Source organism: Pristiophorus japonicus, chromosome 2, assembly GCF_044704955.1.
Source record: "Pristiophorus japonicus isolate sPriJap1 chromosome 2, sPriJap1.hap1, whole genome shotgun sequence".
In the NCBI taxonomy this organism is placed as follows: domain Eukaryota; kingdom Metazoa; phylum Chordata; class Chondrichthyes; family Pristiophoridae; genus Pristiophorus; species Pristiophorus japonicus.
In genome coordinates this window covers 345,213,629-345,457,421 of record NC_091978.1, presented here as the reverse complement: position 1 = coordinate 345,457,421, position 243,793 = coordinate 345,213,629, and the positions used below count along the sequence as shown (strand labels likewise).

The window sequence follows — 243,793 nt, the reverse complement described above, 5'->3', positions numbered from 1 at the left end:
ATATATATATAGAGTGCAAAATATTTAAAACCAGTTTGAAGCCATTACAAATCCTCTCAAAACAAAAGTTATTAAAAAAAAGTATTCCTTTCATTTGCAAGTGGTTTTAATTCGCAATCCAAACAGCAATAAAAAAAAACTGCAGTAAAAGTGTAATACAAGACTGAATTGTGTTAAAACAAAAACACTTTAGGTAAATAGTATTTATTTTGTATATTGAAATGAATGCACATCACAGCAAATAGGAACATGGGCTGATAAATGGGGTAAGATAAAATCTGTCCAAATTAAAAACACTGCAAAACTAGTATTTACAAGCGTATCTTCTCCAAAAAAAACATTCATTTGAATATCAAAGTAGCTTTGACTGCGATCATGGGAGTTGGTATCAATAACTTGAAATGGAGACTTATGGCAGCAGATAGGAAAATTTCAACGGGAGGTTTGAGTTTCTAAAAATCACATGATTATTAAAATAGCCCACTGTTCAATTTCTTAAGGTTAAAAATAATAAGATTTCGATTTGGTGAAATTCTGACAGTTTTTCAAGCCACTAGAGTTTCAAGTTTTTGCAGGTCTTCATATCAGATCATTGTTGAATTATTAAAGTGACAAGATAGCACTGAGACAAATGACCAGATAACCACACACTTTGGCAGAAGCCCATTAGATTCTAACATTTTACAAAGTAAAACATTTAAAAACAGTTCATTAATTTTGTAAAAAAAAACCTACTGCACATTAAAGCAAAGAACCAATCTCATGCTGAAATTCATTCACCAGCTGTTAATCCATATTAGGAGCTTTGTTCCAAGAGATATCTCACGTAAATAAACATCTTTCAACACTTGAAATTCAGTTGATATCTTGTAATGCGTCGCTGGATTTGTTAGTGCATTTCCATGAACTAACACCATTGCACAGACTGGAGTAACATTTGCATTTGGAGGCCGGCGTATACATAAGAACATGATTATTTCAAGTACTCAATGGTTTAAAATGCTTTCCAGATCCAACAGTGTATCAGCTTTTCTTCTTTGTGTTGTGACTGTACTGAGCTGTAGTAAAACAAAATTGAAAGTCAGAATCCAACCTAGCCAATTACTGTCCTATCAGACTACTCAATCATCTGCAAAGTGGTGAAAGGAGTCATTAGCAGTGTTGTCAAGCGGAACTTACCAATAACCTGCTCACTGATGCTCGGGTTGGGTTCCATCAATACCAACTGGCTCTCTAGTCCTTATTACAACCTTGGTTCAAATATAAACGAAAGAGCTGAATTCTAGAGGTGAGGGGAGAGTAACTGCCCTTGACATCAAGGGATCATTTGACTGAGTGTGGCAGCAAGAAGCCCTAGCAAAACTGAAGTCAATGAGGATCAGGGACAAGCTGGAGTCATACCTAGCACAAAGGAAAGTGGTTGTTGGAAGTCAATCATCTCAGCCACAGGACATTGCTGCAGGAGCTCCTTAGGGCAGCATCATACTCCCACTTCAACTGCTTCATCAATGACCTTCCCTCTATCATGAGGTGAAAAGTGTGGCTGTCAGCTGATAATTGCAGAGTGTTCTGTACCATCAGCAATTTGTCAAATAATGAAGTAGTCCATACCCGCATGCACCAAGACCTGGATAATATTCAGGTTTGGGCTGGTAAGTGTCAAGTAACACTCGCTCTACACAAGTGCCAGGCAATGACCATCCCGAACAAGAGAAAGTCTAACCACTTCTTATGACATTCAATGGCACTACCATTGCTAAAGCCCCACCATCAACATCCTGGGGATCACTAGAAACTCAGCTGGGCCAGCCACATAAATACTATGGCTACTGGAGCAGGTCAGAGGCTAGATATGCTGCAGCGAGTGGCTCACCTCGTGATCAATGTTCCCTTTAACACACATGGCTGTGCAGATGTCGGCTGGTCCCGAGCAGCCCGGGACTAGATTTTCCAATGTTACGCACGCATGAATGAAACTGAAGGGGCCGCGCACCCAGAACATAATTCGGGGGAACATTGCTCCCGACTTTCTAAAGTCTCCAACACCTGCAAGGCACAGCAGGCATGTGGTGGAATGCTCTCCACTTGCTTGGATGGATGCAGCTGCAACAACACTCAAGAAGCTCAACACCAGGCTATAGTGGTCCACTTGATCGGCAGCCTATCCACCACCAGCACACTGTGGCTGCAGAAAGTACTGCAGGATGCAATGCAGCAACTCGAGAAGACTTCGATAGCACCCACCAAACTCCCAATCTCTGCCACCTAGAAGGACAAGGGCATATTACCACCTACTTGGACACCGTTCATCGTCGCTGGGTCCATATCCTGGATCTCCCAAGCAGCACTGGAATGCCACATGGACTGCAGCAGTTCAAGAAGACAGCTCACTTCCACCATCAAGGATATCGACCCAGTGACAATGAACAGCAAAATATGTCCAAGTCAGAATGGTGTGTGACTTGGAGGGGAACTTGCAGGTGGTGGTGTTCCCATGTGCCTGCTCCCCTTGTCCTTCAGGGTGATGGAGGTTGCAGGTTTGGACGGTGCTGTTGAAGAAACCTTGGCAAGTTTCTGCAGTGCATATTCTGTAGAGCATACACACTTGATTCTTGTCTCCAAATTATTTCCCTCTCTGTCTCATAGCCCCAGGTATAGAATGTGATCAATCTCCCTTCTCCTTTCTCCATCCCTGAAAGGGATCCAACTCCCTATCCTTTCCCACTCTCAACAGTGTACATCTCTGCCTCTTCTCGCTGCAGTACTGTTCAAATGAATAATATTTGGAGTGCGTTCATCGAGGATAGATTCCTGCACTCATCACTTCTTCTTCTCATCTCGCTTTTCTTCTTCCTTCCCCCACCTCCTCAATCTGCTCTTTATGGATAAACATTTTTAATGCATGTATTGTTGGTTGTTTGGACGATGTCAGGAACCACATTTGTGTATGATTATTTTTTTTTTAATGTGTTATAAAGCTTATCTTTAGGACTTTGTAGGAGGGTGGGTTGGAAACAGTGCCACAAAATACGATTGGGGAGTGAATTAAAACTGGAAGAAAAGTTTTGCAGGACTGAATTTGTAAATAACAAAAGTAAAATGACAGTGGAAAACAACATTCAAAAGGAGGAAAACAACTGGTAGGCCCAATGATCACAATAGATCGAAGAAATGTTGTTATAAAAATAATAAGCAAACTATAGATACTGTATCTTCCAATCTGGAGGTGGTGTATAAATAAAGAATTTTCATCCTTTTAGCTGCAGGTCAACATAAACTAATAACACTAGTTGATCTGTGGTATTATACAGGAGGGAGTGTCAAAACCAAGTATAGTCTTCAGGTGAAACGGGACAATATCTGGACCAGAGCATATACATGCAATTCAGTCCGCATTTTAAAGTCAAACCTTCTGTCCTTATCTTTTATATTTCCATTTTAAATTGCAATGCTCACATTTATAATGGAAACGACCCATGCAAACTTCTTGTGCTGTAATTTCACCCTCCTGCCAATAGTGGTGCTGCAGCATCTTCACTGGTGGGAGTTACAGTATGGCAACTTCACACAGGTAGTTTCTATTATAAATATGGATAATGGCAATTTATAACAGGAAATGTTGACACGATGTGCGCAAAAGAAAGATTTATAATATGTTATATACATTGCTTACATTTTAATCTGCCAATTAACTTCAGTAATAAGTATTTCATTTTTTTCCTAATATTAGAACAGTAATAAATCTGAGGAATGCATTAATCTTCCAATAAAGGTCAAGTCTTTTTTGTGATACAGAGCTTAGGCAAAGTGAAATCATTACTAATGAGTAGACAGTTCTCACACAAAATGAGGTGCTTGCTAGCTTATTTATAGTATATACTGAACCTATAAAACAGCAAATGATTCCAGAAGGAACAAAACATTGCATTATTTGGTGTATCTTGTTAACCATCAAAATCATAAACCTCAAAGCTCTATTTAATAAGACAACCAGGTAATAGCAAAGTGTGATCGTTATGTAAAATAACTATGGGAGGCAATCAAATTTTGGCTCGGGATTAGAATGATTTTACAGACAGTCTCGTAGTTTCATTTTACCCCAACCTTTTGATTGGATTGTAATTTTTTAAACCCACCGCCCTCATCCCAGCCATTATTCTTCAGGCTGACTTTATTTCTTAAAATACAGAAGATACACAATAGTAGATTATGAGACACAAGCCACCAGATGAGTTACATGGCTTAAGTCACAAGAGGAGTTACTGACCCTAATCCACTGCTCAATCACTTTGTATTTAGTTACACTGCATGTGCATTTAATGAACAGTGCTACATTTTTAAGCTGTTAAACATGCCTCCCTTTAAAGGTTTAAAGAATAAAATATAACATTCTTTTAAACTAACAGTACACCTTTGGTCAGAAAGGATATCACAAATCACAAATGTACCTAATCAGTAACTGAAAACCACTACTGCCAAATGCACATAATAAGAATAATTTATACTAAGTCACATTTCAAACTTTTTCAATGGGAAACTGGCCTTTGATTTCTTAGCTATTTTTAAATAGTTAGCTTTAGCTTTTCTTCAGCCTATGATGATGATGATGGTTACCAGTTTTATTTTGTTTTAAAAAATTTTCTTCCTCCCCCCCTCCAGACTATTATCTTAGAGGTGAATGTAGCCAAATACTAATGCACAATATTTATTAGAAGAAATGAGCAATTTGATTGTGATTGAGAGTTTTGTTTAAACAAGTGATACTTCCCCCAGCCCTCTCAAAATGATCATGGTGTGCCCTCATTGTGACCAAATCAGCAGGCTGCTGAGCCACCACTAGGAAGGCATCAACACAAAATCTACTTTAAAAAAAATTATTTCCACAGAATCAAGACGAAAGCTTGGAACAAGTACATATTTTCTGGTAATCAACAATAGGCCATCATTTTATAGACCTTGTACTGTACCATCATTAATTCTTCACATAAACTTCATCAACTCAGTGCAATATTCTGACTGACATCTATTACTGTTGGGTGGGAGACGAACAAGTAAATTGCCAATTTAGTATTGAGGTTTACTCTTGTGGCTATAAGATCATTTGAACCCTAAAATGAGACTTCAAATCCCTTGTATCTGCCCATTATTCTTGTAGTAGGGTAAGGAATTATTGACAGATTGTATGTAAAACTCGCTTATATATGACAGGAAAATGAACTTTAGATTTGAAGGAATACATAGAGCAGCTGTGTATTTAACTTTTAAAGAATGTAGAGCAGGCTGAGAAAACAGTCAAACCTGTAGAAACAAACACATTCCGAGAGGCAGAGATTCACATCATGTTAGGGAAGGATAGAGGCCACACAGCAGGCAGTCCGATAAGGGTTAACAAATGCTGTGCTGTGATTGAACTAAATTCCCATCTTTCATGTTAACAAATGTTTCTGTGCTTTGACTGAACTGAATGTTTCCTACTGAACCAGATGCTGTACCAAATTTGTCTCTGCCTTACATGTGTGTTATTTGTGGCAATTAAATCACCGTCACTTCAAAAGATCGTTCTAGGCCGGCCCACTAGAAATCAATATAAAGATTGGTGAAACCTTTGGATTTTTGAAGAGTTTCTGTCTTGGGCGGCTAAGAACAGAACTTCCCCTGCATATGCCGGAATAAAGATCATTTCTAATCTATCTCTGGAGTCTGTCATCCATCAATTCAGTGGGTCCACTCAAGAGAAGGGGAGATTTCTCCACAACAATTCTCAATCTCGCTGAATTTCTTTTCATGGTACAAAGCATTTTAATTACTAAGAGACAAACACTTTTCAACTCAAATTTAAAATGATCATTAGTATCCTTAACCAATGCATCTATCTGGCTGTTTACCTTTTGAGAGACTGCAGCTGCTCTATGTTCTGAATGAGTCAGGCGCCTTTGAAGTCTGTTCGTTTTTTCCTGATTTTCCAACATCTGTTTTTCATACTACCTCAAAATAAAAATGGAAATGTGTAAAGGTGGATTCTAACAAAAAAAACATGAAGCAAAAGGTTCTCCTGATACTCAGGGTTTAAACTTTGTAAATTGAGGAAATCTGCACCAAAACAACAAGCGAGAAATACAATCGTCCCTGCAATAGAAGAATTGGTTATTAAAATATAATGATCCACAAATTGCTGGAAAAATAATGGCAAGTTCAAGGCGCCCACCAATAAAAAAAACAGCAATTTATGGCAGAGATAGGACATTTATTCCCATTCGCCATAGATTGCTGGACGGTTTGTGCCACTCTGCCGTTAACCTTGCCAAAACCCCCCCAAAAATGACCATCTTGCCACGAGCCTCCCCATTGTGTGTAATGAAATGACTGGATTTGCTCCATTAATGCGAATTAAACACGCCATAGCTTTTTAAGGCTGGTAATTCATGTTGTAATTACATAATTTATGGCCCAGCCATGCATTCAACTTTAGGTTGACCTCAAAGGGAACAATGAAACTGGCGTCTCACACCCGCAGGTAGTAACTTGTTCCTAGGGGTTTTTTTAAAAATATTTTTTCTTCTCCCTCTTTTAACCCACTCTTTTTCTTTATTTCTATATCTCATCATCATCATCATAGACAGTCCCTCGGAATCGAGGAAGACTTGCTTCCACTCCTAAAGTGAGTCCTTTGGTGGCTGAAAAGTCCAATGCGAGAGCCACAGACCCTGTCACAGATGGGACAGACATTCGTCGGGGGAAGTGGGGGTGGGACTGATTTGCCGCATGCTCTTCCGCTGCCTGCGCCTGACCTCTTCACGCTCGCGGCGTTGAGACTTGAAGAGCTCAACACCCTCCTGGATGCATTTTCTCCACGTAGGCCAGTCTTTGGCCAGGGACTCCCAGGTGTCAGTGGTGACGTCGCACTTTACCAGGGAGGCTTTGAGGGTATCCTTGTAACGTTTCCGTTGCCCACCTTTGGCTCGTTTGCCATGAAAGAGCTCCACATAGAGCAATTGCTTACGCAGCCTTGTGACTGGCATGCGAACTATTTGGCCTGACCACCGAAGCTGAATGTGTGTGGTCAGTGCTTCAATGCTGGGGATGTTAGCCTGGGCGAGGACACTGATGTTGGTGCGCCTGTCCTCCCAGGGGATTTGCAGGATCTTGCGGAGACATCGTTGGTGATATATCTCCAGCTTGAGGTGTCTTCTGTACATCGTCCATACCTTTGATCCATCCAGAAGGGCGGGTATTACTACAACCCTGTAGACCATGAGTTTGGTGGTAGATTTGAGGGCCTAGTCTTCGAACACTCTTTTCCTCAGGCGGCTAAAGGCTGCATTGGCGCACTGGAGGCGATGTTGAATCTCCACATCAATGTCTGCCTTTGTTGATAAAAGGATCCCGAGGTATGGGAAATGGTCCACGTTGTCAAGGGCTGCGCCGTGAATCTTGATGACTGGGGGGCAGTGCTGTGCGGCGAGGACAGGCTGGTGGAGGACCTTTGTCTTACGGATGTTAAGTGTAAGGCCTATGCTTTCATATGCCTCGCTGAATACATCGACTATATCCTGGAGTTCAGCCTCAGAATGTGCGCAGATGCAGGCGTCGTCCGTGTACTGCAGCTCAACGATGTTGGGGTGATCTTGGACCTGGCCTGGAGGCAGGGTAGGTTAAACAGCTTCCCACTGGTTCTGTAGTTTAGTTCCACTCCAGTGGGGAACTTGACGACTGTGAGGTGGAGCATGGCAACGAGGAAGATTGAGAAGAGGATTGGAGCGATGACACAGTCCTGTCTGACCCGGGTCCGGACGTGGATTGGGTCTGAAATGGAACAGCTTGTAAGGATCACGGCCTGCATGGCTTTGTGGAGCAGGCGAAGGATGCTGACGAGCTTTTGAGGGCATCCAAAACGAAGGAAGACGCTCCATAAGCCCTCACGGTTGACAGTGTCAAAGGCCTTTGTAAGATCGAAAAAGGCCATGTATAAGGACTGGCGTTGCTCCCTGCACTTTTCCTGCAGCTGTCGTGCTGCAATGATCATGTCCGTTATGCGCTGTAGGGGACAAAATCCAAACTGTGATTCCGGGAGGAGCTCCTCGGCCACAGGGAAAAGACGGTTGAGGAGAACTCTAGTGACAACCTCCCCAGTGGCTGATAGCAGGGAGATTCCTCTCTAGTTGCCGCAGTTGGACTTGTCTCCCTTTTTAAAGATGGTCACGATCACTGCATCTCTGAGATCTCCCGGCATGCTCTCCTCCCTCCAAATGAGAGAGATGAGGTCATGTACCTGTGCCAACAGTGCCTCTCCGCCATACTTTAGCGCCTCAGCAGGAATTCCATCCGCACCCATAGCCGTGTTATTCTTGAGCTGTTTTATGACTTTGCCTATCTCATGCAGCGTTGGGGTTTCACTGAAGTGGTGGCGGGTCGCATGCTGTGGGATGGAGTCGAGAACACTCGAGTCAAAGGCAGAGTCTCGATTGAGGAGATCTTCAAAGTACTCCTTCCAGCGGGCCCTGACAGCCTTGGTTCCTTGATAAGTGTTTCCCCGTTCTTGGGGCCTTGGGAGTTTGGACCGTAGGTGGCCTTGTCTGCAATGAAGAATCCTCGCATATCGTGGCTGTCGGCCAGTTGTTGTATCTCCTGTGCTTTCTCCATCCACCACCTGTTCTTTAGGTCCCGGGTTTTTTGTTGGCCTTGAGCCGTCTGTAACATTGCTTTGCAGCTCCCGATTTGGGTTGTTGCTTGAGGCTCTAATTCTAATTTGCCTCTGATTCACCCTATTTCCTTCTCGGTGGTTCACAATTTCTTTAATCTTTTCTGTCATTGGTTAAGATAGACAGATCATTGAACCCAACTTTCATGGAGGTCCCAGATGCTGTTGCCCTCCCATCAATTGCGCAAAAAAATACGATTTAATGGTGAGGTAAAAAAATCCAATTCACAGCGCTTGTCACGAGATGGGCCACTCCAGCAATTTCTGGGCCAATATATATCTTTTGTTGAATAAGATTAAATTTTTCTCTTAGTACTACACACAGTAAATCTAATGCACGAGAATTGTAATAGGAACTTATGAAAGTTGTACAGTGTGTAAATTGAACCTCTATTCAGCAAATTCAATCAAGTATCAAACTAAAATTACATTTGGAGCTCTAATTACAGACTGAAGACAAAATAGTCTCAGAATTTTTTTCACCCTCCCCCACCTCTTTATTTCCTGTTGATCATTTCCATCTGCTAAAATAGCAAGTCAGTTTTCCCAATCAAAACCATTTGCGAGTTTGTTACTGAATGCCGGGTAACATCTTAAGAAACTAAAATTAAAGCCAACTGTGGATAGAATTCCACTAAAATCATCAGTATTTTTTACTTAGTAATTCACTTGAAAGGAAACAAAACAAAATTCAAATGTGTTTGAGAAACATTAAATATTAAAACTTCTTCCTTCACATGGAACTTCAAAGTATTAAAAATCAGACGATGAAAATTTTAATTATATCCCCAAAAATTAAAACATTCCAATTAATGGTAAAGTCATAACATTGAAGGTTGTGTTTACACAGCAAGTCTATTACTGTTTCAGGTTGGTTAATAGCAGGAAAAAAAATCCTTTCAATTGAACTGGCAGTCTAAGCAAAACTAATGGATACATTAAAGGATTTAAATTGAGTTAATTAATCCGCTGTTTCTACACTCAAAATTAGGATTGTAAAACAACAAAGATTGGACATTTATAACCGTTTAAAATTGAAGGCTAGAAGTTTAAATTAAAAGAAAAGATAAAAACAAAGGCACAAACAAAAATTGGAAAATGTTGAAAATAACCAATTGAATAGAAAAATTAACTACTTTGTAGGGTTTACCTCATTCATTGACAGAAAGCATACTCCATGCTCTACTGCAGCTAAGCCAAGCATGGATCATGTTCTAAAGAAACTGCATGGCAAGCTACTTCATATGGTGCCAACCCACATAGTACTTGCCACTCTCACCTTTTGCCATGAAAGCCCTGTGCGCACGTCGAAGCAGCAGTTTTTTTTAAACCCAAATTACAGAATAGAAATTAGCATATGAACTCACTGAGGGCTGAGGGAATGGAAAGATGGGAGCTCAATGTGTGAAGGATGCCTGCTATTTCAGGAATGTAATTTTTCTTCTTCCCCACATTCAGCAGCCTCCATACCCCTCTGGGAACAAACATACTAGTATTTAGGAGGAGGATCTCCTTATGGAGAAGCAGATAACCCATTCAATCCAAACAGCAGCATATTGCAAACATATACAAGTTACTCCACGTCGCAGTGTTACAGATATCAATAGCCAGACACCATTCTCAAGAATACCCAAAAAGCGGGTAGAATTACTTTTTAGGTACCCCACTGGACTTCCTCAGAGAGAGATAGCGGCAGTGGAGAATACATTCCACTATTCCTTTGTAAGTAAGTCTCTATTCAGAAACTTGTCATCCAAGGACTTTAGGCAACAAACTGCTGCATTTGACTTAAGGATTTAGTAAAAGTCATATAAAAGGCCAACAACCAATGAGTATACAGAGTGGGAGCGAGGTTGTTAATCAGATTTGTTGAAGAGTGGATAGAGTGAAGAGATAATAATGTCTTGTTCTCATGGAAATTAGTAACAATCTTGGGCAGTACCCGCTTCCAATTTAAGATGAGAGGCTATGGAATATGATGAGGCCCTGCCAGAAGGCTGTGGGATAAAAATGTGATTGCCTTCGAAAACAGACACTGGATCGCAATGCACGATCAACCCCCGCCCATTCAAAGTAATGCAGACAGCATGCAGACTTCATGCTGTGGAGTGGCTGCTGCCTCAGCAAGGGCAAGGCCCCCAAGTTCGTGCGAGGCTAGCACCACTCAAAGCTAGTCTGCACTACTTAAAGGCAGCCTGCACATCTGAAAAGGGACAGTGCATTTTAGCTTCAGCAGGTAATTCAACTGGCTGGGGAAAGAGAGTCTGAGCAGCAACAACAGAGTAATGGCACAACAGGTCAGTGATTGGGCTCTGAGATTCAATGATACAGCACTGGAGGCTTTGGTGCAGGAGGAGAGAGGTGCTGTAGACACAGGGGCAGGAGAATCTCTAGACAAAAGGCAGTAGGAGCAGATAGTCATCACGGTCAATGTCAGCAGTGTAGCCCAGAGGACCTGGATGCAGTGCCACAAGAAATGTAATTACCTCACGAGTGCTTAACGTCAGTAAATTCATCCTCAATTGCCATATACCAACTGTATCACTATGCTCAGACACTGCTCAATTCACCTACCAGCAATCTCCATCATGACTCATACCTCACATTCACAGCTTCACCTCACCCCCACATCTCACAGCTTGCACACACGAGCCAGCTATTCAACCATGACAGGCACATCACCCAACACATTGCACTACACTCAGCGACACAGTTCCCTTTCTCTTGCACGACAAAGTGTCTCATAACCGGAGGCAGCAGGGTCTACCCGCAGAGGGACAGGCACGCTTGCGTAACCTAACCCCCATGGAGGAGACAGTGTTGGAGATAATTGGAGCGGCCATCGTTGAGCCCGTGGCCAGCGGCGGATCTGAAACAATCTAAGACGACGGTATCCTCATACCCAATACAAAAGCAAAACCCTGCGGATGCTGGAATCTGGAATAAAAACAGAAAATGCTGGAAATCTCAGCAGGTCAGGCAGCATCCGTGGAGAGGAAGCAGAGTTAACGTTTGGGGTCGATGACCCTTTGTCAAAACTAGAGTGTTCGAAAAGAACAGATTCTTAACAAGCACTGAAAGAGGGAGGGGAAGAAAGAAGAAAAGGGAAGGTCTGTGATAGGTTGGAAGACAGGAGAGATTAGACAAATTCAAATGGTAATGCCAGGAGTTAGAAAAGCATTAGTCGAGGTAGGGTGTGAATAGTGGGATAATGACCACCTCATACCTAATCCGACTTCTCACATCCCACTTCACCCTCATCCCACAATCTCTTCTGATTTGCAAGCATACACCTCTTGCTTCCCCCCTCCCCTCACCGCAACCCTACCCTTGTGCCTTTCCCCCATCAGATACCCAAGAACTGCAACCTGGCCGGACAGGTGGAGGAGCACAAAGTGCAAGAAGAAGGAAGTGATGCTGAGGACGCACCATCACTTGATTTCACACTTGCAGCCACCGGCTTAGATACCGACACTCCGCGTACTTAGAAACATAGAAACATAGAAAAATAGGTGCAGAAGTCAGCCCTTCGAGCCTGCACCACCATTCAATAAGATCATGGCTGATCATTCACCTCAGTACCCCTTTCCTGCTTTTTCTCCATACCCCTTGATCCCTTTAGGCGTAAGGGCCATATCTAACTCCTTCTTGAATAAATCCAATGAACTGGCATCAACAACTCTCTGCGGTAGGGAATTCCACAGGTTAACAACTCTGAGTGAAGAAGTTTCTCCTCATGGCTTACCCCTTATCCTTAGACTGTGTCCTCTGGTTCCGGACTTCCCCAACATCGGGAACATTCTTCCCGCATCTAACCTGTCCAGTCCCGTCAGAATTTTATACGTTTGAGATCCCCTCTCATCCTTCTTAGCTCCAGTGAATACAGGCCCAGTTGATCCAGTCTCTCCTCATATGTCAGTCCTGCCATCCCAGGGGTCAGTCTGGTGAACCTTCGCTGCACTCTCTCAATAGCAAAAACGTCCTTCCTCAGATTAGGAGACCAAAACTGAACACAATATTTCAGGTGAGGTCTCACCAAGGCCCTGTACAACTGCAGTAAGACCTCCCTTCTCCTATACTCAAATCCCCTAGTTATGAAGGCCAACGTACCATTTGCCTTCTTCACCGCCTGCTGTACCTGCATGCCAACTTTCAATGACTGATGTACCAGGTCTTGTTGCACCTCCCCTTTTCCTAATCTGCCACCATTCAGATAACATTCTGCCTTCATGTTTTTGCCCCCAAAGTGGATAACCTCACATTTATCCACATTATACTGCATCTACCATGCATTTGCCCACTCACCTAAGCTGTCCAAGTCACCCTGCAGACTCTTAGCGTCCCCCTCACAGCTCACACCGTTACCCAGCTTAGTGTCATCTGCAAACTTGGAGATATCTCCCTCAATTCCCTTATCCAAATCATTAATGTATATTGCAAAGAGCTGGGGTCCCAGCACTGAGCCCTGCAGCACCCCACTAGTCACTGCCTGCCATTCTGAAAAGGACTTGTTTATCCCAACTCTCTGCTTCCTGTCTGCCAACCAGTTCTCTATCCACGTCAGTACATTACCCCTAATACCGTGTGCTTTAATTTTGCACACCAATCTCTTGTGTGGGACCTTGTCAAAAGCCTTTTGAAAGTCCAACTACATCACATCCACTGGGTTCTCCCTTGTCCACTCTACAAGTTACATCCTCAAAAAATTCTAGAAGATTTGTCAAGCATGATTTCTTTTTCATAAATCCATGCTGACTTGGACCGATCCTGTCACCGCTTTCCAAATGTGCTGCTATTTCATCTTTAATAATTGATTCCAACATTTTCCCCACTACTGATGTCAGGCTAACCCGTTTTCTCTCTCCCTCCTTTTTTAAAAAGTGGTGTTACATTAGCTACCCTCCAGTCCATAGGAACTGATCCAGAGTCGATAGAATGTTGGAAAATGATCACCAATGCATCCACTACTTCTAGGGCCACTTCCTTATGTACTCTCAGATGCAGACTATCAAGCCCTAGGGATTTATCGGCCTTCAATCCCATCAATTTCCCTAACACAATTTCCCGCCCAATAAGGATTTCCTTCAGTTCCTCCTTCTCACTAGACCCTCAGTTCCCTAGTATTTCGGGAAGATTATTTGTGTCTTCCTTCATGAAGACAGAACCAAAGTATTTGTTCAACTGGTCTGCCATTTCTTTGTTCCCCATTATAAATTCACCTGAATCTGACTGCAAGGGACCTACGTTTGTCTTCACTAATCTTTTTCTCTTCACATATCTATAGAAGCTTTTGCAGTCAGTTTTTATGTTCCCAGCAAGCTTCTCTCATTCTCTATTTTCCCCCTCCTAATTAAACCCTTTGTCCTCCTCTGCTGAATTCTAAATTTATCCCAGTCCTTAGGTTTGCTGCTTTTTCTGGCCAATTTATATGCCTCTTCCTTGGATTTAATACTATCCTTAATTTCCCTGGTTAGCCACAGTTGAGCCACCTTCCCTTTAAATAGTGCTGGGGGGGGGGGGATTCTTCTGCTGCTGAACACATGTTCAGCTGTATGTGTTTAAGAGAGGACGTTAGCTGCAGCGTGGAGGTAGAAAATTGCAGCGCTGGCATCAAAGCAGCATGCAACGCTGACTGACGACATGATCTGTGTACTCTGCATATTCCGGTGCATGCTCCCAGCACTTGCACAAACGACCTCATCAAAATGGTGTCCGGCGCAACCCACATCAGAAGTATGAGAGAGAGTGGCGCGGACAACATTTTGGACTCAAACCGGCACCCGTAGCGCGTAAAAAACGGGGGCTACGGAGCCGAATTTAGCAGCATTTTTCTTGACACGAAGCTCTCATCAATAAGCAACCTAAATATGAAGTGACCTAATGTCAGCACAAATCAACATCTAAAATGATTTATAAAGGTCTTGCCCTTCCTCAGGATATGATTCAAGCCTGACACAACTTCAGTGTCTGAAGCTGAATGAAGAATCAAAATTAAGAAGAAAATAGTGGATAGAAATGACAAATAAAAATAATGGCAACCAGGAAAGATATAAATCCAGAATCCCACAAAGCCAGTAACTTACACGGACATTTTATAGATCCCATTTTTCAGATTCACAAAGTCCTAATAAAATGTTTGACAAGTTGATTAAAGCCAGCTTAAAGAATGCAAAGCTTCTTTAAAATGCCAGTAAATTTCCACAGTTGAGATGTAGATAAACGTCTTCCACAATTCAGATATGTAAAATATAATGATGCTCTTGCCAACTAACCTAGGTCTACGGTGCACACTAAAAGGTTTAAATATTTAGTCAAAGGATATATATATTTTTTTTTAAATGTTAATTTTGCAGCCTTGGTTTCTCTAATGCTTCATTTAAACATTTCGCTCTCACGCTGTAATTACCCACAGAGAACTATTTTCCTTTTTCCACTCACCAGAAAGTGATTTCCTAGTCCCATTGAAATTGTGTGTTTTTTTAAAACAAGAGTGCCCCACCACCTGCATCCCTGCAAAAGAAAAGGTCATGTGAAGGAAAAGGAAGGTTTTTGTCTGTGGGATGGGGAGAAGAGAGTATTTTCGATATGAAGTACCCTCCTTCAATCTAAATGACAATGCCATGGTTTACTATTTTCCTTCCTATGATGGTCTTCCTCTCAGCAGTGAGCACAAAAGTGGCATCGGCTAGCGAGCCATTAGCAAGCCGTGCCATTGTAAACAATGCTGACTGGCAATTTCTGCTGTCCTGAATGGTAATCAGATGGCATTTGAGCAAGAAAATTTATCAACCAAATGAGGCACTTCCCACTCAGAGGACGCCAAAACAGTTCTATTTCCAGTGAAGATACTTGCTAATGGTTTGTAGCTGATAATGAGTGAGGGAGAAAAATTAAGTGCATTACAAAACTAAGCTTCAACACATCAATGTTTCAGCTTGGAAGATTATATTAATGTTGATAATTTTACTGATGAATGATCTTAATTGCTTTGTGATGTCAAGTGCGTTCTGTGTAGTGAAGCAGGAAGTTACAAAAAGGTTCCCATTCCCCGTTCTGAACATGCGCATGGCTTTCAGCATACCTGCTTCCAACAGGAATCAAAAATTTGACAAGTTGCTGATCAAATATATTGACATATTTTAAATAATTTAATGAGACAAATGACTGGACAAGTGTCGACGATTTTACAGATTAGGTCCATATATTGAATCTCAGTGCACTCATATTTGAACAGTGAAGAAATTAGCTAAAGTTTAATTGCAGTTTTCACCATACCATTCGGGTTGGAAATCGGTGGTTAGTGGTGTGCCACAGGGATCGGTGCTGGGACCACAACTGTTTACAATATACATAGATGACCTGGAAGAGGGGACAGAGTGTACCGTAACAAAATTTGCAGATGACACAAAGATTAGTGGGAAAGCGGGTTGTGTAGAGGACACAGAGAGGCTGCAAAGAGATTTAGATAGGTTAAGCAAATGGGCTAAGGTTTGGCAGATGGAATACAATGTCGGAAAATGTGAGGTTATCCACCTTGGAAAAAAAAACAGTAAAAGGGAATATTATTTGAATGGGGAGAAATTACAACATGCTGCGGTGCAGAGGGACCTGGGGGTCCTTGTGCATGAAACTCTTTTTGGAGTTTATTTGCAAAACAAAAAACATTAAACCGTGCCACCCGACCTGGGTGACACACTCCTTGTGCATGAATCCCAAAAAAAAAGTTAGTTTGCAGGTGCAGCAGGTAATCAGGAAGGCGAATGGAATGTTGGCCTTCATTGCGAGAGGGATGGAGTACAAAAGCAGGGAGGTCCTGCTGCAACTGTACAGGGTATTGGTGAGGCCGCACCTGGAGTACTGCGTACAGTTTTGGTCACCTTACTTAAGGAAGGATATACTAGCCTTGGAGGGCGTACAGAGACGATTCACTAGGCTGATTCCGGCAATGAGGGGGTTACCTTATGATGATAGATTGAGTCTTTACTCGTTGGAGTTCAGAAGGATGAGGGGTGATCTTATAGAAACATTTAAAATAATGAAAGGGATAGACAATATGGAGGCAGAGAGGTTGTTTCCACTGGTCGGGGAGACTAGAACTAGGGGGCAAAGCCTCAAAATACGGGGGAGACAATTTAAAACGGAGTTGAGAAGGAATTTCTTCTCCCAGAGGGTTGTGAATCTGTGGAATTCTCTGCCCAAGGAAGCAGTTGAGGCTAGCTCATTGAATGTATTCAAATCACAGATAGATAGATTTTTAACCAATAAGGGAATTAAGGGTTATGGGGAGAGGGCGGGTAAGCGGAGCTGAGTCCACGGCCAGATCAGCCATGATCTCTTTGAATGGCGGAGCAGGCTCGAGGGGCTAGATGGCCTACTCCTGTTCCTAATTCTTATGTTCTTATGTTCTTATACGTATTATGTGATACTGCAGTATTTAAGTGTGTGCTATTTAGCTGTTGCACAGCAGACCATTTGGTGCAGGGAAGGCAGATACAATTTTTCTTTGGCTCACATCCTATTCATTTTCATACGGACTTTCAAACTATAAAACATCACTGGAGTCTTGTTCTGGAAAGAGGCTTAATCCAATGGTCACTAGTTCTGTTTCTGTAGAACAGATTAAACTAAACTTCTTAACTGATCTAGCTTCTTCTAACAGAACAGCAGCTATCAATGGGACCATAAAGGGGGAGAGGAAAAAAAGTGGCAGCACGACAGAAGCTAATAGTTATCACTTTGTCACACATGTAAAAAATGGGAACATCACCCTGAATATGAAAATATTGTCCTGTGTGTTACAGGATAAGTACTGCATAAGCACACACAACATAAATGCTAAGCGTTACAGAAAAAGTTATTTGCATAATTTCATTGGACATTAAATAGAATGCAATCGTTTGTATCATAGTAATACATTGAAGTTACAATACCGAAGCACGCTACTCGGCCAAAGCAGTCCATTTAACCAGTCCAGTTTACCTTCCTACTTGAGCAAATAGGAGGTAATTATATTTGTCTGCCCTGTTCTGATATCCCTTTATTCCCTATTCCTTCAACCACCTATCCAACCTAATCTTGAACATCGACATAGTTCAACTGCAATCACTAAATGGAATTTCAGTCTCACAACTTTTTGTGTAAAGACGTTTCTCCTGCTCTCGGTTCTTATGAAAAATACTAGAAGTTGGCTACTATCCACTCTGCCCCATCCTTCCATAATTTTAAAACACTTTTATCATAGTGCTCTGTAATCTGCGTTGGGTTTTTTTTACACCTTTTTAAAAAATGTACTCGTTCACGGGATGTGGATGTCGCTGGCAAGGCCGGCATTTATTGCCCATCCTGAATTGCCCTTGAGAAGGTGGTGGTGAGCCGCTGCTTTGAACTACTGCAGTCTATGTGGTGAAGGTACTCCATCCACAGTGCTGACTTTGTTGCTAGGCCATTTCAGAAGGGCAGTTAATAGTCAACCACATTGCTGTTGGTCTGGAGTCACAAAGGCCAGACTGGGTAAGGACGGCAGATTTCCTTTCCTAAAGGATATTAGTGAACCAGTTGGGTTTTTCCAACAATCCGATGAGATCATGGTCATCATTAGTGACACTGGCTTTTTAATTCCATCAATCGGAGATGCTGTCTTTAATATTCTGGAAACCTGGAGCCATCCCCTCCTCTCCCTCCCCCTCCCCCCCCCCCCACAAATCCTTCTGCTATTCCACAGCACCAAACCTACTTCGAGTCAAAATATAAATGCTGTTCATTTTTTTAAATCAAAATGCATCACCAGACACTCACTGACATTGAATTCCACCCGCTATCTACTTCCAACCACTCTGGAAAACATATTAAATCCTACTCTGTTTTCTCCCATTTAACCAATTTTCAATCCTGTTTGCTATCATTCCCTAATTTCATACACTTTAATCTTTAATAATCTTCCATGTGGTACCTTGCCAAAGGCTTTCCTAAAGTCTATAAATTATAGCCACTGCATTTCCCCCATTTATTGGCAGCTGTGGCTCAGTGGGTAGCACACTCGCCTCAGAGTCAGAAGGTTGTGGGTTCAAGTCCTACTCCAAGGACTCGAGTACAAAAATAATCTAGGCTGACACTCCAGTGCAGTGCTGAGGGAGTGCTGAACTGTCGGAGGTGCCACTTTCAGGTGAGATGTTAAACCGAGGCCCCATCTGCCCTCTCAGGTGGATGGAAAAGATCCTGTGGCACTATTTCGAAGAGCAGGGGAGTTATCCCGGCCAATATTTCTCTCTCAATCAATATCATTAAAAACAGATTATCTGGTCATTATCACATTGCTGTTTGTGGGAGCTTGCTCTGTGCAATTTGGCTGCCACATTACAAATGTGACTACACTCCTAAAGTACTTCATTGACTAAAGCGCTTTGAGATGTCTGGTGGTCGTGAAAAGCGCTATATAAATGCAAGTCTTTTTTTCCTTTCATTTACTATTCCTCAGAGAAGTTCATTAGGTTTGTCAAGCACGATTGTCCCTTTTGAAATCTGTGCTGGCTGCTTCTAACTATGTTCTCGTTATTGAGATATGTGGTAATTTCATCCTTAATTATAGACTCTAAAATGTTCCCTACCACAGATGTTGAGCTAACTGGCCTGTAATTAACCAAATTAGATCTGTCTCCCTTTCTTAAAAAAGATAGTACATTGGCTATTCTCAGGTCCTCAGCACACATCCATAATCAATAATGCTGATATATAATTTCTAGGGCCTCGACAATTTTGCTGCCGCAACTCCCTCAGAATCCCGGGATATATCCAGTCAGGCCCTGGTACTTTGTTTTCCTTTAGCTTAACTAACTTAATCTTCCTTTAACCCATTTTAATACCACTCATCACACTTTCAACCACTTCAGGATTCCCCTCCTCTTCAATATTCGTCTCCTTAGTAAAAACAGATGTGAAGTACTTATTAAATACCACTGCCATATTTTGATCATCATCTACAAATTGACAATGTTCTCCTCTCCAGTGTTCTACTTCGCTCTCAACAGTTTTCTTTTCATCACCACTGGATGAAGCAGATTCAGGAATTAGTTTATTAAGGTATGGTGCAGAAGGTCCATTTCAGGACAGTTCATCGTCATGTGTGGAAGAGAACACCAGTTATTCTGTGGTGAACTGAAATTGAATATTCATCTTTGAAGCTCTATTTCAGCTGACCAACACAGCCCATGGTTAGGATTTAAAGTCTTACAACTCTGGTTTTGTTTTGTACAGCCCCAATCACTACTCACCCTCAACCATTAGATTCCAGCAAGCTTCAAGCTTTCTCTGGCCCCAGTGATTCAGGTCTGAGGCTGAAAATGTTAACTTCATTACACTCTAGCTTAAGTCTTCCCATAAACTGACAGTGTCAGCTGTGGCTCAGTGGGTAGCACACTCGCCTCTAATCAGAAGGTTGTGGGTTCAAGACCCAGTCCAGAAGCTTGAGCACATAAATCTAGGCTGACACTAGTGCAGTACTGAGGGAGTGCTGCACTGTCGAAGGTACTGTCTTTCAGATGAGACGTTAAATCAAAGCCCCATCTGCTCTCTCAAGTGGACGTAAAAAATCCCACAGCACTATTTCGAAGAAAAGCAGAGGAGTTACCCCAGTGTCCTGGACAATATTTATCCCTCAATCAACATAACAAAACCAGATTATCTGGTCATTATCACATTACTGTTTGTGGGAGTTTGCTGTGCGCAAGTTGGCTGCTGCGTTTCCCACATTACAGCAGTGACCACACTCCAAAAGTACTTCATTGGCTGTAAAGCGCTTTGAGACATCCGGTGGTCGTGAAAGGCACTATATAAATCCAAGTCTTTCTTTCGTTCTAAGTATCAGTTCAAAAAATTACAATTAAAACAAATGGAAACATTATAGGATTTAAGGCAGTGTCCCTTCTGTTCTGCACAGAGAATCAATTTATATAAATCTGAACATCTATGTTTAGAGTAACTGGCCTTAAGTCATCTCTCAAAAACTTGCATGGACAAACAATGTAACTTTAATTGCAAGTTTTAATCCTGATTTACACCACAAAATTCACATCCAAGAATCAAAGTGGTATGGACTTCCATCTTGTATAAGAGACAATCAATTAATCCATGCCATGTGGATATATATGAAATGAAAATTACAACTGTTTCAGATCTGTAGATTTCAATTTTCTTTCATACTTTTCAACTGTAAATAATCACATAAAACAACAACAACTTGTGTTTTATAAATATATAGCGCCTTTAACGTAGTGAAAGGTACTTCACAGGAGTATTATGGGATAAAACAATTTGACACCGAGCTACATTAGTAAAAATTAGCGCAGATGACCAAAAACTTAGTCAAAGAAGTAGGTTTTAAGGAGCATCTTGAAGGAGGAAAAAAGAGGTAGTGGTTTCGGCAGGGAGTTCCAGAGTTTGAGAGATGTGGTATTGAGGTGGAGCTGGGTGTCATCAGCGTACATGTGGAAACTGATGCTGTGTTTTTGGATGATGTCGCCAAGGGGCAACATGTTGATGAGAAATAGGAGGGGACTAAGGATAGATCCTTGGGGGACACCAGAGGTAATGATGCGGGGGCAGGAAGAAAAGCCGTTGCAGGTGATTCTCTGGCTATGATTAGACAGTTAAGAATGGAACCAGGCGAGTGCAGTCCAACCCAGCTGGACAACGGTGGAGAGGGGTTGGAGAAGGATAGAGTGGTCAACCGTGTCAAAAGCTGCAGACAATTCAAGAAGGACGAGAAGGGATAGTTTGCCTTTGCCACAGTCACAAAGGATGTCATTTGTGACTTTGATGGAGCCGTTTTGATACTGTGGCAGGCGCGGAATCCGGATTGGAGAGATTCAAACATGGATTTGCGGGAAAGATGGGCATGGATTTGGGAGGCGACAACACGTTCAAGGACTTGAGAGGAAAGGAAGGTTGGAGATGGTTGTTTGCAAGAATGGAGGGGTCGAGGGTTGCTTTTTTGAGAGGGGTGATGATAGCAGATTTGAGGGCGAGGGGACAGTACCTGAGGAGAGAGAACCGGTAACAAAGGTCAGCTAACATGGGAGTCAGATAAAGAAGTTGGGTGGTCAGCAGTTTGGTGGGAATAAGGTCAAGGGAGCAGGAAGTGGGTCTCATGGACAGGATGAGCTCGGAAAGGTCATGAGGGGAGATCGGAGAGAAGCCAAAGAAAGATGTGAAGTCAGGGCTCGGTCAGGGGCGGGGGAGTCCTTCGAGGAAGTTTGGCCCGGTGAGCTAGGGGAAGAACAGAAAGAGGCAGTGGCGGACGAACGGATGGCCTCAATCTTAAGAGACAAAGAAGTCCATGAGCTCCTCACATTGTCGGAGCCAAGGGTGGAGACTGGGGAGAGGGTTTTAAAATGGTGCTTAGCAGTGGAGAATAGAAGCTGGGGTTTATCTTCACATTCTAGAATGATTCTAGAATAGTGAGCAGACGAGTGCAGGACTCGATCGTGCTTTACGTGGTCCAGCTAGATCTGACAGTGAATGGCTAAACCTGTTGTCCGCCATATCCGTTCAAGTTTGCGTCCCTTGGACTTAAGGGAGCAAAGATCAGGGCTGTACCGGGGGAACGGCCAGGGTGAGAGAGAGTTATTACTTTAACAAGGACTAGGGCATCAAAGGTGGTGGTGAGGATGTGATTGAGCAAATCGGTAGCTGCAGAAATATCATGGTGAATGGAGGGTCAAAGGCTGAACAGCTGGGAGTTCATAGTGAAGTTGTAAGAAAGTCGGGAGAGTTTATTCCAGGGGCGGACACAAAAGGAGGTAGGGTTGGGGGAGGGGGGGATGTGGGTGGAGAGCGATAAGCGGAAGTGGTCAGAAATGGCCTTATCCGGGAGTAGCGAGGTCACGAGACCTGGCAAGGTCAAAGGGGTGTCCGTTAATACGGATTGGTGAGTTTACATGGAGGGAGAGATTAAAGGAGGATAGGAGAGTAGTGAACTCAGAAGAGAGAGAGCGATGAATTGAGATGGAGATTGATATCACCGAGGAGGAGAAGTCGTTCGGTGCAGAGGCAGAATGGAGGAAAATAGTGAAGAAATATCGGTAATAACAGTTTATGGTATTTGGGTGGGTGGTAGAGAATGAGAATTTTAAATGAGCGGTGAGAGGGGTGGAATAAGGTGTTATGCTCAAAGGAGGAGAAAGTGTCGGAGGAGTCGGGGGACAGACCAAGGTGTGATTTGCTGATGAGAGCCACACCACCACCACGCAGTCCGAGCGGGGCAAGTGGTGGAAGGTATCGTCAGGCGGGGAGGCTTCATTTAAGGGCAAGGTGCCATCGCCCTTCAACCAGGTTTCCGTCAGGGTCATGATGTTGATGCCATCATCCACGATACGCTCATGGATGGGAAGGGCCTCGTTCACAAGCGAACGGACATTCTGGAGGGTCGGTGATGGCTGCCCTACTGCCTGCATCCACAGGGTCAGCGCTAGGGGGCGAGGGCGGGTGAGTTGGACGGGGAGGAGATTGGCAAGATTAGCTCCCCAGTGGGTGCGCTGGGCGGGAAGGTCGGCGAGAGAGTAGAATGGGGCAGTTGGGGTTGCTGCTCGTAAGGAGGGAGCGATGAGTGCCTCGATGGGCCCTTCGTAGGATGAGAGGGAGTCAAGCCTAAGGCGGCGGCAGGTGAGCAGAAAGTTTGAAGAATAATGAAGGATTGGTGTCGGGATTTAGGAGACAGACTTTCTGAGAGAGGAGAGATGAAAGGAGGCATGGTGACAGGGGACAACGGACAGGGAGGGATAAAGAGAAAATGAAAGAGGGGGCAAAAGTGGAAAAGTATTGACTGGCTCGGGTCCGGAACGGTAGCCAAAGTGCGCACGCAATTGGACGGGGAAAACTCGGGTTATGTAGGCCTGTTTACACCTCCTACATAATCCCTCGCTTGCAGCCGTGTAGTCACCTGGGAAAGGCACAAAACCAGAAAAAAAAACACAAGTTTCGAATGGATCAAAAAAAGCGACACCCAGTACATTCGGCACCTGAATGTTACAATAAAATGTTACAATATATGTAATACGCCAACTGACAGCCAACAGGTGCAGACCTAAATGGAACAAGCTGACAAATCCAACAAAAACTGTTCTTCTGTTCAAGTGATTGTCCCTCCACAGGTTCAGTGAACATAGGCACCGTAACCCTGGTCTGCTGATTCCCAGGTTTACAGGATCAGGGCACCTCGATGTGTAGTTCCCTCTCTCTCTCTCCCTCGGCAAGTAGCAAGATGAAAGTTCTCTTCAACTCTTGCCTCTCCAAAGCTTTTTTTTTAAAAAATGAGTCAAAAACAAAGGCTACTGGCCAGGTCAGCTGGTTGTAGGCAAGCTTAGATACCCTCTTCCACCAATGTACTCAATGTTTTATCACCTATACTATGCCTATTACTATAACAGAAATGAGTGTGGATTGCCTTTTATGAATCCAGTTCAGCTTGTCGCACCGATCTAATCGCTCCCCGGGCTCCTTCAGCCGGCGCTCCATCTGACCAGACGGCTGAAATCTGAAAACTGTTCAGTTATAAAAAAACAGCCTGGTGGGGATTTCCGTTAACAGACAGGTGCTGCACACAAGCACGGTTCCAAGATCACTTTCTTGCGACCGATCAGGCAAAAAAACGTCGTGCAACTCGACACACACACACACACACACAAAGACTAAAAAAATTAAGATCCACCTTCGGATAGGAAATGTTGCTTACTGTTTTCTTCAAAGGCTCTCCTCTACAGACCATCAGTTTACCTGCAGACTTGCAGTTGGCACTGCAACAAGCTTGGTGGGTCTGGTTTCGGCCGGTGTCCGTGGCGGGTCCCAACCCCGCTGCTGGCAGGTTATCAATTAATTTTCATCAGCAGTTTAGCAAACCTCAGGTGCTCCTGGCCAGGAACAATGCTCATTGGGAACACCCACAGCCGAAAAGGGACAAAGCCTCTCCAGCACAATGGGTATTAAGACCGGAATTTTTACGTTTTTGACCCGCTCAGACCTCCACCTGATCACAGACCATGTTTTAAAATTCTCTCCGTCCCCTTACCCCTCGCTCTGTTTTATATTCAAATTCGGTATTGTATCCCACCTCTATTTGCAATGCTTCTAATAAATCAAGGCATGAATAGAGATACTGTCAGTAGTTAAGGAATTTATATAAATACATTGTAAATTAAATTATAAATGTTTCCTATGGTTTCTTATAATTAAATTAGATTTTTTTTTAAAGTTTGTTCTTTTATATTCAGAAGACATTAAAACCATATGGGCTACATATATTTAAATTGATCATACTGACCGAGAACCAATTAACCAGTACAGGCGTGGCTTTAATAAGTGGAAAGCTGAGAAGTACGATTGTATTTCTAACTCTTACAATACAGGTACACTAACAATAATGCAAAAATAAATCTGCTACAGATTAAACCTATGGTTGAGACCATGGAGGGCAATTATCTCACCTCTATTATTTTCTCATGTGTAATCTCCAGCTGGGAAACCAACTCCTGGGAGTGCTGTTTCTGTCGGCTTAGCTCAGTCCTGTCAGCAAAGGGGAAGAAAGACTGAAGATGTACTTCATTTGGGAGCTTATTTATTTGAGAAATGTTATTATTTTCAGCATGTTCAGATTACTATTTGGGGTTACAATGAATACCCACAGTACGTGAAAAGAGTCAAGTAAAATCATTTGAAATGTTCCAACTTCTCACAGACAAGAAAAAAAATAAAATTGGCCCAATGGCTGGAGCACCATTTTTATTTTCAGCATATGTAATACATCAAGAAAGTAAAGTTCAGACTTCCAGTAACTTCAGCGTTTTCAGTATGCTCTTTATTTTACTATAAAGATTCAATACTAAAGATTTTTCAACAAAAACTAAACCTTCAACTTATTTTTTTTTTTTAAAAAGACAGTTAAATTAAGAGAAGACACAGAAGCAATGTTTCCCAATACAATTCCATTGTAAAAAGTGCAAAAGGGAGGTTTTCTAAATTCAAGACTGAATCTCAATTCAAAAGTACACTTAGCAAGGGAACTGCTCGTGGCCCGGAATCGTCTGGCCTGGAGACTAAATCAGCGCGTTAATTCAGAGTTTTAAGTAAATTTGGTAGCTGTTCTGATTGCATGCTATTATATTTGACAAATAGATGGGCGAGTGTTGGAGTACAATATTGAGGTTATATTCCACATTGCAAGCAAGATTCCATTAAGACGTAGGCATGAAAGAATGGATATTGTAGTGTGCAAATTATACCAAATTAAGAGGCACAGCAAACTGTGGGGAAGAATGCAGGGGATAGACACGTTAGCAGAGTGGGTAGATAAGTGCCAAATGTAGTTCAAAGCAAAGAACTGTGATGTAGTAAATTTGGGGGAAAGGAAGTGACCAATAAGATTCCTAGCAGAGAGCAGGATCAGAAAGATCTAAATGTCCAGTTACATGGATCTTTATGAGTGGGAGTGCAGGTGAAAAGGCCATTCAAAACAAATGTGATTCCAGGTTTTATATGGAGGGACACTGAATACAAAAGCAAGGATATGAATATTAAATTTGTAGAAGAAATTGGTTATGTCACAGTTGGAGCAATGCACATTTCTGGGCACCCCATTAGAAAAAGAATATTGGAGTTGTGGAATCAGAATTAAAGTTATGGCTTGAGTCTGTGTCCGAGGGTGCAGCCCACTCCAAGCTCTGCTCAGCTGGACACAGATGCTGTAACCCTGGGGGCTGTCAATGAAAAGGATAATCATTGGGGAGCACCGGAAAATGTGAGATGCACTAACAGGCTTTCCAAGCACAGAGAGAATGGAGCAGTCCGCTTCAAGCATGAGTGGATTGGTGTCGCATGGCACTGTGACAATATCTTCTTGTATGGATGGAGTGACCAACATCAATTGCGACAATGAACTGAGTCCATGCACACCTTGACCACGGCCGTGCACACTCTAGCTGCCAACATGTCTGGCGCCTTATATAGGATGACATACCTTAACCTTACAGCACCTCACTGATCTGCACCAAGCTGCTCTCCAGCAGTGGCAGCAGTGAAATGCAGCAGGGCCATGAGAGGGATAAAGGCAAAAGGGGGCATGGAAATGGGGACTTCACGCAAAGTGCTTGAACTTCTCACCCTTTGCCCACCCACCCTCCCTCAGTACCCAACTTGCTGCCTCAACTCCCGATGGCTGAGCCTGCCACTGCATGGGTGTAGCAGTCTATGGCAGGCCTTCACCGGCTCCAAACCCAGATGTCAACAGCCAAGAGCATCCAGAGTGGGCGCTGCATATGGCTCGGACATCAGTCCAGTACTGATATCTAACTGAACCTTGCATTAATAAAGACATCCCTGCCATCCCAGGCTGCAATGTGAGCAGCTGGTGCTGTATTGATATCGTGACCTTCCTCCTCCTCTGATTCGTCTGCAGACGATGTGCACTCTGTGCCTTGTTCGTCTTGCAGCTCCATACCTCGCTGCTGAGCAATGTTGTTCAGAGCATAGCACATCACGACCATTCTGGACACCCTGGCTGGCGCGTACTGAAGGGTGCCTCTAGATCTATTCAGGCACCTGAAGCGCATCTTGGGCATGCCAATGGCACGCTCAATAACCCATCTGATGGTCATCTGGCTTTCATTGTAGCGCTTTTGGGCTTCATTGCTCGGGTTTCTCTCGGGTGCCATTGACTCCTAGCAGCCACCACTTAAGTCTGCTTCCAAAGACATGAGAGAGCTTGGACTGCTGCAGGATGAAAGCATCATGGCAGCTCCCCGGGAACCTTGCACACACCTACATTAATATCTTTTAGTAGTTGCACGGCAGCTTCACATTGATGGAGTGGAAGCCCTTGTGGTTTACAAATACGCCTGGTTGATCTGGTGCCGTGTGGGTTGCCACGTGTGTTTAGTCGATGATGCCATGCACCTATGAGAAGTCAGCCAGAGACGCAAACCCAAGCACCCGCTCATTCTGACTGGCATCATCACAGGCAAGGTTCACATAATTGCCCTGGCAAGCAACCCTACAATATATTGTACTGTATAGTGTCCGAGTGCTGGGTCAGTTTATAGATGCTGAGTCAGGTTCTGGTTGCAGAAAAAGATTATCGGTGCTTGTTTAGTTGATAGATGCTGGTTTAGTTTCTGGTTGCGAGTTTAGTTTATTGGTGCTGGATTAGTTTATAGATGCTGGGTCAGCTTATTGGTGTTGGTTTACTTTATAGATGTTGGGTCAGTTGATTCGTGCTGGTTTAGTTTATAGATGCTGAAGGTTAAATAAGCAGAGTGCACAGCTTTAAGGTGAGTGGTAATATAACCGGAGGGGACTTGAGAACAAACTTTTTATTCTGCAAATGATTGGTTAGGAGTTGGAAAGCATGCCTGTTAGGCTGGCAGATACATATTCAATAGTAGCATTCAAAAGGGAAGTGAATAAATACTTGAAGGAGAGAAAATTACAGAGATATGGGGAAAGAAACCAGAGACTGGGAATAACTTGATTGCTCTTTGAAAGAGCCAGCACAAATTCAATGGAATGGCCTCCTTTTGTGCTGTTCTATTCTATAATTCTATAAGCCACCACCTTTATGTATTTGTGTGCTGCCGACTGAGATCCTGAATGTCTCCGGCAGAGCCCAGGAAGGATCTAGAGACAAAAAGGTTGAGGGCGGTGGTCTCTTACACAACCACTGGTAACATGTGGCCACCAGGTCTAGCAGGGAGCAGACCTTCCTCTAGAAGATTGCAGATGTCTGCCACCACCTGATATGACATCCTGAGCCTTCGGAAGCACTGCTGTTCTGACAGGTCATGGAACCTCCGCCTCTGCTTTCACACCCTGTGTCGCAGGTAGTGCCTCCTGCGAGCTGCACCCCTCTCTGCTGTCCAGCTGCAAGCCTGTCAACGGCAAGCTGCTGCTGCTCATATTGCTTCTCGTCCGAGGTCTAAACTAAGGCAGCTAAGATGCGACCCATCTGATGTGATTCAGAAAACCTCCAAAGTGTAGAAAGTAAACTCTCCTACTGGTAGGTAAGAAAGCAGCCCATGAGTACTGAGTATTTATTGCATTATTTCTATGAGATTAATGCATCCCCCCCCACCAATTGCCAATTTCACGAGCAAGTTTCAGTAATCCTGGGAAATCTGTTAAATTTAAATGTCTGCTAAAATATTGCTGCAATTGAGTGACTAGCGTAATTAAAAAGGTAACCCACCTCATAACCAGCCTAATGCGCCCGAGTTAAACGCGGAAGTCGGCAGGTTGGAGTTGGCTTCCCAACGCGCCAATTTTTGCTGACTTTAATCCCCCACCACTCCTTCATGTTAAATTCTCCCCATAGTCTCAAATTTATGTTACAAAATTATTTAAACATGCAAGTATTGAAAACTTGCAAAATAATAGTACACAAAATGCAGATTATTAAAATGTAAGAGAGATTTGTTCACATTGATTACTTAACGGTCACAATCCCCATTTCTGCAAAAGATATTTGTTTTAAATTTACCTAAAGGCCCTAAGATAGTAAAGTTCACTTACTTCAGGTTGTTTTGTTTAGTCTCAAAGGCTTCAGTTAGTTTCCTGACTTCATCTCTCCACCGACTGGCTGCTTTCTGCTGTGCCGTTAATAAACGTTTCAGCTCACTAGTTGAATTCCGACTGGTATCCTCCAGTTCCCTTAGCTGGATTTCAAATCCATGTTCCTTCAGGGAGAACTCATGTTCCAGGGTTGCTACCTAAATGAAACAAAGCATAGGGACTGTTAATAAGATTTGCACTAATTCTTTTTGTATGCAGATGTCTTACCATGCGCAAAATTTATTTCTATACTGTATTTGTTATGTACGAATGAAGAGTCTGACCAGATACTGTGAGCTCAAAGCAAAGTGTGACCGTAGTCTTTTATTACAGGTCTCCAGAGTGCCTCTCCAGCCTGTGAGGCCTCCTTAAATACAGGTGCTCCCAAGAGATTGTGGGATCCCTTGGGACTCCAAGGGATGAGCCCTCTGGTGGTCACACAAGGTATTTACAGGTTTACATATATAACACTGCCCCCCCCCCCCACCCCAAAGTCAACAATGTAACTATTTACAAGGTGAGTCGATCTGGGGCCTTTCTTTCCCTGGATGATCATCTTGGTGCAACTGCTGGTTTTGGTGAGTCTTTTCTTGGGCCCTCACTGGGCTGTTGTGCGGTTGGCCTTGCTGGGCTGCCTGGTGTGATGAGTCCTGCTGGGCTGCTGCGGGTGATGGGTTCTGCTTCGTGGTCAACCGCTGTGTCGGTTGCCACTGGTGTGTGTGTTGGGGGGTCAAAAAAGGTAGGATTTAATGTGGGTTGCTCAGGATAGTCCGTGAATCTGTATTTGGTTTGGTCCAAGTGTTTCCTGTAGATGAGTCCATTTGAAAGTTTGACCCGAAACACCCTACCCACCTCTTTGGCCACAACTGTGCCGGGAAGCCACTTGGGACCTTGTCCATAGTTCAATACAAATACAGGATCATTAATTTCAATTTCTCGTGACACATTTACGCTATCATGATATGTACTTTGTTGAAGCCACCTGCTCTCTACCTGTTCATGTTGACCAAGGTGGACTAACAAAAGCCTCGTCTTAAGTGCCCTTTTCATGAGCAGTTCAGCAGGTGGAATCCCAGTGAGCGAGTGGGGTCTCGAGCGGTAACTAAGCAGGACTCGGGATAGGCGAATCTGCAGTGAGCCTTCAGTTACCCTCTTCAAGCTCTGCTTGATTGTTTGCACTGCTCTCTCTGCCTGGCCATTGGATGCTAGTTTGAACGGGGCAGATGCAACATGTTTGATCCCATTGCGGGTCATGAACTCTTTGAACTCGGCACTGGTGAAACACGGCCCGTTGTCGTTCACAAGGACATCAGGCAGGCCATGCGTGGCAAACATGGCCCGCAGGCTTTCAGTGGTGGCAGCGGACGTGTTTGCCAACATTATCTCACATTCAATCCATTTGGGGTAAGCATCTACAATCACTAGGAACATTTTACCCAAGAACGGGCCTGCATTGTCGACATGGACCCCAGACCACGGTTTGGAGGGCCAAGACCATAAACTTAATGGCGCCTCCCTGGGTGCATTGCTTAACTGTGTACATGTGTTACATTTGTGCACGCAGGAGTCTAAGTCCGCATCAATACCGGGCCACCAAACGTGGGATCTGGCTATCGCTTTCATCATTACAATGCCTGGGTGAGTACTGTGGAAATCACTAATAAAAGTGTCCCTGCCCTTTTTGGGTACCACTACTCGATTACCCCACAGAAGGTAGTCTGCCTGTATCGACATTTCATCTTTGTGCTGCTGGTACGGCTTTATCTCTTCCTGCATTTCTAATGGGACATTGGACCAGCTCCCATGAAGCACACAGTTTTTTTTACTAAGGACAGTAAGGGGTCCTGGCTTGTCCAGGTTCTAGTCTGTCGGGTGTTAACGGGTGATTGCTCACTCTCGAGTGCTTCCATTACCATGACTAAATCTGCGGGCTGTGCCATTTCCACCCCCGTGGTGGGTAATGGCAGCCTACTGAGAGCATCGGCACAGTTTTCTGTGCCTGGCCTGTGGCGGATGGCGTAGTTGTATGCAGATAACGTGAGCACCCATCTCTGGATGCGGGCCGATGCATTCATATTTATCCCCTTACTTTCAGAAAAGAGGGATATCAATGGCTTACGGTCAGTTTCCAATTCAAATTTGAGCCCAAACAGATATTGATACATTTTCTTTACCCCATAAACACACGCTAATGCTTCTTTTTCAATCATGTTATAGGCCCTTTCAGCCTTAGACAGACTTCTAGATGCATAAGCAACCGGTTGCAATTTACCAGGTTCATTAGCTTGTTGCAATACACACCCGTATGACGACACATCACATGCTAGTACCAAACACTTACATGGATCATACAACACAAGCAATTTGTTTGAGCATAAGTTTTCTAGCTTTTACAAAGGCATTTTCTTGGTTTTTAGCCCACACCCATTCGTCTCCTTTACACAGTAAGGCGTGCAGTGGTTCTAACAGTGTGCTGAGACCCAGTAAGAAGTTACCAAAGTAGTTCAGGAGTCCTAGAAACGACCGCAGCTCCGTCACGTCCTGTGGCCTCGGTGCGTTCTCGATTGCCTCTGTCTTCGAATCGGTGGGCCTGATGCTGTCTGCCGTGATTCTTCTCCCCAGGAACTCCACTTCAGGCGCCAGGAAAACGCACCTCGATCGTTTTAACCTGAGCCCCACGCGGTTGAGCCGGGGAAGAACCTCCTCCAGGTTCTGCAGATGCTCGACTGTGTCCGACCTGTAATCAAGATGTCATCATGGAAGACCACGGTGCGCGGGACCGACTTCAGTAAGCTTTCCAAGTTTCTCTGGAATATTGCCGCGGCTGATCGAATCCCAAATGGGCATCTGTTGTAAATGAAGCGACCTTTGTGTGTGTTGATGCAGGTGAGGCCCTTCGATGATTCCTCCAGCTCCTGCGTCCAGCTTAGTGAACATCTTTCGTCCCGCCAGCGTCGCAAAAAGGTCGTCTGCCTTTGGTAGTGGGTATTGATCCTACAGGGAGAAACGATTGATAGTTACTTTGTAATCACCACAGATTCTGACGGTGCCATCTCCCTTGAGGACTGGAAAAATCGGACTGGCCCACTGGTTGAATTCGATCGGCGAAATGATGGCCTCTCGTTGCAGCCGGTCCAGCTCGATCTCCACCCTCTCTCTCATCAAGTACAGTACTGCTCTCGCGCCCCTGGAATTAGGTGGATCTGCACTTTTGCTCCTTGTAACTTCCCGATGCCTGGTTCGATCAGCGAAGTGAACTTGTTTAAGACCTGGGCACACGAAGTGTCGTCGATGGGCGAGAGCGCTCAGACGTCGTCCTCGTTCTAGCGTATCTTTCCCAGCCAGCTCCTGCCGAGCAGTGTGGGACCATTGCCTGGTGCCACCCAGAGTGGTAATTTGTGCACCGCTCCATCGTAGGAGACCTTTACTGCCGATTACACGAATCAGTTCCTTTGTGTAAGTTCTCAGTTTAGTGCGAATGGGAGTCAGGACTGGCCTTGAGGCCTTGGTGCACCACAATTTATCGAAAGTCTTTTTGCTCATAATGGACTGGCTCCCGCCCGTGTCCAGCTCCATTGACACCGGGAGTCTATTTAATTCAACCTTCAGCATTATCGGGGGACACTTTGTGGTAAATGTGTGCATCCCATATACCTCTGCCTCCTCGGTCTGAGGCTCTGGTTCGTCGTGATCCGCCGTGGATCTGTCCTCCTCTGCAACATGGTGGTTTGCAGGATTAGCAGGGTTTGCAGCTTGCCTGCACATGTGTTGGAAATGTCCCATTGTTCCACAGCCCTTGCAAACATATCCTTTGAAGCGGCATGAATGGAAACGATGATCACCCCTGCAGCGCCAACAAGGTGTTAATGGTCTAACATTCATCACCCTTGATGGTGGACTCAGACATCTGCGGACGTGCAGCTGCAGGCATGCAAGGCTTGCCCTGTATGTTCCGATTCGAAAACAACATTACTTTGTTCACAGTACTTGTAGCAGCACTTGTGTGCTGAGAGATTTGCTTGGTATTGTCACTGGTGGCAATGAATGCCTGGGCTATTGCTATGGCTTTACTCAAGGTTGGGGACTCTACAGTCAAAAGTTTGCGAAGTATCACTTCATGGCCAATGCCAAGTACAAAGTCGTCTCTGAGCATGTGCTCCAAATGTCCTTCAAATTCGCAATGTCCTGCAAGGAGTCTTAGCTCGGCGACATTAACTCGCCACTTCCTGGCCTTCAGACCTTTTGTACGTGTAGAACCGGTACCTCGCCATCAGAACGCTTTCCTTCGGGTTCAGATGCTCCTGGACCACTGTGCACAAATCATCGTATGATTTCTCTGTGGGTTTCGCTGGAGCGAGCAGATTTTATGAAGCCATACGTTGGTGAGGAGAATCGCTATTTGTTTGGCAGCGTTCGCTGCTCCTTTCAGCTCGTTGGCCACGAAGTATTGGTCGAGTCGCTCCACGAAGGTTTCCCAATCATCTCCCTCCAAAAATTTCTCCAGGATGCCCACTGTTCTCTGCATCGTTAGGTGCGTCATCTGTATCTCGTCGCCAGTTGTTATGTATGAATAAAGAGTCTAACCAAATTCTGTGAGCTCAAAGCAAAGTGTGACCATAGTCTTTTATTACAGGTCTCCAGAGTGCCTCTCCAGCCTGTGAGGCCACCTTAAGTACAAGTGCTCCCAAGGGATTGTGGGATCGCTTGGGACTCCAGGGGATGAGCCCTCTGGTGGTTACACAAGGTATTTACAGGTTTAAATATATAAAATAGTACTGAAGACAAGGGCCCCGATTTCCTGGCCCCTTGTCCCAGCTTAAGTCGAGGGATGGGCTTTATGCAAGCAACCACACTTGATGATTTAACCTGACCATTTATCGGTGTTCAGTCGCTTTAAATATTTTGATCGGGACTAACACGCAAGAAGTTGGACTGGGTTCAAATGGGGCCTGGCAAGATAGAGTAGCATTAGCTGCTGGTGAAAGTGAGGCCTGCTGCTTGTGGTGGTAGACAGGAAGAGGTTCCATAGCACCCTAACACCTTCTGAAAATATATACACACTACATCTATTTCATTTTCTTTTTATATCCAGTCAGTCACATCTTCAAAAACCTCAAACTTGTCAAACACAACTTTCCATTAACAAATCTATGCTGACTGTCCTTGGTTAACCCATGCATCTCGGAAGGCGTGATCATTTTATCTCTGATGGATTCTAAGTTTGCATACACTAACTAACTGATCTGCAGTTACCCAGTTTATCCTTCATTCCTTTCTTGAATAAAGGTGCTATATCGGCTATTCTCCAGTCCCATCAGATAATTTGCATATTTAAGGAAAATTTTAAATTACAGCCAGAGCCTCTGTTATCTCCTTTCTGACATTTCAACAGCTTAGCTGCATGCTATCATGGCCCTGTGACTTATCCTCTTTAAGCTCTTGTAATTGTTTCCCCCAACACTACAAGTTCTCCTGCTTTCTGCAAAAACATGCAACTCTGACTGGATCACTTTCATGCCCCATGATAAGGGAGAAAGAGAGATAAAGATAGGTCTGAGAGCGAGTGCGGTAGGATAGGGCGAGTGCGGTAGGATAGGGCGAGTGCGGTAGGATAGGGCGAGTGCGGTAGGATAGGGAGACGGGCAACAACAACAACGTATTTATATAGTGCCTTTAACAGTGAAACGTCCCAAGGTGCTTCACAGGAGTATTATGAGACAAAAAAATTGACACCGAGCTACACAAGGAGAAATTAGGGCAGGTGACCAAAAGCTTGTTGAAAGAGGCGAGTTTTAAGGCAGAGAGAGAGAGAGAGACAGAGACAGAGAGAGAGAGACAGAGTTAGGATACAGAGACAGAGAGAGAGAGATAGAGTTAGGATACAGAGACAGAGAGTTAGGATAAAGAGGGGGAGAGGAGAGAGAGAGATGATTGTACCACAAGGGTCTATTAGAATTTGTTTTTTGTAATGGCATCAAAATGCATCAGAAGATGCTGAAGGACAAAAGTCACAGGATGGCTGTGTGTCTAAATGAACCATGAGGTGTGATGTTGAGCCATTACAAGCAGGAATGTTTCAGGTTCAATCGCTGGTCTGTACTGATTCAACCAATTTTAGTTGCAGTATTGGAGGGGAGCAGTGTTACAATTTACGTATTTCCCCAGAACAGGGTAGAAAACATCCAAATCAAACATGTTTCCCCTCAAGCCCCAAAGGTTACATGATGATTTAAGATCAATTTCATGCCCTGCAATACTTGTCTCAACTTTTGATGAAGGATAAAAACAGAGAAGTCCTGCTACAACTGTATAGGGTATTGGTGAGGCCACACCTGGAGCACTGCGTACAGTTTTGGTCTCCATATTTAAGGAAGGATATACTTGCATTGGAGGCTGTTCAAAGAAGGATCACTAGGTTTATTCCGGAGATGAGGGGGGTGACTTATGAGGGTAGGTTGAGCCTATACACATTGGAGTTCAGAAGAATGAGAGGTGATCTTATTGAATAATGAGGGTGATCTTACTGAAACTTATTATAATGAGGGGGCTCAACAAGATGGATGCAGCGAGGATATTTCCACTCATAGGGGAAACTAAAACTAGGGGACTTTAGTCTTCGATTAAGGGCCTGCCCATTTAAAACTGAGATGAAGAGGAATTTCTTCTCTCAGAAGGTTGTAAATCTATGGAATTCTCTGCCCCAGAGAGCTGTGGAGGCTGGGTCATTGAATATATTTAAGGCGGAGATAGTCAGATTTTTGAGCAATAAGGGAGTAAAGGATTATGGGGAGCGGGCAAGGAAGTGGAGCTGAGTCCATGATCAGATCAGCCATGATCTTATTGAATGGCGGAGCAGGCTCGAGGGGCCAAATGGCCTAATTCTGCTCCTATTTCTTATGTTCCTATGTTCTTATATACCCAAAATGTTAACTTGTCCTTTCTCTTTGCAGATACACATTGACCTGCTGTCTATTTTCAGAATTTTCTATTTATATTTCAGATTTCCAGCATTTGCAATTTTTCTTTCACTTTTGTACTTTCTCATACCTGTTGCCTTGCTTTCCTTTGTACGTCCAGGCTAATTTTCTTCAGTTCTTCCATCTCTTTGCGAAGTTGCTCATTTTCTTTCTGTAATTTCAATCGTTCCTCACTGACCATGTCACAGTCTCCACGAGCAGAGTCCAGAGTACTCTGCAGTTTCTGGATCATTTCTTTGCAACGGGACATTTCCTCTTCATAACTACAAAATGAACAGAATAGAAAGTTAACCATAGCAGCCATAATTATTGGTCATATTCTCTGTGGGTATCTATAAGATATGGAATATAAATTGTAACAGTTATATTTCATCACTAACCATTTTTCAAAGTCTACCCCATTCTTTACTGAGGGCACTTACTCTGCTGTGGTACCATTCAAAGATACCAGTACCTCACCCAAATATCCACTCTTCAGGCGTGAGCCTAAATTGAGTCTCTGGATAACTCAACCACAGGGGCCTCACACTCAAAACCAATCTTGTTCTCACCCGACATCCACGTATGTACAGTTCAAATAGAAATCACAGGATAGTGCTCAGAAGTGGGAACCCTTGTTAATTTTCCCTTTTATAATCTTTTTACATAGAATATACAGCACAGAAACAGGCCATTCGGCCCAACTAGTCTGTGCTGGCATACTCCAAACAAGTCTCCTCCCATTCCATCTACCACATCTCATTGAGGCACTGAAGCTAATAGTTCCATTTCCTTTTGCTGCTCCAACTGAGATCAGTTATCTCAGCCCAGAGAATTGAACTTTGGGCCTTCCTGGTCTGTATTGCTTAGTTACAAGCTGTTTATTATTTTTATTAAACTAGCCGAGACATTGACAGAAATTATTTATAATACCGCATATTTTGCACACTTGTTACCACAACTATTTGTAGCAAATGTTAAGCGTGTTTATATACATCATAGATGATTTAATGAAATGTTCATATATTAATTTTGTGCCATAAATAAGTGCAATCAAAAATTTACAGTCTTGGATTTTGTTGGCAGGTTTATGATCAGTGTCAGCTATGTCCACGAGTTAAATCAGTCCGAAACATTCAAGCTGTGATCCAAGTGTAAGTGAAAACTCATCCAATAAACTGTAGCACAGCTTAAATCATAGGACAGACACAGCACAACCTTTGAATTTAGTAAAAACGTTATTTCTGCACTATTACCATTAATCCAAAGGATCAATAAAACTTCTGCTAAAAACAGTGAATTTTAAGAGGACCAAGACGCAATCAAGGACGAGACTGCTTTAGAAGCAATTGGTTCGTAATGTGTGAAGTCGGACTTTGGGGAAGCAGTCTAGTCTATAATATTGTGAAAACATCATTATCTTTTCTTGCTCCAATGTGCTACACCAATGCATGGCACTATGGAGTAGCGGGCACAGGTTTGATCCCTCACGCTGTACAATAATGTTGCGATGGAGCAACGCATCCCAATGGGATGAGAAAATTCACTGCGAGAGATGTCCCAGGCTGCCTCTGAATGGCAGATTTAGGAGAACATTGCCAAGGACTGGGAATGCTCTTGGACGAATTATTGGAAGTTTCTCAGTGCAAGGCCACTTCAATGAGCTAATTCTATAACTATGTATTATGTGATTGGCAGATATTTACAATATAGAGACATTAGAAACAGAGAAATGTGCTAAGCCATGAAATGTAACACTAATACCAAAGGAAGACATTCTTACTTTATCTCAAGTTTCCTGATTTTGTTTTGTGCTGCTTTTAGACTAATCTGGAGGTCATCTTTTGAACGTTCTGCATTCAGACATCGCTGATGCAGTTCATCGATTTTTCTGTGATCATCTTCAGTGCCTGTGCCGTTTCGATAAAGCTGAAACAGAATTTTTGATGTGAGAATTTTAAGTCCGCTGTTCAACTTGGGATTTGGGGGGTGGAGGGGAGGGAGGAGATGAAAATATAATTGGTGAAATTAGTTCCTTCAGAAAGCAAGTGGTCAATAAATATAATGGAAAGGGGTTCAAATGTTAGACCACCTACTGTTGATTGAACTTCTTTATAAAATATGAGAAACAGTCTAATTCCACATATAAATAATGATATTACAGTTCTTTCTACAAGGGAAAACATCTGATACATTGTTCCTTTAAGAAAAGCGGACCCTGGTCAGTGATAAAAATGATTTGAGTACTGCTGAATGCTAAAGTTTGAAAGAGTGCCACATGAAGCATTCTTTGCATGTGCGTGCGGCACGTGTATGGTTAACATAAAAATGTCATTCATTTTATCGTTTAAGCTTTTTTTTTTTAAAAAGCATACATGAAATGAAATTGAGCTCCTCAGATGTCTCAGTGTTTATACACGGAGTTGCTGAGCCATACAGACCAGGTACAGCGCAATCCTTGATCTATACTGACGTAATTGATCTCAGATGAGGTATTAGCAAGAGGTGCTACAATTGGCTTCAGTGATATGGGTTAGGGTGAGGGAAGTTGAAGAAAAAATGAAAGAGCTAGGGTCTCTGCTACCAATTGCTATCCAGTAACCCTAGGTGTGTGGGGGCATGTACATCAGGCAATGTCAGTCAGACTAAGCAGTGATGCCTCTGTGATCGAACAACTTCCAGATGCTCACCAACAAGGCTTACACATGAATAGTGCCCACTTGTGCAAAATACCAGAGCATGAAAGATGTCTGTGGAACCCTATAGCAAGGAGTCAAGGCCAAAAAGACATTAAATACATTGGCAAAAAAAGTGATATCAGTAACAGGCCTGTGACTCTCTGAAGTGTTTTTCCATTAAGTGTGGAGCATATGTTACTCTTTAAACTACTATTTTATGGATTTCTAGCTCTCAGGTTTATCATGTTCCTAACAATACTTGCTGCTGGCCACATATTGATCAGCATGTGGCTTAATTACTATTAGTTTGGTTCTTCTCCTTTGATCTCTTGCTGTCAGCTCCAGCTTGATCACTGTAATTCTGTGTTTTCACATTAATTGCCTGTTGACAATTATCCTTGTCCCGTGGTTTTCACCAATGATAGCTCGCTGATTGATGGAGCTTGGATTGCAAACTGTGAGCATGGGACCCACAGAAAGGAACAACTGGATATGAACAGTGAAAAACCTCAGGGTCAGAATAATTAGCGTGTTAATTGTAGGAGGAAATGAAAGGGTGCTAAGTAAGTTTTTTTTTAAGGCTTGTTGCAGATCAATTAACTTAAAAATCAATTCAATTATTTAAACTTTGTGTACTGCAGAAAGTATATCAAAGAAACACGTGCTTGACTCTAGAAGCATTCAAAGTCTTTATTGTAGTTCATGTTCCTATCAATGCCAACAGTATTCAAGCTTTTCAAAAACAAGAAATGAGTATGCATGAATTCAACTTTGTTTTGAATCAGTTTTGGTGTCTTCCTCCCCAGCCTAAAATGTGACATGTTCACAAGCAATCTTAAGTTCTTGCACTGCTATTGGAGGCACTCATTTGGTTAGACATCACTCATGCACAAATAGAAAGTTTACTGAATTCTATCTCTTTCAAATAAATTTGCAGTGAGAAAAGTTATTTGCAAGTTTGTTAAAAATCTAAACCTAATCTGTAGTCAGAAGTCCATATTTATGGATGTACAAGACTTAAATGGAAAAGGCATTTTAAATAAGGCCATTAAGGTGAAAGGTTAGTGCTCACACACTAAATGATATATGATACATGGCTTGCAGCAGGATCATGGTTCAAATCAGCTCTAAGAACAGTGAATGAAAAGCACTCATCACGTTATTAAGGCCACAGCATTTCATTGCTTCAGCCACAGCTCTAAGATATAAGATTCAAATCACTGGGGATTTGCATAATACAGTATAACCACAAATTAAAGCTTGTGAGTCACACAAGAATTATTAAAAACTGACAAAATTCCAATCATAAACATGCACAGAACATATCTTACACTTAGTTTCTTTTTAAATAATTTGTTCTTGGGATGTGAGCGATGCTGGCAAGGCTGCAGTTATTTCCCATCTCTGACAAGGTGGTGGTCGGCCTTCTCCTTGCCTTGCTGCAGTCCTTATGCTGATGCCACTCCTGCAATAGTGTTGGATACAAAATTCCAGGATTTTGACCCAGCGACAATGAAGAAATGGTAATATATGTCCAACTTGGAGGTCCAACTTGAACTTGAAGGTGACGTGTTCCCATTACATTATTGCTCTTGTCCTTCTTGGTGGTAGAGATTGGAGAGTAGGGAGGCAATTTGAAGTAATGTTGATGAGTTGATACAGCGCATCCTGTCGACCTTACATATTGCAGCCACAGTGTGCTGGTAATGGAGAGGTTGGATATTGAGTACAGTGGCAGGGGTACTGTTCAAACCAATTGCTGTGCCCTGGATGGCATTGAGCTTCTTGAGTGTTGTTGTGGCTGCACCCATTCAGGAATGGTGAGTATTCCATCACACCTTTGTTACCTCCACTCAACTATTCCAATGTTCTCTTGCCGTCCTCCTACCTTTCACTCTCTGTATCCTAAATCACGCCAAGTCTCATTCACCCATCACCCCTGTGCTTACCGACCTACATTGATTCCCGGATGGAGGGAAGGTTATTGGTAAAGCAGCTGAGGATGGGTGGGGCTGAGGATGTGTCCATGAGGACACTTCCATGAGAGACTTGTACAGCCACAACCATCCTCATTTGCATCAGGTAAGACTCTAGCTACTGGAGGATTTTATCTTTGATCCCCATTGACTTGGTATCATACTACATCGAATGCTGCCTTGATGTCAAGGGAAGCTACACTCGCATCTCCTCTGGATTTCAGCTCTTGCAGATATGTGTGGCTCAAGGCTGTGATGAGATCTGGATCCAAGTGGTTCTGGCAGAACCTGAACTGAGCATGTGTGTGTGTTATTGGTGGGTATGTAACTGCTTAACAGCAATACTGATGACTCTTTCCAACACTTTACTAATGACTGGAAGGAATTCGACAGGGTGATAATTGCCTAGGTGATATTTTTCCTGTATTTTGTGGTTAGAACACACCTATCAGGTAGATGCTAGTGTCATAGCTGTTCTGCTTGGCTAGGAGAGCAGGTAGCTCTGGTGCACAGCTCGTCAGCACTACAGATGTCAGACTTGGCTCAGTGATAGCACCCTTGCTTCTGAGTCAGAAGGTTGTGGGCTCAAGTCCCACTCCAGAGACTTGAGCACATAATCTAGGCCGATAGTATAGTGCAGTATTCCATGGCACTATTTGTATAAGTGCAGGGAAGTTCTCCCAGTAACCTGACCAATATTTATCCCTCAATCAACATGATTAATACAGATTATCTGGTCATTATCTCATTGCTGATGGTGGGACCTTGCTGGGACCTCACAATTCCTGCATTACAACAGTGACTACACTTCAAAAAGTATTTAATTGGCTGTAAAGCTCTTTGGGACGTCCTGAGGTTACTACTGCAACGTCATCAGGGCCCGTAGCATTTGCTAAGTTCACTGCACTTAGCTGTTTCTTAATGTCACATGGAGTGAACCGAATTGATTGACATTGGCACCCATCATGGCCGGACCTTCAGAGGAGGCCTAGTAGGATCATCCACGTGATACTTTCAGCTGAAGACTCTTTCAAACACTTCAGACTTGTCTCTTGTATTCTTGCTGGGATCCACCATGGTCAAGGAGGGAGATGTTCATAAATTCACCTCCTCCTAATAGTTGCCTGGTTGGCTGCTACCATTCTCGATTAGATGTGATATGACTAGAGTTTTGCTCTGATTTATTGGTTGTGGTCCAAATACATTTCACAACAGCCAATTTTAGCTGTAGCAACTTGTACTGAGAAAATGGATGGAGTCACACAGGGGTGGGTGGGGGAAGGTCACAGGTACTATCAGTAGGGAATCTAGGGAACAATAATGGATACTAGAAGTGATTCTGACAGTAATTTCATGAAGGTGACATACAGTTGAAATCTTAGCAAGATAAAGAGACAGACAGATAGAGGGAGGGGGAAGGAGAAACACACATATATAAAGAAAATGAGAGATACCAAAACATAAAGTAATGGACAGAAGGAGGGAGAGTGACGACACACAGAGGCACAGAAAGACCACAGAAAAACTCACACACACAGGCGGCCAGGATCAAGACAGAGCAACACAAGTTTGTACAAGTTATCTTATTGCCAACATATCTTACATCAGCAGTTACTGATATACTGCTGCTTAATGAGATTCACACTGAAAAATTAATAATGACAATAATGTGGGCTGCAAGTCGGAGTGATAATTCATGGTTGATAACAAGGGAATCATACAGTGAGTATATCGAGTGCTTGGCACAGAAACAGGCCATTCGGCCCAACGGGTCTATGCAGGCGTTTACGCTCCACACGAGCCTCTTCCCACCCTATTTCATCTAATCCCATCAGCGTATCCTTTTATTTCTTTCTCCCTCATGTTCTTATCTAGCTTACCCTGAAATGCATCTGTGCTATTTGCCTCAACTACTCCTTGTGGTAGCAAGTTCCATATTCTTACCACTCTTTGGGTGAAGAGGTTTCTCCTGAATTCTCTATTGGATTTATTAGTGACTACCTTATATTTATGGAGCTAGACTTTCAACTATGATCGCTATCGCTCAAAAATGGGTGATATTTCCTGCCTTATGCTTTTTTTATTTTTCAGAATCGCTGGAATATCAGCCATTTTTAAAACTGCTAGTTTCGCCTTTTTTATTTGGGTGATAGCCTTAGCGATGTGAAATGGGCCTTAGCGATGTATTCAGTGTGCAAGGCTGGCGTCCATAGCAATGGCCGTTCTGTGCATGCGTGTTTTTTTTTTAAGTAAAGAAGTTTTCCTGCGATTCGGGAGTTATGGGGTCATCTGCGCATGCTCAGAAGAGTGAAAGAAAGAGAGGGAGAGAGAGGAGAGCGAAAGGAAGCTGTCTGTTCAGGTGAAACATGTCCAGTGATAGCAGTATGCAGCAGGAGCTGTCAGGGAGGAGGGCAAAAACCTTCTCCAATGAGGCCCTCGTTAATGAGGTGGAGAATAGGTGGGGATAATTAGCCCAAGGTGGGCATGGGAAACCTCCCCTCCGGACCTATCAAAAAATACGGGGCAATATCACCGCCATTGTATCATCTGTGGCCCACGATAGGCGTGAGGCAGACCAGTGTCGCAAGAGGTGGAACAGCCTGGTTGCTTCAGCAAAAGTAAGTATAAATTATTACATTTTAAATTGTAATGATGCACTGAATTAATTAGAATGTAAATCTGCCGGTTTGTAATTAAGCTGGGCAATATTGGGTAGCTTCCCTGCTAAGATTTGGACTGGGGTCGGAACTTGCGCCTTTTAAGTCTAATTTTGCTGCAATGCCTTACATTTAATCAACAGTATTAATTATTATTATTTAAAGGAGTGACTGGAAATAGACAGACCGCAAACATTCGCCATTTCTACCACTTTAGTTTAGAAGGAGAATTTTTGTGTGCTGTGAGCAAGTATTTAACTTGGGCACCGTAGCCAAGTTTGCTGAGGATACAAAGATGGGAGGAAAAGCAACATCTGAGGACACAAAAAATCTGCACAAGGACATAGACAGGCTAAGTCAATGGGCAAAAATTTGGCAGATGGAGTATAATGTTGGAAAGTATGAGGTCATGCACTCTGGCAGAAAAAAAAAATCAAAGAGCAAGTTATTATTTAAATGGAGAAAGATTGCAAAGTGCTGCAGTACAGCGGGACCTGGGAGTACTTGTGCATGAAGCACAAAAGGTTAGTATGCAGGTACAGCAAGTGATCAGGAAGACCAATGGAATCTTGGCCTTTATTGCAAAGGGGATGGAGTATAAAAGCAGGGAAGTCTTGCTACAGCTGTACAGGCTATTGGTGAGGCTACACCTGGAATACTGCGTGCAGTTTTGTATTTATGAAAGGATATTCTTGCTTTGGAGGCAATTCAGAGAAGGTTCACAAGGTTGATTCCGGAGATGAGGGGCTTGACTTATGAGGAAAGGTTGAGTAGGTTGGGCCTCTACTCATTGGAATTCAGAAGAATGAGAGGTGATCTTTTCGAAAGGTATAAGATTATGAGGGGGCTTGACAAGGTGGATGCAGAGAGGATGTTTCCACTGATAGGGGAGACTAGAACTAGAGGGCATGATCTTACAAGAAGGGAATAAGGGGTTAAGGGGTTATGGGGTTATGGGGGTGTCCCCCCCCCCCGGGGGACCTCCATCGATTCAAATAAACTGCCGACCTCCTCTCAGGCGGCAAATGGCATGGCCCGTGGAGGGGGCCTTTTCTGGAGATTGTACACGAGATGTTTGGTGGCAAGCATTAATTCATAAACACGATCTCATCTATGTTCAGAGAAAATATTTAATGTTATAACCATGCATCCATTGTGGATACAAATCGTATTAGCATATAACGTTAAAGTTATGGATAAATAGAATGTGGGGTGACTAATTGTGGATTATAATGGCCCTGAAATTCCGATGTCCCGGGTCCGTACAAAGCTTCTACGGACCCGGGAGGGCATTGGAAAAGTCGGCATTTCCGATCTGTCAAGTTTCTGGCTTGACAGATCCTTCGTATCTCAAGAGAGAGGACACTTGCAGGGCAAGATTTCCGATATTTACGAATATCTTGCCCTGCAAATGTCGTTTAAAATCTTGCGCCTGAAAAAGCAGGCGTATAGCCTACTTTTACAGGCGTAAGAGTTTAAAAACATAGAAAAAACATTAAAATAAAAATTTTAAAAAACACATGTATGTTAAAACCCTGCGCACTCAGATAATTTAATTTTAAACCCTAACCCTAACTTTTTTTAAAATCGGGAATTTTTTTTAAATTAAAAAACATGTGTAACATTTTTAATTTCTATTAGTTTATTGTGCGAGGTGTTTTTTCAAATGTTTTGTATAGTGTTTGTGCGTTTTGGGGTTTTTCTCATTCATAGTATAGGAGATTCGTAACTTATGATTCTCATATTACTATGAATGAGAAAATACTTACCTGTGATTGGGTGTTCAGGCGCACGTGACTCCTGCGGACGTTCTGACGTGCACGCGCTGCGCGTCGTTGGGAGAGGAGGCCTGTGAATCGGAAGTCCCAACGTGCGCAGCAGCTCCAGGTAAGTGCGTAGTTTTATTTTTATTTTTTCAGGATTTACCCGTGGGAAGCCCTCCTCGGAATTTCAGGGCCATTATCTGTTGTGTTTCCGTAATAATACCTAGTCAATTAGCTTATGCCATGCTCTTGTCACGTTTGCAGAGGAAGATATCTAAGAATTATACTGAGCAGAAGGTGGACCAGAGGAGGGCCTGCTGAGCTCCACCCACTCACCTACTTAGAAGAGTGTGCCGTAGCACTAGTGGGCACCCACAATCGTTCTGCCACCCATGGCGATGCCGATCACGTTGTTGCGCCACGTGAGTAATGTGTAAAGCAGTGGTAAACTAGTGATAATTTAAAGTAATTTAATGGCATTTCATTATAATGTATGAATGATGTAATGTTATGCATGCAGCTTCTGTACTCTCATGTTAATCATATATAACGTCTCTCGTTCACATTTATTGCAGTAGTGTTGCTCCTCGTAGATATGCCAGCGCAGCGCAACCACTCATGTCTACCCTTCTCTTCTAATAACCTCAATTATGTTTTGCAGCTCCTCAGGCGCAAAGGGAGGCCCCTGCACCAACACCTTTACCGCTGCAGGTCGTCATCACCACAGGTGACGAACAGGAAACTGAGGAGGAGGAAGATGAGCCAGAGTTGTCATCTGTGGTACCTGCGGCCACGTCATCGTCAATGGATGAAGTAGCGGGCCAAGCGGTTTGCAGCAGGCCACTCCAAGGCGTCCAGTGCCCACGCCGACTTTGCGGAGGTTGAGTCGGCGAGGTAGGCACGCGCTGCGATGGGCAGATGCAAATGAGGACATGGTCTCACTGTCAAGGGCGAGTGTCGACATAAGTCGAGAGCTCCTCCAGGCGCTTGGTAGGTTGACCAGCAACATTGCCACACTGTTCGCACGAATAATGGAGGGCATGGAGCGGATAGTTGCGGCAATAGGGCGAACGACCGACTCTTGTCAGTGCCCTGCGATAGTTTCGGGAGACCTCACTGCACCCCAAGGTGCCGTACCACCAACCGCCACGACAGATGCGAGACAGGAAGAACTTCCTTCCTCGGAAGACATTTCTTTGCCAACGTCTTCTCCTCCAGCCACTGAGGTCATTCTACCGACGTCGGCCTCCCACCCCACCCACACAGCAGCAGACCTCGAGGTGCTCTGCTGCAAAACGTTTTGTTCCATTACTCAGGGAGTTAGTGGGAAATGGGGGGTTATGACAAGGGGCGGAGGGGGGAGAATCAAGGTGCAGGAGGGAAGCGTGGCCGCAGGTGGGGGGGGGGGGACTGTATATTGTTGTTATAAAAAAAACATTTGTTGAATGTTCACTGTTGGAGATGGTGGGAGGGGGTGGGGGTGTTCTATATGTTTGTTAAAAAAATTTTAATTACGTGTTCAATTATTAAACATTTTTATTTAAGTTTACAATTGTTGTGAAGTGTCTTCTAATAATGCAAGGTAAAATATCAATACAAGGGTTGGAAACAATGGCCAGGCTAGGCAAGGATGAAACGTAACGCAACTGTAACTGTCACCAATGTAACTTCACGTAAAGCGTTCATTTATGAGCTGCTAACGCAAGAGTTTTGCAGCTGCATAACTACCACAGGGCTTTTCCAATGGTGTGGGGGGGTGTGGGGGCATGGGTTCATCGCCAGGCTGATTGTCCTCCCAGAGGTCCTCGTCCTCCTCGTCTTCCCCTCTCTCCTGAGGTGGACCGGCAGTCTCATCTGGCAATTGTTGTCCTCACCTGATAGCTAGGTTATGCAACATGTAGCACACTACAATGAACTCAGCGACCTGCTCAGGGTGGAATTGTAGGTTGCCTCCTGTGTGGTCCAGGCATCTGAAGCGCTGCTTAAGCACTCCAGTTGTCTTTTCGACAATATTGCGTGTAGCTATATAGCTTTTGTTGTAGCGCTTCTCGGCTTCTGTCTGGGACTTGCGCATGAACCAGCTGGCAAGGCCATAGCCTTTATCCCCCAGCATCCAGCCATGACCTTGTGGCTGACTCTTAAACAGGTCAGAGACAGTGCTCTCACACAAGATGTGCGCATCATGGATGCTCCCTGGAAAATTTGCATTTACTGCCATGATTATTTGCTTGTGGTCAACAACGAGTTGCATATTCAGGGAGTGGAATCCCTTTCGGTTCCGAAACACCTCTGCATCCTGTAAAGGTGCTCACAGGGCGATGTGCGTACAGTCTCTTGCTCCCTGCACCTTGGGGAAGTTTGTTATTCGTGAGAAACCCAAAGCCCTCTCAGTCTGTGCCTCACTGGTCATAGAGAAGATTATAAAGTCCATCCTGCATGCTTCCGTCACCTGTCGAATGCAGCAATGTGTGGCGTGTTGAGAGATACCGCAAATGTTGCCAGCTGAGGCCTAAAATGAGCCCGATGCGTAGAAGGAAAGTGTCGCAGTAACCTTAACCTCAACGAGCAGTACGTCCTGATGGTGCTGGTAGGCTGCAGATCTCCCTTAATTAGCTGGCATATCTCACTGATGACCTCCTATTGGAAGCACAGTCTTCTAATGCACGTGTTATCGGACAAGTCCAGGTATGATCGCTTATCCCTGTAAATGCATTGGGTGTAATGTCTCCTCCTCCTCAGCAGTCTGCCACCTCTTTGATTGGCTCTTCAATAAACCTTTTTCCATCTCTATTCTGCAGCATGTGATTAGTCATCAATACTGGTTGAGAAATTACATGCCCCATCACTATAAATGCCCTTAATTTGTCATCAACAAATACAAATGTGATTAGATGATTGGCAAGAGTCAAAAAGACCCTTAAAATCACTCTCAATTTGCTTCTCCTGACAATTGCTTCAAGCAGCCTTTTATTAAAGATCCTCTGAGTTACAAAATGGCATCCGTAGTGTCGAGTTACGGTCAGGTGATTGCAGCTTTTCTTTTTGGGCCAGCAATCATTTGGACAAAATGCCGAAAGTAGCGCTCGGCGATAATCTGGGCCACAATCGGGCGCTAGTTTCCATTATAAACACTATTCTCGGCCATGCACGAGGTTGACATCATATATATATTTTTTAAATAGGCCGGGCGATGCAGCTCATTCATGTATGCTGAAAGTTGCGCCGGCGATAATCAGGCACGAACTTCCACTTTTTAGCAAATATGGGCGATAGCCTGCATCTCAGCGCTTATGTGGGCGCTAAATGGGCGATGATGTACCAAAAGTGTAGCCCTTAATCTCTAGTTTCTGACTCTTCCTTTCCCTTCCCCTCCATGCCACCTTCCCGCAGTGGAAACATTTTCTCTACATCTACCCTATCAAACCCTTTCATTATCTTAAAGACCTTTATTCGGTCACCCCTCAGCCTTCTCTTTTCTAGAGAAAGCGCTCCTGCCCATTCAGCCTTTCCTGATAAGCATATTCTCTTAGTTCTCATATCATCCTTGTGATTCTTTTTTACACCTTCTCCAATGCCTCTATATCCATTTTATATTATGGAGACCAGAAATGTGCACAATAGTCCAGGTGTGGTCTAAATCAAGGGTCGATACAAGTTTAACATAAGTTCTCTGCTTTTCAATTCTATCCTTCTAGAAATGAACCCCAGTACATGGATTGCTTTTTTAATGGCCTTATTAACCTGCATCGGTACTTTGTGATTTGTGTATCTGTACCTCTAGATCCCTTTGCTCCTCTACCCCAATCAAACTTTTTTTTTCCAAGCAATATATGACAGATATATTACAAGAGGACATTAGAAGAACACAAGATTAAAAAAAAAATGCAAACATATTCAACATATAATACACACTTGGGACATACTCTCAAATATGGAAGCTGCTTAACTGATCCCATCTATATGGGAGGAACACAATAAATGTCACTTTGGAGTAGTCAAGGCAAAGCTATAATCAAAGAGTGCACATGACTTGCAAGTTCTATTCTAACAACCGATCTTATAAATACAGTTAAACCTACTGCCAGTGAAGAGTGAAAATGAGATTGGAGAAGAAAGCATCACACGTGTGCACAAATCAATTTAATCAAACTTATTGCACTCATTCTTTACCTTTTCAAGTTCCTCTTCCACAGCTCGCTTCTCCCTTATGGCCCTTTCAATCTGATCTTGTTTATCACCACAGTTCTATCGGGAGAATATATGATATAGTAAATATGCATAATTGGCAAGGAAATTAAACCTGTCATTTTAGAGAAAAGTCTGTTCATGGTGCACACCATAGTAGTGATGCACCTTATCCAACACCAAAAAAGTGACTAGATAGCATTGTAACTTTGTTTGAATATTCCTCTTGGCTGAGTTGGTCAGTCTTGGCTGGTTCATCAGTGAGTATTTGCTTCGCAAATCAGCAAGTGTGCCCAATGGTGGGTTGACAAAGGAGCCTCACTGATGGGAATCTGTGGTGATGTATAGGGCTTTATAACATTATTTATATTATAACTTTATAACACACTGTTTTGAAGAGAAACCCAATACAGCTTGAACTTGATAAGAGCCTAAAACAGAAAGTTTGCAAATTATTCTAATTCTCAAAACAGAATACAGATGATTTATTGCAGTAATGCAGCAAAAACAATATTCGTGGCCTAAAATACTGCCAAGCTATCTAGTCACTTGTGCACTATTTAAATATATAATTTTATTTCCCAATAACAAAAAAACTATGACACATTCACAGAACTAACTACTCACAGAAGCAACTATTTACAATCTATATTAATGACTTGGAAGAAGGGACTGAGTGTAACATAGCCAAGTTTGCTGACGATACAAAGATGGGAGGAAAAGCAATGTATGAGGAGGACACAAAAAATCTGCAAAAGGACATAGACAGGCTAAGTGAGTGGGCAAAAATATGGCAGATGTTGGAAAGTGTGAGGTCCTGCACTTTGGCAGAAAAAAAAATCAAAGAGCAAGTTATTATTTAAATGGAGAAAGATTGCAAAGTGCCGCAGTACAGCGGGACCTGGGGGTACTTGTGCATGAAACACAAAAGGATAGTAAGCAGATACAGCAAGTGATCAGGAAGGCCAATCGAATCTTAACCTTTATGGCAAAGGGGATGGAGTATAAAAGCAGGGAAATCTTGTTACAGCTATACAAGGTATTGGTGTGAGGCCACACCTGGAATACTGTGTGCAGTTTTGGTTTCCATATTTACGAAAGTATATACTTGCTTTGGAGGCAGTTCAGAGAAGGTTCACTCGGTTGATTCCGGGGATGAGGGGTTGACTTATGAGGAAAAGTTGAGTGGGTTGGGCTTCTACTCATTGGAATTCAGAAGAATGAGAGGTGATCTTATCGAAACATATAAGATTATGAGGGGGCTTGACAAGGTGGATGCAGAGAGGATGTTTCCACTGATGAGGGAGACTAAAATTAGAGGGCATGATCTTAGAATAAGGGGCCGCCCATTTTAAACAGAGATGAGGAGGAATTTCTTCTCTGAGGGTTGCAAATCTGTGGAATTTGCTGCCTCGGAGAGCTGTGGAAGCTGGGACATTGAATAAGTTTAAGTCAGAAATAGACAGTTTCTTGAGCGATAAGGGGATAAGGCATTATGGGAAGCAGGCGGGGAAGTGGAATCATGGGATCATGAGTCCATGATCAGATCAGCCATGATCTTATTGAATGGCGGAGCAGGCTCAAGGGGCCATATGGCCTATTCCTGTTCCTATTTCTTATGTTCATAGGGGCATCTTTTTATAAAGGGACATTTTCTCAGCAACTTACTTGCTGTGAGACTATTGGGTACTGATAGTTTTTTGTGTAATGGAACAATACCCTCTTTAACATAGCCTGCCTCCACCCCTACCTCAGCAAATTTGTCCCCAAACTCTCATCCATACCTTTCTCAACCTCCAGACTTAACTATTCCAATGCTTTCCTGGCTGGCATCTCATCCTTCATCTTCTGTACATTTCAGCTCATCCAAAACTCTGCTGCCCATATCCTATCCTGCACCAAGTCCCATTCACCACTGCTGCTGTCCTCATTGACCTACTAGCTCTCAGCCCCCACCATGCCTCAAACTTAAATTGTTCTTCATATACAAATTCCTTTGTGGTCTCAAATCCCTCTATGGCGTTAACCCCACCCTCCCCCTTATCCAACATCCTCCAGGACTATGACCGCCACCCCCTCCCCCCCCCCCACCCCACAAAATTCTCTGGCTCCAAACTCTTGTGCATCCTCCCTTCATTGGCAGCTATGTCTTCAGCCAACTAGGTCCCATACTCTGTAATTACTTCCCAAAAGCAGTCTGCCTTGCTACCTCCGTATCAGTTAAAACCCTCCTTAAAACACACCTCTATTCATTTTGGGTCACTACTCCTAATATCTCTTTCTTTATCTCTGTCATGTATTCAACTGTCATTGTAATCCATGTATAAACTGACCTAAGTTGTAAGCGTGAGAACACTGACCACTAGGTGGTGAACCTGTGGGAGACACTCCTAATCTGGACTTTCAGGTATAAAAGGGGAAGCTCCACCCATCTTCTCCACTTAAGTGCTGGCTAATAAAGGTTACTGGTCACAGAGTGACCTTCTCGCAAGTATGGGCCTCGTGTGCATTTGTACTGTATTGTAGGGACATATTATTGGCGACGAGAAACTGGGATTTAAAAAACGCGAGCATGGCCACTAGCAGCACAGACGAGACGTACTGGGACGATTTTATTGAGAGACTACAGCAAAGTTTCGTCACTAAGGAATGGCTGGGACAGGATTCGGCCGACAAACGCAGGGCTCATCTCCTGACGGTTTGTGGATCCAGGACGTACTCCCTGATGAAGGACCTTCTAGCGCCAGAGAAGCCAGCGGACAAGACTTTTGAAGAGCTTAGTAAGTTGATCGGGAAACACTTTAAACCAGCGAGCAGCATGCACATGGCGAGACACCAGTTTTACACGCACCGGCGGCGAGAAGGGCAAAGCGTTCCAGACTTCGTGGCAGACCTCCGGCGACTGACGAGCCTATGTAAGTTCCCAGATGCATGCAGAGCGGAGATGCTGCTAGACTTTTTCCATTGAGGGCATCGGGCATGCTGGGGTTTTCAGGAAACTGGTTGAGACCAAAGACTTGACACTGGAAACGGCGGCTTTGATGGCCCAGACGTTTACCTCAGGGCAGGAAGAGACCAGAATGATGTTTGACAAAAATCTTGGTTTAAATGCAGCAAATGGACAGGGAGTCAACATTGTTAACGTGGCACACAGTTCTCCAGGCAGACAGGGGCAATCGGACATGCCCGAGCATGTAGTCGAACCCAAAGGGGGGAATTCAACAGAGACAATGGTTAGCTGAACGGCGATTCATGCCATCACAAGGGACAATGCGGCCAGTAATGGGGCCATCAGCACCTGTCAATGGTGCGTTTAAGGACACAGTTACAGAGACAGTCAGAGACGATCGACTGATAATGGACCTTTTGTTTCCAACAACGGCTCATGTTGGAGGTGTGGAGGCAAACACACAGCCAGAGCTTGCAGGTATCAGCAATATACCTGCAGAAACTGCAACGTCAACGGTCACTTGGCGCGCATGTGCAGGAAGCCTGCAGCTAGGTTGATGTGCAAGGAGGACGGGCCCGATGTAAGCCCTACGAGGCTAAATGGACACTGGGGGAACTCGCTGGAAGCTGAAGTTCAGCGAGTTCATGTGGAGCACATATACAGTTCATACACCAGGTCGCCACCAATAATGATGAAAGTGCTCCTCAATGGCATCCCAGTATTAATGGAGCTAGACATGTGGGCCAGCCAGTCCCTGATGAGTATCAAACAGTTCGACAAGTTGTGGGCGTACAAGGCCAGGAGGCCAAAATTATTGCCGATTAACGCACAGCTACGGACATATACAAAGGAGATCATTCCGGTGCTAGGCAGAGCCACGGTAGTCGTGACCCACAAAGATTCGGAGAACAGGTTGCCGCTCTGGATTGTCCCGGGGGATGGTCCCGCACTACTGGGGAGGAGTTGGCTTGCTGTCATGAATTGGAAATGGGGTGATGTCAATGCAATTTCTTCTGTGGAGCGAATATCATGCTCACAGGTCCTGGACAAATTTGACTCACTATTTCAACCCAGCATTGGCACTTTCATGGGGACCAAGGCAGTGATTCACATAAACCCAGATGCCAGGCCAGTACATCACAAGGCCAGAGCGGTGCCATACGTGATGTGGGAAATGATAGAAGGCGAATTGGACCTCCTGCTGAGGGAAGGCATCATCTCGCCAATCAAATTCAGTGACTGGGCGAGCCCGATTGTGCCGGTGCTCAAGGCGGATGGGTCGGTCAGGATATCTGGTGATTGCAAGACCACCATCAATCGGGTGTCACTCCAAGACCAGTACCCGCACCGAGAGCGGAGGATCTCGTTGCAACGCTATCCAGTGGCAAACTTTTTTCAAAATTGGACCTGACCTCAGCTTACATGACCCAGGAGCTGACGAGTGAGTCGAAGGAGCTAAGCACCATCACGACACACAAGTGGAGTACAACAGATGTCCGTTCAGGATTCGCTCGGCCGCCGCAATCTTTCAACGAAACATGGAAAGACTCAAGTCGATTCCAAATACGGTGGTTTTTCAAGACGACATCCTCATCACGGGTTGCGATACTGAAGAACACCTCCACAAACTAGAGGAAGTGCTACGCAGACTGGACCGGGTAGGTCTGCGACTGAAAAAGGCGAAGTGCGTCTTCCTAGCTCCAGAGGTAGAATTCCTGGGGATGAGGGTAGCAGCAGACGGGATCAGACCTACCGCGTCCAAAACGGAAGCGAACCAGAGAGCACCCAGACCCGTAACACAACGGAACTGCGTTCGTTCCTGGGGCTCCTGAACTATTTTGGTAACTTTCTTCCCAAATTGAGCACGCTGTTAGAGCTGCTACACGTGCTCCTACGCAAAGGTCGCGAATGGGTCTTGGGAGACAGCCAGGAAAGAGCTTTTGATAGAGCATGCAATTGGTTATGCTCCAACAATGTTAACGCTATATGACCCATGTAAGAAACGCGTTTTAACGTGCGATGCGTCGTCCTATGGGGTCGGGTGTGTGTTGCAGCATGTTAATACCAAGGGTCAGTTACAGCCGGTAGCTTATGCCTCCAGAAGTCTGTCCGAGGCAGAAAGGGGCTACGGGATGGTAGAACAGGAAGCGCTTGCATGTGTATATGCAGTAAAAAAAATGCACCAGTACCTGTTTGGCAGGAAATTTGAGCTGGAGACAGAGCACAAACCCCTAACATCCCTTTTGGCCGACAACAAGGCCATAAATGCAAATGTGTCGGCCCGCATACAGAGGTAGGGCACTTACGTTAGCCGCCTATGACGATACAATTCGGCACAGACCGGGCACTGAAAACTGCGCCGATGCACTCAGCAGGCTCCCACTAGCCACCACCGAGGGGGCAACCGAGCATGCTGCTGAGATGGTCATGGCTGTTGAAGCTTTCGAAAGCGAAAGCTCACCCGTGACAGCCCGTCAGATCAAAGTCTGGACTAATAGAGACCCGCTACTGTCTTTAGTCAAGAATTGTGTCCTGAATGGGGACTGCGCAGCCACGTAAGGGGCATGCCCTGAGAAATTTAAACCATTTCACAGGCGCAAGGATTGAACTCTCGATTCAGGCCGATTACTTGGTTTCCCCATAGTAGGCAGTCATGCCCCAGATGGGCAGAGAGGTGTTCATCTGAGAACGCCACAATGAGCACCCGGGCATTGTCATGATGAAGGCAATTTCCAGGTCACACGTTTGGTGGCCAGGGATAGATGCAGACCTGGAACTTTGTGTTCGCAGATGCAACACGTGTGCCCAGCTGGGCAATGTGCCCAGGGAAGCCCCCCTTAGCCCCTGGCCTGCCAAGCCATGGTCATGCATCCATGTGGACTATGCAGTCCTTTCATGGGTAAAATGTTTTCGGTTGTAGTAGACGCCTACTCCAAATGGATCGAGTGTGACATTCTGAATTCAAGCACATCCTCTGCCACGATAGAAAGTCTACGGGACATGTTCGCCACCCTTGGTTTACTGGACGTCTTGGTCAGCGACAATGGCCCGTGCTTTACAAGCACTGAATTCCAGGACTTCATGGCAGGAAAAGGTATCAACCATGTCAGAACGGCACCGTTCAAGCCAGCCTCAAACAGCCAGGCGGAACGTGCAGTGCAGATAATCAAACAGGGGATGCTCAGAATCCAAGGGGGTTCCCTGCACAGCTGCTTATGACGCCTCCTGTTGGCCAATAGATCCCGACCATACTCGCTCACAGGGGTTCCACCCACAGAGCTGCTAATGAAAAGGACGCTCAAAACCAGGTTATCCCTTATACACCCCACCATGAAAGAAATTGTTGAGAGCAGGCGCCGGTCACAATGTGACTACCATGACGGGACTGCGAGGGCGCGATGTATTGATGTCAATGACCCTGTCTTTGTCCTCAACTACGCTGCAGGGCCCAAATGGCTCGCAGGCACTGTGACTGCCAAAGAGGGGAATAGGATTCTGGTAGTTAAACTTACCAATAGACAAATCTGCCGCAAACACGTGGATCAAACAAAAAGGAGGTTCAGCAACCCCATGGAAGAATCAAAAGAAGAACACGTTGTAGAGTTCACTCTACCACAGGTGACCAAACACCAGAATCAAGTGGAGGAGAGCCCAGTCACTGTGGGCAGTCCGGACAGGCCTGATGCACCGCAAACAGCAGACACTCAGGCCAGCGCCCAACAACTGGAGCCCCAACTCAGGCGCTCTACAAGGGAGCATAAACCACCAGAGGGACTTAATCTGTGATCCCAATAAGACTTTGGGGGGGGGAGGTGATGTCATGTATTCAACTGTCATTGTAATCCATGTATAAACTGACCTAAGTTGTACAGCATGAGAACACTGACCACTCGGTGGTGAACCTGTGGGAGACACTCCTAACCTGGACTTTCAGATATAAAAGGGGAAGCTCCACCCATCTTCTCCACTTCAGTGCTAGCTAATAAAGGTTACTGGTCACAGAGTGACCTTCTCTCTAGTATGGGCCTCGTGTGCATGTGTACTGTATAGTAAAGACATATTAATCTCAACATCCATTTTTTTCCTGCTCCCTCAGTGAAGTTCCTTGGGATGCTTTTCTACATTAAAAGTGCTATATGACCGCAAGTTGTTGTTGGAAAATGATCTGCTTGATATCATTTCATCAGTGAATCTGAACCAATGGACTTATGTTTGAGATAAATGGGTATTTGCGTCAAATACAGCTGCCTCAGTTTATTGTTTCTGAATAACATGCTGGCTCACGTACCATTTGCATATCAGACAGTTCCTCGGCTAAACGGGAAATCTGTATGTTGCTCTGTTTCCTAACGTTTTCAACCTGCAAGGAAAAACAATACTGAGAACATGTTTGTATTTCCTTCATGCACTTTAATTACATTTAACCTTCTTAAAAATAATAAGGCTTTGACCTCTGCAAGTTTTCAGTTCATTTCAAATGGCAAGTATTATAAAAAGTAAAATATAAGAAATGTATTAAACTACAGGACACTTATCTACATGCTTCTCTAACTAAACTCAAAACAGATTATATTTTCATAATCAAGTCTAAAAGGACAACGTCAACTAAGTTGGGACAGCAAGTTGGTGAATGATGCAGTCCATCAGAGTGGAAAAACGGTTTGTATTTATCACGTAGATTTGGAGTTTCCGCTAGTGGGCGCGATCGGCAAAAGCGCTGGGTTGGACACTGCTTAAGTTTTTTTTTTAGGTGAGCTTATGCTAAAGTTTCCACGCAAACTCATTAGCATAAGCTTGAACATAAAATCTCCCATAAATCAATGCAATCAAGCAGCGTATTCAATCGTAAATGATTTGTGACTGGATCAGATTATCCTTCAGCATCACAAAGAGGAGTGAGATTGCCAAAAAAAGCCATTCCTTAAAAACTTTTTAAACTAATTGATCTGCAACAGAGCAAGGCAGATCAACTGACTGATTTAATGCTGTTGGTCTTACTTTATAATTAACTAATTGCAGCAGCAGAGCAGGACACACCTGTGTGTCTTCAATTGATTGTTGGTCACAGGCAATGTTCCCTCTAATTTTAATTGTGGGCTATGCAACCCAAAGTTTTGCGCATGTGCAAAATTTAACATTAGAAAAACAAGTCCCGAGTTGCGTGGGACCGGCTGACAGCTGCATGGCCATGCATCTGCACAGCTTTGAGGGAATGTTGATCACAGGTCTTGATTGAATTTGAAGTAATTGCTGCAGCAGGAGAAAGAGACTTGGGTCAGTTGTTTCTATCGATTACTGGTCACTGCAGATCAGAGCGATTAATGCTGGATTCTAACGATCACGGGTGCCTATCTGCACGAGAATCTAGGCGCAATGTGAGGAACACCCCCGAACGGGCATACTCGGCAGAGATTTGCCATTCCGACCTGAGGGCATAGCCAGTTTTGTGGGCAGAGACTGTCTCGAGTAAAAAGGCTTTTGAACTAGTGTAAAAAAGATCGCGGATACTCTAGGCCAAGGTGGTTATGGCGCAACTCACGTACACTTCAAATTCCGCAACCTTTTGCGCTATTTCATTAGATTCCACCCAGGTTAAGTGGCTATCTGGGCGGAAAGTCTAGGTGAGAATGTTTCCAATCGCAGCCGTGCAGTGAGAGACAACGAGAAGAGATCAGGAGACCAAAATTCAGGGCCGCCAGAAAGCTGGTGGACCTACCTTTTTTTTTTTTAAAAAAAGTTTTTTCAGCCGGGATCGTTGAGGCGGCCTTTCCGTTGATTTTCGGCACTTAGTATTTTTTTACGTTGGACCGGAAGTCAGGGAACGGAAGTGCGGCGGTAAGGCAGGCTGAGGGGCAGAAGTTGGGGCGGGACTGGGACTCCGCTGCTTTCATTCGGTGGTGATGTCACAGCGCGTGTGAGTCACCACGCTCTCTCCCCTCCATTAAAGGGGAGAGAATTGGTCATTTTTTTATCTTTGGCCACTGGGCCACCAGGGAGGGTTTTGGCTGGGCACCCAAGAGTGGGTGCCAGGCTGTCTGCTGGTGGCCTGGCCGAACTCGTGGACATTATTTTGCCGGCCGATCGGGAAGTCGGCTGGCAAAACTAAAGACATGGCGGCCGCGGCAGTGGGCCCTCCCCTTGAAGGGCCGCCATGCTGCCGAGCCACACACAGTGAGAAGGTGCACCGACACAGAAAGCTGTCGGGGGCACCGCGCGGCGGGGGAACGATTTTTTCCAGTGAATTTGGGTCGGTGTAATCTGCAGGTGTGGGAGAGCGGCGGTGCGTGTTTTGATGACGCGCTTGCGGCGATCATCATCAGCAGGGCAGAATTGGGGACAGGCCAAAAATTTGGGTCGCGGCGGCCATTGGACTGCAACACGGCGGCCATTCGATTCCGCAGCATGGCCGCCGCTAAATGGCGAAAACGGGCCTTATACAGACCCTGAATTTCGACTCCCAGATATTTGCCCACACAGCGGAAAGGAGAATGCCTTCCAACATATGGCTTTCAAAACTATTGGCAAAGGCACAGAAGCTATAAGTCTTGAAAAATAACAAAGAAGTTAAAATGAAATCCTTAAAGGGGTTTTCAGTTAAGCCAAAGTGCTCATAACTTTTATTTTCCATTTGGCTTAACTGAAAATATTGCTTCCAGGCTGAACATTAAGTTAGCTCCACACGTGTTTAAGTCCTCCAGAATTAGAAAAATACTTAAGGTGCACAGCAGTTTATATAATTTAACCTCCTTTCTTGTTCGAGCAGCGGCTTCTTGAATAAGCTGAACCATGGCTTCCTTCATTTTTACCACTTCGTCATCTTTTTGTTTTTCACGTAGTAAAACCTGAAGGTTTTGCAAAATTGGAAAAAGTAAATCAGTTACTTTAGTGATGTTATTTTTGACTGGCTGATTGAAAGACAAACAGTATCGTTTTCAACCTCCATCAAAGGATATATTTGGATTACTAAATCTGAAGTAAAAATAGTTACAGTACTTGCCTATGTCAAAAAGAAAATGAAGGAAACAGTCCAATATAATAAACTGATCCCCAAGTGAGTGATCAAAAAATTAATTATAAAATGAAGTTCATAAAGTTAGAAAAGACCAAAAGATGTGACAAAAATGAAGCATCTATCATGTTAGCTGCCTGCATGTGTTCTATTTTCATCCATTACAAATTGTTATCTTAATTAAGGTAATTATGAGAGATACAGTTGTCTATTACCCTTTGTTTCAAGATATTGTCAAAAGGATGTTGTACAATATATCTGACTGACTTTATGCTGGTCTGTAGTCAGTCAATTTAAAGCTAGCAGGGAGAGTGGTCTTGCTACATTTACCTGGACAGTGAGCAGATAAAGACGCACTCTGGTTTTCAGGGGATGCAAAATCCACATACAGGAGTGGCTGTTGATGCAGAACTCAAGGAGATGATATGTATCGTGTAAAATGCCAAAATGTACCTAATCCCAAAGTGAGTGATTGACATAGAGTTACTGAAATTATATTTTTTGGAGGAGAGTCATGAAAATTAAACTTAAATCATCAATTATTTATTCTACTGCAACTCTGCATCTTTACTCATCTATTTTTTCAAAACATAGGGGGCGAAATTGGCCTGGTTTGTGCTTCCCGTTAGCGCCTGCAGGGGGCAGTAATAGGGCGCTAAGGGGTTATCAGCCGTGCACTGTGGAATCACCGATGTCCGGGAACTTTCCTGGCGGTTTTGCTCTGCTGCTAACTCTTACCGCCTCGCTCTCTTGCGGCCCTTAGATCGTAACATCATCCAGTGCACAGCGCCCAGTTACCACCACGGATGTAATATTTGGTTCCACCCCCTACAGCATCGCCGGACGTCAACAACTGCAGCTGCAGGAGGCGTTGTGACCTCGGTTTGCCACTTAAGGAGCGATATTTAAAGGCAATGGTGGTCAGGTAGGGCAAAAATGAATTAATCTCCCCGTTCTGGTGCCTCCTGCTTTCTTTTGCTCCTACGATTTGCTCAGCTGTGGACTCTGAGTGCTTGGGGCTGCTATGCACGTAGCGCAGGTGCTGTTGCCCAACACAGACACAGCCTGAAGATTCCTTCAACCCTGCATTGGCCGTTCCCTTTAAGGAAGAGAAGGAGCTTGTAAAGACGGCAGCGCTGCCCTGAACATTGCTCAGTGCTCTGCTGATACCACCCCTCTCACTCCCTTTAGCGTTCTAAGGGAAGTGGTAGCATTTGATTTAGCGCTTGGAGAGCTAAAGCGGAAGTTTCCGGCAGAGGCAAATCTTTTCCGTCCGGCGATACTTTGCGGTCCCTGAAAAGTTATCACCCCAAATGGGGCGCAACACAATTTCTAGCCCAAAGAGCTCACACACAATACAATACTTTCCAGTTCGGATTTTAAAAGTACTAAGCTTGAAGATCGTAGCAACACGAACTAAAATGAAAACGCTCACAATGCAAGGTTTTCTGTTGGACAGGTGCTTTGGGAAAAGCTCAGATGAATCTTTAACAGTTTCAAGGATCACACCACTCTACTATATGCAGGTGAATTATACGAATTAGCACTCGTAGTTTCATTGATGGGAAAATTAACGAACAGAAAATCGTACATTGCACGGTGACCTCTGTGCCCAAACTGCCCTCGTGAAGTTCTTTGCTTTGACTACTAATTCATAAATTTTACCCATTTTCCATTTTTATACCCTTGAGCACTACTCCTTTACATTACAATATCTAGAAAACCACTTCATGATATCAGCTCTAAATACATAGCATCGAAATCTAATGGCTGGTTGCAAGTCGACATTTAAAGTATGATTAGAGCAATTTATTTTTTTTTGAAATTGTTTTTAAAAAACCAGCTTATATAATTTCATTGTTTTGATACAATGTTTTAATAAAGTAATAGAAAATGTTAGTCATATTTAAAAAAAATATATTCATGACATGATCATTATTGCCTGCCTCTGTACTGTGGTGAACTAACCCTCCTCAACCTGTCTGCAGCCTTTGACACAGTTGGCCATAACATTCTCCTCCAACACCTATCCTCCAGCTCGGTAGGATTGCCCTCTCCTAATTCAATTCCTATCTATCCAGTCAGCCTGAAAAGCTCCTGCGATTACTTCTCTTCCTGCTTCCGCATCGTTATCTCTGGAGTCCCCCAAGGATCTATCCTTGGCTCCCTCTTATTTCTTATCCAAATGCTGCCCCCTCGGCAACATCATCCGAAAACACATCAGGTTCCACATCTATGTTGACGACACCCATCTCTACCTCATCACCACTATTTCTCTCGATCCCTCCGCTGACTGATTTGTCACGCCCAACACCCAATATTAGATGAACAAAAACTTCTTCCATTCAATAATCTGGATGACCAAACCCATTGTCTTCTGTCTCCTCACAAATGCCATTTCCCTAGCCACCGACTCCCTCTCTCCCCTTGGCCACTGTCAGAGCCTAAACCAGACTGTTCACAAGCTCATCATCCCATCTGACACGGAGCTCAGCATCCAACCCCATATTCTTTATCATCATCATCACCGCCGACTTGCATCACCGTAACATCGCCCATCTCTTCCCCTGCCTTAGTGCATCTGATGTTAAAATCCTCATCCAAGCCTTTATTACCTTTAGACTATTCCAATGTGCTCCTGGATCACCTCCTACTTTGCACCCTCTGTTAACTTGACCTCATCCAAACTTGCTGCCCAAAGGGAGAGCGGGGGAAGGAGAGGGAAAATGTGGTGAAGGTGTAAAGGGGGTGGGGGTGTAAGAACATTATCCAGGCCTAAAAGAGGGTAGGAGAACATGATCCATCTTCCCACCTGGATCATATTCTTGCACTCATCCCCCGCTGCCGCCCCCCCCCCCCCACCCCACCCCTCCTAGACCTGGATCACATTCTTCCCCACCTCTCCGAGCTCCTCTCTCAATCCTCTCCCTCCCTCCCCCTCGATCCCCTCTCCCCTTACCTCCCCCTCAATCCTCTCTCTATCCATCCTCTCCTCTCCTCTCCTCTCCTCTCCTCTCCTCTCCTCTACCACCAACGGATCTGCTGATCTTCTTTGCATGGAGCCAAGGGAGGTGTGATGGTGCAGGCCGCAGCAACCGCACCGTTTGGTGCTGTACATGTCAGCATCATAATAGGCAGTCCCTCGGAATCGACTTGCTTCCACTCTAAAAATGAGTCCTTAGGTGGCTGAACAGTCGAATACGAGAACCACAGTCCCCGTCACAGGTGGGACAGATAGTTGCTGAGGGAAAGGGTGGGTGGGACAGGTTTGCCGCACGCTCTTTCCGCTGCCTGCGCTTGATTTCTGCATGCTCTCGGCGATGAGACTCAAGGTGCTCAGCGCCCTCCCGGATGCACCTCCTCCACTTAGGGCGGTCTTTGGCCAGGGACTCCCAGGTGTTAGTGAGGATGTTGTACTTTATCAGGGAGGTTTTGAGGGTGTCCATGTAACGTTTCCTCTGCCCACCTTTGGCTTGTTTGCCGTGAAGGAGTTCCAAGTAAAGCACTTGCTTTGGGAGTCACATGTCTGGCATGTGAGCAATGTGGCCTGCCCAGCGGAGCTGATCAAGTGTGGTCAGTGCTTCAATGCTGGGGATGTTGGCCTGGTCGAGGACGCCAACGTTGGTGCGTCTGTGCTCCCAGGGGATTTGCAGGATCTTGCGGAGACATTGTTGGTGGTATTTCTCCAGCGACTTGAGGTGTCTACTGTACATGGTCCATGTCTCTGAGCTGTACAGGAGGGCGGGTATTACGACAGCCCTGTAGACCATGAGCTTGGTGGTGGATTTGAGGGCCTGATCTTCAAACACACTTTTCTTAAGGCAGCCGTAGGCTGCACTGGAGGCAGTGTTGAATCTCGTCGTCAATGTCTGCTATTGTTGAGAAGAGTCTCCCGAGGTATGGGCACATGTGCGACCAGATCGAGCGCACGTGCACGATATGAAACAGCCGCGCATGCGAAGAGAGTCAAAATTGCATTGCAAATAATCACTCCGCTCCTTTAAGGCGCTCGTTAAAACCTACCTCTTTGACCAAGCTGTCCTACTATCTCATGTGGCTCGGTGTCAAATTACGTCTAACACCCCTGTAAAGCACTTTAGGACATTTTACTATCTTAAAGACGCTATATAAATGCAAGTTGTTGTCAGACTGCTTGTTCGACATCTGATCTTGGATGAGCCACAATTTGCTTCAGCGGCTTCTACCACAAAATCTATAACCTTCCCAGACTTTTTTTTTACCCCAGCCAGAGTCACGATGAGCCAGCCGGATAACAACCTTATCATCCAACTTATCTGATGTCAAGTTCAGCTCTAAGCCAATATCCTTTCCATTGCTAAGACTGACTACTTCCATCTCTGTAACATCACCTGCCTATACCCTTACCTCAGCATCACAGAACATCAATATTCATCGCCGTCCTTAGTCACTTCCAGACTTGCTTGCTCTAATGTTCTCCTGGCCAGACTCCCTTTCTCCACTCTCCGTAAACATCAGCTCATCCAAAACCCTGCTGCCTATATCCTATCCTGCAGCAAATCTCACTTGCCCATCAACCCTGCCCTTGCTGATCGACATTGGCTCCCAGTCCTCCAACATCTCAAATGTTAAATTCTCATCCTTGTGTTGAATTCTCTCCAAGGCATCACCCCTCTTTATTTACAGCCTCCTGCAGCGCTACAACAACCGCCAAACTCTCCATTTCTGGCCTCTTGTGCATCTCCATTGGCGATTGCCCCATGCCGTGAAATTCCCTCTAACTCCCTCCGTCTCTCCACATACATCTTCTCCTCTAACACCTTTTTTAAAAACTCACCTCTTTGAGCAAGCTTTTGGTTACCCCTTCTAATAGCTCTTCTTTTAGCTCAGCATCTATTTCTTTGCTTTACATCTTTATAAGGCACTATACAACTTTTTTCTACTTTAGAGGCACTATATAAATGCAAGTTGTTGTTTACAGCAGCATTGTGAAAAACAACTTCTTCAGCTGTACTTCAGACAAATGTGTTCAAAGCACACTCAAAAATGGTGTACAGACAAGAAAAATAAAAAGGTTCTGGTTGCATTTCGGATAGTCCACATGTTATTCAGCCCATCAATAAACATATAAAATATCCTCTCTGCTAGCATTTTCTTTGCGGCCCCAAGGACAAAATATACTGTGTGATCTTACCTGGTCTTTCTGTAAGTTTGCATCTTCAAGGAGTTGCATACTATCTCGAACCTTGGCCACTGCCTCATATTTCTCTTCCTCCGCCATAGCACATTTTTCCTGAAGTTCACCAATTTGCATTTCAAAACCAATTCTTTCTTTTCGCAACTGATCTGCATCTTGTGCAGCTGCACGCAGTCTGTAAATACAATATTTAAATCCATAATAGAATGCAAAAATCGTAACCACCGACAGCGATCACTCCAAACCCACTATAAAAACAATGCAATTATGCAAGTGTGCTGTGACAATGAGATGTGCTAGCAAAAATCTTGTAATTTCAAAACTCGGCTGTCCATGTCCGAACTCGCACCAAGTCCCGCTCACCCATCGCCCCTGTGCTCGCTGACCTACACTGGCTTCTGCTTAAGCAATGTCTCAATTTCAAAATTCTCATCCTTATTTTCAAATCCCTCCATGGCCTCACCCCTCCCTATCTCTGTAATCTCCTCCAGCCCCACAACCCCCCCCACCCCCGAGATGTCTGCGCTCCTATAATTCTGCCCTCCTGAGCATCGCTGATTATAATCGCTCAACCTTTGGTGGCTGTGCCTTCTGTTGCCTAGGCATCAAGCTCTGGAACTGCCTGCCTAAATCTCTCCGCCTCTCTACCTCTCTTTCCTCCTTCAAGACGCTCCTTAAAAACATAACATAAGAATTAGGACAGGAGTAGGCCATTCGACCCCTCGAGCCTGCTCTGCCATTCAATGAAATCATGGCTGATCCTCTGACTCAACTCCACTTTCCTGCACTACCCCCATATCCCTTGATTCCCTTAATATCCAAAAATCTATCAATCTCTGTCTTGAATATACTCAAAAGACGGAGCAGCGACAGCCCTCTGGGGTAGAGAATTCCAAAGATTCACCACCCTCTGAGTGAAGAAGTTTCTCCTCATCTCAGTCCTAAATGGTCGACCCCTTATTCTGAGACTGTGACCCCTGGTTCTAGACTCCTCAGCCAGAGGAAACATCCTCCCTGCATCTATCCTGTCAAGCCCTGTAAGAATTTGTATGTTTCAATGAGATCATCTCTCATTCTTCTAAGTTCTAGAGAATATAGGCCTACTCTAATCAATCTCACCTCATAGGACAAATTCCCATCCTGGGAATCAGTCTGGTGAACCTTTGTTGCACTCCCTCAATGTCAAGTATATCCTTCCTTCAGTAAGGAGAGTAATGGCTGGATTTTAGGCTTATCTGCTTTCGGAGCAAAAATGGAGGTGGGCCAGGAATGTTACCAGTCGGCAATAGTCTGCGCTTTGGTAAGGAATTTTCACCACCTGGGCCCTGCATCAGGGGGTGCAGTGCAAAGGAAGGCATTGTGCACTTTGAGGCGCAAAAATGGGAAACTCGCGAACTAAAGTGCTGGGCCGTATGCACTCCGAGAGAAGCTGGAGGCTGGGGGGGTGGGGGGGCAGAATCGCTGAAAAAATTAAAAGAACACTCGCACTTACCTTCAGAGTACTTTGCCTTCCTCACCGCTGCCGGCATGGCTGGACCGCAATGATCTCCCAGGCAGTCATTATGGGAGTACTTCCGGGCAGACGGATCAGGCAAGTGGCCAAACTACTGCTGGTGTCGCAACAAGAGGCGTTGCACACCCGGCGATGCTGCTGAGCGCCGCTACAAAAATAGGCCGGAGGATCGTGAAGGGGCGCAGGAGACCTGAACGCCGCCTTTCACGCCGTTACGAGGAGAGCGCTGGAGCACAAAGGACCGGGAAATCCAGCCCCAAAACTGTACACAATACTCCAGATGCGATCTCATCAGGGCTCTATAAAATTGCAGTTAGAAGTCTTTACTCTTATACTCAAATCCTCTTGTCATAAATGCCAACAAACCATTTGCTTTCTTAATTGCTTGCTGTACCTACATGTTAGCTTTCAGTGATTCAGGTACAAGGACACCCAGGTCCCTCTAAACACCAGCATTTCCCAATCTCTCACCATTTAAAAAATACTCTGCTTTTCTATTTTTCCTACCAAAGTGGAGAACTTCACATTTCTCCACATTATATTCCATTTGCCATGTTCTTGCCCACTCACTTAGCCTGTCTATATCCCCTTGAAGTCTCTTTGCATCCTTCTCACAACTTACATTCCAACTAGCTTTGTATCATCAGCAAACTTGAATATATTACATTACATCCCCTCATCCAAATCATTGACATAGATTGTGAATAGCTGGGGCCCCAAGCACCGATCCTTGTGGTACCCTACTAGTTACAGCCTGCCAACGCGAAAATGACCCGTCTATTCCTACTCTCTGTTTTCTGTCCGTTAACTAATCCTCAAACCATGCTTGTATATTACCCCCAATCCCACGAGCCCTAATTTTGTTCAATAACCTCTGTGTGGCACCTTATCGAATGCCTTCTGAAAATCCAAATACACCACATCCACTGATTCCCCCTTATCTATTCTACTTGTAACAACCTCAAAAAACTCTAACAGATTTGTCAAACATGATTTCCCTTTCATAAATCCTTGTTGACTCTGCCCAATCCTGTTATTATTTTCTAAGTGCCCTGTTACTGCTTACTTAATAATAGATTCTAGCATTTTCCTTACTACTGATGTCAGGCTAACTGGTCTATAGTTTTCTCTCTCCTTCCTTTCTTAAATAGCGGCGTTACATTAGCTACCTTCCAATCTGCAGGAACCATTCTAGAATCTATGGAATTTTGGAAGATGACAACCCATGCATCTGCTATCTCTACAGCCACCTCTTTCAAAACCCTAGGATGTAGGCCATCAGGTCCAGAGGATTTATCGGCTTTCAGTTCCATTAATTTCTCCAGTACTATTTTTTTACTAATACTAATTTCTTTGAGTTCCTCATTCTCGCTAGACCCTTGGTACTCCACTATTTCCAGGAGGTTTCTCGTGTCTTCTTCTGTGAGGACAGATACAAAGTATTTTGACCAAGCTTTTGGTCATCTGCCCTAATTTCTACTTATGTGGCTCTGTGTCAAACTTTTATCGCATAATACTTCCATGAAGCGCCGTGGGACATTTCACTACGTTAAAGGCGCTATATAAATACAAGTTTTTGTTGTTTAATTACAAGTAAATAGAATTTGAAAATCTGCAACATAGCAGTTATTTTGCAGCAAGAAAGCATAATTAAAAACTGTTAAGTACACTTAATATTGTACTATGAGGAAAAAGAATTACACTATGCTTGACATTTTCCATTAGCATAGGTTAATTTACATGCAAATATTATGAGAACATAGGAACAGGAGTAGGCCATTCAGCCACTCGAGCCTGTTCCGCCTTCAATTATGATCTATATCTTAACTTTTTAAAAAATTTGTTCTGGGATGTGGGCATCGCTGTAAAGGCCAGCATTTATTGCCCACCCCTAATTGCCCTCGAGAAGGCGGTGGTGTGCCGCCTTCATGAACTACTGCAGTCCGTGAGGTGAAGGTACTCCCACAGTGCTGTTAGGGAGGGAGTTCAAGGATTTTGACCCAGTGACGATGAAGGAATGGCGATATATTTCCAAGTCAGGATGGTGTGTGACTTGGAGAGGAACTTGCAGGTGATGGCGTTCCCATGCATCTGCTGCCCTTGTCCTTCTAGGTGGTAGAGGTCGTGAGTTTCAGAGGTGCTGTCGAAGAAGCCTTGGTGAGCTACTGCAGTGCATTTTATAGATGGTATACACTGCAGACATGGTGCGCCTGTGGTGGAGGGAGTGAATGTTTAAGGTAGATGGAGTGCCAATTAAGGGGGTTGCTTTATCCTGGATGGTCTTGAGCTTCTTGAGTGTTGTTGAGGCTGCACTCATCCAGGCAAGTAGAGAGTATTTCATCACACAATTGACTTGTGCTTTGTATAAGGTGGAAAGGCTTTGAGAAGTCAGGAGGTGAGACACTCACCGTAGAATACCCAGCCTCTGACCTGCTCTTGTAACCACATTATTTATGTGGCTGGTCCAGTTAAGTTTCTGGTCAATGGTGACCCCCAGGATGCTGATGGGGGGGGGGGGGGGGGGAATTCAGTGGTGGTAATGCTGTTGAATGTCAAGGGGCGATGATTAGACTCTCACTTGTTGGAGACAGTCATTGCCTGGCACTTGTGCGGCGCGAATGTTACTTGTGACTTATCAGCCCAAGCCTGAATGTCGTTCAGATCTTGCTGCATGTGGGTATGCTTCATTATCTGAGGAGCTACAAATGCAACTGAGCACTGCGCAATCATCAATGAACATCCCCACTTCTGACCTTGTGATAGAGAGGATGTCATTGATGAAGCAGCTCCATCTACCCACCTTGGTTCCGTAACCCTTAACTAACAAAAATCAGTCTCAGTTCTGAAATTTTCAATTCACCTAGCCTCAACAGCTTTTTTTTTGGGGGGGGGGGGGGGAAAAGAGAGCTTCAGATTGCCACTAGCCTTTGTGTGAAGAAGTGCTTCCTGACATTACCTCTGAATGACCCAACTCTAATTTTAACGTTATGCCCCTTGTTCTGGACTCCCATCTCCCACAGAGGAAATAGTTTCTCTCTATCTACCCCTAACTACCCTATCCACTCCTTTAATCATAATAAATACCTCAATTAGATTATCCCTTATTCTTCTATACTCAAGGGAGTATAGTTTATGCAACCTGCGCTCATTATTTAACCCTGTTGGCTCCGGTATCGTTCTGGTAAATTTGTGCTGCATCCCCTCCAAGGCCAATATATCCTTCCTGAGGTGCAGTGTGCAGAACTGAACACAGTACTCTGGTGCCCAAAACTAAGCGCAGTACTCCTGCTGGGGTTAGACTAAGGCTCTTATAAAGGCCAACATTATATTAGCCTTTTTAAATTATTTTTTGCACCTGTCTACTAGCTTTTAGTGATTTCTGTACTTCGACCCCAAAGTCTCTCTGTTCCTCCACAGCTCCTAGCTTCTCGCTTATAACTGATTTCCACGGAGATCCTCCATAAAAAATAAACAATGCAGATTTTTTCATTAATAGGTCTATTTCCTTTGTGTGACGAAGGAGCTTCCACCTTCTCAAAGTCTTATGCTATAGAATAGTATAACAATTGCAGTCATTTAGCTAACATTTCACCTTTGGCCTCACTGTCACAATGCACTACACTCAATCTTTCTTGTAAGAGGCATAGCAAACATTCCTAGATGGCTGTCATGTTTGCCGACGTAACAACAGTGATTACCCTTCAAAAGCAAATAATTGGCTTTGAAGCACTTTGGAATATCCTGAGGGTGTGACAAGCGCGAGAAAAATTCAAGTTCTTGCTTTCATGCTCTAATTTTGAAATTATGATTTCTGATTTTTGATCTCTTTATGTCCCCCATAATCAAATAGGCGGTCAGCTCTCACCTTTATGGCTCACACGTGAATAATGACCATTTGGGCAAGTTATGGGCAGGGTGCCAGGGGGGGGGAAAGATACCACTGCCCATGGAACCATATGCAAGTCTGTGATATTTTGGGATGTAGCAAATGTTCAATTTTTATTATGAAATCTGTTGTATTATGGACTCATATGACTTCCATACAGAAGTACCAATGCTCTAAAATCTATTATATCAAATGTAATATTTCCAAGGGATTAACTTTTCTAGACTTTGCTCAACTCAATCTTTATAATATGTTATGCACCAACAGGGCTATTCCATGCTGCCAAAATACCTATCTGCATCTATGTAGGTCTATTGAAATTGAAACTCCGATGTAATTTACAAGAATGAGCAGATCATGAACTATGTTATTTTCTGTGCAGTTACGTGAGATTTAAAGAAGAATTTAAAAGTTTTTTTTTGTTCTGGTAAAAGTTCATCACAAAGTTTCATAAATACTAGCAAAGTGGATAACTTGACATTTCTCCGCATTATATTCCATTTGCCATGTTTGTGCCCACTCACTTAGCCTGTCTATATCCCCTTGAAGCATCTTTGCATCCTCCTCACACCTTACATTGCCACCTAGCTTTGTATCATCAGCAAACTTGGATATATTATATTTCAAATCATTGATATAGATTGTGAATAGCTGGGACCCAAGCACCGATCCTTGCGGCACCCCACTAGTTCTGTCCATTAACCAATCCTCAGTCCATGCTAGTATATTACCCCCAATCCCATGAGCCCCAATTGTGTACAATAACCTCTTGTGTGTTACCTTATCGAATGCCTTTTGAAAATCCAAAATACACCACATCCACTGGTTCCCCCTTATCTATTCTGCTAGTTACAACCTCAAGAAACTCGAACACATTTTTCAAACATGATTTCCCTTTCATGAATCCATGTTGACTCTGCCTAATCCTATTATTATTTTCTAAGTGTCCTATTACCACGTCCTTAATAATAGATATCAATCATATTAAAGTAAGTAAATTCTAATTATTTTAATGCTATTGCATTACTTTATTTTAAAGTTGCTGTTTGGCACAGAATTGTTAGCGAGATTCTCAAAAATTATAAATACCTGCGAAAGGAGCTAAATGGCAAATTATTGTTATCTGATCATATGTTGCAACTAATCATTGAAAGCTGCTAAATTGGCTTGAGTGACATGGATTAATTGACTTGCTCCAGCGACAGGTGATCTGTTGTTCGTCATCAAGAAGAGAACCTGATACGGAGTTTAATGTAAAATAATCCAAGTGTTCAATAATGTGTATCAAAGGATTTGCGCACTCAAACACCTATAATTGCTTGTACAATATTAAAGAATTATTTAATTCACTTAGTTTCTGTCTGACCCTCTTTACTATCACCAAGGTAAATGTACGGTATAATATTTCAGTGTGGTCTTAGCTGTAGGTAACCTGGCCAAATGTAGGCTTTAAATCACCACTCTAGAGTTACTTGTCTACATTTGAAATAATTAGCAAACATGAGAATAGCAAGGTTCGCACTGGTGGCAGTGCTTTGGTGCAGTAGCACAGCGTACTACCTGTGGATTTGGCCTACCATTATCCACATGCTGAACTCTCAATCTGTTGACTGAAGCAGGTGCTTCCGGGGGCGGCAGGGCAGCAGGCAAGTAACCCTGTGTTGATTTGTGTGCCATCCTTAGCTCATTGCATTGAGTAGCAATATAAAGCTGGGTGCCTGTCCATCTACATTTATATTTGGGGGATAGATGCTGGTTGAGAGTGGACCTAATGCTGAGTATAAAAATAAAATACATTTAATTCTGAATAACATTTAATAAAGCTCCTGAATGAAAAATGGGTTTTTGCAAGCTTTTGGACAAAAACTGTATGTTAAAGAATTTGTTATTGCAAGATTGTGTAATACCTGGCTTCAAACTGGGCTACAGCAGATTGTAACTGTTGCAATCGTTTGTCTGAAGCTTCCTCTCTCCCCAGGGCAGCTGCAGCTTCCTCCTCCTACAGATAATGAGAAAACCATACAGTTCCGAGATAAGCACAATTATTTTTAACTAAAGTTTATGTTTCTACATTAACATGTAGTTACTAATTACAATCACAACATGCAATACAGGAAACTAAACGTAATAGCTGTGTGCTCCAGTTAGCACCAATACCTGAAACCTCCTATCCAAACTTACAGCTGCATAGGTCTAGAATCGTAGACTCTCACAGCACGGAAGGAGGCCATTTCGGCCCATCGTGTCCGCGCCGGCCAACAGAGAGCTATTCAGCCCAATTCCATTTTCCAGCTCTTGGTCCGTAGCCCTGTAGGTTACGGCACTTCAAGTGCACATCCAAGTACTTTTTAAATGTGGTGAGGGTTTCTGCCTCTACCATCCTTTCAGTCAGTGAGTTCCAGACCCCACCACCCTCTGGGTGAAGATATTCGCCCTCAAATCCCCTCTAAACCTTCCACCAATTACTTTAAATCTATGCTCCCTGGTTGTTGACCCTCTGCTAAGGGAAATAGGTCCTTCCTATCCACTCATAATTTTATACACCTCAGTAAGGCCTATATTGATTGATAGAGGATGAACTGAAATGTGATTTTTGGGTGTCACCTTGAAGTTTCATAACAATTTTGTTTATGCTGAGGTACAAAACCTGCATAGGCAAATTAGTGGAGCACTCCACACAAATGAACACGAATAAGCACATGTAGTGCTTCTTTATTTAAAATTCTGAGCACATAAGCTGCGTGTGTCTATTTGCAAACTGCGGATGTGTGTACAGCTTTGATTGGAATAACAGCCACTACAGTAAGGGAAGAAGTGGAAGGGAAGGACGAACAAATGGAAATTAAATGCAGTTGTTCTATGGTAATTTGAAACGTAGGGAGCGGAATTAACCTGCTATGCGCCTCCCGTTATCACCTCCGAGGGCATTAACAGGGACACGAAAGTGTTTTGCCTGGGGGGGGGGTTTATTGACTCCGTGAAATTGCGTGGGAGTTAGTGGTAGCACGAAAGCGATAGCGCTGAGGGCTGCAACGCCTCCGGCGATGACATCATCACCACGCACAGCGGGTGCAGAATGTCCGGCCTCGGAAAGGTTACCGTTCCCAAATGGGGCGATATGCAATTTCAGCCCCATAGTGTCTACTTGAGTGCAAATCAACATCATCACAAGATATACAACAACAATTTGTATTTATATAGCGTCTTTAATGTAGTAAAAGTCCCATGGTGCTTCACGGGAGCGTTGGTAAAGAAAAGATTTGACACCGAGCCACTTAAGGAGATATTTGGGCAGATGACCAAAAGCTTGGTCAAAGAGGTAGGTTTTATGGAGCGTCTTAAGGGAGGTAGAGAGGTTTAGGGAGGGAATTTCAGAGCTTAGGGCTTAGGCAGCTGAAGGTACAGCCAGGAATGATGGAGCGATTGAAATCAGGGGGTGCTCAAGAGGGCAGAATTGGAGAAGCGCAGATATCTCAGAGGGTTGTAGAGTTAGAGGAGATTACAAGAGATAGGGAGGGAAGCTTTTTGTGGCAAAGTGCTACTCTCAATGTGTGCATTTTATACTTGCAAACTAAGGCCGGTACTCAGCATGAACTGAATTAACTATATATGGGGTATAAGTACCCAATGTAGTAATCCATGTTTAATGCCTAATCATTAACAGACACCAGTGACATAGCGCTGGTATAATTTTAAGGCTCTTGTGTCAATTATTACAATATTTAACTACATCTGTACAAATCCAGTTTAAAAAAAAAGTCAAACACTTCCTTAGATCCTCACTTCGTGCCAGCAAAGCAGATATTAATGGTATACACTCCAACATTCCCACAGCATTTACACCGACTTAAATCTGTTGTCTGAGGGAATTATTTACCTCAGCTTTGTTCAAAACATAATGAAGTTCATATATATACTGAGCCAGCGCAACAGTGTATGTGAAAATCCCAGCAGGTGTCTTCTTTGATGTGTGATAACAGATTTCTGAAGACAGATGTATGTGCATTTTAGTCTTATTTATACTGCCAATTGGAGGTTAGAAATGGACCAGATGTCTATTGAAATCCAACCTCTGGGTGCTAATTCAGTCCTGACATGAAGTAAATCCAACACCATGGAGTATTTACTTGCATTTCGTCCCCTTCTTTCTCCACTAATCATTCACCTTTATACCTAGTCAGGGGGTGATTCAATGGGCACCTGTTTCCTTTCTCGGGCCATTCTTCGCAAGTGAATCTAGAAAGTGAGCCCAACAGGCTATTCAACCACATAGGGCATTACAGCTGCATCCAATCCCAACGTCTCGTGATAGTTACCATATAATCATAGAAATGTACGGCAAAGAAGGAGGCCATTTGATGCACCGTGTCTGTGCCAGCTGAAAAAAAGCTATGCAGCCTAATCCCACTTTCCAGCTCTTGGTCCGTAGCCTTGTAGGTTACGGGACTTCAAGTGCTTTTCCAAGTATTTTTCAAATGTGATGAGCACTTCTACCTCTATCACCATTTCAGGAAGTTAGTTCCAGATCCCCATCACCCTCTGAGTGAAAAAAGTTCTCCTCAGCTCCCTTCTAATCCTTTTACCAATGACATCTCTGCTAGGTGAAATAGGTCCTTCCTATCCATTCTATCTAGGCCCCTCATTATTTTATACAGCTCTATCAAGTCTCCCCTCAGCCTCTTCTGTTCCAAAGAAAACAACCCCAGCCTATCCAATCTTTCCTCATAGTTAAAATTCTCCAGTCTTGGCACCATTCTCGTAAAGCTCCTCTGTACCCTCTGTAGTGCAATCACATCTTTCCTGTAATGTGGTGACCAGAACTGTACGCAGTACTATAGCTGTGGCCTAACTAGTGTTTTATATAGTTCAAGCATAACCTCCCTGCTCTTATATTTTCTGCCTCAGCTAATAAAGGAAAGCATCCCGTAAGCCTTCAGGGATCTGTGGACATGCACTCCAAGGTCCCTCTGTTTCTCTACACTTCTCAGTATCCTACCATTGACCGAGGGACTGCCCAAGAAGAGAAGAAGATTCCCTTGCTTTGTTAGCCCTCCCCAAATGCATTACCTCACACTTCTCCAGATTGAATTCAGTTCGTCACTTTTCTGCCTACCTGACCAGTCTATTGATGGTCTACAGCTTTCTTCCTCACTATCAACCACATGGCCAATTTTTATATCAACTGCAAACGTCTTAATCAGGCCCCTACATTGATGTCTAAATCATTCATGTATACCACAAAAGCAAGGGAACTAGTACTGAGTCCTATGAACATACAAAAAATGACAGACAGGTAAAGACCATCTGGTCCATCAAGCCTGTCCCACACTATTGTGATACCTTGTGTATCACAGCATATACACTCTACCCCACCGGAATACCACTGGAACATCCATTGACCATTGCGCTTTGCTTCCTGCCAATTTTGGATCCAACTTGCCACTTTCCTTGGATCCCATGGGCTTTTAATTTTCTGACCAGTCTGCCATGTGGAACCTTGTCAAAAGCCTTTCTAAAATCCATGCAGACAACATCAAACACACTACCCTCATCAACCCTCCTTGTTACCTCCTCAAAGAAAGCCCTTCCTATTACAAATCCATGCTGACTGTTCTTGATTAATTTGTGTCTTTCTAAATAACGATTAATACTGTCCCTCAGAATTCTTTCCAACAATTTGCCCACTGCCGAGGTTAGGTTGACTGGTCTGTAATTACTCGGTCGATCCCTTTCTCCCTTTTTAAACAACGGTACAACGTTAGCAGTCCCCCAGCACCACACCTGTAGCCAGAGAGGATTGAAAAATTATGGTCAGAGCCTCTGCTATTTCCTCCCTTGCTTCTCTTAACAGCCTGGGATACATTTCATCCGGACCTGCCGATTTATCTACTTTCAAACCCTTTAATACTTCCTCTCATACTATGTTTCTCTCATCTTAATAGTTCATATTCCTTAACTGACGATGTCTGCATCGTCCCTCTATTTTGTGAAGACAGACGCAAAGTATTCATTGAGAACCATACCCACGTCTTCCGCCTCCACACACAAGCTTCCTTTTTGGTCTCTAATAGGCCCTACTCTTTCTTCAGTTATCTTCTTTCTCTTTTTGTATTTATGAAATATCTTTGGGTTTTCCTTATACATGCATACTTCCAGCACGTCACTAGCAACCTGACCCAATTGAACATTAGGGTGATATATTTATTCTTTGATAGCAGCATTGCTATGGTCCTATTCTCCTATAGCAGGCAGCTTACAGCAAAACAGAATTTTTTCTGTTTTACTCATTTTAAATAGAAAAGGAAACCACACTGCATAGAGATCAATGGGGTGCTGCACAGTGACCTACACAATAAAAATATCTGAATTCTATTTGACTTTGAAAACTTCACAGGATGAGCACTGCTTTCAAAGGAACAGCATTTATTTAAAACAAGAAATTTGAAACTGCAACATAGACTTCTCTGCTGCATGAGTTTCCTTATTCAAGACAACATGCAGATATATAAATCTTCTAGTCATTTTGTACCTCAAGTACAGAATATTTACATACATTTCTCTGCATGTCTTCTTGCATACTTTGCATCATTTTGTTCATTTCCTCCACTTTCAAGGTTGCTGTTCGGAGGTCCAGTTTTGCTTTCCTGTACAAACAAAAATGAACAGTTTCTACAACTGTTATATGCAATAGAACATAGATTATGTTGATTAAGCGTCAGCTTCGTTTAGTTAACATCACTCTCCTTTGAGTCAGAAGGCCATGGGTTCAAGCCCCACTTCAGGATATACTCTAAGCTGACACTTCAGTGAAGTACTGAGGGAATGTTGCCTTGTTGATTGTGCCGTCTTTTGGATGAGACGTTAAACCAAGGCCCTGTCTGCCTGTTCAGGTGGATGTAAATGATCTCGGTCAGGACAGCTTGGTCGATGTTCTTCCCTCAACCAAAAGAAAGATTGTCTCGGTTGCTGTTTGAGGGACTTCACCATGTGTATTGGGTGCCACATTTGCCTACATAGCAACAGTGACTATTTCAAAAGTTGGTTGTAAAGCACTTTTGAGCTATGCTAAGGACATGACACACATGCTTTATAAATCCAGGTACATTCTTTGTTAAATGTTATTAAGGTAATTAACATTAAAAAGTAAGACTGATATTGTGAGCAGAATGGGTCACAATATCTTGCAGTACTATTACAGATTTGGAAATTTGTCTTGTTTAATTTTTAATTGAAGAAGCAGATGGTAACTTCTGAACCCAGATCAGCTTGGGTCACTGATTTAAATTGCTAATGACAGCATTAATGTAAATAACAGGTGTTTCTTACTAACTGAACAAGATAGCTGTGGTATTATTCATGTCTAGGTAGATCTCCGTTAACGAACAGAATTTTTCTGGAAACTCGAAGGGCTTTTGATTTTAATAGGCACAAATTATGGAAAAGATGTTATGCTACACTTTGGCATAATATATTTTAACACATTTCATCAACTTTAATAATTTTGTGCTTCATATTTCTATTAGGAACATAGAAACTGGAGTATGGCATTCAGCCAATCGAGCCTGTTCTACCATTCAATTAGATCATGGCTTGGCCTAGAAAATCACAAGTGGGTGACAAAGGTTAACATATGATACAGTAAGTACCTTTGTTATTTTACTGTTTCCCATATAGTTCATAATTAACATTGACTGCCATTATCAATACATCTACTGTAGAGTAGGTATGCAATTATTTAGACATTTTTGATGTACAATCTATACAGTAACCAAACACTATCTACCTTTGTTCCGCAAAACAAGGACCATACAGATGTTTCCATTTGTGGGGAAGACCAAAAGTAAAGGACATAAATATAACATAGTTGCTAATAAATCCAATAGGGAATTCAGGAGAAACTTCTATATCCAGAGAGTAGTTACAATGCGTAACTCGTGACTACAAGAGGTGAATTGCATGATGCATTAAGGGGAAGCTAGATAAGCACATGTGCGAGAAAGGAATAGAAGATTATGCAAATTAGATGAAGAGGGGTGGGAGGAGGCTCGTGTGGAGCATGAACATGACCAGTTGGGCCAAATGGTCTGTTTCTGTGCTGTAGGTTCAGAGCACAACTGCATCATACAATCAGAAGATGCTCACTATGGTACCAGGCATCCAGAAGATAGACAGAATTACCTGCATCTTCACAAACCAAGTAAGTTATCAGCTTAAGAACAATCAAAGCTGCAAGAGCTGAATCTTTCACTGGTTGCACTGCGGAATCAGACAAATGAGGGGTCTGAGATAATAAAGAACATAAGAAGCAGGAGCAGGAGTAGGCCCTACAGCCCTTCGAGCCTGCTCCGCCATTCAATAAGATCATGGCTGATTGACCAACTCCACTTTCCCGCCCGATCTCCATATCCCTTGATTCCCCTAGACTCCAAAAATCTATCTATAATGGTAGGTATAGAGATCAGTCGAGCAAGCTTCAAACTGAGTATGTAAAAAAAGTGCTACATGGACCATGTTGTAGCCATCATGCACGTCATGGTGGAAGAGAGGCTGGACAGGATTAAACATTCATCTCCGAGACCTCTATTTCAGAGCTCAATACTGTATCTCCGACATCCATAAAGGTGTTGCATCAACAACTGGCTAAAGTAGAAACTTGTTGACCAAGGTACTCAATAAAATAAACTGTTCCGCTATTCTTTGCTACACTTAACATAGGGTCTTTCTCCAAGAATTGTTGGTGTGCTATAAGACAGGATTTAGGAAGGCTCCATCCACTTAGTGCCAACTGAGCTGGACTTAATTGGACCGGTTTACCAATTAGTGAAGTATTTTCCCCTCCCCCAAAAGCTTGTTTCCAATACTGGAAACAGTTGTTGGAAACTTTTGACATTCAACCCCAACAGGTAGACAAGTGACCCATGCAGATGGCTGTTTCGCTGTGTTCTTTTGTCAGAAAACTTTCCACGTTGCAGAATTTTGCCTCCAGGTGTAAAATGCAACACAGATCACATGGAAACTGACATATTCTTGCACAGCAATTTTGAGAACAGGTCTTTGGAAATCCTTTGGAAGAAACTCAAGAAATGGCAGTTTACAATACCTGCTTATATTTGAAACAAAAACAAAACTGACTGGAAATGCACAGCATGCCCATCGGCATCTGAAAGTCCACAGATCGGCTAATGGTTGTAATGAAGGGTCACCCCTGAAATGTCAAGCTATTTCACATAGCATGCAATTCCAACATAGCTGATTTTTATTTCAGATTTCTGGTATTTGTGATTATTCCTTTTAATAGATTTATTTGTTGGGTAATTTTTGAATACTGGTAAACATTTACTGTAATATTTTCTGAAAATGTGTGCACTCGATTCTGAATATGATGGAACACCTGGTTTAAGACGAGATTATACATACCTCAACTCTTTGTGGTGTTGCTCTAGTTCCAAATTCTGCTCAGTCACTGTATTCAGAAACTGCTGATTAGTCTGTTTAAAACAGGAAGAAGAAAAAGCTATGTTGTACATTTCTAGGCTCATATGATGGATTAATAACCTATGACACGTTAAGGAAAAGGCAAAATCTCTGTGCTATTTAAAGAACAAAGTAGACTGCTTCATTCAAAAAATAATAAAATAATGCAGAAACAAAAACAGCACTAAAGCTATTTTTATTTATTCAAGAGTTCCAGACTCAAATTTTCTTAATATCAAAAGATTACACAGCTTTTATCAGCATTTGCATTATTATATTCCACTGCACAACAATAGATATCTTTACTCAGTTCAAATGTACAAATGATATTGCTATTAAGTACTTCAGTCTACATCTACTTTTGTTGAAATAAAAGTAGGAAGAAATAATTCTGTTTGCAGTAGTCTATAAGAGGAAAGATCTTGTATTTATTTAATGTCTTTTCATCCGCAGAATGTCCCAAAACAGGTAACACATTGCTTTTGATGTGCATTTACTATTTTGTAGGCAAATTGTGCACATAAGGTCCCTCAAACAGCAGCAATTAATGACTAGTTAGTCCAGTTGGTAATGTTGGTTGAGGTATGAATATTAACCAAAACACTGGGAGAACTTCCTGTTCTTCTTCAAAAAAAGTGCCCTGAGATCTTTCACCACCACTTGCACAGGCAGATGGGACCTTGGTTTAATGTCACATCCGAAAGACAGCATCAGTGCAAGCCAAGATTATATGCTCAACAACAACTTGTATTTATATGGCACCTTTAACGTAGTAAAACATCCCAAGGAGCTTCACAGAAACTTAATCCAACAAAAAAGCTGACATTAAGCCAAAGAAGGAGACATTAGGACAAGTGAAAAGCTTGGTCAAAAAGGTATATTTTAAGGAGTATCTTAAAGGTGGAGAAGTGGAGAGATTTAAGGCCGGAATTGTCTTTACTTGGGCGGGTCAGGTGTAGGCGGTTGGCGTGGCAGGTCACGACCCCGTTTTTGCTTCCATCTCGCTGCAGAAATCGACTTTGAGCTAATGGGGCCTATTAAACCCGCCCAATTAAATGGTGCGGGTCTGAAAATATGTTTTCAGCTGGGATATTTAAAGGAGCCATGGCCACATTGCATTTGAAGGTACATCTAGGAGTGTATAATCACTGCACTGGAGGTTTTGATTGTTCCAAACACTTGGAAACATGATAGCACAGAGACAGAGAGAGTTGCACCCAGGTTCTCCGATGACTCCCTCCATATACTTGTGGACGGAGTCAGAGCACTTAGAGGTCCGCTTCCCCTCAAATGGGCTGAAGAGACCTACTCAGGAGACAAAGAGAGCCTGGCTCCAAATTGCAGAGGAGATGATCAGGGATGTGTTGAGGAGGACTTGGGTGCAGTGCCAGAAATGTTTTAATGATCTCATTAGATCAGGAAAGGTGAGTACAAAGCCACGTTCAACTTCATCCTGCTGTGCCTCTCATCACATCCCCATCATTCTGCCTTCCCAACCTTGCTCCTGCACATCCTTACTCACAGCAACATACATTGCATCTCCACCCATCCTTCTCTCTCGACATTCTCACATTCCCATCTTACGAGCCGCTCCTCACACTCACCCGCATCCTAATGCAATCATACCAACTAACAACACACAAGGAAGCCCACCCCACTCCATCAAAGTCTCCCTCTAACGATGTAACTCATCCATTACTTACACTCATTCCATCACTCTCACTCAACCGTCTTTTCTTTCCCTCCTTGCAGCAAACGAGAGCACACAGAAAGAGTGAGAGAACTGGAGGTGGCCCTCCATCATTTGCGACCCTCACACCAGCAGAGGAGACTGTATTAGAAGTATTGTAAGTCGCTGAGCAACTGGAGGTGGGAGACGGAGAGATGGAGGCATCTGAGCAACCAGGTGACAGAATGGCACATCATACATCAGTCACTCATACGGATTCTGATGTCATCAGCCACGGAACGGTCATCATAAGAACATAAGAAATAGGAACAGGAGACCACCATACGGCCCCTCGAGTCTGCTCCGCCATTCAATAAGATCATGGCTGATCTGATCATGGACTCAGCTCCACTTCCCCGCCCGCTCTTCATAACACCTTATCCCCTTATCGTTTAAGAAACTATCTATTTCTGTCTTAAATTTATTCAATGGCCCAGCTTCCACAGCTCTCTGAGGCAGCGAATTCCACAGATTTACATCCTTCAGAGAAGAAATTCCTCCTCATCGCTGTTTTAAATGGGCAGCCCGTTATTCTAAGATCATGCCCACTAGTTCTAGTCTCCCCCATCAGTGGAAACATCCTCTCTGTATCCACCTTATCAAGCCCCCTGTGCATGATGGTATCTGTACCCATTCTTCATGTGACATATCTAACTCATCTCTTTACTCTCTCACAGGTCCATCAAGGGTCCCCTACACTGTCCAGGAAGAAGAGGAAGATGACTTCTCAGAGGACCACCAGCCTCTGAGGGCGCAGCGTCACCAGACATGAGCACACCCAGCACCATGCGAGATAGAGTAGTGTTGTCACCTGGTCTGTCACAAGTCACAAGTGAGCATGAGCAGATAGTGGAGACAGGGACAGCAGTGGAGACTCCTCACCACAGGGCGATCCTGGAAGTGCGGGAACAAGTACAGGGGGCTCTGACAGATTTTGTGACTGCAATGTCTGAAAATATTCAGAGAATGGAGGAGTCCATCTCCAACATGAGCACCACAATGTCAAAGGTGACTGTAGGCTCTCCCATGGAAAGAATGGCCACATGCCTGAAGCAGCTAATGTGCCACTCAAATGAGCACATGCTATCTATGGAGAATAAATAGTAGAGGCTTATAGACCTCCTCTCTAGGACTGATGTCAGTGTAGATGTGGGTCCTCAAGGCCCCACTGATGTGCAGCAAGGTGCTCTCCACCTCCTAGTTAGCAGGGAAGTGCAGGTGGCCCATGAGAAGGACGATGGCGAGAGAGGATATGGAAGTGGGGACTCCTCTCAAAGCGCTTACACTTCTCCCCCATTGCCACCCCCTCAGTCAGAGTCCCAGATGCTTTATCGGACAGTGATGGCTGAGTTTGTACAGTCGCAGGAAAATCAGACTTTGGCGGGACCATCACAGGCACCAAAATCCAGAGGGCATCTGCCAAGAGTGTCTAAGCAGTCGCAGCAGGGAAGTAAGCAGGCTGCCTCTAACTCTGCTGAAGTCACAGGAGTAGCACCTTGTAGAAGCATGCATAAGAGAAATGTGACATACAAGTAGATTCGCAAGGGTAGCCATTTAGGTCTTTTATTCAGCGTTAATGTCAAGTTTCCGTTTATGTGATCTCAACCATAAAATCCTCATCCTTGTCCAATCATACCAACTAACAACACACAAGGGGAGGCAGTTTTGCCAATATTCATGTCGTTTCTGCTAATGTGTTGTTAAACATTGAAATCTTTATTCTGAACACTTTCCGGTCTTGGACAAATTTGTGTGCACCTTTGGAAGTGGCTTAGTGAGTTGCAGTGAATGGTTAGTCAAAACGTTACCTCCAGCAATGATGGTCAGTGTGAAAGCAATGGGTTGGTCATTGTAGGGATCCTTTATGATGTTGCTGTGGGATGGTGCCAACCTGGCACAGCATGTCACAGCCATATGGATGTACTGTGTAAAGTTAAGTAAATCTGGCCATGAGGAGGCCATCCATGACCTCCCAGGCAGCAATGTGCTCAGGTTCTGGTGGGATCTGGGCCACAGGTTCCTCCAGCTCCAGCTATTCCTCGACTTCCAGCTGACGCTCCTCCTCCTCTGAAGAGGCTGTGCACTCAGTGCCTTGTTCCTCATGCAGCGCTAATCCTTGTTGCTGCACTATGTTGTGTAGACGCTATGTTTCCCCCATTACAACAGTGACTACATTTCAAAAGTATTTCAATGGCTGTAAAGCACTTTGAGATGTCCGGTGGTCGTGAAAGATGCTATACAGATGCGAGTCTTTCTTTCTTTGGGTGCAGTAGACCATGATAATTCTGGAGCCCGTGGCTGGTGCGTACTGAAGGGCTCCTCCAGATCTGTCAAGGCATCTGAAGCGCATTTTCAGCATGCCTATTGTCTGCTCTATGGCACATCTGGTGGAAATGTGGCTTTCGTTATATCTCTCCTCGGCCTCAGTATTTGCCTCCTCAAATGTGTCATGAGCCAAATCTTCAGTAAATAGCCCTAGTCTCCAACCAGCCAGTCGGAAAGTCTGTTCGGAGGAGTGAAGAGCTGAGGAAGGGTGGACTGGTGATGGATGAAAGAGTTATGGCAGTTGCCAGGTAATTTGGCACACACATATATGATGATCTTCCAAGGTTGCAGACCAGTTGCACATTGAGGGAGTGGAAGCCCTTGCCGTTGGCAAAGACTCCTGGGTTATGATAGGGTGCCCTGAAATGCCTTGGGATATTTAACTATGTTAAAGACGCCATATAAATGTTGTTGACTCGGGGGCAATATTTGACTACTAAGCCAAGCTAGCACTTGACAAAAAAATAGATTGGCACTAAAGCTATTAAATTGGCTAGTGAGATAAGTTGGTCATCATAAGCTCTTGGAATACAATTTATCAAGTAAAAAATGATTACAACCAATATAATTTACAGAATTATTTTCCATACTGTTCAGGATGTGAAATCGAAGGTCGAGTTAAATACTACTTGAGCATTTTCCAGATGTTTTGCCTTACCATTTTTAGTTTTTGATTGGCCAGTTGAAGCTGCTGAGTAAGTTGTTGGAATTGCGCCATCTGTTCCTGGAACAAAAATACCAAAGAGTTATGACTCGGGGGTGGTTCTCAGAAGAATGTAATTTATCAAGTACTAGTTAACAGCTACTTTATATAAATGAGGCAAAGCGCTCCGTACATTTCTACAACAGAAAAATAATGTTCATTCGACTCTGTGAAATATCAAAAGGTTAAGGACATCATACTTTCTGCTGTTGTTGGCCAAAGACATGATTCTGAGCCTCTGACACGTGATCTTGATACATCTGCTGTGTTCGATCTAAAGCTTGTGCAACTGACTGCCATAACTCCAAGGCTAGGTCTTTTTCCTAAAATGCAAGACAGACCTGTTAGGAAAGTAATTTTCCATCAGCAACGAAATCTAGAATGGCAGCAGTTATGGACTGTAAATGACAGCGTGTTTGATTTAAGCTAAAGGCTGATATGGAAATTGAAATTTCAGAGATGACTTGCAGTTTCTGTGCTCAGTCAGCTCGAGTAATTTACTGAAGTCTTTTTACTAATTCACTAATCTTATTCATTACAGTAAAATTATAATCCGAATGAGATCTTAAAAACCTGGAGCATAAAAACAACCAACAAAAGAGAAAAATACAAAATATGAGCAAAATAATGGTCCTTTAAGGAGCTGCATGGGCTATTCAAAATACCGCCGTGCGCGGTTTTTACATTGAAGTCATCTAGCCGGCTACACGGGTTCCCTGGAGCGCTGCACAGGAACATTGGTGACTACCCTTCAAAACTGATCAATTGTTTGTGAATTGTTTTGGGACTTCATATGGACATATGGTGCTATTTTAATGTGAGCCCTTTCTTTCTTTCAGAGGTACCAGGAGGAATGTAGGGTGGATAAACTTACCAGTCCTCAATACCAAAAGTATAAGTAAGTGGCTCTACTATCAGATGTGAGGTCTGGCATGGATGCACAGAGATTTACGATAGTCAAGGATGGCATATTGGACAGAGTGAAAAATTATTTGAGGCCCAAGAACTCTAAGCACCAATAAGGGATGGTACTTGCACATAGTTACCTCTGCTTCAAATTCATGGTGAAGAAGGTGGTTTGCATCAATGCAGTCCTTATTTAAAATATTTAAAAAATCAAAATACAAAACAACCAGGCATATAGAAAGTTAGGTCAAGAAGACACAGTGTACTTTTCATATATTGTTCCATGAATTAGGCTACAACTAGAAAGGGAAATTTATAAACAGTTGCGTAGGATTAAAACCAATTTTAATCACTCCACCATTGGCGCCCGTGCTTTCAGCTGCCTTGGCCCCAAGTTCTGGAATTTCCTCCCTAAACCTCTTCACCTCCTTTACGATGTTCCTTAAAACCTATCATCTGTCCTGATTGCTCCTTCTGTGGCTCGGTGTCAAAAATGCTTTCATTGATATCGCTCTTGTTAAGCGCCTTGGGATGTTTTGCTACATTAAATGCGCTATATAAATGCAAGTTGTTGTTGAATATTTCGGATTAAATTTAAGGAAATGCTTTATTTTTGATCTTAAGCTTCTAATTAGTATGCTTGACATAATACCATTTTGCTTCTTTGAGTCGCTGATAAAACTTTTATAATTTTAATGTGCTCCCTCAATCTAAATTCAAGCTTTCCATCACATAGGATAACTAGTTAAATGATGTTTACCCCTGCTGATCTTTAAACAAGGACCCAATGTACAGTGTTATCCAAATTATCAAACACTTCATTAACAGACATTAGTTTCACAAATAAAACACATTTAGTGAATAGAACACAGCAAGCCTGAAATCTTTGCAAAGCAACTTAATCCCTCATACATGATATTCCATCTTCAAATAATCATGTTACTATGAACTTTAATCTTCCCCACTGTGCACGTGCTTGGGAGTATGGAACCATGCAAACTAAGAACTGTTCATTAAAATCATATTTGGATTTCTATTTTTGTGACAATAACACAGTTGTACTGTAAATCAGACAGATTTCTAATCATGCACATGTTCAGCTTAGCACTTTCAGAAAAAAAAACACGAAGGGAGATGAGTCTTTTCCATTTGAAAACACACTTAGAGCTTTCATTTACATCAATAAATTAATGATTTATGGTCCTCCGACTAGATGAGTGTCCAATCATGAATACATTACAGTAGCCTAGTTGCTATGGTACTGGACTAGTAACCCAGAGTTCAAATCACACAATGGCAAGTTTGAAATTGAAATCAATAATTCCGGTAAATTGTGGGATAGCACGAGAAAAATAACCATGAATGGTGCCAGATTTTCATAAAAACCCAATTGGTTCATTCATGTTCAGCTTAGCATTTTTAAACTAATGGAACCAGTCACCCTTATCTTATGGCTTACATGTGACTTCAGTTCCACACTATGGTACATTGCTTGTGCAATATTCCAGCTTCCAGAGGACTAAATCTTAAGGCTATACTTTTGTGCTTCAGTCAAACCCCTCTTTCAATATTGTTGTGACTGTAGCAGTTCTGTCATGAAGGTTATAAAAAATGTTTTTGAATGTTAAAATAATGACCCTGAAACTCCGGTTGGAGGCTTCTTTCGGACGAACACCTCTGACCCGAAATTTCTCTATGAAAGTATCTGGTGGTCCCAGAGGCGCCTGGGATTCCAGTCGCTTTTCCAGCACGTCAACGTCTTCGAGATACGGACGGAGAAGCTGGAGTCACGTGGGTCTGCACCACCAATCACGATACAGTATTTGCATTGATATTAATTGTAAATCCGATTTTACGAGTTCCCGTTACTATCAATGAGAATAACCCCCCAAAACACTCAAACACAAAATAATTTTAAAAACCATCTCACATACTTAAAATTAATTGAAATTAAAGTTAATTGAATGTTTTAGAAAAAAAAATTGGGGGGGATTTAAAAAAAAAAGTGTTTTAATAGGGTTTAAAATAAACTTACCTTAGTGGACAGGATTTTTACTATAAAAATGTGTTTTAAATTTAATTTTTATATCTTTTAAAATTCTTACCCTGGTGAAAGTAGGCTCGGTACCTGCTTTTACCAGGCGTAAGAGTTTGAAGGATATTCGCTGGGCAAAAGGTGGGCAAATAGCCCAATCTCGCCCACACGGATGTCCTTCTCCCATGGATGCGGAAGATCTAGTCAAGAGATATCTAGACTGATCGGAAAAGCTGGTTTTCGGCGCATGCGCATTGCACGCCGAAAACCGGTTTTTGCGAGGCCTCGCCGCATTCCGTACAGACCTGGCGAGGCTGGGATTTCAGGGCCACTGTTCGAAACATCATTGTAGGTTGGGAAGTGTGTCACCTTGTTCCTCAACACCTACCCTATTGGCTAGATGTAACTGTTCCTTTAGGCTTCTCACCACTTCTTCTTCTGTAAAGTCAACGTCAGCAATACCTGCACCAGAAGGTAGCGACTCCAACTGTTTTTCAATGGTCTTCTGTAACTCTGCATGCAACCTGCAGCACATCCAATTATAAGTGGACCAGTTAGAAAATAGTGTAATACCTAATTTTGGGACAAGCTATAGCCAACTAATTTCATAATACAGGTTGAACTTCCCTTATCCAGAACTCCCTTATCCAGAACCACCCCTCGTCCGGAACCATTCCCGGCCACCGGGTGGCGCACGCGTAGAACTCCGACATGAACAAATTGAAGCTCTTCCTCGCTGCCAACTCCCGAAATCGCTGGCCTGACACTGCGATCCACACCCACCCCCCCCAAATCTCTCTGCCACATTCCCAGCCCAAGCCAGCCAGCCCTGATATCCCCTTGCTCAGTACCTGTACCATCCAATTTAATGTGACTACCCCTCGTCCGGAAAAAACCCTTATCCAAAACAGGCCAAGTCCCGAGGGTTCCAGATAAGGGCGCTTCAATCTGTAATTTGCATAAATTGTCTGTTATGCACAGTGAGTTTGCCAGAAAGATTTAATTTGGTCCAGAAAACTGCAGGTCCAAGTCCAGAACCACTCACAACATTAATGCACTCAATGACTTAGTAGGTAAAAGCACTAATACCTACTAAGTAGGTGTAGTAAGACAATATACCAATCAAAAGGCCCTGGGTTCAGTCTCCAATTTACATCACTGTTGGCCAGAACACCAAATGGACAATTGGCCCAGTACCTCCGGGTTGGGGAAGGAGAAAATGAACTTGGGTTCAACTATGTGGTGAACAATGCTAGAAAGTGTACTTGTGAATATCCAGTGAGGACAGGATTGGGCTTGACTGCAATGCCCTGCACTGTGTATTGGCCTGCTGACACATGATGAATGGCTACTTGGCTGAGTTTATTGAATGGCGATCAGCACCTCCATTAGAACCCTACCATGGACAAAATCAGCACTTTCAGGGGTGGGAAAGACAAAAATTTAAACTTTTATCCCATATGTCTGGGTTTGTTAAAAGCAAGTGGCTAGATTTTCGGCTTTGCTCATTTCGGGGCGGTAATGGCGACGGGGCGGTAAAGTTTGCGCTCGGGAACAGTCAGCAAAATTGGGCAGCTCGGCCCCGTGTGGGGTGGAGCGCTAAGGGAGGCGTTGTAGGCATCTCTTGGGGCACTAAGCCAGCTGAGCATGCGAAAATCCCGAGCCAAACAGCTGGCCTCAGAGCGCTCCGAGGCGCCTGGAGAGAAAAAAAAAACCTGGGAAAAAAACACCAGGGACATTCCCAATACATAGCCATGCCACCACAACATAAATCGCAAAAAAAAGTAAAAGAAAAAACAATCACACTTACCCGAGGTGGACATTACTTACCTCAATGCAGCTGGTATAGGTCGGACCGCCCGTTTTCACAGGACTGCAGGACGTATGGGTCGAGCAAGAGTCAAAAAGCGAGCCGGTGTCGCAACCAGGGGGCGTTACACACCGGCTCAACTCTTCTGGGCGGTACTGCTCCTCGCCCCCGCAAAACAGGCCCCAAAATCCCCCGCGTGGCGCTGGAAGCTAACCGCCCACCAAGAAGAGCTCACCGCCACCATTGCCGCCCCACCAGGGTGAAAACAGAGGCGGACATCACCGGAAAATCTCAGGAGACGAAAGTATAGCACTTGAGCCCATTACACCGTTCAGCATCTTTGAAAAAATTTAATCAGAAATGCTAAAGTGATTTTACATGCCAATGCACGATTCACATTTTATATTTTAATCTGCATCAATTCAGAGACACACGTTACTGAAGAAAAAAAATCAGTACCTGCCTACAGTTTATAATAATTATAAACTTACAAGTAGGATAATCTCACCTTTCATTTTCTCTTACAACATCTTCAAGCTTTAACTTCATCTCATTCCTATGGATCTGTTACATTTTTAAAAATAGATGTTGCAAGAAAGTAGATTTAAAAACTTTAAGGAAATCACCAATTTTTAAAACAAAGCAAAGCTCAGGTATTCTTACTTGGTGACAATGCAACTGTTCACTCATTTTTTGCATCTGCTTGTCATATTCGGTTATAAGAGGTGCCATAAGGCTGCCAGAGAAAAGGTGAGAAAGTGTAAACATAAAACATCAATAAGTTAGACACTGTTAAACTTTCTCTTAGAAAGTCAGCAATTACTAATTAAACATATCTTGAGGCTTTAACAACAGTCTGGTTACTAAACATAAGTTAAGAGAAAAGGGGCTAGAAATTCAGTTTTTGGTGATAGCGGTTTGTTCCTGTTATTTTACGGCAAAAATACCACAAAAAACGTTGTCATTTTTTAAGGGGGTAATATTGGAAAAAAAGTGCGCCCGATGATAAAAATCAGTATTGCACGAGGATTCATGGTGGAAACCACAGTCCTAGCCAACTTTAGCCCGAGGCCTATCACTGCCAAAAATACAGGCCTTGGGAGGGGAGAAAACACAAAAAAAATTGCAAAATCAGAAAATAAACAATCAGAAAACATTCTCTATATATTTAACTAATGAATCGCTGAATTAAAATTAAAAAATAAAAACTTCAACTTACCTTTTTTGTAGGACTTCATATCTACCGTTTCAACGCAGGCTGTTTACAGGCATTTTTTTTTCCACCCAGAGTACGGGTTTGCCCAACGGCCAATTCTAAGCGGTGCGTTTTTTTGGGGCGTTGCATGTGGTCGATCTGCTTTTCGGCGATATTTCAAAACCGCCATTCGTTAACTTTGGCCAATTTAGGCGAGTACCTTTTATCAGCAAAAAAAGCGAAATATCACCGAAAAAACATGCGCAATGCTGGTCAATTTCTCTCCCTAGAGCTTTAACACGGTTTTCCTCTTTCATTTGAAAGTTTTGTCTCCTTTTCTGTAGGTTTCCTTTGTTTCACACACCATTCTTTAGCTTTTGACTGTATGGTCTTGGGGACGATCGCATTTTTCACTTGAATTCAGAGAATAGAAAACTTATGAAAGAAACACAGTCTTCGTGATTTTCTCTGGCTGGATGATCGATCAATTTGACAGAATACTGGGACACTCACAGTTTAGCAAGTTTAAATAGTATGTGGTATGATGATGAAAGAAAAAAACCTAATATTTTACTAGAAATCAAGTATAAAACTTGAAGACTCATTCATGAACACTACTATGCCCCAAATACTTGATAGCATCAAAAAGTTTTCATAATTTGAATAACGAATTGCATGAACAAGATACATGTACCACCAACATAATACACCAAGATGATCCTTACCACTTGTCTATGAGCCAGGGTGCTGGAGAATCATGTTCACTTAACTGCCCAACCTAGTTCAAAAGAGAAACATAGAAACATAGAAAATAGGTGCAGGAGCAGGCCATTCAGCTCTTCTAGCCTACACCGCCATTCAATGAGTTCATGGCTGAACATGAAACTTCAGTACCCCCTTCCTGCTTTCTCGCCATACCCCTTGATCCCCCGAGTAGTAAGGACTTCATCTAACTCCCTTTTGAATATATTTAGTGAAGTGGCCTCAACTACTTTCTGTGGTAGAGAATTCCACAGGTTCACCACTCTCTGGGTGAAGAAGTTTCTCCTCATCTCGGTCCTAAATGGCTTACCCCTTATCCTTAGACTGTGACTCCTGGTTCTGGACTTCCCCAACATTGGGAACATTCTTCCTGCATCCAACCTGTCCAAACCCGTCAGAATTTTAAACGTTTCTATGAGGTCCCCTCTCATTCTTCTGAACTCCAGTGAATACAAGCCCAGTTGATCCAGTCTTTCTTGATAGGTCAGTCCCACCATCCCAGGAATCAGTCTGGTGAATCTTCGCTGCACTCCCTCAATAGCAAGAACGTCCTTCCTCAAGTTAGGAGACCAAAACTGTACACAATACTCCAGGTGTGGCCTCACCAAGGCCCTATACAACTGTAGCAACACCTCCCTGCCCCTGTACTCAAATCCCCTCGCTATGAAGGCCAACATGCCATTTGCTTTCTTAATCGCCTGCTGTATCTGCATGCCAACCTTCAATGACTGATGTACCATGACACCCAGGTCTCGCTGCACCTTCCCCCTTCCTAATCTGTCACCATTCAGATAATAGTCTGTCTCTCTGTTTTTACGACCAAAGTGGATAACCTCACATTTATCCACATTATACTTCATCTGCCACGCATTTGCCCACTCACGTAACCTATCCAAGTCACTCTGCAGCCTCATAGCATCCTCCTCGCAGCTCACACTGCCACCCAACTTAGTGTCATCCGCAAATTTGGAGATACTACATTTAATCCCCTCGTCTAAATCATTAATGTACAATGTAAACAGCTGGGGCCCCAGCACAGAACCTTGCGGTACCCCACTAGTCACTGCCTGCCATTCTGAAAAGTACCCATTTACTCCGACTCTTTGCTTCCTGTCTGACAACCAGTTCTCAATCCACTTCAGCACACTACCCCCAATCCCATGTGCTTTAACTGTGCACATTAATCTCCTGTGTGGGACCTTGTCGAAAGCCTTCTGAAAGTCCAAATATACCACATCAACTGGTTCTCCTTTGTCCACTTTACTGGAAACATCCTCAAAAAATTCCAGAAGATTTGTCAAGCATGATCTCCCTTTCACAAATCCATGCTGACTTGGACCTATCATGTCACCATTTTCCAAATGCGCTGCTATGACATCCTTAATAATTGATTCCATCATTTTACCCACTACTGAGGTCAGGCTGACCGGTCTATAATTCCCTGCTTTCTCTCTCTCTCTCTCCTTTTTTAAAAAGTGGGGTTACATTGGCTACCCTCCACTCGATAGGAACTGATCCAGAGTCAATGGAATGTTGGAAAATGACTGTCAATGCATCCGCTATTTCCAAGGCCACCTCCTTAAGTACTCTGGGATGCAGTCCATCAGGCCCTGGGGATTTATCGGCCTTCAATCCCATCAATTTCCCCAACACAATTTCCCGACTAATAAAGATTTCCCTCAGTTCCTCCTCCTTACTAGACCCTCTGACCCCTTTTATATCCGGAAGGTTGTTTGTGTCCTCCTTAGTGAATACTGAACCAAAGTACTTGTTAAATTGGTCTGCCATTTCTTTGTTCCCCGTTATGACTTCCCCTGATTCTGACTGCAGGGGACCTACGTTTGTCTTTACTAACCTTTTTCTCTTTACATATCTATAGAAACTTTTGCAATCTGCCTTAATGTTCCCTGCAAGCTTCTTCTCGTACTCCATTTTCCCTGCCCTAATCAAACCCTTTATCCTCCTCTGCTGAGTTCTAAATTTCTCCCAGTCCCCAGGTTCGCTGCTATTTCTGGCCAATTTGTATGCCACTTCCTTGGCTTTAATACTATCCCTGATTTCCCTAGATAGCCACGGTTGAGCCACCTTCCCTTTTTTATTTTTACGCCAGACAGGAATGTACAATTGTTGTAATTCATCCATGCGGTCTCTAAATGTCTGCCATTGCCCATCCACAGTCAACCCCTTAAGTATCATTAGCCAATCTATCTTAGCCAATTCACGCCTCATACCTTCAAAGTTACCCTTCTTTAAGTTCTGGACCATGGTCTCTGAATTAACTCCATCCTAATGCAGAATTCCACCATATTATGGTCACTCTTCCCCAAGGGGCCTCGCACAATGAGATTGTTAATTAATCCTCTCTCATTACACAACACCCAGTCTAAGATGGCCTCCCCCCTAGTTGGTTCCTCGACATATTGGTCTAGAAAACCATCCCTTATGCACTCCAGGAAATCCTCCTCCACCGTATTGCTTCCAGTTTGGCTAGCCCAATCGATGTGCATATTAAAGTCACCCATTATAACTGCTGCACCTTTATTGCATGCACTCCTAATTTCCTGTTTGATGCCCTCCCCAACATCACTACTACTGTTTGGAGGTCTGTACACAACTCCCACTAACGTTTTTTGCCCTTTAGTGTTCTGCAGCTCTACCCATATAGATTCCACATCATCCAAGCTAATGTCTTTCCTAACTATTGCATTAATCTCCTCTTTAACCAGCAATGCTACCCCACCTCCTTTTCCTTTTTTTCTATCCTTCCTGAATGTTGAATACCCCTGGATGTTGAGTTCCCAGCCCTGAAAATATTGCAAATATGAAACTGAGGTGTCAAAGGATTTTTTTCCATCACACAGTGAGCCTTCCTTAATAGGACTCTACAACTCCTAGCCATGATTTTCAAATACAATATGTTTATTATTCAAAAGAATGCCAGATTTGCATTATAATTTGACCCTAATTCAGCCAGTGTAACTGGATTTTTGAGTTACTCATTTAAAATCGCTGGATTCACTCCCAAAGAAATCTGGAGTTCTGGAGGAACAGAACACTTTGTTACTATAATTTGCAAGCTGGAGATGACATGAGCCCTCGTATATCTCCTAGTCTTCAGTTAACGGAGGAATAAACACTCTGACAGACTGTGAAATTTGAATTATAACCTACGAATAAATATGCAGGAGGGGGAGGAAATCACATGCTGGTTACTGGAAAGTAAGTACTCCAAAAAATCGTTTTTATATTGTTTTGCTCATTTGTCCATTGCTTATAGCAGTCTTTTATAGTAATTAAGGCAGAATATTCATACCATAATTATTACACATTGAACATGCACTTTTGCCTCTTTGTAAAAAAATTTGCACTTAACATGTACTTGAAATTCAGTACCATTTTTCAAAATCAAATCATATACAAAACAGATATACTTATACTTGCTCCAGCAACAATACAAATTAGGTTGCCAACATTTTGCCACTTCCTGCAATAAATCATTTACTTTATTTAAGAGCTATCCAAAGTTCAAGCAGTCACAGTGACTTTATATAAAAACTAGTTGATGACATTTCCCACTGAGAAGATAATGTACGAGTATATTTTACCTTGAGAAGTTCTGTAGTTAGCAGGTTGAATAACTGATATCTCGCTCTCTTTTGTGGGGGGGGGGGGGGTGGGAGGGTAGCTTGCGAAAATAACCCCCGAAAGAGTTAACAGCATACCATACATAGGGAAGAAAATAATTGAGATCTGCCACCAAATATTTGAAGTTTGGCCAATCAATACAGAAATTGTGTGGTAGATAACGAGTGCAACTCCAACCCGGTTACAGTAATCCTTCAGTAACATTTAAAAAATGTATATAAATCGTAAAAGATTAACATTTGGAAAATATAATTTTGGAAATGACTTTACCTGACCAACAGCAGATTTGGGCAGCTGTGCTGTTTGATACTGGCTGAGCACAGCATTTAACCGCTGAACTATTGGAAACAAAATGGAACACAATAGAAGTCAACATTTCGTATCATCTTTTTTATTGTTACAGTATTCTGTGTAGAACATCTTCCCATTAGAACCTACCCGAGGACAAATACCGCTTCTCTAAATTTAGACGGTACTGAACTCCTGTGGGGGAGAATACTGATCACTATCACCGGATTTTCCAAGATATTTTTTTCTTTTAAAACTTGTGGTTAAACAATACGATTCAAAATTCACACCTTCTACAAAGTCTCTGTACATAAAAAATAAAAGTTAATTAAATAGCAAAAAAAAAGGACAAGGTAACAAAAAGAATTACTTCACTTTCTCCTTAAGTTTTTTTTTAATTGGTTATAAGGGAAACTAAACTAGAGGATAGGACAAAAGTATACCGTAAATATATATTTACACCAGAGACCTCATTTTTGGCTATTAACTCATTTGGTTTCCAGTTTTAAAATTTGCTTTACATTAAAAAAATGCTATGGCATGGATTTTGCGATCAGTGGCGAACAAGCAGCACTAGCCGTTCAATCATCATCATTGGCGGTCCCTCGAATGAGGATGACTTGCTTCCACGAGTTCACAGATGTTTCAGTGAAGGACCCTATGTTCGAGTTCTGAACTCCAATTGGGGTGGAAGATGCCTGTGCGTGGATTTTTTTAACGTGTGGTGACCGTTGCACACCAGCCACCACACAGTCTTGACAAAGCTAGGCCTTTATCCAGTGGCAAGGGTTAACCAGGATGACTGGAGACCTGCTCTGTTGCACGGACCTAGTGCGCACACATATCGCAGTGTGGGCAGGCCTGTGCTTTTTAACATATCGTTGCTTGCTACGGAGAGACCATTAGTAGCCCAGATCAGGACTTCACACTGTTCGCTAATGGCTGAACTAACATGAAATCTTGCGCTCCTGCATGTTTTAAGTTTGGTCTTGACTTGAGCGCAGCATTATCGTTCAAAAGGGAGATACTCTTTTGTCTGATTATTGATATCAACTAAATCATCGAATAATACAGCACAGAAGGAGGCCATTGTGCCCATTCTCGGTTGTGCCGGTTCTCTGAAAAAACTCTCCAATTAGGAACATAGGAACAGGAGTAGGCCATTTAGCCCCTCGAGCCTGCTCTGCCATTAAATGAGATCATGGCTGATCTGCGACCTAACTCCAGATACTCATTCCCCAATTAGTCCCACTCCCCTGCTCTTTTCCCATAGCCCTGCCAAATTTTCCCCTTCCAGTATTTATCCAATTCCCCTTTGAAAATTATTATTGAACCTTTCAGGCAGTGCATTCCAGATCACAACAACTCGCTGCGTCAATAAAATTCTCCTAATTTGTCCACTGATTCTTTTGCCAATTACCTTAAGTCTGTGTCCCTGCGATTACTCACTCCCGCCAGTGGAAACAGGTTATATCCCTATTCACTATCAAAACCCCATATAATTTTGAGCACCTCTATTAAATCTCCTCTTAACCTTCTCTGCTATAAAGAGATCAACCCCAGCTTCTCCAATCTCTCCATGTAAGTGAAGTCCCTCACCCCATTCTACTAAATCTCCTCCGCACCCTCTCCAAGGCTTTGACATCCTTCTTAAAGTGCAGTGCCCAGAATTGGCCACAATACTCCAGCTGAGACCTAACCGGTGATGTATGAAGGTTTAGCACATACTATTGAAGGGACTGAAGGTGGTCCTCCTACTCTTTCCATTCTAGTGTCAGCAAGCCCAGGCAAGATCACCTTGTGACAGGGAAACCATTCATTTCAAAACTTTAACTGTCAACAACAACAACTTTATTTATATAGTGCATTTAATGTAGTAAAACTTTCCAAGGCGCTTCACAGCAGTATTATAAGACAACAACAAAAACCTGACACCGAGCCGCATAAGAAGAAATTAGGGCAGATGACCAAAAACTTGGTCAAAGCGGTAGGTTTTAAGGAGCATCTTGGAGGAAAGAAAGGTAGAATGGAGGGGAGGTTTAGGCAGGGAGTTCCAGAGCTTGGGACCCAGGCAACAGAAGGCACGGCCATCAATGGTTGAGCTAGCCGTTCATTACACTTACACTTGCCCACACACTTTCTATGGGATTTTACACTGGAACCTGCTGTGATTAGAAAGCCATTTTGGCACAGCGCCCTCTACAGAGCATCTGGGCCCTGTGTGAACAGCACAAGCAACTGTGTATCTCCCGAAGCAAACAGACTGAATAATTATTAATGAGGGGCGCAGAGTCAGAACCAGGAAGTGCAAGTTAGAATATTTAATTCAATGCCAAATCATGTACAGAAAGCGAAATGGAGAGGGAAAGAAAGATTGGACTAAGAGAGAGAAGAGAGACAGTAAGAAAAAGTATTTAACATTTATTTCAAAAATGTTTTATATTTTTTTTAAATCTCCAACAATAATTAAAATCTGAAGGAATGAAACTTCACACTTGTAAAAGTTATTTTTTGATGCCAAAGAGGTTGTTTGGCAGCAATTAAGACATATCATGCCATTAAAAAATTATTTACACTGGAATAGACAAGCCCTAACTTTTTATGGTGAATTTAGTGGGTAACTCCCATGTAAGTAGGCCATTTAGCCCCCGAAGCCTGTTCCACCATTCAATGAGATCATGGCTGATCTGTGACCTAACTCCATATACCCACCTTTGCTTCATATCTCTTAATACCTTTGGTTGACAAAAATCTATCAATTTCAGATTTAAAATTAATAATTGATCTGGCATCAACTGCCGTTTGCGGAAGAGTGTTCCAAACTTCTACCACCCTTTGTGTAAAAATGTTTCCGAACTTCACTCCTGAAAGGCCTGGCTCTAACTTTTAGGCTATGTCCCCTAGTCCTAGACTACCCAACCAGCAGAAATAGTTTATTTCTATCTACCCAATCGTTCCCCTTAAAATTTTGAAAACTTCCATCAAATCACCCCTTAATCTTCTAAATTCCAGGGAATACAATCCTAGTTTGTGTAATCTCCCTGTAATTTCACCCTTGGAATCTGGACATTATTCTGCTAAATCTATGCTGCATTCCCTCCAAGGCTAATATATCCTTCTGAAGGTGTTGTGCCCAGAATTGAACATAGTACTGCAGATGTGGTCTAACTTGGCCTTTATATAGCTGCAGCCTAACTTCTACCCCCTTGTAATCTAGTCCTCTAGATACAAGGCCAGAATTCTATTGCCATTTTTGATTATTTTCTGCACATGTCCATGGCATTTTAATGATCTATGTACATGGACCCCGAAGTCTTGCTGGACCTGACCATTTAGAAAGTACTCTGATCTATCCTTTTAGGTCCAAAGTGGATGACATCACATTTACCTATATTGAAATCCATTTGCTACAGTTTTGCACACTCACTTAATCTGTTAATATCTCTTTGCAATTTTATGCTTATAGAATCATAGAATGGTTACAGTACAGAAGGCGGCGATTCAGCTTCCATCTACATTGCTTACAATGCTATCTATCTTTGTGTCATCGGCAAACTCGGATATGTGGCTCTCTATCCCGTCATCTAAGTCGTTAGTAAATACATAGGATATATGGCACAGAAATAGGCCATTCAGCCCATGCCAGCATTTATACTCCACTCGAGCCTCCTCCCGTCTTTCCTCATCTAAATCAATCAGTATAATCTTCTATTTCCTTCTCCCTCATATGCTTGTCTAACCTCCCCTTAAATGCATCTATACCATTCGCTTTAACCACTCCCTGTGGTAGCAAGTTCCACATTCTCAACACTCTTTGGGTAAAGAAATTTAATTCTGTCTGTATCCACTCTATCAAAACCTTGGTACTGTGAATACGGTGAATAGTTGAGGCCCCAACACAGATCCCTGTATGACATCACTTGTCATATCCTGCCAATTAGTGTACCTGCCCATATCCCTACTCTAAGCACAGCAACTTCACACTGTTCCATGTATTTCAATTGCAAGTCTCTGGGCGAGATACCAGTATAGCGAAGCTTCTGAAGGAGCAGGACAACTTGGACAGCCACTTCCTGATTTCCACATTTGATGCGCATGTGCAGGCGCTGGAAATTGCTGTATGATTTACACTTTAATAACGTGAGCTGATAACCTCACCGTTACTTTTACCGCAAAATCCAGGCCTATAAATCTATTTGTTTATTCATCTTGTTCCTTATCTGCTGTAACAAAGCAATAGTAATGTAGTAATGTTTTGCGCAGAAAATCACTATTCTATTCAGCCTCCCCTTCCAAACCACCCATCACTTTCCTTACCATGATTCTGAAATAGCCCAACCTAATTCCCTTTCCAAATAGGAATTTTTCCAGACCTTTTTAAAACCTGCTTTCTCTTCCATCAGCCCTACTGGTAATGTGTTCAATAATTCTATCACTATCTTCCTATTTTAAAAAATCCTACATTTTTTATTGTCTGTTAACACCCTTAATTGTAAACTGTATCCTCCAGTCCTCAAATCCTGTGCCCAACAGAAGAACTTTTCTGGATCCAAATTCTACATATCCATGGAAATCCTGAAGGGCTCTATTAAGTTTCCCTCATGTTCCTGTTCTCCACACAGTAATGTCCCAAGCTAGACACAACTAGGCCCTCTCAGATCAGGAATCAGCCTCGCAGGCCTCCTCTGGACTCCTGCCAATAATTCTACATTGTTCCTGCAATGGAGAGCAAAATGGAACAACGTATTCCAACTGCAGCTGCAGTCTCAACAAGGCCAGATACACATTCAATATCATCTCCCTGGACTTATAAATCACCCCCTTAGCTCTACATCCCAACATTTATTTGTTTTCTTCACTGCCTGTGAACACTGAACCGATTGTTTTAGCAACCCATCCATCAAAAACCCCCAGATCGTTTAACTAGCCTAAGTTTTAGGTTCCATTGCTTCAATGGAGCAGCTTTGGGCCAGACACACGTTCAATATCATCTCCTTGGACTTGTAAATCACACTCCTAACTATACATCCCAACATTTTATTTGTTTTCTTCACTGCCTGCGAACACTGAACTGAAAGTTTCAATAACCCATCCATCAAAACCCCCAGATCTCTTAACTAACTGGAGCACATTGCCATTTATCATCCTCACTTCTCTCTAATCTCATGACTTTACACTTATTTGTGTTGAACTCCTTCTCCCATCTCTCTGCGCATTGACTTATCCCAGCCATAACCCTTTGGACTGTTGGCCATTGGTTAGAATCACTGGCCAGTACACCTAATTTACTCTCATCCACAAACAGAAAATACCTTTGATAATTATTATACAAAACTATCAACCTAAAAGTTATCACAACCTCTGTGGAATTTCATTGGTAACCTGTTTTCACTCTGACACCACCCCACACACCACCAATCTGCCAACTATATATCAATCTAGCCTAATACTTTTCCCTCAAATCTGCCACCAAGCTCATGGTTTACAGGGCTGTAGTGATACCCGCCCTCCTGTATGGCTCAGAGACGTGGACCATATACAGTAGGCACCTCAAATCGCTGGAGAAATACCACCAACGATGTCTCCGCAAGATCCTGCAACTGCCCTGGGAGGACAAATGCACCAACGTTAGCGTCCTCGATCAGGCCAACATCCCCAGCATCGAAGCACTGACCACACTCGAACAGCTCCATTGGGCAGGCCACATTGTTCGCATGCCTGACACATGACTCCCAAAGCAAGTGCTCTACTCGGAACTTCTACAGAGCAAGCAAGCCCAAGGTGGGCAGAGAAAACGTTTCAAGGACACCCTCAAAGCCTCCTTTATAAAATGCAACATCCCCACCGACACCTGGCCAAAGACTGCCCGAGGTGGAGGAGGTGCATCCGGGAGTGCGCTGAGTACCTCGAGTCTCATCGCCGAGAGCATGCAGAAAACAGGCACAGGCAGCGGAAGGAGCGTGCGGCAAACCAGTCCCATCCACCCTTTCCTTCCAACGACTGTCTGTCCCACCTGTGACAGAGACTGTGGTTCCCATATTGGAATGTTCAGTCACCTAAGAACTCACTTTTAGAGTGGAAGCAAGTCTTCCTCGATTTCGAGGGACTGCCTATGATGATGATGATACTTTGCCACCAATCCTATGTGCATGCACCCTTGTAAATCAGTTTACGTGGGATGGTGTCAAATGTCTTCCTGAGATTGGATATATAGCGTCCATGGCTTCACCCTTATCCACCAGATCTGTAGTCTTACTTAAACAAATTAGTCAGATAAGACCTGCCAGGGTGTGAGAACCAACCAGAGGGTCCCCACCCAACTCAGACAACTAATAATTTTTAAATTTTTTTTAAAATCAAACAATTTTTGTTACAATAGTACTTTCCCCTTCCAATGGTGATGTATTTAGTTAAAAAGTACCCCCACTGGAATTTACTTTCCTTTTAATATTTAAGGATAGTACAAGATGTTAAAGGGTATATTGGATACATACATACCTCCTGTGCAAAGTATTTACCTGTTACCTCTCATGCAATTCATCAAAGATCTTTTGCTTTGGGACTGTGTGTTTAGCTCACTATCCTTTCAGCCCTGGAGCCTGGGTTTAACACAGCTTGGAATGAGGGAATTATTTAGCTGTGAGGGACATCACAGTTGAGCCAGATCCAGTCCTCACTCAATGTTCAACACACACAGAGGTCAGTGGACAGCAATCAGGAGCAGGTAGCCTTGTTGATTTTCAAATCTGAGTCAGGCACTGAAATTAGCTAGATCAGTGCATAGCAGATCCAAGCTAGGGCTTTCTTGGTTTCTTTGGCTTACCGATTCACTGCATTAGCCAGCTAAGCCATCAGACAGAAAGGCAAGAGGTTTTTTAAAGACAAATTTGCAAGTAAAGCACTTTACACTGACAGTGATGTAAGATCCCTCTGTAAAAGTGTACTTGCTTTACAGTGTGTTACATACTAAAGCTATAGAATGAATTTGATTTTACTACAACATATGCAAGGCACTGAATTAATCAACTATATAAACTCACAACACTATGGTATGAGAAATGTGAATATCAATTCGCATGCTATGGCTACATGTGACTTTTAAGCCTTCTAGTTAGTTCTTGTACATCATTAAGTTCCTCGGGATATTTTTTAATAGCTGAGCATATAGGTGCACAATAAAAAGTCCAGGAGATGATTTCAAAGCTGCTGTACATTCCAAGGCACATGTAACATGTACATATAATTTTGCTTTAATAAGTTAAAATAATTGATGGATTACATCTTTGTAACACAACTCTATGCATTTATAAATATTAGATCAAATTTTTCTCAGAAGTGAATCTTACTGTTCTCACATGTTCTGCTGCTACGTAAGATTTACCTTGATCCCTCAGAAAGGCTACTTCAGGTGTTTCCATGTCCTTTGTTTAGGGTGTCTCAGAAGACTACAAACTGCAGGTTCCAGCTGAGGTCTGAAAAATATACCAGTTTTGAAAATAAAAAGTAAGAGCAAGTTGCAAGTTTGTAAGACTTGTAAAATATAAAAATGGGTTCCACTGATTGCCTGCTACATTATTCTTGGTTAGTGTCATTTTCAAAGAATCATAGAATAGTCTATATACAACTCCCTTTTGAAAGCTACTACTGAATCTGTTTCCACCACCCTACGAGGCCATGCATTCCAAATCCTAACCACTTGCTGCGTAAAATGTATTCCCTCATGTCGCCTGCTTCTGGTCTTTTTGACAATTACCTTAAACCTGTGGCCTCTAGTTATCGACCCTTCAGCCATTGGAAACATTTTCTTCTGACATCCAGCTTTTTACAAGAATCTACATTCATTTTTCATGTGACAGTGTCACTATTTTGTACACTTATACTTTCTTAAAAAAAACTTTATATACACTATGGCCTAGAAATTGCAGTGGGAGGCTTGCCGCTGGCATATGCCTCCGAACTGAAAAAGAAAATCCAAACTTATTTGGTGTCTCCAGAGCTTCGGACTGGTCCGGTCCTGGGCCTGCAGGTGTACGCCTGCGTAAAGGCCCACAGATCCCAGGGGTGCAGGCGGTTCACAAGTGTCCCTGGGATCACGTGGGCCAGGCCAACCAATCACAAAAAGAGGGATTCCTATCATGCTTATTGGGATTCCATTTGCGTACGGAATGCACATAAGCATAATACCTGTAGTAATCCACAAACCAATAACATTTCACTCCACTTAAATAAAAATAAATTTGAAAAATAAATAAACATTTTAAAACGGGCCAAAATTTACCTAAACTAATTTTTAAATTATGTGTATGTTTAAATCATTAAAAAAAATTATTTTAACCCTTATGCGGGTAAAAGGCGGCCTTATGCCTGCATACGCTGTGTGTACGCTTTCAGAAGCACTGTAAAATCTGGGCCAAAGTCTTTGATCATACCAGCCAGATCCAAGAGTTCACAACTCCCTCTAGTGGAAGTGATTGCAAAACTGCATTGTAATCAAATGCTCCAGATATGTCAAACCAGAAGAGAAGCTCTAATGGTTTATGAATATCATCTGATGCCAGGGGTGATTACACCCTTACATTTAGACTCTGTTGCATTTGTAATACATTTGATTTGAGCATTAAATTTGTACGTTTTAACGTTACCATTTTGCAGTGCCTTACGTCAACTAGAACAGGTGCAGAACACTCTACATGGACACGAGGGTAACAGCCGGAAGAAGTGGTCCACGTTGGAACCAAAGACATAGCATAGAAAAGGAGAGGTCCTATAGACAGAGTTTCAGGAGCTAGAGAGGAGACTGAGTAGAAAAGCAGTGAAGTCTTGCTACAGTTATACAGGATATTGGTGAGGCCACACCTGGAATACAGTGTGCAGTTTTGATTTCCGTATTTACGAAAGGATATACTTGCTTTGGAGGCAGTTCAGAAAAGGTTCACTAGGTTGATTCCAGAGATGAGGGGGTTGACTTATGAGGAAAGGCTGAGTAGGTTGGGCCTATACACATTGGAGTTCAGAAGAATGAGAGGTGATCTTATCGAAACGTATAAGATTATGAGGGGGCTTGACAAAGTGGATGCAGAGAGGATGTTTCCACTGATAGAGGAGACTAGAACTAGGGGGCATAATCTTAGAATAAGGGGCCGCCCATTTAAAACTGAGAATTTCTTCTCTCGGAGGTTTGTAAATCTGTGGATTTCGCTGCCTCAGAGAGCTGTGGAAGCTGGGACATAGAATAAATTTAAGACAGAGCTAGACAGTTTCTTAACCGATAAGGGAATAAGGGGTTATGGGGAGCAGGTGGGGAAGTGGACCTGAATCCATGATCGGATCAGCCACGATCGTATTAAATGGCAGAGCAGGCTGGAGGGGCCGTATGGCCTACTCCTGCTCCTATTTCTTATGTTCTTGTGTTCTCACAGGTGGTAATCTCTGGATTATTCCCAGTGCCACATGCTAGTAAGTACAGGAACAGCAAGATAAAGCAGCTTAATCTGTGGCTGGAGAAATTATGCAGGAAGGAGGGCTTCAGATTCCTGATGCATGGGGACCAGTTCTGGGGACCTGCAGAAAATGGATGGGTTGACCTGAACAAGACTGGGACGACCTGAACAAGACTGGGACCAATATCCTTGCGGGGAGGTTAACTAGGGCTGTGGGGGATGGTTTAAACTAATTTGGCAGAGGGAAGGGAAGCAGGTTGAAGCATCGGAGAGGAGAAGCAAGAGGACTGGGAAAGACGAACAGCATTAAAGATAGTATCAGACAGGGGAGAAATGCGAAGCAGATTAAGGTGGGTTTGGAGTGCATTTGCGTAAATGCACGGAGCATGACAAGTGAGCTGCAGGCACAAGTTGCCACATGGGGTTATGATCTTGTGCCAATAATAGAGATATGACTCAAACAAGGGCAGGAATGGGAGAAATAGGGAAGGACAAAAAAAAAAGAGGGCAGCGATGGCAGTAGTGATCAAAGATACTGTTACAGTCCTGGAAAGGGATGATGCGCTTGTGGGTTCGAAGACAGAATCTTTTTGGCTGGAGTTAAGGAGCAGAAGAGGAGCTGTTACACTGTTAACAGCGATATTAACGTGGACAAACACTATATTTCATTACTTTCCCTAATTGCCAGCTGTTTGTGTGTGTGTGTGTGTGTGTGTGTGTGTGGGGGGGGGGGGGGCGTCCACAGTATAGCCAGTGTCGGAGCAGTAAATGACTGGCCGCAACTTTGGGATGTCAGCGTTTAGATGCGCATGTGCTAAATCCTGTGGTTGCGGTCAGTTTCAGGGTAATGCCAGCGAACACTGACAGTTCTCCGTCATTACCTATCAGGTTTAGAGTAGTTGTGGAAAGAGACAAAGGACAATCAATAGTAAAGATATGCAACTGGAAGAGGGCTTATTTCAGTGAGTTGAACTGGAATCTGGCCCAGGTGAATTGAGAACAAAGATTGGCAGCTTACTTCAGGGCCAGCGGCGCACGCCTTTGCTGCTGACCGCAAATTCTGGGCCAATGATGTTAAAAAAGCATCTGCGGGATCTGTGGCTTTATAAACAGAGGGAGAGAGTACAAAAGCAAGGAAGTTACGGTAAATCTTTATAAATCACTGGCTTGGCATCAGCTGGAGTACTGTGTCCAATTCTAGGCAAGCATATCAAGGCCTTGGAAAAGGTGGCGAGGAGCTTTACTAGAAAGGGATGAGGGACTTCAGTTATGTGGAGAGATGAGAGAAGCTGGGAATGTTCTCCTTAGAGCAGAGAAGGTTGAGAGGAGTTTTGATAGAAGTGTTTAAAATTTGTGGTTTTTGATATAGCAGATAGTGAGAAACTGTTTCCACTGGCAGGAGGATCAGAAATGTGAGGACACAGGTTGAAGATAATTACCAAAGAATCAGAGGGGAGATGAGGAGAACATATTTTTTATGCAGCAATTTATGATCTGGAATGGACTGCCTGAAGGGTTGGTGGAAGCAGATTCAATAGTAACTTTCAAAAGGGAATAGGATCTACTGTATACTCAAAGAAAAAAATTGCAGAGCTACGGGGAAGAGCAGGGGTGTGGGACTAATTGGAACGCTCTTTCAAAAAGCTGGCACAGGCAAAAATGGCCTCCTTCCGTGCTGTAAATTCTTTGATTCGCTCTTTCCCCATATTTTCCTGTGGCCCTCCCACCAAAAAACAACAAACCAACTCATTATCATTCCTAGACTACTATGTCTGCTGAAACTGCTATATATGCCAGACAATTTACTTTTAGCAGTCTGCCCCTTGTCCTTAATACTTAAATCATTCCCCCTCCATTTTTCACTTTAAAATACCACTGCAATGAGGGGTGTAATATTGGCTAGAGAATTGTATTTCCAAGTTTGCAGATGACATTAAATTAGGAGAGACAGTAAGTAGCGCAGGTGGGAGCTGGAAGTTGCAGAGACATCGACAGATTAAACAAGTAGACAAAACGATGACAGATGGCGCCTCATGTGGGCAAGTGTGAGGTCATCCACTCTGGAGCCAAGAAAGATAAATTGGGGTATTTTCTAAATGGTAAGAAACTAGGGCCTGTAGAACAACAGATAGATTTGGGAGTCGAAGTACACAAATCATTTATAACTGGTAGACAGGTAAAAAAAAAATCAAAAAGGCTAATGGAATGTTGGCCTTTATTTCAAGGGGGTTGGATTGCAAAGGGGAGGAAGTTATGTTTCAGTTACAAGAGCCTTAGTCTAACCCCATCAGGAGTACTGTGTTTAGTTTTGGGCACCACACCTCAGGAAGGATATATTGGCCTCAGAGAAGGTGCAGCGCAGATTCAACAGGGTGGTACCTGGACTTAGAGGGTATTATATGGTCAGATTGCATAAACTTGGCTTGTGTTCGCTTGAGTTTAGAAGGTTATGGGGTAATCTAATCGATGTATTCAAAATGTTAAAAGGATTTGTAGTGTAGATACAGAGAAACTATTTCATTTGGTGGGGGAAAATCAAGAATGAGGGGACATAATCTTAAAATTATAGCCAGGCCACTTAGGAGGAAATTCATTCAGCACTTTTACATATAAATGTAGCAGAAATTTGAAATCTCCAAAAGGTTGTGGGATGCTGGGACAATTGGAGTGTTCAAGACTGTGATTTATAGCTTTTTGTTTGCCAAGGGATTCAAGGGATTATGAAGCTAATTCAGGTATACTGAGTTGAGGTACAGATCAGCCATACTCGAGGGGAAGAATAGCCTAATCCTGTTCCAATGTTCCGAAGATGGTTTATACTTTCATACATATACTGGACAACATAACATTTTAACAAGTCGTTTCCATCCCACATGTAAATTTCATAGATTCATACAGCACGGGAGACCATTCGGCCCATTGTGTCTGCACTGGCTGGCTCTTTGACAAGCTATCCCATTAGTCCCACTCCCCTGCTCTTTCTCCACAGCCCTGCAAATTTCTCTTTTTCAAGTGTATATATTATATATATATCCAGTTCCCTTTTAAAACTTATGATTGACTCTGCTTCCACCACCCTTTCAGGCAGTGCACTCCAGGTCATAACACGTTGCATACATTTTGTTTTATAATTGCTGATCATAACACATATTCTAAGAACTGTAGTTGTTGTTTATCAAAACTTATACAATGGCTCTTACTCCCTTCTAAAGTTTTTAATACAAGTGCTAAGTTATGTCCTGATTGACTCTCAGGAGTGTACACAATCACCTGATTGTACTGCAGCAACATAGCTACAACAGCTTGAGATGCATTCAATCTATAACTCGGACATTTTGAATTAATATAACAGATTACCAAACAAACTTACAACCCAGCTTTACACCATGATGGAGTCACACACCACAAATCCAAGCCATGTAAGGAGAGGGTCTGACAGCACTTGGAATCAGACTAAGACCTGACCCTGGAGTTTTGTTACCGTTTTCATGTCAATGTGCAGGTGAAAACATTTAGCATCAATGCATTAGTGAAGTATAGCTATACCTTAAGCCCCATGACTTTCTGCAATCGTAAGCCTTACAGAACCAGAAGTTTACACGGCTGTCCAATTTGAAAAGTATTGTAAATAAAGATTGTAGATATAATAAAAAAAACATTTTAAATGTGCAAATGTTTTTCAGGTCATTACTGTAGCTATTCATTCTCAATCATCCATTATTAATGAAAGCCATCAGAATCAATAAAATGTTAACCACCAATTGCACAATGTAGTACCTAGCAAATTTCAGAATACCTGCACTGTCTTATTAGGTCTGAGCCATGGCTCCGTCAGTAGCACTCTCGCCTCTGAGTCAGAAGGCTGTGGGTTTAGAGTCCCACTCCAGAGACTTGAGCATAAAATCTAGGTTGCCACTCCAGTGCAGTACTGAGGGAGTGTTGTACTATCACAGGAGCCATTAAACCGAGACCCCACCTGCCCTCTCGGTGGGCATAAAAGCTATCATGTCTCAAAGAGCAGGGGAGTTCCCTCTGGTGGCCTGGCCAATTGCAACAGTACAACAGTGAATACACTTCAAAAAGTACCTTGACTTTAAAGCAAAGTGGAAGGCGCGATATAAATGCAAGTTCTTTCTTTATTTGATAGTCAACCAGAACTAAAGTAAGATTTTTACAAATCGTTTAGGAACAAATATACTGGGCCGAAATTCAGGGTCCGAATAAGGCCCGTTACCGCCGTTTTGTGTCGGCCATGCGGCGGAATCGAGTGACCACCGCGTTGCAGTCGATGGGCCGCCCCAACCCAAATTTAGCTTGGGGATTCTTCGGCCTGTCCCCATTTCCGCCCCGCTGTTGCCGACCGCCGCAAGCATGTCATCAAAACGCGCACCGCCGGTCTCCCACACCTCCAGAACACTCCGACCCAAATTCACCTAAAAAAGAAAAATCGGCAATCCACCACGCGGTGCCCCCGACAGCTTTCTGTCGATGCACCTTCTCCTGACTGTGTGGCCTGGCAGCACGGCGGCCCTTCAAGGGGAGGGTGCACTGCCGCGGCTGCCACGTTTTTATTTTTGCAGGCCAACTTCGGGATCAACCGTAAAATTATTGCCCCGTGTTTGGCCGAGCCGGCAACAGTTTGCCTGGCACCCCCTCGTGGGGCTGCTCTCCCTGGTGGCCCAGTGGCCGAAGCTAAAAAATCCTCGATTCTCTCCCCTTTAATGGAGGAGAGCGTGGTGACGCACACGTGCAGTGACAGCATCAGAGACTTGATCCCGCCCCAACTTCCGCTCCTCTGCAGGACTTAACCCCGCACATCCGCCCCCACTATGACCGACACCCGGTCCAACGTCAAAAAAAGTTAAGAGTGACGAAAATCGATCCGAAGGCCACCTCATCGCTCCTGGCAAACTAAAAGGTACAAAATCGTTGATGCGCCAGCTTTCTGGTGTGCCTGAATTTCGGCCCCACTGAATCTGATTTTAACTGGTATTATTTTGCAATGTAGAAATATACACGGGAATAGTAAATGTGCATCACTCAACATTTTAAAATACTATTTTTTTTTTCTGGACACGGACATGAAATGAGCGGATCAAAACAATTCCAACACCACTTTACTTTAACAAAGCCTAAGAATTTCCTGGTGAAATCTTACTGTGCTTGCCTTGGTTGTTATGGAATAAAAAATGTTGCTATGGCACCTACATTAAGGTAAACAGTTTGGTGTACTACCAACTACTCACTGTATATTTCCAAAGCAATCAGTCTACTTAAAGTGGTCCCAAATGAACACGATGCAGGATAGCCAGACATGCTAATTTTAAAACAAAACCATTTTATCCACTACAAATACTTGTACTTCCACTGACCCTGTGAAACTCAGCATAGCTTTGTAAAGGCATACAGAATCAAAAAATACTGTCTAGATCTGAGAAATTATTGTGTCTTTCAACAAATTTCAGATCGTAATATATCTATAGTTTGAAAATTGAGTCTCACAACTTAACATTTTGGTATCTAACAATCAGGACTTTTACATTAAAAACATGCATATTCCTCTTAAAAATAAAAGCAAACCTCCACATATTCCCAAATAGAAAAAAAATCTACGAATGATGGAAATTGGAAACAAAAACAGAAAATATTAAAAATATAGGTCAGCCAGCATTCTGTAAACATAAAAAGACAGGCTAATATTTTCAGCATAACCCTTTATCAAAACTGAAAGGTAACCACACATCTTGTTTTCTGTTACCTCCCTAAAATAATCTTATATTACTTTACAGTTTCTTATTAAACAATTTGTAGATTGCTCAATTCATTAGCTCAATCTCTGTAACTGGAGCATTTCTTGTTTGAACCCCATTCTCTTTATAAAAAAAAATGTCAGTTTTAATGAAAGGTATGCAACCAAAAAAGATATGTCTTTTCTCTTTATTGATACTAACTGGCCGGCTGTCCATTTTCACATCTTCACACCAAAGACTCAATGCCGAAAACATTAAAGCATCTTTTCCCCTTGTCTGTTGTACATTTCCAGCATTTAGCATTTTTTTAAATTTCAGTTTCAGGCATGTGCATTTTATTTTTTAAGAAGTCAAGTATTTATGCGTTTTATGCGTTTGCAGCTGACTTTCATTGATCATGGTGCCACTTCTAATCCTCCTACACAAGAACATAAGACATAGGAGCGGCAGTAGGCCATCGAGTCCGCTCCGCCATTTAATAAGATCATGGCTGATCTGATCCTGGGCTCAGCTCCACTTCCCTGCCTGCTCCCCATAACCCATCAATCCCTTATTGTCCAAGTTTAATTGTGATTATTATTGACACTATGAATGCAAATGTTATTGACACGATATTTGCAAATGTGAAAAAAGTGTTTTGTTACCGGGAAAAAGAAAGACATATTTATATAGCACCTTCCATGACCACTGGATGTCTCAAAGCACTTTACAGCCAATGAAGTACTTTTTGAGTGTAGTCACTGTTGCAATGTAGGAAACACGGAAGCCAATTTGCACACAAGCGAGCTCCTACAAATAGCAAGTGATTTGTTTTGATTGAAGATAAATATTGGTCAGGACACCAGGGATAACACTTCTTTGAAATAGTAGGATCTTTTACATCCACTTGAGAGCAGACGGAGCCTTGGTTTAATGTCTCATCTGAAAGACGGCACCTCCAACAGTGCAGCACTCCCTCAGCACTGCACTGGAGTGTCAGCCCAGACTTCTTTCGTGCTCAAGTCCCTGGACATAAGAACATAAGAAATAGGAGCAGGAGCAGGCCATTTGGCCCCTCGAGCCTGCTCCGCTATTTAATAAGATCATGGCTGATTTGATCATGGACTCAGCTCCACTTCCCTGCCCGCTCCCCATAACTATTTTAAATTGAAACTATTAATCAAGTGCCCCCTTAGTAAAGGGACACTAAAACCGACAAATTAAACTTTTAACATTAAATGGATCAAATTAGAACTTGGTTGTCAGGGGTGATGATGCAGCCCACCTCTCGCGGAAGGCCGCGAGCATACCGGTGGCCACCGCATGCTCCATCTCTAGCACCACCCTGGCTCGAATGCAACTGCGGAAGAGAAGCAGGCAGTCGAACTGAACGACCCCCTCGACCGCCCGCTGCTTGGACCGGGTTAATGGCCCCCTTGGCCGTGCTCAGGAGCAGTCCTATGGAGGAGGCCTTCCGACCTACCGGCTCCCCGCAACTTGGGACTTGAACCCACAATCTTCTGACGGGCCCTCGGTTTAACGTCTCATCTGAAAGATGGCACCTCCGACAGTGCAGCACTCGGTCAGCCTGGATTTTTTTTTTTCGTGCTGACACTGTGGATGGAAGCCAGCTGCAGAGACTGGTGCGGTCAGTGCTGGACTGAGCAGACACAGCTCCTTCCCGCGCGCGCTGCTGCCGCTGCCTTCCCAGTGAATGGAACGCGAGCCCGGGAATCCCGCTGTCACCCTGGAGACGGGGCAGCGCCCGGGCCCCCAGCACCGAGCGAGCAGCACCGCCTCGGTGATCCGACACGTCACCCGAAAACACCGCACAATGACGCTGTCACTGCTTGCCAGCGCCGGTCCCGGGTCCCGGTCCATCAGAGGCCCTCTCGCCGCCGCAGTCAACAACTACCTCTCGTCACCGCCGCTCAGATTTTGTTTTTAAATCAAGCCGCCGAACGGCTGAGAGTCGCCACCGAATTAAACCGTCCGGCAGGAAAGAATCAGCCCCCAACTGCAGTTCCGCAGGGAGGAATCTCGCGCCCGGCCGTGGACTGCTTCCTTTCGTTTATTCTCACTTTGTTTGGAGTGACTGAGAAAGCCCAAGGCAGTTTCGCAGACGAATCTGAACAGTTGTAAGTTTAAAAAAAAATTATGACCAAATATACAGGTGTAAAATAACTCGATTCAGGAGAGTGGGGATTGTTTATCGGGGCCCACTGTGACGTGTCATGGGCGAATGACATGACACTTGGCATTGTTTTAAAAGGGCAGAATCTTCACAAGAGTGGAAATAGGAGCCCGGATTCGGAGTGCAGACAGGAGCCAAGGATGGGGAGGAGTGGGGACAGGAGCTTGGGGTGGAGTGGGCATAGGTGTGTGGGGTGGAGTGAGGATAGATGCACGGGGTAGGGTGGAGAGAGGGGTCTGGGGAGGAGTGGGGATAGCAGCACGGGGTGGGATGGGGATGAGGAGCAGTGGGGATAGAAGTGGGGTGGGGTTAGCTGCCCGGGGTAGCATGGCATGGAGTGGGGATAGGAGCGTGATATGGGGTGAGGTAGAGATAAGAGCCTGAGATGGGTTGGTATTGTGTAGAGTGGGCATAGGTGCCCAGGGTGGGATGGGAACAGTCGTCTGGGTTTGGGGTGGAGATAAGAGCCTGAAGTGCAGTGGGGATAGGAGCACGGGGTGGGGTGGAGAGAGGAGCACGAGGTGGGGAGGAGTGGGGATAAGAGCATGGGGTGGGGTGGAGTGGGGATAGGAGCGTGAGGTGGAGATAGCTGCCCCGGGTGGCGTGGCATGGAGTGGGGATAGGAGCGTGGAGTGGGGATAGGAGCGTGGGCTGGGGTGGGAGATAGGAGCCTGTGGTAGGGTGCAGTGGTGATCAGAGTCCAGAGTGGGATGGGAACAGAAGCCTGGGTTCAGGGTGAGGATAGGTACATGGAGTGGGGTGGGGAGAGGAGCACGGGGTGGGGAGGAGTATGGAGCATTTCCGAGTGTGGCGGGGCAGGTGGGGTGGTGGAATATTTGAGAACTTTGAGGCAGTTGGTTTGAGGATTTGTGTTTCCATGATGCAAGCAAGTGTTAAGATGATGCATTTCAGCACAACTAACATTGGTGTCTCATGTTTGTAAGCATTTAAAAAATATTTTGCCTCTTCCCATGCTGGATGAAGCATTTTGACACAATTTACATCATGCATTTACAAATAAGCAAAAGTTTGCTGAGAACTTTTTACAAGAAAATGGTTCCTCTTTATAGGAAATTAAAAAGTTCAACTATGCAAAATTGCAGGATCCTTACAGATACATACTTAAAATATTGCAATGTTGATTGTCAATGTCCAAATAAAAACATACATCCTGCTGTACTTAATGTAATTGTGTGTAAGAATGAATCACAAGCATTGTTGCAATCATCTTAAAGGCTAAAATATCTCTGATTTCGAAAGCCATTTCTAAATTAATTGGCTAGTTCAGAAAAGTTTTCTTTTAGCCCCCATGACAATTAGAACTTTTTTTGATCTCTATAATTTTAACAGCGAGATTGCTGCTGATTTTGTTTTGGTGAATCAGGCATCTGGCCATACAGAAACCAATTGTCGCACGTATGAATCTCAAAACCAAGCTGCTAAGAAATCCACACTGTTTCTGGGGATAAATTTACAGGGGGTTGTCCTGCTTCTCTGTAGCAAAAGAGCAGCAGAAACCTCAACAAGATGGTGTAAACTGGGTTTCTGCAGCTCTTCTGCCAAAATTATGGCAGATGAGTGGGAATTCACCCCCTCTCTGTCCAATATGGAGTGTGCACCACACTTGCCTAAATCCAGAGAGTAGGTGCAGGTTGGCAAGAGCTAAGGCATAGAAACCTCAAAGTGTACTGCTGGAGTTTAACTAGCTAAAAAGGTATAGCATATCAGCACAGAGCACTGGTAAGCTTCCTATTGCTTGTCCAACCATGAACACCAATAAGGTATTGACATTTAGGTTACCTGGAGCTGAATGGTAAGAAATTGAACCACTAGAGATAGCTCTACCCCTCCAGATCTCACTAATGAGCAGGTGCCTGTACAATTATCAGCAGTGTCCTGGAGTGCTTGCCTGGTTCAGATATTGGGTTACCAAGTCTGCTCTAGAGATTTGACTTGATTCGGATCTTCCACCAGAAGGTGCCATGTGTAGTCTTTTTGCCTCCACCCTCCCTGGAGGATATTCATTAATTAGTCATTAGACAATTGAAAGTGCAGTCTTGAGCTTTTGCTATTTGGATAGTAGATACCGGGACCTTCTCGCGTGGGGCTTAGTGAGCAGTACAACTCACCATAAAATATGTGAGTGCATTAGCACCATATTTTATTGTTCAATACTTTTACCAGTCAGAAATGCTGAATATCAGTCGCAGCTGTGTTCTTCTTTCCATCACAATAATGGTAGGCACCAAGCCCTGGATATATGTTCTTATACCCAAACTTCAAGTAGGTAATACTTTCCAGCAGCCTGCAATCTGAAGTCTGAGTTTCCTCAGCTATAAATGCAAAGGCCAATGCTGGATAGCTTGCAATAAATCCCAACCATCTTGATGTTCTAGATATCTAAGTCCCACTGCTGTCTAATTGCCTTACTCAGTACCAACCTTTTAATCCATGTGGCAAAAGACATACTTGCCATAAGGCCAACTCTCCCTTTCATGGTACTCCCTCTTTGGCCAATGTAAGCTGGAGCTATCTCTCTCTGTAGCTGTTTCCTCTTTTTGCTACAAATCCACCTCACAGCATAGTCCTGGATCTTGAACATGCCCTTCTGTTTCATGCTTCAGAGTTCTGAATCATGAAGGAGAACTGGTTGGACACACGTCTTATGTGCCACAAGCCTGTACAGGCACTTTTCTGTCATCGCAGAAAAATAAGACCAAAGCACACTTCACATCTTTTCAGTGCAATTCTTAAAAAGGACTAGCATTTATGTAGTACCTTCATGACCTCAGAATGTCCTTGGGTGCTTTACACCCAATGAAGTACTTTTGATGTGTAATCACTGTTGTAATGTAGGAAACACGGCAGCCAATTTGCACACGGCAAGGTTTCACAAACAGCAATGTGATAATGACCAGATAATCCATTTTTTAGTGATGTTGGTTGAGGGATAATAGTTGACCAGGACATCGGGGAGAACTGCCCTACTCTTCTTTAAATAGTGTCATGGGTATTTTATGTCCACATGAGAGAGCAAACGGGGCCTCAGTTTAACATCTCATCCGAAAGGCAGCATCTCCAACAGCACAGTGCTTCCTCAGTACTGCAGAAGTGTCAGCCTAGAAAAGATTATGTGCCCAAGTCTCTGGAATGAGACTTGAACCCATAATCTTCTAACTTAGAGGCAAGAGTGCCACCAACTGAGGCACAGCTGACACAAGTACTGTGCCAGACTAAAGTTGGCATCCAAAAGGATCCCAAGGTACCAATATGAATCAGTAATTGGGACAGATGCCCTTCTGTTTTTCAATTAATACCTTAGAATCCCTTCTTGACCAATACAAAGCTACCCACCTATGGTCAGCCCAATTTTCAAAATGATGAGTAAAATGTTTTAGATCTCTAAGTGAGTCTGCCAACACAATGTCATCAGCGAAAATGAAGTTGCTGATCACACTTTTAAAAATAATTCATATTTTTTTTAATTGATGGATTTGTGAACGTTGAAGGTGTAGGTTTATACTATTCAGTTCAATGCTCAACATTTTTAAGAATCAGAAAACAGTTTGAAATCGTACTCCTTCTCACTCAGTAATATTACAGTATGTTGCAAAGGCAACCAGAGACGTTGATCTGGAAATCCTGATTGACAGTGTATCGTGTCAGCTCCTGTTTTGGATGTAATGTTACAAAACACTTACAACATTGTAAAGATATACCGCTGCACCACCTGCAGGTGGAACAAGTATTGTAGGTTTATGTTCAAAAAAGGGAGTAAAGATAAACCCAGCAACTACATGTCAGTCAGTTTAACCTCAGTTGTGGAGAAGCTTTTAGAAACCGTAATCAGCGACAAAATTAACAGTCAGTTGGACAAGTATGGATTAATTAAGGAAAGCCAGCATGGATTCGTTTGTGGTAAATCATGTTTAATCAACTTGATCGAGTATTTTGATGAGGTAACAGAGAGGGTTAATAAGGGCAATGCGGTTGACGTAGTGTACATGGATTTGTGAAAGGGACAGTGGTAGCCTGGATACGAAATTGTCTAAGTGACAGGAAACAGAGAGTAGTGGTGAATGGTGAATGAAAACAGAAAATGCTGGAAATCTCAGCGGGTCAGACAGTTCTTGACGAAGGGACATTGACCCAAAACGTTAACTCTGCTGTCTCTCCACAGATGCTGCCTGACCCGCTGAGATTTCCAGTATTATCTGTTTTTCTTCCAGATTCCAGCATCCGCAGTATTTTATTTTTGTCGTTGTGGTGAGTGGTTGTTTTTCAGACTGGAGGTGTTCCCCAGAGTTCGGTTCAGTTCTAGGACCACTGCTTTTCATGATGTATATTAATGACTTGGACGTGGGTGTACAAGGTACAATTTCAAAATTTGCAGATGACACAAAAATTGGAAGTAGTGTTAACAGTGAGGAGGAGAGTGATAGACTTCAGGAAGACATAGGCTGGTGAAATGGACGAACACGTGGCAGATGAAGTTTAACGCAGAAAAATGTGAAGTGATGCATTTTGGTAGAAAGAATAAGGAGAGGACATATAAACTAAATGGTACAATTCTAAAGGGGGTGCACGTACAAAGAGACCTGGAGGTACATATGCATCAATTGTTAAGGTGACATGGTAGATTAAGAAAGCAGTTAAAAAGGCTTATGGGATCCTGGGCTTCATAAATAGAGGTATAGAATACAAAAGTGTGGAAATTATGATGAACCTGTATAAAACACTGGTTTGGCCCCAACTGGAGTATTGTGTCCAATTCTGGGCACCACATTTTAGGAAGGGTGCAGAAAAAATTTACGAGAATGATTCCAGGAAAGAGGGACTTAAGTTATGCTGATAGACTGGAGAAGCTGGCGTTGTTCTCCTTGAAGCAGAGAAGATTAAGAGGAGATTTGATAGGGGTGTTCAAAATCATGAGGGGTCTGGACAGGATAGAGAGAAACTGTTCCCATTGGCAGAAGGGTCGAGAACCAGAGGACACAGATTTAAGGTGATTGGCAAAAGAACCAAAGGCGACATAAGAAAAAACGTTTTTATGCAGTGAGCAGTTAAGATCTGGAATGCACTCCCTGAAAGGGTGATGGAGGCAGACTCCATTTTATCTTTCAAAAGGAAGTTGGATAAGTATTGGAAGGAAAAAAAATTGCAGGTCTACGGGAAAAGGGCAGAGGAGTGGGACTAGCTGAGAGTCGGCATGGGTTCGACAGGACGAATAGCCTTCTTCCCTGCTGTAACCATTCTATGATTCTGTGTGTAGACTATTATAACAGATTTTACTATTGAGCTCTGGTGACATAGGAGTTTTCAATATATTTTGAAATGGAATGTAGTGACTCACTTATGGATTTTAATATATTATATATTTACTCATCAAGTAAGGAATATAAGGGCTGGAGAATGTAAGACTCTTTGAACTGAATCTCGACGGAGCGGGTTGCATAGGCAGGGGATGGAGTTTCTATCGGGAAACCCGGAAGTTCAGGTTTCCCCATATGTTGTGTTTTGCTTTGGCAGGATCCCTGCCCTGAAGTCAGCCTAATTGACAGGTTTGGCTTCCAGTCAGGCAGGGAGCACTCTGGAGGAGGCTGCAGCCACAGGTAAGTCACCTGCAGCTGCTCGTGGAAGCTTGGGGGGGCTGGGGTGGGGGGGTGTGTCCGATCCCCAACCCCAGGTGGTGCGACGCATCCGAATCCGTGGGTGTTCTGATCCCCAACCCTGGTGGGGGGTGGGGGGGGGTTGTATGGGGAGGGGGAAGCTTGGGGGGCTGGGGGGACGCACTTACATTCTCCCCGAAGGTGTCCTCTCCTTTCCTTGAACTGCCGGGTTTCCCAAGGCCTGGGAAAACCGGGCGGGCACGGTTTAACCTGCAAAGGTTACATCAGAGCCTTCTAGCTTCATTGAAATATTTAATTGGCTAACCCACCTCCTGGGAGCGGGTTGGCTGCCCACCCTTCTTCTCGCCTCCGTTAAACCCGGAAATAGGCCGGTTGGGGTCGGGTTTGATATTTTTAAAGTTTTAACATCTCATTCGACCCCAACCCACCTGTTTTTGGGGGGCTGGGGGGAGGGGGGGTTTAAGATTCAGCCCTTTCAGTTTGGGCCTCCGTATAAGCACTGAAAAGTCAGGGAGAATTCCAGCAATGTTATCCCAAATTTCTGAAATTAATTTACCTTGGCCCCAACATGTGCCTTATCCTCAATTTCAAACAAGTACCCTCCTTTACCACTATGTACCAGAATAAAATGTTCCCATTTTCCACATCCACCATTATTAGAACTGTTTTGAAGCTGATAACTAAATTGAGGTTTGTTTTTTGCTGTAGATCTATTCATATTAAGAACTGGATTGAGACTGTCAAAACACATTTTGGCAGAAGCAGGAGATTTTATGTGTGATTAATTTAACTCAGATTCATGCCCTGATCCAACTACTGTTTTATCCAAATAATACTTTATACAGCAAAACAAGGAACAAGTGGCCAAAATTCAGGCCCGCCAGAAAGCTGGCACACTTACCGTTTTTGAAGTGCTTTTACCGCCGTATCAGAAGAGATCGACTCATGATCGATATTCAGGTCTTTGGGCTAGACTTTCCCCTTCATTTTCGGCGGTTTTCTTGGCGGTACAGCTCTCTTTTGGTGACAAACCGCCCAGCGAAAGTTTCCTCTTTATTTGTTAAAGCGTTCTACCGACATTTTGAAAATACCGCTGGGGAGCAAACCGCTCTCGTGCATCTGCATGCACCGCCAAGAAAACCGCCACAATCCAAGTTTTGCCTCAACGGGGACCCATACACACCGCTGAGGAAACCGCCCACGAGAAGCTGCCAAAAACACGGGGCTAGGTGAGTACCCTGCAAAGAAAGGTAAGTTAAAGGTTTTTTATAATTATTTCTAAAATTATTTCTAAAATTACGTTAAAAAGGGTCTTGAAAATATTTTCTAACTTATTTTTTGTTTAATTAAAAAAATATTTTTTGAGTTTTCCCCCCTCCCTAGGCCCAACCGCAGCCTCGGTCTAAATTTTCAGTACTTATCATCCATTCCGGTAAGAACCATCCATTTTACCTAGTTTTGTCTTTAACCGGCGAGAAACCACCGAGAATCATGGTGTAAGATCCATTTTCTCGCCGGTCAGTATTTTTGACCTTTTTTATGGAAATTTTCACCAGCGTTATTTGCAGAATCTTAGCCGTCTTTCTGGGTGGCAATTGGGCGGCGAGGGGTTTTAGGGAAAGTTTACCCCTTTGTCTTTTTTCTAAGCGGACCGGAAGTCGGTCATAATGGGGGCAGAAGTGCGGCGGTAAGTGCTGGTGAGGGGCGGAAGTGGAGGCGGGACAGATTCTCCACCGCTGTCACTCAGCAGTGGTGACATCATTGTGCGTCTGCGTCACCACGTCTCTCCCCTCCATTAAAGGGGAGAGAATCGGCGAATCTATAGGATCGGCCATTGGCCCACCAGGGGAGGGTTTCCGCCGGGCCAGCTGCCTAGCACCCAAGAGGGGATGTCAGACTGCCTGTTGGTGGCCCGGCCGAACCTGGGGACGCAATAGTCCGGCCGACATGGAAGTCCACCGGTAAAAAAAATAAAATGGCGGCAGCGGCACTGGGCCCTTGCCTTTAATGGCCACCGCGCAGCCTGAGCTCACAGACGGAATGAAAGATGCACTGACAGAAAAAGCTGTCGGGGGCACCGCTCAGCGGCCATTAGATTTGTAGCCCTGAATATCAACGGAGGTGGGAGGTCCTGGTGGTGCGCGCACTGATGATGTACTTACGGCCACTCAGCAGCGGCGGGGCATAAGTTGGCAACGCCAGAAAAAACCCTCTGCTGAACTTGGCTGGGAGCGGCCATTCGACCCCAAATCGGCGGCCAGTGGATTCCGCTGCCTGGCTGCCACATTCCAGTGGTAACGGGCTTTATCAGGACCCTGAATTTTGGCCCCAAGGAGCCCAAACTCGTGATGAATTCTCAAAGTAAACATATCCGATTGGAAAAAATAAGATATACAACACAGTGAGGATTAAATATTCAACAAAAACCTGAGGACAGGCCTCATTCCCAGCATTACACAAATATCTGTCATTCCCACTTTATCCCTTCAAGCCACATGCCACTAATCCTCCTTCATTTGTGCACTGCAATCCAGTTGCTGCTCCTTTGAACCATCAAGCAGCTCAGCCTTGTATTGCATCCAGTGTGGATTATCTTTACAGCTACAATATTATGTAATACTTTTTAGAAATTGGCCATATTGTCAGTTATGCCTGAGTACTCTTTTACAGTGTGTTAATGTTCTTTGAAGATATTTTAGTGTTGCTGCAGAAACAAAGTGAATTAATAGAAAATAAATTTTTAAAAATCACATGGTTGATTTATTTTTTGCAAAAGCGCAGCCGCTTGGCAAGTGTTTCTAAAAGAACCCAGCTTTTCACTATAGAAGACACTCCAGGTGATTTTTAATTCATACAAGTCAGCTTGAAACATTCATAAAGGCATCCAATAAATGGATTTGGGCTCGGGACTCAAAAGATTTTAATCCAACACTACACTTTATATAAAGTAATGATCTGTGCTATACTTATACACTTTTTAAATGTCATTTTCATTGTTGCAATCTTAATTATGTGGCCATGCATTTCAAATACAAAATTCAGTATGTGGGTTATATAAGGGCTGTAAGTTCACTGACAATCATAAAAACAGTAATGTTTAAAGTCAGTTTTGTGAATTTTGAACTTTTCACGTTCCTGTTCACCCTGGATATATAAAGTAGAAAATTATATTTTCTTTAATATACTAATACGATGTATAGAAGGCACCTCAAGTCACTGGAGAGATATCACCAACGATGTCTCCGCAATATCCTGCAAATCCCCTGGGAGGACAGGCGCACCAACATCAGTGTCCTCGACCAGGCTAACATCCCCAGTATTGAAGCGCTGGGCAAGGCACATAGTTCGCATGCCAGATACGAGACTCCCGAAACAAATGCTTTATGCGGAGCTCCTTCATGGTAAACGAGCCAAAGGAGGACAGCGGAAACGTTATAAGGACACCCTCAAAGCCTCCCTGGTAAAGTGCGACATCACCACTGACACCTGGGAGACCCTGGCTGAAGACCGCCCGAGGTGGAGAAAGTACATCCGGAAAGCTCTTCAAGTCCCAATGCAAAGAGCATGAAGAAGCCAAGCACAGGCAGCGGAAGGAGCGCACGGCAAACCAGCCCCACCGACCCCTTCCCTCGACGAATATCTGTTCCACCTGTAACAGGGTCTGTGGCTCTTGTATCGGGTTGTTCAACCATCAAAGAACTCACTTTGGGAGTGGGAGCCAGTCTTCCTCGATTCTGAGGGACTGCCTATGATGATGATGAATTCACACCTGAACCTCAACAGCCCAGCATGAAATAATTGCATATCTCTTGTTTGATAGGTGCATTTAGATCTTATTAAACATGTATTGTAAATATTTATGATGCAAATGTAAATTATATTCTCATTGAGTTCCAGTGGCATTGCACCCAGGAGTTACAACCAACTATAGTCTTCATGTGAAGCAGGGTTAGAGGGCACGGCAGGGCCGATTAAGGGCCTGATGGGCCTGGGGCAAACTGATCCAAATGGGCCTATAGTTATGTTTGTTCATGTTCGTTGCATTACGTATATGATTCTGATTCTGAGTATGAAAACATAGACCAGTATATTCAACAATGAAAGCATATATTCTGTATCAAGTAGGTATATATTCTAGTTCTGGTAACATTGCAATACTAGATTCCTATACATATTCCTATGCAGATTCCTATGCAAATTTCTCTCAATAACATGTGAAACAAAACAGGCTAGTACATATTCTGTTCTGTATCTAGGTACATTAGTGTATATAGGTACTTCTGTATATAGGTATAAACAAGTGAATCAATTTTCCTTGGTCTTGTTTTTCCTCTCTTATTGTCTATTCTATTCAGCCTATTTGGCAGGCCTTATTTTTTTTCCTGATATTTATTTAGTGGGCCTGGGGCTGCAGCCCCATCCGCCTCATGGTTAATCCACCCCGGGGCAGGAGGAGGGGATAATTGAACCCGGAATGCGCAGATGTTTTAGGTTGGCTGCAAACACAGAACCGTTGTAGTTTAAGTGGATTTTTTTTTTAACGTATCCTTTCAGAAAAGGAAGCTAATTTTACTTTCACAGTAGGAACAGTGAACCAATCAGAATTCTAGAGCATAAGCCTACACAGAACCAAACGTAAAGTTTGAACATAAAATTTCAGACACAAAATGATAAAGATTACAAAGGCAAGTACAGATGAGGGAGGTGATTCAGGCCTTCTGGTTCATTCTTCCATAGAAAAGTACAATTACCCCGATCAGAACATCAAACTGTCTCTCGAATGATTGCCGTATTCTTGCCTCCATTACCTCACCCAGAAGACCATTTCAAATGTTGATCAGTCTCTCTGTGAATAAGTGTTTCGTACTATCCTATCAGTTGTTCCAGCCCATTTTGTGGAAATGCTGACTCTAAGATGAGATATTCAACTGAGATGCGTAGCACTAATTGAAGAACAGCCGAGTGTTCTCCTGGTGTCTTGACGAACATTGCTCCTGCTACCAATACAGTCCCCACTGCTTATAGTGGGCATGTTCGTGCGAATGCGATTTGCCTGCTATACACAATGGCCAGTATAACATGGTAGCGCAATTATAGTACTCTACTTATATAACAAGACATTCGTTCTTTGTAGTGACCATTTGATTAGTTGATTCCAGCTCCACTCTGACCTGCAGATTTATTTAAAATTAGTACAAATGGTAACCTCCCACTGAGAGGAGGTTAGAAGGGCTTAATTACACATTCTGATAAAATGTCATCGAACTGAAACGTTAACTCTGTTTTTTGCTCTCCACATATGCTGCCTGACCTGCTGAATATTTCTAACATTTTCTGTATCTGTTCAGATCTCCAGCATCCACAGTATTTTGCTTTTATAATTAAAGCTTAAAAAGGTTTTATTTACTTATTTACTTATGTTTGTTCTTGCATTTAGTGCACCTTAACAAGGTGTGAACGAGTGCGTAAGCACAGCTGGTTCTATCCAAAATAAATGGAGCACTTTAGACGCTATAACCAGCAACTTTGAAATTGATGTTTATCCAACTTGCTTTTGGTTGTCACTTTTTGGGTGGTACAACCTGTTTCAAACGTGGACGTTTTAATTGGTGGAACTGTAATACGAAGCAAAGAAAAGGGTCCTTAAACAGATGTTAGGCCCCTCAATCATATATGCAAGGCGCTTAACGCCTGTTTTAGGCCCCCGCTCCGGCACAGAAAATATGACCCAATCCAGTTTTGGGTTGGATGTTTTCAATTCATCCTTGTGTCGCAGGACCTCGCATCCTTAAATTGGTCCCTTTTACGCCCATTTTATACCTGTAAATTGGGTGCAACAGGGGCCAATATCTACCCCTTCAAGTTTTTAAAATCTTTCCATATAACTCAGTCCTCTGACATGAGGGATCAGACTTATGGCTCTTCACTGCACCATCTCCAGATCTTTTCTTTTATAGCTCGATGACCAGAGCTGAACACAATAGTCAAGATGCGGATTGACCAGAGAGCTAAACAGCTTCAGCATAACTGCCTGAGACCTATATTCTATTGATTTGGCAATATACTTGCACATTTGCTTTTTTGATTGGTGCTCTGCAGTGACTGACTACAGTCAATTTAGGGTCTGCTATCATTCCAAGATCTTTTGAGACTCCCACTGACCAGTTCAGCACTGTTTGTGAAATATGTCCTCAATTCGCTGGCACTCCTCTCTGTGCCCCCAAGCTCTATATCACATATACTTGAAGTAAAATACTGATAAAGACAGCTGGAATTTGCATATGATTCATATACTATTATTTTTAAAGAATTTTTCCAAGAATATACATTTTTTGAAAATTTGACTATTTATGTGTCTCCATCTTGACTGGCATTTAAGCTTGAGTGTCTTAATATTTAAGTTTTCCCAGTTCTTAGCTAGGTCACTAGATGGAGCACCCGATCAGCCAACACATTAATATTCAATACACACAACCATAGAGCTTTTGGATTAATTACAGTAATCAAAGTAACTTGTACATTTATTTGTAATAGTAATTGTCATGTATGTAACCTTTATGTAACAACACTGCAATACTGTATATACTTGAGAAATGCACACCTTGACCACAGGGGGTGAACTTGTGGGAGACACTCCTCACCTGGTCATCCAGATATTTAAAGGGAGGTCCCACGCAGGGTCATGACGACTTGGTCCTGTGAATAAAGGTGCAGGTCACAGAGAGACCTTGTCCATAGAATGTGCCTCGTGTGGATTTGTGGTATTGTGTAAGGACTTTACAGTGGCGACGAGAAACGGGAATCAACAACTCACGAGAATGGCCACTGGTAGCACAGAGGAACGGTACTGTGCTGGTGAGGACTGGGACGATTTCATCGAGAGGCTTCAGCAGAGCTTTGTCACGAAGGACTGGCTGGGAGATGCAGCGGCCGACAAGCGAAGGGCTCATCTACTGACCAGCTGTGGATCTAAGACTTACGCGCTCATGAAAAACCTGCCAGCACCCGAGAAGCTGGCGGACAAAACCTTTGAAGAGTTCAGCAAGCTAATCAGTGAGCACCTCAAACCGGCGAGCAGCATACACACGGCCCGACACAGATTTTATACCCACCGACGTCGGGAAGGACAGAGCATACCGGACTTCGTTGCGGACCTCCGGCGCTTGGCCAGCCTCTGTAAGTTCACAGACGCCTGCAGGGGGGAGATGGGAAGAGATTTCTTTATTGAGGGCATCAGTCATGCCGGGATTTTCAGAAAGATAATCGAGACCAAGGACTTGACCTTGGTAGCGGCGGCGTTGCTGGCTCAGACTTCTTTGGCGGGAGAAGAGGAAACCAAGATAATATACGCGCGCAACTCCAACGTGGCGATGGATCAGCGGGTCAATATCATAAACGCGACTCAGAGCCCAGCAGGCAGGCAAGGGCAGTTCGACACACCCCAGGCAGCAATAGACCCCAGAACAGGTTTTCAACACAGACAATGGCAGGCTGAACGGACATTTACGCTATCCCAGTGGACAATGCATTCTGGAATGGGGCCATTGACACCCACTAACAGGGTGCTCAAGAGCAGTCAAAGGGACAATCAATGAGGAATACCTGGTAACAGCTCTTTTGTTCACAACAATGGGAATCTCAGTTCATGCTGGAGGTGTGGGGGCAGACATGCTGCCAGGACTTGCAGGTTTTAACAGTTCACCTGCAGAAATTGTAACCTAACTGGCCATTTAGCCAGAATGTGCAGGAAGCCAGTGACCAGGCTAATTTACAAGATGGATGGACCAGAAGAGGGGTCTGCGAGGCAGGATGACGCGTAGGGCAAATCAATGGACGCTGAAGTTCAGCGGGTTCATGTGGCAAACATTCACAGCTCATATACCAAAACGCCACCTATGATGATGAAGGTCCTATTAAACGGCATCCCGGTACGCATGGAGCTGGACACAGGGGCCAGCCAGTCACTCATGAGCGTTCAACAATTCGAAAAGCTATGGCCACTCAAAGCCAGCAGACTCAAACTAGAACGCATTGAGACTCAATTACGGACGTACACCAAATAAATCATTCCAGTGCTAGGCAGTGCAATGTTGGCTGTCACACATAATGGATCAGTGAACCTGCTGCTGCTCTGGATTATCCTGGGCAATGGTCCCGCACTGTTGGGGAGGAGCTGGCTAGCTGAGATGAACTGGAAATGGGGGGATGTGCACGCAGTGTCATCTGTGGAGCGAAGTTCATGCTCACAGGTCCTACAGCAATTTGAGTTGCTAGTCCAAACCTGGTGTCGGGACATTCAAAGGTACCAAAGTATTGATTCGCATCACCCCGGACGCCAGATCAGTGCATCACAAAGCCAGAGCTGTGCCATATGTGATGCGGGAGAAAATTGAAAGCGAATTGGACTGTTTGCTGAGAGAGGGCATCATCTCGTCCGTTGAATTCAGCGACTCGGCGAGCCCCATTGTTCCCGTCCTAAAAGTGGATGGCTCGGTCAGGATCTGTGATGACTACAAGGCCGCTATCAACCGAGTGTCCCTACAAGACCAATACCCGCTTCCGAGAGCGGAGGATCTTTTTGCCACGCTGGCAGGCGGCAAGCTGTTCACCAAGTTGGACCTCACTTCAGCCTATATGACCCAAGAACTGGCCGACGAATCCAAGCTGCTGACCACAATCACCACGCACAAGGGACTGTTTGTTTACAACAGGTGCCCGTTTGGCATTCGATCAGCGGCCGCGCTCTTTCAAAGAAACATGGAAAGCTTGCTCAAATCCATTCCTGGAACGATTGTATTCCAGGACGACATCCTCATCACGGGTCGGGACACCGAGGAACACCTCCACAACCTGGAAGAGGTGCTACGCCGACTGGACCAGGTAGGCCTGCAACTCAAGAAGCCTAAGTGTGTGTTTTTGGCTCCCGAAATCGAGTTTCTGGGCAGGAGGGTTGCTGCAGACGGGATTCGGCCTACCGAATCCAAAACAAAGGCGATTCGACGAGCGCCCAGGCCCAGATTTGCGTTCATTTCTGGGACTCTTGAACTATTTCGGGAACTTTCTGCCGAACTTAAGCACATTGTTGGAGCCGCTACACGTGCTCCTGCGTAAGGGTTGCGATTGGTTTTGGGGGGACTGTCAAGAACGGGCTTTCAATCGGGCGCGTAACCTACTTTGTTCAAATAAGTTGTTGACCCTGTACCACCCCTGTAAGAAATTGGTTCTGACATGTGATGCATCGTCCTATGGTGTTGCAGCAGTGCAATGCTGAGGGGCAACTCCAACCTGTGGCTTATGCCTCCAGGTCGCTCTCTGAAGCAGAACGTGGATATGGGGTGGTTGAGAAGGAAGCACTCGCATGTGTCTATGGGGTGAAAAAGATGCACCAGTACCTTTTTGGCAGAAGGTTCGAATTAGAAACGGACTACAAGCCGTTAACATCCCTGTTGTCAGACAGCAAGGCTGTCAATGCCAATGCGTCAGCTCTTATACAGCGATGGGCTCTCACGCTGGCTGCGTATGACTACACCATCCGGCACCGGCCTGGCACTGAAAATTGCGCTGACGCGCTCAGCAGGCTTCCACTGGCCACCATTGAGGGAGCATCGGAGCAAAGCACTGAGATGGTCATGGCTGTCGATGCCTTTAACAGCGCAGACTCCCCCATCACAGCCCGCCAGATCAAAATCTGGACCAACAGAGATCCCCTCCTATCTTTGATTAAGAAATGTGTCCTGACTGGGGATTGGGTGCCCGCACACGGAGCATGCCCTGAGGAGGTCAGATAGTTTCACAGGCAGATGGATGAGCTCTCCATCCAAGCCGACTGCCTACTATGGGGCAGCCGGGTAGTCATGCCCCAGAGGGGCAGGGAAGCTTTCATCAGAGAACTCCACAGCGAGCACCCAGGCATCGTGCTGATGAAGGCCATTGCCCAGTCACACGTTTGGTGGCCGGGATTTGATTCAGACCTGGAACACTGTTCACAAGTGCACGACGTGTGCCCAGCTGGGAAATGCCCCCAGGGAGGCCCCGCTCAGCCCGTGACCCTGGCCCACCATTCACGTAGACTACGCGGGCCCGTTCATGGGGAAAATGTTTCTCATTGTGGTTGATGTTTACTCGAAATGGATCGAGTGCATCATTTTGAATTCGTGCACGACATCCACCACTGTGGAGAGTCTATGTGCGGTCTTTGCGACCCACGGTTTGCCGGACATCCTTGTTAGCGATAATGGCCCATGTTTCACCAGCTACGAATTCTGGGAGTTCATGTCGGGTAGTGGCATCAACCATGTCAGGACAGCACCGTTCAAGCTGGCCTCCAATGGCCAGGCGGAACGTGCGGTCCAAATCATAAAACAAGGCATGCTCAGGATTCAAGGTCCCTCCCTTCAATGCCGTCTATCGCACCTCCTGCTGGCCTACAGGTCCCAACCGCACTTGCTCACGGGGGTCCCACCGCGGAGCTCCTTATGAAACGTACACTCAAAACCCGGCTGTCCCTCATTCATCCTGTCTTGTCCGACATTGTTGACGGCAAGCGCCAGTCCCAAAATGAGTACCATGACCGTAATTCAAGGGGGAGATGTGTAGAAATTGGCGACCCCGTACTTGTTCTCAATCACGCTTTGGGGCCCAAATAGCTTGAAGGTACTGTAATAGACAAAGAGGGAAATAGGGTCATCGTGGTTAAACTTAACAATGGGCAGATATGCCACAAGCATCTTGACCAAGTAAAAAAAAAAGGTTCAGCATGGACTCTGAGGAACCTGAAGAAGATCATGAGATGGTATTCACACCACCGCCAGTGAACGAGCAATAAGAACAATCAGCAGCATGCACAGTCCCTGCGGTCAGCCCGGACAGGCCGGAATCACCACAGGGGACAGACAAGCAGGCCAAGGCTCAACAACCAGAGCCCCAACTGCGGCGCTCCATGAGGGAGCACAGACCACCCGAAAGACTTAACCTGTGATCCTAATAAGACGTTGGGGGAGAGGTGATGTCATGTATGTAACCTTCATGTAACAACACTGCAATACTGTATATACTTGAGAAATCCACACCTTGACCACAGGGGGTGAACTTGTGGGAGACACTCCTCACCTGGTCATCCAGGTATATAAAGGGAGGTCCCACGCAGGGTCATGACTTCTTGGTCCTGTGAATAAAGGTGCAGGTCACAGAGTGACCTTGTCCATAGACTGTGCCTCGTGTGGATTTGTGGTATTGTGTAAGGACTTTACAGTAATCTTTTTAAAAGTATAGTGCATCATCATATGCAGTAAATCAAGCAATTACATAAAACTTTTTTTTTCAGTTTATTAGAATATTATCTAGATGGAGTTTACAATTAATAAGACGTGGGATAGTTCACCAGTGACTCACAAAGCAATATCGCTGTCACTTAAACCAGGTGATGGAGGAATGCTGATGGAGGTAAAGGGGCCTTTCTTCAATGATCCTTCAGCTCCACCTGGTGAAAAAGGAAAACCTTACAATGAGTTGTGGAATTTTGAAGGTACAGTAAGCACCAACTTTATTAAAAATATTATTTTCAAAAACATAAGTATAAGCCTTTCTGATGGTTGGGGAAATGCTAATTCACCTTTTTGTGTCTAAAATGTAGCTTTTAGTTTCAAAGTTTAATAATCCCTTCCTTAAAAGTTTAGGCTTTTTTTTCAAACAAACTGTACTGTAGAACACTTTTCCCTCTGCTATCAGCACAGACACAGCTGGGTGAAGTACTGAATATTGTTCCAGAATATGCAAGCGGAGATAAATGATCAGTATTCAGATGTGCCACCAAATGTTGTCCTGGGAACAGCACAGTCTGGGGACTGTCCACATAGGCTTCTGGCCTTTATATTTTAGTGTTATAAAGGGCAGTGCCACTCCAGTACTTACCATGGTCAGTTCTCTTCTTTGCTCTGGAATCTTGACATTTTTGGTTTGGTTTTTTTCACCACATATAAAGGGAGATTTTCTATTTCAGCATTCCTGGCATGAAACTCAGCTTGCTGGAAGCACACATAAGGAAATTGGGCACTCCAGCCAATAATATTCTGACCATTAAAATTATTAAATAGAAAATCACAAGTTGGGGTGCACATTCTCCCAATATGAATTTCAAGTGAATTCAATTTTTTCCGGAAACAGAAAATCTCCACTCACATTCCTCAACTTAGTGGGCGATCTTTTCCCATCCCTCTGCCAATGCTGCTCTGCAACAACAACAATTTCCATTTATATAATGCATTTAACATAGTAAAACGTCCCAGGCGCAAAATTTGACATCAAGCTACATAAGGAGATATTAGAACAGGTGACCAAAAGCTTGGTCAAAGAGATAGGTTTTAAGGAGCATCATAAAGGAGAGAGAGGCACAGAGGCTGAGAGGTTTAGAGAGGGAATTCCAGAGCTTTAAGGCCTAGGCAGCTGAACGCACGGCCACCAATGGTTGAGCAATTTAAATCAGGGATGCACAAGAGGCCAGAATTGGTGGAGCACAGAGATTACAAGGCATTGGAAAGTGCACCAGAACAATATTGTACTCTTTGATCTCTATCTGTATTCCCACTGTTCCATTCAGAAACTCCCCAGATGGGCCAATTGAGATCAGGAAGTCAATGTATAGGGAGATCATAGAGAAGAAACATCCATCAGGTGCATCATGGCATGTCAGCACACTAACATACTATGCTACTCGCATCATCAAGTACTGTATAGTCAGCTACAGTCCAATTTTATTTTTCTGTTCTCTTTTATATATTTATCTTCTGCTGACTCATATTACGTGCAAGCAATAGTAAGATAGAATTTGACAATGGATGACTTGTTTTACACAGATTGGAAAGGAAAGGACAAAAAATACAACAGTTGTCCAATAATCATATCATGCACTTCAGTGTATGTAAACCAACCCCACCAATAAAAATATTGTACCAGAATTTGCGGTTGGGATGACGGTGAAACGGAAGACGGCGAACTGACAGCATTCGCCATCATTCCGCCTTTGAAACTGGCCGCAACTTCGGGATTTGGCTGCACATGCAGAAATCCTGAAGTTGCGGTCTGTCATTGATCGCTCCAAAACAGGCTTTGCTTGACACCCGCACTGCGCCCCCCACCCCCCACACACACACAGAGCCAGCAGTCTGTAATCAGCCAAATCAAAGAAACTGACGAAAACTTCTGTTCATCCGCAGTAAGTACGCTGTTAAGTTTCTCAATAAAAGTTAGCGCTAAAGCTGGTAATTGGGATTAGACTGGCCTCTTGTTGGCCGGTGCAGATATAGTGGTAAATACTGCAGGGAATCGAATGCGGCCAGGGTGATCTCCTAGACTAGTTTCGATCGCCTGGATGGGTCGGAGAGGAATTTTCCCTGATTTTTTTCCCTAAATTGGCCTGAGTTTTTGTCTCTCCCAGGAGATCACATGGCTCCGGTTGGGGTGGAGTTTTGAATGTTTCAGTGCAAAGAGTGTTGCAATTGTTTGAGGCGGACTGGTTGGGCTGGGTGCTCTTTACCTTTCCGCCATCGTTCATAGGTTTATATCTAACCTTCAGGGCTGCTGACCGAGGGCCGTGCGGCTCTTTTTCGGCCGGCACGGACACGATGGACCGAAATGGCCTCCCTTCTGCGCTGTAAATTTCTATGTTTCTAAAGGGATTGGGTGTAACTGGGGTTTTGATGGCGCTGTTACTGCTAAACAAATGTTAAGAGCCTGGAAAAATAATTTTAATTCTGTGCAGTGTGAAATTTATCTATTTTAATAAAACAAATTAAACATTTTAAGAAACATTTCGGAAAAATATATATATTTTTTTAAATAATTGTTCATCTTTATTTCAAGTTTCCATTTTCACCATGTGAGAGCCCTAATCTTTATTTTGCTCTCTGTAATGTTTTTAAAAAGTTTGAATTTAAGAGGTTACTCACTTCCTTGTTAGCTGTGTGAGAATTCTGCCTTTTGATTGGCTGCTTAGACAGCTTGTTGACCTCACAACAGTTCGCACAAGGGAATCCCCATTAACCTCCGTTGATTTGAATTGAAGGTAGGAAATCCCGAAGTTCTCGACACAGTGATAGTGAGATCTTTGCACGAAGCGTACTTTGGAGCCAACGGCAAACGCCTTCGCTTCACTGCTGACCGCAAATTCTGGGCCACAATTTCTAACTGACATTTGTCAGGCTTAACTCCAGAAATGTTCATGTTCTGTATAATAGTTTGTCAAGTAATATTCACTGCACTACATACTTCATTACAAATGTTTAACTTCCAAAAACTGTTCCAAGGACAATATATGTATTTAAATCTTCACAGATCTTTGTACATGAATGTTACTTTTTGAGGATATTAACATAAAACAGGTGTAGTTCAGTAAAGTCTTTTCATGTTGTTTTTCAGTAAATAAGTAAACTTCCACTAAAATTTCATATTACTGAAAAATATTTTGATTTGGTCCAGATGAGAAATATTAGAAATAGAGAAATGATCAACAATAATAGAAATGAATCATTTTTGTATATGGGGCCTGTTATTCATCACAGGGCCTGGAATTAAGGAACCCAGAAAAATATTTTGAGCCTGTTGTCAAATATGATTCTTCAAAGAAATACGTCACATTGTTTAATAATGTCATGTGGTGGAGCAGAATGTTGTATATACATTCTTTTTCTTCTTATGAAATTGTTAGTGACAGCAGTTTCCTGCAGCAGGATAGGTGACAGGGCAACTTTCTATTAAATGTGGTATTAGCACATTTCTCCCTCCAAAGAAACTACTATTTGACATTAAAGCATTGCTGAAGCCAATTAAACTTATGATGATCATTTGTTTGACTTTAGTCAAGAATATTTGCCGATGGAATATTTTTGGATTCAGATGGCACCATAAACCTTGGGAATGCACATTGTCAGACATTATCTAAACCTTCAGATTGTGATAGAGCTCATGTATGGCACACACAACAACAGAAACAACAACTTTTATTTATATAGCGCCTTTAACATAGTAAAAGTCCCAATGCACTTCACAGGAGTGTCATAAAACATTTGACACCGAGCCACTTAATGAGAAATTAGGGCAGATACTTGGTCAAAGAGGTAGGTTTTAAGGAGCATCTTGAAGGAGTAAAGAGAGGTAGAGAGGCAGAAAGGTTTAGGGAGGGAATTCCAGAGCTTTGGGCCTAGGCAGCTAAAGTCACGACCACCAATGGTTGAGTGATTAAAATCAGGGATTCTCAAGAATTCGAGGAGCGCAGATATCTCGGGGTGGGGTGGGGGAACGGGGTTGTGGGGTATGAGGAGATTACAGAGATAGGGAGGGGCGAGGCCATGGAGGGATTTGAAAACAAGGAGGAGAATTTTAAAATTGACGCGTTACTTAACCAGGAGCCAATGTAGTTCAGCGAGCACAGGGGTATGAACGGGACTTGGTGCAAGTTAGGAAATGGACAGCCGAGTTTTGGATGACCTTAAGTTTGTGAAGGGTAGAATGTGGGAGGCTAGCCAGGAGCGCATTGGAATAGTGAAGTCTAGAGGTAACAAAGGCATGGATGAGGGTTTCAGCAGCAGATGAGCTAAGGCAGATGCGGAGACGGGTGATGTTACGGAGGTGGAAATAGGCGGTCTTAGTTATGCCACAGATATGTGGTTGAATGCTCATTCCCAGATCAAATATGACACCAAGGTTGCGAACAGTGTGGTTCAGCCTCAGCCAGATGCTAGGGAGAGGGATGGAGTCGGTGGCTAGGGAACAGAGTTTGTGGCGGGGACCGAAGACAATGGCTTCGGTCTGCCCAATATTTAATTGGAGGAAACTTCTGCTCACCCAGTACTGAATGTCAGACAAGCAGTCTGAAAATTTAGAGAAAGCGGAGGGGCTGAGAGAAGTGGTGGTGAGGCAGAGCTGGGTGTCATCAGCATACATGTGGAAACTGAAGCGATGTTTTTGGATGATGTCGCCGAGGAGACAAAGAATAGATCCTTGGAGTACTCCAGAGGTAATCATATAGGAGCGGGAAGAGAAGCCATTGCAGGTGATTCGCTATCTACGATTAGATAAGATAAGAATGGAACCTCTGTCTACAATTAGATAAGATAAGAATGGAACCTCTGTCTACAATTAGATAAGATAAGAATGGAACCAGGCGAGTGCAGTCCAACCCAGTGGAATGACGATGGAGATGCGTCGGGGAAGAATGGCGTAGTCAACCGTGTCAAAGGCTGCAGACAGATCGAAAAGGACGAGGAGCGATAGTTTATTTTGGATGTCATTTGTGACTGATTAGAGCTGTTTCGGTCCTGTGGCAGGGGCGGAAACCTGATTGGAGGGATTGAAACATGGAGTTCTGGGAAAGATGCACAGAGATTTGGGAAGTGACAATACATTCAAGGACTTTGGAGAGGAAAGGGAGGTTGGAGATGGGGCGGTAGTTTGCAAAGACGGAAGGGTACAAGGTAAAAATATTACTGACACTGAGCAATACAGGACCTCACAAATACCATATAATATTTACTTATCATTTTAAAAAACCTGATTAAGATACAGGCTTTGTTTGTTTTTCTCTCCTCAAATCCTCTTATTCACATTATATTTCTCTCTACTTCCCACAGTAAATTTGCAGTATTTGCTGAAGTTGCAAAAAATGCATTTATTCTTCCCTGTCTGTGTACTTGGGATTTTGTATAGATTTTTACATTTTGCACACAAGTTTTGATTCAAATTCCAAGCGGGATCTCCTAATGTGTCCTTTTACAGGTTAAGTGGGCTAGATTTTACACTTTTGGAAAAATGGGCATTATTTCCAGCGTGGGTGGTAAAAATGGGTTTTCCGAACGCCGCCTTCTCGCCCATTCTCAAACCATCTAATCTCCACTTTTGAAATGGGCGTTACCGCGAGCGATAGGAAATGGGCAGTAGCGTTAAATCTCTCTGACCTTCTGCCGTAAAGTCTCGCCGTCCTTAGCAACGGCATGGCAACGCTCGATTCCCGCGATTCAGGAAGTCAAGGGTCATCATTACATGCGCAGAAGAGGAGACCGAGAGAGAGGGAGCTGAGAGGGACTGAACGCATGTGTGGCTGTGGTGTGTGCTTGTTTGGCTGTTGTGGGAGGCACGAGGAAAATTCACCAGCGGCAAAGAGCCGCCTGAGCACCATGAACATAGTTGGCACCAAATATTTGTCCAACAAATAAGATATAACTTGGAAGGGATGGTGGAGGCCCTGGAGCTGGTAGCCAGGAACACTGGTGGCAGAGGGCTCCCACTGGTCCCGGAGCGCGGCACTGCACCCCAAGGTGCCGCACCCCCATTGCCAACCACACATGAGAGCCAGGAGAAACATCTTGCTTCTGGCTCAGAGAACGTTCCCACCTCGGGACCGTCCTCTCCCGTATCCGTTCAAGCGGTTCGGCCATCATCCCCCTCCCCCCCCCCCCCCCCCCCGCTAATAAAGCTCCTCGGCCAGGCGGCTTGGAGTCAGGAGGAGAAGGGGAAGGGGCAGAGGTGGGGAGGAGAAGCGGGGGGGTGGGGGAGGGTTGGTTTTTACAGAAATACTGATGATTTCAGACAAATGTTCAGTTTAAATGTTTTTTATTTAACAAAACCTTGTTGTGCATTAGCTCAGATAGCTGCACCATTACACGCTTGTGATTCCTTAACGTCAAAGGGTATAACTTCAATCAACTTAAACTTTAACTATCACCAAGGTGATGCCCACCATTGATGTATGATCTGTACACCCAGCAGTGTGTCAGCTTTGTAAATACCACCAACGTTCTTTCAGGCAAAGCGCTCTTTGATGAGCTCCTGACGTAAGGTTCTTGCAGCTATCATGGCACCATGGGCCCTTTCATGCGGTCTAAAGGGGGGCGGGGCATGGCTTCAGCATCAGCCTGATTGTATAGGCCGATGTCAGCGTCCACCTCCTTGTCCTCCTCTTCCTCTCTGGTGAGGTGGACTGTCAGACTCTTCAGGCAATTCTTGTCCTCTCCTGATAGCCAAGTTGTGCAGCATGGAGTACACCACTACGAATTGAGCTACCTGCTCAGGGTGGTATCGGAGCTCGCCTGCTGAGTTGTCCAGGCATCCAAAGTTCTGCTTAAGCACTCCAATGGTTTTCTCTACTGATAGGTCCTTACTATACAGTATAAATGCACACGAGGCCCATGCTTGAGAGGTCAGTCTGTGACCTGTCCTTTATTCCTTAGCACTCCAAGTGATGAAGGTGGATGGAGCTTCCCCTTTTGTACATGAAGGCCCAGGTTAGGAGTGTCTCCCACCTTGTGGTCATTGTTCTCACAGTGCACAACTTAGGTCAGATTATACATGGGTTACAATGTTGGTTGAATACATGACATCCACGATATTGCGAGTGGCTCTGTGGCTCTCGTTGTATCGCCTCTTGGCTTCGGTGTGGGTGTCATGCAGGGTGGTCATCAGCCAGGTGGCGAGGCCATATCCTTTGTCACCAAGCATCCAGCATTGACCTTGTGGCTGATTGTTAAACAAGTCAGATACAGTGCTCTCATGCAGGATGTGAGCATCATGGACGCTGCCCGAAAATTTAGCATTCACTGCCATTATAATTTGCTGGTGGTCGACAATCAGTTGGACATTCAGGGAGTGGAATCCCTTGCGGTTCCTGAAAACCTCAGCATCCTGAAAAGGTGTCTGCATCGCGATGTGCATACAGTCTATTACTCCCTGCATCTTGGGGAAGTTTGCAATTCTGGAGAATCCTAGAGCCCTCTCAGTCCGTGCCTCCCTGGTCATAGAAACATAGAAAATAGGTGCAGGAGTAGGCCATTCGGCCCTTCGAGCCTGCACCATCATTCAATAAGATCATGGCTGATCATTCCCTCAGTACCCCTTTCCTGCTTTCTCTCCATACCCCTTGATCCATTTCGCCGTAAGGGCCATATCTAACTCCCTCTTGAATATATCCAATGAACTGGCATCAACAACTCTCTGCGGTAGGGAATTCCACAGGTTAACAACTCTCTGAGTGAAGAAGTTTCTCCTCATCTCAGTCCTAAATGGCCTACCCCTTATCCTTAGACTGTGTCCCCTGGTTCTGGACTTCCCCAACATCGGGAACATTCTTCCCTCATCTAACCTGTCCAGTCCCGTCAGAATCTTTTATGTTTCTATGAGATCCCCTCTCATCCTTCTAAACGCCAGTGTATAAAGGCCCAGTCGATCCAGTCTCTCCTCATATGTCAGTCCAGCCATTCCGGGAATCAGTCTGGTGAACCTTCGCTGCACTCCCTCAATAGCAAGAACGTCCTTCCTCAGATTAGGAGACCAAAACTGAACACAATATTCTAGGTGAGGCCTCACCAAGGCCCTGTACAGCTGCAGTAAGACCTCCCTGCTCCTATACTCAAATCCCCTAGCTATGAAGGCCAACATAACATTTGCCTTCTTCACTGCCTGCTGTACCTGCATGCCAACTTTCAATGACTGATAAACCATGACACCCAGGTCCCATTGCACCTCCCCTTTTCCTAATCTGCCACCATTCAGATAATATTCTGCCTTCGTGTTTTTGCCCCCAAAGTGGATAACCTCACATTTATCCACATTATACTGCACCTGCCATGCATTTGCCCACTCACCTAGGGAAGCTGATCAAGTTCCTCCTGCGTGCATACAGGGCTTCAGTGACCTGTCTAATGCAACAATGTGTGGCATGCTGCGACAGACCGCAAATGTCGCCAGCTGAGGCCTGAAAAGAATCCGACGCGTAGAATGACAGTACCACGGTGACTTTGACCTTGACGGACAGTGCAGTACTGATGGTGCTGGCAGACTGCAGATCTCCCCTTATGAGCTGGCAGAACGCAGAAAATGGAAGTTTCATGCAATTCTTTAAGTTTGGATTCTTTCAAAAGTGCCACGCCACCATCGAACGTCTCCAAACCGGGCTCGAGGGTTGGAGCATCGGCCAGCAAAATCGCTCCCTTGCCCGGATACGGGCTTGGGGCTCGGCTTGAAAAAAAGCCTGGGCGTGGATGTGTGGAAGCCGAACTGAAGGGATGACAACCCTTATAAATGATCCTTGTTTACTTCAAAAAGTTGTGTTAATAATGGAACAAATGATGGAAATGATTCAGTTATAATTTAAAATACATTTTATTCAAAAGTTTAACAAACATTTGTACTTAACTTTAATAAAAAAATATTCTTGTATCAAACTTTAAAGTTTTCAGTTAAGATCACTTAAAAACTTTAAGATCACTTACAAATATTTAAACTTGTAAAATTACATAATTTACAAAAAACTTTTAATTTGAGAACAGTTACAACAGTAACAATAATGATAAGATCAAAAACAACAACAGCATCAGCTGCACCCATCTCTCCTCCACCTTATTCTCAGACCACCCACTGCGCTTGGGCTTGTTGACTGCACCCCTTCTTGGGTTGGTACCAAGCTTATTCTTTCGAACATCTCGGGTAATGCGCACTTCTTGATTGTGGGGTGGGGGGGGGCGGAGCAGTAGGCAGTAATGTGGAAGGCCCAGCTTGGGCCTCTTCAGAGGCTGGTCTGGGGATTGGAGTGGGAGTGGTAGTTGATTCTATCAGTGAGCGCAGGGTCTGGGCGTGTTCCCTTATTGCAGCAGCTAACTCTGACATTTCCTCCCTCCTGTACCCTGACAGTGTGTCAACTACCTGCAACATCCCCTCCCTCATGTTTACCGTCAGTGTCTCAGCTACCTGTGACATGCCCTCCCTCATGTTGGGCAATAGCGCATCAGCTACCTGCGACATTCCCTCCATCATTTGCACGGACATTGTATCCGCTGCCTGAGGCATTCCCCCTCTCATGTTCCTGGACAGTGTTCCCATTTCTTGTGAGAGTGTTGTTACTTCTCCCGACAGTCCCGATGCCTCATCACCCACCCCACTGATGGTGTCCAGGAGTGATCACGTAAGGTCAATTCTCACCGCACTCATTGACATCATCTAAACCACATCTGTACATCCTGCACCTCAGGAGAGCGCTGTTGAGCTCTCCTTCCCCTCCTCACTCTGGGTGTGGCTCGCTGCATCCCACTGGGAACCTCAGCCTCGGACGATGGGGCCCTGGGTGTGCCTCGCTGCACCCCACTGGAATCCCCGGCCTTGAACTATGGGAAACCATGGAATGTCCCAGCAACACTCGTACCACTCAGAAAAGGGGCTGGCACCTCAATGGGCAGCACCTGCACTTCCACAAAAGTGAGTATAACAGTGGGGGCTTCATCCATCACCTCCCCCTCACCCTCACCCCCATGCTCTTGGTCTGGAAGGTGCAATTGGAAGATGTTCTCCTCTTCAGGCTCGTCCACATCTGAATCTTCTTCTGCATCGTCAGGGTTGGCCTCAAGTTCTGCAAAATATAACATAGAAACATAGAAAATAGGTGCAGGAGTAGGCCATTCGGCCCTTCTAGCCTGCACCGCCATTCAATGAGTTCATGGCTGAACATTCAACTTCAGTACCCCATTCCTGCTTTCTCGCCATACCCCTTGATCCCCCTAGTAGTAAGAACCTCATCTAACTCCTTTTTGAATATATTTAGTGAATTGGCCTCAACAACTTTCTGTGGTAGAGAATTCCACAGGTTCACCACTCTCTGGGTGAAGAAGTTCCTCCGCATCTCGGTCCTAAATGGCTTACCCCTTATCCTTAGACTGTGACCTCTGGTTCTGGACTTCCCCAACATTGGGAACATTCTTCCTGCATCTAACCTGTCTAACCCCGTCAGAATTTTAAATGTTTCTATGAGGTCCCCTCTCATTCTTCTGAACTCCAGTGAATACAAGCCCAGTTGATCCAGTCTTTCTTAATAGGTCAGTCCCGCCATCCCGGGAATCAGTCTGGTGAACCTTTGCTGCACTCCCTCAATAGCAAGAATGTCCTTCCTCAGGTTAGGAGACCAAAACTGTACACAATACTCCAGGTGTGGCCTCACCAATGCCCTGTACAACTGTAGCAACACCTCCCTGCCCCTGTACTCAAATCCCCTTGCTATGAAGGCCAACATGCCATTTGCTTTCTTAACTGCCTGCTGCACCTGCATGCCAACCTTCAATGACTGATGTACCACGACACACAGGTCTCTTTGCACCTCCCCTTTTCCTAATCTGTCACCATTCAGATAATAGTCTGTCTCTCTGTTTTTACCACCAAAGTGGATAACCTCACATTTATCCACATTATACTTCATCTGCCATGCATTTGCCCACTCACCTAACCTATCCAAGTCGCTCTGCAGCCTCACAGCATCCTCCTCGCTGCTCACACTGCCAAACAGAACAGACAAATGGTTAGCAACAGAGGAGGGGGCATGGTGGGTGGCATGAGTAGGCTCACACAACGCAGGCAGCAGGCTGATTTGAAGGGCCGCGATGAATGATAGCACATTGCATCAACCGAAACGTAGCTGACGAAGACATCCCCATGAACCAAAGCATGGCTAGCGCATGCAGTACTTAACATTTAGGAAAGCCAGACTCTGGAATTTTCAGGACTTACCCTCTCCCTCAAGTGTGGGCCCAGCTTGTGCAGCGGTGGTTGTTTTCCTCCAGGCAGGACCCATCAAAGCAGCAACCCTCTCTTCCAAGGGTGTCAGTGGGTGCAGATTTGCCGGGCCTCCTCCTGTTCGAGTTCTTTCCCTTTTGTTGTGTGCCACCTTCCACTGCAAATATGAAAATATAACTTTTTAGGAGGGTGTCTTTCTGCTGGGTGGGACATATACAGGTGGTCATATTTACAATTGCAATTCCATTGAATAAATGAAAATATTACTTACACGAACTACTTAACCAAGGTCCTGCCACTTTTTGCACTGGCCTCCAGACCTCTGCGTGGTCACCATTGCACAGTAATCTTCTGCAAGTTGGTTCCAGCATTTCTTCATTTCTTTTAGTGAAACTTCTATGTGATCTCTGCTGGTGTCCAGCTCGTGCCATCTGCCCTCAATTACCGTAACCAGTGCCTCCACTTCATCCTGTAAGAAATTCTTGGTCCTTGAGCTGTGTTGCATCTTGTATTGCAGCACCGATTTTTCTAATGAGAATTAAAGTTTTGACACAGGACTGACTCTTTCAAAATGGCCGAATGCAGACTGGGCAGTATGGGATTTAAGATTAAAGCAATAGAAAATCTAACGGATAGATAGTACCCCGATTCCATTTTTACAGCTTATGGGGTGGATCCACCTCTGGGAATTACCTTGCTGCCGACAGGGCCACCAATACTGCAACAGTCCAAATCTTGTGAGCTGTATCGGGACGTCGATTTGAGGTGGCCAGCTTGCCGGTTTTATTTAAATGTGGCTCAAAATTGACCAAGGTTCCTGCTGCCCCTCCCACAGGCCGTCTGTCCAAATGATAAAATACCCCTAAACATCAAGTGACGAAAGTACAAGAGTCAATGTTAATCAAGAGATGTGTACACACTGATGTATTTATCAGTCATCTCCTCTGTAAAGTCCTGTCCCCTCAGTACAGATTCACACGAGGCATGTAGTGAAGTCAAGGTCACTCTGGACCTGCACCTTTATTTCACAGCTCTGGAATGCAGCACTTGCCTGAGACCTATCTCTTGCAAGTGCACCCCTGGTGGTAAGGTATGCTGGTGGTTACAGGTCATATCTTATTACAGTCATGTATAGCATGTTGGGATACAATTATATATAATAATGTAAGATACATGACATCACCCTCCCCCAAGGTCTTATTGTCTTTATAGGTTCAGTCTCTCAGGTGGTCTACGCTCTCGCGTGGAGCGTCTGAGTTGTGGTTCAGTTGTTTGCCTTGGTGTCTGTTTTTCTTTGGGTGTGGTTGCTGGTATCTCGCCTGGGCTGTCTGTTTCGATTGGTGTGATTGTTGTTGACTCGCCTGTCTGTTGGGATTGCCCTTTCCTCAGGTTGTTCCCTCTGTCTGTCCACCAGGTGTGGTGCGAGTTCCACATTGTAGTCTGCCTCTGGTTCCGCTGGTAAATCTGCTTTTGACTTGGTCTACATGCCTCCGGCAGGTTTTGCCATTGTCCATTTGTACTACCAGTAGCCTGTTTCCTTCCTTGCCTGTTACTGTCCCTACAAGCCATTTGGGACCCCTGCCATAGTTTAGTACAAACACTTTGTCCCCTATCTCATTCCATCTCCCCCTCGAATTTCTGTCATGGTACTCAGACAGCTTACGGCGCTTTGCCTCAACGATTTCGTGCATGTCTGGGAGGATTAATGAGAGCCTTGTTTTTAAAGTCCTTTTCATCAACAGTTGCCCGGGGGGGGTCCCAGTCAGTGGGTGCGGACGAGATCTGTATGCAGCAGCAGTCGCGACAGGCGACCCTGCAGCGTGGGACCTTGGATTTTAAGCATGACTTGTTTAATGATTTGCACTGCTCTCTCCGCCTGGCCGTTGGAGGCCGGCTTGAACGGTGCCATCTTGACGTGATTTATGCCATGGTCAATTATAAAGTCTTGGAATTCTGCGCTGGTGAAGCACGGACCATTGTCACTGACCAATATGTCAGGGATTCCGTGCGTTGCAAACATGGTTGCGAGGCTCTCCACAGTGGTGGAGGTTGTGCTGGAGTTTAAAATGGTGCATTCGATCCACTTTGAAAATGCATCTACAACTACGAGGAACATTTTGCCCATGAATGGGCCCGCATAGTCTACGTGCACCTGTGACCACGGTTTGGTAGGCCAGGGGCTCAGTGGAGCCTCCCTGGGGGCATTGCTGAGTGGGCACAAATGGTGCACCTTCGGACGCAGAGCTCCAAGTCCGCGTCAATACCAGGCCACCAGACGTGGGATCTGGCTATGGCCTTTATGAGAACAATCCCCGGGTGCTCGCGGTAGAGCTCCTGGACAAATGCCTCTCTGCCTCACAGAGGCATGACTACTCGGCTGCCCCACATCAGGCAGTCTGCTTGTAGTGATAGCTCATGCATGCGCCTGTGAAAGGGTTTTAATTCCTCGGGGGAGGCATCGCGAGCCTCTGCCCAGTCACCGGTTAGGACACGTCCTTTTATTAATGATAACGTGGGGTCGCTGGCCATCCAGGCTCTGATTTGGCGAGCCGTCATGGGCGAACCTGTGGACTCAAAGGCACTGATTGCCATGACTATCTCACAGTCCTGTTCGTCAGACCCTTCCGTGGTCGCCAGGGGTAGCCTGCTGAGCGCGTCGGCACAGTTGTCTGTGCCTGGTCTGTGCCTTATGGTATAGTCGTAGGACGCCAGCATGAGTGCCCACCGTTCAATTCGCGCCGAGGCGTTGGCGTTTATTGCCTTGCTTTCGGATAGGAGGGACGTGAGGGGCTTGTGGTCGGTTTCTAACACGAACTTGGCCCCGAAAAGGTATTGGTGCATCTTTTTGACACCGTACACGCATGCGAGCGCCTCCTTCTCTATCATTCCGCACCCGCGCTCCGCCCGCAAAAGTGACCTGGAGGCATAAGCTATGGGTTGTAATTTGCCCGCACTATTGACATGTTGCAAAACGCACCCGACCCCATACGCTGACGCATCGCATGTGAGAACTAGCTTTTTACCTGGGTCAAAGAAAGTCAAAACACTCTTGGAATACAGAAGGTTGCGTGCCTTATTGAAGGCGCGTTCCTAGGCGTCCCCCCAAAACCAATCGCACACCTTCCTGAGTAGCACGTGGAGTGGCTCCAGCAGCGTGCATAAGTTCTGCATAAAGTTCCCAAAGTAATTGAGTAGCCCGAGAAAGGTGCGCAGTTCTGAGACATTCCGGGGCCTGGGTGCCAGGCGAATTGCTTCTGTTTTGGACTCTGTTGGGCGGATTCCAACAGCGGCAATCCTTCTGCCCAAAAATTCAACCTCGGGTGCGAGAAACAGGCACTTGGATTTCTTGACTCATAGGCTTACCCGATCCAACCGCTTTAGTACTTCCTCCAAATTACGGAGATGGGAGTTGGTATCCCTGCCCGTGATAAGTATGTCGTCTTAAAATACAACCATCCCCGGGATGGACTTGAGCAGACTCTCCATGTTGCGCTGGAATATGGCAACTGCCGACCTGATGCCGAATGGGCATCGATTGTACATGAAAAGGCTCGATGTGTGTTGATGGTGGTGAGTAGCTTGGATTCCTCGGTCAATTTTTGCGTCATATATGCAGATGTGAGGTCTAATTTTGAGAAAAGTTTACCTCCAGCCAATGTGGCAAATAAGTCCTCCGCTCTGGGCAGCGGGTACTGGTCCTGTGGGGAGACTCTGTTTATGGTAGATTTGTGGTCCCCATAGATTCATACGGATCCATCAGGCTTCATGACTGGGACGATGGGACTTGCCCAGTCGCTAAATTCCACAGGTGATATAATGCCTTCCCGCAGAAGCATGTCTAGTTCATGTTCAATCTTTTCCCTCATCACATAGGGTACAGCTCTGGCCTTGTGATGGACCGGTCTAGCATCCTGTGTGATGTAGATTTTGACTTTGGCCCCTTTGAAAGTGCCCACACCTGGCTGAAAGAGATGTTCAAATCGCTTTATAACTGTTGAGCAGGAGGTCCGTTCCTCTAATGACATGACATGGACATCATCCCATTTCCAGTTTAGTTTTGCCAGTCAGCTTCTCCCCAGCAGTGCTGGGGGGTCTCCGGGGACAATCCACAGGGGAAGTCGGTTCACTGTCCCTTTGTGTGTGACAGAGAGCATGGCGCTGCCGAGGACTGGTACGATTTCTTTGGTATAGGTCCTTAGTCTGGTGTCGACCCTTGTGAGTTTTGATCTGTCTCTTTTATGCGGCCACAGTTGTTCAAATTGTTGAGCACCCATGAGAGATTGATTCGCTCCCGTATTCAGCTCCATGTTGACAGATATCCCGTTGAGTAGGACCCTCATCATTATAGGAGGCGTCCTGTTGTAGGAGCAGCAGCCATTGATCGTGTTGACCCGCTGTACATCGGTGTCCCGGGTACTGTCCCCACCATCTTCTGGTCCGCTTTCCGACCCATCCAATTCGTATACCAGCCGAGCTGCCGTTTTTTTGCACCTGCGGGCCAAATGACCTGTATATTCACAATTTCTGCAAACAGCATGTTGAAATCGACATCCCCTTGATGAGTGCCCACCCCCACACCTCCAGCACAGACCTGTTCCATTGTTCAAAGAGTTCCCAAAAAATGAGCTGCATCTGGCTGATCTCTTTTAAGCTTCTCTCAGTTTGTAGTTGATTACTCGCATTGTGGGTTGATGAGGTGTGAACGGCCGTTCCTGTGGCCCTTGATGGCTTCTGCCTGCTGTCGAGCGCCTGTTCTCCCGGTTTTGTCTGTGTGTGGGGGTAGCAGCTTATTTAGTGCTGTAAACTTCTTGTTCCAATATTTCGTTAGTTGTCGTACCTGCATTGTAAATCAACCTTGTTTCTTCTTCCCCTACCAAGAATGTCTGTGCAACCAGTGCTGCTGCCTCTAAGGTCAGGTTCTTGGTCTCTATGAGCTTTCGGAATATGCCTGCGTGGCCTATTCCTTCAATGAAAAAGTCTCTCAGCATTTCTCTCCTCAGTTCATCGGAGAACTCACATAAACTAGCCAACCTCCGAAGTTCCGCCACGAAGTCGGGTATGCTCTGGCCCACACAGCGTCTGTAGTTGTAGAACCTGTGTCTGGCCATGTTTAGGCTGCTCGCTGGCTTCAGGTGGTCTCTTACCAGTGTGCTCAATTCTTCAACTTGCTTGCTGGTTTCTCGGGTGCCAACAGATCCTTCATTAAAGCGTATGTTTTCGAGCCACAGCTGGTCAAGAGATGGGCTCTTCTCTTGTCTGCCTTATCGTCACCTAACCAGTCTTTGGTTACAAAGCTTTGCTGGAGCCTTTCTATAAAGTCCTCCCAATTGTCTCCCGCATTGTACTTTTCATCTGATCCGTTGTTCGGCATTCTGTGGATTCTGTAATCCCGTAACTCGTCGCCACTGTAAAGTCCTGTCCCCTCAGTACAGATTCACACGAGGCATGTAGTGTGGTCACGGTCACTCTGGACCTGCACCTTTATTTCACAGCTCTGGAATGCTGCACTTGCCTGAGACCTGTCCTTATATACCTGTCTCTTGCAAGTGCACCCCTGGTGGTAAGGTATGCTGGTGGTTATAGGTCATATCTTATTACAGTCATGCATAGCATGTTGGGATACAGTTATATATAATAATGTAAGATACATGACATCCTCGAAGCTTTGAAACAAAGTTAGTGGCAAATCTGGCTAGTAGATGCTTATCTCTGGAGGTTTGTTTCACTTAAGAGCTTTTCCTTTTTCTGACAATTTGCCTCCCCTTCACCTGAGTGCACTGATTCCTTTCGAGGGGTAATGGTTCCACAAGTGCTGGTCACCCTCGGTTACCTCATCCAGGTGGGCATTGTTCAAGTGTGAATGTAGAAACTAATCAACCATCAGAGGAATCGCAACCAAACCAATCCTGTCCTTTCTCCACATCCACATACATGTTGGTTCATTTTCAGTTGTTAAGACATACTCTGACATTCCTGTTCACTACCTGTACTGTCTGATTCAGTACTGAAAAGTAAAGAAACAAAAACTAAAAATTCTGAAGACACTCAGCAGGTCAGGCAGCATCTATCAAGACCACATTTCAGCAGCACTGACTCGTGAAAATGACATCTCGCATTTCATCTCCCCGTGAATTTCATGAAGTTGCTGCATTTAAACATTAATTGTCCATTAAATTTGCCACAGAAGGTTAAGTCTAGTAAGTAATAGCGTAAGTACATTTTTAATGATGTGATAATTGTTACTGACTCCCATTCAACACTTCTGGCCCAGAAAGTGAACAATTAAAAGTGTGGAGTCTCATTTCTTCAGGTAGTGAATTGTTGTTGGAGATTTTAAAAATGTCATATTTAAAATGTTAAAGATGTTCTTCTTACTTTTCCTTTCTGTTGCTTTTTCTCTCTAATCCAGCCTTTCTTTCCCCCTCTTTATTTCTCTTTCTGCACCCTGCTGATCACGTCATTCACCAAAGTCCCAGATGCCCTGTTATCAGATCGCAATTCCAGGAACTTACAGGGCAAAGAAACTTTGAGCTGAACGGTGCAGAAAAATGTCCAACTAACCGGGCATGCCGTGACATGTTAGAAACATAGAAAATAGGTGCAGGAGTAGGCCATTCGGCCCTTCAAGCCTGCACCGCCATTCAATGAGTTCATGGCTGAACATGCAACTTCAGTACCCCATTCCTGCTTTCTCGCCATACCCCTTGATCCCCCTAGTAGTAAGGACGACATCTAACTCCTTTTTGAATATATTTAGTGAATTGGCCTCAACAACTTTCTGTGGTAGAGAATTCCACAGGTTCACCACTCTCTGGGTGAAGAATTTTCTCCTCATCTGGTCCGAAATGGCTTACCCCTTATCCTTAGACTGTGACCCCTGGTTCTGGACTTCCCCAACATTGGGAACATTCTTCCTGCATCTAACCTGTCTAAACCCGTCAGAATTTTAAACGTTTCTATGAGATCCCCTCTCATTCTTCTGAATTCCAATGAATACAAACCCAGTTGATCCAGTCTTTCTTGATATGTCGGTCCCGCCATCCCGGGAATCAGTCTGGTGAACCTTCGCTGCACTTCCTCAATAGCAAGAATGTCCTTCCTCAAGTTAGGAGACCAAAACTGTACACAATACTCCAGGTGTGGCCTCACCAAGGCCCTGTACAACTGTAGCAACACCTCCCTGCCCCTGTACTCAAATCCCCTCGCTATGAAGGCCAACATGCCATTTGCTTTCTTAAGCGCCTGCTGTACCTGCATGCCAATCTTCAATGACTGATGTACCATGACACCCAGGTCTCGTTGCACCTCCCCTTTTCCTAATCTGTCACCATTCAGATAATAGTCTGTCTCTCTGTTTTTACCACCAAAGTGGATAACCTCACATTTATCCACATTATACTTCATCTGCCATGCATTTGCCCACTCACCTAACCTTCCAAGTCACTCTGCAGCCTCATAGCATCCTCCTCGCAGCTCACACTGCCACCCAACTTAGTGTCATCCGCAAATTTGGAGATACTACATTTAATCCCCTCGTCTAAATCATTAATGTACAATGTAAACAGCTGGGGCCCCAGCACAGAACCTTGCGGTACCCCACTAGTCACTGCCTGCCATTCTGAAAAGTACCCATTTACTCCTACTCTTTGCTTCCTGTCTGACAACCAGTTCTCAATCCATATCAGCACACTACCCCCAATCCCATGTGCTTTAAATTTGCACATTAAACTCTTGTGTGGGACCTTGTCGAAAGCCTTCTGAAAGTCCAAATATACCACATCAACTGGTTCTCCCTTGTCCACTCTACTGGAAACATCCTCAAAAAATCCCAGAAGATTTGTCAAGCATGATTTCCCTTTCACAAATCCATGCTGACTTGGACCTATCATGTCACCTCTTTCCAAATGCGCTGCTATGACATCCTTAATAATTGATTCCATCATTTTACCCACTACTGATGTCAGGCTGACCGGTCTATAATTCCCTGTTTTCTCTCTCCCTCCTTTTTTAAAAAGTGGGGTTACATTGGCTACCCTCCACTCGATAGGAACTGATCCAGAGTCTATGGAATGTTGGAAAATGACTGTCAATACATCCGCTATTTCCAAGGCCACCTCCTTAAGTACCCTGGGATGCAGTCCATCAGGCCCTGGGGATTTATTGGCCTTCAATGCCATCAATTTCCCCAACACAATTTCCAGACTAATAAGGATTTCCCTCAGTTCCTCCTTCTTATTAGACCCTCTGACCCCTTTTATATCCGGAAGGTTGTTTGTGTCCTCCTTAGTGAATACCGAACCAAAGTACTTGTTCAATTGGTCTGCCATTTCTTTGTTCCCCGTTATGACTTACCCTGATTCTGACTGCAGGGGACCTACGTTTGTCTTTACTAACCTTTTTCTCTTTACATACCTATAGAAACTTTTGCAGTCCGTCTTAATGTTCCCTGCAAGCTTCCTCTCGTACTCTATTTTCCCTACCCTAATCAAACCCTTTGTCCTCCTCTGCTGAGTTCTAAATTTCTCCCAGTCCCCAGGTTCACTGCTATTTCTGGCCAATTTGTATGCCACTTCCTCGGCTTTAATACTATCCCTGATTTCCCTTGATAGCCACGGTTGAGCCACCTTCCCTTTTTTATTTTTACGCCAGACAGGGATGTACAATTGTTGTAGTTCATCCATGCGGTCTCTAAATGTCTGCCATTGCCCATCCACAGTCAACCCCTTAAGTTTCATTCGCCAATCTATCCTAGCCAATTCACGCCTCATACCTTCAAAGTTACCCTTCTTTAAGTTCTGGACCATGGTCTCTGAATTAACTGTTTCATTCTCCATCCTAATGTAGAATTCCATCATATTATGGTCACTCTTCCCCAAAGGGCCTCGCACAATGAGATTGCTAATTAATCCTCTCTCATTACACAACACCCAGTCTAAGATGACCTCCCCCCTAGTTGGTTCCTCGACATATTAGTCTAGAAAACCATCCCTTATGCACTCCAGGAAATCCTCCTCCACCGTATTGCTTCCAGTTTGATAGCCCAATCTATATGCATATTAAAGTCACCCATGATAACTGTTGCACCTTTATTGCATGCACCTCTAATTTCCTGTTTGATGCCCTCCCCAACATCACTACTACTGTTTGGAGGTCTGTACACAGCTCCCACTAACGTTTTTTGCCCTTTGGTGTTCTGCAGCTCTACCCATATACATTCCATGTCATCCAAGCTAATGTCCTTCCTAACTATTGCATTAATCTCCTCTTTAATCAGCAATGCTACCCCACCTCCTTTTCCTTTTATTCTATCCTTCCTGAATGTTGAATATCCATGGATGTTGAGTTCCCAGCCCTGATCATCCTGGAGCCACGTCTCTGTAATCCCAATCACGTCATATCCGTTAACATCTATTTGCACAGTTAATTCATCCACCTTATTACGGATACTCCTTGCATTAAGACACAAAGCCTTCAAGCTTGTTTTTTTAACACCCTTTGTCCTTTTAGAATTATGATGTAGTGTGGCCCTTTTTGTTTCTTGCCTTTGTTTACTCGGCCTTCCACTATTGCTTTTTACCTTTCTACCATCTGTTTCTGACTCCATATTACTTCGCCCTATCTCGCTGCATAGGTTCCCATCCCCCTGCCATATTAGTTTAAACAGTCCCGAACTGCATTAGCAAATGTTACCCGTAGGACATCAGTTCTGCTCTAGCAAGTTCAGGACCAAACTTTAAAAAAAAATGGATGTCTCCCAATCTAACCTCTGTAAACTTGAGATCATCCAAAACTCTGCTGCACGTGTCCTAATACGCACCAAATCCCATTCACCCATCAACCCTGTGCTCGCTGACCTACATTAGCTCCTGGTTAAGCAATGCCTCACTTTTAAAATTCTCATCCTTGTTTTCAAATCACTCCACAGCCTTGCCCCTATCTATCCCTGTAATCTCCTCCAGCCCTACAACCCGCCGAGATATCTGTGTTTCTCCAATTCTAGCCTCTTGAACAACCCTGATTTAATCACCCCACTATTGGTGGCCGTGCATTCAGCTGCCAAGGCCCTAATCTCTGGAATTCCCTCCCAAACCTCTCTGGCTCTCTACCTATCCTTTAGGACCGAGATGCGGAGGAACTTCTTCACCCAGAGAGTGGTGAACCTGTGGAATTCTCTACCACAGAAAGTTGTTGAGGCCAATTCACTAAATATATTCAAAAAGGAGTTAGATGAGGTCCTTACTGCTAGGGGGATCAAGGGGTATGGCGAGAAAGCAGGAATGGGGTACTGAAGTTGAATGTTCAGCCATGAACTCATTGAATGGCGGTGCAGGCTAGAAGGGCCGAATGGCCTACTCCTGCACCTATTTTCTATGTTTCTATGTTTCTATGTTTCCTCCTTACGACGCTCCTTAAAACCTACCTCATCTGCCCTAACATCTCTGTATGTGGCTCGCTGTCAAATTTTGTTTAATAATGCTCCTGTGAAGCACCTTGGGGCATTTTACTACATAAAGGTGCTATTTAAATACAAGTTGTTGTTGTTGTTGAGACTGGGGCCCCTGGACACTGGATAAACTTCCTGCATATAAAGCTGACCTAATCTTCCAAAACCTTATTCAGTAGCATAAAAGACTAGCATAATATTTTGAAAATTGTTTTCTGTAACCTTAAGTTTTTCATATTTCATGTTTAACAGTTGTAGAAGCATTTTTCTTGAATAGCTGCAAAGAACTATACCTTGAAGTGGAACTCTGCCCGTGAGTATTGGGATTTTTCCTCTTCTCTCTTAGATGCTGTAGATAGTTTAGAAGCTCAGTGTTATAAAACACGTATTCTTTTTCATAGCGCTGGCAAAATCCAGTGCTCAGAGGGCGGGTTCGGAGGCGGGTCCGCTGTCAAAATTTAAAAGATGTATCCTGCTCTGAACCCGCCTCCGTGTCAGTTTCCGAAGTGCCGGGTCTGCCTGTGCTTTACAGACCCAGCACTAAGCGGCAGGTGAGCCAATTGAAATAGTTACGAGGATGTTTAAAGGTAGTTGAACAGCATTTTACTACCTACTAACCATTTTACCAACTTTTTCACGGGGTTCGCGTCGCTCGGGGATCATGTCAGGTAAGTATGAGAGTTTTCATAAACTCGCCATTGCTTTGAATGGTGACAGCTGCAAAAGTGGTATCAAAGCTACCATTTCACAGCTGTTCACTTTCCAGTCTTAGAAGCTGGAGCCTTCAGGATTTGGAAGAGACTTTTTAGCTTTAGGAAGGTTGGATGTGTTTGGATTAAACTCTCTATCCAGTGTCAGCTCCTTGGAGCAACCTCTCTCACCATTGATAGATTGCATCTGTCATCTCAACTTGAGCTGCCTCCTTGAAAAAATCTCACCTTGGTCCCCAGAATCCCACCACGATCAGCCCCAACACCAATATCATCAGGCACACCAGCATCACTAGGCATACCAGCAGCACCGACAACAACACCAATCTTCTCCGCAATCACCTGATGCTGCACAGGACACAGGGCATCAGCACCTGACCATATTACTGCCCGGGAGGCTAGGGATGGCCTCACCGTTGCCAGATTTACGTCACTTAATACTGTCCATCCTGGCTGCCACATGATGTGCCAGGTTGGCACCATCCCACTCCATCACCATAAAGCATCCCTACAATGCCCAAGCCATTCCTTTCACACTCATCACCATTGCGGGTTACCCTTATGTCTCACCATTCACGACAACTCACTAAGCACAAAGGAGCACACAAATCTGTCCAAGAAGGCAAAGTGTTCAAAATAAAGATTTCAATGTTTGATGACACATTAACATAAACTTTACATGAACATTGGATAAAAGACTGTGTTGTTCGTTGGTATGACTGGACAAGGATGAGGTGAGTCTGAGGGGTGGCTAGTGATATGGGGAACTGATAATGTAGATGGAGAGAGAGAGAGATGTGTGGAGGTGCAAGGTCAGTTGGTGTGAGTAAGGATGTGCAGGAGTAGGGTAGGGAAGGCAGAGTGATGGGGATGTGATGAATTGCACAGAATGAGTTTGAGTGTGGCTTTGCAGTAACGTTTCGTGATCTACTGAGATCATTGAAAGGTTTGCACTACTGCAACCTGGTCCTCTTGACAACATCCCTGCTTGTGCCCTCCTGTGCAATGTGCAATCAGGCTGTGTTGATCTCCTGGGGCAGTCTCTTCCGCCCATTGAAAGGTAAGAGAATCTCCCCATGTGCTGTGACTCCCTCCATAAGCATATGGAGGGAGTCATTGTAGAGCCTGGATTCAGCTGTGCACCTTTTTACAGTGCTTGTCAGTGTTTGCAGTAGCTCAATGCTGTAGAACATTGACAGAACAACTGTGGACATGGTCCCTTTAAGGAAAGAGGACCTGCTTCTTTTAATTGGTCGGGAACCTCGCAGGGCGGGCTTAACGAGCCCAATCAATGAAAGTCGTGCGGGGAAGCTGACATGGAGCCAGGAGCGGCGTTCAAATCTGCCCCCGACGTCACCTACCTCTGGGTGGGAAATTGCGGCCATAATATTTGTGCAATAGCTAATATTCCATCAAAATACTTTTGGTATAAATCTAAACTCTAGTTAGTCTGATTAAAATACATTCAAGTACTATAAGTTGAAGGCATGTTATTTATTCCTGCCTCTTCATTTTAAAATATGTATTTTTGTCCTTCCTCTAAGGAAGTGTCTTTTCCTGACAACATGATTGATTAAGAATTCGAATGTGCTTCATTTTCCATTTAAGCCTTGCATTGTAGAGTATAGTTTTTTATGTTACAGTTTGGTTTCAGTGTTAACAGAATCCTCTTTGTTTTCATGTTGTTAGACATGGACAACATTTAGTACTATTACTTGCTGGTAGAAGAAATTCATGGAAGGTAAGTGATTACAGAAATTAATGATGATCAGTAATATGGTTGTTGACCAGCAAATCGGGTCATTGCAAAGCTTGCGTAAACAAACCAAACTATTCTCTTCCGCAATAGTTTCTATGGCTCTGAAATTCCACGGGGGTTCTCCCGACATCCCACCGTAACTTTGGCATGAGTTCAGAGGAACTCTCGAAGAAATGGCGTGAATGGTTGTTGATGCAGTTTTTCTCTGGGTTCGGCTGATCTCCCACTGAATTGCGGCAGTGTATTGGAAGAACCTGCATGGAATTTCAGAAGCTAGATTATCAGTGGGTAAGCTTTTGTGATCATCAAGATGAGCTAGTTTGCTGCTGCCAAATAATATACTTTTGCACTTCTGTGGTAAAGATTTCCTCTGTGTGATAGATGTAGAAAAATTGTAAACCCATTCTTCATAGAGTTTTTTTTAGGATTTTGCTGCCCCTAACCAACAGAGGATATATTTATAATTTTCTACAATGACGGCACTGTCATTCTTTTAGAAGTTAGGACAGAGACTCTGAGAATGGGTTGGCATATGCAGGACCCCTGGCAATGTGTCACTGTTTATAAGTCATCCCTAGCCTGTCTATAAGCATGTCTATATTTACAGGGATTTAAAAACCAAAGAATTAACACAAGTTCAAGAGATTCTCTATCCTACCCGACCTCAGTAGAGCACTCCCTCTTGTACTAATGTGACATTTTTGTTTTCCACACCAGCGATCCTTTGGGCTCTCTGAGTGAGGTTGCCAGTTAATAGTAGATAAGAGAATGTTGTCTTCTTATGTCCACTAAGACCTAAAGGCCTAGAAATTCATTATTGCCCCGTTTGGAGACGGTAACATCCAGGAGGCAGGACATTTTGCACCAGGCGTGGAAGTCCCTCTCCGCTCGCTAAATTTTGATTGCCGTCCCCGGAAGGAAGTGGAGCGCTAAATCAAGTGCTCAACTTCCTTCCTGAGGCGGTAACGGGATGCATGCACCAGCATCGCTACGCACTGGGCCATGTAGCGCTACTGTGTACTAGGGGCTCTTCCCTCAATTAAAGGCAAGTGCTCAAGCTGCTTACTTTGCCAAAGAATACGCTACCTACCTGGGAAGCGGTGGTGCCACGCGATCATCCTGGCACTTAAGCAGAGTGACGGGCTGAGCGATCGCAGCCCCGACCTCGCGATCAAAGCGTGACTGGAGCGGCAACGAAAATGGCACTTTACTATTTCCTAAGCAGCCAGCCACTTCTCTTTTAAATTCCACCCCGGTAGCGGCCAGCTGTCGCTGTTATCGCCTGGCGCAGCTTCAGGGGGTGAAACCCAATTTAGGGGCCGGGGCGCTAAAGGGGCGATGACGTCATGATCTCCGGGCGCAGGAGATAAGGATGCAATGGCGTAACGCCGCCGCTAAACTTGTGCCGAATTTAGCGGGGGTCGTTAGCGGCGCCGCTCCCGGTTGCTATGTCAATTTGCGCCCCGGGTGCTAACGGGAGGCGGAAATGCACCCAATTCTTCGCCCAAAATGTTTCAAATTTGCTTTCTTTAAGACCCTTACAATAAGCAGGAGATGGGGACTAACGTCCATCCAATGAAGCTGGGTGCAATTTGAACACTGATTCTATGGAGAAAAGGACTGTATTCTACGTTTCATCTATTCCCCAGCTATAGTTTCAATCTCTATTAATAAACCTTGAGTTGCATTTATAACAGTGTTTACAATCTGCAGCTTATGATGCCATTGTACTGTTTTTATAAAGAAAATGTCAGAAACCTGTGGGTGAAACTTTTCCACTATTACCAATAGTACACTGGATTTTATAGGACAGTTATACTACAGGTTCACAAACACTTTATATGGGAATGACTAAACCAGTTCTGAACCGAGTTGTAAATCCCATCATCCAAAGGATGGGAATGTTTCCATCCGGACTAACCTTGGAATAGTGTAACACTATCACTTGCATTGATGAAAATTGATAAATCTCCTTGCACACATTGGTGCCTGATTGGGCTGATAGCCGCTGCTGGGACTCAGTAGTGTAGCTATTGTCTCTAATCATTTTGAATATGTGTCTACATTTTAATTTTTACTTTCATTCAACTTTATTTGCTGACAGAATTTTGATTCAGTTCTTCAGAATATATGTGCGTCTGCATTCCTAAATCAAACTCAAAACACAAAAATATAAAACTACTAACTCTTTTCCCTTCACATTAGAAAGAACTTGACTTAAAATATGAGTCTTCAATTGATGAACACAATTGGGAAGGCAAAGCACTTCTCCCTTGGTCGTATTTTCCTGCTGGTGTTAACAAGTTTAATGCCTATGCAATTCATGGCTCTGGTGATAAAAGAGTTTATGAGGCTCTGTGGCCCATACCTAAAGACCAGTTAAAGAAGGGACAACAGCCTGACTTGTAAGTACTGTGCAAGCATTTCCCATTTGTTGCTCTTTTTGTCTGCAGTGTCTAAATATTGGATAAAGACTGAAAATTGTTATGCTTGGAGCACACATTGACTTACGAGGTGCCACAGACCAACTGTTTGACCTTTACAATGATCAGATACAGTATAGGGAGCTGCAATTAAATTCTTCCCTCTAATGTGGTCAGATGTGTTCCTGCTACATGATGAATTATGCATAACCTAAAGCAGTGGATAATTGCTGTAGCATTCCCTGCTGTGTATTCGAATAGGATGCACAGGGCTTTTAAGCACTTTTTATTAACTTCACATAAAGTGTCATGTTTTCACCTTTCACAATCAATAGTACTATTCATTTACATTTCCTTATACACATTTATACAGTTGCCACTTGGAAAATAGAATTTAATTTTTACATTTGTATCTTCCCTGTATATATTTTAAGCTTACTTTTTATTCTGTGATATGTTCAATGCAAGGCACCTCGAGGCGAGGTCATGTAAAGCCAACTCTGAAGTGCATACAAACAAACATTGGTGGCTGATCCCCAAAACCGCCCTGGTGCCAGAAAGTGCTAGGATGTTTGCACTTGTGATTTCACCCACAGTAAGTGTTCTGATCTCATGCTGTTGTGCGAATGCACTGAGCAGACTCTGGATGCTAACCCGTAGGGCAGGATGGAAAGCGAGAAACCCTGTATTGCTTTCACACAACTATTACCAGCTTGTTATAAAGCAATACTTGGAGCAGATGTCCAATCTGTCCTCTAGGCTGGGAAAAATGAGTGGAAGATTTTCAAAAGTGGATGGAAAATATCGAAGGCAGTGATTAGCTGAAGATAATTGAGGGAAAACACAAGAGCTAGATAGAAATAAGAAATTAAATGAATTGTTGCCGCCCTAGAATTCAACATTTGTTTATTAGAGCAATTGACAAAAGGCAACCTAAAATGTTGAAGACCAAAGACCCTATACATTGCAGACTATGGTACATACTTATTAAAACATCTTGCTGAATTCCTGAATTCTCTCTACATTTTGTTTGATTAAAGTTACATAATACCCTGTCACACAAGTTTATATTTTTTATTTTGTGCAATAGTACACTATTGAAGCCTGGAAATATTTTTAAATATTTAAGTTTTGAGTAGATGGGAGCTAGTTGCAGAGGTACATTTTTAACACAATGGTCGACTTTGCCAATTCTGGTTGCACATAAAAAACCTAACTCTAAATTTAAGGTTAGGTAGGTGTTTAAATGCTCTACCAGATTTAGACAAAGTATTTAAAGAACCACATTCACCTTTTTGACTCGGGAATGGCCAAATGTTAAATAATACTATTGAAATTTCATAAATTTGCCTGTAAAGTTATTTAATTGAATTCCTGAAATAAGCAACTGTTTACTAAGTCACAGGTTGTTCCTGAGTTAGCACCGATATAATAATTCCAATACTACTAGCTAAGCTGATTTCTCGTTTATCACCACTTCTTCATACAAAAATCCGCAGGCCTGAAATTCACAAAGCTTTGCTCCAGTGCCAGAAGGGCCACATGCTGGGGATGGGGTCATTTGCATAAAAGGGGTAGGTGCAAATGCTATTTACAGTGCTCCCTGGGCAATCAATTGTCATTAGAAAGCCGGCATTGTGAGCCGCACTCTGACAGTGTCACCCTGGCATATATCATGCAGGCGTATCCGCGTGGAGTGTAATTGAGGCAGAACTGGCGGGATTTCTGACAGATGATGCTATGCTACCACTCCTGCCTCTTTTTGTTGACACCAGTATGGGGAACGTTGGATGCAGGAAGTGCCCATTCTCAGCTCCATCAATTTTTCATTGTCTGGAAGGGCAGAGACCCAGTGGAACCAAATCCATCCCCACATTTCTTGCTGTCCTGCCTAACTTACATATTGGGAGTGCCCTCCCAGGCCCAGGAATGTGGACTCCTTTAATTAAATTTATGTTCTAATAAAGACTTTTAATCAGCGTAAAGAAGATTTTGGCCTCTTGATCCAAAACCATTGGAAGATTGGTGCAACATCAGAAAATGCAAAGGGACCACTTCTTCATTCAACAAATTATTTTTCCTTAATAAACTCACAAAAATACATAACTGTATTTTTTTTCCCCCACATGCTGTGTTACTTTTTTTTAACTTGGCATTTTCTTTTACTCTGTCCAGAATATTAATGGTGTGTTTTTCTGTCTTAGTCATCGCTTGGAATATTTCAAGAATTTCAGCTTGAGTTCAGTTATGGGAAAGCAATGGAAACAGCCCAAGTCTGACCTGTGGAAGTCCGTCAGTGTAACCAAGAAGTGGTTAGCCTGCTATGATTCCTGTTCTTGTCTCTCAGCTATTGGTTGCCCTTTTAATTTTCTCAGTTGAGCTGCCTCTTCATTGATCTTTTTACAAATATGCTATTTACAAATGTTGAGATTTTGGATCAGGACCCAGGACTGCATGGTATAATCTTTTGGCGTTATATAAACTTCTTACCCTCCAGATTTGTGGCCTGAAATTCAATTTAAAAGTAATTTGTATCCATTAGAAACAAACTGCACAACTTCTACAAGAAAAAAATGAGAATCTGAGGGGGGCACTAGGCCAATCCACTGTTCTTGTGTCTCATTTTTGTAATGTTAAAGACTTGTAAGTCTTAGCACAGGAATGAACCATGCACCAGCATCCCAGCTGAATCAAATACATTAAGGTGCCTGCATCTCTGCCATTTGTCTGGGAGTCTTGCCAGATTCACAAATTACCACCAATGTTCGATCCAAGACTTGCTACCACATTGCTGATCACTCTATATTCTGGCAGATGAATTTTCTATTTCTCCCTCATCCAAGGTGATAAAAAAAAACTGGCATAAAGAAGACAGAATTAATCCTTGTGGCTCATTACTGCGAAAGAAAACTGTAGTTTCTGACCTCTTGGAGAGACAGATGTCTCTCCATTATCATGGTGTAATTGTTATCCCAGAAATGAGGATAATTCTAGCACCTGGCCCCTGCCAGTGCCTTGTGCTCTTGCCAGCACCTAGCTCATGGACCTCCTGTTGAGAATAGGCAGTTGTTCTTTCAGAAATTACCTACAATAGACATTGGCTGGGAATTTCCTCGGAACTGGTCCCACTGTAACTTTGCAGTAAACGGAACCAGCTCCGAGGAAATTCCCAGCAGTAATCCTCTCAGTAACCTACAGGGCTTGAGTCAAATAGTCAACTGCAAGTGGAAGGAATTCACACCATAGTGTTAGGACCTGGTAATTCATCTCTGCGTGAAATGGTCCAAGTACTGCAATACCTATGTAATAAGGACAATATATAATTCATCATTCGGGAGTCATTTTCTCCACTTTATAATCTATTTGCCTACCCCTAACTTACTATTATATGAAATAAGTTTGAAACTGAGCACTTTCAAGCTTGTGGCTTGGGCGGGGGGCAAAAACTCAAGCCTTGAATTAACGTCCAGCACCGACGAGTATGGTGTATTTGGGCGGGGGGTAAAACAGGGACAAAATACTTACCACTTGTTCACACCACACTCCCATTGGTCATGCTTTTTACTCCCTGGTTTCGAGAAGCATGTGATGCTCTCACTGTAGGTATGGGAGCGCCTCATATTCAAAAATTGGGGTTTGATTATGTCACTCGGACCTTAATGCTATTTTAACTCTGGGCCACAATGGAAATGAAAATCGGGAGCAAGGTATAATAGGGCGACTGATCCAAAGTCGCTTGTTTTACACTAATGCCCAAAGTCAAAATGACCCCTATAGATTCTTAACAAAAGCAATTACTTTTATAAAGACTCAGCATATACAATCTGCTTTATTGGAAGAAACAATAAAGAAAATCCACTACAAATAAACTGCCATCATCACTTTGCACTCATGGTGAACATAGGGTTCGCTATAGAAAAGGATTGTACAAAATTATGAATCACAGCATGACCACATTAAATCAGCTTCAGTTGATTAAGTAGCTGGATGCATTATGAAGCAATATTGGACGTTGAAATCTAACCTGCCTAGATCATCCCACTCTGTGGCTTAGGATTACAGCTATTGTCAGAGACAAGTACGTGAACACGCACTCATATAATCAAAGGTTTCAGGCCTCACTTGATTGGGTTATGTCGGAAATCAGAACTGAGTCGATCCTCTGTGCTGGACCAATGCTTGAGCCAGAAAGTCTGAGGTACTCCAGGGTTCTGTTGATGATTGTCCAACCTGCCTGGCTTATTAGTAAAACACCTGACACAGAGATTGGGACTCTGCCCACTCAGCTCCAGATAATCTTGTAAACCAATGCTTTAATAGGTAGAGGGCTTCGAGCTGAACAAGCAGTGGGAAGGTTACCAATGCGATATGCTGCCATGTTGCTCATTTTATCAAGTTAAACACCTGCAGTACCTGTGTACACACGTGGTCTCCCTTAGCCTTGTCTCTTGACAATCTACAAATAAATTTTCTGGGGTATTCTTTACAAGAAAAGTGTCCAATTCATATCATGGTCAGCTAACCAAAATAAGAACCAGTGCTTATGATTTTTCTAACATTGCTGCTCAGTCCATTAAAGGAAATAAACCTATGCGTGATCGCTTTGCTGAACATCTCCATTCAGTCCACTGGCATTACCTGCAGCTTTAATTCTCCATCTCACTGCCAGTCTGACCTCGACCTCAGCCTCCTACACTGTTCCAATGAAGCTCAACGCAAGATCGAGGAACAGTGCCTCATCTTTCTACTAGGCACTTCCAACCTTAATATTGAGCTTAACAGCTTTTGATCTTAATCACCACTCCCATTTTCTCTTGGATATTCTGTAGTCATTTACAACTCCTCTGGACCCATCTTTAATCACTCCTATCCTCCACCTTATCATAGACCTTCCTTTTTGTTCTTTCCCTGCTCTCTCTTTCGCTGGCTCTGTATTTGCTTAAAAGCTACTCATCATCAGCATCTTCCAGTTGTGATGAAAGACCATCCACCTGAAACATTAACTCTGTTTCTCTCTCCACAGATGCTGCCTGACTTGCTGAGTGTTTCCAGCATTTTCTGTTTTTACTTCAGATTTTCAGCATCCGCAGTATTTTGATTTTGGTTTAATGCAATATACCTGTTTGCATTACACGCTGTAAATGCATTGTTCTGTAAATTTGGGAATCTTTTAACTGGAAACATTTTTATACATAAAATGTTTGTTTTAACTGCATATATATTAATAAAAGCAGGATCCACAGCATAAAATAGTGCCAAACATTCCAGAAATGTTGTGAGCTGTGATAAGGAGAATGAACAGCTAACGTGATTTCAAATCAACGCTGAACAAAGTGATTAAAAATGAACTATTTAGTTGAATAACAGAGCATTTCACAATTATGTAACATAACACCCTGTAGTGCAAAATATATGTACATTACTTTATTATTGTGTTAATTTCCCCATAGCATATAGTAAAACAGAATAAATGTATGACATGAAAAATAATCAATACATGTCTGCTTAAAAATGTGCAAAATTATCAAATATATCATAGAATGTTGTGTAACAAACTGTAACAAATTGTAACACTTTCTCAGCATGTTAAAACTACAGTACGGAGGTAAATATGCATGGCTCTGCTCCCAACCTGCACTCCCATCTACTGAGGCTCCATGTGAGGAGCAGATCGTTGCAAAGTTATCCCTTTCTGCATTTGCACTATTGCAAATTCTACATTAGCTGCAAAGTGTTGGCAGGAACCATCACTTGAAAGAACCTCTATGGGAACATATTCTGGATTCTGTAGCACATTGACCATAGAAGAACTCAATCTTGGCCCTATGGCTGTGTACACTGGCAATATCTCAGAGCTACAAAGAAGAGGGTTGCTAGTTTCTTACGAGTATAAAGAGATTAACTAGAGATTTTGGAGCGGAAATTGCCCCTCTCCTTCAGGTCTGTTACCACCGCAAATCGGCGGCCACACTGCGGAATGGCGTGTTGCCGACTTTTTGTGGAATGGCCGCTGCTAGCCCAATTGCCCTCCTGAGTTTTGCCAACGGTGCCAAAACCTGTTTTTTCCCAGTGGTCCAGTGAGGCTGCGGTCTTCTGCAGTAGTGGTGCGGCTTCCATTAAAGCGGAGGATGCACTGCCGCTGCCACCATGTTTTTTGGCGGTTGCGTGCCAGCCTGGGGCGCTAACCATGGGGTGCGGCGCTGCCGGGAAAGCACCCCCCAAACCTCTAGGGTAATTTCCCGGGAGACAGTAATGCACCCCTCCCCTGGGCGAAAACTGCCAGGGGCTGTTAGTGGGGCTATAAAAAGAGGTAATTTCGCCCCCATGGAATAATAACATGGGGAGTTTTCAACTACAAAATAAACTGATAAGAAGAGATAGGGAAAGGGGAAAATGGAATGGAGTTTTTACAATGTATTCAGGACTCCCTTCTTATCCAGTACGTAAAAAGCCCAACACAAGAGGAACCACTACTGGATCTAGTAATGGAAATGCACCAGAGCAGATAAGAGAAGTAAGTGTAAGGGAACATGTAGGCAATACCGATCATAACATAATTAGGTTTAAAATGATGATTGAGAAAGGCAAAAGTAAGACAAAGACCAAAGTACTAAATTGGAAAAAGCTAATTTTGAGAGGACTAGGGAAGATAAACTTAAAAAAATGACAGACAAAGATAAGAACAACAGTGGGAAATATTTAAAATGATCAACGGAGTTCAGGAGTACCCCAAAAATACATCTCCACTTCAAATTAAAAAAATACTTATTTAAAATTAATTAAAATGGCATTTAATTAGATATGTAAAATTTGATTTGTGAAAAATAAATGTACATCTTTTAACAGCTAAAAATAAACTTACCTTATTACATAGGGTTTTTTAGTGTATAAATGATTGATAAAATTTTATTCTTGTGTTTTTTTAAACTCTTACGCTGGAGGAGGAGTCAAAACTAAAAATCATGGTATTAAAACACTTTACCTAAACGCACGCAGCATTCGAAACAAAGTAAATGAGTTGACGGCACAAATCATTACAAATGGATATGATTTGGTGGCCATTACAGAAACGTGGTTGCAAGTTGGCCAAGACTGGGAATTAAACATACAGGGGTATCTGACAATTCGGAAAGATAGACAAGAAAGGAAAGGAGGTGGGGTAGCTCTGTTAATAAAGGATGATATCAGGGCAGTTGTGAAAGACAATATTGGCTCTAATGAACAAAATGTTAAATCATTGTGGGTGGAGATTAGAGATAGTAAAGGGAAAAAGTCACTGGTGGGCGTAGTTTATAGGCCCCCAAATAATAACTTCATGGTGGGCGGACAATAATCAAGGGAATAATGGAGGCATGTGAAAAAGGAACGGCAGTAATCCTGAGGGATTTTAACCTACATATCGATTGGTCAAATCAAATTGCACGGGGTAGCCTTGAGGAGGAATTCATAGAATGCATACAAGATTGTTTCTTAGAACAGTATGTTACAGAACCTACAAGGGAACAAGCTATCTTAGATCTGGTCCTGTGTAATGAGACAGGAATAATAAACGATCTTCTAGTAAAAGATCCTCTCAGAATGAGTGATCACAGTATGGTTGAATTTGTAATACAGATTGAGGTTGAGGAAGTAGTGTCTCAAACGAGCGTACTATGCTTAAACAAAGGGGACTACAGTGGGATGAGGGCAGAGTTGGCTAAAGTAGACTGGGAACACAGACTAAACGGTGGCACAATTGAGGAATAGTGGAGGACTTTTAAGGAGCTCTTTCATAGTGCTCAACAAAAATATATTAGAGTGAAAAAGAAGCGCGGTAAGAGAAGGGATAACCAGCCATGGATAACCAAGGAAATAAAGGAGAGTATCAAATTAAAAACCAATGCATATAAGATGGCCAAGGTTAGTGGGAAACGAGAAGATTGGGAAAATTTTAAACGACAGCAAAGAATGACTAAGAAAGCAATTAAGAAAGGAAAGTAAACTTGCGTAAAACATAAAAACAGATAGTAAAAGCTTCTACCGATATATAAAACGGAAAAGAGTGACTAAAGTAAATGTTGGTCCCTCAGAAGATGAGAAGGGGGATTTAATAATGGGAAATGTGGAAATGGCTGAGACCTTAAACAATTATTTTGCTTCGGTCTTCACAGTGGAAGACACAAAAACCATGCCAGAAATTGCTGGTCACGGGAATGTGGAAAGGGAGGACCTTGAGACAATCACTATCACGGGGGGGTAGTGCGGGACAGGCTAATGTATCTCAAGGTAGACAAGTCCCCTGGTCCTGATGAAATGTATCCCAGGGTATTAAAAGAGATGGCGGAAGTTATAGCAGATGCATTCGTTATAATCTACCAAAATTCTCTGGACTCTGGGGAGGTACCAGCGGATTGGAAAGCAGCTAATGTAACGCCTCTGTTTAAAAAAGGGGGCAGACAAAAGGCAGGTAACTATAGGCCGGTTAGTTTAACATCTGTAGTGGAGAAAATGCTTGAAGCTATCATTAAGGAAGAAATAGCGGGACATCTAGACCGGAATAGTGCAATCAAGCAGATGCAACATGGATTCATGAAGGGGAAATCATGTTTAACTAATTTACTGGAATTCTTTGAGGATATAACGAGCATGGTGGATAGAGTTGTACCGATGGATGTGGTGTATTTAGATTTCCAAAAGGCATTTGATAAGGTGCCACACAAAAGGTTACTGCAGAAGATAAAGGTACGCGGAGTCAGAGGAAATGTATTAGCATGGATCGATAATTGGCTGGCTAACAGAAAGCAGAGAGTCGGGATAAATGGGTCCTTTTCGGATTGGAAATCGGTGGTTAGTGGTGTGCCACAGTTTCGGTGCTGGGACCACAACTGTTTACAATATACATAGATGACCTGGAAGAGGGGATAATTTGCAGATGACACAAAGATTAGTGGGAAAGCGGGTTGTGTAGAAGACACAGAGAGGCTGCAAATAGATTTAGTTAAGCGAATGGACTAAGGTTTGGCAGATGGAATACAATGTCGGAAAATGTGAGGTCATCCACCTTGGAAAAAAAACAGTAAAAGGGAATATTATTTGAATGGGGAGAAATTACAACATGCTGCGGTGCAGAGGGACCTGGGGGTCCTTGTGCATGAAACCCAAAAAGTTAGTTTGCAGGTGCAGCAGGTAATCAGGAAGGTGAATGGAATGTTGGCCTTCATTGCGAGAGGGATGGAGTACAAAAGCAGGGAGGTCCTGCTGCAACTGTACAGGGTATTGGTGAGGCCGCACCTGGAGTACTGCGTACAGTTTTGGTCACTTTACTTAAGGAAGGATATACTAGCTTTGGAGGGGGTACAGAGATGATTCACTCGGCTGATTCTGAAGATGAAGGGGTTACCTTATGATGATAGATTGAGTAGACTGGGTCTTTACTCGTTGGAGTTCAGAAGGATGAGGGGTGAACTTATAGAAACATTTAAAATAATGAAATGGATAGACAAGATAGAGGCAGAGAGGTTGTTTCCACTGGTCGGAGAGACTAGAACTAGGGGCCACAGTCTCAAAATACGGGGGAGCCAATTTAAAACCGAGTTGAGAAGGAATTTCTTCTCCCAGAGGGTTGTGAATCTGTGGAATTCTGTGCCCAGGGAAGCAGTTGAGGCTAGCTCATTGAATGTATTCAAATCACAGATAGATAGATTTTTAACCAATAAGGGAATTAAAGGTTATGGGGAGTGGGCGGGTAAGTGGAGCTGAGTCCACGGCCAGATCAGCCATGATGTTGTTGAGTGGCGGAGCAGGCTCGAAGGGCTAGATGGCCTACTCCTGTTCCTAATTCTTATGTTCTTATGTAAAAGCAGGCATTATGCTTGCAATTATACTTGTAAGAATTTCAAAGGGAAGAGAACCTCCCTGTGTGCTGTGACTCCCTCCATAAGTTGGGCAAATAACCCAACTCTACGCCCGCGGATGCCCTTTTCCGAAGCTACATTGGATCTGTCATGAAAAAATTCTTGACAGATCGCAAGTTCTGAGTTTTCGCGCATGCACTCGTGCGTGAAAACCAGGAACTTGCGCATCCTTGTGGGCCCACAGGGACTTTGTATGCACCCGTAAGGGCCACAAATAATAGCCCATAGAGGCATTGAAGAAGGTGGGAAAAAAATTCACAAGGATGATACCAGAACTGAGAAGATATACTTATCAGGAAAGGCTGAACAGGCTTTGACTCTTTTCCTTAGAAAACAAAAGGTTGAGGGGTGACCTGATAGAGGTCTTTAAGATAATGAAAGGGTTTGATAGATTGTACGTAGATAAAATCCTTCCACTTGTGGCGAACCCAAAACTCGAGATCATAAATATAAGATAGTCAGTAATAAATCAAACTGGGAATTCAGGAAAAAGTTCTTTACTCAAAGAGTGGCAAGAATGTGAAACGTGCTACCACAAGGAGTACTTGAAACAAATAGCATAGATGCATTAAGGGGAAGCTAAAATAAGCACATGAGGGAGAAAGGAATAGAAGGATATGCCGATAGGCTTGGATGAAGTAGGGTGGGAGGAGGCTCGTGTGGGCCATAAACACCGGCATCGACCAATTGGGCCAAATGACCTGTTTCTGTGCTGTACAATAAATGGCCGTGATTTGCCCTACCTCAGCGGGTCTGGTGCAACTGGGGTTGGTGGCAGATCATGACCTCGCTGCTGGCTTCAGCCTGCTCTGTGAAATGATATTCCCCTGATAGGGCTTGTTAAGCCTGCACTGTGCACTTTCCGACCAATTGAAGAAAGTGGGTTTCATGATGACATTTGATTATGTGCCATCAGCCAATTTCCTTAATGGGACCATACGGAAATTTAGTTTGACAGTAGTGCTGTCAGTATTCTATAGCACTGAGGTTCTGCAAACACTGACAGAGGTGCACAGCTGCACGCAGGCTCTCCCATGACTCCCTTCATATGCAAGGGAGTCATGGGAGGTTCTCTTCTATTTCAATGGGCAGAAGAGACTTCCCCAGGAGATCAATGCAGACTGGTTGCATATTACACAGCAGGACACAAGCAGGGATGTTATCAGGAGGACCAGGCTGCAGTGGTGCAAACCTTGCCTTGATCTCAGTGGATCACAAAACGGTATTGCAAAACCACACTCAACCTCATCCTGCTGTGCAACTCATCACATCTCCAATGTTGTGTATCTGTAAAGCATGCACTCCCATGTTCCGCCACCAGGGAGCGCATCCCCTGAAGTCCCAAGGGATCCCAGCATCCCTTTGGAGCACTGTATATAAGCCGGCCCCTAAGGCCTGTTCCTCACTCTGGAGTGTCTTAATAAAGACTGAGGTCACTGTTACTTTAACCTCCCTGTGTGCAGTCTCATCTGTGTTAGGAACACAACAACTGGTGATGAGTACACGAATCCAACGCAAAGATGCAACAAACTGTGGGCATCCTGGAGAAGTTCTCGGAGGGTGAGGACTGGGAAGCCTATGTCGAACGGCTAGACCGGTACTTTGTAGCCAACGAGCTGGACGGAGAAGGAAGCGCTGCAAAAAGGAGAGCAGTCCTCCTCACGGTCTGCGAGGTACAGACCTACAGCCTCATGAAGAATCTTCTGGCTCCGGTGAAACCCACAGATAAGTCGTATGAGGAGCTGTGTACACTGGTTCAGGAGCATCTTAACCCGAGGAAGAGCGTGCTAATGGCGAGGTATCGGTTCTATACGTACCAGCGATCTGAAGGTCAGGAAGTGGCGAGCTACGTCACTGAGCTAAGGCAACTTGCAGGACAATGTGAGTTTGATGGCTACCTGGAGCAGATGCTCAGAGACTTTTTTGTACTGGGCATTGGCCACGAGACCATCCTATGAAAACTTTTGGCTGTAGGGACACCGACTCTCAATAAGGCCATTGCGATAGCACAGGCGTTTATGTCCACCAGTGATAACACCAAACAAATCTCTCAGCACACAAATGCTAGCAATGTTCATAAATTAACTGGAACTGTGTTTGCGAGCAGAAATGTACAGGGCAGAAACCATGAGTCTGCAACTGCCAGCAGGCCTCAGGTGACCCAGATGACTCAGAGTTCGCAACAAAGGATGAATGCAAGGCAATTCACACCTTGGTGGCGTTGTGGAGGCTTCCATTCAGCCTATTCATGCCGCTTCAAAGGGTATTTTTGCAAGAGCTGTGCAAAAATGGGGCACCTCCAACGAGCTTGTAGATGAGCTGCAAGCTCTGCAAAACCTGCTAACCATCACGTGGCAGAGGAAGATCGGTCCATGGTGGACCAAAGCAATTTCGAGCCTCAGAGAGAGGAGGCAGATGTTGAAGTACACGGGGTGCACACATTTTTGACGGAATGTCCATCTATAATACTAAACATAAAATTGAATGGCTTACCCATAGCCATGGAACTGGACACTGGCGCTAGGCAATCCATCATGAGTAAAAAGATGTTTGAGAGACTGTGGTGCAACAAGACACTCAGATCAGCCCCTGAGCCCCATCCACACGAAACTGAGAACATACACCAAAGAGCTTATCACTGTCCTGGGCAGTGCCATGGTCAAGGTCACCTATGAGGGCACGGTGCATGAACTGCCACTCTGGATTGTCCCGGGTGATGGCCCCACACTGCTTGGAAGGAGCTGGTTGGACAAAATCCGCTGGAACTGGGAACATCCGAGCGCTAGCACATGTCGATGAGGCCTCATGTACCCAGGTTCTTTACAAATTTCCTTCCCTTTTTGAGCCAGGCATTGGAAACTTTTTAAGGTGAAGGAGCGGATCCACTTGGTCCCAGAGGCACGACCTATTCACCACAATGCGCGAGCGGTACCTCACATGATGAGGGAGAGAGTGGAAATCGAGCTGGACAGGCTGCAACTTGAGGGCATCATCTCCCAGTGGAATTCAGTGAGTGGGCCAGCCCATTGTTCCAGTACTCAAAAGTGATGGCACAGTCAGGATTTGTGGCGATTATAAAACAACTATTAATCGTTTCTTGCTACAGAACCAATACCCACTACCTAAGGCAGACGACCTATTTGCGACGCTGGCAGGAGGCAAGACATTCACCAAGCTCGACCTGACTTCAGCCTACATGTCGCAGGAGCTGGAGGAGTCTTCGAAGAGCCTCACCTGCAACAACACACACAAGGGACTGTTCATCTACAACAGATGCCCGTTTGGAATTCGGTCGTCTGCAGCGATCTTCCAGAGAAACATGGGGAGCCTACTCAAGTTGGTACCATGCACGATGGTTTTTCAGGATGACATATTGGTCACGGGTCAGGACACCGTCGAGCACCTACAAAACCTGGAGGAGGTCCTCCAGCGACTGGATCGCGTCGGGCTGTGGCTGAAGTGGTGGAAATTCATCATCATGGCAACAGAAGTGGAGTTTTGGGGGAGAAAGATCACGGTGGACGGCATTCGGCCCACAGACACCAAGACAGAGGCTATCAGGAACGCGCCTAGGCCACAGAACGTCACGGAGCTGCGTTCGTTCCTGGGACTCCTCAACTATTTTGGTAATTTCCTACCGGGGTTAAGCACCCTCTTCGAGCTCCTACATGTGTTATTGAGTAAAGGTGAAAACTGGGTATGGGGAAAAAAAACAAGTAATTGCTTTTGAGAAAGCCAGAAACATTTTATGTTCCAACAAGCCGCTTGTATTGTATAACCCATGTAAAAGACTCGTGCTAGCATGTGATGCGTCATCGTACAGAGTCGGATGTGTATTACAACAAGCTAACGTCGCGGGGAAGTTGCAATCTGTCGCCTATGCTTCCAGGAGCTTGTCTAAGGCTGAGAGGGCCACAGCATGATTGAGAAAGAGGCATTAGCGTGTGTGTTCGGGGTAAAGAAAATGCATCAGTACCTGTTTGGCCTCAAATTTGAGCTGGAAACCGATCACAAGCCCCTCATATCCCTGTTCGCTGAAAACAAGGGGATAAATACTAATGCCTCAGCCCGCATACAAAGGTGGGCACTCGCGCTATCAGTGTATAACTACACCATCCGCCACAGGCCAGGCACCGAGAAATGTGCGGATGCTCTCAGTCGGCTACCATTGCCCACCACGGGGGTGGAAATGGCGCAGCCTGCAGACTTGTTGATGGTGGTGCAGCCCGCAGACTTGTTGATAGTCATGGAAGCGTTTAAAAATGATAAATCACCTGTCACGGCCCGCCAGATTAGGACTTGGACCAGCCAAGATCCTCTGCTGTCCCTAATAAAAAACTGTGTACTGCATGGGAGCTGGGTTAGCATCCCCGTTGAAATGCAAGAGCTAATCAAGCCGTTCCAGCGGTGAAAGGACGAGCTGTCCATTCAGGCAGACTGCCTGTTGTGGGGTAACCACATAGTGCTACCCAAAAAGGGTAGGGAAACGTTCATCTCGGATCTCCACAGCACACACCCGGGTATAGTAATGATGAAAACGATAGCCAGATCCCACGACTCTGACTTACAGTCCTGTGTACGGCAATGCAGCGTGTGTGCTCAGTTGAGCAATGCGCCCAGAGAGGCACCACTAAGTTTGTGGTCCTGGCCCTCCAGACCATGGTCGAGGATCCATGTCGACTATGCGGGTCCGTTTCTCGGTAAAATGTTCCTGGTGGTGGTGGGTGCATTTTCAAAATGGATTGAATGTGAAATAATGTCGGGAAGCACCGCCACCGCCACCATTGAAAGCCTGAGGGCCATGTTTGCCACCCACGGCCTGCCTGACATATTGGTCAGTGACAACGGGCCATGTTTCACCAGTGCCGAATTTAAAGAATTCATGACCCGCAATGGGATCAAACATGTCACCTCGGTCCCGTTTAAACCAGCCTCCAATGGGCAGGCAGAGCGGGCAGTACAAACTATCAAAGAGAGCCTGAAACGAGTCATAGAAGGCTCACTCCACACCTGCCTGTCTCGCGTACTGCTCAGCTACTGCATGAGACCCCACTCGCTCACAGGGGTGCCCCCGGCTGAGCTACTCACGAAAAGATCACTTAAAACCAGACTCTCGCTGGTTCACCACAACCTGCATGATCAGGTAGAGAGCAGGTGGCAGCAACAAAATGTAAACGATGGTCGCGCCACTGTGTCACGGGAAATTGATCTGAATGACGCTGTGTATGTGCTAAACTATGGACATGGTCTCAAGTGGATCATGGGCACGGTGATAACTAAAGAAGGGAGTCGGGTGTTTGTAGTCAAACTAGACAATGGACAAATTTGCAAAAAGCACCTGGACCAAACGAGGCTGCGGTTCACAGACTGCCCTGAACAACCCACAGCAGACACCACCTTTTTTGAGCCCACAACACACACCCAAAGGATCAACGACACCAAGCCGGACCAGGAAAACGAACCCATCACACCCAACAGCCCAACAAGGCCAGGCTCACCCAGCAGCCCTGCAGGGCCAACAACACGCCAGCCCAGCGAGGGCACAGCCAACACACCAGAACAGACATTTGTACCGAGGCAGTCCACCAGGGAAAGAAAGGCTCCCAACCACCTCACCTTGTAAATAGTTTTCACTTTGACTTTGGTGGGGAGTGATGTTGTGTATCTGTAAAGCATGCATTCCCATGTTCCACCACCAGGGAGCGCATCCCCTGAAGTCCCAAGGGATCCCAACATCCCTTGGGAGCACTGTATATAAGCCGGCCCCTAAGGCCTGTTACTCACTCTGGAGTGTCTTAATAAAGACTGAGGTCACTGTTACTTTAATCTCCCTGTGTACAGTCTCATCTGTGTTAGGAACACAACACCCAGCACTTTCTCTTCTGAAAGCTATGCACCCACTAATTTCTTACCCCAACACTGCACAAGACACAGGTCATCAGCAGCCGACCACATTGCTGCCCAGGACGCCAGGGATGGCCTCACCATGGCCAGATTTACTTCACTTGAGGCTGTACACCCTGGCTGACACAGGATGCACCAGGTTGGCACCACCCCACACCAACAACGTAAAGCATCTCTGCAATGCTCAAACCATTCCTTTCACATTATCATCATTGTGGGGGGTATCATTACGTCTCACTAAGAAGCCACACTCAACCTCATCCTACTGTGCGACTCATCACATCCCCAGCACTTTGCCTCCTACACATCCTTATTCACATCAACTTACCTTGCACCTCCACCCATCCCTCTCTCTCCAGCAACATTATCACTTCCCAATTTCACTAGCCACCCCTCACACTCACCGTCACCCTAGTCCAATCATATGAACTAACAATGCACAAGGGTAAACACTCGGGTATTTTAGCCAATGTTCATGTAAAGTTTCTGTTAATGTGCTGTCAAACATTAAAATCTTAATTTTCAACACTTTGTGTACTTGGACAGATTTGTGTGCACCTTTGGAAGTGGCTTAGTGAGTTGCAGTGAATGGTGAGACATAATTATACCCCCCCCGCCGCCCCCTGCAATGGTGATGAATGTGAAAGGAATGGTTTGAGCATTGCAGAGATGCTTTACGTTGTTGGTGTGGGGTGGTGCCAACCTGGTGCATCCTGTGTCAGCCAGGGTGTACAGCCTCAAGTGAAGTAAATCTGGCCATGGTGAGGCCATCCCTGGTGTCCCGGGCAGCAATGTGGTCGGGTGCTGATGACCTGTGTCTCGTGCAGTGTTGGGATAAGAAATTAGGGTGCACAGCTTTAAGAAGAGACTGAAGGGAAAAGATGTCAAGTAAGCTAAATGTAAGACACAAAGGCAGATTAAAAGAATGCCTTAGGCAAACGGGAAGGATCCACAGTGGAGTGATCTTCACTGATTGTACAGAGAAACTAGCTGCTAAACGCATTCCAATTAAATAAACAAGGCAGCTAGGAAAAAGCCTGTGGAGTGATCTTCACTGATTGTGTAGAGAACCCAGCTGCTAAACGCATTACAATTAAATAAACGAGGCAGTTAGGAAAAGCTTAGCAGCAAAGACATGCGCAGACAGGGAGATCAGATAACACAACTCATGATCAGAATGGGAGGGAGACATTCATTGTGCAGGTAAACCAGCTAATACACCCTTGATTACGGGGCCCATGAACCACCAAAACCATTGTGAGATTAACTTTATCATCATCATCATATCATCATCATCATAGGCAGTCGCTCGAAATCAGGGAAGAGTTCTTTGGTGGCTGAACAGTCCAACACAAGAGCCACAGACCCTATCACACGTGGGACAGATATTCATCGGGGGAAGGGGTGGGGTGGCACTGATTTACCACACGCTCCTTCCGCTGCCTGCGCCTGACCTCTTCACGCTCGCAGCGTTGAGATTCGAAGAGCTCAACGCCCTCCCTGATACACTTTCTCCACCTAGGGCAGTCTTCGGCCAGGGTCTCCCAAGCGTCAGTGGTGATGTCGTACTTCCGCTGCCCACCTTTGGCTCGTTTGCCATGAAGGAGCTCCGCATATAGCAGTTATTTCGGGAGTCTCGTGTCTGGCATGTGAACTAAGTGGCCTACCCAATGAAGCTGATCTAGCGTTGTCAGTGCTTCAATGCTGGGAATGTTAGCCTGGGCGAGGACACTGATGTTGATGCGCCTGTCCTCCCAGGGGATTTGCAGGATCTTGCGGAGACATCGTTGGTGATATATCTCCAGCGACTTGATGTGTCTTCTGTAAGTCGTCCATGTCTCTGACCCATATAGGAAGGCGGGAATTACTACAGCCCTGTAGACCATGAGCTTGGTGGTAGGTTTGTGGGCTTGGTCTTCGAACACTCTTTTCCTCAGGCGGCCGAAGGCGGCACTGGTGCACTGGAGGCGATGTTGAATCTCCGCATCAATGTCTGCCTTTGTTGACAAGAGGCCCCCGAGGTATGGGAAGTGGTCCACGTTGTCGAGAGCCGCGCTGTGAATCTTGATGACTGGGGGGGGCAGTGCTGTGTGGCGATGACAGGTTGGTGTAGGACCTTTGTCTTACGGATGTTAAGTGTTAGGCCCATGCTTTCATATGCCTCGGTGAATACATCGACTATATCCTGGAGTTCAGTTTCCGAATGTGCGCAGACACAGGCGTCGTCCGCGTACTGCTGTTCAACGACAGAGGTTAGGGTGGTCTTGGACCTAGCCTGGAGGCCGCGTAGGTTAAACAGCTTCCCACTGGTTCTGTAGTTTAGTTCCACTCCAGCGTGGAGCTTGTTGACAGTGAGGTGGAGCATGGAAGATTGAAAAGAGGGTTGGAGCAATGATGCAGCCCTGTTTGACCCAGGTTCGGACGTGGAATGGGTCTGTAATGGATCCACTGGTAAGGATCACAGTCTGCATGTCGTCGTGGAGCAGGCGAAGGATGTTGACAAACTTTTGGGGGCACCGAAAACGGAGGAGGACGCTCCATAAGCTCTCACGGTCGATAGTATCAAAGGCCTTTGTAAGGTCGAAAAAGTCCATGTATAAGGGCTGGCGCTGTTCCCTGCGTTTTTCTTGCAGTTGTCGTGCTGCAAAGGTCATGTCCATGGTTCCCCATAGGGGACGAAATCTGCACTGTGACTCCAGGAGGAGCTCCTCGGCCACAAGGAGAAGATGGTTGAGAAGGACTCTAGCGACAACCTTCCCAGTGGTTGATAGCAGGGAGATTCCCCTGTAGTTGCCACAGTTGGATTTGTTCTTTTTTAAAAATGGACACGATCACTGCTTCTCTGAGATCTCCCGGCATGCTCTCCTCCCTCCAAATGAGAGACATGAGGTCATGTATCCGCGCCAACAGCGCCTCTCCGCCATATTTTAGCGCCTCAGCAGGAATTCTATCCGCACCCATAGCCTTGTTGTTCTTGAGCTTTGTTATGGCTTTGCCTACCTCTTGCAGTGTTGGAGTTTCACTGAGGTGGTGGCGGGTTGCATGCTGCGGGATGGAGTTGAGAGCACTCGAGTCAAAGGCAGACTCTCGATTGAGAAGATCTTCAAAGTGCTCCTTCCAGTGGGCCCTGACAGCCTTGGTGTCCTTGATGAGTGTTTCCCCATTCATGGCCAGGAGTGTGGTGGGGCCATGGGAGTTTGGATCGTAGGTGGCCTTGACTGCAGTGAAGAATCCTCGTTTGTCATGGCTGTCGGCTAGTTGTTGTATCACCTGCGCTTTCTCCATCCACCATCTGTTCTTTAGGTCCAGGGTTTTTTGTTGGACCTCAACCGTGAGCCGTCTGTAATGTTGCTTTGTAGCACCTGAGTTTGGTTGTTGCTTGAGGCTCAAAAATGCTCTGCGCTTACGATCTATTAGTTCTTGGATCTCCTGATCATTTTCATCAAACCAGTCCTGTTGTTTTCTGGTTGAGTAACCAAGTGTCTTTTCACAGGCACTGGTTATGGAGGCCTGGAGGGCAGACCAAGCACTGTGGGCATTGAGCATCTCAGGGCCATCAAGGCACGCCAGATGGATTGTGAGGTGCTGGCTGTATAGGGCTCTCTTAGCTGGGTCTTTAAGTGCCCCGGCATTAATTTTTTTGCGGCACTGCTTTTGCTGTCCCCTCTGCTTTGGGGCTATGTTAGTATTGATGATGGATCGGATTAGGCAATGGTCTGTCAACTCCTGTGATGCGCACATCCTTGCGATCCTTGGCTCGGACGATGACATAGTCAAGTAGGTGCCAGTGTTTGGAGCGAGGGTATTGCCACGATGCCTTGTATTTGTCCTTCTGGCAGAACAGGGTGTTGGTGATGAGGAGTTCATGTTCTAGACATTTTGTCAGGAGTAGGGTGCCGTTGGAGTTGGATTTCCCTACCCCCTCTCTGCCATTCACGCCTCCCCAGAGGGCTGTGTCTTTGCTGACCCTAGCATTAAAGTCTCCTCGGAGGATCAATTTGTCGTCCTTGGGGACGCAGGACAGGGATGTCTCGAGGTTGGAATAAAAACCCTCTTTAGCCTCATCCATTGCATCGAGTGTTGGGGCGTATGCACTGATGACTGTGGCGCATTGGTTCCGGGATAGGGTAAGGCGAAGTTCATCAAGCGATCGTTAATCCCGCAGGGGAAGTCTTTGAGGCAGCCAACCAGTTCATTTTTGACAGTAAAGCCGACTCCATGAAGGCGGTGTTCTTCCTCTGGTTTTCATTTCCAGAAAAAGGTATCACCTCCACCATGTTCTTTAAGCTGGCCTTCCCCTGCTTGCTGGGTCTTGCTTAGGGCCGCGATGTCGATATCAAAGAGTCTAAACTCCCGGGCAACTATGGCAGTGCGGCGTTCCGGCCTGTCGCTGTTGGAGTTGTCCATTAGGGTCCTGACATTCCAGGCCTGAACTTCATATTAAATGAGTGGAAGATACCTGTGCGTGAGTTCTTTTAATGTGGGGTGGTTGTTGCACACCGATCACCACACGGGCTTAGCTGAGCAAGGTCTTGGTCCAGTGGCAAGGGGGTCCAAGATGACTGGAGACCAGGCACTGCTATATGAGCTTAGTTGCTTACGGCGAGATGTTGGCTGCAAGCTCGGCGCTGAGTAGCGCACTTGATGGTAGGTGGTTGGGGGCAGGCATTGAGGGGGTCAGCGGTCCCCTGGAGTTCAGTGTGAAAGGTCAGGGTGGTCAGGCTGGATCTCAACTGCTCAACTGCAATCGGGCTTTCTTCCCCTTCAATGACGACTGGGCCTCTCCTTCCCCACCGATGACCTGGCCTCTTCCCCCTCAGCACGAGGATTAACTTAAAGACATTATCTGTATGCACATGAAGCCTCCCGGAACAAACACAATGTAATCCCTATATAACAGGTAGCAGAATTGTATTTGATCGAGAAGGTGGGAAGAGACAACTAGACCTCTCCCGGGCATGTGCTCAAGAAATAAAGACCTCATGTTGAATTAAGACCTACCCGACTCGACTCATTAGAAGAACCAGAGGCAGTCTCGGCTGAAAAGCAACTGAGACAGCGCAGGTGCACTTCACCCGGATGAGGTCTGGTCTCTGAAGTGTTACCTCAACATGCAGCATCAGTGGATTGCAGAGAAAGTTTGGTGTTTTTGTTGGTGGTGTTGTTGGTGGTGGTGTTGGTGCTGCTGGTGCTGCTTGTGTTGGGGCTAATCGTGGTGGGATTCGGAGGACCAAGGTGAGATTTTTTTCAAGGGCACCGATGCTGATGTAATAGATGGCAGGAGAACTTGAGATGACAGAAGCGATCGGTCAATGGTGAGAGAGGTTGTTCCAATGAGGTGACACTGAATAGAGCGTTTGCTCCAAAATACTTGCAATCTGAATAAAGCCCAATCTGTCTTCTAAATTCAGCAAGCAACAGCTTTTGATCTTGGAAAGTGAACAGCTGTGACATGGGGACTTTTATGGCACAATGGCAGCTGTCAAGTAAAGAAATGAATTCATGGTCACACAACTCCTGATGTCCTCACCTAACATGATCCCCAAGCAGCATATACCCCGTGGACTACCTGGTAAAATGGTAAGTTCAGCTCAAAATGTTTTTTAGTAGGCTCTTAACAAGATCATAATGACCTAAATTGCCTCCCCTGCATTTGCGTGTCAGGTCTGTTCAGCCCTGACAGACCCGACATCTGGGAAAGTAACATGGTGGTGGCTTGACAGCGAGGTCCTGTCCCACTGTCAGAAATTTCTTTCTGCATCCGACACCCCCCCCCCAAACACACCTGCTAAGCCCCCGAAATATCGCGACCAATGTAACTCGATGTAGGTTATGGTACATTTGGATGTTGTCTTGAAAAGCGTGGTGGAAAATGTACATTTTAACTAAATTGTGCATCATTATACCCGACAGTCCAGATATTTGTCACCAGCTTTTTCAGTGTAACTGCCAGGAACACGCTTAAGTGTATGCAGCTCCAATTATGTTTTAGTTGTGACTCAATACTTTGGAGAATGAATTGTAAAAATATTTCCCATTGTTATTTGTCAGCTTTTCCCAATGGGCTGCTAAAGGATTAACAAAGCAGTCTGCTTCAATACGGTAATGGATCATGCGGTAATTCATTTATCAAACAAACTGCGATGTAAAAATTATAATTAATTGCAACTTCAGTTGGAAGACCAAAATTGAAAGATGCTGGAAATATTGTTGAGAACTAGTCCCCAGTTGCAATATTTTCTTAGATAATTCATTTTTGAATCTTAGTGTTGCTGTCTCTGAGGTAACCCAATGTAAATTTGGCATTTATCCAACAGCTAATCATTCATGATAAATTCCTACATCAAATACAGATTATAAAAGCCCAGCTGATAATTTAGTATTACTCCTTAAACTTTGAGAATGTTAATAGCTACTGACTAAACAGCTAAATGTATTACAATTGATTTATTTTACAGGGAGTCGAGTAAGTCTTGCTTCTTATTGTTTTGATATATCTACCTCCGAAAATAGTAATATGAGTGATTGGCATAGGCCAAAATGAATAAAATATTTTTCAAAATATTTTTCAAATGTTGAAAGCAAATAAATATGAGTTAGGTAGAAATAATATTCACAATGGAATAGGAACGCATATGTTTCAGAAAATGGAAGCTTCAGCAACTATCAAAGCAATTAATGACTTCCACAATTTTCTGCAGATGCAAAATCAATTGGAAGAATTTCCCCACGGAGGGTAAAATGATCCACAAATGAAACCACTTGCACTCACTGACACTAAAACTCACAGTGAAGGTGACCTAGCAGCTCGAGCATTTCAGTGCTTGTTTCCTCACCAAATATCCTGCAAGTTTGAGTCCTGGAGGTGGCTGTCACTTGAATTTGCTTACTTCAGTTAGCTTAGTTTCAGTAGTTTTTTAATGAGCTGCTATATGAATGTTTGGTGGGGGGTGGGCGGTGGCGTGGGGAGGGCGGGGGAGAGGGGAAGAAGAAAAATATGATGTGCCCCATTACATTGCATATCTTGCTGTATATCCATGCAGCAGATTTGACACTAATCCCCAGCTAGATGAGGCTACCTGGTAGCAAACAGTTGGAATGAGTGAAAAATAGAAGGAAATCCGACAGACTATCATAAAATTAAATGTAACTAATGAATGTCCACAGCTACATGATGGACAGAAAGTTCAGGAAGTTAAGTCCATTCAGCTAATCTACTCATTGAAACCTACAGTCCTACTATCACAGCATCTAACAGACTCCAGATTTACCTTTTACTTATTCATTTGCCTCCTTTTAAAGCTGAAGAGTCCAATGCCCTGAAATTACAACATAAGATGCAGTCATCCGAAATTCCTGTCTCAGCTATTTTAGTGGGGGCATCAACCCACTAGTTTTAAGTGAGTTAATGGCTTCACTAAAATAATGAAGGGAGAAATTTCAGACAAACATCTTTGTCAAAGCATTTGTCAGTTCATTTGAGGGTTCAACTTTTTCTACCCTTCCCTCAGACCTCAGTCCTCGAACACCAACGATTATCCTCTGGACTCTTCCCGGCACCATTTCCAGGACTGGGTGATGTGTAATGAGAAAGGACTAATTAGCAATCTTGTCGTGCGAGGCCCCTTGGGGAAGAGTGACCATAATAGGGTAGAATTCTTTATTAAGATGGAGAGTGACACAGTTAATTCAGAGACTAGGGTCCTGAACTTAAGGAAAGGTAACTTCGATGGTATGAGACGTGAATTGGCTAAAATAGACTGGCGAGTGATACTTAAAGGGTTGACGGTGGATAGGCAATGGCTGACATTTATAGATCACATGGATGAACTTCAACAATTGTACATCCCTGTCTGGAGTAAAAATAAAACGGGGAATGTGGCTCAACCGTGGCTAACAAGGGAAATTAAGCAAAGTGTTAAATCTAAGGAATAGGCAAATAAATTGGCCAGAAAAAGCAGCAAACCTGAGGATTGGGAGAATTTTGTAATACAGCAGAGGAGGGCAAAGGGTTTCATTAGGAGGGGAAAATCGAGTATGAGAGGAAGCTTGCTGGGAACATAAAAATTGACTGCAAAAGCTTCTATAGATATGTGAAGAGAAAAAGATTAGTGAAAATTCACCTGGAATATTGTGTTCAGTTTTGATCTCCTAATCTGAGGAAGGACGTTCTTGCTATTGAGGGAGTGCAGCGAAGGCTCACCAGACTGATTCCCAGGATGGCAGGACTGACATATGAGGAGAGACTGGATCGACTAGGCCTGTATTCACTGGAGTTTAGAAGGATGAGAGGGGATCTCATAGAAACATATAAAATTCTGACGGGACTGGACAGGTTAGATGCAGGAAGAATGTTCCCGATGTTGGGGAAGTCCAGTACCAGGGGACATAGTCTAAGGATAAGAGATAAGCCATTTAGGACTGAGATGAGGAGAAAATTTGTCACTCAGAGAGTTGTTAACCTGTGGAATTCCCTACCGCAGAGAGTTGTTGATGCCAGTTCATTGGATATATTCAAGAGGGAGTTAGATGTGGCCCTTATGGCTAAAGGGATCAAGGGGTATGGAGAGAAAGCAGGAAAGGGGTACTGAGGTGAATGATCAGCCATGATCTTATTGAATGGTGGTGCAGGCTCGAAGGGCCAAATGGTCTACTCCTGCACCAATTTTCTATGTTTCTATGTTTCTATATTTCCCTCTTGCCTTGGTGACCAGAATTGACAGTATTCAAGACTTTGTCTGAAACTAAGTTGGAGAAATTTGGGGCATTTGTACCTCCTGTTAATGCCCGCGGGAGGTTAGCAGCGGTCATAACCATTAGCGCCCCGCTCCAATTGGTAGCGCCCCACTCCGCTGCACTGGCAATGTCAATGTCATCACCGTGCGCAGTGACTCGTTTTTTCCCCGGAGCAAAAATTCAGTAGCGCACCCTGAAGCTGCGAGCTGTAGGCCGCTCACGTGGCGAAAACTAAAGGGAAGGTGTCGACTTCAAAATCAGTGCCACAATCTCGCAGCCCAGCACTCCGCTTGTGTGCTGGGCTGCTGCCACGGAATCTCGCTCCCTGGTAATCCAGGGATGGCCCCGTTTCCCACACACTGGGTGCAATTTCTCCAACATTTGTGATTCCAGGGCGGCCGGCATTGGTGGCGTGTGGGGAAGGCACTGCCGTATCCAGCCCACCCTCTCACAACAACCTTCTGTTAAGCCCGCCCTGCGAGGTTCCTGGCCAATTAACAGGAAGTGGGCCTGATGACGTCATTTGATGACGCGTCATCAGACAGTTTCCTTAAAGGCACCATGCGCAAATTTAGTTTGGCAGTTGTTCTGTCAGTGTTCTGCAGCATTGAGCTGCTGCAAACACTGGCAAGCACTGCACAAAGATGCACGGTTGCACCCAGGCTCTCCCATGAATCCCTCCAGATGTTTATGGGCGGAAGAGACCTCCCCAGGACACCAAGGCAGCCTGGTTGCACATTGTACAGGATGGCACAAGCAGAGACATCATCAGGAGGATCTGGCTGCAGTATCACAATATTCTCAATGATCTCAGTCGATCACGAAACGTTACTGCAAAGCCACTCTCTATCTACGTTTTCACATCCCCATCTAACTAGCTACCCTTCATACTTTCTCCTCGTGCAAGCATACCTACTAACAAAAGACAAGGGTAGGCACTTGAGTGTTTTAGCCAATGTTCATGTAGAGTTTCTGCTAATGTGGTGTCAAACCTTGAAGTCTTTATTTTCAACACTTTGTGTTCTTGGACAGATTTGTGTGCACCTTTGGAAGTGACTTAGTGAGTTGTAGTGAATTGTCAGACATAAGGGTACCCTGCACAATGGTGATGAGTGTGAAAGGAATGGCTTGGACATTGCAGGGATGCTTTATGGTGCTGATGTGGGGTGGTGCCAACCTGGCACATTATGTGGCAGCCAGGGTACACAGTGTCAAATGAAGTAAATGCAGTCATGGTGAGATCATTCCTGGCGTCCTGGGCAGCAATGTGGTCGGGTGCTGATGCCCTGTGTTCTGTGCAACATCAGGTGATTGCAAATAAGGTCGGTGTTGTTATTGGTGATGCTGGTTTGTTTAGTGATGTTGGTGATGGGGCTGATTGTGATGGGATTCTGAAGACCAAGGTGAGATTTTTCGAGGGCATGATGCTGCTGGAATAGATGGCAGCTGAAATTGAGATGACAGAAGCGATCTGTCAATGGTGAGAGAGGTTGCTCCAAGGAGGTGACAGTGGGTAGCAAGTTTACTGTAATCTCTTCCAAACTGTATTCAGCTCAAAAGTGTATTCCAAATCCTGAAGGCTTCAGCTTCTGACATTGGAAAGTGAACAGCTGTGAAATGGTAGCTTTTATACCACTTCTGCAACTGTCAACTAGTCAAAGTAATAGAGAGTCACTGAGAATCCGACACACTTACCTGCCGTGATACCTGAGGGATGGCAAACTCGTTAAAAACTTGGTAAAATGTGAAGTGCCTGGTAAAATTCATTTAAATTACCTTTAAAGTGCCTCTTAACGATCTTAATTGTCTGGCTCATCGCTTGTTGTCAGGTCTGCGATCCGCACGCAGACCCGACACTTGAGAAACTGACAAGGAGGCGGGTTCAGAGCAGACTCCTGACCTGCTGTCAATCAGAGTAATTTGACAGCAGGCTCGCCTCCACACCCGCACTCGCAAGATTGGGAAGATTCCGGTTGCAGAGTCGGCAGCCTGGTCCTCCCCTTTAATAAAGAGGAGGGCCCTGTCTACGTGGCAGCGATATAGCGCTGCACTTTTTGTGGAGTTCGTGACCCGCTCCCGCCCTGCTCCTGCTCCACAGAGCAAGTGAAGTGCAATATTTTGCACTCCACTTGCTCTCGGGGGCGGTAAGCCGAATATAGATTGAGTGGCGGGACTTCCGAGCCTGTTGCAGGAACTCCCGCCTCACGGCTGTTACCACCCCATACGGTGTGATATGCAATTTCGACTAACAGTTTCAACATGATGGCCTCAGACTTATACTTGGCTGATTTAGCAATATATGGTACATTTTGCATGGTGCAGAACCTTTTCCACTGGGAGTACACAACGGAAAATGACAAGATTGCTTCTCACAAATTTCCATCCATCAAATTTGTTGGAAACCCACTCACAATTTTCTAGCTCCAAAGAGCTCTTGATTGGGCTCAACATGAGAAGCAAACATTTGTAAAATTTACCATTATGTCTCAGCATCTTGCTTGCTTTGTTGATTGCTGCTCAACAATGACTAGACAATCTAAGGGCTGAATTTTCGATGGTGTTAGTGTGCGCGATCGGTGGCGGGTTGATGGGAAAGAGTTTTTTTTTACAGTGAGTCAGGAGCCTGCTGTCATCTCGCTCTCATGCGCCTTTGCCACAGATGCGTCTGTCATCGTGGAGTTGACCCGACCTGCAGCTGCGGGAGACCCAACTGAAATCAATGGAGGTGCTTTACAGGCACTTAAGAGCCTTTTTCCCCATACATTTTAGATTTTCCTGCATGGCCATGGGATTCTCGCAGCAGTCTATCAACCTGAGGAGTGACTTCTGTGGCCATTGCTCCAGCTGATTACTTGACAGCATAGAAAATAAACCAAAATAAAAACATATTGATTACATCAGCTAACAGATTGATGGAGATTCTGTTCTACTTGAAAGCTACTGGTAAATGTAAATTCAGAAATTCCAAAAGGGATGTAAATGCTGAGGGAAATACAATTTTCATCGGCCATTCTTGGCTGTTGCCTTCCAACTCAAGAGTAATTGCAATTAATTGATCTGCACTATAAAAAAAATGCCATATACCATTTAAATGAATTTTTATGTTGATTCTAATCAGGTTTTTCTCACAGTAGATTGTGATTGTCCAGTTACAGATTAAATCAAGTCATCAATCGTAACAATTTTGTTCTACCGGTTCAATTTGCTTTCAGTCCCTGAATATGATGAATGTAATTTTTCAGTCTGAGACTTTAGGGTGAATTTCAGCAGAGGCTCTCTCACTTGCCCATTGTTAATGGAAGAGCTGCAGAAATCCCAGAAACACATTGTAAGCACCACTTACACTGTTTGTCAGGGATTCCACAGCTGTTCTGCTGAAGTTGCATAAGATTGTAAATCATGAAGTTCTGTGCTGGGACCCCAGCTATTTACAATATATATTAATGATTTAGACGAAAGATTGAATGTTATATCTCCAAGTTTGCAAATGACACTAAGCTGGGTGACAGTGTGAGCTGTGAGGAGGATGCTAAGAGGCTGCAGGGTGACTTGGACAGGTTAGGTGAGTGGGCAAATACATGGCAGATGTGGTATAATGTAGATAAATGTGAGGTTATCCACTTTGGTGGTAAAAACAGGAAGGCAGATTATTATCTGAATGGTGACAGATTAGTAAAAGGGGACGTGCAACGAGACCTGGGTGTCATGGTACATCAGTCATTGAAAGTTGGCATATAGGTACAGCAGGTGGTGAAGAAGGCAAATGGCATGTTGGCCTTCATAGCGAGAGGATTTGGGTATAGGAGCAGGGAGATCTTACCACAGTTGTACAGAGCCTTGGTGAGGCCACGCCTGGAATATTGTGTACAGTTTTGGTCTCCTAATCTGAGGAAGGACATTCTTGCTATTGAGGGAATGCAGTGAAGGTTCACCAGGCTGATTCCCGGGATGACAGGACTGACATATGAAGAAAGACTGAATCGACTCGGCTTGTATTCAATGGAATTTAGAAGAATGAGAGGGGATCTCATAGAAATATATAAAATTCTGACGGGATTGGACAGGTTAGATGTAGGAAGAATGTTCCCGATGTTGAGGAAGTCCAGAACCAGGGGTCACAGTTTAAGGATAAGGGGTAAGCCATTTAGGACTGAGATGAGGAGGAACTTCTTCACTCAGAGAGTTGTGAGCATGTGGAATTCTCTACCACAGAAAGTTGTTGAGGCCAGTTCGTTAGATATATTCAAAAGGTAATTCGATATGGCCCTTATGGTTAAAGGGATCAAGGGGTATGGAGAGAAAGCAGGAATGGGGTACTGAAGTGCATGATCAGCCATGATCATATTGAATGATGGTGCAGGCTCGAAGGGCCGAATGGCCTACTCCTGCACCTATTTTCTATGTTTCTATTTTTCTACCCCTTTCCAATTACATTTAAAATCTGCTTAATTTTAAGTATTACTTATATACATATATCCTTTATTTGTACCAGTTACTGATATAAAAGTTTATAGATTTGTGATTAAAGCACCAATAACTTTCCAATTAATGTACTTTTTAAATTATGTTCTTGATCGTATTAAATGGAGTCATATTACTTAATGATAATAATGGGGCTAAAATGCCAGTCACAGGCTTCCTTCAGATGATCGCCTCCGACCCAAAATTTTCTTACGGAAATACCTGGTGGTCCCGGAGACGCCTTTGATTGCGGTCGGAGGCCTTCATTCGATGCACAGCGTACAGGGAGAGGAATTCCCCGTGCGTGCGAAAAAGCTGGAGTCACGTGGGCCTGGACCACCAATCACTGCAGTATTCTCATTGATAATAGGAACTCCGTTTCTCCGGGTTCCCATTATTATCAATGAGGATAATCCCCTAAAACAAGAAACACAACATAATAAATAAATAAAACACTTCACAAATTTAAAATTAATTGAAATTAAAGTTAATTAAATGTTTTAGAAAAAATATATATATCTTTTGAATTTTTTTTAATGTGTTTTAACGTGATTTAAAATAAATTTACCTTAATGGCCAGGGTTTTTAACATAAAAATGTGTTTTTAAATTAAATTTTTATATGTTTCAAAACTCTTACGCTGGTAAAAGAAGGCTATGTGGCTGCTTTCATCAGGCATAAGAGTTTGAAGGACATTCGCTGGGCACGAGATGGGCAAATAGCCTAATCTCACCTGCGCGAATGTCATTCTCCCGGGAATGCGGAGGATCTGTCAAGACAAATCTTGACAGATCTGAAAAGCAGGTTTTTGACACATGCACATCGCACCCTGAAAACCGGCTTTTGCGAGACTCGCTGGGTCCATCTGCACTTCGTACGCATCGGGTGAGGTCGGAATTTTAGCCTCATTATCTAAATATTTCTTTGTCACTCGTATATAAATGTTATTATATTATTGTACATAAAGATTCAACACCCATTATGTTAGATTAAACTTAAAATTTAATGTGGCCAGGGTCCCTTTAAGGATCCTGGCTTAAAACGTGTCATGAATGACATCACCAGACCCGCTCCATCTAATTGGGCCGGGTAAAGCGATGGGTGGGCTTAATAGGTCCCACTAAGGTGAGTTAATTTTCTACAGCGGGATGGAGCCAGCAGCGGGGTTAGGACCCGCCACAGACACCGGCCATACTGGACCCGCCAAGGTAAGGAAAATTTCCGGCCTAAGTGTTGATTATTATTCTTCCCAAATCTCTTTCATTGTCTTCCCCAGCTAGTTCAACATCAGTCATGAGTAAGTCGCCAAGATTTTCATTGTTATTAGTATTCCTTCTCTTAGGCAGTCCCTCGGAGTCGAGGATGACTTGCATCCACACTAATATGAGTGCTCAGGTGATTGATGAGTCCAATGCGGGACCTACAGTTTATGTCACAGGTGGGGCAGTCGATGGTTGGAGGGACGGGTAGGTGAGGTGCTTGCGTTGTAGTGCGCTCCTCCCTGTTTGCACTTGGCTTCCGTGTGCTCCCGGCGAAAAGACTAAGGTGTTCGCGCCTTCCTGAATGCTTCTCCTCCATTATGAGCCATCTTGGGCCAGGGAGTCCCAGGTGTCGGTGGAGATGTTGCAAATTTTCAAGGAGGCTTTGAGAGTGTCCTTGAAGCATTTCCTATGCCCACCTGGGGCTCGCATGCCGTGTCAGAGCTCTGAGTAGAGCGCTTGTTTTGGGAGTCTAGTATTGGCCTGTCCATCGGAACTGATCAAGCGTGGTCAAAGCTTTGATGCTGGGGATGTTGGCCTGAGCGAGAACAATGACGTTGGTGCGCCTATCCTGCCAATCTTGCAGAGGCAGCGTTGGTGGTACTTCTCCAGTGCTTTGAGGTGCCTGCTGTACATAGTCCATGTCTCTGAAGCATATAGGAGGACGGATATCACTACTGCTCTGTAGACCATGAACTTGGTTTGAGGTCTTGGTCTTCGAACACCCTCTTCCTCAGGCGACCGAAGGCTGCACTGGCACACTGAAGGCAGTGTTGACAGTAGGCAATCTGATACCTAAAGCAAATCACAAATGCATTGTTTGTCAGAGCTAGCAATTTCTACCATTCCCCAATGACAAATATCATCAGCATGCCATTGGATTGCAATTTTTCAGAGTGGCAGGTTTCCTGATGGTACAAAAAGCCGTAGATTTAATCCACAAGACAGGCTTCCTTGATCAATGCCACATAATACATCAACAGGGAAGTTATTTCACTTTCTGGAAACACAGCTGATTTGTGACTAGTGTCACTCATCATGTGAATGCTTCCTTACTGATATCTGCCACAATGTGCTCATTCTAAACAAAGGACTGAGATGAGGAGAAATTTCTTTACTCAGAGGGTGGTGAACCTTTGGAATTCTCTACCCCAGAGTACTGTGGATGTTCAGTCGTTGAGTATAATCAAGACAGAGTTCGATAGATTTTTGAATAATAATGTAATCAAGGGATATGGGGATACTGAAGGAAAGTGGAGTTGAAGGAACAGCTTTGGGTGGCTTCTGGGAGATGAAGTCTATCCTCTGCAATCATGGCTGGTGATACCTGTGTGGATTGCCAGGATATGAGATGAGCATTGGTACAATGGATACGATTTACCCTACCTCCGTGTGTCTGTGGTGGGCGACATTAGTGGCGGGTCCTGGCCTCGCTGCCGGCTCCAGCCCGCTGTCCAAAATGGTTTTCCCCTGATTGGGCTTGCTAAGTCCGCCCAGCGCGTTTTACGGCCAATTGAAGTAAGCGGGTCTGCCGACGTCATTTGATGACATGTCATCTGCTGGATTCCTTAAAGGGATCATGTGCAAATTGATTTTGACATTTGTATTGTCAGTGGTCTATAGTCTTGAGGTGCTGCAAACACTGACAAGCACTGCACAGCGGTGCACAGCAACACCCAGGCTATCCCATGACTTTCTCCATAAACATATGCAGCACACAGAGAGGTTCTCTTCCCTTCCAATGGGTGGAAGAGACCTCCCCAGGAGACCAATGCTGCCTGGTTGCACATTGCACAGGAGGACACAAGCAGGGATGTTGTCTGGAGGACCAGGCTTTCAATGCTCTCAGTAGATCATGAAACATTACTGCAAAGCCACACTCAACCACATCTTGCTGTGCCACTCATCACATCCCAATCACTGTGCCTTCCCTTCCCTACTCCTGCACATCCTTACTCACATCAACTTACCTTGCACTCCCACCCATCCCTCTACTATCTACATTATCACTTCCCCAACTCACTAACCACCCCTCACAATCATCCTCATCCTAGTCAACCATAAATATATGGAGGGAGTCATGGGAGAGCCTTGGTGCAGCCCTGTGTCTTTATGCAGTCATTGTCATTTTTTGCAGCACCTCAATGCTGTAGAACAGTGACAGCACAAATTCCAAAATAAATTTGGCTATGGTCCCTTTAAGGAAACTGACTGATGATGCATCATCAAATGACATCACCAGAGCCACTTCCTCTAATTGGCCAGTCAACGATCTGGGCGGGCTTTAGAAACATAGAAACATAGAAAATAGGTGCAGGAGTGGGCCATTCGGCCCTTCGAGCCTGCACCACTATTCAATAAGATCATGGCTGATCATTCACCTCAGTACTCCTTTCCTGCTTTCTCTCCATACTCCTTGATCCCTTTAGCCGTAAGGGCCACATCTAACTCCCTCTTGAATATATCCAACGAACTGGCATCAACAACTCTCTGCGGTAGGGAATTCCACAGGTTAACAACTCTCTGAGTGAAGAAGTTTCTCCTCATCTCAGTCCTAAATGGCTTACCCCTTATCCTTAGACTGTGTCCCCTGGTTCTGGACTTCTCGAACATCGGGAACATTCTTCCTGCATCTAACCTGTCCAATTTACAAGCCCAATCAAGGGAAATTCATTCTACACAGCGGGATGGAGCCAGCAGCGGGGCCGGGACCTGCCACCGACGTCGCCCGCCATGGACACGCCAAGGTGAGTAAAATTGTGGCCTAAATCTCGACCTTAGACTAACCCCATAATGAAAGTTATTTACCCTCGGTCGGTTGAAGCTTGTCGGAAAGATTCCAAGTTTTGGGAGGGACATCGTTGTAGTGTAGCATAGCTTTCTCTTGTAGCCAGGTCGTCTGCTTCACAGACAATCTGTAAACCTGCTTCAAGTCATGAAGGTGAGAGGAAGCTTGCAGTCAGGTGAGGTGGTGTCGCCAGGAAGTGAAAGGCAAAGTTGGAATAGTTGTGGTGGAACCCTGTGTCTGATTTCATTCTAAAAAGTCGAGCATTCTTTTAAAAGCCCTTTTTAACCTAGAACCTTATCTCTGGGAGGGTAGATTGTCAAAAATAGGTTCCTACAAATACCACCTACAGTTGATTGACGCTTGACTTGTTTTCTCTCAGTGTCCACAACATAACGTATGCAGCTGTTCAAAATGACCTCCAGCCAGCCTGGACTTGTTCTTGTTGCTATGGTGATCTATCCTCTGCTGTCTGGTCTTTTCCGATGTGTCCTTTTAAGAGTCCTCTTCAGATATGCGAGAGCCGATTTAGTATCAGGCTTTCGTTTCGTGCAAAATTTCATGATACCACCCAATGCAGTATACTCTTCATCATAACTAAAAACAGAAAATACTGGAAATCTCAGCGGGTCAGGCAGCATCTGTGGAGAGAAAAACAAAGTTAAGGTTTCAGGTCGATGACCCTTTGGCAGAACTGGTGAATGTTCGAAAAGAACATTCTTAAGGAGCACTGAAAGGTGGAGGGGCAGAAAGAACAAAAGGGAAGGCCTGTGATAGGCTGGAATGCAGGAGAGATTAGAGAGACAAAAGGGATGATGGAATGAATTCAAATGGTAATGGCAGAAGTTAGAAAAAGGTTAGTCCAGATTGGGAGTGAATGGTGGAATAATGACAAGCTGCCATTGGAGACAGAGAAAAAAAAACATAAGATGGGGTGGCGGGGGCGGGGAGAGAGGAAAGGGAGCCACAGATGGGCTGAGGTTATGCTCTGAAATTGCTGAACTCGATGTTGAGTCTAGAAGGCTGTAAAGTGCCTAAACGAAAGATGAGGTGCTGTTCCTTGAGCTTGCGTTGAGCTTCATTGGAGTCCGAAGACGGAGATATCAGAGTGGGGAATGGAGCGGAGAATTAAAGTGACAGGCGACCGGAAGCTCAGGGTCACACTTACGGACTGAATGAAGGTGCTCCGCAAAGCGGTCACCCAATCTATGCTTGGTCTCCCCAATGTAGAGGAGACTGCACCGTAAGCAGTGAATACAGTACACTAAATTGAAGAAGTACAAGTAAATCGCTGTTTCACCTGGAAGGAGTATTTGGGACCCTGGATAGTGGGAAGGGAGGAGCTAAAAGGGCAGATGTTGCATCTACTGTGCTTGCAGGGAAAGGTGCCGTGGGAAGGGGAGGGGGTGTTGGGGTGACTGCGGAATGGACCAGGGTGTCGCGGAGGGACCAGTCTCTTCGGAATGCTGAGGGGGGAGGGGAGGAGAAGATGTGATTGGTGGTGGGATCACGCTGGAGGTGGCAGAAATGGTGGAGGATGATCCGTTGAACGTGGAGGCTGGTGGGGTGAAAGGTGAGGACAAGGGGAACCCTGTTGTGGTTCTGAGAGGGAAGGGAAGGGGTGAGAGCAGAGGTGCAGGAAATAGAACGGACACGGTCGAGGGCCATGTTAACCATGGTGGAGGGGAATCCTCAGTTGAGGAAAAAGTACACGGTCGAGGGCCACTCTTTGTCATCTCCAATTCCGCCAGGGTGGATGTTGTGTGCTGGTGCTTGGAAAGAATAGAGTTAAAGAAGGTGTATTTAGCATAGTGTTGGCTTAATCCGATGCTGTGGGGCCTACATCAAGGGCTTGTATTGCATCTAGAGAAGGAAAAGAGGAAGAAAGGTGGGGAGGGTGGCAGCGGCCGCAAGAAAGGCGGGTCGGGTGTGAAAGTGGTCTTTTTCCCCAGCAGGTTAGAGTGGTTTCCCAAGGAGCCAAGCTCACATATCACTTTCTTTAGAAGTAGTGACTTGAGGAGTTTGTGATATGGTTCACTGGTGAGTAACTAAGGGTACAGTAGAAAGGGAAACAGAATGTCATGACAAACCTTCAGCTGGCATATACCTTCTTACTTCCCTATCTCCAATACCCTCAATGGCCACCTCCCCCAGGATGTGCAGCATTTCCTCCTCATAGAGATCTCAGGTTCGAGTGGATTTACCTGTAGCCAATCTCTCCTGGCTGTCATGGGCTGCCTAGGAAAAAAAGGGCCAAATTAATTTTAGTTACCATGATTTGTGGTAAATCCCAGGTAGCCCAAAATGGATGTGATGAAATTTCATGCAACAAATAATTACACATCCTGTAAGGCTTTTTGTGCGATGAATGCACGTGAAGGTAAACTTCCAGGTGAATAATGGCAAGATAAAGGGCAGCGCACTACCTAATAGCCATTGAAGGTAAACTATTCAAGCACTTTAACTGTAAGCGGCAGACATGCTTACCACAGTGCATTCTTGGAAGGAGAGGCAGGCTTTGTGTACCTTAAGGCCATGAACCTTTTGGGGGCACTGTATGTCTGTGCATCGAATGGTGGAATTGGCCTGACTGTCCTGGCCGTCTTCTTCTACTGACTCTGAACAACTCCTTTTGTTTGTTGCAATTTTACCTGCTACCCTGAGACGCGAGCCAATCTTTCTCCACTCTTCAGTCCTTAAGTGGCTTTTCACCTCTCCTCAATCCAGTTGCATTCCCCTTCTCAGTCTTACTGGGTCTCCGCCACCTCCCTCCACAGAACCGAGGAGCTCTCTCCCGAGCAGTCCCCAGCAGCCTCTCATGTCTCCTCTCCAATCGTCCAGAAGGGCCCATAGCTCCTCCTCTCCAACGTGCTGAGACCTCAATACAAAAGCAAAATACTGCGGATGCTGGAAATGGGAACTAAAAACAGAAAATGCTGGAAATACTTATCATCTGTGGAGAGAGAAACAAAGTTAACGTTTCAGGTCTCGTTAACTCTGTTTCTCCCGCCAAAGATGCTACCTGACCTGCTGAGTATTTCAAGCATTTTCTGTTCTTAGTTCTGAGGCCTCTTCTGGTTCTCTACTTAGGACATTTTTCTGTGAAAAAGTGAATATGCAAAACATGGTTAATTACTTTTTACTGCTTTGTAAAAAGGTTTTAAAAAGGCTTTTTAAATGTTAGTAACATTTTAATGTTGATTTAAAGTAATTTCAGAAGTTGCACTCACTCACCTCGCAGTGTGACACCTTAACTGAGTTATGGCGTCTGTTTTCAGCTTTTTACAGTGCCATGTTGTTGGTCAGGGAGATACACCAACGGACATGACGTTCAAGAGGCCCCAGATGCAATATTGACCCACTGCGCCATTATCATAGCGATGTTCCAGCAATTTGCCGTGCAGCTATAGTGCGTGGTAAATGGTGGGCTAAAAAGTCCACTTAACATTGTTTGCCATGAGATCCACCATTGCAGCGATTTCTGGCCCATTAATGTCGTATTACCCTCGATTACTGACGATGTACAGATCCTCATTCATCATAGCTCCTCTAATGACTTCAGTAACTATGCTATCTTAAGCAACACTATCAAAGTAAACCTACAGAACACAGGTGTATTATAGTTCTTTTGTTACTTTGTTGTTACTGATAATGAAACTGCTTGAAGAGAAATTCTTCTCTTCTTCTTAGGCTGCCCCTCGGAGTCGAGGATGATTTGCTTCCACACTAAAAATGAGTTCTCAGGTGACTGATGAGTCCAATGCGGGATCTACAGTGTCTGTTACAGATGGGGCAGAAGATGGTTGAAGGGGCAGGTGGGTGGGATGCTAAGGTTGTCATGCACTCCTTCCACAGTTTGCGCTTGGCTTCCGCTTGCTCTCGGCGAAGAGATTCAAGGTGTTCGGCACCTTCCCGGATGCTTCTCCTCCACTTTGGGCGGTCTTGGGCCAGGGATTCCCAGGTATCGGTGTGGATGTTGCACTTTTTCCAAGGCGGCTTTGAGGGTGTCCTTGAAGTATTTCCTCTGCCCATCTGGGTCTCTCTTGCCATGTCGGAGCTCAGAGTAGAGCGCTTGTTTTGGGAGTCTCGTATCAGGCATGCGGACGATGTGGCCAGTCCAATGGAACTGCTCGAGTGTGGTCAGTGCTTCGATGCTGGGGATTTTGGTCTGAGCGAGAACACCGATGTTGGTGCGCCTATCGTGCCAATGGATTTGCAGGATCTTGCGGAGGCAGCGCTGGTGGTACATCTCCGGTGCTTTGAGGTGCTTGCTATACATGGTCCATGTCTCTGAAGCATATAGGAGGGCGGGTATCACCACTGCTCTGTAGACCATGAGCTTGGTGCCGGGTTTGAGGTCCTGATCCTCAAACACTCTCTTCCTCAGGTGACCGAAGGCTGCACTGGCACACTGGAGGCAGTGTTGGGCTTTGTCATTGACATCTGCCCTTGCTGATAGTAGGCTCCCGAGGTATGGAAAATGGTCCAAGTTGTCCAACATCGCTTCATGGATTTTGATAATCGGGGGGCAGTAATGTGTGGCAGGGCAGGTTGGTAGAGGACCTTTGTCTTATGGATGTTAAGTGTAAGGCCCATGCTGTCGTACGCTTCGGTGCAGGTGTTGACGATGGTTTGTAGTTCGACCTCGGAGTGTGTGCAGATGCAAGCATCGTCTGCATATTGTAATTCAATGACAGAGGATGGGACGACCTTGGATCTGGACTGGAGGTGACGGATGTTGAACAGTTTCCTGTTCTGTAGATTAGTTCCACTCCAGCGGAGAGCTTACTGAAGGTGAGATGGAGCATTGCAGCAAGGAAGATTGAGAAGAGCGTTGGTGCAATGACACAGCCTTGCTTGACTCCGGCTCGTATGTGAATTGGGTCAGTGGTGGATACGTTGATCAGGATCACGGCTTGCATGTCGTCATGAAGCAGGCGGAGGATGGTGACAAACTTTTGAGGGCAGCTAAATTTGAAGAGGACATTCCATAATCCCTCACGGTTGACAGTGTCGAAGGCCTTTGTGAGGTCACAGAAGGCCATGTATAGAGGCTAGTGCTGTTCCCTGCATTTCTCTTGTATTTGATGTGCAGTGAAGATCATGTCCATTGTGCCCCTTAGTGGGCAAAATCCACATTGCGACTCTGGGAGGAGCTCTTCAGCCACTGGGAATTGGCAATTGAGGAGGATTCTTGCGATGACTTTCCCTGTGGCAGACGGCAGGGAAACTCTATTGTAATTACCACAATCGGACTTGTCACCTTTCTTGAAGAAGGTCATGATTATGGCGTCTCTGAGATCCCTTGGCATGCTCTCCTCCTTCCAAATAAGAGAAATGAGTTAATTTAAGAGAAATTATAATGTTGATGGCATCATCAGAGGAACTCTTTTGGTGTTACTAAGCCCATCATTATAGGGGTGGTGAGTACTTGCTGACTTTTAAGACCCCAATGGAATAAAAGTAAGATTTTTCCGACCAGATAGGAGAGAAAACATATGTGCAGCTGGTCCCCAGCAGACCCACAGTTCCACCTGTGATCAAACCTGCATTCAGATGTGCGATCCAGTCCACAATCGGATTGGATCTGCGCTGTGTCTTAGCTCCGAGCCATGAATGCCGTCATGATCACAACAAAGAAACAATGATTGCAGGGTGGCCAGAGCGTTGAGTTAATTTCCCCAGGATGGCTACCATCACAGAAATGTATGGGAGAAATTTAGAATTCAACAGAGGAGGACTAAGGGTTTAATTAAGGGGAAAATAGAGTACGAGAGGAAGCTTGCAGGGAACATAAAATCTGACTGCAAAAGCTTCTATAAATATGTGAAGAGAAAAACATTATTAAAGACAAACATAGGTCCGTTGCAGTCAGATTCAGGTGAATTTATAATGGGGAACAAAGAAATGGCAGACCAATTGAACCAATACTTCGGTTCTGTCTTCATAAAGGAAGATACAAATAACCTTCCGAATGTACTAGGGGACAGTGGGTCTAGTGAGAATGAGGAACTGAAAGATATCCTTATTAGGTGGGAAATTGTGTTAAGGAAATTGATGGGATTAAAGGCCGATAAATCCCTGGGTCCTGATAGTCTGCATCCCAGAGTACTTAAGGAAGTGGCCCTAGAAATAGTGGATGCATTGGTGATCATTTTCCAACAATATATCAACTCTGGATCAGTTCCTATGGACTGGAGGGTAGCTAATGTAACGCCACTTTTTAAAAATGGAGGGAGAGAGAACACGGGTAATTATAGACCAGTTAGCCTGACATCAGTAGTGGGGAAAATGTTGGAATCAATCATTAAGGATGAAATAGCAGCGCATTTGGAAAGCAGTGACAGGATCGGGCCGAGTCAGCATGGATTTATGAAAGGGAAATCATGCTTGACGATTCTTCTGGAATTTTTTGAGGATGTAACTAATAGAGTGGACAAGGGAGAACCAGTGGATGTGGTGTATTTGGACTTTCAAAAGGCTTTTGACAAGGTCCCGCACAAGAAATTGGTGTACAAAATAAAAGCGCATGGTATTGGGGGTAATGTACTGACGTGGATAGAGAACTGGTTGGCAGACAGGAAGCAGAGAGTCGGGATAAACGGGTCCTTTTCAGAATGGCAGGCAATGACTAGTGGGGTGCCGCAGGGCTCAGTGCTGGGACCCCAGCTCTTTACAATATACATTAACGATTTGGATGAAGGAATAGAGTGTAATATCTCCAAGTTTGCGGATGACACTAAACTGGATGGCGGTGTGAGCTGTGAGGAGGACGCTAAAAGGCTGCAGGGTGACTTGGACAGATTAGGTGAGTGGGTAAATACATGGCAGATGCAGTATAATGTGGATAAATGTGAGGTTATCCATTTTGGGGGCGAAAACACAAATGCAGAATATTATCTGAATGGCGGCAGACTAGAAAAAGGGGAGGTGCAACGAGACCTGGGTGTCATGGTTCATCAGTCACTGAAAGTGGGCATGCAGGTACAGCAGGCGGTAAAGAAGGCAAATGATATGTTGGCTTTCATAGCTAGGGGATTTGAATATAGGAGCAGGGAAGTCTTACTGCAGTTGTACAGGACCTTAGTGAGGCCTCACTTGGAATATTGTGTTCAGTTTTGATCTCCGAGTCTGAGGAAGGATATTCTTGCTATTGAGGGAGTGCAGCGAAGGTTCATCAGACTAATTCCAGGGATGGCTGGGCTGTCATATGAGGAGAGACTGGATCAACTGGGCCTTTATTCACTGGCGTTTAGAAGGATGAGAGGGGATCTCATAGAAACATATAAGATTCTGACGGGACTGGACAGGTTAGATGCGGGAAGAATGTTCTCGATGTTGGGGAAGTCCAGAACCAGGGGACATGGTTTTAGGATAAGGGGTAGGCCATTTAGGACTGAGATGAGGAGAACCTTCTTCACTCAGAGAGTTGTTAACCTATGGAATTCCCTGCCGCAGAGAGTTGTTGATGCCAGTTCATTGGATATATTCAAGAGGGAGTTAGATATGGCCCTTACGATTCAGGGGATCAGGGGTATGGAGAGAAAGCAGGAAAGGGGTACTGAAGGAATGATCAGCAATGATCTTACTGAATGGCAGTGCAGGCTCGAAGGGACGAATGCCTACTCCTGCACCTATTTTCTATGTTTCTATGTTTCTATGACCCCTTCCAGAAGTTGTGGATTGCCTGCAGTGCCCTTACTCCCTATTTTAATCAAATCTAAAGTGGCGGCCTAAGGAGAGTTGTTGGGAGCCCGAAAGCAGCTATCAAACCATGGTGCAAAAGCAAAAAAAAACCTGAACTGCACTGGGATCAGAGTTCAGATAGCTTCCTGCCATGCCAGCAGAATCTGCAATTTGCATCATATGTGTCCTTCCATGCTAAATAGTAGGTGTTGTATGTCATGTATTCAGCTATCATTGTAATCTATGTATAAGCTGACCTAAGTTGTACACCTTGAGAACATTGACCACAAGGGGGTGAACTTGTGGGAGACACTCCTAACCTGGACTCTCAGGTATAAAAGGGGAAGCTCCACCCACCTTCATCACTTGAGGTCTTGGTAATAAATGTAACTGGTCACAGAGTGACCTCTCAAGTATGGGTCTCGTGTGCATTTACACTGTATAGTAAGGACATATCATTGGCAACGAGAAACTGGCATTTAAACCACGCGAGCTTGGCCACTAGCAGCACAGAAGAGAGGTACTGTGTTGGTGATGATTGGGACGACTTTATTGAGAGACTACAGCAAAGTTTTGTCACTAAGGAACGGTTGGGACAGGATTCGGCTGACAAACGCAGGGCTCATCTCCTGACGGTTTGTGGATCCAGTACATACTCCCTGATGAAGGACCTTCTAGCGCCAGAGAAGCCGACGGACAAGACGTTCGAAGAGTTCAGTAAGTTGATCAGGGAACACCTTAAACCGGCGAGCAGCATGCACATGGCAAGACACTGGTTTTACACACACCGGCGGCGAGAAGGGCAAAGTGTTCCAGACTTCGTGGCAGATCTCCAGCGACTGGCGAGCCTATGTAAGTTCCCAGATGCATGCAGAGCGGAGATGCTGCGAGACTTTTTTATTGAGGCCATCGGGCATGCTGGGGTTTTCAGGAAACTGATTGAGACCAAAGACTTGACCTTGGAAGCGGCGGCTCTGATAGCCCAGACATCAGGGGAGGAAGAGACCAGAATGATGGATGACAAAAATCTTGTCTCAAATACGGCAAATGACCAGGGAGTCAACATTGTTAATGCGACACACAGTTCTCTAGGCAGACATGGGCAATTGGACATGCCCCAGCATGTAATTGAACCCAAAGGGGGAATTCAACAGAGACAATGGCTAGCTGAACGGCGATTCATGCCATCACAATGGACAATGCGGCCAGTAATGGGACCATTAACACCTGTTAATGGTGCGCTTAAGGACAGTTACAGAGACAGTCAGAGATGATCGACTGGTAATGGAATTTTGTTTCTAACAACAGGACCTCCAGCTCATGCTGGAGGTATGGAGGCAAATACCCAGCCAGAGATTGCAGGTATCAGCAATATACCTGCAGAAACTGCAACGTCAGCGGTCACTTGGCGCATATGAGCAGGAAGCCTGCAGCCAGGTTGATGTACGAGGAGGACGGACCCGATGTAAGCCCTATGAGGCCAAATGAATACTGGGGGAAAATTGCTGGAAGCTGAAGTTCAGCGAGTTCATGTGGAGCACATATACAGTTCATATACCAGGACGCCACTGATAATGATGAAAGTGCTCCTCAATGGCATCCCAGCATTAATGGAGCTAGACACGGGGGCCAGCCAGTCCCTGATGAGTAGCAAACAGTTCAAAAGGTTGTGGGTGTCCAAGGCCAGGAGACCAAAATTATTGCCGATTGACGCACAGCTACGGACATATACAAAGGAGATCATTCCGGTGCTCGGCAGAGCCACAGCAGTCATGACCCACAAAGATTCAGAGAACAGGTTGCCATTCTGGATTGTCCCGGGGGACGGTCCCGCACTACTGGGGAGGAGTTGGCTTGCTGTCATGAACTGGAAATGGGGCGATGTCAATGCAATTTCTTCTGTGGAGCGAGTATTATGCTCAGAGGTCCTGGACAAATTTGACTCATTATTTCAACCCGGCATCGGCACTTTCATGGGGGCCAAGGTAGTGATTCACATAAACCCGGACGCCAGGCCAGTACACCACAAGGCCAGAGTGGTGCCGTACGTGATGCGGGAAAAGATAGAATGCGAATTGGACAGCCTGCTGAGGAAAGGCATCATCTCGCCAGTCGAATTCAGTGATTGGGCGGTGCCGGGTTCAGTGACTGACCGATTGTGCCGGTGCTCAAGGCGGATGGATCGGTCAGCATATGTGGCGATTACAAGGCCACCATCAATCGGGTGTCACTCCAAGACCAGCACCCGCTACCGAGAGCGGAGCACCTCTTTGCAACGCTATCCGGTGGCAAACTTTTTTCAAAATTGGACCTGACCTCAGCTTACATGACCCAAAAGCTGGCAAGTGAGTCGAAGAAGCTGACCACCATCATGACACACAAGGGGTTGTTTGAATATAACAGATATCCGTTTGGGACTCGTTCGGCCGCCGCGATCTTTCAGCGAAATATGGAAAGCCTCCTCAAGTCAATTCCAAGGACGGTGGTTTTTCAAGACGACATCCTCATCATGGGTCGTGATACTGAAGAACACCTCCACAATCTGGAGGAGGTGCTACGCAGGCTGGACCGGGTAGGGCTGCGACTGAAAAAGGCGAAGTGCGTCTTCTTAGCTCCAGAGGTAGAATTCCTGGGGAGGAGGGTAGCAGCAGACGGGATCAGATCTACTGCGTCCAAAACGGAAGCGACCCAGAGAACACCCAGACCCCATAACACAACGGAGCTGCGTTCATTCCTGGGGCTTCTGAACTATTTTGGTAACTTTCTTCCCAAATTGAGTACGCTCTTAGAGCTGCTACATGTGCTCCTATGCAACAGTCGTGATTGGGTCTGGGGGGGACAGGCAGGAAAGGGCTTTTGATAGAGCACGCAATTTGTTATGCTCCAACAAACTGTTAACGTTATATGACCCGTGTAAGAAACTTGTTTTAACGTGCAATGCGTCGTCCTATGGAGTCGGGTGTGTGTTGCAGCATGTGAATGCCAATGGTCAGTTACAGCCGGTAGCTTATGCCTCCAGAAGTCTGTCCCAGGTAGAAAGGAGCTACGGGATGGTAGAAAAGGAAGCGCTAGCATGTGTATATGCAGTAAAAAAAATGCACCAGTACCAGTTTGGCAGGAAATTTAAGCTGGAGTCAGATCACAAACCCCTAACGTCCCTTTTGGCCGACAACAAGGCCATAAATGCGAATGCATCGGCCCGCATACAGAGGTGGGCACTCACGTTAGCCGCCTATGACTACACAATTCGGCACAGACCGGGCACTGAAAACTGCGCCGATGCATTCAGCATGCTCCCACTAGCCACCACTGAGGGGGCAACTGAGCATGATGCTGAGATGGTCATGGCTGATGAAGCTTTCGAAAGCGAAGGCTCCATTGTGACAGCCCGTCAGATTAAAGTCTGGACAAATAAAGACCCGCTACTGTCTTTAGTCAAGAATTGTGTCCTGAATGGGGACTGGGCAGCCACGTATGGGGCATGCCCTGAGAAATTTAAACCGTTTCATAGGCGCAAGGATGAACTCTCGATTCAGGCCGATTGCCTACTGTGGGGAAACCGAATAGTCATGCCCCAGATGGGCAGAGAGGTGTTTATCAGAGAACTTCACAATGAGCACCCGGGCATTGTCATGATGAAGGCAATTGCCAGGTCACACGTTTGGTGGCCAGGGATAGATGCAGACCTGGAACTGTGTGTTCGCAGGTACAACACGTGTGCACAGCTGGCAACGCACCCAGGGAAGCCCCCCTTAGCCCCTGGTCTTGGCCCGCCAAGCCATGGTCTCACATCCATGTGGACTACGCAGGTCCTTTCATGGAAAAAACATTTTTGGTTGTAGTAGACGCCTACTCCAAATGGATCGAGTGTGACATTTTAAATTCAAGCACATCCTCTGCCACGGTAGAATGTCTATGGGCAATGTTCGCCGCCCATGGTCTACCGGATGTCTTGGTCAGCGACAATGGCCCTTGCTTCACAAGCACTGAATTCCAGGACATCATGGCAGCTAATGGAATCAACCATGTCAGAATGGCACCGTTCAAGCCGGCCTCAAACGGCCAGGCGGAATGAGCAGTGCAGATAATCAAACAGGGGATGCTCAGAATCCAAGGGGGCTCCCTACAAAGCCGCTTATCATGCCTCCTGTTGGCCAATAGATCCCGACCACACTCGCTCACAGGGGTTCCACCCACAGAGCTGCTAATGAAAAGGACGCTCAAAACCAGGTTATCCCTTATACACCCGACTATGAAAGAAATTGTTGAGATCAGGCGTCAGTCACAATGTGACTACCATGACAGGAATGCGAGGGCGCGATGTATTGATGTCAATGACCCTGTTTTTGTCCTTAATTACACTGCAAGGCCCAAATGGCTTGCAGGCACTGTAATTGCCAAAGAGGGGAATAGGGTTTTGGTAGTTAAACTTACCAATGGACAAATCTGCCGCAAACACGTGGATCAAACTAAAAGGAGGTTCAGCAACTCCATAGACGAAGCAGAAGAAGAATATAACGTAGAGTTTACTCCACTACAGGTGACTGAACACCGGAACCAAGTGAAGGAGAGCCCAGTCACTGTGGGCAGTCTGGACAGGCCTGAGGCACCGCAAACAGCAGACACTCAGGCCAGCGCCCAACAACCGGAGCCCCAACTCAGTTGCTCTACAAGGGAGCGTAAACCACCAGAGAGACTTAACCTGTGATCCCAATAAGACTTTGGGGCGGGGGGGAAGGTGATGTCATGTATTCAACTATCATTGTAACCCATGTATAAGTTGACCAAAGTTGTACACCTTGAGAATATTGACCACAAGTGGGTGAACTTGTGGGAGACACTCCTAACCTGGACTCTCAGGTATAAAAGGGGAAGCTTCACCCACCTTCATCACTTGAGATCTTGGTAATAAAGGTAACTGGTCACAGAGTGACCTTCTCTCAAGTATGGGCCTCGTGTGCATTCATACATATCACTGTACACGGTCGTCTATCATAGCTACGTAGTTATCATAGGCAGTCCCTCGAAACGAGGATGACTTGCTTCCACACCAAAAAGGGATGAGTTCACAGGTGTTTCAATGAAGGACCTAATATTCCGGGTCCCGAACTACATCTTGAAGGGTGGAAGATGCCTCTGCGTGGATTTTTTTAAATGTGTGGTGGCCATTTTACCCCAGCCACCACACGGGCTTGACAGAGCTAGGTCTTGGTCCAGTGGCAAGGATTAACCAAGACGACTGGAGACCAGCTCTGCTGCACGGACCTAGTGTGCACATATATCTCAGTGTGGGCTGGTCTGTGCTGCCTTGGGCCCTCGCCTCTTCTGGGCCCCGAACTCTCGGCTCTCCTGGGCCCCGATCACGTCACTCTACGATCTCTTGCCGTTCCTTCGCCCTGACCTTGCCACTCCTGCTGTACCTGCCCGCACTGCAGTCAGCCGTCACCCTCCTGAAACTTGTTATCCATCAGCTTCCGCCCTCTCCCCGCTAGTGATCCAGCAAATGTGAGGGATGTGAGTGTGCCAGTTAACGAGAAGGCAATCTGTGACGTGGTGCTAACAAAGAACCCCGTTGTTTAGTTAATAACTCCTGTCTCCACCTGTTATTGTCTTCAGTTGATCCAGATGAACTGGTGAAAGCTTACAAATATACTGCTCAACTACAAAGTGGTGCTCAAGTTTAATATCAGTCGATGGTCATTAAGTTGGGATAATCTGTCAGTTTATTTTATTCAGCTCCTTTATGATGTGGTGGTTCACAACTTTTCCAATGTATATAAATAAATGTTTCACACCTGACATGTGCCCAACATGTCCTTAGGATGCAAAAGTGTACTAATTTGACATTCTCTAAATAGCAATTAATCAAATAAACACATACAATGCATTTCAATATTTCTCAAAAAGTTGCAAAAAATAACAATCACAACCGCCTAAAAATGTTTCAGAAAGCCTTTGGATGTATTAACAATTTTCCATTTCTGTTTTTTTAATTCTTCACCTCCCTCTGGGATTTTATGGACACGTGGCATAGATATCTTGGGCTGAAAATTACGGTCTCACTGGGTCTGTACGAAGTGGGCACGCACCCGGCGAGTCCTCCCAAAAAGCCGATTCTTGGGGCGCGAGGCGCATGCTCCAAGAACCAGCTTTTCCGATCTGTCAAGATTTCTTCGAACAGATTTTACGCATCCCCGGGAGAAGGACATCCGCGGGGCAGAGATTGGGCTATTTGCCCAACTCATGCCCAGCGAATGTCCTTCAAACTTTTAGCCCTGGTAAAAGCAAGCGTATAGTCTACTTTTACCAGCATAACACTTTTAAAACATACAACAATGTAATTTAAACATTTTTATATTAAAAACCCTGACCATTAAGGTAAATTTACTTTTAACCCTATTAAAACACATTAAAAAATTCCAAAAAATATATATTTTTTCTAAAGCATTTAATTATATTTAATTTCAATTAATTTTAAATATATGAGGTGATTTATTTATTTATTATGCCGTGTTTCAGTGTTTTACGGTTTTTTTCATTGATAGTAATGGGAACTTGTACAAACAGAGCTCCCATTTTTATCAATGAGAGCGAGTACTGCATCGTGATTGGTGGTCCAGACCCACATGACTCCAGCATGTACGCACATACGTGAAAGACATCTCCCCGTGTGCTGCTCAGGGAATCTAGGCCTCCGACCGGAATCATATGTTCCTCTGGGACCACCAGGTGCTTTTGTAGATTATTTTCGGGTCGGAGTTTTTCATATGAAGATAGCCTCTGACTGCAATTTTCCCCCCATTGAGTGCTTGACCTGCCACAGTCACCTCTGTCCTCTGATTGTCATATTTCTTTCAGAGCACTCATAGTTCCTTTTCCTCTGCTCCGCTTCAAATAATGTCATGGAATCTTTTACGTCTACCTGAGAGGGCAGACAGGGCCTCGGTTTAACGCCTCATCTGTAAGATGATACTTCCAACACTGCAGTTTTCCCTCAGTATTGCACTGAAGTTTCAACTTAGATCATGCCTAATGTCTCTGGAGTGGGACTTGACCCCACGACCTTCTGACTTAGAGGTAAGAGTGTTAACACCGAGCCAAGGCTGACACCTAACCAAGGGAAACCAAAGCATTAAGGAATAATAACAGTAGTGAGCAATAGGCTGGGAAGAATATAAGGCTACGCTTCCACTGCCACTTTTGTGTTGATGCAACATGGATTAGACATGAATGTGCCAATGTAACTCCCGAGTCAGGTATCAATTTTGTCCATGTCCACCCCAAAATTCAAGATCTTTCACCATAACTGCACGAGAATTCTGCCCCCCTACCCCCCACCCCCTCCTGGGACCAGAATTTTTAGGCTGTACTATTTAAAAATATATATATATCTTAACTTTGAAATTGTTTAACAAGTGGTACTTGTTAATGTTAAGAGAATTAAACACGGATACAGCTCAGCAAAAGCCTGGTTAGTGGGAAGAATCAGGCATGAACAACTTGGAGCAGGTTTTAATATTTTGTAATGCTGTCTAAATTTTTACACCATCCGCATCTCTTTTATTTATGTTTATACTCAGAACTATGATGGAATATTCTCCACTTGCCTGGGTGCGTGCAGGTCCAACAACACTCAAGAAGCTCGACACCATCCAGGACAAAGAAACCCGTTTGATTGGCACCCCATCCATCAGCTTCAACATTCACTCCCTCCACCACCGGCGCACCATGGCTGCAGTGTGTACCATCTATAAGATGCACTGCAGCAACTCGCCAAGGCTTCTTCAGCAACCATGGCTTCCTCCCAAACCCGCGATATCTACCACCTAGAAGGACAACGGCAGCAGGCGCATGGAGGCACCATCACCTGCAAGTTCCCCTCCAAGTTACACAACCATCCTGACTTGGAAATATATCGCCGTTTCTTCATCGTCGCTGGATCAAAATCCTGGCATTCCCTCCCTAGCAGCACTGTGGGAGCACCTTCACCACACAGACTGAAGCGGTTCAAGAAGGTGGTTCCCCACCACTTTCTCAAGGGCAATTAGGGATGAGCAATAAATGCTGGCCTTGCCAACGCCACCCATATATCTGAGAATAAATGAGAAAAAACATCTTGCAAAGAAAGAATTTGCATTTATATAAGAATTTTAAAAATCTCAAAGACAGCCATTGTTCATATAAACAGTAACAAGTTTTGAAAGGACTGTATCATTAGTCAAGTTTGAAAGAGTTCTTAATAACAGTTGTGAATTTAAACCTTTATCTAAGTGGAATGTTTCAGTAACATTTGCAGAGATAATTGGTAAAGGAAAGATGAAAAATAAATGTAATTTAAAAAAATGTTTTATGAACAGATGGAGAGTAAAAGTAACGATCTACTTCTCCAGTTATTTAGTTATTTAAGTGCGGTAGAGGATGCAAATGAATAAATTAATTTATCACCCTGCGATGGGTGGAATATATTTTATTTATTTTTCATGAACTAATCAAAAACACTTATATCACTGCCTCTGTGGAGATCCCTTAATAAACTTCTTTCCAATTTCTTTCATTGAAGATCTGAACCCTTGCCCCTCTTCGATACTCCAGCAACCCCACTTACAAGAATGCAACTTCTGCCTCACCATGAGTAATGCTATTGGAGATCAACAGGTGCTCTACAAAACAGCTCAGAAATAATCAAATGCGCAACCTTTTAATTATTCACATATTTTGAGAACTCAATTCTAACTGCCAGCATATCAATCATCCATAATTCTGTATACAAATATATAAGGTAGGAATTTCATTTGTTTCACGTTTCCTCGTTTGTGCCAATGTTTTTCAAATTTTGGAGAAGGGATTTGCGGGTTATGCTGATAGATTTAGATGAGGAAAGACGGGAGGAGGATCGAGTGGAGCATAAACTGGTTGGGCCGAATTACCTGTTTCTGTGTCGTACATGTTATGTAATCCTATGTAAGTTTAACAATAACTTTTCGCCATTGTATAAATGGTATACAGCAAAGGTTTCACTGTAAAACATTCTTTATGCTCGAGTTATGCTGCACTCTGTCTGAATTCTAACAAGTGGGAAATCTCCCGGAGGAAATTTCATACATCATATCTTTATTACACTTGGTAATCTCTTGATTAATACTTTTGTTTGATGAGCACCCAAAACTATTTAGCAACAGTGTAAAAGTGGCAGTATGAATGCATTCTTAAACAGCTCATGGACCCAATCAGCAAAGTACTTTTTAATTGTAATCACTTGTGTTTTATGTGATTGGGTCTGTGATTTAAATGACTTATTGCACTGGCGGGGCCCACACTACATTGTCCATTGATTCTCACTTACATTTACCTTTGTAACCAGCAGCTTAATTGTATCTCCCTCTCCTCCTAAAAGAAACTGGATTACATTAAAAATCTAAAATGGTATAAACTTATCATTACATGTGAAAGCATTTGATATTTTTATTTAATTCCTGATTTAGCCACTTCCCATCAACCTGATTTTTACATTTAAAAATAATTCAAACTATCAAATACCACGTTATTCTTCCTATTTATTGCTGTAACTTGCATTACCTTGAGGCACAAAACTCTTACTGTAACAAGTCAATCATCATCGTCATCATAGGCAGTCCCTCGGAATCAAGGAAGACTTACTTCCACTCTTAAAGTGAGTTCTTTGGTGGCTGAATAGTCCATTACGAGAGCCACAGACTCTGTCACAGGTGGGACAGATAGTCGTTGACGGAAGGGGTGGGAGGGACAGGTTTGCCGCGCGCTCTTTCCGCTGCCTGCGCTTGATTTCTGCATGCACTCGGCGATGAGGCTCGAGGTGCTCAGCGCCCTCCCGGATGCACTTCCTCCACTTAGGGCAGTCTTTGGCCAGGGACTCCCAGGTGTCAGTTGGGATGTCGTATTTTATCAGAGAGGCTTTGAGGGTGTCCTTGTAACGTTTCCGCTGCCCACCTTTAGCTCGTTTTCCATGAAGGAGTTCCGAGTAGAGCACTTGCTTTGGGAGTCTCGTGTCTGGCATGTGAACTATGTAGCCTGCCCAGCGGAGCTGATCAAGTGTGGTCAGTTCTTCAATGCTGGGGATGTTGGCCTGGAAGAGGACGCGAATGTTGGTGCGCCTGTCCTCCCAGGGGATTTGTAGGATCTTGCGGAGACATCGTTGGTGGTATTTCTCCAGCGACTTGAGGTGTCTACTGTACATGGTCCATGTCTCTGAGCCATACAGGAGGGTGGGTATTATTACAGCCCTGTAGACCATGAGCTTGGTGGCAGTTTTGAAGGCCTGGTCTTCAAACACTCTTTTTCTCAGGCGGCTGAAGACTGCACTGGCGCACAGGAGGCAGTGTTGGATCTCCTCGTCAATGCCTGCTCTTATTGATAGGTGGCTCCCGAGATATGGGAAGTGGTCCACGTGGTCTAGGGCCGCGCAGTGGATCTTGATGACTGGGGGGCAGTGCTGTGCGGCGAGGACAGGCTGGTGGAGGACCTTTGTCTTACGGATGTTTAGCGTAAGGCCCATGCTTTCGTACGCCTCAGTAAATACATCGACTATGTCCTGGAGTTCAGCCTCTGTATGTGTGCAAGTCAATAGCCACACACTGGCACAAACATGTATCTATCTATATTTACAGTGTCAGCTGTAGCTCAGTTGGTAGCACCCTTGCCCCTGAGTCAGAAGGTTGTGGGTTCAAGTCCTACTCCAGAGATTTGCGCACAAAGGAGACGAAATTGCCCCGCGACCCATCTGGTGGCGGTAATCTTCTGGGCCTGCGTCATTTAATGCCCAGGGCGGAAGTCCACCCCCGATGTGGAAGTTCCCTTTGCGCCCCTCAAATGAGGCGGAGTGCGGTCTCAGGGTAGGGCCGCTGCGGACTCTGCATGGCCCTTTCAATCTCGACCAGGACTATGGCCTGTCAGGCAACGAGCTCGAGACGAGGACCGCCACTGTTGGGCTGGCCGAAAAGTCGGCCAACAACAAAAAAATGGCAGCCTGGGGCACACACGAACTTCCCTTTAAGGGGCGCCCCGGGTGGATGTCACTGCCTCGCAAAACGGGGGTGGATATCGGCTAGCGCCAGCCTCGCACTCCATGGGTCAATTTCCCCTGCGGGGTGCAATGGAATCAGTACGGGGCGGTGAGCGGTTAGGACGCAAGGCGGTGTGCATAAGCCTGGGGTGCAAATTGCGGGGTGGGCCGCAAACTCCAAATCGCCCCCAAAATCCCGGGGGGCAATTTCGCTCCCGGCGCTGCCTGCCCTGGGAAAAAAGGCAATTGTGTCCCGCTAGGATGATACTTTAAACCAAGGTCCCGTCTGCTCTCTTCAGTGGATGTAAACAATCCCATGACACTATTTCGAAGAAGAGCAGGGGAGTTCTTCCTGGTGTCCTGGCCGATATTTATCCTTTAATCAATATCATTAAAACAGTTTCTGTGGTCATTATCACATTGCTGTTTGTGGGAGTTGCTGTGTGCAGATTGGCTGCTGCGTTTCCTACATTACAACAGTGATTACACTTTCAAAAAAAAGTACTCAATCGGCTGTTGAACACTTTGGGACGTCCTGTGGTCGTGTAAGGCGCTACAGAAATACAAGTCTCTTTTTAACTAAATACGTTTTTAAGCATTCGTTGTGGAATTCTCGAATGGATTGAATGTTTATTCGTCTATGGTGTAGATGAGTTAGACACCTTCCCTGGTGGGCTTCGACCGCCCAGCGAGGTCGCCGGGGGCGGGGATTGGAGTGGCGGAAGAGAATGCAAGCATCCAATGGAGGACAGTGCGAGCAAGGACCAGCCTGTGAGTGGTCCCAAGAGCGAGCAATCAAACGGCGACTGCCCACTGCCTCCTCGCTGCCCTCGGGTCGGTGGAGCTGGCTGGCTGTGGGCTGCGGTGTGAACATTGTGCGCTGAGAGAGAGAGGAGACTGAGAGACTGATGGAGAGACAGAGACTCGACCCCACTCCCCAGTGACTGACTGCATCAGGCTTTCCTCGCTGCCAAGACACCGGCTGCATTCAACATTTTTCTAATTGCTAAAGTCGGATTTCTTTTGCCTTTTATTTCCCTCTCCCCGCCCCCAAAAATTTTCTTCAATCAGCCACGAAAATATTACATTCCATAGCGAGAAAGATACGAGCGAGAAGTCCACTGATGAAGTGGATGACAAGAAAACCACATTTGTAAGTGCTTAAGTGGCATGCGATTTAAAAACATCACACATAATTGCATATTTACATTCATTTTATATGCCGAAGGATTTTATTTACAGAAACGCAATAAGGACGCGATGAAAATCATTAATAATGAAGTATTTGCAGCTAGTAATTGTACCATTTATTTGTACGTGCATACTTGGGAAACACGCGTATTACTGGAAATCGTGTGAGGAGGGGAGCTGAATCTTACTGAGATGTTTATCTCGATTTGCAGTGGCAAACACGGGAAGGAATTCTTTCCATACTAGTATCTCTAGGGGTGGAGAACATTTGGCAGCAGGTGAAATGCAATGCACACAAGGTTAGAGCCGGAGTCATTGCTGCCCTGCTCAATCCCTCCCTGGAGAAATATGTGGACATAGTGCACCTGTCAGGGAAGTCACCTACCTGGGAACTAAACAAGGCCAGTGCAAAGAGACAACAAATCCATGTTAAGTGTTAATAACCTGTACAGTGCTTGAAATGATTGACCTTAATGTCGAACAGTTCAAGTTAGGAATTATTTGCAAGTTATTTTTCTATTGTGGTCTCCAATGATTAATGCTGATTCTTGGCTTTTTTAGTAAAATGTTTCTAACCCCTGTCAGTTTTGCTAATGCACCTGGAGCAATTTGAATAAATTGTTCCAGTCCCAAAACTATATGTTTATAAATTATACATTGCTCTAATTTTGTGCAGTGTGCGCCCTTTGCTTAGTTGTGTTGCGTGAGCAAATGCAGTGTGTATTAACTAACTCTTACAACCTTTTGCTGTTTGGTCGTTCACTTTACCTTATTGTTGAAAAACCCTGCAGTCACTATTTTATTGGATATATATGTAAGTTTGACATTTACTTCATTGAAAAAAATGGGGAATTGTTGAGTTGCTCATTTGTGTGTAGTTGTGGCACTCCTGGTCTGTTTGGTGCCATAATTGGTCCTGAGCAGGTACAAAACAACTTTGGTACTACTGTTGCACCATTTAGTGGGAAAGGGTGTGAAAAATCGAGAGAGATTTGTGCCAGGAAAGCCTAGGAACCTGGTTCTATAAAATTTCCCCAGGTCAGGAAGTTTAATTTTGGTTAGTTACACAAACCCTTTAAGTACTTTCTTTGGACAGTGAGCAGATCTAACGTACATCAGATAGCCAAGAGACTTGAATCCTAATTTAGAGTTGCCAAGGTAAATAGTCACAGATGCACCCAATAAATGTTGTGCATCAAAGTCATGAAGTAAATACCATTATAAAGAATGTAAAGTCTTTGTCATAGTTGCAGACAATTTTATTTTCAGCCAACTATGGTTAGTATTTAAGTCCAATGGTACAACATAAACACTATACAAATTATCATGTACTGCTTGATTTTAGCAATTTTGAAATGTTATCTGCCTCTAAAAACTTATAATTAATTTTAAGTTTCATATCACATTCAGTTATAATAATTTAAATAAGCAGTTTTTCTACACATTACATTACAGAGAATGTTTATTTATCTTTTATTGCATTGAATAATTCCTTTAAATATTTTACATTTACTTAACCATATATGCCAAAAATGCTTTGAAGTGGATGTTAAATGAGATTTATACCATTGCAATCAGTAACATCCAAAAATATAAAATTATTGTATGAAATACTCATAATTAAAATAATTAGCTGCACCATGAAATTAATTTCACGTTAAATGAACAAAACCCTTATTCATGTGAAATGTCTCTGTGTGCTATTTTAAGTGAGGCATTATTTAAACAAGTTAATACTTGTTAAAATTGTGAACAAGGATTTTCATAATGTGTTGGGTGTTAGGACACTAATATCATGCAGTGCAATTTAACCTCCCAAAATATAACATTTTTATAATAGCACTTCTGCAATGTGTTAACACTATTATGCTTAGAATTACACTTAATTTATATAAACATTTAAAAAATATCCATTTATATTCTTTGGTGCAATTTTGAATTCATCAATGTGAGGTCAGTGCTGGAATGATCTTCCACTTTGTGCACTCTGTATCAGCACCAAACACTCCAAAATGAAGCCTCCTGCAGAATAAATCCTCTGTTCCACCCCAATAACCTGCTATAATGCCTATCTCCGAAGACCATCCTTTACTTTAACAGTATGAAATGTTCCACTTCTCACATCAGCCATACTAACGGCTTATTTGAGTGAGATTTCCAATTTAGTACCAATTATGCTTTTAAGCTGAAAGGCATGACTGATAGTAACTGTGTTGAGGTTACTATCCACAGTATTTTGCTTTTTTATTGAGGTGACCTGAACTCATTTGACTTTTGCTGATATAACTTTTTCCCATCAGTCTGACTGGATTCAAACCTAGTGTTGAAAGGACAATGTGCTAATACATTGCACTACTCAGTTACACCAATTAAGTCTATAATAATTAACTCATCACAAAATTTAAAATAAGTATATATGTTTAGGTGATACTTTCAACACAGTATGGTATACAGTGGTGGAGCTTGTATTCATGCCATTGAAACTCCATACAGTTGAATCGCAGATCTCAAATATGACTGTGTGAAGACATGAGGCCGGGCTCATCCTCGGAAGGAGGGGAAATCGAAGAGAGATCATCACTAGGCTGCTTTTAGCATTGGGATTGAGAGCTGCAAAGCTGCCTGACTGGGAATGTATCGCTTACCCAATACAGTTGACGTATGGCCAAGGGAGACCAGAAAAATGGACAGAACATAACTTGGAAAAAACAAAGGAGTTTGTACTCTCATCAAATGTACAGGTTTCACATTTATCACTTCAGTGAGTTTGTACCCAGCAGAAAAATAATAATCAAATGTTTAAATATTTTGTAAAATTTATAACCTCTCATCCTTACATTCGAGAGTATAGAAAATTGATTCTTCTTTAGCTTAACAAGGACACTAAACTAGGTAAATGAATTGTCATTGAATATAATCCACATTTACGTTACAGTGAAATCTTCATTACCCGCACTCCAATTATTCATCATCCTGATTATTCTCCAGTCGTTTCCTGGACAAAGCCTTGCGCAAGATGTTGCCTGATTGCACAGCCCACTAGTTATTCTTTTGTTACTTGTATTTCATCTTTTCTTGGTAAAGAAAACAATTAATTTTGTTATTTGTATTGTGCTTGTCTTCCTTCCTGTGTCTAGTCTGTTACTGAGCCATGTATTAGAGTGGATTTTGGGGACTCTCACCTATTTTCATTAGCCATATGTTAACAATGCAGGTTCCTCCCCATTGTATATTTTGTTCTCTTTTGTGGCTGTTTTATTATTTGGCACTTGACTGCATCAGAGAGAAGGATATTCTTCACAGCACTGCCAAGCCCTACTGCAGTAATTCTGAATAAACCATGGAACAGCAAGCCTATGCCTCATGATGCACACAAGACCAGAATATTGCTGATATAGAACAACTGCTAAGACCCAAACTTTAGTTTAGAATATTTGTATTCTTTATTTTTAGTATAATCTAGCAATTTGAATGTTGGACCAAATGCCAAATGTTTATTTTTTAGAACAACCCTTCATTGGAATTGGCTTTTTTGTGTTTATATGTGTGTGTTGTGTAAGGGGACGGAGAAGGTGAATTGTACACTAATCAGGTAGCAAGCTGGGACATGTCTATTGTGGAGACTGGAACATTTTACATATATTTTTCTTTACTATTAGTGTCAAATGCTCCTTGATCAGGTGAAGCATTGACCAAATGTAAAGTAAAGCTTCCTCTACACTCTGAGCCTGAACCTTAAACTTAAAGTATTAATGTTACTTTTCTATTTCCTGCACCGTAATCCTGGCATCTCTGAATGACATTTGCAAACTGTTGATTCTTCAGTGTCAACATCATTATGCATTAAAAGATTGAATGGTTGTCCTGCTGTTGGAGGTGCTTTCTAAGTAAAAGGTGATCAGAATAAAATGGCCCCAAGAGGTTAACAGTGCACATTAAGAAAAATAAATGCTCTGGGGTAACCTCAAGGCTACAATCTAGTCGCAAACCTCAGATGCCGTTTATAAACAAACTGCACTTTGATCTGGCAGATTATGCCATCTGAGTTAGCTGATCAAGTTGCTACCCTGCTATTACTCTCAGTAAGCCATTCCCAATGGACCAAGTGTCCTTTTGAGATTTTGGAGCCCCTCAGTAACAATTAGAACATTGAATAATGACATGATCATGGTTTGTGCTGGAACAGCTGTCCTTCTCAGATGGCGATCAGGAAAATTGTGAAAGATATGAAATTCTTGGAAATAACATTGCTTGGCAACATTGCTATTCCAATAGTGACAAAGTGGAGCAAATCTGAATGGTACATGTTGCTCCCTTTTGCTACTAGGATCAAGGATACAGAATGAAGCCCATTGAGCTTGCCCCATAACCTTCAACCATTTCACCTTCTGAGGATGGGTTAGGAAGGAGGAAAGAGGAAGGGGGAAAAGAGGCAGGGTTAAGGGGGATCAGCAGCTCTGTGGTGATTTTCCAGAGGCATTGATAGAATATTCTCCTCCACAGAGATATTTGCTCAATAGTGACAGTCTTGTATGGATTCTTTTGGACATATCTGTTTCCTCTTACACTGTACTTTGGTGTTAACATAGCAACTTTCTCCCTCTAACTAAAAACAGAACCTGTGGATGATGCCAGGATTATGTGCTGCATCTGTGCCTTCAAACGTATAAAACTGAAGTAGACGAGGAAGTAATTTTATGATTAAATGAATGGTGACCAATATGTGGGCAAATTTCCATAAAATCAACCATAAGCAATTGAAATCAGTGACATGAACATACTATAGCCACACACTTACATTCAAGAGGGTGCTCTCTATATCTGAATAAAATGGATCATTTGATTGTGCAAGCACTGAATCTGGAACTACCTTTAATAGAATTAACTTTTTTTTAGATACATTAAAGAGTTGGTCAGTAATATTAATACGCAGAATATTCTGAGAGTGAAAAATTTCCTTTTTTTTTTACTCAATGTGAAATTTGTCATTTTTGTTAAACTATCATTTGGGAAGAACAAATTAACAAATGATCTGGAATTTTCTGGAAGGGATGCTATATAGGACTTGCGCTGTAAATCACGCCGTTGAGCCCTCCGATCTTTCCATTGTTAACTTTTGTCGAAATTTCCTGGAAAAATAATTTGAATATGTCACAACGAGCTTAATGGAAAATCGGGGACCTCAGCAGTGGATTGAGCCATTAGCTTCCTCGTATACCAACCACATGACACAGCAGGTTAGAACAAACGCCACATAACTGAAGGTGAGGCTTGAAATTGTTGGGGGGGTGGGGGCGGTGGGTCTATCTGTTGTGAACTGACAACTCAATTAAAAATATAGCTAATTTTAGTAAACAAAATTCCTGTAAAACAATGTTAAGAAAGTAATTTCCAACGTCTGCACTTCCCCATTTCACACATGTGGCATGATCTCAGGAGGAATTGACAAAAAGGACTGTGAAACATAGAAACAGAAAATAGGTGCAGGAGTAGGTCGTTGGGCCCTTCAAGCCTGCATCACCATTCAATATGATCATGGCTGATCATGCAACTTCAGTACTGTAAAGTCCTGTCCCCTCAGTACAGATTCACACGAGGCATGTAGTGAAGTCAAGGTCACTCTGGACCTGCACCTTTATTTCACAGCTCTGGAATGCTGCACTTGCCTGAGACTTCTCTTTATATACCTGTCTCTTGCAAGTGCACCCCTGGTGGTAAGGTATGCTGGTGGTTACAGGTCATATCTTATTACAGTCATGTATAGCATGTTAGGATACAGTTATATATAATAATGTAAGATACATGACATCACCCTTCCCCAAGGTCTTATTGTCTTTATAGGTTCAGTCTCTCAGGTGGTCTACGCTCTCGCGTGGAGCGTCTGAGTTGTGGTTCAGTTGTTTGCCTTGGTGTCTGTTTTTCTTTGGGTGTGGTTGCTGGTATCTCGCCTGGGCTGTCTGTTTCGATTGGTGTGATTGTTGTTGACTCGCCTGGGCTGTCTGTTGGGATTGCCCTTTCCTCAGGTTGTTCCCTCTGTCTGTCCACCAGGTGTGGTGCGAGTTCCACATTGTAGTCTGCCTCTGGTTCTGCAGTGTTGTTGGTAAATCTGCTTTTGACTTCGTCGACATGCCTCCGGCAGGTTTTGCCATTGTCCATTTGGACTACCAGTAGCCTGTTTCCTTCCTTGCCCATTACTGTCCCTGAAAGCCATTTGGGACCCCTGCCATAGTTTAGTACAAACACTTTGTCCCCTATCTCATTCCATCTCCCCCTCGAATTTCTGTCATGGTACTCAGTCAGCTTACGGCGCTTTGCCTCAACGATTTCGTGCATGTCTGGGAGGATTAATGAGAGCCTTGTTTTTAAAGTCCTTTTCATCAACAGTTACGTGGGGGGTATTCCAGTCATTGAGTGTGGACGAGATCTGTATGCCAGCAGCAGTCGCGACAGGCGACCCTGCAGCATAGGACCTTAGATTTTAAGCATGCCTTGCTTAATGATTTGCACTGCTCTCTCCACCTGGCCGTTGGAGGCCGGCTTGAACGGTGCCGTCTTGACGTGATTTATGCCGTGGTCAATTATAAAGTCTTGGAATTCTGCGCTGGTGAAGCACGGACCATTGTCACTAACCAATATGTCAGGGATTCCGTGCGTTGCAAATATGGTTGCGAGGCTCTCCACAGTGGTGGAGGTGGTGCTCGAGTTTAAAATGGTGCATTCGATCCACTTTGGAAATGCATCTACAACTACGAGGAACATTTTGCCCATGAATGGGCCAGCATAGTCTACGTGCACCCACGACCACGGTTTGGTAGGCCAGGGCCAGGGGCTCAGTGGAGCCTCCCTGGGGGCATTGCAGAGTTGGGCACAAATAGTGCACCTTCGGATGCAGAGCTCCAAGTCCGCGTCAATACCAGGCCATCAGACGTGGGATCTGGCTGTGGCATTCATGAGAACGATCCCCAGGTGCTCGCGGTGGAGCTCCCGGACAAATGCTTCTCTGCCTCGCAGAGGCATGACTACTCGGCTGCCCCACATCAGGCAGTCTGCTTGTAGTGATAGCTCATGCATGCGCCTGTGAAAGGTTTTTAATTCCTCGGGGCAGGCATCGCGAGCCTCTGCACAGTCACCAGTTAGGACACATCTTTTTACTAAGGATAACGTGGGGTCGCTGGCCGTCCAGGCTCTGATTTGGCGAGCCGTCATGTGCGAACCTGTGGACTCAAAGACATTGATTGCCATGACTATCTCACAGTCCTGTTCATCAGACCCTTCCGTGGTTGCCAGGGGTAGCCTGTTGAGCGCATCGGCACAGTTGTCCGTGCCTGGTCTGTGCCTTATGGTGTAGTCACAGGACGCCAGCATGAGTGCCCACCGTTGTATTCGCGGCGAGGCGTTGGCGTTGGCGTTTATTGCCTTGCTCTCGGATAGGAGGGACGTGAGGGGCTTGTGGTCAGTTTCTAACGCGAACTTGGGCCCGAAAAGGTATTGGTGCATCTTTTTGACATTGTACACGCACGCGAGCGCCTCCTCTACCATTCCATACCCGCGCTCCGCCCGCGAAAGTGACCTGGAGGCATAAGCTACGGGTTGTAATTTGCCCGCACTATTGACATGTTGCAAAACGCACCCGACCCCATACGCTGACGCATCGCATGTGAGAACTAGCTTTTTACCTGGATCAAAGAAAGTCAAAATACTGTTGGAACACAGAAGGTTGCATGCCTTATTGAAGGCGCGTTCCTGGGCGTCCCCCGAAAACCAATCGCACCTCTTCCTGAGTAGCACGTGGAGAGGCTCCAGCAGCGTGCTTAAGTTCTGCATAAAGTTCCCAAAGTAATTGAGTAGCCCGAGAAAGGTGCGCAGTTCTGAGACATTCCGGGGCCTGGGTGCCAGGCGAATTGCTTTTGTTTTGGACTCTGTTGGGCGGATTCCATCAGCGGCAATCCTTCTGCCCAAAAATTCAACCTCGGGTGTGAGAAACAGGCACTTGGATTTCTTGACTCGTAGGCCTACCCGATCCAACCGCTTTAGTACTTCCTCCAAATTACGGAGATGGGAGTCGGTGTCCCTGGCCGTGATAAGTATGTCATCTTGAAATACAACCGTCCCCGGGATGGACTTGAGCAGACTCTCCATATTGCGCTGGAATCTGGCAGCTGCTGACCTGATGCCGAATGGGCATCGATTGTACATGAAAAGGCCTCGATGTGTGTTGATGGTGGTGAGTAGCTTGGATTCCTCGGTCAATTCTTGCGTCATATACGCAGATGTGAGGTCTAGTTTTGAGAAAAGTTTACCTCCAGCCAATGTGGCAAATAAGTCCTCCGCTCTGGGCAGCGGGTACTGGTCCTGTAGGGAGACTCTGTTTATGGTAGATTTGTAGTCCCCACAGATTCGTACGGATCCATCAGGCTTCATGACTGGGATGATGGGACTTGCCCAGTCGCTAAATTCCACAGGTGATATAATGCCTTCCCGCAGAAGCCTGTCTAGTTCGTGTTCAATGTTTTCCCTCATCACATAGGGTACAGCTCTGGCCTGTGTGATGTAGATTTTGACTTTGGCCCCTTTGAAAGTGCCCACACCTGGCTGAAAGAGATGTTCAAATCGCTTTATAACTGTTGAGCAGGAGGTCCGTTCCTCTAATGACATGGCATGGCCATCATCCTATTTCCAGTTTAGTTTTGCTAGCCAGCTTCTCCCCAGCAGTGCTGGGGGGTCTCCGGGGACAATCCACAGGGGAAGTCGGTTCACTGTCCCTTTTTGTGTGACAGAGAGCATGGCGCTGCCGAGGACTGGTACGATTTCTTTGGTATAGGTCCTTAGTTTGGTGTCGACCCTTGTGAGTTTTGGTCTGTCTCTTTTATGCGGCCACAGTTGTTCAAATTGTTGAGCACCCATGAGAGATTGACTCGCTCCCGTATCCAGCTCCATGTTGACAGATATCCTGTTGAGTAAGACCCTCATCATTATAGGAGGCGTCCTGTCCTAGGAGCAGCGGCCATTGATCGTGTTGACCCGCTGTACATCGGTGTCCCGGGTACTGTCCCCACCATTTCTGGTCCGCTTTCCGACCCATCCGATTCGTATACCAGCCGAGCTGCCGTTTGTTTGCACCTGCGGGCCAAATGCCCTGTATATTCACAGTTCCTGCAAACAGCCTGCTGAAATCGACATCCCCTTGATGAGTGCCCACCCCCACACCTCCAGCACAGACTGCTTGCAAAGAATGAGCTGCGTCTGGCTGATCTCTCTTGAGCTTCTCTCAGTTTGTAGTTAATTGCTCGTATTGTGGGTTGATGAAGTGTGAACAGCCGTTCCTGTGGCCCTTGATGGTTCCTGTTGCCACTGCTTGCTGTCGAAAGCCTTTTCTCCCAGTTTAGTCTGTGTGTGGGGGTAGCAGCTTGTCTAATGCTGTGAACTCCTTGTTCCATTATTTCGTTAGTTGTCGTACCTGCATTGTAAATCAACCTCGTTTCTTCTTCCCCTACCAAGAATGTCTATGCAACCAGTGCTGCTGCCGCTAAGGTCAGGTTCTTGGTCTCTATGAGCTTTCGGAATATGCCTGCGTGGCCTATTCCTTCAATGAAAAAGTCTCTCCTCGGTTCATTGCAGAACTCACATAAACTAGCCAACCTCCGAAGTTCCGCCACGAAGTCGGGTATGCTCTGGCCCACGCAGCGTCTGTAGTTGTAGAACCTGTGCCTGGCCGTGTGTAGGCTGCTCGCTGGCTTCAGGTGGTCTCTTACCAGTGTGCTCAATTCTTCAAACGACTTGCTTGCTGGTTTCTCGGGTGCCAGCAGATCCTTCATTAAAGCGTATGTTTTCAAGCCACAGCTGGTCAAGAGATGGGCTCTTCTCTTGTCTGCCTTATCATCGCCTAACCAGTCTTTGGTTACAAAGCTTTGCTGGAGCCTTTCTATAAAGTCCTCCCATTTGTCTCCCGCATTGTACTTTTCATCTGACCCCTTGTTTGTCATTCTGTGGATTCTGTAATCCTGTAACTCATCGCCACTGTAAAATCCTGTACCCTCAGTACAGATTCACACGAGGCATGTAGTTAAGTCAAGGTCACTCTGGACCTGCACCTTTATTTCACAGCTCTGGAATGCTGCACTTGCCTGAGACTTGCCCTTATATACCTGTCTCTTGCAAGTGCACCCCTGGTGGTAAGGTATGCTGGTGGTTACAGGTCATATCTTATTACAGTCATGTATAGCATGTTAGGCTATTGTTATATATAATAATGTAAGATACATGACAAGTACCCCATTCCTGCTTTCTCTCCATACCCCTTGATCCCTTTAGCCGTAAGGGCCACATCCAACTCCCTTTTGAATATATCTAGCGAACTGGCTTCAACAAATTTCTGTGGTAGAGAATTCCACAGGTTCGCAATTCTCTGAGTGAAGAAATTTCTCCTCATCTCGGTCCTAAATGGCTTACCCCTTATCCTTAGACTGTGATCCCTGGTTCTGGACATCCCCAACATCGGGAACATTCTTTCTGCATCGAACCTGTCCAATCCCGTCAGAATTTTATATGTTTCTATGAAATCCCCTCTCATTCTTCTAAATGCCAGTGAAAATAAGCCTAGTTGATCCAGTCTTTCTTTCTTATGTCAGTCCTGCCATCCCGGGAATCAGTCTGGTGAACCTTCGCTGCACTCCCTCAATAGCAAGAATGTCCTTCCTTAGATTAGGAAACCGAAACTGTGCACAATATTCAAGGTGTGGCCTCACCAAGGCCCTGTATAATTGCAGTAAGACCTCCCTGCTCCTGTACTCAAATCCTCTCGCTATGTAGGCCAACATGCCATTTGCCTTCTTCACCGCCTGTTGAACCTGCATGCCAACTTTCAATGACTGATGCACCATGACACCCAGGTCTCGTTGCACCTCCCGTTTTCCTAATCTGTCACCATTCAGATAATATTCTGCCTTCCTGTTTTTCCACCAAAGTGGATAACCTCACATTTATCTACATTAACTACATTGAGGAAGCTCACCTCGATGCAAATGGGGCAGTGCCGAGATCTGCTACTTCAGAAAGCAAGGGAGAATGCTTCCCACAAGGTCAACTAGGCGACATGGAAGGAGGTGGCAGTGACTGAATGCCCAAGCTGCTCTCTGGCTGCCCTGGCCACTGTCACCGTGCCTTCCTCCAAAGGGCTAGCACCCCTGGGCTCGGGGGTAAGCAGATCGAGATCCTCTGGTTCCATGGTACCTTGCTTGGGAAGTTCAGGCTGAGCCAGTCTTCCAATGCAAATCCAGGCAGCAGACCACTACAATCTTTGCCACTTTATCGGGGGTGTACTGCAGGATTGCGAGTGCAGGGATAATTGATGCCCTATCTCTGCTCTGCAGGGGACATGTTGCATTTGATGTAGTTTAATGCCCTGTGGAAGAGGGCCTATCACCTGTCTAATACATGTAATCAGTTCCCTCTTCACTATTATGATGTAACATACAGTGGCACTAGCAGGATAGCAATGAGGGATTGGGATGGTTATCTCTCCATGAAGCAATATTTAAATGGATAACTTTTTAATTATCAAGACATTTGAGTCTAGTAGGATAGGAGTTCAGTATTATTGGAGACATGGAAGTGACACAGGAATTCTGTACTGGGAAAGATTCTATAGTCTGTATCAATTCAAAAATGAGAAATAATTGGACGCTTTACAAATTTCAGTGACACTGTTGTACAGATGTTACTCTACCCTTCAGTGTATCATTTCAATTATGTGCTGCTGCAGCAAGCTCAAATTAACTCCCCCTTGTTGCTTCAAATACTTTTTCAAATGAAAATATTCCATCAAGCTTGCAGTTGTTCAATACGTATTGAATAAAAATAAAGTTACATCTGTTATGCCTAGGAAGAAGCAACAACAATGGCTTATTATTCTGCATCTTCAATATGCACAGTTCTACTATTGTTTGCACAGTCTGCTTTTGTTGGACAATTCTACAATTACCGAAGCAAAATACTGTGGATGCTGGGAAAATGAATTAACTTCGTAGCTACAATAACTTATTTACTTATAAGGATTATGAATCCCTCTATTTTCTCACCAGACTCTCTTGATTTTATTGGCCCACATTATGCCTGTGGCTTATAATGAGTGGGTACCCTCTTCTCAAACCTCTATCCTTCAGGCACCTTCTCGGAGATATGCAACAGGATCCCAGCTTTGACTTACTCTCTTCCTGCAGCTTCAGGGCTGAGAACTTGAGAACTCATTAGAGTGGAGGGAATTGAACCTGCATTCCACCCCATTGAAGGTCCACACATGGTGCTGTAACACGCTGTGGCATCAAAATAACAAAACAGATTTTAGTAAATAGTTTATGTTGTGTCTTGAATAAAGAGTCAGACTAGATACTGCAAGCTCAAAGTAAGGTGTGACCGTAGGCCAATCTCTGAGTGTCTCTCCAGCCTGTGAGGCCTCCTTATATACAGGTGCTCCCAAGTGATTGTGGGATCCCTTGGGACTCCAGGGGATGAGCCCTCTGGTGGTTTAACATGGTATTTAAAGGTTTACATACATAACAACACTCCCCCCCCCCCCCTCCAACCCCAAAGACAAAAGTGTAACTATTTACAATGTGAGTCGATCTGGGGCCTTCCTTTCCCTGGTTGATCGTCTCGGTGCAAATGCTGGTGTTGGTGAGTCGTTTGTTGGGCCTTCGCTGGGCTGCTGTGGGTTATGGGTTCTGCTTCGTGGTCGGTTGCCACTTGTGTGTGTTGGAGGGTCGAAAAAGGTAAAGTCTATTGTCGATTGTTCTGGATAGTCCGTAAATCTGAGTTTGGTTTGGTCCAAGTGTTTCCTGCAGGAGAGTCCATTTGCGAGTTTGACCACAAACACCCTACTCCCCTTTTTGGCCAAAACAGTGCCAGCAAGCCACTTGGTACCTTGTCCATAGTTCAACACAAATACAGGATCATTTATTTCAATTTTGCGTGACACATTTGTGCGATCATATGTATTCTGTTGAAGCCACCTGCTCTTTACCTGTTGATGTAGATCGGGGTGGACTAACGAGAGCCTTGTCTTAAGTGCCCTTTTCATGAGCAGTTCAGTGGGAGGAACCCCAGTGAGTGAGTGAGGTCTTGTGCGGTAACTAAGCAGGACTCAGGATAAGCGAGTCTGCAGTGAGCCTTCAGTTACCCTTTTCAAGCTCTGCTTGATTGTTTGAACTGCTCGTTCTGCCTGACCGTTGGATGCTGGTTTAAACGAGGCAGACATGACATGTTTGATCCCATTGCGAGTCATAAACTCCTTGAATTCGGCACTGGTAAAGCATGGCCCATTGTCACTTACGAGGGCATCAGGCAGGCCGTGTGTGGCAAACATGGCCCGTAGGTTTTCAATGGTGCCAGTGGATGTGCTATCACACATTCAATCCATTGGAGTACGCATCTACAACCACTAAAATCATTTTTCCCAAGAATGGGCCTGCATAGTTGACATGGACCCTAGGCCACGGTTTGGAGGGCCAGGACCATAAACTTAGTAGCGCTCCCTGGGTGCATTGCTTAACTGGGAAAATGTATTACATTTGTGCACACAGGACTCTTTAAGTCTGCATCGATACTGGGCCAGCACATGTGGGATCTGGCTATCGCTTTCACCATTACGATGCCTGGGTGGGTGCTGTGGAGATCACTAATTAAGGTGTCCCTGCCATTTTTTGGCACCACTACCCGATTACCCCATAGGAGGCAGTCTGCCTGTATAGACATTTCATCTTTGCGCCGCTGGTATGGCTTTATTTCTTCCTGCAACTCGAACGGGACACTAGACCAACTTCCGTGGAGCACACAGTTTTTTTTTACTAAGGACAGTAAGGGGTCCTGGCTTGTTCAGGTTCTAATCTGTCGGGTGGTAACAGGTGATTGCTTCCATTACCATAACTAAATCTGCGGGCTGTGCCATCTCCACCCCTGTGGTGGGCAATAGCAGCCTACTGAGAGCATCGGTACAGTTTTCTGTGCCTGGCCTTTGGCGGATGGCGTAGTTGTATGTGGACAACGTGAGCGCCCATCTCTGGATGCGTGCCACTGCATTCGTATTTATCCCCTTACTTTCAGAAAAGAGGGATATAAGCGGCTTTTGGTCAGTTTTTAATTCAAATTTGAGCCCGAACAGATATTGATGCATTTTCTTTACCCCTTAAACACACGCTAAGGCTTCTTTTTCGATCATACTCTAGGTCCTCTCTGCTTTAGACAGACTCCTGGATGCATAAGCAACCAGTTGTAATTTCCCAAATTCATTAGCTTGTTGCAATACGCACCCGACCCCATATGACGACGCATCACATGCCAGTACCAAACGCTTACATGGTTCATACAACACAAGCAATTTGTTTGAGCATAACAGCTTTCTAGCTTTCTCAAAGGCATTTTCTTGGCTTTTACGCCATACCCATTCATCTCCTTTATGCAGTAAAGAATGCAGGGGTTCTAAAAATTTGCTAAGATCCAGTAAGAAGTTACCAAAATAGTTCAGGAGTCCTAGAAACGACCGTCACGCTCTGTGGTCTCTGTGCATTCTTGATTGCCTCCGTCTTCGAAACGGTGGGCCTGATGCCATCCACTGCGATTCTTCTCCCTACGAACTCCACTTCAGGTGCCAGGAAAACGCACTTCGAGCATTTTAGCCTGAGCCCCACACGATTAAGCTGACTAAGAACCTACTCTGGGTTCTGCAGGTGCTCAACGGTGTCCAAACCTATTACCAAGATGTCGTCCTGGAAGACCACGGTGCACGGAACTGACTTCAACAAGCTTTCTATGTTCCTCTGGAATATCACTGCGGCCGATCGAATCCCAAATGGGCATTTGTTGTAAATGAAGAGACCTTTGTGCGTGTTGATGCAGGTGAGGCCTTTCGATGATTCCTCCAGCTCCTGAGTAATGTAGCCGAGGTCAAGTCTAGCTTCGAGAATGTTTTCCCTCCCGCCAGTGTCGCAAATAAGTCGTCTGCTTTTGGTAGCGGGTATTGATCCTGCAGTGAGAAATGATTGATAGTTACTTTGTAATCACCACAGATTCTGACAGTGCCGTTTCCCTTGAGGACTGGAACAATTGGACTGGTCCACTCATTGAATTCGATCGACGAAATGATGCCCTCTCGTTGCAACCTGTCCAGCTCAATCTCCACCCTCTCTCATCATGTAAGGTACTGCTCTCGCCTTGTGATGGATGGGTCGCGCCCCCGGAATCAAATGGATCGGCACTTTTGCTCCTTGGAACTTCCCGATGCCTGGTTTGAACAGCGAGGGGAACTTGCTTAGGACCTGGGCACATGCGGTGTCATCGACGGACGAAAGCGCTCGGACGTCGTCCCAGTTCCAGCGTATCTTTCCCAGCCAGCTCCTGCCGAACGTCGTGGGGCCATCGCCCGGTACCACCCAGAGTGGTAGCTTGTGCACCGCTCCATCGTAGGAGACCTTTATGGTAGCACTGCCGATTACGGGAATCAGTTCCTTTGTGTATGTTCTCAGTTTAGTATGAATGGGAGTCAGTACTGGCCTTGAAGCCTTGCTGCACCACAATTTATCGAAAGTCTTTTTGCTCATTATGGACTGGCTTCCACCCGTGTCCAGCTCCATGGACACCGGGAGTCCATTTAATTCAACCTTCAGCATTATCGGGGGACACTTATTGGTAAATGTGTGCACCCCATATATCACTGCCTCCTCAGTCTGAGGCTCTGGTTCGTCATGATCCATCTTGGATCTGTCCTCAGGATTAGCAGGGTTTGCAGCTCGCCTGCACATGCGTTGGAGGTGTCCCATTGTTCCACAGCCCTTGCAGACGTATCCTTTGAAGCAGCATGAATGGAAACGATGATCATCCCCGCAGCGCCAACAAGGTGTTACTAGCTTCGTATTCACCACCCTTGATGGTGGACTCTTTGAGACATCTGTAGATGTGCAGTTGCAGGCATCTGAGGCCTGGCCTGTACGTTACGATTTGAAAACAACATTACTTTGTTCACAGTACTTGTAGCAGCACTCGTGTGCTGAGAAATTTGTTTGGTGATAAACGCCTGGGCTATCGCTATTGCGTGACTCAAGATTGGGGTCTCTGCAGTCAAAAGTTTGCAATGTATTACTTCATGGCCAATGCCAAGTACAAAGAAGTCCTTGAGCATGTGCTCCAAATGTCCTTCAAATTCGCAATGTCCTGCAAGGCGCCTTAGCATGGTGACATAGCTCGCCACTTCCTGGCCTTCAGACCTCTTGTACGTATAGAACCGATACCTCGCCATCAGAATGCTTTCCTTCAGGTTTAGATGCTCCCGGACCAGTGTGCACAACTCATCGTATGACTTGTCTGTGGGTTTCGCTGGAGCGAGCAGGTTTTTCATGAGGCCATACATTAGTGCCCCGCAAACGGTGAGGAGGATCGCCCTTCGTTTGGCAGCATTCGCTTCTCCTTCCAGCTCGTTGGCCACGAAGTATTGGTTGAGTCGCTCCACGAAGTTTCCCAATCATCTCCCTCCGAAAATTTCTCCGGGATGCCCACAGTTCTCTGCATTGTTGAGGTGGGGTTCGTTATCTGTATCTTGTCGCCAGTTGTGTCTTGAATAAAGAGTCAGACTAGATACTGCAAGCTCAAAATGAGGTGTGACCATAGTCCGTTATTACAGATCTCAGAGTGCCTCTCCAGCTTGTGAGGCCTCCTTATATACAGGTGCTCCCAAGGGATTGTGGGATCCCTTGGGACTCCAGGGGATGAGCCCTCTGGTGGATAGACATGGTATTTACAGGTTTACATACATAACAGTTTATATAACTCAGATGTGAGTAAACACAAAGATGGTAGCTTGCTCCACAACGACTATTTTACAACTAAGCACTTAATTGCCGAACTTCGTTAGAACATAAGAAATAGGAGCAGGAGAAGGCCTTTCAGCCCCTTAAACCTGCTTCACCATTCAGTAAGCAAATGACTGATCTTCTACCTCAACACCTTCCCATCCTATCCCCATATTCTTTGGTTCCCTTAGTATCCAAAAATCAATTGATCGCTGTCTTGAATATGCTTAACATTCACAGCCTTCTGGGGTAGAGAATTCCAAAGATTCACAACCCTCCAGTGAAGAAATTTCTCCTCATCTCAGTCCCAAAGATTTAAGATTATCATGGATGTGATCATTTCCTAATATTTACTGTGAATTTTTACTTTTGAGTATACAATCAATGTTTTGACATGTTTCAAAACAGAAAATTATTGAGTGTCAATATAACGTGAGGAAACAGTGATCGAGTTTCCTTTATCTGTAATACTGATATGTCATCTGCAGTTTGGATATATATGATATATTAATAATACTCTGCACTATTGTAACCTTTTCTAGATCATTTGTTTCTGATCAATTAATACAGGTCAAAGTGACACTTCAAAAAATGTACAGCTCTACAACTTCATTCACTTATTATTCCTATATTATATATAACAATTTGTACAAACTGCAGTATTCCCAGCAGCAGCCAGTGAGGTAAAGCCTGAGATTACTTCTGACCCTGTTACATTGTATGGTAATCGTGGCGGAGGAAGGGTGAGAGACCGTGGCGGAGGTGCGGCGAAAGTTTGTGGCGGAGGAGCGGCGAGAGATCATGGTGGAGGTGCGGCAAATGAGGGTGCGGGACCCAGAAGAGCTGAGGGCCCAAGGGCAGCACTGACCAGTCCACGCTGCGATATGTGCGCGCACTAGGTCCGTGTAGCAGAGCAGGTCTCCAGTTGTCCTGGTTAACCCTTGCCACTGGATAAAGACCTAGCTCTGTCAAGCCCGTGTGGTGGCTGATGTGCAATGGTCACCACACGTTAAAAAAATCCACGCACAGGCATCTTCCATCCCTGGAGTTCAGGACTGGAACATCGGATTCTCCATTGAAACATCTATGAACTCATCCCTTTTGGTGTGGAAGCAAGTCATCCTCGTTCGAGGGACCGCCTATGATGATGAATCACATGGTGCACATACAGAGGCTAATACTTTGCTGCTGTCCAGCATGATGGCCTTTCTGGGAAGGCGGGGGTGCGGGAGCGTGGGGTAGGAGAGGGAAACAAACGATCAAACAGTGAACTGAAAGCAGAAAAAGGAAACATCTCACTGTTTATTATAAAGAATGGTACACCTTCCTGATCAGTGACACACCATTTAAATTGGCTCCCGATTAAGCAACGCCTCAATTAAAAACATTCTCATCCTTGTTTTCAAATCCTTGCATAGCCTCGCCCCTCCCTATCTCTGTAATCTCCTTCAGTTTCACAACCTCCTGAGATGTCTGCGCTCCTCTAATTCTGCCCCCCTGAACAGCCATGATCTTATTGAATGGTGGTGCAGGCTCGAAGGGCTGAATGGCCTACTCCTGCAACTATTTTCTATGTTTCTATGTTTCTATCCCTGATTATAATCGCTCAACCATTGGTGGCCGTGCCTTCTGTTGCCTAGGCCCTAAGCTGTGGAATTCCCTGCCTAAACCTCTCCGCCTCTCTACCTCTCCTCCTTCAAGCTGGTCCTTAAAACCTACCTCTTTGATCATGCTTTTGATCACCTGCACTAATTTCTCCTTTTGTAGCTTGGTGTCAATTTTTTTGTCTCATAATACTCTTGTGATGCGCCTTGGGATATTTTACTATGTTAAAGGCGCTATATAAATACAAGTTGTTATTGTTGTTGAAATACTCTACCCAATAAAGTGTTCAGATTGTGTGTAAACCAATTTAAACAGGTGTGGTAAATTGCAGACAAACATCATTATAATAAGTAACATGCTGTTCTATGGTCACAGATTATTAATGAAAACATTTTTCCATGTGAAATTCCTCTTTTTTTTTTGCCGAGAGCGATCTTTCATCATTTTGCTATTCGCATTGTTGCTAGAAACCTGACCAATCCTGATTTAAGAAAGAAAGACTTGCATTTATATAGCACCTTTCATAACCTCAGGACATTCCACAACCAATGATCTACTTTTGAAGTGTATTCACTGTTGTAGTGTAAGAAATGCAGCAGCCAATTTGTGCACAGCAAGGTTGCATAAACAGCAATGAGATAATGACCAGATAGTCTGCTTTACTGATGTACTTGAGGGATTACTATTGGCCAGGGCACCAGGGAGAACTCAGAGTTCTGTGGCGAGTGTCTCACCTCCTGACTCCCATAAGCCTCTCCACCAGCTACAAGGCATAAGTCAGGAGTGTGATGGAATACTCTCCGCTTGCAGCTGTAACAATACTCAAGAAGTTCAACATTATCAAGGACAAAATAATCCTCTTGATCGGCACCCCATCCACCAGCTTAAACAATCACTCACTTCACTAGCATGATTGCAGTATGTACTATCTGCAGGATGAACTTTAGCAAGTCTCCAAGGGTTCTCTGCCACCTCGAAGGAAAGGGCAGCTGGTGCATGTAACCACCAACATCTCAAAGTTCCCCAAGTCTTGATTTGGACATGTATTGCTGTTACTTCATTCTTGTTAGGTCAAAATCCAGGAACACCCTACCTAACAGCACTTTGAGAGTACCTTCACCACACTGACTGCAGTTGATCAAGAAAGCCCACTATCACCACCTCGAGCAACTAGAGATGGGTACTGAATGCCGGCTTTGCCAGCGATGCTCATATATCTGAGAATGAATAAAACAAACATGTTGTAAGGAAAGAATTTGCATTTATATCAATGATTTTCATGACTTCAAGATGTTCTGAAGTACTGTACAGCCAAGGAAGTACTTTTGAAGTACAGGCACTGTTGTAATGTAAGAAACGCCAATTTGTGCATAGCAAGCTCTCACAAATAGTAATGAAATAAATGTCTAGATCATTCGCTTTAGGGGCCGGATTTTTGCCAGGTTTGCGCCTGGGTTTTCACCTCGATTTGACCCTCCGCGGCCAAAACCCGGTCGGCGGGATCCTCGAGTGCCTGTTTGTGGCGGCGCTTCCAAGTACTGCCGGGGAGAGGTGCGCTGATGTGCAACGATGCAGATTGCATTTACGTCGTACTTTCGGCTCTCTCGCGACTCTTACGCCACGCCCAGAATACCGACAGGTCAAACCTGTCGGTGCAGCCCTGCCAACAGCGGTACATAAGAACATAAGAAATAGGAGCAGGTGTAGGCCATTTGGTCCCTCAAGCCTGCTTCGCCATTTAATAAGATCATGGACTCAGCTCCACTTCTCTACCTGCTCCCCATAACCATTTATTCCCTTATCGCTCAAAAATCTGTCGATCTCTAATTGTATTGTATGTCTTAGTATGAAGACCTGCAAAAAAGGTAAGTTAAAGTTTTTATTTTTAATTATTTCTCAGCGATTTAGTAGGTAAGGGTTTTGTGAATGTATTTTGCAATTTTTTTTTTGTTTCTCCCCCTCCAAAGGCATCTCTTGCAGCGCTACCGGCCCTGGACTAAAATTGCTGAAACTCGCGGGTTGCACCGCGAACCGTCATGCAATGCCGACTTTACCGCTGCAGACATAAAGGCCTAAAAATAGTAGCTCAGCGAAAACGGTAATTTTGCTGTAAAACTACTGTTTTCGCCGAAAACCGAAAATCTGGTCCTAGGTGTTGGTTGAAGGACATCTGTTGGCCAGGACACCTGGTCAACTTGCATACTCTTTGGAAAGTGCCGAGGGAACTTTTACATCCACCTGAAAAAACAGACGGAGCCTCAGTTTAACGTCCCATCTGAAAGATAGCACCTCCAACAATGCAGCACTCTCTCAGTCCTGCACTGAAGTGTCAGCCTAGAGTATGCAGTCGAGCCTGGAGTGGGGCTTGAATGGCCTTCTGATTCAGTGGCGAGAGTGCTCCAATTGAGCCAAATCTCACACACTCCAGATCTCTATCAGGTCATCTTTTACTATTCTGTAAAAAGCCTTAACTTCTCAAGTCCCTCACCATAAATGTAACCCGTAATTCTTGGTAATCTCCTAAAGAATTTACCCTCGTCCTAATACACCTTTGCTATCACTTTTAGTTCATTCCTATTATGGAATACCTAAAACGTTTCACATACTTGAGATGACATTCAGATCATAAAACATTCAAACTTTTCTAACATGATCTATGTTGCCATTTATATCCCTTGATTATTGTATTATAATCACTACTATTATTCCCTCTGAACATATAGGACATTGAATTACCATGTATTGAGTCACAAATTGTTGCATGGGAAACTTGGACTGGTGGCTTCATAAGCAAATGTTGTTGTAGTACAGGGTATATACTTACTGTAAAATGCATTTACAGCTATTTGTTTCCTCTACTCTGAATTATATTTTAATAAACATTTGTATTTTTTATTTTGTTAACCGTATTGCTTTTCACTAATGGACCACTACTTTGGGAAATTGTACATAACAAGTTAAAGAAAATTTGTGAATACTTAAATATGATTCTAAATGGTCCAATCTTCTGTTGGCACAGTAATAACATTCAGTGGACTGTATAACCAGGTTAAACAGCAGGGAGTGGTGGAATACTTTTCCACTTTTTTTTTTGTTTTATTGAGCAGAGGTGAAGTTATTTACAATTACAGTCTGCTATACATGGAGCGTAACATGATTTTGCCAAATGTTGTGCTGTTAGACTGAAGAAAGAAAGCAGTTGTGGTCTTTTTAAATATAGTTGTGATTTTTGTGGTCTTGTGAGGCACTGCAATGAGCTACTATTTTGTCAACAGATGTACCTTTTAAGTGCCAACTTCTCAGAACTGACTAGGTTCTATGTTACTTAAATAAATAGGATCTTGGGACAATTAAATGGGTAAACAATTTGTATAGTGTGGTAATGAACCAGAAATGTGTGAGGTTCAATGCCGGTCTGTTGTGAGTTTTGAGTCTTGGACAATGGCAGTGCAATGACTAACTTCTCTATGTAAAGGAATGCTGATGGCTAAAGAGTCTGACACATAAGTTGCAATTATAACCACACACCAGACAGATGGACCTGGTCAATCTCGGGTGCCTCTTTTAGTCTCTGTGTCCCAGAGCTTGGGAGCAGAAAAATTAGCCAGTGTTCCCATGCATGATCACTGTCCAGTGATCAGTGCAACAGATGTCTTAAATGTGGGGTGAGAGTGGGGGCTGGATCGTGAACTATTCCCAGCTTTCAGACTTACCCTAATGTTCTGAAACCAGCTTTTGGATGTGTGTAATGTATGCACCTGTGAGCACAGGTTTGTGGAGATGTTGCACCTGTAATTTCTGTGGTCTAGAGGAGCCAGTGTTCCATGTGTATATATATATATATAGTGTATGAGGTTGCAGCCCCTCTTCCATTTTTGGCTGCACTTCAGTCCCATGCTCCTGATCTTTGGGCACCCAGTGTGGAGGGGAGCGGGCAGGTTGGAGGGCCTCCTCGTAGGACTGCTCCTGGACCTGGCCAAGGTGGCTATTAACTGGTCCAGGCGGCGGGCGGCCGAGGGGGTCATTCTGCCTTTCTTCCGCAGCTACGTTCGCGTCGGGGTATTCCTGGAGATGGAGCATGCAGTGTCTACCGGTACGCTCGTGGCCTTCCGTGACAGATGCACACCGGACGGACTGGAGCGCATCATTTCAACAGGGAACAACATTTTTATTTAATTTGATTTGACAAGGTTCCCTTTAATGTTTAGTTGTTAATTTGTGGGTTTGGTGCCTTTAAAAAAAGGTGCACTTGATTTGAATGTTTTACAAAAATAGTTGTAGAGATGTTGCACTGTGATTGGCTTAGCCAGTCATGTGATCTTCACAAGACTCAATAAAACCCCAGTTAATTGAGTCTAGGTTCTCCATGATGAGTGTGCAGTTGAGAACCTGGTGGAAGAACTAGTATTGTGCAATTTGATAAACCTTTGCTAATAAACCAGCCTAGTTCTTCACAGCAAATGTGTAGTAGCTGTGAATTCTTAAGCAAAGAACCCATGAATCGAACACACTACATTGAATTTCCCTCCAATTATCCCTTCTTGCATCTTCTCAGTTTCTCTCAGTGGTTGAGATTCAAAAACATAGCATGAACTCACATCCTGTCATTTTGTGGCTCAGTGCAATGGCACTCCAAATGTATTTGAATGCCAACACAGTCTTATTTATTTCTCGCTTATTTTTAGCATGGTATTAGCAGAGATGGGAGAGATCACAGTTGCGGGTTCTGGAACTTGTTCTGTCTGATAAACACTCAAGTTGGTGTGGCAATGTAATGGCAGCTTTCATTTCAGACCCTCTGGAACATTCTCCATCTGGATATAACCTTGCAGTGTAATAGTTACAGTATACTTGCTCCCACCAGGGAGGCCCTCTAGTGTCCAACTTAAAATATGCAAGTGCCATACATTTCAGAACTGCTGGGCTGAAGGATAAACCAATGAAGAGAGGGCTCCGAGCTGTGGGATTGTGTACCCACATTTTTCAATGTTTCCTCTTTTTATGGACGCGCTGTACGGTAGAAACAGCATAATCTATGGATCTATACACTATCTTCTAGGAAAATAGGAACAGGAGTAACCCCTCTAGCCTGTTCCGCCATTCAGTGAGATCATGGCTGATCTGCGATATGCAAGCTGTGATCCTTACCAACGGATCCATCACAGACCCAATCTACGTCCGAACCGGGGTCAACCTTCTTCTCAATCTTCCTTGCTGCCATGCTCCACCTTACAGTCGACAAACTGGAGTGGAACTAAACTACAGAACCAGTGGGAACCTGTTCAACCTTCGCCAACTCCAGACCAGATCCAAGACCACCCCAACCTCTGTCGTCGAGCTACAGTACGCGGACGACGCCTGTGTCTGTGCACACGCAGAGGCTGAACTCTGGGACATAGTTGACGTATTTACTGAGGCGTATGAAAGCATAGGCCTTACGCTAAACATCAGTAAGACAAAGGTCCTCCACCAGCCTGTCCTCGCCGCACAGCACTGCCCCCCAAACATCAAGATCTACGGCGTGGCCCTGAACAACGTGGACTTTATCTCTTCTTGGGAGCCTTCTATCAACAAGAACAGGCGTGATGACGAAATCCAACACCGCCTTCGGCCACCTGAGTAAAAGAGTGTTTGAAGACCAGGCCCTCAAAACTGTTACCAAGCTCATTGTCTATAGGGCTGTAGTAATACCTGCCTTCCTGTATGGCTCAGAGACATGGACCATGTACAGCAGACACCTCAAGTCGCTGGAGAAATACCACCAACGATGTCTCCGTAAGATCCTACAAATCCCCTGGGAGGACAGACGCACCAACATTAGCGTCCTCGACCAGGCCAACATCCCCAGCATTGAAGCACTGACTACATTTGATCAACTCCGCTGGGCAAGCCACATAGTTCGCATGCCAGACACGAGACTCCCAAAGCAAGCGCTCTACTCAGAACTCCTTCATGGTAAACGAGCCAAAGGTGGGCAGCGGAAATGTTCAGCCATGAACTCATTGAATGGCGGTGCAGGCTAGAAGGGCCGAATGGCCTACTCCTGCACCTATTTTCTATGTTTCTATGTTTCTATGTTACAACGACACCCTCAAAGCCTCCCTGATAAAGTGCAACATCCCCACTGACACTTGGGAGTCCCTGGCCAAAGACCGCCCTAAGTGGAGGAAGTGCATCCAGGAGGGCGCTGAGCACCTCGAGTCTCATCGCCGAGAGCATGCAGAAATGAAGCGGAAAGAGTGTGCGGCAAACCAGTCCCTCCCACCCCTTCCGTCAACGACTATCTGTCCCACCTGTGACAGAGACTGTGGTTCTCGTATTGGACTGTACAGCCACCTAAGAACGCTTGTTAAGAGTGGAAGCAATTCTTCCTCGATTCCGAGGGACTGCCTATGATGATGATGGCTGATCTGTGATCTAACTCCATATACCCGCCATTGCCCCATACCCCTTAATACCTTTGGATAACATAAACCTATCAATCTCAGATTTAAAATTAACAATTGATCTTGCATCAACTGCAGGTTTGCGGAAGAGATTTCCAAACTTCTACCAACCTTTGTGTGTGGGAGTGTATTTCTGAACATTGGGCTAGAAATTGGCCTCATTTGTGTCCCCTGTTAGCGTCTCTGGGAGGACGATAGCAGGGCGCACTCGGGCTGAAAACCTTGATGTGCCACGATTGATCAGCCCTGTAATCTGTTAGAGTGCTTGGGGATGATCTTCGTGGATCATGGTTGCTGTCGGTGATGAGGGACATTGTTGCAATGCAGAGCCAGCAGCATTGGCCCTTCCCTTTTAAGGGATGGAAGGAGCCTCTGTTCCCAGCAGCACTGCCCTCAACATTGGGCAGCGCTGCACCGCTACTGCCCCACTTGCCGGCTTTAGCGCTCCAAGGGAAGTGGTAGTGCTTGATTTAGTGTTCCACTTCCTTCCTGGAGCGCTAAACTGGAAGTTCGCATTGGTGTCCCTTGCGTAGCGCCCAGCGATACTTTTGCGCGACTGCAACAGTTAATGCCCCAAAAGAGGCGCTACCCAATTTCACCCCATTTATTCCTGAAAGGCTTGGCTCTAACATCTAGGCTATGTCCCCTAGTCCTAGCCATCCCAACCAGCAGAAATAGTTTCTCTATATCTACCCCATCAGTTTCCCTTAATAATATCTTGAAAACTTCGATCAAATCACCCCTGACCATCTAAATTCCAGCAAATACAACCCTAGCACTGCACCTGGTTTGTGGTTCCATGGCTTAATTATAAACAAAGTATAAATTCCACTGTGCAGCACAAGTTCAGTTGATGCATTTTCAGGAAGGTACACAACACAAGCTCCATAGGAAACTTACTTCCACAGTTAATCTCTCCACACTGAATTACTCAGGGCATTCTGACTGCCTTTTCCCTTGTAAGGGCAACTTCAGAAGCTGTCCTTCACAGGAATCCTTATGGTAGATAATACTTTTAAGAATGTACTTATTTGTGCCCTCATTCTTCTGAAAGATATTTTTGAAGGTATTTTATTATTTTGATCTTAACCCGGGGAGGTTCTATCGTTTCTAGATCAGCTAGCATGACGGATATAGTAATGAGGTTATTGGGGTTGAATTTATTGTGGCCGATTTTGGGTGGGGCGATCGGGCCACCCAAACCATGTCGTCAGTCTGCAGCCCTTTATTTTTTTATTGTCGTGGCTCATTTAAATTTAATTGGCAAGTTGCCCACATGTTTCCACACATGTCCAAATGGAGGGCGGAATTTCCAACAGGCCACTTAGAGTGAATTTACCTCTCAAAGCAAGGTGTCATTCAACTCTGTGCTACTCGTGGGAGGTTTCTGCAGAACAACATGTCGTAGGTATAATGTATGCCCCTGTGAATATGCTCAAATTAGTTATAGAGCTGTTGCATTGTGAGTGGCTTAGTCAGTCACATGATGTTCACAAGACTCAATAAAACCCCAATCTGTTGGGTTTAGGTCATCCACGATGAGGTATGCAGTTGTGAGCCTAGTGGATGAACTGGTAATGTGTATTGTGACTGTTAAACTTTTGTTAATAAAACAAGTAGTTCTTAATAGCAATGTGTTACTATGAATTCTTAAGCAAAGAACCCATGAAGCAAATGCATTACAGTGGGCAATAGCACTTTGATTCTCAAACACAGCGCTGGAGGTGCTAGTGGAGCAGATGAGGGCCCTTTTCCCTCTTGGTCGGCAGGAAGATGCCCAAACTGGTACTGCAGCAGGCCTGGAGAGAGTTGGCATTCAATGTCAACACCTGCAGTATCATCCCAGCACTGGTTCAATGCCGCAAACCTTCAATGACCTGACCCGGTAATCAAAGGTAAGATTGCTGGTTTTCTCTCCCTATTTCTTTATATTAGACCTGGTCACAGCACTCTTCCCCCTCCCCCACCTTTCTCCTAGCACTGCAAACATGTCTCTGCTCCTGCTCCACATGTTTCTCCACCAATTACAACGGGACACTGTACGAACTCTCCTCATTCCAGTCGCACTCACCAGTTGCGGCTTCCCTCACAATAGGCACTAACAACCTTCAGCTTTTACTTGCTAACAATTGCTAAGTATCTCACTCCTCTGCTGACTGCTTTCACGTTGCACTTTGGAACCACTTTCATGCACAAAAACAACCCCCCCCCCCCCATCCTGCTCACAGATTGCTGCTTCTGCCTCAGCAGGACATATATCAAGCTGTCTCACACATCTGCACAACCTTTTATAACAACCAAACACGCTAACTCACTGCGAGTCTTTCTGCAGGAGAAGCTGGTTCATAATGGGGTTGGGAGGGGGGGTGGGGGGTGGTGGGCCAGTCTCCATCCAGGTCCTCAAGCAGATGGAGGACAAAAACATTGACATCATTGGAGTAGGCAGACCATGGAGCCTCAGTGATGGTGAAGCTGGTAGCCACATTTGGTAGGGATCTGCCAGTTAACTTGTACTATATCGATTTTCTCAAACAATCAGAAATTCAGGCAGCATGGTAACCTGGTGCTGCATAGTGATGCCAATCATCTTCTGCCTAGCCTTTCTATTCTGTGGTAATCCTTGTCCCTCTCCCTTTTTTCTTGGTTCCCCCGTCTAGGACCTAGAGCTTGCATAACACAGCTCAGAGGATAGCAGTCCATTCTAAGAATCATCGGCACTCAATCCAACCCTTCCAAGCACTAATGCAGAAATTGGCACCCCGGGTGGGATAGATAGCGAAGTTAGAGGGATCTGCACGTGGGGACTCTCCGAGCATGGGCAGGGGCTAATGGATAGGACAGCTCGGGACGGATCGCTGGAGATCAAGCTCGGGTCCTAGGTCTGCTGAGGAGGATACCGATGCCAACTTTAGTAGCCCAGTCTTCAGTATTACTGCACCATGTCTGAGAATATGGATGAATCTAAAAACAGCTTATCTGGTGTTATGTCGCAAGGCACTCTACAGACTACCATGGAGCGTATCGTCACTTATATGGATGCTGCAACCAGGCCCTCCCAGTAGGGCCCCAATATTTATGAGGACCTTTTGGCTTTGCAACTTTGTCTTCAGTGGTTCCATAGTAGCTACTGGCCCTGTAATGTCAGGTGTCCTGTGTATGAAAGTTGGTCAGAATTTCTTTATTGAAGGGTAGCAGGACTGGTAGAGGTGATACTGAGGCATGTTAATGTGGTGGTAAGGGTTGAGGTGGGGGTGTAGGAGTCGATCATCTGAACCTTTGGTCAATCAACTGCTAGTGAAGAGCTCTTTCTGCAGGCTGGTGCTGTTGCTCTCTCGCTTCTACTCCATCCTCACCATCGCGGGGTCTCCCTCATCTGATTGTGGAAAGGCTTCTTGCTTACAGGCTCCCTTACTATTGCCGTTGCATAGCCAAGTGCTGTAGAATGCACCAGACAACCACAGTCCAGGAGACTCTCTGTGGGCTGCACTGCAGAAAACTCCCAGACATGTGCGGGCAATGAAAGCATTCTTTGACCAGTCGAGTGACGTGCTCTATGGGGGCTCCAATGGTCCCATATCTCTGGTTGAATCTCCATTCAATAGTTGTAGAGGTGCCATGGGCCAGGTGTAAAGTGGATAGGCCTTGTCTCTAAGCAGAGCTTCTGATTTGTTGAGCTGGGTCGAAGATTGGGGCAGATGATGGACTGAAGCAGTATGTATGCATTATGATAGTTGACTGGAAACTGGGCACAGATCTGCATGATTTGGTGGCACTCACCAGCTGAACATTCATTGATTGGTAGTCATTCCTGTTCACGAAGGCTGTTGGCCTGTTGAGCGGTAGCTTGAAGGCTACATGGGTACAGTCAGCAATAGCTTGAACTTGGCAGAGGGAAGCCTTCTATGACAGTAACAGTTTACAGCCTTTTCCTGCTCACTGCTGGAATTCGTGGCGAATGGTGTAAAATTATTGACCTTCACAAAGAGCTCATCAGTCAGCTGCTTGATGCAGGCACAGATTGCGGACTGACTAACTGAAGTCAACTGCTGCAGCCTGGAAAGAGCCCGAGGCAAGAAGATTAAGGTTTGCAGTCACTTTGACTGCTACAGACAATGCATAACCAGCGAGGTCGCAGGTCTTGTTATATGAGACTCCATATGACTGCGACAGCCTCTCTGGAGAAGTGTAGTGCACTGATGTATTGCTCCTTACAAAAGTAGAAGTAATTGACTCTAGGCCTATAGACCCTATGAGCAGGTAGGGACATGTGCAAGCAGCTGTCCTCATATGTGGTCTCGTCAGAGCCCCAACCAGCTCCTTGAGGTTCTTAGACCTCCTTTTGTGCCTCTTTTTCAAACTACAGTCGAGTGACCTGGATTATTCCCATCTTAACCCAATGAGGTGAACTATATACAGATACCAATGAGCTTGCATGGGAGTGCCTCTTTAAATAATGCTTCCAATTGCTGTTTCATGCTTGGCAATGGATAACTGCATCTTTCAGCAGTACATTCGATCAATAGTTATCCACAGCATTTCCCTTATTATAATAAATGAAAACAAGAACTTGCTTTAATATAGCATCTTTCGCAACCTCAGGATGTCCCAAAGAGCTTCATAGCCAATTAAGTATTTTTGAAGTGCTATAATCTAAGGAAATGGAAATTCAACCTTTGACAACAGCAAGGATGCTCGTAATTGAATGTGATGGTTCTGAATGTACAATGTTAATTGATTTCATTGGAGGCACTGAGAGCAAAGGCTATTTAATGATGAAATATCATGTTTCATCAAATACTAGGCTATTATAGACCCCATGCTTGGCTCTTGGGTATTATTAATACAAATCAGTGGGGCAGTACCCTGTGAATATATTTTGAGAGCTGCAAGCTGAGACACCTTCCTCTTTCCCACCCACTCCCAAGATAAGAGGGAAATTTCTTCAACATCATTCTGCAATAACCCACAAGACATGTAAATGAGATCAAAATGGAAAAATTCCATGGAAGAGAGAAAAAAAGATAATAGATATTGGACACCGAAGTAAAAAAGGTCGGCCCTGAAATTGTGTGGACGAACCAACCTGACACTTATGCCAGGATTGCGCCTACTGTTGCCTTCTGTTACTGACCCTGTCAAGAGTATGTGTGGTTAGCGGTAGGGCAATCAATTTGCAGGTGCAAATCTAAGGGTGTGAAGAGAGTGTGCACTCAGAAACTTCTTTGTGTAGTTCTCAGTAGCTTGGTTTGGAAACTCTTCAACATAGATACATAGAAAATAGGTGCAGGAGTAGGCCATTCGGCCCTTCAAGCCTGCACCGCCATTCAATGAGTTCATGGCTGAACATGCAACTTCAGTACCCCATTCCTGCTTTCTCGCCATACCCCTTGATCCCCCTAGTAGTAAGGACTACATCTAACTCCTTTTTGAATATATTTAGTGAATTGGCCTCAACAACTTTCTGTGGTAGAGAATTCTACAGGTTCACCACTCTCTGGGTGAAGATGTTTCTCCTCATCTCGGTCCTAAATGGCTTACCCCTTATCCTTAGACTATTACTCGGGGGATCAAGGGTTATGGCGAGAAAGCAGGAAGGGGGTACTGAAGTTTCATGTTCAGCCATGAACTCATTGAATGGCGGTGCAGGCTAGAAGGGCTGAATGGCCTGCTCCTGCACCTATTTTCTATGTTTCTATGTTTCTATGACCCCTGGTTCTGGACTTCCCCAACATTGGGAACATTCTTCCTGCATCTAACCTGTCGAAACCCGTCAGAATTTTCAACGTTTCTATGAGATCCCCTCTCATTCTTCTTAACTCCAGTGAATACAAGCCCTGTTGATCCAGTCTTTCTTGATGTCAGTCCTGCCATCCCGGGAATCAGTCTGACGACTAATTGTGCGGAAAGTGTATCCACCTCCAGCTCCTGACGGACCGCATTGCGGCGCTGGAGCTGCGAGTGGACTCACTCTGGAGCATCCACGATGCTGAGAATGACGTGAATAGCACGTTTAGCGAGTTGGTCACACCGCAGGTAAAGGGTACTCAGCCAAATAGTAAATGGGTGACCAGCAGGAAGAGCAGTGTGAGGAAGGTAGTGCAGGAGTCCCCTGCGGTCATCCCCCTGCAAAACAGATACACCGCTTTGGGTACTGTTGAGGGGGATGACGCAGCAGCCAAGTTCATGGCACCGTGGGTGGCTCTGCTGCACAGGAGGGCAGGAAAAAGAGTGGGAGAGTTATAGTGATAGGGGATTCGATTGTAAGGGGAATAGATAGATGTTTCTGCGGCTGCAACCGAGACTCCAGGATGGTACATTGCCTCCCTGGTGCAAGGGTCAAGGATGTCTCGGAGCGGATGCAGGACATTCTGAAAAGGGAGGGTGAACAGCCAGTTGTCGTTGTACACATAGGTACCAACGATATAGGTAAAAAAACGGGATGAAGTCCTATGAGACGAATTTAGGGAGCTAGGAGCTAAATTTAAAAAGTAGGACCTCAAAAGTAGTAATCTCAGGATTTCTACCAGTGCCACGTGCTAGTCAGAGTAGGAATCGCAGGATTGAGGAGTGGTGCAGAAGGGAGCGATTCAAATTCCTGGGGCATTGGAACCGGTTCTGGGGGAGGTGGGACTAGTACATACTGGTCGGTCTACACCTGGGCAGGACCGGAACCATTGTCCTAGGGGGAGTGTTTGCTAGTGTTGTTGGGGAGGAGTTAAACTAATATGGCAGGGGGATGGAACCTATGCAGGGAGGCAGAGGGAAATAAAAGGGAGACAGAGGCAAAAGATAGAAAGGAGAATAGTAAAAGTGGAGGGCAGAGAATCCCAAGGCAAAAAGCAAAAAGGGCCACATTACAGCAAAATTCTAAAGGGACAAGGTGTGTTAAAAAGACAAGCCTGAAGGCTCTGTCTCTTAATGCAAGGAGTATCCGTAATAAGATGAATGAATTAAATGTGCAAACAGATGTTAATAGATATGATGTGATTGGGATTACAGAGACGTGGCTCCAGGATGATCAGGCTGGGAACTCAACATCCAAAGGTATTCAACATTCAGGAAGGATAGAATAAAAGGAAAAGGAGGTGGGGTAGCATTGCTGGTTAAAGAGGAGATTAATGCAATAGTTAGGAAGGACATTAGCTTGGATGATGTGGAATCTATATGGATAGAGCTGCAGAACACCAAAGGGCAAAAGACGTTAGTGGGAGTTGTGTACATTCCTCCAAACAGTAGTAGTGATGTTGGGGAGGGCATCAAACCAGAAATTAAGGGTGCATGCAATAAAGGTGCAGCAGTTATCATGGGTGACTTTAATATGCATATAGATTGGGCTAACCAAACTGGAAGCAATACGGTGGAGGAGGATTTCCTGGAGTGCATAAGGGATAGTTTTCTAGACCAATATGTCGAGGAACCAACTAGGGGGGAGGCCATCTTAGACTGGGTGTTGTGTAATGAGAGAGGATTAATTAGCAATCTTGTTGTGCGAGGCCCTTTGGGGAAGAGTGACCATAATATGGTGGAATTCTGCATTAGGATGGAGAATGCAACAGTTAATTCAGAGACCATGGTCCAGCACTTAAAGAAGGATAACTTTGAAGGTATGAGGCGTGACTTGGCTAGGATAGATTGGCGAATGATACTTAAGGGGTTGACAGTGGATGGGCAATGGCAGTGATAGGTTCTTGCTTGATAGACATCTGGCTAACAAAAATAACATGTGGTTACATGTAAATTGTCTTGGATGATACGTTAAACTGAGGCCTCGTCTTCCCTGAGGTGGATATAAAAGATCCCATGGTTCTATTCAAAGATGAGCAGGTGAGTTCTCCTGGTGTCCTGACCAGTGGTTATCCACTAAAACAGATTATCTGGTCATTTGCCTCATCACTGTTTGAGGGACCTTGTGCATAACTTGGCACCACAATTTCCCACATTTCTATATTGACAGTGCTCCAAAAGTACTTTATTGGTATGAAGTGCCTTGAGATTCTGACGTCACGAGAGGTGCTATATAAATGCAAGTTATTTCTCAGCAGTTTCCAAATGAGGAGGTAGTGTCATTGGTACACTTCAGTATGTAGATAAGGTCTGGCATTTTCATTCATTGTCAGAGGTTTGAGCTGGCCTTTGGTATCCAGCTCGTGTTGTTTTCAATTTTATATTGTGTTCCTATTTCTATTTTATTGATCTTTTGAGGTTGTTAATGCATTTCGCTGTACTTTTAATTATGATGCTTGACCGTATGATTTTGAAAGGCATCTTTGTATTGCAAAACAGTCTGTCTGCGTTTGGAATTCTATCAGTTAAATAAACAGTTCAAGTTTGCTAAAATGGCCTACTGTATAATTTTTAGATAAATTTGCACATTTACCATTAACAGTGCAATAAATCATAATTCACTTGAATCAACTGGTTCATTTGCATGTATAAATACACAAAAGTGCGGATTTTGACTCGTAGGCGGAAAGCTGGGAGGGGGGAGCCGCCAAATTTCCCGCCTAAAGCTCGGGCAATTTTAAGGGCCGGGCCTCATTGGCAGTCCGCCGACCCAAAGCGTGGCGTAAAGAGGCAGCTGTCCAAATGCTGGCCGGTGAGTGAAAATCGTGCAGCCCGGAAACTTCCTGTCGGCACTGGAGTAAGCCGCTGGGCAGGGTGGGGGGTGCGGGGGGGGTTCGGCTTGATTCAGCAGATAGGATGGGGGACAGGGATGGGGGGGGAGGTATTCTGGGGTGGCATAAGCCCATACATTCCTTAAAGGGAGGAGCATTCCTCCTACTTCTGACCCCACAGAGACAGGGTTTTTGCTGACCCCTTCGGGCCTTTACTGTTCGGCAGGGTTCACTGGTTGGACTGACAACGGCGATTATTACGGCCACTAGACTGTTAAAAGTTCTCTGTGTTATTGGACCCCAATTACCGTATATTAATGAGGCATCCACCTGAGTTATTAAAATGACTGCCGAACACAATAAAAGAACCCCTCAATTTTAAATTCTGTACCACCTGGTTTCTGCCAGGCAGAGTGTGTTAAAATCCCCCCCCTCCCCCCGCTAATCTCCCCCCGCTTATCCACCTCCCTGCTAATCACCCCCCCCCTCCCCCCCGCCCCCTAAAATGTCTATAGTGTAGCTGTAGATGATTGGGTGGTTTAAATTTCCACCAACGCTGTGATAGAATCTAAGAGATCTAAAAATTTGGCATTATCAGCTTGGGCTAATCTTAACAGAAAGCACTGTAGCCATTTAAAGTGCCTTTCGATCTGATAGTCTGAACATTTCCGCCACGATCTTGTTGAAGTGACTATCTCCAGTTAATCGATTCCTATCTTGACTGAATTAAAGTGAGCAAATAACAAGCTACATAGGGAACTTAAGGGAAAGAAAAAGATCTAATGTAGATATATCTTCCTAAATATGATTATTGACTACACTGGCTATTGACTGAGTCCACTAAAATATATTTTTCATCACAATGACTAGAAAAATTAAAGATTGGCCAAGAAACTAGGTGACCTACAGTGTTCAGAAATACTCTCAGCTCTATTTAAAAGCAGTTATTTTGAACTATGTCTTCGCCATAATAAGTTCGTGCCTTAGTCGGCTGACAACGGACCTTTAATCAGAATATTTTTGGCATGTGACATTGCTGTTTGTATACACAAGGTTGACGATGGGGTAACTCTTCATATTTACTGCCTGGCCAGTAATCTGGTAAAATGGTTCACCTACCCATTGTAGAACCTGCCTGATTTTATTTGTCCATTGATTTCAACTTGAAAATTGGCTGAGTTCTATAATTGGTAGGCAATTGTTCTGTCAGATCACTGCCCAAGAGGTGAAGATGAAAATCACTGCAGTATCTTTTTCGCTTGATGTATTATCTACTGGCTCAGCTGTTGTAGGAGGCTGGCTCTAGTATTGTTTTGTATGATTATGGCTGTGCCATTGCAATTAAATATTCTAAACAGTGTATCGAACTTGGACCGGTTTCAATAGGAAAACTGTCAAGGAAAAATAAATCCTTTTCCCTGTGAAGAAAATATTTTGTCTCGAGTATTGAAGATCATGTCAGAGAAGCCAGGGAGCAATTTAAGTCAATGAGTAAATTACTATTTCCTTAATTGTAACTGTGTTTTTATTTTACAGGCTGAATTAAAAGCAAAACATGCAATACTA

At 44.5% G+C, this 243,793-nt stretch overlaps 2 protein-coding genes across 12 annotated transcripts; one reads left to right on the top strand and one right to left on the bottom strand.

The window, feature by feature from the left end:
* Positions 1–209: 209 nt before the first annotated feature.
* sclt1 (sodium channel and clathrin linker 1) lies at positions 210–112,108 on the bottom strand. Of its 7 annotated transcripts, none has more exons than XM_070872185.1 (22): positions 111,990–112,108; positions 102,287–102,377; positions 94,888–94,955; positions 90,936–90,988; positions 89,679–89,751; positions 89,524–89,579; positions 87,594–87,729; positions 84,465–84,587; positions 84,220–84,285; positions 79,451–79,521; positions 76,587–76,677; positions 71,941–72,032; positions 64,632–64,809; positions 59,193–59,291; positions 56,738–56,809; positions 49,485–49,559; positions 38,024–38,169; positions 36,332–36,524; positions 29,246–29,442; positions 25,171–25,249; positions 5,886–5,981; positions 210–1,058 (listed from the first exon to the last, which is right to left on the bottom strand). In XM_070872185.1, the coding sequence occupies exons 2-22, from the start codon at positions 102,321–102,323 to the stop codon at positions 987–989; spliced, it is 2,073 nt and encodes a 690-aa protein (XP_070728286.1). In that variant the 5' UTR covers positions 102,324–102,377; positions 111,990–112,108; the 3' UTR covers positions 210–986. The 7 variants fall into 7 exon arrangements, with proteins under 7 accessions (XP_070728286.1, XP_070728287.1, XP_070728288.1 ...); XM_070872186.1 differs by lacking the exon at positions 111,990–112,108 and adding an exon at positions 111,558–111,963; XM_070872187.1 differs by lacking the exon at positions 111,990–112,108 and adding an exon at positions 111,908–111,942.
* On the top strand, positions 111,453–161,286 carry c2h4orf33 (chromosome 2 C4orf33 homolog). 5 transcript variants are annotated; one of them, XM_070872210.1, is made up of 7 exons: positions 116,054–116,186; positions 129,318–129,422; positions 151,134–151,194; positions 153,281–153,332; positions 155,556–155,755; positions 157,978–158,085; positions 160,797–161,286. In XM_070872210.1, coding segments are annotated over exons 1-7 (648 nt in total). In that variant the 5' UTR covers positions 116,054–116,065; the 3' UTR covers positions 160,798–161,286. The 5 variants fall into 5 exon arrangements, with proteins under 5 accessions (XP_070728300.1, XP_070728318.1, XP_070728311.1 ...); XM_070872199.1 differs by lacking the exons at positions 116,054–116,186; positions 160,797–161,286 and adding an exon at positions 111,453–112,212 and having other exon boundaries at positions 129,222–129,422; positions 157,978–160,787; XM_070872217.1 differs by lacking the exons at positions 116,054–116,186; positions 160,797–161,286 and adding an exon at positions 111,454–112,212 and having other exon boundaries at positions 157,978–160,787.
* The last annotated feature ends 82,507 nt before the right edge of the window (positions 161,287–243,793 follow it).

What these genes read in the sequence shown, in the direction of transcription:
- sclt1 (XM_070872185.1), bottom strand. Translation starts at nt 102,323, where the DNA reads ATGGAAACACCTGAAGTAGCCTTTCTGAGGGATCAAG. An exon ending in CTGCTCGAACAAGAAAGGAG is followed by an intron (nt 56,810 to 59,192) that starts GTTAAATTATAT and finishes TTTTCCTTGCAG; the next exon opens with GTTGAAAACGTTAGGAAACA. An exon ending in AACTGTCTGATATGCAAATG is followed by an intron (nt 49,560 to 56,737) that starts GTACGTGAGCCA and finishes TTCTCCCGATAG; the next exon opens with AACTGTGGTGATAAACAAGA.
- c2h4orf33 (XM_070872195.1), top strand. Translation starts at nt 116,066, where the DNA reads ATGTCAGTCAGTTTAACCTCAGTTGTGGAGAAGCTTTTAGAAACCGTA. An exon ending in TGAGTTGTGGAATTTTGAAG is followed by an intron (nt 129,423 to 151,133) that starts GTACAGTAAGCA and finishes CATGTTTAACAG; the next exon opens with TTGTAGAAGCATTTTTCTTG. An exon ending in AAGGGACAACAGCCTGACTT is followed by an intron (nt 155,756 to 157,977) that starts GTAAGTACTGTG and finishes TTTCTGTCTTAG; the next exon opens with TCATCGCTTGGAATATTTCA.